Source organism: Strix aluco, chromosome 4, assembly GCF_031877795.1.
Source record: "Strix aluco isolate bStrAlu1 chromosome 4, bStrAlu1.hap1, whole genome shotgun sequence".
Classification (NCBI taxonomy): Eukaryota; Metazoa; Chordata; class Aves; order Strigiformes; family Strigidae; genus Strix; species Strix aluco.
In genome coordinates this window covers 80,461,573-80,722,415 of record NC_133934.1, presented here as the reverse complement: position 1 = coordinate 80,722,415, position 260,843 = coordinate 80,461,573, and the positions used below count along the sequence as shown (strand labels likewise).

The following is a 260,843-nucleotide window of genomic DNA, read 5'->3' as shown; positions in this document are numbered from 1 at the left end:
GATGATAGATATTACTAAAGCCACACTTTAGTTTCCTGCTAGGAAAAAGTAGAATGTAACTGGAAGAAACAATAATATACTTGTAAAAATGCAAGAAATAGATTAAAGTCTTATGTAGTTATGTGAGACTCGGCTATTACACATGTGGTGAGAACTCATCAGCCTTCAGAAGTGGTGTACATCAAGGACTTTGTCCTGAGAGTCAGTCAGGTCTTTCTGAAGACAGCTCCTATGAAGAAGAGAATGAAGACAATTTTTTTTTTTTCAAAACTGTGTCTTCTTTGACAGCACAACTTCATAGCATCTCTGTATTTGCCACATGCTTACAAGTAGATAGAATGTATGTGCTGTCTTTGAAGATAAACAAATAAACATGTTAATAAATATTTCCATGTGTGAGTCTTCTTTTGACACAGGCATATCACTGAAGAGTGATGCTGAGCATGAAGGAGCCCAGCAGCTATGATGGCAAAGCACACTGCCAGGAGTTTAACCTTAGCTCTCAAGCCCGTTTAGCAGAGGAGAAGAAAAAGAAAAAGGTGCGGGTGTGCCTTTATGTGAAAGCCTACTGTTTAACCTTAGCTCATCTGTGGGATGAACAAAGTGAGTCTGAGATTCATACTCATCTGCTGCAATGCTGGCTTGGAGGAATTCATCTCAATAGGTGAGAAAGCAATTTAGTGACTAAAACCCCCTGTCCCTATCCCTGCTGAATGAGTGGGTTCGTTTCACCAAGATTGCTGATGAAATTACCTGTTTGTTTCATTACCCCATGAAAGGCAGACAGCTTTGTGAGAAGAGCAGCCTTCAAGCACAGCTAACGTGGGTAAGAGCTAAAGTGCTGGCGATGGCCCTTCCTGAAGCCTCTGGGAGCTGAGGGTGGGCAGCCCCAGCAGCATTACTCAAGCTCTTTGAGGGATCACAGAGCGGGAGGGGGAGGTCGCCAGTTGTCCCAGCAGCTACCCAGTCTCCAGCTCGGTTCTGCAGCTCAGCCACCTGCAATATGGGTAGACAGAAAACCAGTGGACAGCAGATTTTCAGTAGCACCCGGAAGCCCAGGGGCTGGGAGCTTGAGCATCCTAGGAGGAGCATCTGGGAGCAGCAATAGCTCCTGGCTCCCCCTCAGCTCTGAACCCAGCCAGACCTGAGATCTCCTACCCCAGACCAGCTGATGAGAGGTAAGCCTTGTCCCTGGGAGGCAGCTTCCTTCAACGCCAGCTTTTATAACTGGCATATTTACCCCCTGATCTGGACAATACATATCCATATACAGAGGTTTATCACCTTTGAAAGGTTGCTGCCTCCTACACGGAGCTATTCTATCCCTGGCAACATTGCACCCTGGTCTTCCAGGACTGTTTCAGAAAACGATGCCCCATCTGGCCACAAGTTCACCGTTTGTAATTGAAGTGGCTTGAGTCTGGACTTAACCAGTCCAGTGGTGCCTCTAAAATCATCTTCAAGGAGCCCTCCCTGAAGCATGACGGTCACTGTTATTTTGTCCTGTTTTCTTTCATAAGAGTTGTCTGCCCCGCAGCTCCTCAGTATCTGTTGGCTGAGAAAATTAGACACTCTCCCTTTCCACATGAGTACCGGGAAATCAGTTTCCCTGGCATTGCTGTCTGATTTCTGGGCAGACTGCGCTCATGCCAGGCTCACGGTACAGATTAAAACAAAATTTATTTATGATAAGGGAAGTTCAGGATTACCTGGCTTCTGTCTCCAGGCCCCACTCTCTCACAGCAGCCCCTTTAACTTTTACATTCTGAATTGCAATGAGCTTTCACGTCTGCTGAGCTCTGACACTCTCAGAGGAGCTCTGCAATATTAGAATATTTTGATGAATTAGAGCCCTTTGCTTTTATTTAGCCTCTACAAACCTCTGTTCTGGGAGAGCGATATCACCGATGCATTCCCATTTTGCAGTGCATTTGGCAGAAATGGCTAAACAACTGCTTGAGATGGGGACAGTTAAGCAGAAAGGGGTGAGGATTTATGGATCTTTGAATTCTTCCTGTCACGCTGAAATCCAGCACTAACGTACCCTGTTCACGTGGGGGGCAGGGAGGGGTGCATCTGGCCTTGCCAACAACAACATAGTTGATCATGTGCGGGGAGTGAACACCCACGCAGGCTTGTAAAGTGTAACTCCTCCTGTGCTGGTTGTATGGAGGCTCTAATGGCAGTCAGCAGCTCCCTTAGATGGAAAATACTCTTTTTTTTTTTTTTTAAATGGCAGCTGTAGGTCAGCCAAGCGACCGTGTACCTACCGTGCCACCGGAGCTTGGGGCTCTACCACAGCAATACAGTCAGTGTTGGCACCGCACACGCTGTATAACTAAGGGGGATCACCATGAACAAGTCTTGCTGATGTGCCTGTAGGGGAAGTTCTCGTTAGCCAGACAGTTGATAACCTTTGTGTGAAACCAGCCTGGACCAAGCCAGCTCAATCTCCTGAAACACAAACCTGTGGGGCAGCAAAGGTGACTCTAGCAGGGACAGGAAAGATATCCAGGATCGGTGTGAATATTTTAAGTGCAGTGGGAGCCAGTTAGACTGTAAAATGTTGGGAATAGGAATAATCTGTGAGATAACTTGTGTGTACCAGGCTTGGCACAGTAGCTGGGGACCAGGAGTGCTGTGCTGGCACAAGCTGTGTGCGTGCACACACGCCAAACTGCCTCGGAGCAGGCAACGTTCAGTCAGTGTTGCTGGTTAGGGTCATTAGTCTAAGTCATGTTCTAGGGTTTTTTCCTCCTTTTTCTGGGATTGAGTGCACCCTCAACAAGTTTACCAACAACACCAAGCTGTGTGGTGTGGTCGACAGGCTGGAGGGAAGGGATGTGCCATCCAGAGGGACCTCGACAGGCTGGAGAGGTGGGACTGTGCAAACCTCATGGAGTTCAACAAGGCCAAGTGCAAGGTCCTGCCCATGGGTCGGGGCAATCCCAAGCACAAATACAGGCTGGGCAGAGAGTGGATTGAGAGCAGCCCTGAGGGCTTGGGGAGGGAAAATGACTGTGAGCCAGCACAGAAAGCCAACCGTGTCCTGGGCTGCATCAAGAGAAGTGTGACCAGCAGGTCGAGGGAGGGGATTCTCCCCCTCTACTCTGCTCTCATGAGACACCCCCCTGCCGTGCTGTGTCCAGCTCTGGGGGCACCAACATCAGAAGGACACGGACCTGCTCGAGCCGGTCCAGAGGAGGCCACAAAGATGATCAGGGGGCTGGAGCACCTCCCCTGTGAGGACAGGCTGAGAGAGTTGGGGGTGTTCAGCCTGGAGAAGAGAAGGCTCCAGAGAGACCTTATAGCGGCCTTCCAGTACTGAAAGGGGCTACAGGAAAGGTGGGGAGGGACTCTTTATCGGGAATTATAGGGATAGGATGAGGGGTAACAGTTTTAAACTGAAAGAGGACAGATTTGGATTAGGTATCAGGAAGAAATTCCTCCCTGTGAGGGTGGTGAGACACTGGCACAGGTTGCCCAGAGAAGCTGTGGCTGCCCCCTCCCTGGAAGGGTTCAAGGCCAGGTTGGACGGGCCTTTGGGCAACCTGGGCTAGTGGAAGGTGTCCCTGCCCGTGGCAGGGGGGTTGGGTCTAGATGGTCTTTAAGGTCCCTTCCAACCCAAACCATTCTGTGATTCTATGATTCTTCCTGATTAGAAAATTACAGGATAGTAGAACCTGCCTAGAAAATTACTTTCTGAGACCATCTGTTCCAGAAAACTTGGTAGTTTACGCAAAGTAATTAAAAAACAGGCTGTGATGGTGAGTGAAGTAAAAGAATAAAAAACCTAAACTAATATATTTACAAAAAGTCTGCTTGCTTGAGTCACCCCCTCTGTTTCTCCCAGATCCCACATCCCAGTGTAGGGAGCTGTGGTATTTCCATCAGTGAGACAATGCACTTTCCCTTGAAAGCTGCTGGGTTTAATCTCACCATCAGACGGTGTGATTCATTTCTGCAGTCCCTGTTGTACCTTTCTTAATATCAGACATGAGTGAAATATCTTCAGGACTGTGAGTGAGAGTGGAGTTAACTATTTTTTCAAAGGAAAAAGATGCTGGAAATATATAGTGGTCTTCATCAGCTGAAAGAGCGTGTGAAACCAAGGCCAGACTCCTGGGCTGCACATGATGAGCCTGTCATGGTATCAACTAAGTGAGCCAGAAAGAAGCTTTCACACATCAAAAATAGAGCCAGTTGGGTTCAGCCAAATCCCAGGTGTAGTTCAGAGCACTGGGCCCAGCGCACAGCTGCCTGGAGGTGCCGGTATCTGGTGAGTAATAGCTACAGCCCTGCAGAGGAGAGGGCCTGTGCTGTGTGCTGCATGAATTCGTCCTCCACAACACAGAAAAGCTTTCCTCTGCTTTTTGTAGTGCTACAGTGGCTCCACAGAGCTGTATGAATGGACAAAAAGTTTAGGTTTTCTCTTATCTTCTGTGAGACCAAGGCACGTACATAGTCTGGTTTAAATATGATCATCACATGCATTGTCTCAAATCATTATATAGGTCAAGAAGTCCTCCTGGGAGCTATGTTCAGTGAAGACAGGCTGAAGGCCTTTTACTTTTTCCCCTGGTTTCCGAGCCTTTGAAGTTTTTTCAGGGTGTATGCTAAAGCTCTTTCCTGCAACAGCTTTCCTGGAATGGAAGCTGCAATTCTTAGGTCATCCCTTGACTTCTGAAGCAAAGGCTTCAAAGCCTCCCCAGATATGGCAAGCTGAAGTAAAAATCCACATGTGGTAGCCCTGAATTATGTCTTCACACTTTTGCTTCCTGACAGTTGTATTCTGGCCTTTTGAATTCCTACCTGTAAATCATCTTCAACACCTTTGAAACACAAGCGTTCATCATGGTGCTATGAGCTGAAAAGGTTTATTTCGTAGTTTGAAGTGGTCCTGCCATCTTTAGCTGTTCTTTTGCATCCCTGCATAATGATCACCCCTTTGGGAGGAAAGTACTTTCTATGATTTTGTCTGATTTGCCATGACTGGTTCCTTGGTTAGCAGCTTGATCCTTTTTTCTCACCCTTTTCCACATGCATCACTGCAACATCAAAAAGAAATAATCTGTTGATCGGGTTGGATATTCACACCAGAACTAAGACAGAATCTCACTCCCAAGCAGAAAGGCTTTGGGTTGAGACCCAAATACAAATTACAGTAAAACTGAGATTTGAGCCCAATGTGTTCCTTTCCCATTTGCACTTTCTTCCCCACTTTTCCTTGTACTCATTCATTTCCTTCTTCCCCTTCACTCAAAGTCTCTCTTTTGTCTTCACAATTTTAACATTGGATTCTGCAGAAGCTTGTTCATCTGCCTCTTGCATCACCTGCCAAAGGGTTGGCGTGTGCAGTTTCTTTTTTTCGAGGAACCGCTGTCTCTTTTGTCTGATTGAAACTGCTTACTAACCGAAGGTAAGTCATGTCTCCAAAATGATCGTGCGGTTGTTTACATCCCTAGGAAAAATTAAACTGTTCTGCACTGCTGAAAAGTGAGTAAACCCATTGGCTTTGTGCATACACAGAGTGGATAAGTTCTGTTTATCTGTGTTTATTCTTGACTTCATAACTGTATTCCCCCATTTCCAGGTGTCAGCAACCTTTGAGATAGCAGGATTTGCTCTCTATTACTATAGCCTGGGATTTTGGTCTGTCTACTTTGCCTCATCACCTTCCTTCATTGTTAACCTTGTATGCCTGCCTAATGAAGACTTGATACAGATGAGAACTAAAGATGATGAGCTATTTCTAATTAAACTTTGCTGCAGACCTCTGTAAAATGTAAAAGTTACATTACGCCTTCAAGAAAAATGAAGGTACTTCAACCTAGAATATCACTGATCTCTGTACACCAGCCTACTGCTAAATGTCTTCCGAACTCTGCCCTTCAGAAACTCAGACACCCATCCTCAGGCCTGGCTCTGGGGTGCACTAGTGGGTCTGGGTGTCAGAGCAACCCGATCAGTAGTAAACTGGTAGTGCTTTCACCCAGCATCATCCACAACTGCCTCCCCCTTATTTCTCTCAGCCTGGAAGCACCCTGATGTCTCCTTAATAAGGGTTAGCATTATTTATAGCAATTTACAGGTGTGCTGCTAAAAGATGGAACTGTAAATCACCTCAGATGTTGTTCCATGATGAAGTGCCTCTACATTATTTAACAAATTGTCCCAACATGACTGAACGATGCACAATGGAAAAACTTGCCACAGAAGTGTAATATTGCAAAGGCCACAATACTGTGTATTTAGTTTAGATTTGTAATTGCAGTTGATATTCTTCTGGCAGTTTTGTACTCCAGGAGTATTTTCAGCTTCAGAAAAGCAGAGTACTTCTAACCTGGGGGTGTCAGCAGGGCAATAGGATGACTAATACATGTGACACTGTTATACAGCTGGCATTGCAGAGGTATTTGGCACAAAAAAGATCGGGCTGCACATGTGCGTTTTAGTTACAGCTTACTGCCTAGAGTGTAAGGCAGCAGCGATGTTTTACAGTATATGAGAGGGATTCTGCCTCAGTAGAAAGAAGATTGAGGTGTGATGAAATGCCAGCCAAAAGTGCCTACAGATACCTCAAAATAAAGAACTACACATGTTCTGAGATGTCGGTCTATCGTATTTGGCCTCAATCTGAGCACAGTGCTTTCCCGGATCAAGGAAAGGCTTGTAATTTTGAAATGAGAGGAAAGGTGGAGCGGCATCTTCTTCCTAGAAAGCCTGGACTGAAAATGAACCACATGAATTGTTACATTGATCCTTTCTCCTGTAATTGCAGGTGATTTTCACCCCTTAGGTGTGCCGGGTACCACTGGTAAACGGCTTCTGTTTTTTCTTTACTTGGAAGTAAAGAAAGGAAAGTTTAAAGATTGTCATGCCTAAAACATAGAGCCCGTTGAGATCTCACTGGGTGAGATCTGGCACAATACCTAACGGAGCAGCCCAGCACCAGCAGCCGGGTCAGCTGCTGATTTCCACTGGGCAAGAAAACTTTCTGGCGAACACCCATCGGCGTATTTGGAAGAGCAAAGGAGGGAAGAAGGGATCTGGAGGGCTGAAGGGAGGGTTGGTGTCAGTGCTTCCTTCCCAGGGACTCAGGGTTTGGGGGTGTATGAATCAGTCTTTTCTAAAGATGAGAACTGAATAGCCCTGGCAATGTCTTTGTTGCTTTTTTCTTTTTTCAACTTAACCTTTTGAGTTTTCTCAGTTAAATCTCAACATCAGTCAGAGCTCTGTTAACGTGAAGCTCAAGACCTTCTAAAACTATCGGTGAGGCTGTTTAAAATGTTGCTACAGAAACGAAGTGTCCGTTTCCATGCGGATAACGGGGCTGTTTGTGTTCACGCATGTCTGTCTGCAGGAGGACCCACCTAATTAAAGCCGGGCTCAGACAGCAGAGCTGTGTTCAGGCTGCTGCTGCGCTGGGAGAATGAGGACCGTCGCAACAGAAGTGGTCTGGGGGGCAGGAAAGGGTGAAGGAGGTACCCCGGGTGCTGAAATGTTCACCCGCGCAGCATCTCTTCTTCAGGTGGCTCAGTCCTTCCTCAGGAGGCTGGGGGGACCATGCTCCACATGGCTGTGCCTGTCTGTCTGTACCTCTGTCTGTGCCTCCCCCAGCCTCAAACTGGTTTTAGAACTGTTTTAACCCTGCTTCAAACCAATGGAACAGATAGGGAAAGGGCTTAACCATGAATATATCCCCGCAGATTATGTGCAGCGAAGCAGCTGACAGAGGGGACAGACCCCACGTGTGTCCCACACAAGGGAAAAGGCAGAAAATCACACAGGTACCAGAAAGCCTGCCCCAAGGAAGAGGTTTCATTAATGCTCCATCCTCAGGAAAAGCATCAGTCAAAGTCTGTGCCTTATTTGACACCAGAGAACCCAACCAAAAGACCCGAATCTAAGGGAAGTTGACTTTTGCTGTTCCACTGCCGCTGTGCCTCCCCACTGCGGTACCCCTGAGGCTGAGCTTTAGAAATGACTGCTGCGGTGCTGACGGGGAAATAAACCGCTTCTTGCTGTAATTTGAGGTGAACGGGTGTTTCGTGGTGTCCTGGGGGTAAGATATCCAAGGATGTTACTGGTTCAGCTTTTTGGAGGTGCTATCAGATGGGGCAGGGTCAGTCCCCTGGTCTGAGCACTCTCCTAAGACTTGGGAGACTTCTTTACAGTTCCTCATCCATCCCAAACTTCTCGGTTTTCCTCTGCTGTAAGGTGGGGTAGCAGCATGTCCCTGCCTCCTGGAGGTGTTGTGGGGATCAGTATGCTAAATACTATGAGGCACTTTAATACTACCAGAGAGAGGGGCAAAAAGCACTGAATTGCCATAAAGACCCAGAAAGAATTGTAAAACTCTAGGTAAAAAAATAATTAAAAAAAACAAACCAACAAACAAACAACCAGTCCGTTGGGACACAGTGTTAAATACGTTGTCACTCACCCCCAGCACAGTTTTCCCTTTTCTGCATGCTGTCTTCCACACGCTGCTGCTGCTTGTGCCATTTGAGCCTGTGACATGTATAAAACAGGACTACGGCAGCACACACGAGTGTTGGAGTTTGGACTGTGCATTTTCCTTCACAGAGCACCGCTGCCTCGGCACTAGAAACCGTGTAAGTGATGTGTTTTGCAAAAATAAATAAATAAAGGTGCGAATGAAAATGTCATATACATAAATATGCCACAATAAGTTTAGTCTTTGGATCAAAGTGCTCAAAACGACACAGCTTTGAAACAGAAAGGTAGGAATCAAAATTACACATCCCCACGTATCAGCTCGGCTGCCAACTGTTTAACTGAGGCGTACGTACCATGGCTGATTAAACGAAAACATTTTAACAGCTGTCTAAAAAGTAAAACCCTCTCCCCATCTTCCCGGGGCTGCCTGGTACACCATCCCCGTGGGCTACCCAGGAGAGTGGCCGCTGGGTTCCAGCCCACTCCAGCCCCATGTCTGCTCATCAGCACACGGGCGGGGGCCACCAGGCACGTGGGGCGGCTCTGGGCTCCTCCAAAGGATGGGCAGTAAGATCCTTGGCAAGGTCTGGACCTCACCGAGGCTTGGGGCCATTGACTTGCAAACCTGGTCCTGGGCAGAAGCCCATGGGCTGGCTGGCTCTGATCCAGACTATTCAATGAGTTAAAATTAGCGCTGGCTAATTCAGGGGGGACAAAGCAGCTCAGCAGGTTGAGGGGAGAGGCGCCGGGTTTTCATATCCAAGCCAAATGCAGCCCGACCTCCCCAGCGGGGAAGGGGCTTTATGGAAGAGAAAGAGCTGCAGGGAAGTGGTGGGTGGTCTCTGGTGGTGGCGCCCCTGCCAGTCTGCAGAACCAGCTGGGGATGTTCACCAGCCCTGGGGCCAAGTGGCACCGTGTGACTGCTAATTCCCCTCCCCCTCCCCAAAACCATGTGGGCACAACTGAACTGCCTGTTTGGAGCCGATACTCTCCCCTCAGCTATCCTGGGAGAACGGTCAGCCCGCTGCTGACCTCCACCTTGTGTCTGCTTATCGATGGAAGCTGAAACGAAGAGGGGTTTAAATTGCAATCAGAGGGGGAGGATGACAGGGAGCAGGCAGCCACCTCAGCCGTCGCGGGTGAGCTGCTTCAGTTAGCGAGGGGATCCCAGCTGGCCCCCATCTCCCTTCTCCGCGAGGAAGTGCCAGTAGGAAAGCTTTGTGGGCATCTTCGCGTCAGGGATTTACGTACAAGAAACTTGGGAGAGTCACATATCAAGGCACCAGGCGTGTCCCTTCACAGTCATTTTTAAAGATGCTGCGTTTTAAGAATGTATTCTTAAAGAATCTGCATTTCTAAAATGAAGAGCAATCAGGAAAGAAATTCTACAACTCAGGATGTAAAAACAGTTTCAAAAGGTGACATCTTTTGCCTTTTTTTTTTCTTTTTTGCATAGCATCTGGGGGGGTGTGTGTGTGTGTGTGTGTGTGTTTGTGTGCACCTGTGGGATAGAGGTTTTCATTATGCTAAGGTTTATGCAAGCCCTCCTCATCACATTCTTCTTTGGCACATGGGGCTTCATGTTGCTGCCCAGCGGGCACCACCATGCACGTCACTGCCTGGAGTCCCCCAACAAGAGTCGCAGCCATTACTGGGGTGGGAATGGGACACAGCTCATTCACTGCTGCACTTCCACCATTTCTGCCCACAAAATAAGGCAAGAAACTGAACTGCTTTTCACTTGCTTAAAAGCGGTGACCGGTAAAATATTGTCATTGTTGTAACACAAGACTTTTCCATGGCTTTCCCTCCCCATCTGGTATGGGCTGACTTGCCCAGCTACGTTTGACACGATGTTTTTTAATGACTTTGTTAAATACAGACAAAGCTATCTCCCTGTAAAATGCCCCCCCCCCCCCCCAAATTATGTTCTCAATGTTAAGTTTATCCCACCTACTTCCTTGGCTTTTCCTCCAAAATAATGTGGTGCCACAGGCAAAAGAAAAGCTACGGGGGCTTCAAATGAGCAGATGGGTAAGAAAGGGCTTTCCACCACGCAGCAAGCCCTTCTCAAACCCGCCAGGCCACGCACATGTGCCCACACGCACCCTGAGGGAACTCCATCCCCAAATGCCACATGCAAAGGGAGAAGGAAAACCCCACGCCAGCCCAGCACTGTGCCACTGTGCTCCATCTCCTCCGTGTTCCTGGTGGCAGTAACGATGAGCCCGTCTGCAAGTGCAATCCAGCCCATCCACCTCGGGCCTTCTGGTGGCTCTTTGTGCCTCGTGGGTTTTGCCTACCCGGGGTGATGGTTTGGCTCGTTGTCCTGAAGGTATTTTCCTCTGCCCAGATGTCATCTGGGGCCAGTACAGTGCTGGTGTCTCGAGGAGAGGGCTGGCGATGACCCTGAGATCTGCAGAAGAGCTCTTCAGGAGCAGCCCTCTGCCGTGGGGGGGCCGCGGCTGTGTGCACCCCACCGCACAGATGGGGCGCCCCACCGCCCTCCCCCGGGCTCGCTGCCCGCGAGGTGGGGAGGGCTGGATGCAGCCACTGCTTACACATCGCATTCCTTTGCCGGGGAGGGGATAAACGCTCCCGCGGGGGGCAGCGTGTCCCTGGGACCCTGCGGTGAAGGAAATGTCCCCCTGACACAGCCTTGTGCGGAAAGCCGCTCAGAACCCCTGGGGGGGTACCTGCACCCACTCGCCCCCTCCCAGCCCCGGTAGCCCCCTCTGCCCTGACCCCTGAACCGTGTGCTCGGGGGGGGGGGGGGGCGGTCCAGGGGTAAAGGGGTCTTTCCAGTGCGTGGTGAGAGCCCCTTCCTGCAGGGAGGAATTACCGGCGCCCCCCCCTCCACCGCGGCCCGAGCGTCGCCAGAGCAGCGGGGCCGCCCCTCCCCGCGGCCTCGGGGCGGGCGCTGAGGTGCTCCGTGTCCCCCCTTTCCCCCGGGGGGGGTGGGCCATCCCCGCCGCACGGCTGTCAACCGCCGCCTCCTCCCCGTTATTTACATCCGTCTTTAGCAGTCTAATTACCCGCTTTATTGCTTTCGCCCGGGGGAAGCCCGGGGACGGCGGCGCAGGGGAGGACCCTCCCCGCAAGCCCCCGCTCCGCTCCGCAGCGCCCGGGGGAGGCGGGGGGCGAGGGGGGACACAGAGCTCAGCCGGGACTTCCCTCTCACGGCCGGGTTTTCAGCCGGGTTTCGGGCTTCGGAGGCGGCTGGGACCCGCCGCCGCGCCGGGGGACCGGGGGAGCCCCCCCGGGGGGAGCCGGAGGGGCGCTCCCCAGCACCCCCCCCCTCCTTCGGGGGCGGCTTCATCGTGTTGCCCCACGACCTGCACCGGCGGAGGAAAAAAAACAAAACAAAACAAAACAAAACAAAAAAACAGAAAACCAAAAAACGGCAGAATAGATGGATTTTCAGATAAGCAGCGGAGGTAATTTATTGGCCTTTATGCTCTTCCGATGGAGCGGGGGAGAGACGACGGAATCGTGTCTGCACATCATAAGGCGAGTTTCTACTCCGCCTCAGCCAAAAGCCCCCCCCGGCCCCCCGCTGCTGGGGGATGCCCCAGCCGTAGCACGGAGCCGAGCCCCGGGCCGCCCCCCCCGGGTCGGGGCCCGAGGCCACGGTGAGGGGCCCGTGGCGACAGGGTGCAGCTCCCGCAGCCCCGGGGGGAGCCCCAGCCTCTCCCCGCTCATCCAGGTTGTCCGCGGCGCGCTCGCTCTTCCAAACTCATCTAAATTACATCAATAACAGAGCGCACTCTTTAATGAGCTCTCAACTTTAAAGACTTGAAGGATATTAACAAGCCGCTTGACAAATGGTGCTTAGAAGCACATTAAAGACGCTGCTAATGGAGCGCATAATGACGGCTAATTTTCGATCAGATATAAATTAGAGCCCCAACAGTTATTTGCCTTAAGGACTTTATGTAAATGATCCCGTTCTGTATAAACGGGGAGGCGAGCCGAGCCCCGCCGCGCTGCCGAGACGCGCCGCAGCCGGACGGGGCGCGCAAACTGCGCGGAGCCCCGCGCCTGCTCCTGCCCCCCCCTCCCCTCCGCCTTCCTCCTCCTCTCCGCGCAGTGGCACCACCCCCCAACTCCCGGCGGCCAAGCGGGTTTGCTGCGGGAGGAGGAGGAGGAGGCCGAAGGCTCGCCCCGCTCCGCGGCTGGCTGCGGAGGGAGGGGGCGGTCGGGCCCGCCGGGGAGGCCGGTGCCAAAGGCCCGCGGGGGTCGGGGCCGGCCCAGCCCGCCCCGGCGGGGCAGCGCGGTGGCCCGCGGGCTCCGCGGCCGCGGATGACCGCGGAGGGCCTTGGCTGGGGAGGAGGGGGGGGCCCAGCTGCGGAGCCGACTCTGGCGCACACACACACACGGTGCCGGGGCTGTCCCAGCTGCCTTTTTTCTTCCTCCGTTGTTTCTGTTTGGGGGTTGTGGTTGAGTTTTTGGGGCAGGTTGTTGTGGGTTTTTCTTGCTTTTTTCTTGATTTTCGTTTTTTTGGCAACAAGTGCCAGCTGGGGGGGGGGGGGGGCGGGGCGGTAAGGCGTAACCCACCCCAGCACAGCCCTGCCCGGCCTCCAGGATGCCTCTGGCACGGAGGAGCCGTGGGAGCAGGTCAGCACCCACACCCCCCACACCCCCCCCCCGCCCCGCGGGAAGGGGATCCCGGGTGTCTGTGGGAACCCGCGGAGTTTTCTTGGGGAATTTTGAGGGGCTGGTGGGGTTGGGTTTCTTTTTCTCTCCTCCCCGCCCCGCTTCCTTGCGGGGTATCCTCCCCCCTCCCAAAACCGCATTTACCTTGGTGGGGCGCGCCGAGCCGCAGCCGCGGGGGCAGGTTCCCCCCTCCCCATCCTGCGCCGCCGGGCTCCGGGGGGGCCCGGGGCTCTCACCTGCCCAAATAACAATAACAAGAAAGGGGGGAGGGGAGTCTTGTCCCCCCCCAAGTCCTCCCCCCACCCGGTTACGGCGCCGGGACCGCAAACCAGCCGGGCTGCCCAGGGAGAAGGGTGGCTGCTGGGGTCTGCCACCGCCGCGTTAAGGCCCCCCCCCCCCCGCGACGAGCAGCCCCACCACCACCCCACCCCCCACCCACCCCCCCGAAAGGGGATTTTGGGAGAAAAAAACAGCCACCCCCCCATCCTTTCCCGCGCCTCCCCGTGCAGCGATCCGCGGGCCGGGAAGGGGCGCGGGAGCTGCGCGGGCGCGGAGGGCCCCGCCGGTGGCCGTACTCACCCGGGCGGCCCCGGGGCTGCGCCTCTTGCTCCGCGCTCTCTGCCCCGATCCATCGATTTGTTCCTGGAAAAAGGCGGCGCATTCTTATAGCAGCTACGAGCAATTAATATTGCATTAACCCTATTTAAAAAAAAAAAAAAGGGGGGGGGGAGGGAAAAATCCGCACCTTCTCAAAGCCATCTATTATTAACGCGAGGGTAATTGGAGACCCGAGACGTGGGTGCGTGCGTGTCGTGGGGCAAGGCAGGCAAACACAGGCGTGACCGTGTGGCGGGATGGAAGGGGAGCCGGGGGTGGCTAATATTTAATTTCAGGTCTGTGGTTTTCTAATTCGAGATTAAAAGCAGTCACGTCTTTGAAGCCAGACACTTGGTGTAAATGTACAGTTAAAATATTCTATTCCACAGTCCCCAGACAGAGCTCTGCTACTCCCAGGCTTCATTAAATTTTAATTATCATCCCAGACTGGAGCAAGGGAAGAGGGGGAAGACTGTCCACCTAATTGCAATTGATAAAGGCAAAGAAGCCGAGATCTTTTTCCTCGCAGTGCACGCACAGCAGTTGTTGTTGTTGTTGTTGTTTAAATGCGGGCAAAGCCCGGCGTGGGCAGCGTGAGCGTCTGCACCTAGAGAACTGCTGTTTATAAAAGATGCACGTGAAGGAAAGCCGGGAAGTGATGTTATAGCGGGGGGGGGGGGGGGGGACGGACACGGGGGGGGACGACGGGACATCAGCTCTTGGCGAGATCTGGCGAAAGATCAACGGAAGAGACAGGGACCCTCATTAGGGCTCGGCAGCTTTATTGTCTCCCAAAACAAAGCTCGCCGGTGGCTCAGCGCTGCCCGGCCCGCGCAGCGGTGCTGAGCGGCCGCAGAGGGGCTGCCCGGGTGCCCGCCCCGGGTCTCGCCGTCCCCCCCCCCCACACCCCCCACCTCGGATCTTTCGTGCCTTTTCGTTTGTCCGTAATCTGCACGTGTGGGACAGGCGGGTACTGGGAGAACGAGCCTAATTGCCGCAGGTTTTTAATCTGGGAAACTAGAGAGCAACCTATCTCCAGGCAGTAAAAGGTAAAAAACGAAAACCCACCGCGTTCGCTTTCTAAGCAGCTTCCTATTATCACATCGCCACTTAATTTTATTTCCATTCTCTCCAAGTTAAATAGGAATCCGAGCTCACAGGGGAGCTGCCATGTGCCTACAGACTGGGGATGTCAAGCAGAGAGACTCACTGTGCAAAGTTAATTTCAATTCCCGAGGAGGATTTCACATTCTCGCTCGCTCTGACCCACAGTAATTAGCTGAGATAACTAATGATTACTTACTTATTCCTTGTAATTATCTGGATTTAATAATTCGCTGTGTAATTTATTAATTCTCCCGTAATAGCCTTTAAGTGAATGGCTCATTTAAGAGGGCGAAGCGGCAGTTCAGGGGCTGTTCGGCGCCTGCTGCCTGCGCCTGCTGACGGTTTTGGGGGGGCTCTCTGTGTTTCCAGGGGTCCGATGGGCCCCCGCCCCCCGCCCCGCTGCCTGCCGCCCCCTTTCTGCCCCCCCTCTCGCTTCTTAAAACGTCCGCCGCTCCCGCGGAAGTTGCGCGGCAGCCGAGGCCGCGGCGGGAGCGGGGGAGGGAGACCTTTCCCCGCGGGGGGAGGTCGCGGTGGGGCTGCCCGGGCTGCGAGGCGCGCAGGGGCCGCGCAGGCTCCGCGCAAGGACGGTGCCACCCCTTCCCCAAAAGCCGCCCTGCCCCGGCAGCCCCGGCGGCGGCTGAAGGAGAAGACAAGCCGCGCTGCGCGCCCGCGGGAGCCCTGCGAGCCCGCGGGATCGCCCAGCACCGCCGTTGTGGTAGCAATGACGGTAGCGACAGGGACAAGCGCTGGCCAAGCCGGGAGCCGGGGGGGGGAGGGAGAACTGGACGGGGCGCTGCCTCCGCGCCCCTCCGCGCCCGCGGAGCCACCGCCCCGGCCGTGCCAGCGGGCTGGCCCCCTCGGCGTGCCCGAGCGGCTTTGAAGATGCAGCTGGAGCTGGTGGCTGGGCGGAAATATGAATATTTAATAGCGGTTCGTGTATGATCTCCGCTCCCCGCCCGCCGCCGCCGTCGGGTTTCCCCGGCTTTTGTGAGCGCCACGCGGGGAATTTACTTTTTTCTTCCCTTTTTTTCTTTTTTTGGGGTTGTTTTTTTTTTTACGGTGTGCGTGCGTGGCACCTTTGCCCCCCGCCCCCCCCCCCCCCCCCGCCCCCGAGCCGGGCGGCAGAGCGGCTCGGGTAGCGGGGGCTCGGCGGAGGCACCCACACACACATCCCCCCCCCGCGCAATCACAGCCACGCACACGATCACCCGCGATCGCCGCGGGGCGCGGAGCGGCGCGGAGAGGTGCGGAGAGGCGCGGAGCGGCGCGGAGCTGTCCGTGGTGCTGCCGCCAGCCGCGCTGCTTCCCCCCCAGCCCTTCCCACCCCCGGGGGGCCGCAGCCGGGCCTCCCCCCCCCCCTCCATCCGCCGCCCCAAGGGAGGGGGGGGGGGGAGGAGGGCAGGACCCCCGCTTGGTCGCGGGGTTTGAGCGAATCCCGCGCCCCGGAGGCGGCGTTGGGCTCGGGCAGAGGTTTGCGGTGGAAAACAAGGAGCAGCAAACGCGCTTTGCCAATAAAACGTTAAAATCCTTTTTTCTTTTTTTTTAATGAAAGACGATATAACAACATTTAAAAATAACTTAGTACATTACTAGAATAAATAAACCTCCTATTAACAAAAAAGAAAAAAAAAAGGCAACAAAAACCAACGAAATCGGGTCATGTACAGAACTTAAGACTTCAAACAGTCTCGGATAGAACAGCGATACAGCGGAATCTGTAAGAATATATCTATATGTGCGTCAACGCCAATGAAATATTTACAATACATACAGGTACCCAACCGAGTACCCTGGTTTTATTGTTGTTGTTCCAAAACAAATGTACCAAACCGTTTGTGAATTTACAAGCAGTGCAGCCTCGCTCGCTCGCTCCCTTTCCTACAAATTTAAATGTGGCTTTTCTACAAACAGCCCTCCAAAAGGGACTTTCCTCCGTGGAAAAGTATTGCGATTAAAGGTAATAAATAACCGACCGACCAAAAATAAATAAATAAATAAGCAATCGGATAGATAGATAGAAAGATAAATAACCGAGCCGGTCTGAATACCGTCGCGATACAGCTTTGAAATCGAGAAAGACGGATATTGTGCTGGCAAGAAACCCGAAGCGACAAACACCCCCCACCCCCCCACCCCCCCCCCCACGCTGTCACCTACGCGGCCACGTCCTTTCTCGCTTCGGGAGCAGCGTGTGGTGGGGACAATGTGGGAATCCCCATTAAATATGTAACGCGGTAAACAAACAGCTCGGACAGTGAATCAGGCTACACAAATAATGTAGGACATCTACTACAGGGTGCCGACGCCGTACGAATAGGAATACTCGCCAGAGAAATACCTTGGGTTCAGGTGACAATTTACAGATGGCCAAAAGGGACGTTCAGAAGAAGAAGAGAAAAGCTCACGTTCATAAATCCTACCAACACAAAATATTTGATTCTCACTATCCATTTTTTTTTTACTTTTATCAAGACTTAGATTAAAGAGGTGTAATTAATTAGAATGAGCACAAAATGAAGTTGCTAGAGAGATAAATTAATAATTTACAAGGGGTTGTTTGGCGGTAATCTAATAATAGCTTTTGAAGACCAGTGAACACAGCAGGATCAGCTCTTTCCCTAAGCGTTATAACTTCAGAGAAGGAAAAGGATAATAACCACAGTAAAAATATATATATATTTATATATTTATAATACGCAGTGTAAATGCAGAAAACCCTGCCATCTGTTTTTTTTTTTTTTTAATCATTATTATTATTATTATTTAAATCAAAATACTTTGAGACGTCTCTCGCGGCGCAAGCCTCAACTCTAGATTCAAGTTTGGGTCCCGAGAAAACCGTGACCCTGCGGCCACGCCGCTGCGAAGGGCACCTTTCGCGCTTGCACCCAGGCGAGCTCCGTTAAGAATTAAAAACCAGCGGTACTTGCCGGGGCGGGTCCGGGCGGCGGCTCCGCGGGGAAGTTCCCCCCGAAAGTTGGGCGGTGGGGCGGGCTGGGGGCGGTGGGGTGGGGTTGGTTGGTTTGTTTGTTTGGGGTTTTTTTTCTCCTTTTGTTTTTTTGTTGGGTTTTTTTTTTCTCCTTTTGTGGTGTTTTGTTTTTTGGTTTTTTTTTTTTCCTCCTTTCTTTTTTGTCGTCGCTGTTGTTGATCGAATTTTAATTTTTTTGGGGGTGGGGGGTGGGGTGTGAGGGTGGCGGCGCGGCCGGTTCTCCCCCGCGGGCGGGCTCAGATGCCGGCCGAGTACTTCATGCGCTTCTGCTTCTGGCGCTGGTTGCAGAACCAGACGCGGACCACGTTCTTCTTGAGGTCCAGCTTCTCGGCGATGGCGGCGATCTTCTCGGAGGAGGGCCGGGGCTGGAGGGCGAAGTAGGCCTCCAGCGAGCGCTTCTCGGGGGCGGCGATGGAGGTCCGCTTGCGCTTCTTTTCCGCGCCGCTGAAGAGCTCGGGCTTGGCCAGCTTCTCGCGGTGGGACTTCTCGGCCTCCTCCAGCCAGGCCTGCAGGATGGGCTTGAGGGCGATCATGTTGTTGTGCGAGAGGGTGAGCGACTCGAAGCGGCAAATGGTGCTCTGGCTGAGCGAGCCCACCCCCGGGATCTTCAGGTTGGCCAGCGCCGAGCCCACGTCGGCCTGGGTCACCCCCAGCTTGATGCGGCGCTGCTTGAAGCGCTCGGCGAAGGCCTCCAAGTCGCGGGGGTCGGCGTCCACGTCGCTCATGCAGCCCATGTGGGCCGGTAGCCCGTGGGCGTGGGCCATGCCCAGCGCCGCCGGGTGCATGGGGTTCATGCCGGCCATGTGAGGAGCGTGGCCCGGCGTGGAGACCACGGCGCCGTCGGGAGCCGTCATGGCCCCCAGCGCCAACCCCGGCGTCAGGTGCTCCAAGAGTTCCCCCTCCAGCGCCTGGTGGGGCTGGTGGTGGTGGTGGTGGTGGTGGTGGTGGTGGTGGTGGGTCCCCGACAGGGCGGACGGGTGGGAGATGGGCACCGAGGAGGAGGAGGCGGCCGAGGTGCAGGGGATGGTGTTCATGGTGTGGTACGTGGCGTCCGGCTTGAAGGGGCTGTGGTGCGGCGGGTGGTGGTGGTGGCTCTTGCTCGGGGAGACGATGTCCACCGCTGCCAGGGCTTCGGCGCGGGCCAGCAGGCTCTCGTCCAGACCGCCGAATATATTGCTCTGCAATTGCAAATAGAAGGCACACATAACGCTCAGCAGGGAATTTCGCCTCCCCGCGCACTCCGCCGTGCCACTAAAACCTTCCCAGCATGTTAAAAGAGAAATCCGGGAGAAGGGGAGGGCGGGGGGGGGGTGTGGGGGGGTGGGGGAGAGGAGAGGAGCGGAGCGAAGAGGAGAGGAAGAGAGGAAGAAAGGAGAGGAAAAGAGGAGAAGAGAAGAGGGAGCGAGCGGGGCGAGGGAGCGGGCGCGGCGCGCAGCCGCTGGCGCGGAGGCAGCCGGCGGCGGGCGGACGGACGGACGGACACACGCACCGGCCGCACGCAGCATCCCAGGTCATAAAAATTAATACGGGCGGCAAAAGCCGCCGCATGCATAAGTTGGGCGAGCGCCCGGCGGCGCCGGGTGATTTGCTGCGCGGCCATGAAAAAATCATCAGGCGGATCCGGGGGGCCGCCGAGGGGCTCCCCTTAAAGAGGGGCGGCGGGCGGCGGGCACCTACCGGAGGGGCGGGCAGGCAGGCCCGCCGCATCGCCTCCGCGCCGCCGCCGCCGCCGCCGCCGCCGGGGCCGGAGCCCGAACCGGAGCCGGAGCCGCCGGTGCCGGAGCCGGAGCCGGAGCCGGGGCCGGAGCCGGAGCCGCGTCCGGCGGAGCCGCTGTTGCCGGTGCTGCTGGGGGAGCTGGCGGCGGGGGCGGCGGCGGAGGGGCAGGGCGAGGCGGTGTGCAGGGCCGAGTACTTGGTTTCGTGGAGGCCGCCGCCGCCGCCGTGGGGGAGGCCGAAGGGCTGCTTGCTGCTCAGGGACATCATCATGGTGGGTGCTCGCCGCCGCCGCCGCCCGGCCCGCCGGCAGACGGCCGCCGGAGGAGGGCAGGGGCGCGGGGCCGGGGGCCCGGACCCCCCGGAAAAGCCACAGGAGCCCCGGCCCCCGCCCCCTCCGCGCCCCCACCCCCCCAAAAAAGATTAAAAAAAAAAATAAAATAAAATTAAAAAAAATTCCCACTCGCCCCCCAGCCGGCTGCCCGAGCCCCGCCGGGGAGGACGCGGCCGGGAGAGGCGAGCCGGCGATACGCGGGGATGCGCGGGGGATGCGCGGAGGATGCGCGGGCTGCCTCCCGCCCGCCCGCCCGCCCGCCCTCCGCCCGGGCGCTCGCCGCCGTCCGCCGCCGCCTCCGCTCCGGCGCCGGCCCTCGCCTCTCGCGAAGTGCCCTCCCCGCCGCCGCGCCGGTGGGTTTTACTCTCTCCCCTCCCTCCCCTCCCCTCTCGCCTGTCACTACAGCCCAACTCCTCGGGAAGGGCCCTCCGCGCCTGCCTCCTCGGCCCTGGCCCCCTCCTCCGCCGCTCCCTGCCCGCCCCCCGCGCCCACGCCCACGCGTGCTCCCACACTCACCGCCGCGTCGAGCCCCGCCGCCTCCCGGAAAGGGGAGGGAAAAAGCCAAAAAAGAAAAAAAAAGGGGGGGGGGGGGAAGCGACCCGTCGCCCCAAATCCACCCTCCATTTAAAAAAAAACAAAAAAAAAAATTAAAAGGAAAGAAGAGGAAAGTCCCGTCCGGGCTCACAACGAGCCCACAGGCAAAGGGGGTCCCGGCACGGGTCGCCGCTCCGGAGGGGACGGCGGGAGCTGCGCAGTGGCCGGGGTCTGTCCCCCCCCCTCCCCCGGCGTCCCCCACCGGCGGGGAGCCAGAGGGATCCTCCTGCAAAAGCGCACCGCTGTCCCGCCAACTTCCCCCTGCCTCCGTCGTCGAAAAAGAAGAAAAGGGGGAAAAGAAAAAAAAAAAAAAAAAAAAGAGAGGGAGAAAAGAAATCGGGGAAGTCGGATTTACTGAAGGTGGCCGGGTTTATTTCCATGAATTTCACTTTGCAGCAGGAAGGTTAAAATAAGTGCTTAGGTGTTTAATTTCTCACCTAAACAGCAGACTTGGTAATTTTAGGGGAAATAAAAAAAATTACATTGTATCAGCTCTCACTGTCGCCAGCTCGGAGAAATGAAATAAATCAAAGTTAAAAGCTTGAGTATCATTTAATTATGGTGCGAATAGCGCTTGGAAAGAAGTAGAACAACATCTCTAAACAAATTATGGCCGGGCCAGGAAGGAATTATTAGATTGAAATTTCATTTAGGCTCGGGAGACACAGCGCTTCAATATGTAATCTGTTATGCCTCATCTGATTTGTATGCTTAATTCAGCTTGACGAATTTATTAGTTTTCATAATAGTAAAAAAATTGAGCAGCACTATGGGCTAATGCATTGTGTGTACTATAAATTGTATGTCACCGTTGAAAGGCTGAAGTCTATAGAAATCTTTTATTAATGACAACATAGGAAAGAGGATTTTCTTGCAAGCCTTTAAGGAGTTCATGCCAAACCTCCGCGCTTCGTGTCTCAGTAGGCTATTAACATATCGTCATACTAATTAGGCTACTTCATGAGTGATATAATTTCAAACTTTAAATTATGTTCTAATTAACAAGGGTTGTCCAATTTGCTTAATCTTCAAAAGGCTTTTGGCTTGTCTAATTAGTCTAAAGCATCGAGCACCTCCAACGCCCAAGAAAAAGCCATCAATACCGTTTGTGCGTGTTTTCCGTGAATCCCGGGCGGAGTCCACGCGGGGCGCGGCCCGCCCGTGGCGGGGAAGCAGCGGCCCCTCCGCCGGCTCCCTGCAGCGCGCCGGCCCGCCCTGCGCGCCCCTCCGCCTGCGCGGTGCCGGCCGCAGCTCTCCGCGCCTCGGCGCGGCCGGGCCGGGAGGGCGCGGGCAAAGGAGGAGAATCTTCCGCTTTCTGAAAATTAAAAAGAAGGAAAAAAAAAAAAAAAAGAAAAAGAAAAAAGAAAATACCTCGTTGGCGCTGGGGGTCCGAGGGCAGGCAGCCTGCCGCGGCCGCGGAGCCGAGGAAGGGGCTCTGCCCGCCCGGCGCCGGAGGAACTTTGGCGGAGAGAAGGGCGAGGAGGAAACCTCTCCACGCTGTACGTTTAACCCCTCCCGCACTGAGTTTAATTACTCGCAATAGTTGTTCTAATGTATGCTGTCACACGGGAGAATTGAGAATGCATATCGTTAATATGAATTAATCTTGATTTTAATAGCAACTGACAACCCATCTCCAAAACGCTGAGCGCTTATCGCCGCTCCTGCGCGACCGCCGCGGGGGGTGCGGGGCAGCGCGGAGGAAGAGATGGGCAAACTTTCCTCGGAGCCGGGCCCGGGGGCTGACCCCGGCGCGCCCCGCGGAGCCTGCGCCCGCCGCTGCGGTGACTCCCCGCACTGCAGGGACCGGCCGCCGGCCGCCGGCCCCGGCCCCGCCGCGCTGCCGCCGCACCCCGCTGCCGGCAGCGCCCTGCCCGCGGCACCGCTGCCCAGCAAACGCCGCCTTTCCTTTTTTTCCCTCCCCTTTTTTTCCCCCCTTTTTTCCGTTTCCCCCCCCCCCTTTTCCCCCCCTTCCCCCCCTCTTTTTTCCTTTTTTTTTCTTTTTTTTTTTTTTTTTTTTTTTAATGTATAGAGGGACGTCGCGATGCCCAGCTGCACCCCCCGCCCGGTGTGGTGAGGGACGCCGCGGGGAGCCGCAGCAGGCGCGAAGCCCCCGCCCCCCCCCCTCCCCGGGGCCGCGGGCCCTGCAGCCGGCTCCGCGCACCAGCGGGCCGCCTAAATAAAAGGAGACCCCCCCCCCACTCCCCCCCAGCCCCTTACCCACGCCCACGCCCTGACCCACGCAGACATCTGGGGAGAAATCACTGTCGCCTCTCATGTATCCACGTTCTGATTTACGATTAAAATTTAAAGACGCGCATTCATATTTTACCGAACCTAATGCGCCCTATGAATTTTTAATCCATTAAGATGCGGGCTACACTTTGAGCAAACTCTACCTTTTTTTGGAGCGCGGGGCAGCGCCGGCCCCGGCTCTGCCGGAGGGGCGACCCGCTGCCCCACACCGCCCCCCCGGCCCCCGCTGCCTCCGGGCCGCTCCCCCGGGGCTCCGGGGGGGGGACCCGGCCCCGCCGCCGCGGGGGTACCGCGGGTGCGGACAGCTGCAACCCGCGGAGCCGCGGCAGCCACCGGGCTGGGCCGCCCCGTCGGGGCAGCCCCGCATCCCCGCGGTGCCTCCGCACCTCCCCCCCCGCTCCCCGCGGCCGACATCGCTGCCTGCACCGCCTCCTGCTCCCCCTCCCCCCCCCCCCCGCGCCCCCAATCTAGTTTCGGGGCCGATGCGTGGTGTTGGGCAGGCACCGGGGGGGTGGGGGTGGGAGGGGGGGGCGGCCCTGGGGGGCCCCGCCGGCCCCTTGGCCTCGCCGGGGCCGCGCTGCCGCCGCAAGCCAAGTCAAGTCACGAAGTCAAACTTAAAGCCCGGAACGATCAATGAAGACTTTTGCCGTCCGTGGCGCCTCGTGCTTCCTGGCACTAAAATAAATGCAAGAAATCGAAACTTAATTACTTGAAAGAAATCCAGAAATCCCTCTGCATAATTTATCCAGGCATTTTTGCGCGGCGTTTGTGTCGAACGCGCGCGTTGAACTCCGCACGCTCCTCTCCCCGATGCCGCTTCCTTCGGCAGAGGCGAAAGGCGGTCCCCCCGGGCCCCCCGCACCCCCCGGACGAGGGGGGGTCTCCGGAGGAGACCGCGGTCCTGTCTGGGGGTCTCCCGGCGCTGAGCGCACCCCCCATCCCCCGCCCTGTCGGGGAGCATCTGCCGGGGCAGGGATGCGCATGGGCAGGGCGGTGTGCGGTGCCCCCCCCTCCCCGTCCGCCAGCTCTGAGCCCTGAGCCAGGCACCCGGCAGGTATTTTCTGATCAGGAGTGTCTGGCGTAACAACCCGAGTCTCCTGAGCCTAATGGAAAGCGCCGATAAAGTCACCCAGCTATTCTGATCAACTCCCCCCTTGTCTTTGATGACACCCCCACGGTCCTCCTCACGCACTGGGTGTGACACCTGCGTGCTGGGGGGGTGGGGGGTGTCTGTGACCCGGCAAAGCGGCCGTGGCCCCCCCATTTGCCATCTAGCCCGGCTGATGAGAGCCTGCGCCGCGAGCCTTGTGCCGAATTCATTAGGACTGGGAGTCTGCCGGCTCGGGAGCAAACTTTATCATAGACACCTCATCGAGAAGTTGAAGTAATGTTATGAAAGAATGAAAAATGCATTTGGGAGCTGCCTGGAAACTGAAGTACATTTTGATTTAACTTACATTAACAGAAACCTAATGTAAAAGTGAAGGGATCTAACAAAACCATTAATAATTTAAAAATAATTACAGATAGTCTATCCTTACTATTCATAACCACTCAACATTTTAGACAAAGAAAGCTGAATATTCTTCGTGGGAGAAAGATGTGAGCGGACTGCTAAGCAGGAGCCATCCGGCTCGCGCGGCCTCTCCTCTGCTCGTGTACGTTGCACGCTCCCCATGGGCACCATCCAAAAAGGACTTTTCCAGGAGGGAGGGCGAAAGCTGGCTGGATGGGGAGGGCTGGTCCTGCCTTCGTACAGGGCTTTTTGTCACGGACTTCAACCCCTCCTTCCCACTGGAGTTGCTGTTTGTGGCGGGCCCAGTCTGGCAGGGACACCAGGGATGCTCTCATGCCTCCCTCGGCTCTCCTGAAGTTCTGCCAGCCTCAGAGACGTCGGAAAAGGCCTTTTCCAGCCACGGCCTTGGCTAACACCAGGTGCCATGCTATTTAACGACCGCTGGTATCAGCAACATACATCATCCACGTGGCTCGCCATGGCTCCATACAAAAGTTATTTTTAATGCATCCCTTTTAATTCAAGTTTCCATTGTACGCTTTATAGCTCAAGGGTCTTGAGCATCCTGCCAGGCCATGATTTTGCCTGTGTTTCTGTTCGTGTAGGGGGTTTTTTTGAGATACACCTGCTGTCCAAACACTGTAAAATCAAGGCAGCTGGATCCGAGGCAAACTTCACTGCTTTTCCTTATAGATGAAGATAAAATTGCAAAGAGGGAAATTCACAGACATAAAGTGGCTTCTAAAGGAAAAGAAATATTGGACAATGCAAAGCAGATAAGAAATTCAGATTTAACTCTCACAGAAACCTATCTAACAAATAACCTCACAGGTGGGATCCCTTCCTAATCGCTTCCCCAACTGCTCCTTGCACTGAAAACATTAAGATCTCATGGATCATTAAAAAAAATAATCCTATAAATCACACTGTGCATGTCCTTGGGACTCTGCTCTTGCTGATTTAGACAAAACCCTGGTATCTCAGATTACCCTTCATTAATTATTTTCATTAATTTCCCTTGTTATAGATGTATTATCACAAATCATATTCCAAACACATCCCCTAATTAAGCACAAAATTCCTCTCCACCTCCGCGTGTCATTTAAATGGAGCAATGAGAATGCGCGTGTTCAGACCGGCACCCGGAGGCTGGTGGCAGGCAGTTGGGGCAATAAAAGATGGTGCTTGCACGTCAGCTATCTTTCGGGACTTGCTCTAACTCAGAGAAAATATTTTGCTTTTCCATTTGGTCTTTAACATGGGCATGTTCTCAGCTCAGAGCTCTTAACCCTTACAAATTTTCAGTGTCCTCCATCTTCTTCTGCAGTGTTTTCAAGGTAAATCTGAGTTCCTTTTCCCCCCCTTCCACCATGCAAGGTGTTGGCTGATCTCTTTATATGTCCCAAGGATTCACCAGGCACCACAGAGCAGCTTTCCCTTTTCAGCTGGAAAGAAAAACTCTGACAGGTGATAAGCATTGAAAAAGGTACGGAAAATCTCATGTTTTTGAGAAGGCTGTCATCAATGGATAGATGCAATTTTAAAAAATGGTTTAACAGTTGTGTCACTGGATCAGCGTTTGTAACTCACAGCCATTAAATAGTGTGCTAAAATACTTATTTAGGTAGAGAGGGTCCTGCAGCCCCACATGGGAGGTGTGTAATATACAGCTGTGGTGTGTCGTAGCGTGGTCTGTGCTTTCCACAATCTCCACAGCTTTGGTGAGATCTTGTATGGACTCCTCCTGCTTCGTGAATAGGTAGTGGAAAATGTCCATGAATTAGTGGAAAATGTCTGAATTATTCTGTTTTCTCCCTTTGATTCATGTCCACACAATCACAGCATGACAGGACTCGTCACCCCAGCTGGTGAGGAGGGCCCACTCAGACCTGCATCTGCTGGAAATATTAGATATATCCTGATAGGACCAGGCATGCTGAGCTCAGACCTAGTCTACAGGCTCATCCTCCTTGAAAACCAGACTTTAATTTTCGAAAACATACATCTGTGCATAAGAGCGATGATAATATTTGAGAGGGGTCCACCTTACATGTGGACATAGACATTTGTCGACATTTTATTCAAAGCTAATCACAAATATGCAACTTTTTTTCCCCTCTCTTCTTTTTCTTTTTTTTTTTTTTTTTGTTAGAATTCAGGAGAAATGCATTCCACCTTTCCTGCAACCTCTGGGCATGCATCAAAGCCCTTCCCTTCACACACAGAGCATGGGCAGGTAACTGCCTGTGTTCCCCTATCCCTTTTTTTTAATGAAATATTGTATGTTCTGGAGACTGTTAATATAATGAAATCAAATTGTGAAATGCCTCTGCAGCTCATATCAACATTTCCTATTGGAAACAGCCTGTTAGGACTATGTTATCATGTATCTCTCGCAGTCCTGAGACAGCAATCGAATTCCAGTGAAATCTCTTACCAAAGGCAATCAAGTCAATCAATGGAAGTTTTGCCAGTAACATCAAACCTGATGAAACGGTTCTGTGTTAAGAACTGCAAATACGCCCACAGAAAACGGGACAGATCAGAAAATGGGACTATGAAGATAAAGAAAAAATACAGACAGAGAAGAAATGATACCCAGAAAAAAAAATGCAGCAGATTAGTAACGAACAGACATATATAGCCAAACCAATACAGTGTTTTAAATGCAGAAAACTCAGTTTATAGCCTGTAACACAAAATTCTGTAGAGGCATTTGCTTGGAAGGACTCTCACCCACACATCCCACTTTAAATATTTTGCTGAATTGGGATGAACTAAACTTGTGCTTAACTGCTTTACTGTTTGTTTTGAGGGGAGACACCTGGGACAACCCAAAGAGACTGTCACTTTAAAACTTTCAAATATCATCGTCAAGCTCTGTATGTCTGCATATGTGTCTGTTGCTGTGTATATATAGTAAATATAGCATCAAATCATATTTTTACTTATTAACCCCTGGTAGGTACCCTGACATAGTGAACATACTTGAGTAAAATGCAGGTTGTTTTTCTTGCGTAGGCCAGCATGTTTCCTCAGAGTAAGTGAAATTGTTGCTGCACACCAGTGAGACGGAGGCAACACTAACAGGTCCCAGCATCCCTGTTTTTCCCAGTAACTTGGGCTCCCAGCGTGCTTGCCTGCCTCCAAAGATATCCCTGCTGCGTCCCAAAGTAAGACAAAATAGTGTGGGGTTTTTTTTGTTGGGGGGATTTTTGTGGTTTTTGTTTTGTTTTTTGGCTTTGGAGTTTTTTTGATACCATTTTTAATAACGTTTGTGGCTATTTTTGGATGAAGGGGTTGGATCTGACAAAGCTTTCACAACCTTTAAAACTTGCCTGATTTAAGTGCTGACAGCTGTGGAGTGGCTCTTAACGAGGAGGGAGGCACTCAGGAGTCTGTCTGTCTGTCTGTCCGTCCGTCCATCCGTCTGTCTGTCCGTCCGTCCATACTGGTGACTGGGGGACCCCGTGAGTGTCCCCACCGCAGGGTGGGGAGGGATGCGGGTGGCTGAACTGCTGCTGTAAGAACACAGCCCAGGCACCCTGGGGCCACACAAGAGGAAATTAAGGGCAGCTTGTGGCTGCAAGGGGCTGCTCCCCTGTTGTTTTGGGGTTTTTTGTCAGGGCAGCCCAGATGCCAGGGAGATGGGTTCAGGGCCAGGATCTCTGCCCCTTTCACCCCCTCACTGGTTCTGGGGTGCAGTGGTCCTGGGTGATGCTTTAGGACAGCGGGGGCTGGCGGCAGCTGGAGCTCATCCATGTTTCTGTGGGTAAAACCCAGGTCAGGCTCTGGGGAGCTGCTCATAGTTTGCTCCGGGAGGGATGACCCCAGGAGACACTTCCTGATGGCTGGGGTGCCCCAGGGCTGGGTGGGGGTTCCCCAGGGCAGGCATCTCCCCACTGTCCAGCCTGGGCCCCGCTGATGGTTTCCAAGGAATAGGGAAAACTCCCCTCTCTTCTCAACCAGAGTCAAAAGCAAACCCCCCTCGAGATTCCCAGCAGAGCGCTGTGACCCACCCACTGTGAGGAGCATGAGAGAGGTATGTCTTGGAATGAAACACCATTTAATTCTTACTTTGTCTCTCTGATATACCCGCTGTCCATGTCCCTAGCATGATGTCTTATGGCGTGCTGTAGTATGTTGCAGCATGCTATATTGTGATTTCTGTGTAATAGCAGGTGTGTTATTTTATTAAAAAATGCCCCCAAAGGCAGGAGCCATCTCAATCTAGAAAGAAGATGGTTCAATCTGTACTCATCAGTTGCTCAGAATACTTAAAAATAAACCAAAAGACCAGAAAAGCTCAGGAACCTGACAAGTAAGGGTTATGTGCTTGGAGGCCAAACCAACTGACGTTCATCAGTTAGCAAGGCCCAGCTGCTTAAAATACTAAAAGGTGGGGGGGGATGGAAAAGATACAAAACTAAAACAGGTGGGTAGAAAGAATATCTTCTTGCAGACAAATGAGGGGAAGAAGGTGATGAAAAGAGTTTTTATCTGCTTCAAAGCTGTGTTTCAGTAGCGGGCGGGAGCCTGTGCTCTGCGGGCTGGGTGAACCCTGGCTTGGGAAGGGAAGGAGGCAGGGCTGGTTTGCAATCCTGCTATTTTAGGGACCTGCTGCAAAAGTCAGAAGACTTGTGTAGGGTTTGATGCTCAATATTCATATGGTTGTGTTTTAGCAGGGGTGAGCTCTCTACATGCAGCTGTCGTTTTCACGATCTTGTAGATAAGCTGTGTCAGCACAGCCTTTATAAATCCCATTTTTACCCAAGATTTATGATATAACTGTAAATGTGTGCTCTGGACTGGTATCTTCCATAGAGGGTTTTAGTGAGGGATCTTATTTTTAGAGGGTTGGTGCATTTATTTTCTATGCCTAAGATACATGATGAAAAATGTCATTTATAATGTGGCATAATAAAAATGGATGATCTTTGAGGGGAATAGTAGACTTACTCCCGTACCTACACAGTACCTTTTTTGGTAACATTTTGATAATGATTTTACATGTGTGTTATAGTGGTGTGAGAGGCAATGGTAGGAGCTGCTGTGTCAACTTTTGACCTTGTCAAGACCACTATGCGTGTACAAAGCAGTAAGGTTGGACAAAGAGGGAGGGAAGAAATGGTCATGCAGAGCTACATGGCTAGATTTTTGCTTTTATTTATTCCACTTTAAGTCAGAGATAACTGAGTGACTTGGAAGCCTCTTTGCTGAATTAATACACGTGTGAATGCGCCAAACATTTCAATGTTCTTAAAAAATTCAACCAGACCTGGGAATAGCTGGGTAGCTTGCTTCTGAGAGCTGAGATACACTGCCTCCTGTATTGCTGTTTGGCAAGACTGCCTGTTTTAAAGAGGCAGTTCAATGTTACCGATGGTTTTGAGACAGGCTGCATTCACTATTGGATTCTGCGTGGTATTGCCATACCTGTTTATTTCATTGTAATCATGATAACTTTTTTTGCGCAAATCAAGCGGTGGAAGACAACAGATCTTTGTATCTCTATGAACAGTGACTGGTTTTCCCCTTACTCAGGGACTTCATGCACTTAAGGTGGTACAGGCATCTTCAAAGCAAAAGCCGAGGACATGACAAACAAAAGCTGGTCTGGTGCATGCTTATTTATGGCAGAGCTCCTGCCAAGTCAAAGACCAGACATCAAATGAGATTTTCACCTGAATCTCGAAGAGAGACAGGCTGTACTAGTACTACTAGTTTTCAATCTTGTTTTGGTGGGGTTTTTCATTTGGTGGTTTGTTAGTTTTGTGGGGTTTTTTTTAGTTAAAGAAATAACTGACAAGCCAGAGACCGTAAAAAGTTAGTTTCTTAGTGTATGCAGTTACCTTTTGAAATCATCATCCCTCTTTATACTATACAACCAGAAATGACTATGTGTGTTAGCACTTCCCTAGTTTGTTATATAATGTATGTATGAATTGGACCTTAAATACTATACTGGCACACATCAAAATATTAAGATTTCAAGTTATAGCAATTGTTCAGTTCAGGGCTATAATGTGAATTCTCGAACCACTCCTAGTAGTAAAGAAAACAACCCCAACTAGAGGTCAACAAAGAAATTATTTTAGGTTTTGTGGTGTTCTTGCCAATTCCTCCGGTGTAGAAGCCATGAGTTTGCTTGCTTCCCCTGTTCGACCGGTCATCTAGGTGATGTTCGCATCACCTTTTGGATAAAACACCCACCATGGTTTTGGAGAGGCAAAAAATGAGAAATTTAGTCTTTATCTGCTCATGGGTTTTATACCGTGTTTCCAAAACACGTGCTAGTATGAATTCTGTGATTAACTGAAAGAGAAGCACTTTGGTCTGAGTTGTCTATGTCTACTTCCAATTGCTAAAATTGTGCTGTTCAGAATTTGCTTGAATTCTACCGGTAGTTTATGCTTGTGCAAATAATGTCTTTTTATCTGCCCCTAATGGCTATAATCTGTCATGAAGAGAGTAGCGGGAACAGCATTTTAAGGCAGGCAGAGGATGGTGGAATCACAGGATGTGAGCAGGAATCACACACCTTCTGAGGGTAACTTTTGTTATTTAGTGAGGTCTATGTTTCAGAGGAAAAGCAGTAGAGGAGAGCAAGAACTTAGTGCTAGAGGGGGAAAAGCAGACCACTATGTCTTCAGGATGAAGACTTCTGCTCCTCTGGTGTGGTGAAAGTTAGTGCTGTAGGGGATGGGGTTTTTAAGTTTGTTTTTCATTAGTCCTTGCCTCTGAAAAAGGAAAATCTTCCTTCAGGACTGGTCCAAGGTGTGGAACACACCCAGGAACCGGGGACTGGTACTTACTACCTTCTACCTCAGGTCCCAGACACTTAACCTGACTTGTTGATACAAAGATGTCTCTGTGTGTGGGTTTAGCTGAAGCATCTAATCTCATACCCACCGCTGAAATGGAAGAAAATAAAGAGAGGGCTATGGAAACATAAAAATCTAGGCAGGAGGAGAAAAGTATATCCTGAGTGGTTGGGATGAGGGTAAAGGGAGCACAGAAATTTTCAGAAGTAATTAACACAAGAAAACAAAACACCGACTCAGTGTGGTGAAGCAAAATACCATACATTTCAGTACTTATTCAAAGTTATTTTTCATCTCTGCACTTAGCTAACTCAGTCCAGGAATTTCCTTTTTCTCCCCATCAGAATTGAATTAAATCAAGATTTCAAGAGCACGCCCTAGAAAGCTCTAAACAAAAATGCCGTGGCTAGCGACTGACAAACAATGCGCTCAGGGTTTAGAAAGCAGCAAATGAAAGCTGTTTTCTGTTTGAAGCTTCTTGCTGGCTCCAAGTTTTGGGAAGTTCAGGCTGTGTAGGCCCGGCTGCCATCCAGCCTGGTAACCGCCACAGACCCACCTTTCCCTTTGTTACTTCATATTCAGTGAGAGTTTGATTGCAAACAGCTGAAATCAGATGCTAATCCCTTGTGTAGAGTATGCTGGAGACACGTCCTTTTGGTTCTGGAGTAAATTTGACACAGTAGGTTTGGCAGTAGGTGGCCTTGATCCTTTTTATTTTCATAAGAAGCTGACCAACCGATGCTGGTGGAGGATAATTCCTCTTAATTATTTTAAACCATTAAGCAGCTTGTTTAGTAAGTGGGACGACACACGAGCATGAGGCTGCCTGCTCTTTTTCAGGCAGGGGTGGGTCCTGTCAGAGCCGGGCTCTGCCTGCGCCTGGCCCCTGGGCACGGCTGGGGCTCACCTGTGGGATGGCGATGGGTGCTGGGTTGTCAGCTCTTCGGAGCGACTGCTGTCTCCTGGTATGCGTTTATGTGCTGAAAAGCACAACCGTGCTTGCTTCTGGCTGGGGTCTTCAGAGTCTGCTACGACACCAATAAGTAAAAGTTAATTGCAAATTTATTTCCACGTAGCAATAAGGGAAAAACACTTGGGGCCAGTTTCCTTTAAAGAAAAGGGGGAAAAAGCCTGTTCTACACTCATTTGATTAACCTGTGCTGTTAATCACTGCCAGGTTTATGAACCTCTATTATAAACTTGTTACTCTAAGGGGTTTCAGTTCAGTGATTGAAAAACAGCTTTAGGGCCTGGGTAGGTAAGAGTAGAGAGAAGTACAAGTAGAAGCACTGAGCCTTTGAAGAGGTGTATAAATAATTAGCAACATATTTCATGTGGACTCTTTCGTCAAGATACGCTGTCAGACCTGGGATTTTATCAGAACATGATGAAAATGTAGAAAGAGCTCTGTATTTGTTCCAGCATAACAATGTTGAAATCTAAAATAATTCAGAAGCTATTTTAGGTCAGAGGTAATAGTTCTGCACTGCTGAACTGCTCTTATACCTGCTGCAGTTTCTTCAGAAAGCATCTGTAAGGTTCTTTACACTCTTGTGTCTTTTGAAACCTGGATCCATATTTCATGGTTGCAAAACATACAACACAGGTGAAAACCTGAACTTCAGCTTAATAAAGCAAAGTGATGAATAAATAGTATCCCACGCAACTTCAGAAGGTGAATGGAGATACAGCAGGTAAAGTAGAAAACAAAGGTGGGAACCTCTCAAAACACTCTAGTGGAAAAAACCCAAACCTCTAGGACATACCCATGTATCTCACTCAAAAGAAAGTGGCAAAAAGTTTTTTCTTACTAATAAACAACAAACACAAATTCTTCTATCAAAATCTAGGTATCTGGAAGCTAATGGCATCGCAAGTGTCTTAGATAGCAAGCACAACACTGGTTTAGTTATGGATTGGTTTAGCATCATTCCAGTTGGTTTGGGGTAGTTTTTTCCTGTTTAGTGGTAAAACTGTTTGCTTTTTAGGGCAAGACTTCTGCTCTCCCATTTTCAAGCACTAATCCTGATCTCTGGGGAAAAGCCCCGACTCCACCTGTTGTAGATGGCTTTGCTGACTCCCACCTGGAGTAGAAGCTCAATGGGCATCAGCATGATTTTTTGTTCAACTAAGAATTTACTTTGGCCTCGATACCACCTCAGGGTCAGCCGGTGGGTGTGGAACCCCTGTGAGAAACACATGTGCTCAAGGCAGAGGTTATTTTAGCAGAAATGCATCGGTCTCTGCTACTTTCAGAAATGCTAATTGAACTTAAGAAAGGTCAGGCCTTCACAAGCACTTTATTAGCCTGAACAGAATCGAGATTTCACTCTTCACCTTTTTCTAGAAAGGCTTTCTGCCCAGCTTTGAAGTCTGGAAGAATAAATCAGATTCAAAGAGTGAACTTCATTTTGCCTCCAGTTTGAATGTTTGGGCTGAGCGATGGTAATCTTAGTGCAAGACTACAGGCCAGTGAATTTCTAAGTCATGGACATGAGGCATTTTCTGCCCCTTCTACTTGCAATAGGAATTACATAGACATGTTTAAATAATGATTACAGTTATTTTTTTTAATAGCTTTCATGCTTGTGTGCATTTGTATTTTAAGAGTCTAGTACCTAGCTAGCTTTAAGTTGTATTTGTTTATCGTGCTTGTCAATAATTCTAAAGGAAACTGCTGTGTTATTAGAGAATGGTGTTCTCTATTTGCATGTTATGTGATGTGAAATGCAATGGGATCTCTACAGAATATAATACACAGGGAAATGAGAAGTTACAGCTCATATGTGGAAGGAGAGAGCATCACCCCTAATCCTCCCGGGTTTAGCTCTGCAGCACGTGAACTCCTAAAGAAACACCACGAAGCAAAACTGGACCTGATGGGTGCCTGCGGGCACTGCCCGTGACTCTGGCTGTGTGGTCAGTGTATGACTGCTCCCTCCTGCCGGAGGCACCAGCGCAAGCAGGCCAGTGTTTGCCCACCCAAACAAAACTGTAGAACTCACACACAGATTGTCACAAACCCAGTGAACTTGGTGGCAAAGTCCTACTTGCAATTCAGCACCGGTCCAGGTGTTACTCCTCCGCGAAGCGCTATCCAAATTAGCCTTTCTTACTATTTAAATTTTCATTTCCACCCTTGCTAAGAGTGTACTACTCTCCCTTTTTTACATTTCTGTCTCTACACTTGCCTTTGCTGCTCAGACAGGAAGCTGTGTGCAAGAGACAAATGCTTAGGCACCAGGCAAAATACCCAGGTAGATACAAAGCCAGACCCTCCTCCTTAAGAAGTCTGGTTCTTCCCACCCTGGTTTCAAACTGGAAGAAATGCTATAGAAATCCATAGGCTTCAGCAAGGTAAGCGACGGAAAAGGAAGGTCCGTATTTTCTTGTTATCTTCAGTCTCTTCTGGTGTCCACTGGAAGCTGACACTAACCTGGCTATTTCATGACCTGTACAGTCAGACTGACTTATCCAGTAACCATCTCTATGGCGAGTTTGATTTTTATTTTCACTGTAGCCCATAGGACAGGTATTACACTTGACAAGGGAGTGGAAACCGTGCCACTCAGCTATCACTTTTTAATCTGCTAAGCAGGAAAGCGAGCCTTTTAAGTGCCTGGCTTGCAGGAGGTCATCATTAGTCTGTCAAGGTATTTCTTTATTGCTAACTTCCATAAATGTATTTCATATGGCAACTCCTAGTTATGTTGTTTTGAACAGACAAGATGTACTGTTTACGAAAACAGACTTCTTAAAAGCAAGCTGTGGTGGTGGGTAAAGGAGGAGAGGTTGTTTACAATATTTTAAGCCAAACAGTTCCTTTGGCAGGAGGTTTCCTGTAACAAGTGAGAACAACAAGAATTAGCACGCTCAGCACTTCAACAAGCAGAGATTTTTGTCTGTAATGAGAAGAATGAGACTTGTTTGACATAAACTACAAAACAACACAGGAAAGATGAAGAAGGAGGGCAGAAATACATTACTGAAGGTGAGGAGAAACAAGTTCACTGCTCTACTGTGAATTCAAGATTCTTGCTCATTATAATGTATAATTACAGCTGGCATCATTCCAGAGGAGGGGTTGAAGGAAGGTAGGTCTTACCAACCGTGCTAAATCCTGTTGAGGAACTGACCACAGCAGCATCCTACCTGAGTTCATCTAATCCAAATCGTTCCTGTTTTATTCTTCTGTACTGGGTCCTTCTTTATGCAGAAATGCAAATTCTCTTTGGACTCCTGAGATTTGAAAACTGATTAGAATTTTTATGTTCCTCCGTTAAGGGTAAAAATAGGTTATCCCAAGATAGACAGCCCCCCAAATTATATACTGATCTGAGAAAAGGGGAATAGCTTACTTTTGTCATTAAATGAATAACTGCTTTCAGCAACCAGTGCCAATGACATGGTTGCGCCTCTTCTGAATTTTTGTTGCCTTTCTGAATTTTTTAGCAGTTTAGTGATAAGTTTTCTAATGCCAGATTCTATTTAATTGAAGCAGCATATTCATCCATGTATCATTTAAAAGCAAATCTTTGGTTTGTTTTCTGAATCTAGTATGTGACTGAGAACAGCAGAGAGACAACATAATGTGGCTATCCTAATTTCCTCTGCAGCTCTCCCAAGGAGCAGAGCTTGAACTCTGAGGAGACTGGGCTGAAGTTTGGCCATCTGAATGTGTCTGGGTAGATACATGATGTGCAGCCTCTAGAGCATAACTTTTGTTTTTGAAAACAATGATGGACCAGGATATTCTAAGACAAAGCGAATATTTATTGAATTCATCTAGGGATCATGTTGGTGACCAGATATCTCCTGTGTAAGGAAATTGCAAGGCTCCTACTGTGCCTTTATTGGTTTTTTTTTCCTCTTTTCTTTCTCCCCTTGAGAGCAATTGCAAGGCTAGGTTATATTGCTGAGACCTGCTCCTTTCCCACTACTAAACGATGTCATCTAAGCAGTGGTGGCTGCACACAGATGACTCTGGACCCTGGTTTCCTGGCTCTGAAATAGCTGGCCATTTGGTGGTGTGGGGACAATGATTGCTTTTCTTCTGGTCTGGCTCCCAAAGGCTCTTCACACCTTCCATATCGTAGCAACGTGGCCATTGTTCTTCTCTTTCCAAGGTCTTCTGAAAGCCTCAAAACTGGAGCTAGTCATAAAGTACCCACTTTGTCACTTGCTTTCCCCCACTCTTGTTGGGTGTTTGATGGCAGCTGTCTCAGCTTCGCTCCCCTCCTCGACCTGAGGTGCGCTGCGTGTACGTGTGCTCCATTTCATTGCAAGCTCGGGATAGGAAACTGGTGAAGTGGTCTGGCTGGAGGGGGAGAGTAGAGAGGGAGAAGCTAAGGCTCTGTGTAATGGAACAAGTCTTATCTATGCAGCTTCCTTCTGTTTGAACACAACTGCGTGCTGCTTATTAATATTTCATTTGTACTGCACATGCACACTGCTACAAATGGTGCTTATCTAGGCATAAAAAGGCTATTAATAACAGATCCTATACGTACCTATGGGTTTCCAGAATCTTATTACAGAGGTGATTCTTTTTGCCCACTGCCACTCAAGTGCTAGAGGCTCCCCTTGCTTCTGCTTGCTTTATCTCCATGTAAGCCCATGATTTATTGATTATATAATGAGAATAGCTAAAAAAATCAGGATGTCTAAAGATCTTAAAGGAACTAAATAATTCTTACAAAAGAGTTTAAGAATAATTATTTGGAACAACTTATTCCTTTTATTTCCTGTTGGCAATGCTATTTTCTTTAATAGAGCTGTCTGGGGGAAGTAAAAATGTGTTAAAGCCAAAGGGGTGTATTTTACCTACAGTTCTTGGTTTAGACCCTGATCTGTTACACAGCCACAAAACAGGGTTAATGTGATTGTAATAACAGACACACAAATCAGGGTTAGGTCTGCTAAGCATAAAATGAGAATTGTATTGAAGTAAAGATTTATGGGGCTACTTCTAGTTATATCAGGCAAGGAGAAAACCATGGATGTCTTGTGTAAGCACATGGATATATGCAAAAAAAAAGTTATGAGGTTATATATAATCTACTGAACTTTATTCTTTTTCATCCATATGATAAAAGATTTATTAAAATCAGCAAGAGGAAAATGAGACAAGTTTTGTTGCTATGAGGGAGTTCTTACAATTTCAGGTCTATGGTGTCAGTTTGGAAAACAGAGGGTATTTTTTGCTTTCTGGGGTTTTTTTTCTCAACACTAGTACAAACTATAATTAAACCAGGTACCCATATGTTTACATAGAAAGACAAATGGTCTGTTTATTTTGGCAGATGTTTAACAAGCCACCAGCACAATCAATTAAATTAATCCCAGGAAATAAAACTTGAAATAAAGATGATATCTGAAATCATTTTTATTCATGGTTAGAGACCATGCAGATTCTTTTGACAAGTTGAAAAATCTTATGGGTGATGTTGGAAACTTCAATGTACAAGTGCTAATTCAATTTGAGGGCAAAAAACCTGACTTGATAGAATGGTTTCTGTAGAGATATTACTAGAATACCAAACCCCCAAGCAATACAAAGGCAGCCAGAGTATTGTATGCTCATTACCTGAATTTTCAAACACTTAACAACTGTGAGAAGTATGAATATGCAAAGCTTCCAGACTCTGACCAACGTTTTTCTTATTCTTTTCTATTCCTGGAATGAAAAAGCCAGTGGTTTATGTCACTGCATACATATAACTGTTATTAACTCAACTTAAAGTTGCATATGATATAAGGTCATAGGTCAGACCTATGCACTCAGCAGAGTATTTAAGTAAATCAGCCTCTTCACCAGCTGCAGCACCTTAAATATGTGTGTAAGTGCTCTGTTGAACTGGGGCTAAAATTTCAGCACTTGTATCTGCACAGCTGTTATGCAGGGGAGGTGAAAAGTGGACCTTGCATAGACAGTGCAATATTAAAAAAATTATTAAATCACAGCTACGGAGATTAAAATATTAAAATGGGAACAAACTCTTGCCTTTAATAGTGAGGGTCGTAAACAGTCATCCTCATTTCTAGAAAAAAAAAACATAGAAAAGAGAGCCTTATAATGAATGTCCCATGTGAGGGTGTAGTTTGAATAAGAATTCCCCTCCCACATGGAAGACCCCTTGACCTCCATGAGGGTTTCAGAGACTTACTGGCGCATCGGGTCTGAAGGCTCCAAAGGCAGTGTTAATTTGCCTGATTTTAAGTTCTGGGCCAGATTCTGCAAGCTCTTGTTTGCATATATAGTCTATTATACCTGAATATTTCATGGTGGCATTTTATGACAGATAACATATTGGCCCTGATGTTTTAACTGTAAATGTGAAATACCACAAAGTACACACCACGGTTACCCTGGCATTATTGCCTGACCCTTACCTTTTGGTTTTTTCTCACATGAGCAGTGCCACCGATTTCTGATAGACAAAAAAACCCTGAGATATTTGTGCAAGACTTAAGATCTTCTGCTTGGTGCTGAATGCTCAAAGCTTTGACATCTAATCTTAAACAAACCAGTAAAAACTACAAGAGTCTGGGTTTTTTTTAAAAGCTAAAATCACCTTGCTGCAAATAAAGAAGGACACCAGTCTCTGCAGGTTGAGGCTAACAGGGCAGTAGCAAATCTGTTTATATTAGACTGTCTCTTAAATATAAGAAAAATGTGTTGCAAAAATAAAATGCCAAACTGTGCGTAACACTGAAGAATGCCACAAAAAAGCCATTGGTATACCATACATGCTTTTATCTTTTACAAGCCAAGATTTTATTCTGTACAGACATTAAAGGATTTATTCTGGGAGCTTTTCTTCCAAGATACCTTTAGTCTTTCTCCTCCTTCCTAACTCTTGCTGGTGCTGTTTGCAAGAGACTTCTCAGTTGCCTGAGTCCCTTGATGGTGGAAAGCAGGTAAATATTCTAGGTTATGACAAAAGCATTGAGGCTTTGAGCAAAGAGCTGGCTACATCTGTATTTCCTCGAGGCTCCCAAAATCCTATTGCTCTGATCGCTTCGATGGGACCTGTTGGAGCACGTCTGTCTACCTCCTCTTCAGCCTGAATGTTCTCGTCTCCTTTCTGTGGAACCCAAGTGGTACAGTGGCCAGTCAAGCACCGCTGGGTCGTGTTTCAGTATGGAGAGAGGTGGTGATGTGCCCTGGGAGCTGGGTCCTTAGCGTATGCTAAATTAGAGTGGAGGAGTGGAGGGGGAACATCACTGCACTCTGGAAATGTGACTGGGATCTGAAATGAGACTTGCTAAAAGCAGAGCTCCTTGCTTGTTTGTCAGCATCTCCACAGTGAATTTCCTCCATGGACAGATTTTCTACTGAATTTTTTCATGTCTCCATTACTTAACCTGAAATGTGAAAGTCAGTCCAAGTTTCTGCTAAATATTGTCAAAAAATGTGTCTACCTACTTACTGTAAATGTGTAATAGTATATGTACTAGCTGACACATGTACTATGTGCATTTTACTGAGCTCAAGGAATTATTTTATGATAAAAGAAGAAGAAACCTGCTGGTCTTTAAAGCACTAAATCATTTGTAAAATAAACATCTCCTGCAAATGAAGAAGTAAGCAGAGGGAAGGAATGGTGTCACTTTTACGTGCCCAATGTTCAGAGCACGACTCAGTCTTAACTACAGAGGGCACTGCCAACTACTGACTGGAATTTAAAGTTTTAACTGCTGTGTGGTTTCCTCTCTAAGAATTGACAAGTAATCTGAGTAGTAATCAATATGCTGCTGCTTCCTGGAGTTGTACATGTTTCCTAATAATCAATCCAAATTTTTGTTTGGCTGTCATTGTTAAAGATGATCAGAGAAGAAGGGGTTTCTGAATATAAATGATGCATCCTATTGCTCTAGGCCGTGCTATGTCTAACTTGTGCAAAATGATGTTACTTGGTCTTAACTCCATAGCTTTCTTTTTTGTATAAGAAGGCTGGCTCTGTATTTTGGGATGCTGAACAGAAAATTAAAAATGCAGGCCAGTCTTTGGGAACATTTTACTTACTGTTTTAATAAACTTTTGTTTATGCCTAGAGGTGCCATTAAATTACCAGCCAGACATTAATATACAGTACACAAGGGATCTTGTATATAAGCAATGATTATTACTGCATGACTCAGATGAAGCTTACTATAGACAAAGATAGCTGCTGGACAGGAGATGAAAAGTGAATACCTGTGTGGTACTTAGGCAGAAGATGTGCTATTTCGTTGGCTGTGTTTAGAAGTGAGCTATTTTTTCAGAGCAGAAGCATGACTCAAGGGGACAGTGGTCTGTCATGGTAGAAACACCTTTGCTTTCTTTCATAAAGTAATGGAAGCCAAGCTCACGGTGTGGCTGATCCTGAACTAAAGGTGCTAAGCATTTCCAAGTGAGGTACTTTTCTGGACCCCCTCAAACAAGGAGTCTTTTTACCCCACCAAAGCATCTGCTGCACTGGCATGCTGGAAATGTTTAATTCCAAACATAGCTTGCTTTCTGTGCTACTGTGTCCACAGCAAGAACATCACCAAAGGAAGCAAAAACTTCAAGAACAAGCTGGAGTATATATGGGCCATGGACACCATGCTGGAAAGCATCTGTCTGAGTAACAGGGTGGAGAGGTAAAATCAGAAAGATGTATTTTGCTGCAGGCCTTGTGCTGGTATGCTTCCACAGACAGGTAGAACTTCAAATGTGGGATTGCAGGAGTGTTGTAAGTTCATCTAGAAGGAAGAAATTCAAAATCCCTCCAGCTCCTGAAAAAATGTATGCCAATTAATTCTGAATTGGGATTTTCCTTTACATTTGATCTACTTAAGAATGCACCACAAGGAAAGCTTCCTATGAGGAAAGTTTAGAAATGCTCTCAGGGAAAAGGCACCATCGTAACTCTCCCACTTCCTAAAGGGATCAGGGTAGAACTCTGCTTAATGCACATCCTCTAAAGGAAATATCAGGCCCTACTTAATACAGCCTCCTTAGATTCTGCTGCAAAAAAACCCCAACCCCAATGATCCCTCCCCATCTCTGCTCTTGTTTCTAGCTTCTCTACTGCTCTTTCTAACTGACTTGCACCTACAAAAAGGTGACTTCTTCCTCTCAGTTACTACAGCACAAGGCTTTGGCATTAAAGCCACTTACATGGAATGAAATGGGGGAGGTTGGATGAGACCTGAAATGAACAATACAAAATCAACCTAAGATGACTTGTGTTGTATAGACTGGATAGATGGCAGACAGCTGACAGTGCTGCTTGGAAATCTTTGTGAAATCTGATTATGTTGTAGGAATATTTCAAGCTCACAAAAGAATAACTCTTCCTTTCCTCGGGAATAGGAAGGAGAGGGCAGAGTGTCCCAGGGGTAGAGCTCTTCAGCAATGTCCCAGTAAACGCACGGGGCAGATGTTGAGCATGAGAGAAGGGAGGAGTGAGGGGGTTTAGCAACTGTGTTGGTTTTGCCAAAGAAACAAGTGGTGGGTGTTCGAGCACTGGATGTGGCAGAGGCGCAAAAGTCTTGCCTTCTGGTTAGTGAGGCAGTAGGAAGGGAAACGAAATCCCAGTGGAAGAGTGACACGACAGTAGTCTTGGATCAAACAAGCTTTCCCTCCAGGCTGTGTCCTTCACAGTGCTGTTTACCTTGGGATGGTACGTACCCCAAAACTCTTACCTCAGCATCACTTTAATCCTTGGTTCCTGTGCCATCGCACTCTCTTTGTTTAAATAAGCAGTTTGGGCTGGACACTCCTGGAATAACAACTGCATGAAAAATGTTCATCAGACAGTGCTGACTTCATGATTTGTATCTGATTGCTGCCAAAAAAAATGAGTCAGTCATGTTTTTCTTATATTTGATGGTTGGAGGGGCTGTACTTGTTTCCATGTTTTTGTTTTTCATTTATGTCATTATTTGCCAGCAATACACCATCATGTCCTTTGTTTTAGTTCAGCTTTATTCCCTTGTCCTGATATGATATTGTTTTAGGCACAAAGCGTCCCAGTTTTTTTAATACTTCATCACTTATTAATGCTGCAGATCGTGGGATGAATTGTTGTCAGCATTCTCGTTTTTTCTGTATTGATAGATGTAATAGCCGATTTGTTATTAAATAGCTTTTAAAGGATCTCTTCCTCTCTGGTTATCTTTTTTTTTCCTAATTATTTAGTGTATTTTCCACTAGCTTATCTTCCTTCCTGACTCCACTTTTTTTTTGAGGGGGGACCTTTAAAGGCCATCTAGTCCAAGCCCCCTGCAATGAGCAGGGACTCGATCAGGTTGCTCAGAGCTCCATCCAACGTGACCTTGAATATTTCCAGGGATGGGGCACCAATGGTATTAATCACTGCAGGTGGTACTAACAAGGGCTACATTAAAGTGAGGTCCATTGTGTGTATGTGCACTACAGTTACTTGATTGTAGCGTAAACGTGCCTGGGTTTATGCTTGCACAATACCTGGTGCAAAGAAGCCTCGCAGTCTGATCTCTGAATTCTGCCCTGGTATAAACAACAATTTAGTAAAAAAGGAAGAAAAGAAGAATAGCCTGATTCCAGCACTGCAAAGGGGCCCAGTGCCACATGGATGGGTGGGAACACGCACCTTCCTCTCAGGCTGACATACGCCACACATAGAAGCACTTAGGTTCCTGCACGGGCACTTCCTAGTTCGTTTTAAATCAAAAGGCTAGTTAAGGCTGGCATCAGATAACTTGATTTGCAGATAATGTGGAATTTACTCCAATGCAGGTAAATGATGACACTGTCAAGCTGTGACTGTAACCTCCCCTATTTCCTCGGTTTATTATTTCTTGGCCTGGTTTGTTTAGGGGAGGTCAGGTAAAACCTTCCTTTGTAAATCTGTACCCTAGTATGCATAACACGCTGCTTGGTTTCCATCCTGCAGGGGGAAATCGTGGTGACTGGTGAGGACTGAATGGTCAGGCTGTGAGTTATGAACATGGTTTGATGTTCAAAATAGTCAACAGAAGTCAACATGCCAAGCTAAGCACAAGGGACGTGTCTACACTTTCATCTCTCAGTTGCATGTCACGTTGATGATGAGACTGTAGCCTCCTGAATAACCAAATCGGCCACGGTCAGAGTTCATCACGGCTCTGTCTGGGGAATGCACTTGGCTTTTCTCCAGAGTGATGGAGAGCTAAGTCCTGGCCCACGGTGAAGACAGAACATGGCAATGATGTGCAAAGATCCAAGAGGTATGAAGCAACAGGGGCTGTAGTATGACGAAGTCAAACTGACAAATCTAAGAAAGTCTAAAGACAACTTTTCTGGGGTTCTCCCTCAGGTAAGCTAGTGAATTTGCCCTGTTTCTCTGAACCTTTAAACTCTTTGGTAATGATAAAATCAAAAGGGACAGACACAGGAGAGATCAGGTCCCACCTTTCATCCAGCTGAGTGAAGGCAAAGTTTGGAGCATGGGCTGTCCTTTCTTTTGGACAAGCCCTGCTATTTCTTCTTCTAGAAGGTAAAGCGTAAGCTTCTAAAAGCCAGCTTTCAGCAACCTTAAGACAAACCCTTCTTCTAGCAACTGCCTCTTTCTCACGCCTATATGCACTCATGTATTTCTGGCTTCTCCGATGGCTGCTCCTTCCAAACTTGCCCTTTGTGACAGGTGTCACAGCTGGGATGGCTGCTCTCCTCTTCCTGCTTTCTGTGATATGCATGCTCTTTCCATTACAAGTGGTTCATACTCTGAAACTGCTGTAAACCGTTTGCATCTGCACACGTGTGCATACACACCCAGGAACAGATCTGCTGCTCCTCCCCCATAAAATACAGCAGAGGTTTTTGTACTGAAATTGCTCATGCTGAGTGTTTTGGTATGATTGTTGTAATATTACAAGATTAATTTTTTAAGTGTAAGGAGAAAAAAACCATAAAACTAGCACCATGTTATCTCTGAAATGTCTTGTTGAACAGGTTTAATCCAGTTCTTGTTCACTGTGAAATCGTCCAGAGAACTATTTCATGTTCTCGCTTTCATTTTTCAGGTTTAAATATGTACATCTTTTCATGGTTTTAAAAAAAAAATATTTTTTTATGTTTTAAAATTGCAGTTAAAGAAGCCCATAATTTCTTTCGAGAACCAGCTTTATTATGCCAATTGCTTTTTGGTTTTCTTTTTTTAAATCCAGTCTTCTGGATGCATTACAGCCTTGCTGTCTACTGGGAAAAAGTGCAAACCACAAAAATTTCTTTAATCTATATGGTCTAGGTCTAGGAGGAGAAGGCAAGAGAATATCATAAGTGGAGCAGCACTAAGCCAGGTTCTGTTTCTGTGTTAGAACAAGCAGGTTCTAGGCAAGGGATCAGCAAAGCCCCTTTTGTTGCCTTTTAAATTTTCTTCCTAATGCCTAAGATTAGTGCATGAAAATTTCACACCAGGTCTCAAGTAAAAGAAAAACTGTTTATTTGTTGGATACCTAAATATATAAGAGAACCCTCTATTAGAAGTCAAAACAAAACAAAACAAACAAAAAAAAGCATGCATTTAAAGTCTCTGGGAGAAAAAAAGATCATACCATTGTAGAAATAAAACTAAATATTCACAAAACCTTTTATCATCTTATAGCTTCTATTTAGAAAAGCATACCTGTAAATGTGTTTAAGTCCCATGAAGTGCTGTTCTAAATTGAACTTGTACATAATTCCCACTACTGCATTATGCTAATGGTAGTAAGTCCTGCATCTGGCAATACCTAAGCACTCACAGGCATTTAATAATATCTGGTAGCAACAACCAAAAGATGCCTTGCAGATGCCTGAAACAGTGTGAGCACCTAGGCCAGGACAGAATGAGAGTTGTGAACTCCATTTCCGTAAGGAAAACCAGCTAATGGGATCAGTATGGCAATCTCCTCAAGCGCCTGAGAAAATCTGAGATCATGCCACTAAGTGCTTGTGAGAAATATAAATGTGTTGTAAACTGTCTCCCATATATTTCCACTTTTTCTCCTCAACTTTCCTATTTATAATTAACACCTCTCTTTATCTTGTTCATTCTGAATATCTTTGTTCTTCGCAAGTTAAATTATTTAATACTATCTCTTCCTCTCGTTTAAAGCTCCCTTTATCTCGTGATCCCCTTTCCTTTATATTGAAATCTCTCCTGTCTAAATGCATAATCAGATGACATCTGCTACTATGGAACTTAAAAATCCCAGCACATTCCCTAAAATAACTTAACTGTGTAGTTATTAGACAGCAAGGTATGTCGTGCAGATAAGAGGGCTGGGTACACAAAAGAAAGAGGCTCCATATGGCACAAAGGGGAGCCGACGTCTCGGCATCAGTTACCAACCACGTAAGACTGATTGATTGTTCATAATGCAAAGCCCCGAAACGTCCAGTCTGCTTCTGCATCTTTGCAGACATGAAAACCGGTCGCTGCTCACATAAACAATCCTGTGGATTTCAACAGATGACCGGTGAACAGCGAAGATTTAGTGTCACGTAGCTACGCATGTCATGAAGCTTTTGTATTATGCAGAAGGAAACACAAGGGCAAGAAAGCATCTGGAAACCCCGAGGTATGTTTGCAGTTGAACAAAAAGGAAAATTTGGTCATGTGAAATGAGAGAAAAGCTAAATTCTCGTTCCTGTACTGTGTCTAAGGCACAGCTAAATATATTCCCAAATGGGTTTGTACGATGTTAATGGAGAATACATGTACACGTGTGTCAGACCATTCTGGGATCTGGTTGAGTCCCAGGGGTTAATTAGGATATGTATATTATCTGTATGGGAACCTGATGAGGAAAGTGAAATGTTGCAGGATGTAGTTTTGGATGACAGACACTGAGTTTTCCCTCTCTAATACTGACCAAATACCTCAATATGTATGACAAATTGCCTTGTAGCAACACTGAGGCTGTCTTGCAAACAGACTTAAGATGCGTGAGAATCCTGCCAATTATACAATACACTTGTAGTGTTTTCTTCCTTCCTGCTCCGTGCTGGTGGGGCAGGGCAGGGCTTACAGAGTGCTCTCTTATTTAAAGTCAGGAATGATTTAATCTGTTTCATCTAACAGGCCTATATGCTTATCATGATAATCGAAGAATGGCTTTTAAACAAAACCAGCTAAAATATCTTTGTACGAGGCTTTCGATACACAGTTTAGAATATCTACATATGATCTTAAAGATTACAGAAGAGCCACAGGAATCCATGTATTTTATAACTCAGTTGGCAAAAGACGTTTATTACAAACTTCAGATCTCTTGGAAACAGATTTCCAGGCAAAGCATCCACTCAAAGCAACAGAGCCATATTAAAGCTTATCTTTTTCTTTAGTTGAGCATGGACAAAAGTCAAACTTTTCCTATATCTGATGACCATTGGCAAACCATTAGGGTTTTTTTTTAATATTTCTTGACTGTTCTAAATCTAATACACAGGGAGATAGCTCATCCTTCTCTAGATGACCTAGGCTTCGGACAACGCCCAAGGAGTGACCCATTAGAGGGGAAAATGAGAAGAATCTTCCAGAGCCCGGGACTGAACCTGAGGTTTCTAACTTTTGCCAACTAGAGCTGCTGTGAACAAACATCTGAAACTTGTTGGCAAAATGAACAAAAATGAATTTACTTGGGCAGTAGACAAGATTAGAAATTCATAATTAGTATCCACCTGCAAAGAGTGAGGGGCAGGATTAATACCACGTAAAAACTACGGTGCAAAAGCAGGGAGAGACCGCTGCCTACTGCAGGACTGGATTTTACCACCATACCAAGCATCCTCCATATCTGCCACTTCTTTGCCTCCTGTCTACAGCTTCTGCAGCAACTAATGTTGCAGCAGCTTCATTCACTATGAAATCTGGCTGCTTCTAACTTCCGAGGGCTTAACTTTCAGCCTCAAGAGATGTTATTTTGCTTTTCCTCAGTAACAATGCTTTCCTGAATTGTGCTGAAATTGTTCATGCCTTCTAGTCCTGCTGGTGCAGAGCAAGGCCTCTGCATTGTGTGACGAACCAGCCGAGCCAGAACTGCCAGGCAGAGGGTGCAAAGCCTCCTGCCCACTTCTGTTAGGTCCTCTCCCACTGCGTATTCACAACAAAACGACCCGGGAAACACTGGACATCTGCCTGGTCTCCTGCTGTGGTCAGATCAGAGGGTCTGTGCGCTTGCTAGAGTGCTGTCAGAGCCATGGAGGAAAAGATCTAAGCGCTCTGATCTATGAACAGTGCAGATAAAAACCGTGTCATAGAATTGGGGCCACCTCACCTGTGAAAGAGTATCCACACAAAGATTTAATATAATTTATATGATAAACATTGACTTCACATCTTTAGCTGATTCGTCTTATCCTTCCTGTGGAGTAATCAAATCCTCCAAGTAATCAAATCCTATGCTCATTATAATAACAGCTTGCTCTAGAAGAACAGCTGTTAGGCATTTATTTTCTCCCAAAACAGCCAACCTGTAGCAGTTGCATAGGCAAATGCAGTGAGGTTTTGCAGTTTGGCCCTTGTATCTGAGAAGAGAGCAAGGACCTACGTGTACTCCCGTAAACTTTAGGGAAGTGGCAAAACGTATGATCATTTTAAACTGCACATTTTGGATCCCCTTGTGGGTGGGAGAAGGCACGTTCCCTCCATGTTAAAAAAAAAATCAGCTATGATGTACACACGTTTACACGTTTACAAGCGAACCCCATACAGCAACATACGCCTCCCGAAGCAGCTGAGATCACGGCTTTGAGCTATTTAACATTTATTTACTTGGTGGCAAGGAGCGGAAAGCATATGGCAGGGCTATTCTTCGAAGCCTGAATATAGCCACAGAGGCCGTGAAGTTACCTAAATACTTAGCAATCACAGCGCAGAACCGTTGTGTGTTTGAACGCCGCCGGAACAAGGCAGCCGTGGCAGCAGCGGTGTGAGCAGCTGCGATGACGGAGCGTTTCATACTTTATCGTTTCCTCGTTAATTTGATTTAGGGCAAGGGGGTCGTGGCCGGGCAGAGGCCGGGCTAATGAATCCAGCGGGGAAGCGGAAACAGGAGAGGAATAGGCAATGGGAAGCGCGGGTCGAGCAGCAGAATGAGGTTTTTATGATACTGTTTCAAGGGGAAGGTATCTAACAGTGAAATAAACCCGCCGACCTCCGCAGAGGGCATCGTCTCCAGGTCGGAAGGTGGCTGGGTCAGCAGGCGCTCACAGGCAGCGGCGATGTCGGCCGGTCGCGATAGATCTGCGGGCAGGGCAGGTGTCTGCGGGTCTGTCTGCCCAGAGCGGGCAGGCCGGCGCCTTCCTACGGCAGCGAAGCGATACCGGGGGAACCCGCGGCGGCGGCGAACAATCGGGGGGGGGGGGGGTGGGTAGAGGCGGTATGCGTGTGACAGCAGCCACCGCCGGTCCCGAGCTACGGGATTGTAACTGTGGGGATTTCCGCCGCCTGCAGCCTCCTGCCCGCCCTCACGGAAAGGTCCCGCCTCAACCGGCCGCCGGTTCCCGCCTGAGGCAGCTGGGAGCGGGCGGGGGGGTGTGGTGGTGTGTGTGTGTCTGTGTGGGGGGGCCGCCGCCTCCCGCGCGCGCAACGGCCGGCGCTGCCAGTTCGCGCCCGCCCTCCCGCGCGTCAAGCGCCGGGCGTCACGCAGACGTTGTAATATACCAAAACAGCGCGCACACCCCCGCCGCCCCCCCACCCCGCGCCCGCCCGCTCCCGCGCCCGCCGGGACCCGCTACCGGGGGCCGTGCTCCCCGGCCCGCCCGGCGGCGGCAGCAGCAGCAGCAACAGCGGCGGCGGCGTCACGCCTCCGCGGTGGCGGCCGCCGCTTCGGCGCGGGGCTGCAGGGCGGCCGAAGCCGGCGGAGGGGTCGTCGCTGCGGGCAGCGGGGCGGACGGACGGGCGGGCGGCGGCTGCGTGCCTATTAGGAGGTGCGTGGTAGTGATGGCGGCGGCGGTGGGTGAGCCTTTCCCTGTCAGCGGATCCGGCTGGTCCTGCCGGCGGGCGGCGGGGCTGCACCCCGCCCCGGCCGTGCTGCGCCGCGGCGGGCCGGGCCGGGCGGCGGGGAGCGGCGGGCCGCGCCATGGGGCTGCTGGAGCGCCTGCGGAAGGAGTGGTTCATCCTGGGGATTGTGCTGGTCATCGCGGTGGCGCGGCTGGAGCCCGCCGTCGGCGTCAAAGGGGGTGAGTCCGGCCGCTCTGCCCCCCCGCTCTGCTCCGCCGCGGGGAGCGCCGGAGGGGGCCTCCGGAGCCGCCGCCCGCGGAGGGGGGGCCCGGCGGTACTTTATCAACTCCCGGCGGCCGGCGTTGCCCCCCCTCCACAATCCCACTCGCCCCCCGGCTCGTTGCCGGGCTCGGCGCTGCCCAGGGTGGGCCCCGGTGCCGTTGGGGAGGGGCCGCGGGCCTTTCTGCGGGCCCCCGGGCGCTTTGCTGCCGGGGAGGCGGGGATCTGCTCGGGGGCCCCTCGACCATCGGGGCGTCGCTCGGAAACTTTGAAACTCGAGGTGGCCAGGGGTGCGGTTGGGCTGGCCGCGGGGTGAAGGGCACGGCCGAAGGCGCCGGGCCCTCCCTCCGGCGGTCCCTGCACCGCCAGCAGCTCGCCTTCTCCGCCTCTTCATCAGTCGCTGCTCGTCAGGTCCCCAAGGAGGAATTCAAGGTGTGTTCCTCTGTGTGTCTTTGCTAGGCGCTGCACCAGTTGCTCGAGTAATAGACTACTCTTTTTTGGACTAGTCGCGAGGAAAACTGGATAGCAACTTACTTTGAATGTCCTGTTAAACTAAGGAATAACTTCCAGAACTCTAAGATTGGGCATAAAGTCACTGCAGTTCAGTGCATGAATGGCTGCCATCTGTGAGCTTCTCGAGGGGTGTAGCTTAACGCCTATAGCGTTAAAATCTCAGGTGCTGTATTTTCAGCCAGGAGATTTTTTACTTTATAATAATGCACTTGTATTTTAAAGGTGGGGTTTTTTTTTGTCTCCTCTTTCTTCATCGTGAAAGATGAGGGAAAGCAGAGAAAATGATTCTGTACAAAATGGTGTCAAAGGCTTGCAGTAAACAAGTTGGAAGACAGATCTGTCCTTTTCGAAGCAGTGAGGTCTTGTATGCTTCTTGTAACAAGAGCTGATGAAATATCTCCTGTTATTTTAAAATAAACAGTGGCATATCTTTAAGTGTAAATGCTGTCAGCATCTTCTGGTTGGTTTCCATTGTAACTTCCAATTCCAGATGTTCACAGTTTTCAAGAACAAATTAAATTTTGTATATTTTTTTTTAGTCTAACTGATCTCTGAAGATTTAAGAAAAGGCATGTAGAACATTTGAACAGAATTACTTTAGCAATTCCATGTTGTGGGAGGGGAGGAAGAATCTAGCTGTGCTTTTATACACATGGATTTGTATTTTCTTAACAGAACTGAAGTTTGAGGATAGATGGCTTCTCACTGAGGAGCCAACCTTCCCCCCCCCCCTTAGGTTCTGGGAAAAAAGAAAGTGATTTAAAAAAATATGACTCTGAACACTTGCTGTGGCAACTAAGGCTCTGGTTCTTCATGGAGTTTAGGGTAGGCAAATTCCTGCTGTGCAAGGATCCCTTCTAACATCTGTGTGCTGTTTTGCATAGGTGAATTGGACCCACATGGAGCTTCTTGCAGGATCCATGCTGTGTCTTCAGCAGACCTTAAAGACAACTTTAAATTGATAATATCAGGTGGTTTGTCCCTTTCTGGTTTGATTGTCATGCTAATCATTAGCAGCAACGCGGGAGATCCTTTTAACTAGAATACGAGATAATTTTTCCTCAGCTTACTTCCTGCATGGAAGTGCTGTGATGGAGCACTTGATTTAATTATCCTACTGCAAAGAGATATCAGGCTTTGATGTGGTATTGTTCCTGGGACAACTTGCTTGAAAAATCTTGGAAGCATTGATTGAAACTTGTGAGCATGTGTTCCCCGAAGTGGTATCTCTCTTCTGAAACTACGTGATCTCAGTGCTCATTTTAAAACCAAGAAAAAAAAAAAAAAAAAGAGGTTGAGGGTGGGAAATGCCAGCATATGAAAAAATCCACAGTTTGTCATCTTCCAGCTGGCAAAACCATGCACTGTAATTTGCAGGGCCTTACTGAATGGTATGGATGGTCCAGCATCCATACTAGTGGAACACTGTGCCACAAATAACAAAGATTTGTGCTGTTGCCACCTTCAGGGCATAAGCCAAGCCCTTTTTCTGTGTTTTCCTGTTTGATGAATGAGCCTATTTGGTTCCTTCCTGACCAGTCTTTCGCACAAGAGATGCAGGGGATGTGTTCTGACCAGAGTTCCCTGTGCTCCAAGAACGGGTGGTTGCTCTAGTGGAAGAGACTTCTCCTGTCTAAAGGAGTTCAGATAGCCCAGTGAAAAACCCTAAAATAGAAAAACTGAGTCCTGGAAGAGCTCCTCTCTTAGCCAGACTAACCAGCCCACTGCCTGTCTGCCCAGTGTCTATGTGCATGTACATATATGCTATAATTTGCTAAAAGATTAGAAAAATTGTGTAATACTATATCTATAAAATGCAGTCTTCTGTGTAACTGTAACTGTGTATATATATATTTATATAATTTTTCTGTGGTTTTTTTTTTCCCTTCCTGGCTGTTCAGTTAATTATGCCATAATTTTACAACTAGCCATGTGCTTTGTTGCAACTTTTAACTCTTGCATTTCCTGGTTTAGTTTTACCTTACACTTCATATAGGTCGTTTGGTTTATACTTTGTATTTAACACACACAGTTTTAGTGTCTCATCAACAGAGTCCTCTCTGAGAGTAGGATTTGGGTTTAAATGACTTGAGTTGCAAATTTGATTAGGCTCAGTGTACAATCAAATCCCTCTAGTTTAAGGATTGTTGACCTTGCTCCAGAGTGTGACCATCAATATATCATTCATCCGAGAGAGCAGAAAGGATCCTCTCTTCCAGAATGTCGAGTAAAGGCTTGCTTGTTTGCTGCTGCAGTTTTGCTCATGACAACTTACTGTCACTTTTAGAGTTAGGATATTACTTTGGTCCTAAGTAGACTGCTGATATTTTCTCTCTAATATAACTGGTTGAATGCTTTTGAAAAAATGAGTATATACATTTTGCGCTTGGTGCTTTGCTCTGAAGGCAAAGTGTATTAAGAAAATTCATCATTTTTATAGTAGTGTAAAAAGTATTTTATTGTAAACTCCCTGAAAAAAAAGTATATAAATATATACAAATGCAAGCCTTTAATATAGCGGAACCCTTGGAGGTGCAGGCATCTGCCCTTGCTGATCTCACTGCAGCAGTGTGTCTGCAATGTGTTACTTGAAGGGCTGGAATGAGCCATTTTCCCGCAGCCCCGTTGAGGGGGAATAATGTAGAATTGCCCCAAGGAAGTCATTGCAAGGTCTGATCTGGTTTCCTCAGTGCAGGCAGCCAGACAGGTGTGTGTGTGTGTTGTGGGGGAAGAAGTGAGAGGTAGGTATGTGAATGGTATCGATGACCCTGTGGAGGGAGCAGCTAATATTTTTTGAATGTACAGTTTGAGTTTGCTGACGCTCTAGGGATACTCTGATGATAGAACTGTGAAAAATTACCTGTTTTCACACTTGCAGAATTTTATCATCGGTTCCTAGTGGCCTGTAATCACAGGAACCAAATTTGTATGACACCATACCTCATTCTCCACTCACTGGTTTGCTTTTATTTAAAAACGAATAGCATGCTTTCTGTAACTTAATAGAAACCCCATTCTTTTTATTAGAGACTTTAATGATTAGATTTTCTCCAGGTATTTTTCTAAGTGTTCTCATTTACTTTGATGTAATATATGCATATCCTTATCTCTTTGACTGTAGTTCACTTTGTTCTTTATGTCTGTATTTTTTAGGACCCTTGAAACCAGAAATTACCATAACTTACATTGCTGTTTCAGCTATATTCTTTAACAGTGGACTCTCCTTAAAAACTGAGGTACTGTAATTTCTCATTGCTTCACTCCCATTTTACTTTAAAAAGTTTTGTGTTGGTTTTGATCAGGTTTGAATGTAATTGGAATATTTAATTATTATGCTGTTGTGTTGATGCTGGGAGAATGCCTAACAAGAGAAGATAAATATTAGACATTTATGCAATAACCCCTCCTTGATTTCAGAAAATTCTTCACGAAGTAGGAACATGATGAGTAGGAGAGTGTGAATACATTTCACCCATCCATAGAGGGCGAGTTGCTTGACTTTGCAGGGCTTTGACTAAGTGAAGTGCTCAGCACAATTTTGAGGCTGGATGTGTACCCTGGATGTGTCCCAAACCCAAATCAGGGTGAGGCCTAGGACACTTTTGCACCTGCCTGTTGCCACCCTTTCTGCACTTTGGCTTCCCTGCTGCTCAGCTGAGATACAGGCCAGAAAACTGTGCGAATCCTAGGGTAGAACTTTGTAGGGAACGAGGCAGAGAGGGGTTATGTGGAGTCTCCATGCCTCTGTAGAACACTAAGAGAAGGTGAGAGCTCTCTGTGCCTCTCTCCTTCATCTCACCTGCTGGTGTGCTTTCCCACTAAAACAGTTTAGGCTAGCAAAGATCTGGTTAAGTTACCACGTTTGGTAGGCACGGCAGAGCAGCTAGTATCAACACAAAAGGGTTCCTCTGCAGATGCAAGGCTAGTATACAGGTACAAAGTCTTGGCAACTTTTTCCTATAGGATTTAGTTGTGGACAAGTGGACTTGAAGTGCCTAAGCTCTGCTGCATATCACAGTCACTGAGACTCATTTCAGATTGTGTCACAGATTTTTTCAAAGAGGGACAATCTGGGAGCAGGAAGAGATGAAGGGGAGGACCTTGTAGTGATGTGTAAGGGAGGCACGGAGAAAGGAAATGATGGCTGCTTGCCAAGAAGAGAAGGAGCAGCCAGAGTTGAAGTGAAAAACTGCATGTCTCTGCTAGTCTAGTTTCCAGATTCCTTTTATCCTGTTGATGCAAACAGATGATTGTCATTCATGTGTTGCATGATACTGATGCCTAAAAGAATCATCATGATGTTGTCCAGTTATCTTCTGGGCAAACTGGGGTTTGGATGAACAGCATGCATTCAAAAAAAAGTTTCTATACCTGTATCATGGTTACAGTGATAAAGTTTCAAATGGAGGTGGTGTTTGAAGCGATGGCAGCCCTCTCCTGTGTGTGCTGCCAGTTCTGGCACTAGGGCCTCTAGTTCTGCTGGAACACAGTGTAAGTGAAGTGAATAACTTTAGTAAATTCTGTAGCAGCTATCTAGAGCCTTGTGGTCTTACGGGGAAGCAGGAAGAACCATGTTACCTGTTTGCCCAGGACAGTAATTAATCCTAATGGAAACAGGTTGTGAAGAGGCACTTCCTTCCACAGAGAAGAGGACCCAAAATGCAAAGCCTGAGTAGTACTGATGGAGTGGAGTTTTCTGCTTTCAGGATTAGGAATCTTTGCATGCAGAGGAAAAAAAATGTAAAACTTCTTTCTGTTTCACTAGTTTCTATCCTTGAAACTTTATATTTGTAAAGCAGCTGTGAGAGAGAGTGAAATCAGCATTATCAAAGTCTTGATTAGATTCTCAATGCTAGTGTGCATCTGACTTTTTCCAGTTAGATGACATGACTGACAGGTTCCTGGGCAATGTATCATGTCCTACTTTGAACTTGCATAACTTTTTTCATCTGTGGTTCTAAAAGCAATATTTTGGTGTAAATGAAGATTTTACAGGAGCTGATGTTTATGTCCAGGTATCTGATCTTGGATTGTTTTGGAAACATCGGTTAGGACTGGTGCTGTACATCCAGCTTTATGTTCCATGAAGAGGTTAAGCTTTTTCTGAATTTCTGCCATAGGGGTAGAAGATAAAGAGGAAGAAAAACATGTCACTCATTGTACCTTGTGCTGTTACTTTCTAAAATGTGTTTTAAAAACAATCCTTAAATGTGCTAGGAGGCCAGGTCATGATTTTATTAAAATACTCTGGGGCATGCTTTAATTCTTTAAGGTACAACTTAAAGTTGTTATTATTAGTCTGTTAATATATCTGTTTATTGGATTGCAAAGTAAATTGTTTCTGTTTTTCTCTATTAGTTCTTGACGCGTGTGTTGGCTGTTCTACCTTGGATAATATAGTGGATTGAAACTAGTGTTTGGTATGCTTTATGCAACGATAAAAAGTTGTGTGTTAACAGAGGCCTTCTGATAAATCTGGCAAAATTAGAAGTAGCTGTTGCTCTTTTAGGGTTACACTTCTGGTTTTATCTGCTGTGAAGGTGCGTGCTCAAAAAAAATTTGCTAACATGCATGCAGAAAGCATTTTACAAAGTAACTGGCAGCGTTCAGGGAGAGCCTGTCTGTGCATGGCCTTGTTACGTTTTCAAATGTAGAGGTGACTGAGGTCCTCTTACATTTGTAGAAATAGTCTTTTTCCAGGAATGACAAGAACATTTGATTCCACCTTAATATAATGCTCTTTCAGTTTTCAGTGACTGGATAGCTTGCTCTTTTAAAGCAAATACCTCCTATAGGGCCCCAGAAATTAAATCACATTACCCGAGTTATCCATTTCAGTGAGGAATTTGGCAAGCTACTGAAAACACTGTTTGCTTTGTGTGGGTGTTTGTACCACCTAAGTGTGGCTGGACGGCAACAGGGACCCACGCTGACCGGTGAGAGGCTAGGATAAGCTCTCTAAAGGGTCTGAAATACTGGGAAAGACAAGGTAACCTGTTCTACCTGGTGTGCAGAAACAGTCATAACGAGCAGCTTCTAGTAACTTTTCTGAGACTTCAGCTTTTTTGAGGACTACAGTGATGAATGTATTTTGGGACAAGCCCTTGTAGATTCTAAGAAGGTGAAAGCTGTTTGCCTGAGTGTTTGTTCTGTGATGATACAGTCTAAGGAATAACTGTTCTAAAAGGCAGTCACTACAGACATTTTAAAGACGTGATTCAGATCTGGAAAGACCTGTTCCACTGATACAGGATTCCTTCACGCACTAGGTTGGCTCTTTTGTAATTACCTGCCTTGCTCCCTGGAAGCTCTAACCAGTCTTTCCCAAGTTTTTGTCTTGGATTTTGTTTTTGAAAGTATCACACATTTTTCTTCAAACCACCTGTTTTTCAGACAATTTTCCAATTGTAAAAATATTAAATTGAAAGGGCACTTCTGTATGTGTGATGGTGCCTAGATTGGTCCACTAGGAAATCCAGGACTGGAGATAACTGGTCAGGAAAGAAGGAATTAGCAGCTTTGCTGAAAGAAGTCACTTGCTTTGGTTTTTCTTAATTGTATTACTTACTTTTAAAGCGTACACTTTTATGTAAGTATTTCCAGGTATCTTTTCCTCCTGCACAGGATGCGTTTCTACTACTAGATGTTTTATTTTTGCTTTCTTTTTGAGGCAAGATGAAATAGTACTACAGTGAAGCTGTTCATAATGCCATAGGTACTGTGACAGGTTATGTGTGAAGAAGGCCTGTTTTTTTCATGCAGGGTGATACTAGCCTGCTTAAGAGCTTGCCTTATTTAAAAAAAAAATGTTTCAGTCAGTTAACCAAGCACTGAATGTAATGATATTTCTTGGTAAAACTGGATCAAAATGTACATTTCAAGTCCATGTTTTGTATTACTTTATGAATAAGATATGAACTGATGTGCATTTTTTTTGTGGAAGGTTTTTTCCCCTAACCCTAATTTAGGAGGTAGTTTTATTAAGAGAGGGGGTTTTTTAATACATCTGGGGTGTCAGATAGCTGGAGACTCCTAGCAAATTAGATTTTGAATAAAAGTGCCATCAGTTCTTTTCTTGTGGCATTGTTTACTTGAAAAGAGTGCAAGCTATCTTGAGAGGGAGGAAAAGGAATTTTTCTTCTCAATCTATGAGAGTTGTAATGAGCTGAAACGTACAAAGCTTTTTCCTTGTACTTGAAAACTGTGTAGAAGATCCTTGGAGTGCCCGAGAAGACAGAAACAGAGACACAGAGCTAACTGAAGAGTTTATGGTGTAAGGATACTTGATCACCTCTCTGGAGTGCTCTTACACTATCTAAAATGAATTTTTTTTTTTTTCTCAGTCCCCAGCAGTGTTCTGCAATTTATTTCTCAAATTTTATGGCTTAGCTGTTGTTAGCTTTTTATGGTCATGGTATTCTTTATCAGCCTAATTTTTTTTCAGTGAATTTCCTATCTGTTGATACCATAAATAATCAAAATCTGATACAGATTGCTTTTTATATTTGCTAGTATTTCCTTAAAAACACCCACCACAAGTGATGACTGTTTGTAATGTAAACATCCCTTTTTCACGGTATAAATGAGGATCACAGTTTGTGGCTCTCGTTAGAGAAACCTGAAATCATGTGGACACTGCAAATTTCCCTTCCTCTTGATATTAGCAGTCAATAAAGTAAACAGGCTGTCAGCATAGTTAACACAGGGTTTGAAGCAGTGACAAAGTGCTAGGGCTGCCTGCTGAAAAGCTACTGTTATGAGAGCTACACTGTTATTGAAGTGGTGGACAATTCTTCTGGAAAAATGCCCAGGAGCAGACAGAGCTTTTATGTTGTCTGGATGTACTTCATTATTAAAGAGGAGATCAGATGATCCCTAAAGGTGCCTTTTTGACATGCGCTCTCTTTGTATTATAAAGATGATCCTAGTTTTAAAAGCACAAACGTGATCTTACTTCAGCTGTTATGACTGCAACTTCCTCTCTTCTTTTTCTTTTGCAGGAGCTGACAAGTGCTTTGATGCATGTGAAACTACACCTTTTTGTCCAGATTTTTACACTTGTGTTCTTCCCAACAGCAATATGGCTCTTTCTTCAGCTATTATCAATCACACCTATAAATGAATGGCTTTTAAAAGGGTATGTTTAAGCATAATGGAGTGAAATATATTTGTAGCTGTCTTAAAGGGATGCCTATCCTGCAATGGGTGTTTTAAGACTTGTATTGTGAACAGATTTTACTGGTTGCTATTGTGCTTCAGCACTTTACTGTTGAAAACACAGTACATGCGCAAGACTATTCTTTCAGGAACCTCCTCTCATTTTTAGGAAGTCTGGTCAGTTAGTTTCGTATGTAGGGAGCTTGCAACAGGTTAGCTTTCTTTCACAAGGGTCTCAAGGAGGATGGGGAGGAAAGAAAAGCAATGCTGAAGGAAACACATAAGCCAATGAATAAATACTGTGTATGCCACGTACTGGTGTTCCTTTCTGTTTTTAAACAGTCTATATTGAGCACCTCTTGCATGTGTCCAGACTGGGGTTCAGTATCCGGTTCTAGCTAAATTATGGAGGGGGAAAAAAAAAAAAAAAGGAGTAAAGTTTTATAGAAGGAGAACTTTGATATGAGCAGAAGCTAAGTGACCATGAAAACAATGTATTTTAAATCTTTGGTGTACTCTGCCAATATGTGCTTCCAAAGCTGCGTTGATGGTGTGGTAGTGATAGATGTTATGAAAAATCAAAAAACGAAAAAGCTTTTTTCAAAATCAAGGGTCAGTACCTAGTGCCATGCAGCTATACTGGAATGTTTGAATGCAAAAATCAATTATTTTAGAAGACTGCTTAAAGAATCCCTGTTGTTTCTACTGCTTGGTGAAACACTGCTTGGGGAGAGTTCCCTGTCTTAAAAGTTTAATGATGAAGCTGCTCTTGCTTGTTTTTACAAGGCCTAAACCTCAAAGAGCATTTTGTTTTGCTTTTAAGATGCTTCTCCTTGTGTTCCAAGCGTGAAGTGGTCCAAATGATACTGAGAAGGTGAAACTGAGATGACATCATCTAACAGTTAGCACTGGTTTGCTTAATAGTATTAGTTCATCAAGGAAATAACGAGGTTGCTATACAACATCCAGTTGCATTTGGCTATTCATAGCAAAGGTTATTCTTTAAAGTAAAATCATTGAAGCTTTTCCTCAGCTTGAACAGAGGCATAATTTTACACGGTGAGCCAAAATTCCCTCCTAATCCATGCAAGTCTCAGTTTCTGAAGTGCAAGATGTAAGTGATTTTTGTTGGTTTTGTCCCTTGCAGCAGTTCTCATCCCTTCTTTCCTATGACTCTTATGCCACTTTGGATCTTAGTATTTAAGGAACATGATCTGTTACATGCACAAGTATATGTGTATATATATATACATAACACACCTGTGAAACTGTGTGTAAAACTACACATATATATTTTTTTAAAAGTAACACTTTTATGTGTATCTCCTTAAACATGGAGCCTAAACCACTCTCATTTTTCATGAAGGTGTGTCTGTGTTTTACTAGTGAGCTAGTATACTTCTGTATGTTTCAAGGTGCCTTGCAAGCACTTGTTTCTTGAGTACTATTTCTTTTTTGGCTGTGTTTTATCTTTTAGTGCAGTAACTCACAGAATCACAGAATTGTCTAGGTTGGAAAAGACCTTGAAGATCATCCAGTCCAACCATTAACCTAACATTGACAGTTCCCAACTACACCATGTCCCTAAGCGCTATATCGACTCTACTCTTAAACCCCTCCAGGGATGGGGACTCCACCACCTCCCTGGGCAGCCCATTCCAACGCCTAACAACCCCTTCTGTAAAGAAATGCTTCCTAATATCTAGTCTAAACCTTCCCTGGCACAACTTGAGGCCATTTCCTCTTGTCCTATCGCTTGTTACTTGGTTCAAGAGACTCATCCCCCCTTCTCTGCACCCTCCTTTCAGGGAGTTGTAGAGGGCGATGAGGTCTCCCCTCAGCCTCCTCTTCTCCAGACTAAACCCCCCCAGTTCCCTCAGCCTCTCCTCATACGACATGTGCTCCAGACCCTGCACCAGCTTCGTTGCCCTTCTCTGGACATGCTCGAGTAATTCAATGTCCTTTTTGTAGTGAGGGGCCCAAAACTGAACACAGTAATTGAGGTGGGGCCTCACCAGTGCCGAGTACAGGGGTAAGATCCCTTCCCTGTCCCTGCTGGCCACGCTATTTCTGATACAAGCCAGGATACCATTGGCCTTCTTGGCACCAGGGCACACTGCTGGCTCATGTTCAGGTGGCTGTCAATCAACACCCCAGGTCCCTCTCTGACTGGCAGCTCTCCAGCCACTCCTCCCCAAGCCTGTAGCGCTGCTGGGGGTTGTTGTGGCCGAAGTGCAGCACCTGGCATTTGGCCTTATTGAAGCTCATCCAGTTGGCCTCAGCCCATTGCTCCAACCTGTCCAAGTCTCTCTGCAGAACCTCCCTACCCTCGAGCAGATCAACACTCCCACCCAACTTGGTGTCATCTGCAAACTTACTGAGGGTGCACTCGATCCCCTCGTCTAGATCATCAATAAAGATGTTAAACAGGAGTGGCCTCCAAACTGAACCCTGGGGGACACCACTCGTGACCGGCCGCCAACTGGATTTAACTCCGTTCACCACCGCTCTTTGGGCCCGGCCATCCAGCCAGTTTTTTACCCAGCAAAGCATGCGATCATCCAAGCCTCGAGCAGCCAGTTGTGCCAGGAGAATGCTGTGGGAAACAGTGTCAAAGGCCTCACTAAAGTCAAGGTAAACAACATCCACAGCCTTTCCCTCATGCAATAAGCAGGTTGCCCTGTGGTAGAAGGAGATCAGGTTTGTCAAGCAGGACCTGCCTTTCATAAACCCTTGTTGACTGGGCCTGGTCATCTGGTTGTCCCGCATGTGTTGTGTGATGATACTCAGGATGAGCTGCTCCATCAGCTTCCCGGGCACCGAAGTCAAGCTGACAGGCCTGTAATTTCCCGGATCATCCTTCTGACCCTTCTTATATATGGGTGTCACATTGGCCAGTTTCCAATCTGTTGGGACCTCCCCGGTCAGCCAGGACTGCTGGTAAATGATGGAAAGCGGCTTGGCAAGCACCCCAGCCAGCTCCTTCAGCACCCTCGGGTGTATCCCATCCGGTCCCATAGACTTGTGTGTGTCTATGTGATGCAGTAGGTCACTGACTATCTCCTCCTGGATTGTGGGGGGGTTGTTCTCCCAGTCTCTGTCTTCTGGCTGAGGAGGCCGGATTCCCCCAATACAACTAGTCTTGCTATTAAGGACTGAGGCAAAGGAAGGCATTAAGCACCTCAGCCTTCTCCTCATCACTTGTTACCATGTTTCCTCCTGTGTCTAGCAGGGGATGGAGACTCTCCCTGGTCTTTCTTTTGCTGCTCACATACTTATAGAAACATTTCTTGTTATCCTTGATTGCTGAAGCCAGATTAATTTCCAGCTGGGCTTTAGACTTTCTGATTTCTGCCCTGCATAGCCTCACAGCATCTTTGTAATCACTGTGAGTGGCTAGCCCCTTCTTCCAAAGGCCCTAAACTCTCCTTTTCTCCCTGAGTTCCAGCCAAAGCTCCCTGTTTAGCCAGGGTGGTCTTCTCTGTCGCCGGCTTCTCTTACAGCACCTGGGGACTGCCTGTTCCTGAGCCATTAACACTTCCTTCTTGAAGAGTGCCCAGCCTTCCTGGACCCCTATACCCTTCAGGATCATCTCTCAAGGGATCCTTTCAAGCAGGTGCCCAAACAAGACAAAGTCAGCCCTTTGGAAGTCCAGGATGTCAGTTCTGCTTCCCCCTCTCCTGGCCTCCCTCAGAAGAGAGAACTCTATTATTTCATGATCGCTGTGCCCTAGTCGGCCTCCAACCACCACATCATCCACCAGTCCTTCTCTGTTCACAAAGAGGAGATCCAGCAGGGCACCTTCTCTGGTCAGTTCACTCACCAGCTGTGTGAGGAAGTTATCTCCCACACATTCCAGAAATCTCCAGGACTGGTCCCACTCTGCTGTGTTGTATTTCCAGCAGATGTCGGGGAAGTTAAAGTCTCCCACAACAACAAGGGCAAGCGATTGTGAGATTTCACCTAAATGCCTATAGAATATTTCATCCACCTCTCTGTCCTGGGTGGGTAGCCTATAGTAGACTCCTACTACAACATCTGCCCCTTTGTCCTTCCCCCTGATTCTAATGCGAAGACACTCCACCCTGTCTTCACTACACTTGTGCTCAAAGCAATCATAACAATCCCTAACATACAGTGCCACCCCACTGCCTCTCCTTCCTTGTCTGTCCCTCCTAAAGAACTTGTAGCCATCAGTTGGCGCACTCCAGTCATGGGATACGTCCCACCATGTTTCTGTAATAGCCACAACATCATAATTTTCCTGTTTCATCACGGCTTCAAGCTCCCCCTGTTTGTTACCCATGCTGTGTGCATTGGTATACATGCACTTCAGATGGGCTGATGTTTCGCCCCCTTCCCCCTTCACATCTAGTTTAAAGTTCTCTCAATGAGCCCAGAAACTCCTGCCCCAAGATCCTTTTCCCCCTCTGGGACAGGTGCATCCTATCCAATGCCAAAAGGTCTGGCATCCTGTATACCCACCCAGGATTGAAAAATCCAAAGCCCTGACAGTAGCACCAGTCTTGGAGCCACAAGTTCATCTGTTGAGTTCTCCTGTGTTCTTCTTCATCCAGCCCCACAACTGAAGGGATGGAGGAGAACACAATTTGTGCCCCCAACACCTTAATCAGTTTCCCCAAGGCCCTGAAATCTCTCTTCATTGCTTTAGGCCTTCTCCTGGTAATGTCATCGCTACCTACCTGAAAAACCAAGAGCGGGTAGTAGTCCTTGGGTCTCACTAGAGCGGGGAGTTTTGCCGTGAGGTCCTTGACCTGGGCCCCAGGGAGGCAGTGACTGCCCTATGAAGCGGGTCTGGTCTGCATATTGGGGCTTTGGCACCCCTCAGAACTCCGTTGTATTGAGGCTTCGTTCAATGAATGGTCAGATTGAGGAGTTTAATGAAGGTGGGGTTTTTGTTTGGGTTTTGTTTTGGTTTGTTTTCTCAAGGTACTTTCTTGATAAATACTGCTGTTGAGGACATGCTCGGAGCAGCAGCCATGGTGTGGCTCTGAAGGCATCCCCTGCAAAGGGAGCCTGATGGGAGCTGTGCTTTCAGTCCTGTGCAGGTGCAGAAGATACTGAGCTCTGTCCTAATTCTCGGATAAGACATTTTAAAGCAGGTACTTGCATGTCCCTATAGGGGTACCTGAAAGGAGAGTGAGGAGCCAATGTGAAGAACTGCCTGTGTCTTGGCTGCTCTGTGTAACCAGAAGTTCATCCGAATGCCCCACAGCTGTAGTTTTTATTCCCTAGAAATGCTGAAGTACCCTAAGGACAACAGCGGGGGAACAAGACAGGCTTTGGCAAAGTTACTCTTTCTCCTCATCACGCATATTTAGCACGGCTTGTCCTGGGAGCTAGTTGATAGTCCTCACAAAGGCCTGGAAAAATAGGCAGGTGCTCCCCAGGGCACGCAGCACCCTTTGGCAGGGCAGCTCCCCTGGGGACTGTATTGCTCCGCTACTCTCTACACAAGGTTATACCTAAAGGGTACAGTCAAGCCCGCAGTTAATTTCCTGTCTTGCTTCAGAATGAATGGTAGTTTCTCCCATCCTCTATAATGGTCTGTTTTGCTGTAAATGTTACTTGAGAGGCAGGTTCAGATGCTACCAGCTTTTCATCTGTGTTTCTACAGTGTTGTTTTTTTTTCTTCCTCTCTGTCTGGGGTGATATTAGGAGATTTGTTGCTCTGCAGTTATTTCAAAATATATAAAATAGAGGAGAAACTGACATCATCCCAAGCATCTTTTAAGTTATTTTTTTGTTAGCTGACTAGGTTTTGCATTCCTTTGAAACGGAGCATGTAGCAGATTATTAATGTTTGCACAGATTTCACCTCTTCTGCCACTCTTGGCGTATAGCATTTACAGCACAGGTGATAAGGCATGAGATGCAAAGATCTGGTAGCAGATATGACTTTGGGAGTTCCATATCTAAAATACGGGGCTTCAGACCCTACTACTCAGTTGTCTGTAATGTATCAACAGAACAGGTATTTATCACTCTTCAGCAAGTGTTTGGACACCTGATATTAGTGCTTATAGCATGGCCTGAACCAGTAGAACGTTTGAGCTTGTTGGTTGGTATCTGGAGTAATCTGTTGGCTATTAGAGCAGTTTGTTTGTATATTGGTAGTATTGTGTGTCACTGATACAAAGCAAGAAAAAAGTTCACAGATGCTGTGATCAAAAGTATTTCCATTTAGCATGTACCAGTTTTTTGGTAGATTAGTATTTTCATATGAAGAATATTTAAAACCATAGCTTGATAGTGATTCTTATTTTTTTTTAATTCCAATTGTATTATGTTAAATTTGAGAGGGTTAACAGATACTGTGTTATTAAACCTTTCCCTTATAGTGTGGAAAATCCCTGACAGCTGAGATGAATGTCCTGGCACACATTTCATACCTTTCTGGATAACGTTGAACTTAATCCACCCCTTATTAGTGCAGGTGAGAAGTTCAAGGAGCTGGCTGCCAAGAGACCACATAGAAGAGAGATAACAGTAATCCCCCCAACCGATGTAGGGGATGGACATCAGACTCGCCATGTGTTTTGTCTGCTGTGTATTTTCATACCTATTTCCAAACTTTCCACACCACTTCTTTTTCCTGTATTTCTTTTCTTTTCAATATCAGCTTATCCTGCTAGGTGCTGACAACTCTCTGCTTCCATAGCTTATTTCACTGTAAGCTAAAGATACTATATACTTCCAAGGTGGTGCTTGGCACTTTGTGATTGGATTTATATAATGCTTACATTGCTTGCCTCTTTCCTTTTCCACAGTGTCTGTAGCTGACAAACTGAACTGTCATTGTCATTTACCTGTTTCTTCTATTTAAGCTTTTTTGTATATTTGCAGCGTATCAATTGCACTGTAATATGCTCCCTATTGCTTGGATTTAATACTTCTGTTTGCTACAGCGCTTTGACACTGCGTTTCTTGGGGATGGACTAATGCAATTACAAGTGCAAAGTAGTTCACCACTAGTAATTGGTTGTTCTGAACTGGAACACTGTCTCAAACTCCAGTACTTGAAAACATATGTAGATTCCATGCTTTTGGGGGTTTTGCAGACTGTTTTATTCCACGCCTTACTGTTCTTTCTAAATCAGTGCAGTTTTTCTTCAGAAACCCCATTTTACTTAGCCCCAGATTTAATTGTAATCTATTGTGGTATGTTCTTGTTTCTAAATACACATTTGATACAACTAATTTTTGTAATAACCAGTTTTTGTGGACTGTTGTTGAAAACAAAGGAAGGTTCACCACTTTTTTTCTTACTTTGCAACTGCATTTACTATCTACATTGATAATTTTGCTGCACAAACAATGGAAAAAATGACAGATAACAATAATAGTGTATTTCAGACTTCTAAAATGCAGGAGATAGCTTTTGATGTTTTGATTAATGGAAGACAGGTGATTTTACCAAGAAGCGAAAACCTGAATAAAAATAAAATATTTGATGGCCTTTTAATGTTCAGGAAACAAAAAGCTTAATTGTTGTGGTTCTTTGTTTTGTTTTGTTTTTTTAGGTAGGGGTTGATGGAAAACAAAGTGTAGTGGAAACCTGAAATAGTGAGCATGGTTCTTCTTACTCTTCTACTTAGCAGTAAATGTTTCTATCACTGAACAGCTTTTTCAAGAAAATAGGAGTCTACATCCTTATTTTCTTTTTTTCCAAATAGGTACAGGTATCCCAAAATACACTACAAACTTTACTACATCAGGACACATGATGCAGTTATCTTTGTGATAGATGTGTAGATATCTTTGTGGATGGTAGATACAGTGCTACAGATGGGGAAAGGGAGTCCCAGAGAAGTTAAGTGTTTGGGTTTTTAAGTGGTGGCATGACTCTTCCCTATGGTTGGTGAGAGATGACATGGAATTCCTGCCAGCTGCTGCAGGGCCGTAACTGTAACACAAACTGATTGGGTTGTGCAGGTGATAAGATGATTGTTTCTACTCAGGTATTTGGAATTTTAAGGTTTTAGGTTGCATAGTGTTTGCATCACGTGAGGAATGTAACATTTCTTTTTGTTGTTTTCAGCTTGCAGACAGTAGGCTGCATGCCACCTCCTGTGTCTTCTGCAGTAATTTTAACCAAAGCTGTTGGTGGAAATGAGGTGAGTTTTCATTTTGTTTTTGAATGCTTTAAGTTCAAACAAATATCTATTTATGGTAAACTAATGTGGCGAAACCCTGACTGCAGTTGTGGTGCTGATTGTGGTTTGTAAAAAATTCTAGAATTAAAGCTTGGGTATTGCTTGTGTCAAACAAGGGAAGTAGTGATATGTTACCTGCTGGCATTGATCAAACTGAAAGAAGCTGAGTGTTCTGAGGTGGTAGAAAGGTTTCTGATAGAAATTGGTGTGAGGAGATTTCTGCTTGTTGCTGCACTGTAATTCCTAACTGTATAATGTTGGTATGCTGTGTACTGGTTATCTCAGACCATTAGCTTTGTGGTGAAGGTGCGCCCTTGCAGTGATTGTTTGGATGGTGTTTAGTGTTAAGAGGGCTTATAGTAGGAGTTCCTCAAGCTTGAAGCCGCAAAGGTAGCAAGCGAGATGATGGGGACACAAACATTAATTTAAATCTTACGTTGTTATTTGAGACTGCATGAAATGAAAATTCTGGGAACATGGGAGTTTTCTGACAGTGATGCAATGCGAAGTTCTCAACAGATAGGAAATGCCAGAACTGAAGTTGTTTGTGCAAACTCGGTTTGATCACATTATATGGCATCTGCTGACTCATTTCAGACTCTTTCTTTATGCACAAAACACTTGCTTTTTTCAGGAAGACCAGGTAGACAGCATTTAGGAAATAAATCCAGGTGTGCTAATGAATGAGGTTGTTTCATTTAGATGGGCTTCCTCATAACTGCTGAAGGTGGATGAGACCTAGTAGGTGAGGAAGGGAGAGAATAACACTAAAAGAGATTGGTTTTAAAGCTAGGGTTCTTGAGATGCTGTTCTGGAGGGTTAAGGCCAAATCTTAATTCAGCCATAGAGTTTCTGTGTGAGGTTGGGTGAGTCACTTCAACCACATTTTTAAAATAAGGCCATTAGTTGTGTACTTCTCATTTTCTGACTTCAAACTCCTGGGACCGATTAATGTCAGCTTTAAAAACACATGATAGCACTGAAATAGATTGAAGTTGTACTTTGTACTGACAAAGTGCTGTTTAATTGCTCTACCCTCTGAAGAGAGACCCAAAGCATCTCAAGTCAAGCATCTCTAATTACGGGCAATCCTGATGTCCAATCACTGGCTCCTAGTTTGCTACCTGAAAACAAGAATCATAAAACTGTCTGATGGAGGTGCTGTGGAGTGATTGGTATAAGGAAATAATTCAGGTACATAATAGAGATCAACAGAGAAGTGACAAGTTTTCTAGTTACGATTCTAGATGTAGGTGCTATAAATTACACAAAAATGCCACATAGTGAGCAGTGAGGATGATATGAAGTATTGAATGAGTGCTCATTCAGTGTTAGCATTGTCTGTCCTATCCTTAGAACAAGGAAAAGATCCTCTGGAAAAAAATAAGGTGTGATTGGTTAGTCAAAGGTGATATACAGCATTTGTCTGCAGGAGAGAGAGAGAGGTGCTTTAGTTTCTTGACCATTAAAGTTCACTTTTTTTATGGTAGTTTTCTTCTGGGGTGGTGGGGGTGTGTGTATTTTATATTAGCTGAAAACCAGAAACTTTCTATCATGTGAGGCATGTGTAAATAATTGTATAAATCACTGACACAGTAAGCTTAAACCTCTAATTCTGTACCAAACCTGGTATTGGAGGAATGTAAAAATTGTTAGTGATTTTTACAGGTAGTTGCTGAGAGCAGAGACAGGGTGAATCAAGAATTTGGTCTTGGGAGTTGAGAGTTCTCAGTCAGGCTCTAGGAAGGTATGCAAAAGAGAAGCACGCTCAGTGTAGACAAAGTGTGTGGCAGATTCATTGCCAAACTTGAGCAAGTTTCCAATGTAAACTGATTTTTGGAATCTGATGCTTCCCTGTCACTCAGACTATTGTTAAATTTCTTCTGAAGAACAGCAACTCATATCTCTCGTGCTAGAGGAGAAGACCCTCTCGCATCTCTCCTTGCCAAATTTCACCTAAGCTGTTATTGATATAGTTCCTTTTCTGACATGAGCAGAACAATGCATTTTTTTCCCACTTTAATTTAAATCCATTCTGATATATGAAGATTTTAAACCTGGAAGTCAACTGGAAATATAAGTGATTGTACTGTGAGAGCATTCGTTCATAATAATGTCTCTTAGACTGCTTTTGCCTCATCAACCATGTATCCCTTACCTGGAGAAGTTGATTTGTTTGAGGGTGTATCTACACTGCATAATGTAATATGAAGATAAATGAGCTTGCTCAGAAGCAATATAGTGAGGAAGCTCCACATGAGCTAATTAGTCTGAGAAGTGTCCTGCTGCTGTAGAGTACAGGCACACCCTCAATAAGTGCTCTGAAGACCTCTTTGGATTTCTTGAAACACAGCACATGAGAGCTGTGGTAGTTGACTGTGTTGTGACAGTGTAGAGGGTTTTAGGTTTTCTTTATCTAAGTAGAAATGACTGTTGAATGTTGGTTTGGACTTGGGTTATCCTCAAAGAAATATCAAGCGCTGTGGCATGGTAGAAGGAGTACTCACCTGGGGCTGAGGAAACATGGATTCTATTTTTAGCTCTGTCATTAACCTGTTGGGTAAAACCGAGTGGGGTATATTGTCTCTGGGGTTAGCAGTAATGGGTAATGGCAACTTTGAAGTGTTTGAAGATCAGTGCTGAAAAGCTTTATGTAAGAGCTGTATTTTATTGTTCTGGGACAGGGTGATTAAGTATTTGGTCAAGTGCTTAGAAAGAGAGTCTACATCATTAGAAGGTCTTGGATGCAGGATTTTGCTGCATATCAATTGGAAAATGTGGTTGTGAGATAAGATGTTTTTGTTCATCTTACAAGGATCTGGTATTTTTAATTGATACATGCCTGAGCGCACAAAATAAAATGTTCTGCTTTTTTTGTCTGAGGAAGGTGTGGTCACCAAGGCTGATAGTAAGAATTCTGATTAAACTGTGTTCATCATTGAAAAAGTTAATGTTCTGGGATTGTATTTGCAAACCCAGGTAAGCTAAAAATCTTTATTATTTAGTTGTCAGTGTTTAATAGCAACTATACAGTCTACCAGTGTTTGTTTTCCTGATGGTTCAAACACATGGTATATCAAAAAAGTGTATTTAAGCTTTAAGTCCTCTTGATCTGTGTATAAGAGTACAACAGCTGAACAGTTACTCAAGAGTGTAAATGTAAAATTTACAAAAGCAAAAATAAATCTTCCTTCTTCCTATACAGTGTATAAAATAAAATCTTCCTTCTTCCTGTACACCAACCCTGTGATCTATACTGCTTTCAAATTTCTAGTCTTAGCAGCTGCTAGACGTGCCTTCCAAACTCTACCACGTTAGCCATTTATGTTACTTTGCGGTATGCCTGATAGATGAGCAGGTGGGAGCTGGTTTTGATGGTTTGGGCATTTCAGAAGAAATAAATCTTTATCAAAAGCCCTTTCTCAGCAGTAGCCTTCCATTAATAAGGGAAGACAATCAAGCCAGTTAGCACCTTTGCTTGTTGTAGCTGTGGCATTATGGTGGAGAGAAGCATTATATTTGGAAGCTAAAAGGCTTCTAAGTCTTTTGGTGTTTGAGGGTAAAAATGAACTTCTTCACTTAGCTCTGATGCATGAGTGGTTTGGTGGCTTGTTTTAGAGGACTTGAAGGAGCTTTCTTCACAAGTCATAGGAGTTGTAAGGATGAAAAGATCTCTATAGCTTTATAAGAAAGAAATGGATGGACAGCAAAGAGATAATCAGACTAAAAACCAGTAACAGATTTTATAGGAGTATTGGATTTTTTTTTTTTTCTGTAATCAATGGAGGAGAAATCCAGTGTTGGCATTAGCAGAGTGGAAGAACAGAAGATTCTAGCTGCAAAGAAGATAATGCAGTCACTATTTCACTTTCAGTACTGCTTGTTACAAGAGACTTAAGACAGACTTTTCAAATCTCATTTCCTTACATATCGCCATTGATGGCAGCAGCAGAGGTGTTCAGCTGTTCAAGACAGTATACTGCTGCAGAATAACTTGTGTACTAGTAGTGATACAGGTACTATGTTTTGAAAACGTTTAATATGTGGCATTGTAAGATATTTACCCATGGTTGTTGGAAGAAGATACAGTGGAGATAAAAACTTATGTCCAAAGATCTGCCTATATAATTCAGACTAGCTAGGAGCTAGTATCATTCTATCCAGAGAGATGTTGGCAAATGAGAGATGTAAGTGGTGCAGAGGAAAACTCTGTGCTCTCTGAAGAGCTTGGCTTTTGGAGGAGGCAAAGATGATTTATGGCTATTCTGTCTCTTGTTTTGGTGAAAGTAGCTGTCCTTGATGCAATGAGCAGAAATACAACTTGTCTAGTAGGGCTAAAAATTCACACCTATTCACTCTGTGACCCACTCTTAGGTTTCTTCAACTCCTCTTTCTGGTCTCTGTATGTGTGGTTTGTTCTCTCAGCTCTCTTGCAACTCATGTTTCGTCTGTCTGTTTCTCCCTCTTGTCATGGTCCACTTGGTGGACTTGTGATGGTTTGTTTACTACGATCCTGAAAGCGCAAAATTAAGGCGACCAACACCAAAGGGGATTACATCAATCAGACAGTGAAACTTTATTGTGTTGCCTGTGAAGCAGCATGCAATAGTTAGAGATGGGTGAAAGAAAGGGGAAAAGTAAAGCTAAGTTTAGAGAGGAGAGAAGAGGAGGAGATGTTATAGCTACCACTGCTGATCTCAAGACATCCTAATGGTCCCGGGTCCATCTAATGCTCCGTTGTCGATCGTCATGATCCTTGGTGGGGAAGCTTCAAATTTTCATTGTCCAGAAGTCATCTTTTATGCTTAGTGACACACTTTGCTCCTCCTCCGCCTCAGGGATCTCCGCCCTTCTCAAACGAGGCTACCACACATGCACGAGGGGGAGTGTCTGAGGCATGGTCGGTCTTAGAGGCGGGTAGCCTTCAACCAGGAAGTGTGTTTTGGTATTATAATGAAGCAAAGTTCGTCTAAAGTTCATGATTTCTCCATCGATGTTATGGCAACAGTTGCGATCCATCTTTTTTGACAGTAGCTATGTGGTCATCTCTAACGGCTCCAGTTAGACTAGATATTAGGAAGCATTTCTTTCCAGAAGGGGTTGTTAGGCGTTGGAATGGGCTGCCCAGGGAGGTGGTGGAGTCCCCATCCCTGGAGGGATTTAAGAGTAGGGTCGACATCGCGCTTAGGGATATGGTGTAGTTGGGAACTGTTAATGTTGGGTTGATGGTTGGACTGGATGATCTTCAAGGTCTTTTCCAACCTAGACAATTCTGTAATTCTGTGGTTAGGCTCAGGTACTGAACAATAGCACAGCACTCTGTACCACACGGCTCGGGTACCGAAGAACAGCACTGCACCATACGGTTCAGTACTCAGGAGAATAGCACAGCACTCGTTGTGCTACACAGTTCTGTATTCAGGAGCCTTTGCACCGTGTTCCACTCTTGGGATTGGCAACTGTGTTCCAAACGGGCCATTGTTGGGTACCTTCCTGTCCATGTCCCTGATGATAATGTTGAGACAATGCTGAGCTTCTGACTGACTCTGACACCTCTTCACCCTGATTTTTCCATCATTCCTTTTGTGATCTCTTCCTATATGATGTTACTTCCATTAATCCTGCAAATAACTTTCTAAAACAACCTGTTCCTAGCTTTTGTCACAAATACATGTAATTAGCAAAGCCAGTTTCAAGTACTGAATTTAATTTGATGCATATGAAGCCCTACGTGAACAAAAGCATGTTCATATGTACACTGGCAAAAATTAAGGAGATATCACTATGAGAAATCAAAATTTAATTTTTAATTTGGTGGTATTTTCTCAGTTACTTAATTGTTTCCATCGTCAGTAACACAAAGTGTCTTGATTTGTGAAGAGGACATCCTGTGTAGTTAAAAAAAATTGGAATGAAAAACAGAAGGCCTCACTTAATTATTCTTTGCTCTTGTCGAGCCATGAAGGGTCAGGATTTTACTGACATTATAGTGCCACAGAACACTTTTTTGTGTGATTTTTTTTTTTTTTTCTCTAAGAAGTCTTGTAGTTTTTCACTAAAATTATAAAACCCATTTCTTTAAAAGTCTGCTTCTAACTATCCATTTCTGCAAGAGAGAGACACAAATAAGTCAGCATTTCAAGGTGCTGTAAAGACAAACCTATTAAAAGCTCAGAGATCCTCAGACAGAAGTGCTGTAGAGATGCCAGATACTACTACAAAGTATTCAGACAGCAAATGTCATACTCTCCTTAAGAATCAAAGTAATGAAGAAAAGAGATTGAAAATTAGATCTATAAGTCTATTATCAGTTTGGGAGAAAAAACAATTTGCAATGACTTTTATGGCAGCTTAATGACATATTTTTGAAAATTGTAACATAACAGCAAGAGCTGTGATGGAATTGTACAGATAAATCGTGGCAGACAGTTCATTTTATTGAAGAAAACTTTGGCTATTTTTCTGTCTTATACACAACAAAACCATTGAGGGTTTTTTTGTTCAGTTAAGCTGTAGCTTGTATAAAACCTCTTAATCAAGGTACTGTTTTATTTTTTTGCAACTTTCATGTGGATCTGCTATGCCTTTTGTAAAACAAGCTGTTCCATATGCGAGACAGGAGTTTGAAGTATAAAATAAGCTATAATGAAGAAAGCTAGAAAGGTATTTACAAAATAAGATACAGAGTTCTAGTATTGGTTTTTAGATTTGTTTTTGAAGCAGATGTAGAACATAAAACCGAATTTGCAAGGTCTACAGTTAGCCTTTTGGCAAAAGAATAGTAACGTTTTCTCAACAAATTATATGCAATAGTTTCAACTGATATTTTAAAATAAAAAGCATATGAGTACTTACTAGGAAATGAACACTGGAAAATTCCTCTGAGTGGTGTTTTTTTTAAGTAAAAACAAAAAAGTGAACCCTAACACTACTGTGAAGTCACAGGAAAGATATTGATTTCTCTAAAAATATCTGAAGTTCTTTGAACCGTGTATACATGTACATTAACCTTTTAAAAAACAAAATAAAATGAATAAGAATACAAGCTCTAATGGTTTGTGATTCATACGCTGATGCACCAGTGTACCAAGAGTGTTTACCCTTGGAAGGTAACACATGAATATTATGAAACAAAATAATTTAAGATCTTCAAATAAACTGTATGTGTCATGATGTTTAGTTGTCTTCTATAATATAGTTATTTCTTCTCTAAATATAAGTGAAAATTTGCAGTAGTGTTGTCTAAAATTTGATTTCCAAATTGCACTTAAAATATTCATATTTTTAGATTTTGTTTATGAGAGGGTAAGTAATTTCATTCTATTGTTTTTAAATCTGATACTGTAAAAGGAAAAAACCTATAATGAAAATGTTTTTTTTATTTCTTAAGTAATAAATTTTGTCTGCCCACACAGATTAAAAAGTTCTAAATGAAAATGTAACTAATTCTATCATTAGATACTATACTGAAGTCTCTGGGAAATGTATGTGGGTGTCAGAGGACAAATTTAGGGAAGATGTCTGTACTTCACATGTACAAATATAAAGAATTAACTGGGTTAGCATAAGCCTTGTATGTACATAGGAGCTGTTGTGCTGTTAAATTTCCCCTTACTCTATTCTAGTATTGCAGTCTAATTTTTTATGTATCCTAAGAGTTTACTTTTCTTTTACCATTACTGTGCTTTGAGCAGATGGTTTTTATTGAACTATTTATTGACACTTAGGGTTTTTTCCTTCCCTGAGTGGTGAGTGCATTTTATATCCATCAATGCATAGGAGTAGCCCAAATTATTACTTACAATATGAATTTCATCACTATAATGTGTCCCAGTCATGCAGCTCCATTAGATATCTCTAGAGTTCCTCATTGTCTTCTCAAGTCTTCCATAACCCAAAGCAATTGTGGAATTTTCTGTTTTGTTTGGTTTTTTTTTTTTCTCTCTCACTGTTCTTTCATTTATCGCTAGTAGTTCTAATACAAATCCACTGCTAAAACGGTTCAGAATGGAAGGGATTTTCACTGGCATTCAGCTCTGCTCACAATTCAGTGGAAGCAAAATTCAGGCTAATAGTGAGACTTCTGAAATCCCTATATTCGAGCGCTTCACCTCCAAACTCCTTACTTAGTTTGTACGAAGTTTCAGATTTTCTGAACACCTTTGAAAAGCAGCTGATTTACTTACCTAAGGTGTCAGTGGTTGAGTTAGACTTGTAATAAAAGATTTAGTTTTGTCCCTGGTTGCCAGGACCTCTAACACAGGGTCTCTTATATGATTCATAAGATGTCCAGTGGAAGAAGCCCCTCTTGTACGCTCTTGGGAGCGTAAGAAATTAGGGAAGTGCAAGAAAATATATTATTAAATCTCTTAACTGCACAACTTTATCTACTCTAATATGTATGACACAGTACTTGCAGCCTCCTGCATGTTCAGCCTTCCCAAATCTGGGGTGCTTGTAGCTGCTCTGCCATAATCTAGGAAGTTGTAAAATTGCCTGTTTAAATTATTCTAAACTGCTTGGGCTATGGCTGGAAAGTACCTGATATCATCATAGCCTTGTGTTTTTACAGCTGTGTTTGCCCAACTCTCCTAGATGTGACTTTGTAACAGGAGTGCTTTCAGAGGCTTTGCTGTTGCTATTCTGCAGTGCTTGGCTGAGGAGATCAGTTTTTTTGTCTGCTACGGGACATTCAGTGACCCTGAAAGCTGTTTGTGGCATAAAGAAGCCAGGACAGAAGAAGAGTCTTGCTCTCACGCTTGACAAAAATGGCCTTTTAAAGCAAGGTGGTTTTGCATTTGTCTTGGTCTGCAGTTTAATTCAGTGTAAAATTATAGTGTGCAAGAGCTTCCTTTATTTAGCAGGGAGTGCTGTATGAAATGCATCGCCTAAACAAAGCAAGCATTTTTAACTGTTTGAACAAATCAGTAATACTTCTGTAAAGATGTTTGCAGAGAGTGGGGTCTACTGCCCCCCTAAAATTCAGCTTCTGTACTCTCTGCTGTTTAACCTTTATGGCTCTTTGAAAGAGAGATTGCTGGTATTTTACTAGCAAAGGAAGTGTGTTACTCACTTTGCCTACCTCAGTCCTAGAAAAGAAAGGCTATCTTTTGGAGAGCCGTGAAGACGGGAAATATTATTCTGAAGGTGACAGCTTCAAAAAGTTACAAGTGATTTGTTTACAGTGGAGTGTTTTATGCAGTCTTAATTGCCTGCATGATGCCAGCATTCGCTGTAATAAGGGTTGTTTTCTAATGGCTTTCTTTTGTCAGAGCAGTGGGGTTGTTTGCTGGCACTGAAACCCAACGACACGCTGGGTTCTGGTTCTGCTGTCCCTCACCTGTTGGCTTGCAAAGCAAACGCTAATTTAATATGAATTGTAATAGTAAGTCAAGCGTTTAAGCATTGCATAGGTTCAGATTGGTGTTAAATCACTCATACAGCAGAACAGAAACTATTCAGCTTTGTCTGTTGCTTGTAGGTGGATTATTTTCTACTGTGAACAATAAAGATGGTTCTTTTGACATCTGTTCCTGTGTTCACCTGTCTCTGTGGACTTGGACCCTCTTGCATGAGGGGATACTACTGCAGATAGTTTAGCATGGCTGTTGGTGGCCCCAGCATTGTGACTGGGAATGAAAACATGTATTTATAAAACTAGCAGAAGCTAATATGCAACAGTATTGATTGTCAAAAATGGAATTAATTCAGTATTTCTTTCTAAAAAGAACATTTGGAATGATAATGTGTAAAGCATTGCTAACATTTTGAAATCTGAGAAATACCTTTTATATATAACTGTTTGCAGCTTGCTGCAGATAAAATTAAATGTGTCTATTGAGAAGACAAAATGCCCTTTAGGAATATCTTTAGTGGAGTTAGTCAAGGAGAGCATTACTGTTCTTGAAATGTGCAAGTTCTGAACACTGGCTTGTAAAGGGATAATGTTACATTGTTTCTCCTTTCTTAAATTTGTCCTTTGTGTGTTAAAATCAAAGCTTCAGAGTATTTCACTTGGGAAAGTGTTTCTATCCAAGCACATTTTTGTCTGCTATGAATATATTTGCTTAGTGGCTAGTAATAGTATATAGGAAAGAAAGCAATCAGGATTGCAATTGCAGTATTTCTATAATTTGTTTTCTTTAGCTCTCTTTTTGCGTGTGCAATATGAAGTCTTGGTTTGTGGAATTTATAGCTGAAAAACATGAAGCAGGATTTTCAGTTAAAATTACTATTATCTTTAAATTTAATTATTTTTCAAGGAAATTAAATTGATTTTATTATCCTTTTTTTCATCATTATGATTACGAAAGAACATCGTGTAGGTTTTTGTCTTCAAAATTGTTTGTCGAATGATTGCATTCAATACATATTAAGAAAAAGTGTCTTACATTCTGTGAGGAAAACCTCATCTGTGTGAAGACACAGAACAAATTTCTAGATTCCTTTATTTATATAAAAATAAACAAGCCCAGATTTATTTAAAATGTTTTTTACAGAACTCTTATGAGAAGATAGGATATTTTAGAAGGGCTTTCAGTTTATATTTTTCTGTTAAACTCACTTTTTGTTCATTTGTTTAGAGCATTTGGCAAAAAATGTGGAGAGCAGCAGAGCAGCAAATTTTCTCTGATTTCAAAGCATTATTTAGGCTTGTTTTTGGAAAATATTGGCCCTATTATGAAGTCTGAAAACTGCAAGCTGCTGGTAAACTGTTTCTGGACGTGTTGAAGAAAAGCCACATGCCTCCTGGGAACCCTTTTTCAGCCATGCACTCCCCACAGCCAGGTGCTTTCCTGCTCGGCTAGGATTTTTGCAGGTGTTCCCTTGTGCATATGGCCGTTTCGGTGTGAAATCCACTACTTCTGCTGCCACTTCTAAATTAACAAGGGTGGAGGGGAAACAACACCACTTGGAGTAGCTGTAGCAGAGGCTTAGACTCGTGGACTCCCATGGGAAGCCCCCATGAGAAGATGGTAGCGTTTAGGAAATTTGGGGGGGCAGGAGACTGACAAAGGAGCATTAGTGTGTTCGCTCCACTATAGGTGCCCTGAAAGCACAAAAGCCCCTGATTATTCATCAGTGTGGTGGTGGGGGAAGTAGTTTTACCATTAAATACAATGTTTGTCAACCCATTCAGTAGCTCATCATATATATCCCCACCACAAACCACGTTTCCAGACCGTTTGCTTCTCTGGCATTTCAGGTCCCTTCACCACCCTCAGCCTGACCTCTCAAGGTCCGTGCTGGCTGCCTCCGAATCCTGCCCTGCCTCAGGCTCTCGTGGCTCTCTGCGCATCCCCTGGGAGGTGGCACCAGCTGCCTGGCCGCTCTGTGAGACCGTGCGAGGCAGAGGTGAAGTGGGAGCTGGTAGGAGCCACGGTGGCGCTTGGCAGCGTGTTATCATTCATCGATGTGCACTTAACACTGTGAGGCAGTAGCTATGTACTTTTTGACTAGGACTGCAAGTCAGCGTTTGAATTTAAGGTAAATAACGGTTCTGAAGGAATTTTCCCCAAGATTCAGGAGAACAAAAGACTTGCCTTATATTGAGGTGGATATGGTAGTTCTGACTTCCTCTATTTATTTTTAATAATAAAGGGTGGTTTAGTAAGAAATACATGAGCACACAAAGAAGCTAGTGCACTGCTTATCAGCAAAGAAGTCAGCAGCCATAGACTAACTAGGTAGTCTAATACAAAAGTTCTGGTAATTATGTGACACATAAACTAAAGAGAATATTACTGTGCTTGAACTGAATTGTGCTTGAGCTGGTAAGTCCAGAGTAACAGTATATTTTCTGAATTAACTTGTCAATTGACATATATTACTTCCATGAAATTTTGAAACTCCCTGTTCTAGCAGGTACTGTGGGTTATTGCAGCAAGGTTCCCAAAATGTTGAATTTCTAGCGTGTGGATGACTTTGCTTAGCCAGACTCTTTTGTTGTTATATTTTGTAATGATCTAAATTCATTTTGTTTGTTGATATTGTTGCAAAATATCTGTAATGTATACAGGGATGTATACTTTGATACATACCGTGTGAGTGTTTCAGCTCCAACTGCATATCCAAAACCTTTTAAAAGGAAATCTCAATGAGCCCCATGGGGCAAAGTAAATTATTACATGTGGTGAACTCTCAAGTCATAGACCAAGGTCATGGCAGTGAGAGTGTATTTCAAAAAGGTTTTATCTGTGCTTGGAAAGCAAATGAAATCTCTCATCATTAACTTTAGAATAAGAGGATTTTCACTAGAGGTGAAAGATCAAGTTCATGGCGGACATAATGGAGTCTGAAAAGTTATTTCTGAGACATAATACTAGGGCATGAAACATTCACTGAGGTTTTCACATTATCGATGGGGAGTTTACAGCCTCTAATCTGGATACTGAAGATCAGAATCATTGTAATTATTTTTATCTATTGTGGCTTTATTTCAACCTTTTTACATGAAAAAAAGCCCCTCTTTTTTTGGTAATGTTGTAAAGACTTTTAGAAAAATTTCCTAGCTCTTCAGCTGTGTCAGTCTCTGTCATAGCATACAGGCAATACCTTCCTTTGTTAATCACAGTAACCCTTCTGTAGAAATATAATTTAGTAAACCTAGAATGATCTTCAGTCCCTAATAAATTAATGAAAGCAAACGTGCATGCAGTGATATGGTGTCTCTGTCCTTGTTTGTTGATAGTTCATGTAAACCAGCAAGAACAAATGTTGAAGGGAGGCAGGGTAGAAATGTAGAAGTAGAACTAAGGGTTTTAGTGACCCAGACTATTATCTTGTCAGTGGAAATGGATATTCACTTGTCTCTTTACTCAACAGACTTTCACATTTTGCTAGACTGCATGTGTACATGCATGCATTTCAGTGGTACCAATGAGCAATAGAAATCTGCTCAGTAGTAGAGTCTGAACTCTGTGCCTGCATCTTGGGAATGGTTTTGCAAATATCCCTCCCAATAACAGCACTCACTTGTTCACGGAGTTTACAGTGCTCAGTCTGTCTGCTTGTAGAAGTGTTGAAATTTGCCAGTGGTGTGCTGCATTTAAAAATAGAGCATTAAACAACCATCAGCAAAAGTGAATCCCTTCATATTTGTGCTTTCACTGTCATGAAGGTTCTTGCTTTTACAGGAAAGTTTCAGCTCTTGTGATTTTATTTGGAAGAGTATGTTTAATCCTGTTTTCATGCCATTTCACTTCTAGATAAAATTTAAGGTTTTGGTGTTTTGTTTTCTTAAGTCCTTCCATCTACTTTAAGAAGAGGTATTTGTTAAAAGGTGCATTTGTTCCCTGAGTTACAACTTCAAATAACAAGTACGTATCTATTTTTGGCAAATGATATTTTAATTTCTTTGAAAATATAAAAAATATAAACTGATTCTACAGTAAGAAGATTTTATAACTGTAGAGAAAGTCAGCTCTAAGAGTGGCTGTAGGGTTTTATTCTACTTAATCAAAGTATTTTGTTTCAAAATGAATGTGTTTTTAGGGAAACACTTCATATATTCAATATGTGTGATTTTGTAAAGGTCCTACAAGAAGAGGAAGCATGAGCTGGATTGATGGGTTACCTGTAATTCAAGAAATGGCAACATTAAATTGGACGTAAAATCTCAGTTCTGATCTATGGATGTGTTTTATGCTTCTGTTTTAAAATGGCATGTGATCATGCAATTTAGAAAATATATCCTATAACATTTTTTTCTGTAATGTTGATGTCATACGTGTTATCTCAAAAATACTTGCTGTACTTTCATTATCCAAATGGTCCAGAATATCTGTATTGAGTGAGACTTTATATATAGGTTATGTTCTCTAAGGTGTATATTTTAATAATTTAGTCAATGGCCTCTCTTATACATTTTCTCTTCAACCAGCAGTGCAACCTCTTTTGTACAGTTGTAAGGCATTTCTGTTTCTAAGCATAGTCACAAACGTCTGTGACCTACTGATATAGGACGTTTTTGCTGTTCGTACCACCCATGTCGATGTCTTCTGCATGGCTTGATTCTCTGCAATTTATGATCCGAGAAACTTAGAACAATAGATCTTATTTGTAAGTATGGGATACCCAGAAAAATATGCAGTATTGTAAAGTACTGTCCTCAAATCCCTTTTGAAAATGAGTCACTCTGAGACATCTCTGCTTCATAAGGGGTCTGCTGTCACGACCCCTTGAATAACAAATGCCTATGTTGCTACATTTGGTTTTTTGAACCTTCCTGGTGCTCCCAGCTGATAAAACTCAAGAGTAGTCATCTTCTGCAGGTAGCAACAAAATACCTACCTTGTAACCTTGATTTCTTTGTTTTAGTTGATTCCTTAGTGTTTTCTTTTTCAATTTTATTTAGAGTATTACATTGAAATTAGTTCAGTTTTATAGGTAACAATTTTCTTTCTTTTTAGATATGTATACATTCAAAATAGTAGCCTCTGCACTAGTTCCAAATGGCTTTCTTTTATATAAATACAAAATTGTAGAGCGTAATGACACTTTATAACCCAGGTACTTTGAGTCTGAGTCTGACAGCTGAGCTCTCTGAGTTGTGACCAGGATTCAGATGTGCATTTTTGTCTTTAGGTTGTATAAAATTTCTTTCTCATTGTCTTAGCAGTATAGTTATGCTTACCACCCTCCCAATTCTTCCCCCCTCTGGTATTTTTGCGTGTTATGAGTCACTGTGCCCATTGTGTAAACATCCTGTCATGTCTCTTAAGCGATGACACTGATTTTAATTTCCTCCTCTTTCAAATCACCAGCCAGTTCCAGCATGTTGTATGTGGTCTTCCTTACTAATACAAAACCACACCGAAATCTGCATTAGTCTTCCGTTTCACAGGCTGCCTGGTCTTAGTAGCAGTCAGTGCTTCTAACTTTGATGAGATTATTTTACTTAGGTGAATCACTTGTTATGATAACTTAGCATACAGTATCTTGTGAGGTGAATGGCTCATTTAGCGTCACTTCCAGCAGGCTATGTTCGTGGTTTCTTTGTCAGCTCTTGTGGGGATTTTTTTTTGTTTTGTTTTGTGAGTGGTGGGATGCAAGAGTGTCTTTTCATAATCTCTAATAATCTTTTGCAACCTAATGCAGATCTGCCATACAAGCAGATTTTAAGGAGATTTACTGTCTTTCAGGCTTCAAGTTCCTTCTAAATTGTGTGATGCAAGGCAATGGAAAATTTCATTTTGTCAGGTTATTTCCTCATGTAGAGAGAGCGTATTGTAATATGCTGAGACTTTATTCTGAACCATCTATCTCCTTAGATGTTTTTACAGAACTGGAAATAGTTGAATTTGGTTTTCCTGTTAATTAGCACATGCCAGCTGCTACCAGCAAAAGAACACCTGTGCTGATAGTGAGGGTACCTGGAAACTTGGGCATGATTTTCTTCCTTTATCCTAGGGTAAATCAGATATTCTTCTATTGAAAACAAAGCCATGGATTAGGTAAGAGTCACAAGTGAAAATTGTGTCTGTATGATTTGTAGAAGGTGGATTCCAGAAGCAGTAATTGGTCTCAGCTGGTCTCCTTATGCAAAGGTGTACAGTTGACATAAAATGCTAAGTAGATACGTAAATAAGTACGGTAGTGCATTTTTGTCCACTGTATTCTCATACTTTAATTACCGTATTTTTGAAAATACGGTCTTTGTTTCAAATAAATGAAACTGTGCCTGTAAATTTAAAATAGAGAAGTGAAGACAAGTATGAGTATTGTTAATGCTATAAATGCTTCTAAAGATGGAGCTTTATTTGTGGGTTAAGTGTATGTCATTATCTTGGAGTTAGAGTAATCGTACTTATCTTTCTTTAGGAAGTGTGTTCATCAGGAAACATCCCTAAGCTTTCCCTCTGCTATCTCCTTATGCAGATATTAGAGAAGTATAAAGTTACTTTATTAGCTGACAAGTTGTTTAATCACAAGATAAGAAACAGATCTTTGCTGAATGGAAGAAATGCGGAGTTCTTCCACCTGCATTCAGAAGCACATTCAGAATCCTGTTTCCTCCAGCCTTCACTGGAGGTAAAGACGATCTCCAAAACCTGGGAGAATTTAATCATAGTAGTTTATGGATTTTTTTTTTTCTCCTAGGTTTGTTCATACATACAGAAATAAAATCTCTAAATCATGAAGAACTGCGTATTATACATACAGTCATCAGCAAACTACAGAGCTATGCTGTTAAATGTCCTTGATTAGGAAAGAAAGAAGATGTAATAGTTGTATATACAGCCTTTCATATATATAAATATATGTTGAAATTAGAAGTCCTAGTTAGAATTTAGTACTTGGGCAGGATTAATGGTTCTGCAGTGAGTTCAATGCTTGAACTCTATGTCATTTACAATACTGTTCATTAACTCTTTTTGTTATGGACTGACTAGGTTCTTGGAGGAGTTCCAGATGTTGTTCAAGGTGTTGTTACTAATGTCCAAAATGGCTTTTCCTCTCTCTGTTCCACTGTAATGACAGATAATGGGAGCTACTTAATTCCATTTCCAAATTAGGAGAGGTGTTAACATGGATTTTGTTTGAAGACCTTTTTTCTCTGGAGTTTGTTTTCATATTTGATTTGCCTTTGTATGGATGTATTGGCATTCCTGTCATGCTACAGGGCTCACTTCTTCCAGCTGTTGAGTTTTTGGAGAATGGCTGTGGGGAGTTTTATTTACTGTGACAAAACCTCACCGAATAGCTGTAATTTCATAATAGATAGTGCAAGGCAGCATTAGCTACTAATGTTTGGATACCCATAGAACATTAATCAATACTTAGAGTAAACAGAGGAGTATTTACATTCTGAAGCATTTGCTTATTTGCTGTTGGAGTCCTGGTGATGCATATGACTTTAGAAATAAGTCTGTAATACGTTTGTCCAAGCTGTAACTGTTGTATTTAAGACAATCCTACAAAAATGTGCTTTTAGACATTGTGAGAAATGTTTGTTAGAATCTATATCTATATCCTTTGTATTTTTCTATTAGTGTGGAGTTTGTTTGCTTTATTGACTGTTTCTTTCCTGTCTGTTTTGTCAAGTAGATCTTACATGTTCATATGTGGAGTATTGTTTGTCATTGATTTAAACGGAGTAGGGGGAAAGGTAAGTGTGTGGGTTGCACTGTTCAGATTCTATGGCAAGTGAAGACAGAGGGTGTATAATTAAGCATCTACAGTGCATAAAATACCAAAATTAAAATTCCATCTAGTCTTTACTTTCTTTGTGTTACTTGTATTAATGCCATCTCCACTGATGCAATCACATGTTATTTTTTTTAAACACATTAGTTAGACCTGTTCTACCTTATAATGCTTTTCTTACTACACAGTGGTCTGGATTGTACTGCAGTAGGTGATGTATTAATAAATGCAATATAATTCTGGCTTGGTGGTATGGAATATTTTAATGACTTTTTTTTGTTTCTGTTGTGTAAAGCTGCATAGCTACTTGCAAGCTGCAGCAGTCGCAGAAGTCATCAATTAAAATGTAACAGGCTGATATCATAGCAAAGCTTTTAGGCGAGACATTTGTTGAGCATGCATTGTATATAGGGAGCATACAAAGCAGTTTACATTGTCCTGGTGCTGCTGGTATTTTAAAATTTAATTATTTGGACTAATCCATGTTCACTCTATCAACGTACCTGCTTGGTGAGAAAGCAAAGGAGAATTTGGTTGATTCATAGTCAGAAAAAAACTGCATAACATCTTTCTGAATATCTCAGAACTATGCCAAATCGTTCATTTTTTTACTGTTTATATGACTAAAGCTAGTGAAGCACAGGTTCTTTTTGTCTTAATCCAACTGTTTCAGTGCATTAAGAAACTGCTAAAATACATTGGGGTAACTTTAGTATCGTTTCTCCCACTGAGAGGAGAACGTTGTGGCTGGAAGAAAGCAGGATAACTGTGGTGTGAGAAATATGAAGAAAAAGAAAGTAGGATGCTCTGTAACAGCATGATCCCTAGTAAAGTTTAGTGCACAATTTTCAAACTGCTTCTGTCTGTAGCACTTTTTAAAGGTTTTGGCAGGGATTTGTTTGCTTTGGGGGCTGGTGTGATACAGCAGATTATTCAGAGGTTTCTCCAAAGCTCTGTTCTGAACAACTTGAAAATACCCTGTAACGAGGCAAAGTTAAATTATATGGGCGTGCACTTAGAAAAGGATTATAATCTGAATTTATTTAGCATCCATTCTTTTTAATTTGCTCTTGCCAATAGAAGGGAAGAAAAGGTGTGGTGGTTGATTTGAAACAAAAAGGACACCCACGCAGAAGTGATCTCTTACTGCTATTGTTGTGTGCCACCCCTGGGTTTTAATAATGATGCTGCTTGGAAATACGTGGCTGGGATAATGTACATAGTATGGGTGTGCTTACTGCCCTCAGAAAAATACATGTGAGATTTTTATTTCTTCCAGATCTAAGCGCCCTGTTGTTTTCTGTTGGCAAGCGCAGTCAGTAAGTGTGCACTGGTAAGACGTAGGAGCACAGCTGTAGGAAGGACATAGGAACATCAGTATAGGAAAGGGACCATTAGCAGGGCTGCCTGCAGCAGTTCTTGTCCAGCTGCCAGTGGCACATCTGATGTACCCTGTAGTGGTTTGGGAAGGAGGGGAACCTGAGGGACCAGAGTTTGTGGCAAAACTCAGGTAGCCTCTGATGGTAGGAGAGCCTGGCCTTAGAATTAAACCTGCCTTTCTCAGTGTTTGCAGCCCATCTCACTCCTGTGGGCTCAGTGCATTGTGAACTGCCCTGTTTCTAAGCCCAGAGCAGCCAGTCGGGCACTTGGCTGAATCTGTTGCAGTTGTCATAGGGTCATACTTCAGGGATAACACTGCTGGCAGCTAAACCCTGTGAATTAGTCAAAAATAGTGTCTGGGTGTTGGAGTCATTTTTTGTAGGCTTTTAAAAACATTGATCATGCAGTGTGTTGACCTTTCAATAAAATCTTCATTAAACCCACCCATTCCTTGCAGTTTTTTTACTTCTGTTTGCCTTTGTCACACGTTCTTTCCTGGATTATCATTCATTAGCTTCTCCAAAGAGATTAACAGTTCCTTAAAACAGGATCATGTGCATTCTGGTGTTGCGCGTGAAAGCGGAACTGGAGAGCAGAGAAGCCACAGGATCCCTATAGAAATTTGAAGACAATTTTGATACTCTAGTCCACTCAAAAATCTGCTGATACTGTAATGTTTTTTCCCTTGCCAGGACCCTCCTTGCCTGGTGTCATTTCTTGAGCTCTCCTGGGATGAGATTAGTCTAAAACAACAAAGTAGCCAGATGTCTGGTTCTGAGAGAGTCCCAGAGGCCAGGGTATGGTAGGCAACAGTAACCGCTTGGGGCTGAAGATCAAAGATACCTGAGAATTACTTATGGGCACATACTATGTGTCATTCCCATTATTAACAGTCTGAGAAAATTTGTATCCCTAATTAACCCTTTTGTTGGTTAAATTTCCTTGCCAGTACAGTCCTGTCTGTAATAACTATTTGTTCTTTTGGGTACTGTTACAAAAGTACATGTTTAAAAAAAAAAAATTAAATGTAATATGCTCATAGTAGCAAATTTATGTAACCCATCCAGATCCTTTTTATCATTTGTAAATGTCAGAAATTAGCATGGGTTTTTTTGTTTACTGTGCCATCCTTAGCGCTTGTGTTACTCCTATCCAGAACTGTGTCAGTAAGAATAGCTAACTTGTCAGGGTAGTGGTTTTAGTTCATTGCTTCCTAATCTAAACTGAATTAGAATCTAATCCCAGAGGCAGGATGTCTGCACATCACTGCTTTTTCCCCATATTGATATTTCTAATGAAATGCTAATTAATATTTTTAGTGATCAACGCTTGTTTGTATTATATACTCTGAAATAACAAACTAAGATTGTAAGTGCTGTCTCTGAATTCTTGTCGTGCTTTTAGAATGAGGGGCTTCTGGTGAAAGAAAAACCTGATTGCAGCCTTCTGTGCTTTTTTTTTATTGTCCAGATGAAAATATAAAGGTTTTGAGTGGAATGTCTGTTTTACTAAATGATAACATTGTCTGCTGTTGTAGAATTGAAGACTTGGAACAATTTTTCCTAGCTCTTGAATAATAAACTGTAGTTATCAGACATACCTGTTGTTTATGACTGCTACAATTTCACTTTCTTTAACATGATGTAACATTGTGTGGTAAATACTGCAGGTGCATGTTTGAGTGGGAGGGTGTGTTTCTGGTCACGCTGAATGTATTTGCAGTTTATTGCCTTTATTACATGTGTTTAACAATTCTAAGAGACATTTTTGAGTGAGTAGTGAGTGAGGAAAAGATCCCTGGAGTGATTTAAAAGACTGAATTGATTTATCTCTTTCAGTCTTGACAGTCTCTCTTCAAAACATGTTATTTGAGCAAGAAACCCCAAAAGCTGACCTGCCTGAAAGTATATTGTGTTTTCACATTTTCACTTTTGACATAGGTGTGCCTGCTGTCTGCATCTGGCCATGACTGCTGCTCTATTGTCCCCGCTCCTGTTCAGTTGCATACCTCATCAGTCTTGCTGTACATCCAAAGCGGTGTTTAAAAAAAGTCAGTATCTAAAGAAACGCGAGGGTAAAGTTTTCTGGTGATGCAGGGTTATTTTTAACCTTTCAGGCCCTATGGCTATTACTGGGTGTAGCTGATCATCTTATTAATATTATGAACCTCATTAAAATTTTCATAGGATAGAAACAGGTACTGTGCTTCTCAGAGATGCAAGGGAAGGAGGAGCTGTGTAGGAGCGGTTCACAGGCAGGAAATAGCTGTTTCCATATGAGTGTTTGCACTCTGGATTTTGGATCATTCGTTGCCATTCTAGTGCTATAATCCAGGCACAGGGGCTACATGCTGCTCAAAAGATTCTGGCTGGCTGTGAAGAAATCAGCTCTTCATAACATTTGGATTCTGGTTTGTGCAACCCTTGTGGGTTGGTTTTTTTCTTACTTTCCTTCTCAGTTGTTCCTCTGGGAGGTGTTGCAGCAGTTTGGGTTGTCTGCACTGCTCTGTTGAAGGTCACAGTCAGAACTGGAATAGGTAAAATCCATGTGTCCGTGAAGTCGTGTCTGCAGAGGCCAGTATAACCTTCTTTTGAGTTACCTCATGCAGGCAGCGAGGTGCTTCCTGTGCAGGTCTTGAATCCATAGCTGAGGTTTTGGGAGAGCACTGCTAGATGGAATTCCAACATACCTGGTACGGAAATGCCTTTCATGTTATTCTCCTTTGTTACCTGCCTAGAACTCTGGAAACCATGCCATAGCGACAAGCGAGAATGGGACATGGTCAGCAAATACTAGATTAGGTGTAGAAGTAGAAGCACTACCATCTCCTTCTTTGTTTCAGGCTGGTAAAACTCATATATGGATTTTGATCACTAGTACCACCTCTTCAGTTTAAGTAAAAAAGTGTCTAGATCTGAGATGATGTGGTAGATTCAAATGCAATACAGGAGCCAAGAAAAGCACTGCAGAACTACTTCTCCCTGGCAGATGCCAGCTATTTTTTATGTTGAGGGATGAAGTTATGAGGTGCTAGGGGTTATTAAACCAGTAATTGGTGTTTGGAACTGGTGAAATTATTGATATCTTCTGCAATTAGATTGTCCCCCAGTTTCTTGTTCATGTAGCATGTTTTCTTTCTGTACCACAAAATGTCTTAGGGACCTATAAAATGATTCTTTATTTGGACTTAGGGAAAAACAGGCTTTAGAGCAATTCAAGTGCTTTAGTAAACTCCGAAATAGGTGTAAATACCTTATACAAGTGTATTAGGTTTGCATGGCTAGGCTTTGGTAGCAGAAGGGCTACAGGGGTGGCTTCCATGAGAAGCTGCTAGAAGCTTCTCCAGTGTCCGCTGGAGCCAATGCCAGCTGGCTCCAAGAGGGACCCGCTGGTGGCCAAGGCTGAGCCCATCAGCGATGGTGGTAGCACCTCTGGGATAAAGTATTTAAGAAAGGGAAAAAAACCACCTGCGCAATTGCAGCTGGAGAGAGGAGTGAGAATATGTGAGAGCAACAACCCTGCAGACCCCAAGGCCAGTGCAGAAGGAGGGGAGGAGGTGCTCCAGGTGCCAGCGCAGAGATTCCCCTGCAGCCCGTGGTGCAGCCCATGGTGAGGCAGCTGTGCCCTGCACCCACGGAGGTTGTGATGGAGCAGAGACCCACCTGCAGCCTGGGGAGGGCCCCACGCCAGAGCAGGGGGATGTGCCCGAAGGAGGCTGTGACCCCATGGGAAGCCCACGCTGGAGCAGGCTCCTGGCAGGACCTGTGGCCCCGAGGGGAGAGGAGCCCACGCTGGAGCAGGTTTGCTGGCGGGACTGGTGACCCCGTGGGGGACCCACGCTGGAGCCGTCTGTCCCTGAAGAATGGCACCCCATGGGAGGGACCCATGCTGAAGTAACATGAAGAGCTGCAGCCCGTGGGAAAGACTCATGTTGGAGGAGTTCATGGAGAACTGTCTTCTTTGGGAAGGACCCCACGCTGGAGCAGGAAAAGAGTGTGAGGAAGAAGGAGGGGTAGAAGCGATGTGTGATGAACTGACTGCAGCCCCATTCCCCATCCCCCTGCACCACTGTGGGGGAGGAGGTAGAGAAAATCGGGAATAAAGTTAAGCCTAGGAAGAAAGGAGGGGTGAGGAGAAGGTGTTTTTTGGTTTTATTTCTCATTACCCTTCTCTGATTTGATTGGTAATAAAGTAAATCAATTTTTTTCTTGAAGTTGAGTCTGTTTTGCCTGTGACAGTAATTGGTGAGTGATCTCCCTGTCCTTATCTTGACCCACAAGCCTTTCATTATATTTTTTTCTCCCCTGTCCAGCTGAGGAAGGGGAGTGATAGAGCAGCTTTGGTGGGACCCTGGCGTCCAGCCAAGGTCAACCCACCACAACAAGCTGAATAAATTTGAGTACATTAAGGTGTTATATTGCATATTAATGAATACTGCTTCATTCTGGGTACTTCCATTACAAGAGAGTCTTTATGAATTTGAAATAACTTCTGTAAAGGAAAAAAACATAGGAACTAAAGGGGCTGCCTGCTACAAATCTGTGGGAGCAGTGTTCTCTAGTTGGGGCTGATGGGCACCTAGAGGCTGCAGGGTCATATTTGTTCTGCTGGCAGAGCTATGAGTGGAAGAAGACAGTTGTTTGTTGCACGAAGGTACTCCTCTCTGGTATTTAGTGATAAAACCATAGGAACTGTGCTGTCAAAGAGCAAGGGCTGTACAAGTAGTCAGGAAGAGCGAGTCTTGCAAAAGAAAATAAAATTGTGGTTGAATTGAAGGATAAATCAAGTAGATTAAAATACATCATCAGCATGGACCTGATAGTTTGTTACTTCAAGGAAATATGGGGTTTTTTTATAGTGATATTGTTATATGAAATATATTTTAAACAACATGTCTATATTTTCCTCCATACTGCAACTTTTATATTTAGTAATTTCAGGTCTGTTAGCTATTTTAGACAGCCCCTCACAACCAGAGCACACCCTGTATCAGAAGCTTAAGCCACAGCTTCCGTTTTACTTATCTGAGCCATTGCAATGTTCTGACCTTGAGCTGTGTAAAATCAAATTAAAAAATCTCCAATTGACTTAATTTAGATATGGACCTGATCTAAAGATCATGCCATGAAATAAATAGAAAAATCTGTATTTCCATTCACAAGTTTATTTCCATTCACGTGCTCTATTCACAACATTTGAATTAATAGAAAAATGATGAATGTAAGTAACATTGCAGCTTTCTGTTGTCATCCGCCGGCAACATGTCTGTAAGAACAAAACATTCACCTCCAACAGCAAAAGCTACTTCATGACTTGCTTATACTCAAATTCTTGGTATAGAATTCTTGCTATTGAATTTCTGGTTTTCCAGCAGGTCTGGTACGACTTGCCATTACTTTTTGACCTGTAATTTGGAGAAGCAAAGTAATGAATTAGAACAAACCTCTAGAAAACTCAGAGTATTCAAAGGATTTTTCTTCTAATCTCTTGTAATTAAAAATGTCAGCCCCTTTTCCTGGTTTATGGGTAGTCATTTATATTTAGAGGTGTTGAAGGAGAAAAACTGTAGTTAATGTTCCAAGTGCTACTCAATTTTATGTCACCAATGTGATGGTAATTGGCTTGTGGGGCTAAAGGAGATGCTTGGAAGGATCATGAGATATTTGACAAAGCTTTTTCCTCTCAAAATTGCAGGTCCTAAAAGTCTAAGTCAAGCCATAATAGATATATGAGCTTGTGTCTGTGTAAGAAGACTCTTGACTATATTAAAATATTTTGCAAACCCCTAGGTTATCCTAGTGTTTTATTGGTGACCCTGTGACCTAGAATAAATTCAATGCAAAGGGCTATTTTAACTGCACCCCCCCTTCCCAGTTCAGAGGGGCATGCTGCTAACAAGTTATCATGACTGGTGGCAGAAGAGAATGTCTATGTTGTGAAAATTAATTGCTTGTAAGCAATTTTTAAAAAATGTGTCATGATATTCATAATGTATAGTTTTTGTTACCATTATGTAGCCAAGGAAAAGTAATAGGCAGAACTTCTGTAACGGTTGCTTTCTAAGGTATTTAAATTATATAGCTAGCATTATTTTACATGGTCTTTCTCTGACAGACTATTGTGACATGGATTGCTATGCATTACACTTCTTTGTACTGGTAACATAACAACCAAGCATTTAAAATAAAACATGAAATTACTTCTGAGTATTTCCTTCTTTGAGAGGGCTAGATAAATGAAAATTAATGAGGTTAGGGAAATTTTGCTTCACAAGTGATCAAGTAAATCTGGCTTTGCACAGTCTTCAAAATATTATTTTAATAAGACTGTATTACATTTCTGTTGTGCCTTCCATTGTTAAGGGGAATTAGACAATATGTATTTTTTAATGAAATTAAAAGTTGCATTAGCAGCAAAGGCTTTTTTCCTAGTAGTCTTTGAGATTGTCTTGTATAACATGAAGAAAATAGTATATTTTATTATTCTTTCTTGTTAAGTACCTGAGCTTGTACTCTGTACAAACAGCATATATACTGTAAATAAAAGGGTTTGTAAGAGAACCGCAATAAAATACACTGCATACTAAATGTGAACCTTTTTTTTAAGGGCTCAACAGAAGGGACATGCAAATTAGTATTCTGAGTTGTAGTTTGCTGCCCAAAGCATTTGACATGTGGGACTATTTCTCAGATATTAAGAAATGTTAGTTGGGAAGAGTAGTAGTACAATTGTAAGCCTTCTCTAAATTGGATGGTTTCATGGGTCTTGCATCTGAAATCAGTACTATATGGTGTTTCTTGGAAATTTCTTCTATTTGTCTTTGTACAGCTGAAACATTGTCACGGACTCTACTCCTTAATCAGTAGCCAGTGATGACAGGCCATATACCAAAGATTGTAAAATAGCTTTGCTGCTGAAAATCCTCCAGTGTTGCCAACCCCAGAAAGGATAAGCAAGGCAACCCTGAACTGGTTTCTGTGGATGGCACGACACAGAATGAACAAAGGCATGTGTCTCCCTTTTTGTGTTTTCCTGCTCTTTCTTTGAGGGGAAAAACCCAGAGGAGATAGGTAGGGCTGAAAGTTGCATCTGGAGAGCGGTGCAATTTTGTTTCAAGGTCTGGTTCCTGCTGGCAACAGCCGTAGGTGCTGTTAAAAACCCTAGACTCACCAGAAGTGAAGAAGGCAAGGAGCGAGTCTGTTGGAAATGACGCATCAAGGTACATTCAAATCGTAAATAAGGATGTGCCGCAGGTACGTTAAGCAGACATGGAAAAATGGATGCGTGTCTTTTGTGGGAAGGTAATTGGGCACCGGGGCTTGGCAGGAGCCTGTACAGCAGTGGCGGGGGCCACTGCCACAGGTTGATGGGCAGGTGATCTGGCGGCTTCCACCCGGACGGCGCAGGAGGCCTACCTAATATGCTGTCTGCCCTAAGGGCCTGGGGGAGCACAGTTGGATTATTATGTTAATGCCTGAGCCTGCTGCCCTCTTCCTATCCCAGCTGGGCTCCCTGTTGTTAGGAACTGCTTTGCTCTGACAGTGGAGTAATATACTTCATGATTGAAAGGGCAAAGGGGCTCGCAAGAAAAAAGAGCAGGCCTGCACAGATATGTAAATGAAGGGGGGAAGGCCGTAGGAGGGTTTGCGCGTAGGTGCGGATAGAAAGTTTATTAGGAAATGAGTAATATAAATCTGCTAATTGAATTGTTATTTACAAGTCCCATTTCCTGATTTGTTTCTTTCTGCATTACCCCCCTAATGCTGATGTACAGTGAATTTGAAGTGCTTACCAAAGCAGGCACTTAAGTTGATTTATTTTAAACCAAGGTGCTATAATACACTGGTACCAGTGTACAATGCTGACAATGGTGTATTTTTCAGGACTTTGATTACTGTTTCATGCTCTGCTGCTATATTGCTACACTACAGCTTACAGTGGTGATATGATTCTTTTATATATTGTAGATAAGTATATCACTCTGAATTTTGTTGATACTTCCACAAGAGTAGGAGATAGATACAGATTACAGACATGTATTTGTTATGGTGTTAGAGCAAATTGAACTTTGATTCAACGAGATGGTGACTATGTTGTGATATTTTTCTGAGGTCCTTTCTGCAATAGAATTGAGTAAACAGTGACTTCGTTCTAGAATGAATGTGAGAGATGAAAATCTGTTCCATAAACAGATTTCTTTCCCCCCCCCCCCGCCCCTTGATGATATGACCTGGTATACAGAATGTTTCTCTACCTTTTATCAAGCTTCTATCAGTGGCAAAACTTGAAATGCCAGCCAGACGTGATTTTTAACATCCTTATTTGTCTGTTTTACCCCCAAAGTGCTGATCACAGACTCCTCAAAGAAATAGCTGTTAAACTAAATTAAACTTTTGAAAGTGAGAGCTGTTTTTATGAAATGCAGCTAGTGTGTCAGATATAAAGTTGTTTGATAGGTGAGGTGCTTTTCTTGTACATTTAGCTGGTACTTGGTGTTTAAGATGTGATTTCTGATTGCTTCTAGTGTATACAGTGGCTTTTTCTACTCTTCACACGTTTGTTTGCATTTCCCAATTCCATTCCTTAGTTTTGTGTTCACACGTATTGCTACTCTGAATTGCTATTAAGAAGGTGTGTCCTCTTGGCGTTGGGACCTTCTGCGGTGCAGGAAAGTTGACAGCTCTCCCACTTTTGACCTGGCAGTCGTGAATGTACTTCTTACGCAGTCTTGTCCACTTATGTATCATAGGGCATCTTATGTTACCCAAAGTACTTTAAGGTGGAAAAGAATTCTGGATCTAGATTACTTCTGCAAATTTAGTTTCGTCTGACTGTGTAGATACAGGGTGTTCTGGGATTAAATGGCATAACAGTACAATTTTGCTTCCACGCCTCTTGCCTCATTGGGTGCCCTTGATGAATAACTGTCACAGAAAAGGTAGTAGCAGTATCTTGTTCGGCTGGAGCTTTTGTACTTAACACAAAATTACTGATTTCTTTATTGAGTTCTACTTGGAGTTCTTTGTGGGCAAACTGGAATGCATTGGCCTTGTCTCTACAGTTTATCAGTAAGATCAGAAATGATTTTAACTACAAAATGCTGGACAATAGACACATTGTTATAAAATAAGTGTTTTTCAGTTGAAGGAGTTTTTTCCAGTAATTACATTTTTATTTTTCTTTCATATTGTAACCTAGTTGTTACGTAACTGCTTTAGAAATACGGAACTTGGGCTATAAACCATGTTGAGTTGGGAGCTTTTCCATTCTTCCCCGCCACCCCGTGTATGCAATTTAGACTTTGTAGAAATGTTTGTAGTTTCTTTCAGGAAAGTCTGTATGTAAATATTTTGGTTTGGGTCTGGTTTGGTCAGTTTTGCAAACAAATCATTTTTACGTCAACCACATTTTTCAGTGTAACTTAGGTGTTCTGTGCTTTAATTTATCTTGATAAACTGGCTGTGTCTTCTCAGTGCATCATAAGAATTTAATAACTGCTGCATTGTGGACCAGCTGAAAAGCTTTGTGCAGCGACAACCATGGACAGAGGCCATCTTCCACTAGACACGAGAGCAATTCAGCTGAAAGCAGCAAAATACCAAAATGAAATGGTTAAAAAAGAAAATTTCCTTCATTGTATGAGAAACAGTGAATCTAGAGGTGGGTGGAACTTGGGTTTAAAGCAAATGTTTAAATACTGGAATATCCCTTATGTTGGATATTCCAGTTTTCAGCCAACTCTGGATGTAAATGGAAACTGTACAAGCTCAGTGAATGCTGCCACAAAGCGTGTTCAACGCAGACGGCAAGTTTGTGACCTTTTGCAGTAAAACAAGCTGGTGCATTTCTTAGGCTCGCACCCAGCACAGCTCTTAGTGAGACTCTGTGCTCCGCAGAACGTGAGTAGAATTCTGTACATGAAAGACATAGGTGTTTTAATGTTTTCTCTCCACCTTTTCTTCAGAGAAGTAGTGGTTATATAGTATTTTATTGTGTTAGAGAGTAAAGTAAATTACTTCAAGGAAGTAATAAAAATATCTTTAATTTAGTTGAGTCACTATGTATTTTATATATATGTTTATGTAATAAATATATATATGTGAATGAAAATTCCAAAGAACAGTTTTGGCATTTTTGTAGTTCGTGACGTACTCCTACTGCTAACCAAGTAGTTGCGAAATCAAGTCCCTGACCTAGACTTGATTGGCATTTGCATATTAATCCTTGCGCTTTAATGAAGATTAGCCCCCCCCCTACCCTACCCCCTTTGGATTAGAGGGTATGGCAGTCCTCTTGGAAAATGGGGGCAACTAGCTGATTGGAATTTAAAGATGTTTTGGGCATGCTTCAAAAGAAGGGTGGTGGTAAATACCATTATTGTAGTTAATTTATTTTCAGAGAAAGAAAGCTTGGAGCATTAGTGGTTACTGATCCACTGCTGAACTCCTTGGGCAAATTTTGGGGATATGTAATATATAAAGATGTGCATGTATGCACTTTCTTACTCTGCGTATGTGTAACTTCTATATAATACATATAACATATGAATTGCTAATTTACATGATAGAAGTATCTGAGCAGCATTTAAAAGAATGCAGTTGTATGTGTCAAGATTGTTCCTTTTGTACCTTCAGGTAGTGGCTATAGTGCTGGTCTCTTCTTTATCGTATGCTACCTTCTCTTTCTACCTCTGCCACAATATTGCAGCATGAAGAGCTTTGGCTGGATTTATAAAAAGGGAATTTCCAGTACCATAGAATACTGGCTCATATTAAAGCCTAACCTTTGGGCTAGGTTAAAAAAAAAAAAAGTAATTGTACTTCTTTGAGATATGGACAGACATTTGTTGATGAGATGAAAATCTCATTTTTTTTAACTGACCTGTGACACGTTCTGACACGAGGTTGGGGCTCATGGATCTGGGCAATGGGCCACTTTTCATTTGACAAAGCTGGTACTTCAGCCACCCTTCCCATGCTGTGACCTTCCTTGCACCAGTGTTTTATTTCCCATCTCCTGGCACTGCACAACTAATAGTGAAGTTGTTCCCTGTGGTAGTGGTGGCAGGGGCTTTAATAACAATGCCATTCTGAGCTGGTTTGGATGGCATAGCTGTTAAAATGTCTGGTTCTGCTACTAACTGCCCAGAAAGCAATATGACGGTGGGATGTTTATAGAAAAATAGTGGTGCAGGCACAGCCTTACAGTTAATGCAAAGGGCACCTTTTAAAAAGTGGCCTTGTGCTTTCATTTCACTTCAGCAGGGAAGTAATACTCTTTGGAGTTGTGGGCTGCATTGTTTAACTAGACCTCTAATCATGTTATGGATGATGTGTCTCCAGGAGAATCAGGGGACAAGACCTTTAAGTGTTTTTATCACAGCTTAAGATCTCAGAAAATGTGAACTTAAATAAAAGTATGTTTGGGAGGTTGTTATTGCTCTGTATCCTTTTGAGGATACCTTCTACAGTAATTTTTTTTTTTTTAGAGAGAAAGTCACTTACAGTTATGAAGTGTTTGACCATAACAGAAGATCAAGTTGACAGAGTTACGTGTGTACCGCTGTTCAGCTGAGCCCGCTTTATTAAATCATTGTTCAGCAGTCCATTGGTTCTGGTGCGAGAGCTAGTGTCTTCACTGCTAAGGTAATAAGCCTTGAGTCGCTAACAAATGCATGATGTGCATAAGGTTTGTGGGTAGTTTTCATACCAAAATGTCAGTGACTGGTTAGATTCTTTCCTTTTTGCCCTTTAATTGTGTAGTGTAGCACGTTTTTTTTCACAGGTCAAATGTATGGCTGCTAAGGCTTATACTTTACAGGACGCAGGTAGAAGGGGGAAATTGCCTTCTGTTTCTCCATGTCTAGGAGAATTATGGAAATGGGCTTTCCATTTGAGGAAAAATACATATGAAGAGCTTGGCTGTGTGCCTTCCCAGGAACCCAGAGCTTTTTGGTGTGACAGAGCCATATGAACATTGTGGAGGAGTAGGTTGGATGCTAGAGCATGAAGTTTGCTGATAGTTATGCACGTATGTACCCAGCATGAGAAAGCATGTTTGGCTACAAGTCTGTCAGCTTTAAATCACTGCTTGCTTGAATGTTTACACTGGCATTGGGCAGTAATCTTAATATTTGCATTTACAATTTTTAAGTAGAGGAGAGAAAAAGCGAAACTGCCTCTGTTTATTCATGTTGGTATTCAAAACTCCACTGTAGATGTGGAGGTTACTGCCCCATTGGGGTGGGTGACGTAGGAGCCAACACTGCAAGGCCCTGTGTCTCATGAGTGTGATTTTGTGTGTTGTGCTGCAGCTGATGGAAGGACAGGAAGGTTAAGCTACAGGTTCAGTGTACCACTGGGCTCGGGGTATGGCTGGTCAAGGACTGCCCTCCAGAACTCCCTTGAGTCGTGGCGGTTGCTCACAGTAGAGAGAAGTTGCCACTTCTGACGAGAGGAAAGAAAGTGGGATAGTTTTCTTTCTCTGTCTCAGTATTGCTGAAACTATTGGTGAAACAGAGAAATCCTTCAGTAGAGAGCACCACGTACACTAAGTAAGTGTGTCTAAAAAGCCTGCCTTTTGACATCCTTTTGATGGATGGTTTTGTATTTGTAAATATTATTACCACCAGGCAGTGATGGTTATGAGGAACTACAAAAATGGGGGAGTGAAAGACTGATTTTCAGCAGAAAGAACTTGGCTAGTAAGAAGCAGGAGGCAATAGCTCTCTGCCAGCAGAGCTCCCAGCTTGTTTCCGTGCACTGCTTGTGGCAGAATGCTGAGCCTGGCTGAAGCAGCACAAACTTGTACTCAGGTGATGGCAACCTCTGCCAGCCCAGAACAAATCTGTAGTGTGTGCTGCTTTGGATCCATGGCTCAACGAGGTGTTTTAGAGGACATCATTCTCTGGATGACGTTCCCCCGCTGAAATGCGAACAAATAGCATATTAGTTATCCTGTTTTCATTTTCTGGTGCCTTTTCAGTGTCATTTCCATAAAACTGATGGTTATTGAACATGGTTGAAATAAAGAAATGTTTTCATATTGTCAGCACAGCTCTAGAGGCAGGTTGGGGATTAGGTGATATCTTTTTCACAGTCAACAAATTGTGCTGGACCACAGGGAACACAGCAGTGGATAAAAACATAATCCCCTCCATGTCTTAGTGGGTTTTCCTCTGGTGTTCTGGGGTTTCCTTGGTTGGTGAGTGTAGGGGTTTTTTGGTGGTTTTGGGTTTTTTTAAGAGGATAAGATTATGTGTACAGTTCTACTCCACTAAAAAAATTAAAAGTAATTCTGTATTTTTTAAGAGAGTTTTTGAACATGAGTTCACATTTTTATAAGATTTCTTTAGACTAAAAACTTAGTTTTTATCAAAGTCTGTTGTTTGTGTGTTTTGGTTTTGTGGTTTTTTTTTTGTTTTGTGTTAGTTTTGGGGGGTGGCTTTTTTTGTGGTTTTGGTTTGGGTTTTTTTGTCTGTTTAGTTGGGTTTTTTTTAAATGAAATACCATTGTTGAGCTGCCCTATCACATATACAACACATGGGGCCAAATTCATGTGTCAGATGCATACTACAGCTTCTGTTGAATTCAACATGGCGTGTGTGTACATCTCCAAGAGTCAAATCTAGTCCCTGTTTGTTTCTCAAAGATGATGCTGGAGTGTTAAAAAGGCTTGTGCTTTGCCTTTGAGGGGGCGACTGTGCAGCTAGAGTTTTTGTTGAGCAGTTAACTCTACCTCTTTTATTTTTGCCATGCTGTAGCAGGATTTTTATATGCATTTTAACAGTTATTTAAGAGTCCCCATATGCTTAGAAAAGAATCTGAATATATGTGCCTTTTTTAAAGCTGCATCATAACTAGGTTATTCCATCAATACAGTAGAATGACTGGGAGCTGCAGTTGGAACAATATGTAAAAATACAGCTTGTAAAAGATTTCCTTTATTAACTGTCATCATCCACAGAATATATGTTCAAATAAACGTTGTGTAATAACTAAATTTGAGATTAATAGGCCCCTTAAGAAACAGCGAAGTCATTCAGGATAGTCAGTGAAAAATAGCCTGTAAGACTGTAACATGCACATATTGTCCTGCTTACATGCTCTCTCTGGTGTCATTCCCATTTATCAATGTCGGCAGGCTCTGTTCTCATTAAAACACTCTTGCACAAAAGCAACTTAATTTTCTTAAGAGAAGAGGACACCTGATTCAATTTAGTGCTCAAAACCAGGAACTTGAATATATATATTTTTTTTTTCCTGTCTGAACTCAGATGAATAGTTATGAACAGCAACACAGATTAAACCTTATTAGGTATATTTATATTCTGTTTGCAGTAACAGTGCTATGGCAAATAGCTTTCTACAGAGCTGTAACATCTTATTAATGCAAACAGCAGTTAAGACATGAGCTGCGGTAACACTCACATGAGATTTTATTTTTAAATAGGAGATTGAAGGAGTTGTTTAAAGGGACTCTGCCTACTCATTCAAGCTACTTCTGACGTCCTGCCTTCTTCCTCCACCTTCTCGAACTACACTGATCTCTTTGGGTAGATAAAATTTCTTTTTCTGTCCTGTTTGGTCAAACCATTTCCATCACTTCCTTCGGTCTTTTTTTTTTACTTTTTTTTTTTTTTTCTTCTCCCTATCAAATAGGAGACCTAGATCTATTGAATGTACACTCTAATATGGTACATTACCACATTGTGTTCTCTGCCCTCTACGGCATAATCCTGCAGTAGTACTGCTAGAGTCCTTGTCTTTCTCCAGCTTTCTATTCTCCTGGGTTGTTCTCTCTTCTCATTGTGCCATGTGTGTTAAATAGGATATTTAGTCTTATGCCTGGTACTTGAGCTGTATATCCCACTAGTGCATGTCTGAAAATGATAAGGTTTTAACCGCAGTTAATTGCAGGCATACACAGAGCAGCTTTGAATGATGCCCAAGCCGCTTCCTTCTGAGATGTTTTGAGGCCGTTCAGCTTCATTACTCTGCATCTGTAGCCTTGGCCCTGGAACGTGCTTTCCACAGAGTGAGGATGACTTGGGGCCAGACAGGTCCTAGTGTGCATTGCATGTACTCGCTCAGCTGTGGGGTGCCTGGGGGTAAGCTTAGGGTTAAGTACAGTTAGGAAGGTTATCTCCCTAAAGGCTACCAAATGGCACTCAAGAATCAAACATTTTAGTGTTAAAAAAAGATATACATATTTGCAAAAAAGCCTTTTACTTTTTTTTGGTACGGTCCTCGTATAAAGCTGTGAGGCACCATTGTTTCCCTGTGACTCTGCAGTAAAGGAAATTGTAGTTCCAGTTGAGCTGGAACTCGAATCCTGCTGGTAATGATATAATTGGTTGGGTTTTGACCCAGGTGTTCCAAATGTTGCCAGCGTATCTTTTCCTCTTCTTTAATGTAGACCTGCTACATTATTATCATAATATATCTAGTCTAATAAATTCCAAGATAATTTGGCTTGATACCAAAATAAAAGGAAATGGAATGAATTCAGATTCTATTCTGTATTTGATGTCCTCAAGACATGCTTGTTTGATTTGCTGCCCAGTCACATGTACTTGCATGCTGTGTGTACTTGCCACTGAATTTGGGTACCCACCCATGGGGAAGTGCTCAGCCCCTTGCTTGTGGCTTTGCGTTTTTCTTCTGTCTTTTACTAGCCATAGTTGCTATGAGGACTGTCTTGGATCTTGTTGCTGTCACTGTTACAAACCTGAGCAGTGTTTTCCGTACATATGTATTCCAGGATAAGGTGGGCAGTGAAGGTCTGAAGCTTTTTGCGCAGGTATGGGAGGAGGAAAGTTTCTGCCAAGTACTGCCAGATAGGTTTCCTTCAGAGGCAGACTGCTTACTTCTCACTTGAAAGTGCTCCAGGCCAGCTGATCCTCCCCAGCAATGCAGACCAGCGAGAGAGTTCCCTCGAGCCCAGTGGCATACAGAGTTGACTGAAATTGTACCTACTTACTATTAAGTAAATCTGTTGTTTAGTGGAGCTAGTGTGTACTATTTTAAACTCCAGTGGAGATGTACATGCTCTTCTGTAAAGACTACTGGCAATGACTTTCCGTCTTTACATCTGACTTGATGTGAACTTGAATAATTGGTCTGGTTATTACTACTGCTGCTTTTGAATGTGGTCTGACCTTGCATTTCAATACGTGGCTATGCATTTACCTTTTGAAAGGATCTTACCATCGATTTTATAGAGAACTCTCCCCTCATTGATGGTAAGTGTAATGAACGGTTTGCAAACATGCAAATCTGAACTTGGAGTATTATAAGGACATCTAAATGTTTTCATGTTTTAGTGTTTCATTTAAGCTGACTGCAGATAGTCTGGTATCTGTTGAAGCACAAAAGGAGCAAACACTAAAAAAAGTTATTCAATAATAGTGACTAATAAATGTTTCAAATAGAAAATGAAGAGCCTAGCTGTATCATGTGTCAGCACTAATGTTTATTTGTATCATCCCTCTAAGGATCTCAGAGTGCTTTTTAAGCAATGAATTAATTTTGACAATGCCCTGTGAGGTATGTAGGCAATATTATCCCTCTTGATAGAAGGGAGTTGGAAGCACAAAGTGTTTAAATTCTACAGGGTCATGCTACTAGGTACATCTAATTACAAATTGGAGCAGTTGATTCAGTTTATTACCAGTTTGTTTAAGCTGAACCAGAATCACAAATACAAGCCCCATGTTTGTGGGTATGAGAAAAATTTACTTCTAAGTTTATTTTGCAGGAGAAATGTTTATAAAGAAAACAGCAAATAGAGTAATTGACATGTATAAGTCTTCCCTTACTGAGGCAAATCATCTGAATGATTATAGCTTAATTTGTGGTCTTCCTGGTTTATTTTTTTTTTCTTTTGCTTGTAATGAGTGTTTAATCATCTGCCATGGACTGTTTCTGACACTTTGGAGAAAGGGAATTAAAAATTGCAAACTAGTGTACCCTTGGACCAGTCGTGAATTATGACTTTTGCACATGACTGGCTTAATACCTGAAGCATAAAATTTGTCTAAGAATGTTATCCTAGTACCTGTTATATGCTTGAGAATATTAAAGCAAACAAACAAACATAAATCTTCTGGGTGGATCAGGAAGCAAGAAAGAAAACAAGTTTATCGATGGGCAAAAATATCACCATCTAGTATCAACACCATAGAACCATCTAGTGTCTCTCCTTACCACCTTTCCAGGTACAGAATTTCTCCTGGAAGGGGAATTGCAGCTTATTTTAAGTAAAAAATGTCATGTCTCTAGATGATCCTCCAATCAGGATTGGTAGCCACCGATGTGGCTAAAACTAGATGCACAGTGTCCTTTTGAGTGTATCGGTTCTTGCCAGCTACTGCTTTGTTCTTTGTGCATTGTTGAAATGACAGGAGAACGGTTGAGGGCTGTCTAGCACTAAAGTTATTTCTCTTGCATCAGTAGATGTGGTCTGGCAGGCTCACCTGCACTGTAAGCAGAGCCTGGCCTGAAACCAACTTCTGGTAGGACCAGATATTTTTGAGACAAGAAGAGGTAAGTTTAGCATGTGGGGAGGGAAGAGCTGCTTTTTATGCTCTCTATCCATTTTGTGTGGACTTCACCATCTTTCCTGAAGAAGGTGAGTGATACAGTTCTTTGTAGCAGCAGAAATGTAGCTATCCTTCTGCACACAAAATCTGCATGGGGAGGAGGGGACCATTAAGTTTCCTCCCAGCCTTCTGGTGTGGAAGTGGAGCCCAGATGCTTCTGTCTTTCAGATCTTAACAGTTGATTTACACTGTTTTATATAGCAAAGACTGTTTTGCAAGAAAAAGATCTCTGAGTGTGCATAAAAATGGAAGTCTAGATCCTCCTTCATGGATACAGGGGCAGGATGTAATAAAAGGGATCTTTGTGCATCTTTATCAGATTGAAGTGGTCAAATACAGTCAATTTGTGTAAAAGAATGGCACATGTCCAACAAATACCAAAGAGACTTGATAAACCTGACAAGTTTTTTAATATAATGATAATAGGAACTTTAAGAGGGATATATTAACTGATCCCTTGCAGTAGGTTTCTGTGCATGGGTATAATGTGTGTCTCTCTTGCCACATGAAAGTACCAGCTACACAGATTCAAATACAAGTAGAAAATCCCGATTTAATTCACACTTGTTGAAGATTGTTTTAAGTAGTACTCACTCTTGCTGTGATCTCTGGCAAGAGGAGCTGTTTGGACTTGTGCCTCTTTTTTTATGTTCAAAAAAGGAATGCTGATGAGGAAGAGGTGTTAAAATATGTTACTGTAGTTTACAACTGTCAACTATAATGTTTTATTTAGCTGTATCTATTCAGATGCTCCCTCCGCAACATGGAGTGCCATATGCCATTGTCCCTGTTAGTAAGCAAGTCAGCAAAGGTTTCCCAGTCTGCATTTGTTTTTGTATTTGGGCCACTGAGGAGCTGCGGTCCAGTGCCATCTTTTATTGATAGGGCCAGCAGAGGAGGAATCTAATGAAATTATCAAAGCTTTGAATTAATTATGAACTTGAATAAGAAAGCTAAGCTCTCTAGAGCCAAGGATCTCATTACCCATTCATTTTCATTGCATCCTCTTATGGAGCAGAAGGCAGGTTCAGCTACAGCTCCTACCCTGATTTTGGACTTTATTCAAACTTGCTAAACTCGCTAGCATCCACTTGTTATTAATCTGCGGCTGGAAGTGTCCAGGGTGATTAATTTGACTCTGCTCTAAATCTTCATGTAAATGGTAGATATCCCTCCTCCCTTTCCTCTTACCTTTGCTGTGTGGCTTTTCATCATCAGACTGGCTGCCATACAAGAGTTTCTGTTCTTTCTTGGTAATTGGGGAAAGCTATGCAAGGCTCAAGTTTTAACTTCCTGGAATTTAATGAGTTAATGTTAAGAAATAATACTACTACCTTATATTTCCTGGATATTAGGTAAGCACAAACACATCTAAAGTCATTATCAAAATTGTTTATTTTCTTATTTTAAAAGACTGTCGAGTAAAAAGTAATATCGGACATTTTGGCCTCAGAAGTGTGGGATTGTTGTGGGTTGTTTTTGTTAGGTTTTTTGTTGTTACTGTTTTAAATTAGTTGGTCAAACTACAGAAACTCCTGAATTTGTCAAAACTTTATTATGATGAACAATTAAATTAGTTTGCTTGCCTGATTAATACTCCATTAAAAATTGCTTAAAATCTATGAAAATGCAGTGTTTTAGTTAAGTCAGATTATATTTATTTTAATTAATAGGTCAATATGTAAAAATGTTCCTGGCAAATTAGAGCAAAAGCAGTGAGACCAAGCTTCTGTGTAATATTCTTAGTTCCTGTGGATATTCCTCTTAAGTCTACCGGCAAGGGTTTTCTCCTCCTGCTTTTGTCTGTTTCAGCACATTATTTATGAATGCATAAACTAGAACCTATCAGTCTTCATAAGTTACAGGCCACTGGCAATTTTTTAAGCAGTGGCTAACTGCATAATGGTCTCTGTGTATGTGTGTATTTGGAGAATCTAATAGCTTGTTGGACAGGGGAATAACATTTTGTTCTTGTACTATAGCTATTTTACCATTGGTGATATTTATCTTTTTCTCTCTTCAGGCAGCTGCTATATTTAATTCTGCTTTTGGAAGTTTTTTGGTAAGTAATGCAGTATTTATAGCAAGTGCTTTAATAGTCTTATTTTTAACAGTATCATTGGTGTGTTTGTATTTTTCACATTAGTGTTGGTGGAATTGTGCCATTTAGCTGGCAAAAATTTGAATCCTCTTTCAATTTATGTCACCATGCCATTAAATACAGATATTACAGTTTCTTTTCTTTTTGTTAAACTCTTTAGAAAAATAGTGAATAAACTGTCTCTGCTCATGGTAAATTAATAATGTGTAAACACATCTTAATTTTCTCCTTAATGGGTTAACAGATTCTATTATTATGCAGATGTTTCAGACATGGGCATCAATATATTGATTTTTCTAATAAGGCCCATCAAATACTCATTATTTTCTATCAAGAGGCCATGGATTTTGAAAAGAAAACATGACCCAGCTGATCAGAGAGTAGATGCTAATTTACTCAGTGACTTGTCATTTGTTTAGCATATTTCACTGTCAGTGAAGCCACTCAGTGTCTCTGAGGAACACACTAAAATAGCTAGATATGGGAAAGCAATCAATCCAGCTGGAAATATAACCGTTTCTGTAAAAAGCCAGTATTTGTGGCCTGATAGTCTACAAAGATTCAGAAGGAAATGGTAAAGAGCACTAAGTACATGTATTTATAAAGAAAGGAAGAATAGATTTCTTCTACTGATACGTTGTTTAGAGGGACATTAACGAATATTAAATACAAATTATTTTATATGTAGGCAAGCTACTGTGACTGTTTAATTTATTTACCAGCTAATAATTGAATTTGTTCTTCTTGACTAAGATTTGTGCATGTTTAGAAGTGTGCATTTGTGATTCCAATCCTGTGTCCCCATAAAGAGGACTATGATGTATAAAATGAATGAATGACAAAAGAATTCGAATTAGGAAATTAAAACTGCAAGTACAAAATAGCTTGCTTTATGCATATTTGTTTTATGAAAAGCTGGAGTTGGGGAGTTGAGGTATGTAAAGCTGTACTGCCAGGAGAGAATGTTGTATGGCATTTTGAAGTTATGCATTGTGCTGCTGCTTTTTTGAGGGACTAGGTTAAAGTTAGGAGTGTGAATGTAAGTTTTGTGGGTATAGACAACTACTCCAGTTTTTAAAATATCGATTCCCAAGTACTTGTTCCTGTTTGTCACCTATTATGTCTTCCTCCCATGGGAAGAAGGTACTTTCTGCCTCAAACCGTGGAACCCCAGTGTTAGAGCAACCCTTAAGTCTGTGTATGTGCGTGGCATTTTCTGTCGTTGCTTGGCACGAGCTCCAGTTTCTCTCCTGTCCCTGGCTTTCAGTTCAGGAGGTTTCCGTGAATACCCAAAGGCCTCAGTTCAGCTGTCGTTAGGAGAATGTCTTTTGACTTCAAATAAGAATTTAGGCCCCAGAGCATCTGACTACAATGCCAGCTCCTTGTAAAGCAACATAAACATATTTTAATTTCTAGAACCTGTTTGTAGCTCTTTGAAGAAATCTCAGTTAAAGAAGCTGAGCTAGTTTGTGTGTTCATGTAATACTCCTGATTTTGGTTTTGATCTTAGTTCCATGAAGTGATCATTGGAAGGTTTCATTTACATATAATTACCTCATTTCACTTTTTATTCACTTCAGATTGTTTTTGAAATCTTGGAGCAGCATTGCAGTAAACATTCTTGTTAAAAAAATTCCCAGGAAAGACTTTTCAAAAATATTGAAGTTCGCCTAGAATCAAACCACAGTACCAGCTGTTTTTTTCTAATTACTGTTTTTTAAAAAATAAAATTATAAAGTAAGTGGCCACTTTTAAGTCACAAATATATACACACATTTAGATGCTTATTGTGATACCGTAGTTTGAAATCATGATTGTGCAGGGAATATGTATGTATGACAGAAAATAAATCACAAATATGTTTACTGAAAGCTTTGCTCTTACAAACTTTTCTGGTTATGAAGATGATGGAATGAACGTTATGGCTGAAAATGCAATGGGATGATAGTGGGCCAGGGACTGTAATAAGTAGCCAGTTTACCAGTTTCACAGTGCTGTAGGTCTGCATGGCCTTTAATTGAGTGGCTCCTGGATGTCACTGCATGTGGTCACTTTGTAAGTTTTCTGTGAACAACTGGCGAAGCATTAATTATATACATATATATATATACTTGTTTGAAGTCGAAACTCTTCTATAAAATATGAAAATAAGTGGCCTCTTTCTGAGAAGGTTATGGATGGTCCTGGTGGTGTTTCTGGAAATCCATCAGTTTATATTGATGCCTAACTTACAGACTTAGCTATAGGTGGAGATCGTATTTCCTTTATCTTTAATTCATGATGAATCTAAATCACATTTGCATTTTTCTTATTAGTGTCTGATGATGTGCTGTCTGTGGATAGGCTTAGATGTAGCTATATACCTTTGTGACCATAACCATATATGGGTCCTGGAGATAATTTGGAAGGATCTGACCATTGGCAAGGCTGCAGTTTTTCTTATGTTCCTTGTCTTACAGTGTGTAGCACATGGGTGGGTCTCTGCACTTATGTGTAGCCCTGACAAAGCCAGGAGGACAGTATGTTGTCTGTTCTCAGACTATGCCCTGTGGGCCAGTGCCTGTGTGTGATAGTGTGAAGCAAGCTGATTTAAAAGGGCTGAAAGATGTGCTATGCTTTTAACTCTTGTTCTATTTTTAATTTTTTTTTTTTATTTTAAGACTAGGAAATGGTCCTTGAGAAGTTAAATTAAAATAAACCGTGGAACAAAATGTCTGCAGGAAAAGACTCAGCATAATGTTAGATATGATACTGAGATGAGCTTATTCAGATGAAAAGGAACACATTGTGATAGGCAAAATGTAGAAATGCCGAATACATCTTGATGAGCAGAAATACACTTAGATTAAGCATCTGGAGGTGTTTTCACTGGTAAGGAGATTTATAAAAACTACCAACCAACTGCAAAGTAATTCCTTTTAAACTCCACCAAAGCCCATATTCCTATAAATATGCAGACAAAACAATGCATGGAATGATACTGTACATATTTACACTTAGTTTAATAATGTCCCAGGTCTAATTAAAACACAATGTTTTAAAGAACTAATTGTTACAGAAAAGTGTTTTTATGTAGCTAGATTAGTAATAACTAATGTTAGATGAATTCAATTTACATAAATTTCAGCCAAGAGAATATTTAGAATCATACCACAGAGGATTGCTTTGAGTTGGGTAGTTAATATCATTATCTCCTCCCCTCATTTAAGCAGTTTGGTTACAATAATTATGGAGCATAAGTGAATTCAGTTTTTCCTCTTAATGGGGTTTTAATAAAATCTGATAGCGCTTTACTAATACTGGGTGCTTGGTTATCAGCAAGGTTGCTATTGTAAAGCATTCACATGCATGCTAAGATCTGCTGAGATAGAAAGCACTGAGGTAGCTGCTTCTACTTATAGGAGAGGATATTTTTTTCACCTAAAGGCTAAAGAAACTGTCTGGGATGTTAAGTGTGGGTTTCTTAACATTATATGCATTACCATGCTTCCTAAGCAATTTTATTCTGCTTCTAAAACTTGTGCTGCAACAGAAAAATAATGCTTGTTAACGTCCAAAGCACAGAGCAATAGGCCGGATACTGAAAAACATGGAGTGCTGGTGGTTGTTCTGTGGTGTTTGCCTGGGTGGCTCAGCTCCTTCGACTTCTAAGTTCACCAAGGCATAGCCTGTCACTGAGGCTGTTCTTGCACTGAAGTGGAGACACGTGCTCGGTTGAGAGCTAAACTCAATTTGCAGTGACAATATAATGCCATGTGCATGGAAGAAGGAGAGGGCCTACAATCTGGAAGAGGATGTCCTCACAAAATGCTCTACATTGATAGACCAGAAACAGTCTTGTCTAATCTCTTTCTACCTCTCATTGATCTCCTTTCCGCTTGAGACAGTGGAAACCCTTGAGAATATCCAGATTGTGACGTGAGTCAATGTTGTTTTATTCTTTGGTGCCTTGGGGTTATGAACAGTAAGTGTGAAAAAGGAACAGCCATCAGCTTCACCTTTAACAAAGAACTGTAACTAAGATCTGAAGGTGTGTGGTGACAGGAAATCAAGAGGAAAATTAGAGGATTCAGAGGACTCTGCCCTGGTGACCACTGCACTCCTGAGAAAGAGCAAAGGGCAGCCAAAAAAATGAAAGTGTTCATTGAGACTTCTTCTGATGCTGTCTTGGATTAGCTTCGCTTCCTCTGTTGAAACCTATAGGATGAAACAAGGCATGTGTCTAGGCTACATAAGTCAGTCTGAAGAAGCAGCCTTTTCCAGGTGCCCATCACTTCATTAATCTCCTTTGTCCAAATTAAGTATATATGGTTTTGTTATCTTATCTGACCATCTTTAAGAGGGGACAGAGCTGGTTCATATTGTTCAAAAACTCGATCTTTGGAGCAGCCACTTGGCTAATCAAATCAAGGGTAGTGTTTTTATTTACATTGTCTTCCAACTTAAAGCTAAAGCTAGCAGGGAATACGAAAGCTAGCTTCTCACATATACACAAAGCCTAGTTGGTTAATGAAAATGTATGGAATTCTTATCTGCTCTGCTTTAGCAGGCATAATGATTTACACAGCCTGACAGCACTAGTGCAGCAAGTAAATGCATTAGTCATAGTGTCCATTTTTCTTGCAAATTTGTGACACAGATTTAATTATGGGAATGACCAGCAACTTACAAATCTAATTTTGGTAGGCTGAGCCAACTTTTTTATTTTAATAACAATGGATTTTTTAGCAATGATTTCATTACTATTTAAAGAAATCCACCCGTATGGAAAGAACCAATCAGCAGAATTTATTTACTTTATTTTACCTTAATGGATGTTGAATGGTTTAAGTTAATTTTGGGGGGGTTTTATTATCACTTTTTTATCTTAGTTATTTCTAGGATAAATATCCTTATCTGGCTTAATTATTTGTAGCACAAACATTGTAAATATTTTTCTAAAATCAGGCAAATGTTTGTATACCCCTTTGTTCCCTCTTAATTGTGTCTTTGCAGTAGGGGCAGAACAGTCATCTGGGATTCCCTTTTTACTGTGCTAGCTGTTTACAAGAAAATCTTGCCAGGAAGTCTGTTCACAACAGGTGCTGAATTCTAGATTCAGTCTTGTTTAATTTCAAAGTGGAGCTGCTTTATGGTGTGCCACCTCACTCTTAGAAGTGGTCTCCGCTTCCTCTGTGAAGCAGTACAGTGGTGCTGCTAGTCTGTGCTCCGAATTTGATTCGGGTGGTTCTCAAAATCCTGAGCAAGTTCTCCCTGTTAATCAGCCACTTGGGAAGCCACCTCCGCCTTGAAGGACGGGTTTTTGCGTGAGTGGAAGGGGATGACAGATCTCGGCAGCACTGAGTCTTTGGACCAGGTATTATACATACATGGCAGGAACAGTTTGGATTCTGTGGAATTTAAATAATCTTGGGAGCCAGCTATGTTGCCTTACTGTAACTTTCTCTTGTTGTGTGGCTGGTGCTTGGTTCTCTTGTTGTTATTTACCATCCTCATTTTGATTTCTGCTAGCTTGATCTGAAATCTCAGTGTAAGTTTGGGCATTATCAGCTGTTTCCGGATCTGCCAAGTAACATTTTAAAATGTGTAGGCCTGCACTCTTACTGCGTATTAGGAAAGGAGCCCTTGATACAGATGATTACTTTGAGGGGTGGCAAACAACAGCCAACAAATAACAGCCCTACTGTTGGCTATCTTTGAAATGGTAAGGAGGAGGGTTGGTAACAATAACCAAGAGGAAAGAAAATGTGCTATTAAGTTCTCAGAAAAGAGTATCCTCTAGAAGGCCAATGATTAGTCCCTGTATTTTGTTTTTTCCAGTGGTTAAGAGGAAAATGCATTGAAATCTACATAATAACAAAAAATGAAACTCATAGCTGTTAAAAGTTTAGAAATTATGTGGGCTGTAGCTGGTCTCAGTGCTTTCTTAGTTTTCTCATTGGCTTTTGCTACTGAGCATTTAATTCGTCTCCCTTGGTCTTATGGGACTCAAACAGCCAGTTCTTCCAAAAAAAGTTTATTTAAAGGTAGCAATAAGTAGGCTGTTAAATGAATCTCTTTGTATTCTCTTTGCAGCCCCGAAATAATCGACTACTATCTTTTTAAAGATAAATGTATTTGGGTATTCTGCTTTTTCTACTTCCTCATATGACAGCTAAGGTAGGATTCGACAACCCCATCTGGTGCTCTTGCTTGGCATGTGGTACTTGGTGACTGCTTTTGAGACAGTACATTGAATCCCCACCTTTCTCATAATTACTGTTTTTATTAATTAACAGGCTCTCAGGGAAAGAAATAGCTGAGGATTTATGTGCAGTAGCATTTCTTGAGTTAGTAAAACAAGCAGCAAAGGTGGAAGTTGCGGAAGAAAATTCAGAGGCAGGATTCAGGGTGTTTGTTGCAAATTGGAAAGATAGCGTGAGAGTTCAATCAGCTTTGTTCTTCCAGTCCAATTGTCATTTATGAATTGCAAAGTAGAAGGGAGTGAAGTTTCAGGAGCTAAAACTGGGCATTCAAAGTACCTTAAATTTTATGATCTGGCATATTTCTTCTGATCACATAGTGTGGAGAAACTGGAAATGAAAGTGCCTGTATGACTGTGGTACAGTCATGTCTCTTGTTAATGGAAATTGAATACTGGAAATTTATGAAAAGCTTGATTCCGTATTAAATGAATGCTAATAAATAACAGTCCAAAGAGTATGTATCTTTGGTAACTATCGTTTGGAGAACATCGAGAAGAGGCAATGTATGTGTTTATATTATATAATCAGACAGTTTGTTGGCTTAGTGTGTAAATCACATCTGTGCTCATACACAGATTTAGTATAAATTCAGTTTTTTGTCTAAGATTACTTTTGTCATTTTTAAAATTCATCATTGCCTTCTACTGTGAAAATATAGTCTTTTTGTCAAAAGAATATACTTGTTTTGGCTATTTTTTCGGATTCTGCTTACTTTTTGTTAACGGTCAGGACTTGAAAAAAACAATTGCACTAGGGTGGAACTTGTGTGCAGAACATAATGTCGAAAAGTTCATGGTGCTAGTTTTTGATGGTTTCGTCTTCTGTTTTGCAATGGTTTCCTGACTTTTTAGTCCAAGACAAAGAAGGTAAAATTAACAGGAAGAAATATCACTGGTTCTGTTAGAAAGTAAGATCAAGATGTCCAACTTCTAGTTAAATCACTGAAGTTTGTATCATGGGATGATGTCATATCACTTCTTTGAAATTAGTTATAAAAAATGGTTGCATTCAAAAGCGAGTCTATTTGTTTCTGACAAATTCTGGAGAAATATTTGCATGCTTTGTTTAAAAGTGAAAATTTATACTACAAAACTTCGAACAATTAATTTGTAAAACAAGGATTTAAAATTCTTGCAAATAATTAGTTGTGTCTGGGGAACCAAATGTTTGAATTTATTGGTTCTTTAAGTTAGGTAAGTTGGTGCATGATAGAGAAATTGATGAGAGGCACTATGAAAGACAATTTGGTTATTATTTTGCCCTCTCTGTAGTATCTTTTAATACTAGAAGAAGCAAAACTGCATTCCTCTAGGACTGTGGTTGTACACAAACATGCAGTCATTTGGCCTGATTTAAGGGTAAATGTTCCCTGCAGAAAGACTTGGAAAAGCACAAAATATATAATTTTCTCCCTCTCTTTTAAAAAATTCATCAAAAGGAAATGAAAATGTTTTTGGAATCTGTTAATGTTCTCCCCCAAAGTTTTAGCTTATGATTGAAATAGAGCAATGATCTTTCCTCTGTGCTGCAGCTTTTAGTCACCTGCATGAGAAAAGTGTGTGTTGGGGTGAGGAGGGGTGGTGAAAAATCATCCTCCCGTTTGGAACAGGAGTATTTAGACACCTGTCTTCTGCTTCATCAGCACTTTGAACTGGGGCTGCTGCAAGGAGTATTTTCACCTGGCATCTGTGTTTGTTATAAAATACAATCTGGTGTGCTGAGGAGTCATCTACATGGATGCACTAATCCATAATGGAGCATTGAGCTCTTTCTCCTTCTGTGTTGTCCAAATGTGGATTCAGCAGCTAGCAAGAGTTGAATTTTAGAAAGCAGTATGCATGTTCCATGACATCCCTTTACAAACAGCAAAACCAGTGCCGTGTCATTCTATGCAAACCTTCTTTTACCTTAAGTTGACTCTGCAGGGGAGGAAGAATATCCCAAACACATTAATTTATTAAGCTTCCTGATTTTTGGCCCAGAACAGGTTACAGCTCTTTCTGGATTTGGATTTTTTTTTCCTGTGATCCTTCTCTCTCTGACGTAGCTGATTCAAAAGCCAGCAGTCCGCGAATCGGCAGTCCTCAGTCTCTTGGGATAAAAACAAGAGGGATATCATTATTGCTATAAGCTGAGTGGCTGGAAACCATCCTCCTTGCTGTCAGGGTGACAAATACTGTCTTAATGGAAGTGCCAGAGGTTAGGTCAAAAGCTTTTGCAAAGTCTTCATTCAAGTAGCAAAGAAGGCATGGTTATCATAAAACTGGAGCTTCCTTTGGAAATTTGTGTTTATTAATTATTGTTGGCCTTTTAAAAGGCAGTTTTGGGAAAACATCATGACCCTTCAGTATGAGACAGCAATAGTTAATGAATTTTTTTGAATGGCTGTGCTTGTGTTGTTGCTGAGAGGCTCCCTTCATTATTATTTTTCTTAGCTTCTTTCAAAGTATCAAAACAATCCTCAGCTTTCATCCTTAATGGCACATATTTGGAAATACTGGTTATTGTGAAGGAGGCGAGGAAGTATTTTAATTAATGATCTGTCATTACCTGGCAGCTTCTAACTGTAAAATCAACCAAAAAAAGCCCCAAAAAATGACTTCCAACAAAACCCCAAACCATCTTGGTGATAATTCCTTTGCCTGCCTTGAGGCTCAGGCTTACTCATACAGTTTAACACCTTTCTGGCATGACACGTGAGCAAAGGCACCTCCCACCATTTTCCTTCCTCCTCTGTCATTCAGATTCTCTATCCACCTACCCCTGGTTACTTTCCTGTAATGACAAGTAAATTATCTATTTGTTGCTTCTACTTTAAAAAAAAGATTGTATCACAAAATTCCTTTTCTAAAATACTTTCTGAAGGTACCTTCTTGGTCAACTAAGTTCTAAGGGCTTGTTGCAAGAATGGTTACGTGATGTCCTTTCCCTGGCAGTTGGTGGAAGATCAGATTAGATGATCATCTGACTTTATCTATGAAAAACTCAGTACGTTGTACAAAGTGGGGTCACAACCTGTAAAGACTGTGTGTGAGCTCTGACAGAGTGAAGCATTTGAAAAATTGTTATTTTTTACTTCCCAATAAAAAGAATTCTTTTTACTTATATGTGGTGATCACTCCATGTCAAATAGAAAATTTTGCACATTAATATGTGAAGGTGGGATGTTGTTTCTACATTTATAAACCATGCTTTATATTCTGGTTTTCAACCACTGTCTTGAAAGCTCAACATTGGACAATTTCATTGGATACCTTTATTCTCCTAGTGTTTAACTTGACTGAGACTGTGCTTGACTAGGAACAGCTTTTTTGCCTGACATAAACCCACTGGATGAAAGCTGCATGTGGTTTCACCCCTTCTGCATACTCTTTATATATCACTTTGTACTGTGGTATGATACAGGTGCTAGTGTTGATGCCCACCCGAGTGGAACAGTCATTCTAGTTTCTTCCTCCTCATGCATTTAAGGCATGTGCTAATAGCCTGAAAATGCACACCTTGTCGTGCCTCATTGCTTAATTGTGGTCTAGCTTCTTTCCCACATTTTTACTACTGTATGGAAAATGAATGTTAACTATTTGAAGGAGAAATATATTACATAGGATTAGATAACATGAATAATGTGAAAGCCAGGGTTTTTAAAAAACTCAAACCTTTTAATAAAATGGAATGTCAAATATATGAGCATGTCTTTCAACAAATGATCAAAAAACATGTGAAAAGTTTCATATCCTTTTTAAAGTCAAATAATTATCCACCATCATATAATTTTTTGTTAGATGGACAGTACAAAGATGAAAGAAAATTTTATAGATAACATTGCACTTCACATCCGACTGAAGCAGGTGTTAGAAATGCAGATTAAGTATACTGACTAAAGACTATATAAATTTGAAGTGAAAATGCCACTGGTATACTTGCAGTGCCGTGCACATGTGAAGTTTCAGATAGTTAAATTATTGATTTTATTGTGTGAGAGAGTGCAGCAGTTAGGGAGAAGGTCCTTGTGCATATATGATGTTTTTTTTCCCCTGTAATCTTTTTAATGGTACATGATGAGCAGCTAACAATTTGCTTCATTGTGTAAGTTTTGCTGTGGAACGAGAGTGCATAATATGGTGAGAGAGATAGATACATCTCCATAATATTAGTCTGTTTGCCAATGACGTGTTTTACAGGAACATGCGGTGCAAACACACAAATGTGGGTGAATACGATTTCTATAAATGAAAGAGACTGAATATTAGTAGTGTTACTGTACAAAACACAGACACCGGGGAATTTTGGTTGATCCTTCAGCACGTTCCTGTAAAAGAGGTATAAGGTGTTAATTTACAGGTCATTCTTTTCTGGATTTCATAGGGTTGGTGTGGACATCATGCTTCATGATACACAGGTGCCTAACTGGTGTGGGTGGTGCGTGAAGCTTGTTAGGGTTTTGGTAGGAGGGCATTGGAAGAGCGGCAAGGGTGTTTTCTTTTCTTCCAGCAACTCAGTAACCTGCTAATAAACTGTACTAGCCTGTGAATTTAATTTTGTCATGACTTATCAGGTGCCTGGAGCTAGTAATCAATCTGTAGGAGGTCTAATTCTTGGATAAATTAGAATTGGAAATGGATTGGGAGATAGAATCTCTTAAAGAAAGTGAGGAGCAGTACTGAGGCTCTTGCTCAGCATGAGGGACAGTCAATTTTCTTCTCACTCTGGACTGTTGTGAGAAGAGGGTGGTAGGATCCCTGCAACAGCCTAACATCTGGCTAGCGGGGGAGACAATAACAGGGACATGGTCCTCCATCACCTAGAATGACTGCCAGGGAAGGACAGCTTTTGCAGGATTTTTTCTTAGTAAGTAGCCCCTGAATCTGCTAGTTCTAGAAGTATGTTGTCATGAAAGAACTGCTTTTTTAAAAAATAGACAATATTGTTTTGTCCATCAGCTCATGTGGTGTGGTATTTGCCTTGGCAGCCGTTCTGCTCTGACTGGGGGAGCTAGTCCATAGTCTGTAAATATCCTGTATATGGTTGAGAAAGCTTGATTGTATGGAGTGGAACAGATACTCAACTGTCTGTCCAGTGCTTCCTGGGAGATAGACAGCATGCAACTGGCAAACCAGTCATTTGAAATTTGAAAAGGCTATAAGTGGTTGTGGTTTGCATGTATTTATTTTTTTCCTTAAGAAGAACAAATAAATCCCAGATGTTTCATTGTTTTCCATGCACATATACCCATAGGCACCTATAGGCACCTAGACTTAGCTCTATTTCTCTCTCATTTCTGCTAACTGGTGCTTAGAGACACGTGGTTTTGTTCCTTAAGTGACAATCATTGTATCTTTCCCTGTGCAACAGAACTGAGTTCCCTGCAGTGAGTGCAAAATCCTATGAAGTCATATAAAGTCCCCAGAAAGACCATTTGGTGCATTCATAATACAGATAATGCACTATAATGAAGTAGTTAGCAAAATAACAATGTAGATTTTACTTTAGCCTTAACTCATGTATAGCATTTCAGTAAGATTTCTCCGGCCGTTGACTTCGAGAAAATTCTATCCTTCTTCCTTATTTTGCAGGCCAATTAAAGCAGAGCTAAAGACTACAGATAGTTAATATTATAGACTGTGTGGTGTCCCCAACAAAGAACTGTAACATGAATTCAAGTGTAAAATGTATTTATTACTATTGCTTTTCATATTTTTAGTAGGTAGTTAAAATACAAGCTAAGAGCATCACTGTAACATAAACAGCTTGCAAAATAATAAAATCTAGATGAAGCCTAATATTTATAGAGTACTGCCTTATTGCTTAGTTTAGTCACTCAGTTAATAAAAGTACAAGTATGGTTTTGCTGTGCTTTTTTTTTCTGCTTTTTTTTTTTCTTTTTGGCCCCTCCTAATTACAGTGTGGGCTTTCTAGCAAAGCTGGCTTGTCTGCCATTTTGTCTTCCAGTTCCAAAATCCCATCAATGTGTATATGTATTCAAGTCAGAGAACTAAAATAGAATTTTATCATTACTATCTCAGTTTGCTTACCCTGAAGCAGAGTTAGTGGGGGGCTGTTCCTCCCTTCATTCATAAAAGGGTGTCAAAATGGGATACGTCACTCCAAAGACATTTGGAAAAATATATTATCGGAGTCCTACTACATCAAACGGTGGCATAATTATTGTACCATAAATGCTTGGAAAGCATTATGCTGGCTCCTTTTTTATTTTTCAATCTGATTTCTCTTAACTCTTGGGATTAAAATTGTTATGCTAATTCAGACAGCAGCACAGTCCAGTGCCAGCTGAACTTGTGTTGAGAACATCTCAAGCCAGTGTTATCAAATAATACAAAGAAAATTATATTGTCTGTAATATATGGAAGGAGGTATAATTTGTTTTATTTGCTGTTGGAATTATTTTTAAAGCTATTAAAAACAGCCTCTCCCAGATAATTATCGTGCTTTCTTTTAGGGGCAGAAAAGGCTGTCACTGACAGAAAAAACGCTATGGTCTTATCAATCTGTTTCATAAAGCTGTTCAAGCACCCTAGATCAGTGTGATATTAAAACTTCTAGGTGTACGTTTTGCTGCAGTGGTAGTCACTGTCTCTGGGCTGTCCAGATAAATTTTTGGTTATATACTTGGTGCATGGATTTCTTAAAGTCCTGTGAGACTAAGGAGGAGTTTCTTCCTCTTTGGAGAACTCGCAAGAGGAAGATCCAGCAGTCATCAGAATTCAGTCAAGCACTGACATGTCCAAGCAGATTAAAAAGAGGTTTGTGACAGAGAAGGGTTTTGGGACAGAAGAGCCCTGGAGAGTGGGACATCTAAATTAAGATGATATGTTGAAGAAGCATAAGCGAGAGAGGATTGGCAGATCTCTGGGGAGTGCTTGGATTGTGCTGGCTTCGATGCAGGAGGAAGATCAGCAAGTTCTGGGCCAGGCTGGACTGGGGTTACCCTGAGGCAGCTGGTGCCTGGGAGCTCCTGTTTCGGGAGGAGGCTGCACATACTGCAACTGTCCTGCACATTCCCTCTGCACTCTTCGGTGTTCTCGCTCCTGTGGTTTCTTCTTGTCATCAGAAATATGGGAGGCCTCGTCCAAGTAATCGTTTGAGAGCCAACACTAACATAATGCGTTTAAACTGAGATGGGAACATAGCTCTTCAGGGTGTTAACATCAAGAAAAAGCAGTTATAGTGGTAAACTTTTGAATTAGATTTTCCAGACTGATTCTGTTACAAATATCCCAATAGAAAAATAATTGTTTTATGACATTATATGATAAAGTTCTTGAACTGAACTCATAGGGAGTTCAGTTTTCATGGATAATCAGGCAGTAATCTTGCAGAGCCTATCCTCCAGGTTTTACAGGGAATATCTTAAATCATGGTGAAAAGCTAATCAGCAGGGCTAAGATGCTGAGGCATGCCTTGTGCCGTTTAAGATTCCTTCTGATCATTCATTGACTGAAACATTATCTTAATGGAGATTTAGCAAATTAAAGAAATATTTTAAGGTACTTCCTGGGTTTATAAGTACTGCATTAGCTTTGTAATGGAGCATCGGTCCTTCTGCCACTCAGGAGCTGTGATGCATGCTGAGTTGTGCATGCCTGGCATACTGAAGGTGCAACGTAGGCATATTAAAAGCATACAGACAGAAATGTTTTTCAAGTTTGTTCTGCAAGTTACATTCTAAGAATTAGGGCTTGGTTATGAAAGGAAGATTTTTCTTGCCTGATTGTTTTGAACTCCATTTGAGCTTACTTCCATTCTAGAACAAAAGTGTGGAAAATTGTTATGCTAAATTAGAACACAGATACACTTGTTACAGCGTAAATGCGTCCATACCTAGAGTTGCCTTGGATTAGGTATTGCACAAATGCCTGAATTTAGTCTGTATTACACAAATACCACGAGAGCCTCAAAAGGATGTGTTCTTTCTGTGCTTACCACTGGCAGGTGCAAAAGGGGTTTTTTGCACTGTGATCTAGTAGTTGTGCACATAACTGACTGTTTTACATACAGAGCTATTAGATTTGCACTTAAGAGTATAAATATTTGAGTTAAGCGTACAGTTTTATCTGCTTAGGCCATAATCTCATACAGTATCTGTGCTTACAGTAGCATCTTGCATAGACAACACAGGACAACATCATAGACAACATCAGGACAACACAGACAACATCAGGAGCTGTATTGCTGACTTCCCATCCCATTTTATAATGTGCTGAACACCACTGTACATACCTGAGTAATAGGGATGGGGAGAGAAGAAACCTTTTCAGTGTAAGTCTTATGACAGTATCTTTTTAGAACCTGTTTTTTTTTTATTAGAAATACTCAGAGGTTTTATTGTGTAAATTACAGAAGAAACATTCCTGAAGTCCTTAAGAAAGAACATTCTTTTCCTCTGCATCATGATAAATGTAGCAATTGTGTGTGTATACTAGAATAGATCATATTGAACATCCCCTGAGCTCCGTTTGCAGACAAGTCCTATCTCCACCATGACAAAATTCCCATAAGAGTTTAAATTATTAATGCCCTGGAATCTGCGGGGTTCAGCAGATATGTTCAACGTTATTGATGGCAAACTTTATCCCTTTATTCCTAAGACACATAATGAAATAGGGAGTCCCTCAAATAACTGCATTTCGTGTTTAGGCTAATTTTGTGGAGGCCAGTGGGCTTTGCCTTAATGTGTGTAAATACAATTTTTCTCTTTTACAGCAGATTGTGTGGTAGATGGGAATGAGACTGATTTGGCACTAATTTATGAATCCTTCTAGCATTCTCTGTGTGCTGCACCCTGTGCGGGCAAGATGCTCTAATTACACTTACTCTATATAATGAGAGCTTTTAATGACAATTACTGATTGTAGTTACGGATGTTTAGGGACCATTGTTTCTAGCTTAAGATGATGTATTGACTTTTACAAGAGAAGACTTTTATTTTCACTTTATGCAATATCTCTCCTTCCTCCCCCCAGCCTTTACAACTGATAGGCTGACTGGTGATGCTGCTGAAGTGTAGCCACAGAGAATTATTGTTCAGTTAATTTAACTTAAGGAAATACAATTTTTCACTGTTTTTTATTTCTGAATTCAAATCTGCACATTCACATGTTCTTTTTCATAGCAATGTAGTATTTGGAGTGATGTTATACAAGTTGCATTTGTTTTATATAACAAGATAAAACTCTGCTTCACACTGAATATGTCACTGCCATGTTAAGGAAAAACACAAAAGCTTCATTTTCTCTTAACGTACTGGTATAAATGACATTTTGATATGAGGCTGCCGATGTTAAATAGAAGTAGCTTTAATCTTTGTTCCAGTTTTCAATTAGATTAAGTATACTGGAAAACACTTGCAGACCCAGGTTGCAAAATTGCTTTGCACGGGGCCTGCTCACTTCTTTTAAGCAAGGCTGTGAGTATACTTCTCATTGACTATTGTCTTTAAATATAGATAAAAATTTGGGCAACTTCTAGTTTAGTGTTCACTTGAGAAAGTGAGAAATCAATAACTGAAAGATCAGTTTAACACTTGTGAGGAAGAGGCAGTTTAAAAGATCCGGTTTTATCCACTTTCACTTTCATTTACTAGTTTTTGAGGGGCTTAGGGGTATCTTTATTTGCTTTGGTTCCTGCTGCCGGCAGTCTGATATGAGAAGTGAAGCCTTCTTGTAATGCCAGGGAAACAAAAGAAGAGAACAGCACTTACAGCTGTTCATTCCTACACATCCCCTGCAGCTTGCTGTGCCTTCCATTGTCCTAATGCAACTAGCAGTGGGACTAGGCTGGAAGACAGACCTGGTCTGAGTATTAAAATAACCCTTTCTGTTTGTTGTGGCTTTCTTGTGCTTTGTTCTGTTTTAAATCCTGACTGTGGCAGCAGTCTGGTTTATCATACGGCTGTCTTAAGTGGGAGGATGATGTTCCAGGATGTGCAAACAGAAGTAAAAGGTTGAATGGAAGAGAAAAGGGAATGGCATTTACAGCCGAATGGCAGCTTCTGGAACTCCTTTTTAGCTGAAGACAACACTTAGGGAATCAGACCATAAGAAAGTTTGTCTGTATACTTCTTTATTTCTGTGGTTTACAAACCCTGAAGCCTTAAGTCTCATGGTATTTTACTAATATTTATACATACTTCACATTTATTTTCTAATTCTGCTAACGTGGTAACGAAAAGCTTTCATGAAGTCAATTCAGGTCTTCAGTAGAAGGAGCCAATTCTTCTATTGTGTGGCACAATTTTCAGAAGGAGTCTGTGAAATTAGAGGGCTAATTTGTCATTCTCTTAGTGTGATGTGTCATTGCCTTCTCAAAGTGTTGAGTGTATGCAGATGCTTTATGACGGAAGCATTGCAGAGGCTGATTTCTGTCATTTGAGCTCATACCTTTGGACCTACTTGAGCAACCAAAAGTGCACAGATAATAGCTGATACAAACAGCCCGGTTAAACATAAACCAACAAGCGTTTCCTAGGACTAGTAATAGAAAACAAAAATCCTACTTTCCTGCGTTCTGGCATTGGTTCATAAATACGTGCGTGACTGGCACGCAACGTGTTTTGTGTTTTGCTGTTTAGGCTGATTGACCTATGCCTATGACAGAAATGGAACAGCTCTGGGTTGCAGTTACCACGGACAGACACCAGCCTACTGTGTGTGACTGGATCCAGTCTCTGGATCCCACAGGCTTACATACTTCTGGATGAAGACTGTGATTAGTTTTACTTCCTAGCAGAGGACCTCTGAGTTACACATTAGGTTATGCTTGATCTTCTTCTTGAGTAGACGAAACCTGGCCCTCAGGCATGGAACCAGGATCTTAGTCCAGAATCAACAATACACAACATGGGTGCTAAAGAAGAATGTGAGTGGCACACACAAGGTCAAGTGCTGGGAGGCACAGCATCTTAAGAGCTGTCTGTGAAAAGTGACAGCTCATGGTTTCTGTTTCCTAGTTGAACTCACAATTAGTAGAAATTTCAAGAACCTCACACAAAAATAGGATTATCAGCATGTTGCTGTTGAAAAGGAGCAGATCTGGGCTGGTAAGTTTCTGAATGGACTTGCATCTCTGTGAGCAGGCTTAGCCCCTGATTTCAAAAGTGAAAATGCAGCCTGAGAGAACAGCCTTACAAGGATTTTGGCCCTGACTTAGCCAACCTGTTCTCTGTGTTGGTTATTTTCAGTTTATCTCACACACCCCCTCCCCTTATCTAGTGATGAGTTGAGGCTTTAATTTTCTAATTTCTCTTAGCAGGTAGCACTTGTCAGAAAAGCAAAGAATCATGGACTTCAGAAAATGAATTTCTTATTCACAAGTCTTATGCAACAAGACTTACCCCTGGAAAACCACAGGCTCACGTTCCTTTGTTCTTCTGTCACTGCTTCTGGGAGTCTTGCATTTGTGCCAGACAGTTTTTCCTGCCTTCTCAGCTCAGCAGGCATATTTTTTGGCATTGTTCAGCTTCTCTTGCTTATAGAAGAACCAGCCCTTTCAAAACTGGCTGGTTCCCAAGTCAGTGTGTTGCAAATTGGGTGTTGATTTCAGCTCCCAGTTCACATCTTGATTTCCAGTATTTTTCTTCCCAAGCCTTCCACCTCTATGTAATTCAAAGTCCACACCACAATTAGTGGAAAATATATGGTCATACTGGAGAGGAGTCCTTCTGCACTGGCGTGTCTTGTTTGCCCTGTGACCACGCCATCCGCTTGCTGTCAGGCCTCTGCAGCACGGGGAGGTTTCTGGTGGTGCTGGCAGAAGGCGGGTGGGGGTCAGTGTAACGGCAGTAGCACTGGGGAGAGTGAATTGAAGCTCTCTTCATGATCATCCCTAATGCATAGGCAAAAAATTGTATCGTAAGGACTACAGAACCACTGGGAGAGTTATTGTGTATGACAACTTAATATTTGGAAGAAAATTTATTTTCGAAGCTTATACACTTGAATTATTTTTTTTCTTGGTTAATGGAAGTTTTTCTTCCTAAGGAGGACTGAAAAATATGTCTGAAAGGGTAAAACTGAGTGTGAAAAGCATGCAGGGGTTTATTATGTGACCAGAGAGAAACACTTCCAAATAAGTGACAAGTGGAGTTAGTAAATTTACCAAACATCTGGGATGTTTCATGTCTTCTCTAGAGAGCTGTCAAACCTCTCACTGTAACTGTGGAGTGATTAAAAGTTGTTTCTGTCTAACAAAGATATGCTAGCCTTTTCAGGAAGCAAGTTGATGAGGTTTGAGGTTATATCCTTTGCTTGTCAGTAGAACTATAAGCTATTAGGTCAGAGACTGTTGGTTTTTGTGGTACCTGCCACAGTAAGATCTTGGGTCCAGCAGGAGACTTGAGTCGTGCAAGTTTTGTTTTGTACAGCCCTGAACAATGATGAAATGGCTGGGAGAGGGGTATGTCGTGGGATGTTTTGGATAGAGTTTCTGTAGTAAGTCAAACCAGAGTCATTTTACCATGAATTTGGGATCATTAGAAATGTATTGATTTCCATAGGTTGTTTAGGTGAATGGAACTACAAAAGTGAAAACACATCACACAGATCAAAAAATGAACTTTTAAAAGAGGTGGTGTGATTTGGGAGCTAATCTCATTTGGAAAAAAAAATGGGGGCGGGAAAATAGGTTCCAAAGTGGCTCAAAATGGGCATCAGGCAGTTTTGTGTGTTTTGGTGATGACATCCCAGCTGTTCACGGTTGATTGCTCCTGCCTGGCAACACTGAAGAACGCTAAACTTCTTGCTTTGCTTGCTCTGCTGCTTTGATAAAGCAGGCAATGTGCTTCAAATCCTGCAGTTGTGTGGGATTATACTATGTTTCAAATAAAGGATATCTTTTCCTAAATGTGTTTACTGGTTCACTCCAAGTTACCCTGTTTTTGAGGGTTCTCTTGGTAGATAGAGGCAGGGTGCTCAGAATGACAAATGTTCTGTCCAGCGACTGTCAGGTTTTTTTACAGTTGCTTTTCTTTCTTCTTTCTTGCAGCACTTTTGAAAGGGAAGTGTGATCCAGCAAAATGGATTTTTCCCTTTTCTTTTTTTTTTTTCCCTAATCTGAGGTGCAATTTCTCACTGACTTCTCTAGTGACAAAGCCAGTTTAAGAGGTGATAACCCTGCTTTCCGCTCCTCTCATGCTGCAAAAAAAAGGTGCCAGCATGTTGGTTTCTCGGGCCACGTTTTAGACCAGTACAGTGAAATGAGCTGAGCTTAAAAGCAAAAACCTGAGTTTTATTTCCCTCACTTGGTCTGTGATCCGTTTTAGAAGTGGTCTCATGTATGCCTGAAGAAGAGGAGATGTTTAGCTGTGCCCAAGGAGAGGAGGCTAAGGATAACAATTTATTAGTCATCTTTGCTAGAGGAGACTGAAGAGAAGCTGTGCCTTCTGTAAACTTAAAAGCTAGAATTCTGTCCTGATGAAAATCAATAGAAAGGGCTGTTCTGGTGCCAAAGTGCAAAGTTTCTTTAATTAATGTTTTGCAAAACAGAAGGGTTAGGAGGAGAAGTTGCTTTTTTGGTGGGGTTTTTTGGTCTGTGTTTTTTGGTAGTGTATTTTGAAGTTTATCTTGTCAATTATTGAAGTGCTCCAAGCTATAGCCAGGAAGAAACAACTAAGCATGCTTCTGCTTCGTATTGCTCTCTTATCGCTTATAGTGACCTTATTGCACTCTACAACTACCTGAAAGGAGGTTATAGTGAGGTGGGTGTTGGTCTCTTCTCCCAAGTAACAAGCGATAGGACAAGAGGAAATGGCCTCAAGTTGTGCTGGGGAGGTTAGGAATGGATATTAGGAAAAATTTCTTCACTGGAAGGGTTCTCAAAATTGAAACAGGTTGCCCAGGGAAGTGGTTGAGTCACCATCCCTGGAGGTATTTAAAAGACTTGTAGGTGCAGCGCTTGGGGACATGGTTTAGTGTTAGGTTTATGGTTGGACTCCATGATCTTAAAGGTCTTTTCCAACCTAAATAATTCTGTGATATTTAATTCCAGTCATAAGATCAGAGTGTGGTTAGAAAAATGGAAATGATATAAGCTCATACGCTTACTCTTACACAGTCTTTCTGATGATGTCCTTCTCATGACTGTACTGGATTCCCTCCCTGGACCACATGACAAATCATGTACATAATATTCTGTCTTTCTATAACTAGGATGAATATCTGTCCAGCTGGAGGAATGTTCCCGCTTTCAAACCCCTTTTGCTAGAATGGAACATCTGCAAATATTTTTAAGATAAGGGTACATGAAATCAGTTACTTTTCAAATGCCGAAGTTTAAGAGTTGAGATGTAAAATAGTACCAAATGGTAAAATAAATATAAGTAGCGCTGTTAATATATTGTCAACACTGCCTTTTTTTTTTTCCCCCTAGTTATTTAAGATCTTCCAGTTGTGTTTTTAATTATCTGTGAGATATGTCATGCAGTTTGATAGTGAAGTTAAGCCTTGGTAATGCTTCTGAGGGACATGGATATTACAGGAAGGGGTCTGGAAAAAGCCTGCTAGAATACTCGAATCATATGGAGCCTGAATTCTTCTGGCTTTTCTGCAAGAAATCAGAGGAATGCCCTGTGTGAGTAGCAGTGTTGTATCAGTGGAGTGTGGGCTATGCTGCTCCAGAGGGAACCTCTATCTTACCTGCTGCTGGATGAAGCAAAGTGGGGGAATCTTGAGTCCTCATTTATTTAGGGAGAGGTCGTCTTATCCCACAAAAGGTAAATAAAGAAACAGTCTTTTCTGCATTATTCATTGTTAATATGGACTGTGACATGCATGTGACACTGACGGAGTGTTCTTTGTTTCCCCTTCTAGTAACCAGCCCTTTATCAAGTGCCAGCTCTTAACTTCCTACTATTCAAGCAATGGCAGTCAGCACAAAAGTAACGCATATTCAACTCCTTAATCCATCGTCTTTGCCAGTCTGTTACACACAATTTTATGTTAAATGCTTTGAATGCTTTCGGCGTGCACTTTGCAAAGTCTCATCTTGTGCTACATCTCAATATTTTGTACTTGGACTCGATATATAAATGTCTACTGAATCCATCCTGTTCTGGAGCACATGAACTGTTAGGTGCGCTTGTTCACTTCATGCCATTACTGTTAAATTCTGTGACTCTTTAGGGATTTCTGCTAAAAATCCAGTTAAAAAAAAAAAAAAAAGCAACCAAACCAGACAAACCCCCTCATATATCTATCTGTCTCTTGGCTTTCTTTTCTGTCCTCTGGGATTTTTTAATGTATGTCTCATAAGCCAGGTTATAGACTTTTGGAGGAAGAGACTGCCTGATAAATACGTACAGTTCACTGCGCATTGGGTTGTCTAACCATTTAGCACTACTGTAAAACAAATAATGCAAATAACTCTGTTCTAGTGCTGAGAGTCCCCTGTTAATTTGTAGGTAAGCACTTGTATCTTCCTTTTTATGCTTTTGTTTCTCCTGTATGTGTGTATGAAGGTTGCATACAGATGAAATAGGAGACTGATTAACTGGCACTGTAGAAAAATCAGTGAAACCAGCTATTCTGGCTGTTTGACAACCATTTGCATACTAAACTGAACAAAAAGGAGAGGTGCTCTTTAGTCTGTTTCAGTCACAGCAGCCTAATGAATTGTCCATAGCTATGTAAGTTATTAAACATAATTTGTACTTGAGGTTTTTTTGAGTTATTGTATTCCCTTTAAAGATAATCTGTTTGTGCTTTGGTACAAAAAGGAGGATTTATGTTTTCACTGTACCATTAAATAATTTGAGGTTGTGCCATTTTTTGTTTAACCAACTCGGATAATATTCCTTTCTGGCATTTCATTATACAGATAATATTTGAGGTGAGAGAGTGTTAAAATTGTGTACAAGAAGAGCATTTAAGAAACCACGTTCATTCCTTTAATTAACATTTAGCTGCCTGTGTTCTCTCCATATCCAATCAAGGCAACATTTAAGAAAATACTGTGTTCAAATATGCCATTTCATAGAGGAAAGACAAAGAGAGTTTGCCAGGGCAAAGGGCAAGGTCATCAATTTGTATTCACTGAATGAGACATATATTGCATAAAGAGGATTTGATCAAACCTTTTTAATGTACTTTGTTGAGGAGGTTGAAAGGAATACCGCTATAATTGTCTACACTGTAGTGGCGTAAGAAGGACAGATGGCTACTAGAGAACTCTTCACAGGTTTTCCCTTCAAATGATTGCAAGTATGTGATAAGTGAAATCCTGTTTTCAGATGGGATCGTGTTGATGTCAGTAAAACAAACGCACCTACATTCACCTACAGAATTTCCCCTAATCCAGATGCACTAATGGAGAACTAATTGATACTGTAATTTATGAACTGGATTTTTGTTTGTTTTTCATTTGGATTTGATTTTTTTTTTTAAAACCAGTTATTACTGTCCTTAATTTTGAGACTGAGCATGTCCCAAGATGGGGGTAAGCAAATAAAATATACAGCTGACTGCATTCTGTGTATCTTGTTTACCACAGATGGTCATACAGTTTCAATAAAGTAATGTGCTTTTTATCATGTCTAATTCATAATGCCATTTTTTAGAATTATGATAGTTTGTATTTTTTGCCTTATTACCCATTAACTGAATAGTTACCTTTTCAGGCAGATTCAGCAATGGAACAAGTTTCTATATTAATGAATTCTGTTTTTCTAAGTTTTCCACACTTTGTGTCAGTGAATGCATTTGCATTTACTGTGCGTGTGTCCCGGTCATCTGAGATTCTGTAATATTTTGCTGTGCCTGAAAACCTTTCCCTGTTGAATACCTTATTATTCCATTGGGTATCAGATTTTGTTCAACAATTTATTTTTATCTGTCCTCTTTGTCCAAAAGAATAAATATCATGTTGCAGGAAAATCTGATACATTTTGCTAGCAGATCTGTAATACTGAAGTGCATAATTTGGCAAGAGCTTGGGGCTATTCTTCTAGCTGTTGGACATTTTACATCCCTCAGCCACCAGCGGTACATCTTGATTCATTAGAAAACAGTGAATGTGTAGGCTTTGTTTTCTCTGTAGCCTGGAAATGTTCACTCAGAAAGAGAGCAGTGTCCGTTATGGTGTCTTAGCTGTCTGTGTAAGAAGCTGATGCACTGTGCTGAGGCAGCGGATTGGCAGAAAGCGTCTAATTGCTAACAGGGATGACATATCTCAAATAATATTTAGACTGACCGAGCGGTCTTGGAGGTTGTAGCTGCAGATACGTTCACTGAGGCTTGTACTGTGGGGTTATTTATTTCTAGGTTCTGTGCCTGAGTGGCTGAGAAGATAACTTCAATGGAAAGGGAGTTTTTGTGCCACTTTGGCCTTTTAGTCTATTTTCTGAACTCCCTGTTCTTTCATACCTCTGTCTGCAGATTATTAGGGAGCTTTCTGTTGGTCTGTTGGATCCATTATTCTTCAAAGACTTAATCAAATTGTACAGTGTAATTAATCTGTCTTCATAATTTCTAAAATTCTCCTACTGTGTAGGTAATAAAACAACAGAGCCTGTTCGGTTGTATTATGAGTCTGGGTGGAAACAAAGAATATATTCTTTTCCTGAAAATAAGTTTATACATGGATGGATGTGACTGTATTGCAGCAAGCATAAAATCTGCCATACTGGGACTGATGGAATATTCTTTCTCTACCAGTGGCCGAGAGCAGATATTTAAGGAACACTGTATTCAAAGTTCAGGGAAGTCATATATGACACTTCTGCTGAAGTTCTTACACTCTCCAGCTCTCTATTTCCTGAGCTAGTTATAACTTCTGCGTATGTAATAAATTTCAACAGATTTATCTTCAGTGAGCTTGCCCTATTTTCTCTTCAACCCACATACATGCATCCAGTTGTAAAAGATAAATGGTTTTAAGGAAAGAAATGTCTGGGATCAGTGTTTTTCTGTTAGGTTTAACCAGAAGGTTCTGCCATTCCTCCATATGTTGACTGTGATTACCAGCTACTGCTTTAGGTATTTTATTGAAATAGTAGGGCATTGGTATCTCAGTGGCTCACACACCAAATGGAAAACAGATAGCTCTTTGAATGCTATATATAGCATATATATATAAATAAAAAATACTGCCCGCAGGAACAAGGCACAGCTTTAATACCTGGTTTGAGATGGGCATCAGAAAAACTTGCGTTTGTTTGCTGCTTGGTTAGGACTGTCATCTACTAAGGAGATCATTCTCTTTGGGAGTTCGGTCCAACTTGCTTTTGGGATAAGGAACAAACTGGAACTGTTTGGGCAGAGGCTTATATATGTAACCTGTGCTTCCTCTGCTTTTTCCTTTTGTTGCTTTGAATATATCACTTCTGATAATTTCAACTGTATACCTTGATTTTGCAAACAAAACTTCTGTGCAAAACAGTATCTTTTAGTAGTCAAAAGCATGTAATCTCAATTATACCTTAAAAAAAAAAAAGTCACAAGATGCCTGTGTGCACTGTTTGACAGGTTTATCTCATAAGGTTAAAAATATGTGGGGGGTTTCTTTTGTTTTTTACTGTAGCTATTGATAGAAGAGGGCAATACAAATGTAACAAAGAATAACAAAATAGGCTCTTTGAATCTCACTTCACAACAAACATCAAAGAAAAATGCGCTGCTACCTGTTAACATGGTATGAAAGGTTAGCAAGTGTGCACTGTTCTCTACTAAATGATTTTGCTCTTTTAAATCAAAGTTAACTGGTTCAGAGAAGGTTTTATTTTGATACATGGATCCTCTTTTAATTGCGTTACTTGTGACATTCTTCTTACTGTTGTTGGGAGGGGAGATGCCTTTCAGTTTCGTGCTCATTTAGTCTTTCCAGAGCACTATAAGCAAGCTGAGATAATTTTTTTTGGTTTTGTTTGTTGTTTTTTTTTTTATCTAGCAGTCACTAAAAAAATAAGAATTAATTAAGCACAGTGCTTATTAAAAATCTTTTAAAAATCTTCTCAATGTGTATGCTCACTATCTTGAGCATGTGTGTGCTAACAAGACTTGCATAAATGTCTTGTGTGAACTGTAGAGGGGAAAAAGAGTATGACTTACATGAAATAATACCTCATGCCGACTTAAAGTTTCTTTAATCTGCACATTCTTTAGTTCAGGTACAACTGTTTTTATTGATATGTTTCCTTTCTTGTATCATTGTATTGTCAGCTCAGTTTTCATAACATTATGTCAGAGCTTGAAAACCTGAATATGTGTAAGCAGATGTATGGCACAGTACTACACTGAGGAAGGAAGCTTTTCAGAGGAAGGAAGCTTGTCGGTTGTTTGCTGGTGTTGGTTGACTCCGAATATTTGTATGTAATTCTGAGATATTTGCAGGTTAAGGTCAGAGTGTCAATGATAGGCGGTGCCAGACTCAGGAAATATGGGCAAACCCCATCATATGATTAGCACAGTGTTTTGATCCCGAAGAGTAGGTAACTACCGTGTATACAGTCAGGTCAAGGACTGGGATGAAGGGATGCCCAAGCATCGCAGTAGAGCTGTGGCTTCAAGGGCCTGAGGTTCAGCATAGGGGGAGTCTTATTTTCTGAAGTCTGGGCAGAACTAAAACTCCCACTTTTTCCTGACTCACTTGGGTGTCCAAACACATTGGTTAGAGGTACTCTGTGTTCCACTTTCTGGTATCTGCAGGTAGGGGCCCATGACAGCTGAGAATACATTGTTCAGCTTGTCCAGGTCAAACATAAATGAAAGCGAACTCTGCGTGTGACACGTGTTTCTTTCCCTTTTCATTCCTCTGAACAAGGCAAGGTTACATCGGTTTGCCTATCCATACTTTCACCACCCATGTGAAATGGAATGTGTTTGCAAAGCGCACTGTGATAAAGATAAGCTGATTTCTCTCTTCCTTCCTGCACCTGAAGTCCAGGTGGGTAAATCTCTAATGCAAACATGAGCTGCAGAAGCTGAGGAACAGCAGCTTCCCCTAAGCAGAATGTCAAGAGAAGCTGGTAAGTTAAATAAACTTGAACTTCGTGCTGTGGCCACACTTGACAGCCCAGAAGAGAAAGCAAAGTTTGGCTTGAAGCATACAAAGAAAATACAGCTTCTGCTTGCAAATTTCAATGACTTAATACATGAAATGGTATGGAAAGTGAAAATCTTAATTTATGTTGTTATTTAGGATACATTAATAAGGTAATGAAAAGAAAAAGTTTAATTACTGGTATTTATACTGTGTCTGCAAAGCCTACCATTGTTTTCTCCATTAGCCCTGTAGCAAGTTGCATCCTGATTTGACCTTACGTGCCTTGCTGTTCAGCTCAGTGGTTTCCCTGTAGAAACAGAAAGTGACACTGCCTCACTTGAATTTTTTCAATCAATAGGAGTGTGGCACAGTACAAATTATACAGTAGAATAGTATTAAAGAAAAGCTTTTATTAAAGAAAAGCTTATCTATTGATACAGATGGCTAGAGAAACAAGTTTTTATCTAAGAGCTCTCAAAATGTTCTTTGAGTGAAATGGGACCCCGTGGAATGAATTGTGTATTTTGTTACTTTTTTAGATGCAGACATTCTTTTCAGCTGGTTTTAGCAGTGTAGAATTCCTCCATAAAAAAGTTTGTAGAGTAAATGACTGTTACTGTACATCTAAAATGTCACTGTATAAAAATATTTATGCATATGTTTCTGTAACTTTTAGAACAAACCCTCAGAGGTTATCCATTGTGCGAGTGCAAGTCTACAGCAGCAAAACTGTTAATTTGTCTGACTAGAAATATTAACCATACTATATCAAATAACTGCCAGGAACAATTCCCCACCATTCCCTGTGACTTCATTTTAATTGATTTTTTTTAAACTTCCAGCTTCTGAGATTTCGTTTACTCTGACAGAATGTTTATTAAATGTGTAAAAAGAAAATTGTTTTGTAAATTGTTTCTGAGAGTGTTTTTTATCTTCCATAAATTGGTGGCTCGTTTAACATTTTCCATCTACCTTTGTTTTCCACCCTTGTGCTCTGCTTCATTTGTTTCCTTATTGGATTTGGTGATTAAATACTGATCAGCTGCGGGTCTGATCAGCTGTGCATATTGCTTTCTTTTAAACATTGTTCATATACACCCTGAGGACAGGGTTCCATACACAGTTATAAACAGAGTGGGGGGGTGTTTAGTGGTACCATTTGATATGTTTTGCAGATGATGGTGAGCTCGACAATGAACATTTGTAAAACTGGTCGTTGAAGTAGACCTCTGTGTTACAGCAGAAATAAATGACACACAACAGTCCAAAAGGGCTATTGGTTGGTTGTGCTTTACATTGCAGAGCTGTAGTTTGTGTTCAGGCCTCTGATTCTAAACAGAATACTGATAATGCTTTTATGAGGATTTTTTTTTCTGTCTTGTTCTCTTTTTTTTCTTTAAGATACTATATATTCGATCATAATACTGTATAGTCTGTCACATGTTGCTGTGAAGATTCATGAAGAAACATGGAATTTACATATAAATCCAAACTATTATTTTCTCTTTGAAAAGCAGAAATAACTTGCACAAGTGTCATACTACTGTTAAGTGCTACCTCTGAATGATTTGAACAAATTAAGATGGTAGAGGAAATCCTCTCAAGATTTAGACTGTACTTCAATTGGAATACCAGTCTGTTTGGTGGAAGATATCATAATATTTTATTTCTGCTTCAAACAATTATTTTTGAGTAGCCAAATCCTATGAAATCACTGAAAGTTTAACAGAAACAAGAGACATTTTAAAAACTGGTATTGTGTACGGTCCCGATGATGGGAACCATGGCTAATTCATAACTTTTGGTAGACTGGTGCAGTTGGTGACAGGGCTAACTTCAGCACTCCATGATTCAAATACAGTCCTACTATAAACATTTACAGTGCTGTAAAGCTGGAACATCACAACAGTGAAACATACATTTTCATTTCTTTACCCATAGCTATATATGAATGGTGCCTACTGACTCCAGTGGGAGCCCCGAATAGTAATTCCAGGGCTGGGCTTGTCTTTTAATTGTGTACCTCTCTTTCTGAAGTACATTCAAAATGAACTGAACAGTTAAATAATTCTGTGAAGTGTTGGTTCTTCCAAGGACAATTTAAATCTCTTTGTTGTTGGATTGGGGACAGTAATGCTGGTCTGATAACAGTAAGTTAATAACAGTAAGTTCTTCTGCTGTCAAGATTTCAAGCATACTTCTCAATACACTAAGACTTTCTGCAGATATTTACAGCATGTGAAATAATGAATATTAGTTGAGGAATACAGTTGTCATTTTAAGCATGCATTAGTAGCTTTCTGTATGCTCTGCAAAGTCAAGGTAGGTAAAAACTTGTCAAAGTACCTAATTTGATTTCAGTGAGATTTTTCACTCCTAAGCCTTTTATTCTCTCTTTTTTTTTTTTTTTTTTTTTTTTTAAATGCTTCTGGTCATCTCTGTCTGTCCTTAGTGAACTAAGTAGCTTCAAAACATCCAGTTGGTGGGAGTTATGCATCTAAGCCACTTGATCCTTGATAATCTAAGGAGCTAGGTGTGGTCATGATGAGTATCATTTCACTTCATTTTGAAGTGCTTGGATTGGTGGCAGGTGTTCAGAGGCATTCCCTGGCTCTTGCTTCCAACTGCTGTTTAATCTTTTTGATTGGTTCTGTAATGTAAAAACAGGTACCAGAACACGATGTCCACCCTTTGATAAATGTCCTGATGAGACAAGTGCTCATCACTAAGTGTAGAAAGTCAACACAGAGGTGCTCTTCTCGGGCAAGCTGTGGGCGTGCAGAACAGAGGAATATTAGGCACCTCTGTCATATTACTGACATGTTATTTGGCAGCTACAGATCGTTCACACTTAGAGAGATCATGAGATTTTATCAAATACAACTTTCAGATTCAGGAAACAGTTCCTCTCTAGTAGCACTGTAGGCACTTGGAACAGTTACGGCTCTACACTTTGATTGTCTTTGGTAATTTTATTCTTTCTCTTTTATTTTTTTTCTTTAGACTTTGCTCATGCTGTGGTGTTTAGAAAATGTGCAAATGCTAGGCAATTAGGCCATATTTGTCTGAAGATCTATGCTTGCATGTACATTGCATGATGCAGCCAAACACAACCCCCCCCAGCCAACTCTGTACGTAGGTCTTGCACAGTCAGTGCTTCTGTATCCCCTGTGTGTGTTACGCTAGTGAGGCTCTTCTTGCCTAGTGTCCTAGTTGGCTGTTCATTCTGACCCAGGTAAAAACAGGTGGATGCAAACTAGGACTGAAAACTTCGTAACTTCAACTTTATGGTTGGACTCAATGATCTTAAAGGTCTTTTCCAACCTAAATGATTCTGTGATAATAGGGGTTTTCTCTATACTCTGTGGAGAAGCATTTACACCATCTAACTTCAGTGCCCAAGGTATGTTTCTGACGGAGTTTAACTACAAAGCCCTCCTAACCTCTTACATTTACGTTGTTTTTGTCTTAAGGGGTCAAATATCCTTCCCCACCAACACACTGTTTAGTAGAGTAGGTTCTGCCATAATATAAATCAATAATAATTTATCTTGCCCATATATTATTAGATTTGTAGAAATAGGCTCAAATTAATTTGTATAGTTTGAGCAGCTTTTCAGATTTTTCTGCATTCTTAATTTCTCAGCACAGTTGTGTTTCATAGTTACTTCCTGAAAATTATTTCCCTCTTTTTGTTTGACTGGAAAAAATATTAGCCACGGTAACTGCAATAAACATGTTTGTATAGCGAATGGTAAAACTTCTGTTGAATGAGGCTTGCGTCATTAGCTGTCAGGGCTGCAGAAGATGAGTAGTTAACTAAGTAAGTAATGTGTAACATTATCATTGACGGAACATTTCTTACCATTAAGCCTTCAAACTCTATTCAGCTGTCAACACATGGGCACTTTCTGGAGCCAAATTCTCTCATGCTGTGCACTGCCTGCAGCTCGCCTGAAGCTCAACTTTGACTAAAAGTGTTGATTTCGCTTCTTTTAGCCTTGTTCTCGTTTAGCGTTAAAACCTGCTTAGAGTCTGCCTTTTATTCTGCAAAGTACACATGGATGTGTCATCCCTCACACACTTCTGATGTGAAGTTAAGGCGCTCAAAAGATATGCTAGTAATCTTAATGAATAATTGATTAGAAAGGAGTCTGGCAGTGTTAATTGTGAGGTGCAGCTGAGTGAATGCCAAAACAAAAGCTCTTCTAAATGTTTCCGAAAACCTTGTAAAGTCTTTAGCATTGAGCAACAGGGTCAGTGCACTGAAGTGGAATTTAAAGGAGGTTCTTGAATGTAATGGATTTTGACTTCCCTTTGTCATGTGCCTCAGTGCATCATTGATTGAGCACTCATTTGTTAAATCAGCTGTATTTTTTGCCATTTGTCAGAGCACAGACACTTACTGCAGCCTTCTTCTCTTTAAACACAGGTTCCTTGTCTTAATAAATCACAGACATCAATTAGTTTTTATCTGAGGTGATCAATTTTTCAAGCAAAGAGGCATGTGAAGATGGTCACAAGGAAACACGTTGTGAGCTTTTATTTTCTTAACTACTAAAAGAAAAGGGAAAGATCAGGGATACGTTTTAGCTGAAACATCGATAATTCATGTCTTTAAATTCAGCTCCCAGCAAAATGCTCAGAAATGATTTTATTTGGAAAGATCTAAATGGTGTGCGTTGAAAGAGTAGTTCAAGGTAACCTGTGTTCAGTCAATTCCTTAAGAAACGAGCAGAGGAAACCTGAGGGTTAAGGAACAAGCAGCGTACTGTACATTTACAGTGATGAGAGATGCTCTCTGATTAGTGGAAAGGCTAATTACCTGGAGTATGCAGGAGCACTGTAGGTGCTGTGCATACCTGATTTAGAGTTCTGACAGCAGGACAGAAAAAGAAGACCTTGAGAATGTGCCAAAAATAACCCTTTATGTAAGCAGATGCTATTACCCTTGGAAGAGAATAGTCGCTTATCCAGAATGGTTATTGCTGGTAGTAATAAGTATTCTATGGATGGGCCATCAACTTCTGAGAAATGTACATGTATGGTATTTAATACAGCAATTACTTGTCAAATCTAGAAATGTTCATCTTGATGCTCTGTGCTTGCTGGATAAATGACCAGATCAGATTTATTTGCCAATCATCATTGCAGCTCAGGGTCTGATCAAGTAGTCAGTAGTTGTGACGGACTGATGACAAGCTAATATTTGGAGTTTTTTCAACACTGATACTAGTAATGAAGTTAGAAGGTGTTTCTTGGTCTCATCATTAAGAGTTCTTCAAAAAACATATCTATGACAAAAAAATGCAGGGCACCTCAGCGTCCTGCTGGATATAGGCTTAAATGTTAGGTGCACTTGGAAGTTAGCTCTTTGGAGGATTATACTTTTGGTCTTTTGGGAAAAAATTTTGAGGAGGGAAAAAAAGAAGAGAGGAACAGAAAGGAAAGAGCCTTGAGAAGACTAAGGAAAAGCCAGTCATGTTGATAGAAGTTAAAGCTTCTCAATAGCAGAGTTCAGCACTGCAACTGCCTAGATATAATTATGAGTGAAGAGGGATGGAGAAACAATCTTCAGCTCTGACACAACCTCTTGTTTAAAACATACTTTTCTGCGAGGTGCAGAATGCTGCCTTTTTCTGGGAGGAGCTGTAAATGCTCAGCACATTCAGGCTTGAGTTCATAAGGAGCAGCAGTGTAAATTTACCAAAAAACTGCTGGCGAGTAGAACAACAGTGCGTTTCCTTATATCGTGGTGAATCATGATAAGAAATTGAATTGTGACCATGACCTGATAAATACATTTTTTTTTGCCGGCAAGTACACTGTAGTGACACCTGCTAACATTAAAAAGGCTTTCCCCCCTCCCCAGCAGAGCCCCTTGCTCCTAGACCCACTCTACAGGTAGCTTGCAACTTAAGCTGCTGTTTTCACTTTTGATACTGTCAGGCGCTTGGGGACACTTTCCTTTCTTCTCTCTCTGGCTCCCTAGGCTCTATCAAAACTGTGAATCTGAAACCAAACAAAATAAAGCTTCAGTCCACATCTTTGCTCAGCCTTTACATGTACATTTTCCTGTTTTGAGTTCTTTTAAACTGCAGCTATCAGAAAGAATAAAATAGTGCATCACCTAGCAGAGTACTGAAGTGATCATCCAAGCAATTTTCTTCTCCCTGAAGCCAGACAGCCAGAGCTTTTTATTACTGACTGAACTTCCTGTGTCTGTCTGTCTAGGTTGCTAGGCCACCTCATTGTCATCATTTGTGATGTTAGAGGCTTTTGATTGTAGGCAAACCAGAAATGCTAATTTAAATATAATATTTACATTTTAAAAAGCCTTACATAAGATATATCAAAAATAACCCAGCAGTTTTATTTCATTCTCTCTTTTTTTTTTTTTTTTTTTTTTTTGGTGTGTGTGCATAAACCCCCAGTAGGCATCTGGCAAACTGATCCTGGAACTCTTTAGTTCGTGTACCTTCTCAGTAAAACAGTGTGATTAAAAAAACTTTTCAAGTCTTTAGATAGCTTGCAGCTCATTTACAGCACCAATATCGGGAATGACCATCCCCAGTTCTCATTACTTTTAGCCTACAGGATGGTTATTTCTGTTCTGTGAATGAGCTAGGCTGATGTCCTTTGTGTCTGATCCAGAAATGAGAGGGATGATGGTATTGTTGCCTTTTAATAACAAGCATTATGATTTGCCCACTGCAGTGTTATGCAAACCTACATTACGTGCATTTGCATTGCCTGTAATTGCTTTATACGGAAGAGAAACACTTATGTGTAATTATAAAAAAACAAAGCAGTTATTTTGACTCTGTTACCTGCATGAGAGTATGCAGCAAAACTTCAGGAGAAAAAAAAAAGGAAATTATGTCTTTTTCACACAGAAGTTACCCTTAGAATGAAAAGGTCTGATAATAAACCGGTAGTGAGTAAACGGGTGGGTAAGGATCCCCTCTGATGAAACATACTTTTCATACCTAAGCAGCCAGGAGCTGTTGTATTTCTTATTTGTAAGGTATTGTCTGCAGAATGTGAGCTGAATCTGTATTGAACAACAAGGTGAGGCTATTTAACCCTGCCTTGTAGCAGGTAACTATTAGTTAGTAACAGCTAATAGTGAGTTGGATGATGGGTTGGTTTTTGTAGTTTTCCAAGTGGTTACAGCTGGTAGATCACAATGTTGTGTAACAGTAAGTATTAGGTTGCATATCTTGATTTCTGTTAGATCAACGAGGCAAACGGTGGATCAGGCCAGTTGTTAATCTTAGGATGGGTTAAATCCTGCTGCGCTCTCCACAATTCCCATGCTCTAGAAATAGCAGGTGATTTACTTACTCTACAACTTCTGTGGAGAAGCCCTGTCTGACACCCACCAAGTGAAGCAGTTTATGAAGAGTGTTACGCACACAAACCAGACACAAGCAAATCCCTTTTTGGTTAGAAAATCATAGAATTCGCCAGTAAAAATTAAGGGCCTTAGGGATATGTTTTGTCCTTTCAACTAATGAGGTTCTGTGAATGTGTGACATGTCATTTAACTAAATTACAAGGGTTTTAACTTTTAAAAGGAATGTATTTTACGTGTGGAATGAGAATTATTCTGGATACAGAGGACTGGGGTCTTTGGAAATTTAAGTACACAAATGGTCTAATGCCATACTGTGAATTTCCAGCCTTGCAGTGGTTCTTTGGGAAGAGCTGGATCAAAGCCTGAGGAGGAGTCAGAAAGGAGCTATCTAGGGAGCTGGGATTCCCTGAGCACAGAGTAGATTGAAGACTCCTGCCCTGAAAAGGGGAAGATAGAAATCTTGGATAACATCTTTTAGTTATTCCCTTGTTTTGCTTCCTGTAAAGCAGGAAACACCTTCCAAGTTAATGCTGTCTTGCCATTTGAGCTCTTGGGAGCTCAAATTAAAAAAAGTCTTTCTTGTGGGCACTGTGAGGGAAATATTTTCTCTTCATTTGGTTCCAGTCTCACATGCCAGCTCCCTTCCCTGCCTAGGCAGTCTCTGCTAGACTAGGACTGTTTTGTTTTCAGAAACAATTTTCCCCCTCTGGAAATATTCTGTTATGTTACTGAATCAAAGATCCACATTTCAGGGCAGATGATTTAAATGCAAAACCAGTATTCATATCAGACAGGGGAAAAGCAGGCTCCTTCTGATGACAAGTTTCAGCAGCAGAAGCTGTACAGGAAATTGAAGTACAAAGCCAAGTTTTATTTGCCACCCCCCCTTTTCTTTCTTCCCCCCCCCCCCCCCCCCCCTTTTTTTTCTTAACAGTTAGTTCTTTAGGTTGCCTCTGCCTGGGTTTTTACCTTTCTACAACTTACCTGCTCAGTACGTCCTGAGTGCGCTGATGTTACCCTTCCGAGGTAAACTGTGACGTGCCATCTTTGTCAGAGGACACTATAAAAAGCTCGCTGCAGTGGACTTGGACTTTGGTGCTTCTTGTTGTGCTCAACCTCACGGCAGTACCCTGCCTCTTGCAGTGCTCGGGTGATGCGGGCAGCGCTGGGCAGCCTGAGAGCCTCCCTAGGCAGCACTCCTGTCTCCTGGCAAGGGCAGATGGTAGATGTGAGCCAGGCAGTATGGACTTGTGGAGGTGCGTTTCAGGGAGGTGAATTTTCCTTGGACCTGCCAACTTAAAATCAGTGTAGACGGAGCTCTTTTGATGTGACAGCACTGTAGATTCAACCGGTTTCCTGCATGCTTCAAAGCGGTTGTCAGCTTCTTCAGCAGGTGGAATGTGTGATTTAGGATGCTGTGCTGAGGGACAGACTGCTATAAGCAATACCTTGGCCCAGTAGGTCATCTGTGACTTGAGCGATAGCTTGCAGTTGAACAAATGCACCATTCTTTTGTCTTGGATACAAGATCTGCATCTGTATCTAGTGGATAACATATAAAAAATGAACATCTTTGAAGCAGATGGTTAAAAAAAAATAAAAAATTTCAAGATATTCTGAGGCTCGTATGGCATTGATAACAAGAACAGGGGGTTTGGCCCATTCCACTACATATGAATAAACCTCTGCATTTTCTTGTTGCAGATGTGCATATTGAGTACATTAAAATGTATATTAAGCAGATTGTCTACTCTGTGGGGATATCCAAAACAACGCAGAAGTCTTATGCTCTCAACCCTGTGTTTGGACAGCAGGCTAGAAGAGAAGTGGTTGAGCACTTGCAAAATGGCAAAAACACGTCAGTAGGAGAAAAGAAGCAGTTCTTACTGATTGTATAGAATTGATGAGATGAATAATAATCAGTCCGGTCATGCTGAAGTATATTTGGAGTTAGAATTCAGAAACTACTTTTCTGCTATAAAATAATTCAGTAACTCTTTAAACAGAATAAAGTTTCTTTTGTTAGTAAATTACCTTAATTTAATCAGTCAATTTAAAGAGAATCACATTTCTGTGGTTTGAGTTTTTTTAATCTTAGCGTGCTATAGTGTGTACTTGTAATTTTTGAGGCAGTTACTTTATTATCTGCCACAGAAAGGTGGTTTATGTTCCTTTTTCGTTATTCACAGTCATTCATAACATATTCAACCCATGAACGTTCTGCGATTTATGCACAGTTCAATTCAGCTGATTACTATAATATCCCATTCTAACCATTAAAAACAGTTATCACAAGATAACATTAGGTCAGAACACAGAGTAGGCTGTTTAAATAGTATTATTGACTGCTGCTTTGTGAAGATTTTCCTCAGTTGTGTTTAAACCATGTGCTTTTATTTGTTACTGGCTTCTAGAAAAGATGACCTGGCAACATAATTTGAATGGAGATGTCTTGCTCTTGATGCCCCATTGAAAGTACGTGCTTATATAGTTTAATTTCTTACACAGATTATCTAGTTCCAGGCTTTTTGAAGACAAGGCTGCATCTTCAGTTACATCTTTCAAAGTGGAGAATATTTTACTCATCTACTACAGAAGTTACTATGGAAGTTAATGTTTTTGTTAATTAATTTTATTAATGCAGGACTTACTCTGGAATTTATGCAGATGTGAAAAGCAGGAAAGATTTGGGTTTACAACTGGGTTTTCAATCAGTTCAGTTTGTGTGTGTCCTGTAGACATTTTGTAGTCTGTCACCCACCCTCCCCAGGGGGTGGATTGGTAGTATACCAGCTGGTGTGTTCTGTTTGTAAAACGTGAGATAATCACTCCTGTAAGACTACAGTCCTAATGTCTGTAGAAATGTATTTGTGAACATTGAAAAGAAAGAATAGCAGCAAGAACCACTTCTTTTTTTAAGCACTAATTTATTAGGATCTGCATATTTTTTAATAATGATGTTACTTTCATTAACTATGTGTTTATGCATTTGCATGCATTAAGTTTCTTCTTCAGGAACAATTTTATGTGAGACTGAACTTGCTGGGTTCCTAGGAAAACAAAACAATTTTTTTTCCTCCCTCTATTTAAACCATGGTATTTGACTCCTCTTGAGCATATGTATTCATTATCTTAAAATAGAAACAACCTCCCCTCCCTGTTCTCCGAATCAACATTATTGTTGAATTCCCAGGCCTAGGAGAATACTGGTTTCACTGCAAACAAATAATTTTCCATTCTGTGTGGTGGAAGAAACTGTCAATTAGTACAAAAAGGGTTAATTATATTACCCCTTTTTAAATACCCCTTTATTTTGTCTGTCCTGTGTTTGCAAAAGAAGGCACAATCAAATGGCAAACCTGTGTTTTTGTTCCTTTTCAAAAATCCCTGACAAGCCCATGACACAGGCTACTGCTGTAGCTGTACATTTCTATTCATTATTGATGACTTGGGGCCAGGCAGGCAGCACAGAACACAAGCAATATAGATTACCATATTGGGGGCTGGGTTTGGGGGGGTTGTGTATACGCCTGCGCACACATACATGCGTGTGTGCATTTTGGTTGGATTTGGCCTTTGAAATACTCAATTCTGAGAGGAAATCGTATCTGGGAATAATAGTGGAAACAGATTGAATGAGCTTTGTGATTCATTTTAGTAAAACAATTCAGGGCACTTAGACTAAAGGAAAAGAAGAATGTATGAGTGAGCTCACTCTCAAACTAATTATTAATAGCTTAACTTTCCAGCAGACTTGGAAATGATCCTGAAGGCTCCTGAGTATCATTTACCCCGGGGGATTTGGAGGGCATTTCTTGCCTTAAGGAGTGTAGTTAGCACCTTGGCTGATGAGACATTTTCCTGACAAAACCAATGTAAACTGTCTAATTTATCTATAACAATAATTATAGACAAACTATTCTGTTGGTTTGATTTGGAGCGGGGTGGGGGGTTGTATCTCATTTCAGATCAAACCCACAGTTTGGGTGAGTGTGAGAATTATGTCAACACTTTAGTGATGTTTTAAGTGGTATTTCTGAATAGTAGGTCCCAAGAAACCTTTGCAATGCTAAGAAAGTGTTTTAGTATTACTGTTTCATAATTAATCCTTATAGGTTTTTATTGGCACAACACTCCTGCCCATTATAAAGTTTCTATTTTCTTCCATATGTCAAAGAGGTGTTGTACAGTGTTTTATACTTGCACTGTATGAGGTTCTTGGCTTGAAAAAAAAAGAGGGAGATAGGATATATAGAGGGAGAAATATAGTGTTTATGTTAACAAAATTAAGCGTGCTTTGGTTCATATACTGATGGCGTGTTTATGCAGAAACTGTTCTACTTAAATATTTTTCAGTTACAAGGAAAGCTATAGAAAGAAATAAGTAGAATCAATTTTGATAACTGCTTATAACTGTTCATTTCTGTAGTATTTGTCATAGCTTTTCTCACAGGTTTCTGTAATTTTTCCCTCATGCTTCCATTTTCTTTCACGCAACTGATTGTCACGGCAGGAAAAGTTAATTCATAGTTAAAATATTTTTTAAACATTTAGCAGAATAAAATACTGAGTGCTACAGAGGGTGTTTAAGTCCAGCTCACAAGGAAGGATGGAAAAGGCTTCACATAGAGGCCTTGCTCGGTCACATCTCTGACTTCAGACATCACTGGTGCAATTCAGTTTTACATGTAGAACCCTGTGAAGTAAGACTGGTGGAGAGTGTAAAAACTGCTTTCTCTTGCTGTGGGAAGGAGAGGTGAGAAACCATTGCCGTGGAAGAGGGGCACTTAGCTGTTCTATAAAGCAGTGTCAGTCAAAGCAGAATGTTTGCTTAGTGTATTCCTTCCATTTCTGTTGTTCTGGTTTCTCTTGTGACTCAGGACTTTTTAATATGTTTCAAAATACGGAATCAACTATATGGCTAATTTAACAGTACAACTTGTTTTAGGAGGTTCTTTTCCCTGGAAGGTCCCACAGCACCATCTAGTGTGCCATCCCTTCACATCGCCAAATGTTTTGTGATAGCACAGGTGCTGAGGCTGGCACGGTTTGCTAGTAATGTTTTCTTAGTAATTAAAATTAGCATTTGCTGGTTACTCGACATTGATCCAAATACAGGAGAAACTCGGATCCTTTGTAAATGTCTTCTGCAAGAAAACAGACTTAAAGATTAGGTGGAAAAATAACTTTTCTTCTAAAATGTATATGTTACTTCATGTCTGCTTTCTACATATGAAACAAAGGAGAAATGGTGGTGCATCCTTCACACTGCACTAACATACCTTGCACTTTACATACACCCCAAAGCACGTAACTGTAAGTTTATTATATCCTTATTATACATTAAACTCTTATTTGAGAAAGGGCCATGCTTACACCTACAGACATACTAATCCTGCAAGCTGTGTGTCTTTCCTCCGCAGTCCCACTGAGGTCATGATATATGGTGTGGGAACCTGCCTGCATTGTAGAAATTACAGGATTGTATCAAAGTGATTTTTTTCAAAAACAAGGGGATCATTCTGAAAAATGCATGGGTGTCGATGACTGTGAAGTTCCCTTTTATGCCTCTTCTAGGGAAGGCCCACCTAATGACAGTGTATAAATTCAGTTCCTATGCTGACATACAGAATTATATTGATCTTGTTCTCTGTTGACACCACATGAGAAATAAATTTGAATAGGAACAGAAAATGGTTTAATGAGTTGGAATTAGGAAAGTATTGTGGGTATGAGGAAGTTTTAAAAGATTCTCATTGAAGTGGGAGGTAAAGGAGAGGAAGAAAGTCCTGAGTCCAGGAATAATGGCCAGCAAAAACAACTGAAGAGGAAATGGGAAATGGAGTTACAGGCTCAGCGGTATCATCACTGACGATGTTAACAAGACAGCTGACTTTGAACGTATTACACAAGAGAGAGACAACAAAAAGTTGCAGGAAGGTGTTACAAGTTTGATTGGGGAATATGGCTTGATCCCATTCCAGATATGTGATCTAAGGCCCACCAAAATCTCCTCCGTCACACACAGCGCTGCGGAGCTGCCGCAGTAGCAGGAGGTTGCAGCACTTGGGAAGTATGGCCAGAAGCAGTTACCCCAGCAGCAACCCTCCACCTATTGTAAGAGCTATTCCACATTCTGCCAGACAGCTCCCATCTAACTGAATTTCATTTAGTTATTCTTAAAATATTGCTGATATAGAGGTTCTGATGTTTCAGGATGTTTGATGGAAGCACTCATTTCCAGCTCTGATTCAGACTTTTGTTGTATTTTATGCATCATTCCAGATACTATCCCAGTATCACCTGTGAAGCCCAAGTTTTTATAGTTGCTTTAAAACTTCAGGATCCTTACTGCTGTGTTCTGAACTATTCTGTTGCTGTGTAAGAAGAAAATTTCTAATGTGTTGAAGATGCCCTCTGCTGGGAAGCCAGGCAAACTAGGCTTACATGGAGTTTTACTTTCCTGAAATCCTCTTTTCCTACTCTTGGCTTAACTCTCAATCTGATACTGGAACCTCAACCTTGCTGAAAAAAATGCTTTCTCCTTTTGGCTTTATTCTTTACACTCAATCTGTGACAAATGTAGTTAGTGTTACTGCCAATAGTTCAGATCACTTTGTTTTTCAGTTTCTAGGTTCGGTTGTGTTGGAAGAACCGAATTCTGTCTGCTTACATTCCTTTTGATTCCCTTTCGATTTCATACTTGCATAAAATGTGTGAGGGGAACATCTGCAATTAGTAATTATTAATAAATAGTGGAAATGCTTTTGATTCCTACTGTTATCTGATGCTAGTATGTCTTTTAATATATTTTTTTCTTTTCTTTTTTTTTAAATTTCCCTTCCCACAGTAGAGGCCACTAGGTTGACACAACAGAACAGGTGGTACAAGGTCTGGAACAATTCACAAAGTACTACGCATAATGTAGTAGATGATATGAAGTCTGGTTTGTTTTGTCCCCTCTGATAAAGCAAAAGCCATTTTGTCATATCGCTTCTAATTTTACGGTTTTGTTATTAAAAATCCAATATTGACCTAATTGGATGAGTTGAAGCTATTGTTGTGGTACTTATTTATAATTATAGTTGAATTAAGGTTGCATAGAATTGTATTTTCAGTTTTGTATTGTAGTTCATTGCCTTGGTGTTCTACAGTGTTTATGAATTTAACAAAAATGTGTGACTAACTTCATGCTTTTTTCATATCTTTTCAGATTTTCCTATTATTTATTATGGGGAGAATGGGTGTATTTAGCATCCTAAAAAGCATCAATTCATAGGCCTTTGTTCTTCCCAGAATTCAGATCAGTCATTTGCTATAAAACAGAACAAAAAAAGAGATAAATTACATATTTTATTTTGTAGTCCTATAGTTGTATAAACCTTCTCAGAACCAGCAATGTCATTGGAGTAGCTGACAGAAACGTGATGTATGATAGCAGACTTTTAAAGGCCCGTGTTTTGCATCTGAAATAATTTTGAAAATGATTCAATTGGAACACAAAAGGCAAGAGATTATTTGGTATTAGGAGCTTCTGTGATGTCCACAGGGGAGCAACACAGGGACTTTGAAGACGCATCATGGGACAATGACTGAAATTACAAGCACACCAGAAAGTGCAGTTCTAAATTAATCTCTGAGATTTTGCAAGAGGTAAAACCAAACATTTATGTCACTTATGTGGATGTGAAGTTTGAAAGGGGGGAAAACCTATGTTTTATTGTGGAAATCTAGTTCAAAATCTCGTTCAACAAAAATTTGTCCTCTCCAGTGTAGTCTTTAAGTAGGAACAAATGCAAAGCATAGTTCGTATAGCCATGCTTACACAAATATTAAAAACTGTTTAAAGAACCCAGAAAAAGGTTGTCTCTAATAGGTTCCTGCAGCCATTTGATCCAAATACTAATGCACTGAAATGTTTTCCAAATAATTTCAGTTACAGACTTGAAACCGTCACGTTAAAGTTGTTTAGTACTCAAAAACTGAGTTGCCTACGCAACCCTGTTATCAGAACCTTTTCTGTTATGACCCCTCTTCACTCAGTGCATACTCATGGTTGCACAAGAACTTGCCTAGTCCCAACCTGACTTTTAGTGTTTTTTGCTCTTCTGGTTTGGAACCAAGTGAGTATATTTAGCACAGGGGTTTTTATCTTGTTCTGTGGCGTCTGTCAAGAGGTTCTACATAGTTCCAAAGAAGGTAAGTGGGGACAAGTGGAAGGAGGGAGAAGGCAACTTACTTCTGAGGATTTTGGCTGGTTACCCAGGTTTGTGAAAGCCCTGTTTCAGCAGCAGGAGTTATTCTTTATACGATGTCTAAAATTAAATTACTGCAAATCAGTTCGGCATGGGACTATACTTAAAATCAGTTTATTCAAGAGGATGCATAATGTGGTATTGCAGCTAATAAGTATTGTTTTACACAGGTGTCACGTTGTGATGTGGAATTGTGGAGCTGCGAGAAGTCTGGGGGGTGAGGGGAGAGGGAAGTCTTACACTACTTCATTTGAATAGACTTGAGAGTTGGCTTTGCGTGCTGTCATGGTCTTTACAAATCTCTATCATGTTCTTGAAAACACTGAACAGTAAGCTTTTTGGCCTTTAGGAGAACCCACTTTTTTTTCCATTGTGAAGGTACCAGATTTTTTGAGAATATCTGTTTATCTGTATTCTGTAGAACTTTGGTACTAGCTGTCTGTTGCTCACAAACACACCTAATTCAGACCTAGAAGTACTTTTCTAGCAGCAGTGTTCTCTTTTTGAAATGTCAAACATAAAGTTGTCTGCAAATTTCTCAAAAACAAAGAAAAAAAACTTTAAAAACACACTTCCAAGCACAAAAGTAAGGAAACAAAGGACGTAAGAACTAGAAATAATAGAGATTTCAAGGTTAAGTTTATCTCTGATGTTGTAATCGGAAAAACTGCACAGATTTTAATTTGGGAGCAGGGGAGGCAGACTGGGTTTTATTTGGTTGTTCTTTCTTTTCCAAAAAGTGCCAGTGACTCTTGAAATAAAACCATGTGAGAAATACCACTGTACACAGATGAAGATTGAGTTTCAGTTCTCATTCCTGCTTGTCTTCTGATGAAATTATCCAGAGTTTATAGCCATTTTTCTTACATCTTACCCTATCAGGAGCAATGGAAATGCTGCCCAGTTAACTTTTTACTAACCTTTACTCAATTTATAACATAATGTTGCTTACACTTCTGCTCCTTTTGTTTCCTGCTCTGATGAAGCATTCAGGAACATCTGTAGCAGTAAGCATGAGTAGATAACTGATTTCAGAAAATACACATTTGTTTAGAACCTTGATTACGAAAACTTTTTTTTTTTTTTCATTCTAGCCCTACTTCTTAAGACAAATCAGATGCGACTTTGGTTAAGGTTTTTTCCACGAGTAATTGCCACATGCGTGTCATACTGATGACCTGTAAGAATGAAGAAAAATTGCTTGGGAAATTTGTGGGTAAAGGAAAGGAAGGAAAGTTCACATGTATTTCATGCCTCATTACAATAATCCTTACTCGTCTTCTACCATGTGTCCCTCTGGATCTGTGCCCGCCTTCCTCTTACTATTTGCATAATTTCTTTCTTAATGATTTGCCATCATAGTTTCAAATCCACTGCGTTATTTCCTTTTGCTGTCCAGTTTGGCAACAAATTACATGTATTGGTTCTACGTATTCTTTTGGAGAATAAACACCTTTTAATATCTGCTCTACAGCAGTGCTGTACTGGATGAAACTTACAGAAAACCTAAAATCTTTATCTGTACAAGGCAAATAACATTAAATGGATCTCCAAGTACATCCTTGCTGTTGAAGTGTGTGTTTATGCAATGCTTGCACACACAAACCTGTATTTAAACTCTTAATTAAGACATGTTTCATGATCTTCACTGTAAAAAGAAATGTGTTTGCAGGTAAATGACTATTCAGATTCCTACGCTGTATCAGTGTCTCAGGGCAGTCTGAGATTTTTTTCTTCCTTTTCCACTAAAATCATTGAAATATATTCAGTCAGTCTTTCACATCAGAGGTGTAAATGGATTTCTTGAAAGTTTTTCTGCTGATAGCAAACGGCAGTCACTTTACAACTTTGGCTCCATTGTGGGCAGCAGTCGGAAAGCTTAACACTCCACCCAAACTTTGAAGATGCTAAAACTGTGTAATGACCTTGGATTCTCAAGGGCAGATGCTCAGCTTCTGCTGGAAGTGCTAATCTACAATCTGTTTATCTCCATACACTATGTATTTGACAGCACTTGCCTGGGAAGCAAGGCAGGGAAAAGCGTAGTCAAATTTAGTTACTTTTTCCTCTCTGATGGTGTTAGTGTCCAATGGACTTAGAAAAGATAGTCTTTATTTCAAATTTTAGTTTTCTTTGTGCTTTTCAGCCTGTTGTAGTCTTAGAGAGCAGCCACACTGCCGGTGTAAGAATGTGCTTGTCTTTGTGAAGCCTCTGCTAGTGCCTGAGTTGAACTGTGTAGAATAACTGTTTTCTGCCACTGTTTCTTTATTCTGAGTGAATCAGATTTTGGTTTTGCCTTCAAAAAACTAAATAATTGTCTGTATTTTCTATCAGTAGGCTTTAGACTTGATGTACTCTATATATTATTCTTTAGTGGGTATGAGTTGAGATACATAATGCTTATGAGCATATTGAGGAGCATGTTTCTAATGAAGGGGTAATGTGTTGAAGCAAGGCAGTGTATGCAGGGAAAGGTAATACCTTTTGTTAGACAGATATACCGTCGTCATGTAAACCCTTCTTCACGTCTGGAACAGAAACCTGAAGAGAGAGCTTTTGCACATAAAAGCACACCAGTGTTTTCAGGTAATATATAAACGGGCTTCATGTGCCCAGAGTTTGTTCTTTACCAGCTCCATCAGTCAGTCTAGGAACAGGTTCTCTCCCCTAACAAATCTTGTCTTGCTTGCACCTGTAAACTATCACAGTCACCACAGTACTCTGACTAAAAAAACCCCTTTGGTTTTAATGTAATCCCTGTGGTTTTTCAAACCGGTGCTCCTTATCAAAATAAAACATTAACATCAAATTACTCTGATTCAGCATCTATTTTTTTTAATATGAACTTGTCTGTTCTGGCAGGTAATTGTTTATCTTCCCAGGGAATTGCATCTGTGTTGCAAATGGGAAAATTCAACCTTGTAAATCTTTTCTGTGGTGAGGCAACAGGAAACTTGCTTCTCATTATTAAGATCACCAGGTTTAATAGCAAAATTTTGTAAAGAATTGCTAGAATTGACCTTTTGAATGCTAGATTTTCAACAAGCTCAGTCAGGAATCTATTTATGATGTACACCAGGGTTTGCTTCCTCTCTGCTTACAGAATTATGAAGTGTTACTGTCACAGAGGTAATGTTTCCTTTTGTGACATATGCTTTGAATTAGCAGTGGCTGTTGCCCATTGTGTTAATATCGCCAAGCTTCTAAAGCAAATATATACCAAGTCACAGGTCCCATCCTAAAGAGGAAGGGCACTTTCTTTATTTATCAACAAGATAAAGGGGAAGGTTGTTTTGTTTTGCTTGTTTTTTTACCTTTGCTTTTTTTTGTAATGTATAAAAGTGCTGTGAAATGTACTGAGGCATGAAGCACATAAGAAATGACTAATGGTGCTGAATCAATGAGTTCCTTCAGATTTAAATGAGAGTTGGCTGGCAGTGTGCGCTCTTCTCCCCACACTCAGTGCTTATTTGGAATACAGGATGCTTTTGGTGCATCACGCCCCACTCCATCCGTGCTCTTCTTTGGTCATGCGAAGGTCTGAAGGTGGAACCCTGCTGCAGTGGTGTTCTGCCATCCCAAAATTACGGGATGCTTAGGGAATACTCAGGCACTTAGTAATACGTGAGCTGTGCAGCATAGTGGTTAATGGGGAAAGGGGAAGAAGGGGAAAGTCTCGCTCACGTGTTCTTAGTAGTACATAAAAGCTGAAGTTTGGTCATCCTGATGAAGTAACTCTGTTGCATATACATTATATAGATCTTACTGTCAGTTCTGCATTCTAAGCATCATAGATGCTACTGTGTGCAGGTGTCAGTTCAGCTCTTGGTGCCTTCTCCCTTCCTCAACTTTTGTTTCTTCCTCTACAGCTGGTATACTTGAACACCTATATTTCTTCATAACTGTTACCTGCATTTTTGTTTAGGCCTCCCTGTAAACAGTGACTCCCTGAAGCAATTCTTATTGCTTCTACTTCTCTTTCTAGTGTTTTATGATCTATCGCAGCTGTGACATTTGCAAAAAGATAAATGATTATGGATAGCTGGGCTGTGGGGCAGTCAGAAATGGCATATATTATTTATTTCAAAATATGTTTTTTAATTCTGCAGAGCCTTCAAGTTGCACAGCTTAACTGTTGCCACCTCAATCCTTCCTGTCTGCTATCGTTTGTGACATTTACTTGTTGCGTTTTGTTTTAAGAGCACAATAGGAACTCTCTGTGCCTAATGAGCTGTCTGGATCTGTGACTTCTTCTGGACCCAGAAAGCAAATACAAAACTAGTCGTATAAGGTTTTTCTTCATATTAGCTTCCAAAAGATAGAAGTAAAGCTCTGTTACTTAAGGTTAAATGAAAAGCAGGGGACGACTGCTTTTTTTGTTCAGTTGTTTTTCGCTTGGAGCTAAAAACAAACATAAAATAAGCATCCTTGGAGATGGATGTGAGCAAGTTTTGGACTTTTGTCCTTTAAGTAATAAACTTTGTGAATAGCTGAAAGACTAGTTATTCTTGAGACATATCTAGATGAAGAATAGTCTTGGTTTAGAGAGGTTCTGAGCAAGCTTTGTGAATTAGCATGCATTAAATGATAGAATCGTTTTATTGAGCAATAATAAAATATTGAAGTCAGATGGAAGGATGATGGGGAATTGCTATTTGCAGCTATGAAACTGATGCATGTCATGTTAACTCCCAACCCAAACAACTCATTTTAAGTTTGCTCTCATGAAACTTAAAATCCTCTGTTTTGTCCAATCATCAGCTTTAAACCTGTTCCTTGTCAGTGAAGACAACAAATCTTTTTGCTTGCATCTGCCTGGGGGATGTGGAAAGCTGAGGTGGTCCTGTGTGATTAAATTAGATGAAAGACTTGCCTTCTACCAGTGAGACACGAAGTCTAATCAAGTGAAATGAGTTTTGAGATCTCAGCTCATTTCCTTGGGGAATATCAGTTTACATTACACAGTCACGACACCTAATTCATCACGGTTGATGCGGCTTTTGCTCAGAAGAGGACCTGGGATTGGGTAGCATGGGACACAATCACAAGTCTCCCCCTAAGGAGGAGCAGTGTAGTGAAGTTAAGATAGAGCACAGTGAGGGGAGAGCTTTAATATGTTTTTTAAAATAAACGTTCTATATTTCTGTATATCGGATCTTATAGAATAGAGGGGCTTAGGTGCAAAATGGGGAAAGCAGTAGGTAAAAAAAGGTACTTTGTACTGAGTATAGTTTATAAAATGATCGGCGTACAGATGATAAAGAACATACACAACGAAGAGCAAAGTTGAACTTCTTGTTACTTAATTTTTATGATGTTGAATGATGATTGTGTATTTCCATGCACTAAAATACAAGGAAGTAAAGACTATTCTGCTTTCCTGACTAACAAGGTTTTTTTGTTTGTTTGTTTGTTTCTTCCAGGGCATTGTTATAACTCCACTTCTGCTTCTGCTTTTTGTAAGTATCTTGATCTTAAGATGTCTTTTCACTGGGTAATCTTGCACCTATAAGACCTATATATTTAAAATATAAATTTGGGTGATTAAACAACACTTAAATAACAAGGAAGATTTTTCTGGTCAGTATTTGGAATAAGCTGCCTCCCAGAAAGGTCATCAAAGTGTATCACAATGAATGCAAACACTACCTGCACCTCATTCTAAGAAGACTAAGCCCTGTGTTCTTGCAGAATTACAAAGCCATATGCTATTAGTCAGGCTGGGTAAAATACAAATGCTTGCCAAGTGAGATACTCAGTTGGGAGATCTCTTGGAGAGCTTTCACATGCAGGAGATGGACAAGATTGTACTGATTCAAAATGGATGACAGGCCAGTTGGGAAGGCACTCTTCAGATAAACAGAGCCTCGCTCTTGGGCGACTAAGCCCATGGGTATTTTTGTGGTAGAGGTTAGTGAGAGAGCAGCAGCAGCAAGACAAATTACAGGAACTCCTGCGTATCACTAAATGTGATACTGTTTCACTGCTGTTAGTTCAAGATTTCTTTTTCAATTGTCAGTCTTCAGTTAGGGCCTTGGTTCCTTGCAGTTCATGGTAGAAGAAAAGGGAGAAGACCAAGTTTTATCTTGATGTTTTATAAAGGTATGGGTATTAGACAGTGTACAGTGAAAAGGCTTTAACAGATGGGTGGTGGTGCTTTAGTAAGTCCCTTGTCAGTTAGGAGGGCTTGGTGCTTGAGGATTTGCTGGCATAAATGGTATGGTATGGTACAAGTTACTGAAGACTGTGGCTTTATGAAGAGCAGGGAAATAGGCTGAAGCACTTAAAAGGTTCCGAGAGAGGTATACTGTGTCCTTTGTGATTATCTTACTAATTGCATTGTATGTAAGCCAGAACCCTGGAAAGGGGAGTAAGTGTGAAGTTAGCCCAAAAAAATTTGTAAGTGGCATGCAAGTGGCACCCTGTTTGTAGTAAGGATGCTTAAGCAGCACAGTGCTGTGTACAAATATAGCAGTGTATACTAGACAGGGATGAACAGTGCTGTGAGAGTGGCTGTAACACTATCAACTACTGCTTCAGTAAAGCTGTGTGGGAAGAGTTTTGTTTTACTACAACAAATTGTAATTCATCTGATGTAGCTATGTTTACACAAGAACTGCTTTGACCACATCGTATATATCAATACACACCAGCAAAGCGTTCTTGATATACCTGGGACCGTAGACTTACTGTAGGTTGGAAAAGGTAACTGTTCTAAGAAAAATGGGTGTTTTGTTATTCTTGCACTTGGAATCAATATATTGATTCCAGATGGTCTGTCTCACTGTTTTACTGTCCTCTTCCGTCCTGCATGGAATGTGTTTCTTCACAGGTATTCATCCAGAGGCCTGTGCCTTTGTTTACAGGTGACTGAAACTTCAGCTCTTTTTACTTTAGCTCACTGCAACTTTCACCCTGCTGTACCTCACTGAGTTTTGGGGTTCTACATAGCCAAAAGGGACATTTTATGTAGAAATTTAAATGTTAAGGAATGATCTGCATACCTTTTCAAGCAAGATAAAGATCTTTCCTTTGGTGACTTTATGGGCAGATAACAAGATACTCTGTCCCATAAATTGCAGTTTTCGCTATTACTTCTCCAAAGAGGTGGTAAAACTTTATGTGTGCAAGTACAGGAAGGCAAAGCGTATGTCTCTGTTCTTCCTGCCAGCCCTGGAGACACTTATATGAGAAGTGTGTAAAATGCACATTAATTGTTGTGCGGTTTGTAACATGACCGGGAGCTGCTGTTCTTGAGGAAAATACACACATGAATTATTTTTTCATTGGAGTGATAAACTAGTCTGGGAATGGGAGGAGTTACAAAAGCTGCATTTTATTGTCACAAAGCCAAAAACTTGAGGACTTCTCTTGGGGTATATAAATATTTGAAACTCCTCGAGATCTTTGCCAAGGACTTGACACATGAAGAGCAGCCATTCTGGTCAGCCCAGCAGCACATCTTGCTGAGATGACGTCCACCTTCTCTGAAGGTTTAGTTTATCCAGTGTCAGGTATTTAGGATAGCAAACTAAGCGTGCACACCCAGATGCACTGCTCCTGTACCCTGGCAGTCTGATTTGGACTGCTGAAACCTTTTTTTTTTTCCTGTGAACCTCTCTAATTTTCCTTTGGGTTTCCTTGATACATCTGGCCTGCTCAACATGTAGTGGATTCAAGCGCACAGTTCACATGCTTCTGTTTCCTTGTTTACAACCTCCTGCTTGATCATTTCATGTGGTACTGTGTAGCTACTGTGGAGTGAGAAATGCTGACTAGTAATTTCCTGGTTATCCTTTCTGGACCATTTCTTAGTTTAGTCATGCAACTTAGCCTTAGTGCTTAGTTAATAAAGGGGGGAATTTTCAAGTTTCGGGATAAATCTCTCATTTACCTCAGTAGTAGCTTCTGAATACCTTCCAGGGACCTTTGAAGTCAGTGCCTTCAGTGAATTTTAATTCCTGAATTTGGTACTCACAAGCACTAACTCTTCCACAGAGTCATACTCTGTATTAGTGATCCTATTTGTTAGTCTTCCTGCACTATAGTGCAGTGTGGTGCATAAAATACCCTTAGTGCTGCTAGAAATAAAATATGTTGTTGTCCATTAGCTTGTTTTTGTTATATAGCTTAACCTGTGGTAGTGGTTATAGTTTAAATTTTGCCCTGTGTGCACCAGAGAATAAAATGTTCTGAACTGCCTTTTCTGTTCATGATTGCCTCGTAATGTAAATATAAATTGTCTAAACCACATTGATAAAGGCATGTTGAAGCTTATAATAAATGATGCATTTAATGCAAATTATTTATTACCCTAAATGAATGGTGTTGAACATTAGACCGCCAGTTACATTTTTGAAAAGTGTATTTCTACTATGAAACTTCTGGTGTAAACCTTACTCAAAAAAAGTGTTCTAAGAGGTTCTGATTGAGTTAATGAAACCTTTAATACTGTGCATGTAATTACTGGACTGTATCCTTGTGAGGATGCCTAGCTAGACTTTAAGAATAGCTGTCTTCATCACAGATACCTCTGATTAACATTTTACTTAATAAGAAGCTATTGAATCTGGCTTCCAGATGCATTAATCTGCAATATCATCATCCTCATGTTAACTCTTATTATTAACACTTAATATGTTATATTCCTGGTAAAGATGTTATAAATGGGCAATGTCCTATGAACTATATATAATTGATTGGAGTTCATATATGTAGCGAGCAGGAGTGTTGAAGCAAAGTGCTGTAAGATACATCAGTTTCAAGTTAACACCGGGTTATGTTGTTCACATTTCTTTGCAACATTCGACAGTGTTTCATTAATGATGATTAGGAGGCTGTGTACCAAAGCATTCAGAGAAGGATGCTGTCCGTCTTCCTCTTGTCAGGTCATATACTTAGCTGAAGCCAGAGGTAACAGATTAATGATGAAATTTGTTAAAGCAGGAAAATAAGTTTTATTTTCTCAGAGGCATTTGGGGAAAAAAAACCTCACCAACTAGAAATTGAAGTGTAGACTAAATTTTGCTTTTGGAAATAACTATCGAATAGGTTAAGTAATGCCTGAGGAAGTTAGTCACTTGGGTATGACTGTCCATCTTTACTTATCATATGACTTGTTTTCTATGTTCAGTTTAGTTATTTCCTTTAGTAATGCTAATAACATTTTATGATTTGTAATAACAGTTTATGATTTGAATTCTTAAGTATGCTGCATTTGGGCACATTACTAAAAGACAGTTAAACAAAAGGTGTCGTCATACTGTGGAGATAACAGTCCTGTGATCTCTTTAATAACCTTGAGATGTCAGCACCTTTTTATGATGTCTTGTTTAAAAGACAGAATTTCAGGAGCACTGCACTCTGCAACAGTTGTAGCTGTATCATCTCACTTAAATGACCTTAGATTGTAACTTCGGTCATGAAAAACAGGAATATGTATGAATGCAGGTTTATTTTCATGGGGGGATTTCATATGCCTTTGTTTTGCACAGGATGGAGGCCAGCCTGATGTCTCAGCAAGGTCATGTCTCTTGCATTTGCCCTGGAAGCAGAGCGAGCATAGGTGCTGTACTACCATGTAAGAGGGTGATGCAGAGTGACCTTCCTCGTGTGAACGTAGCTCTGTTCCTTTCCAGCTGCATTGGGATAGAGTTGCCCTCTCCATCCTTAAAGTCGACTGAGCACGTGGGCTGGCAATTTTACCAAGCCACACAAGCTTATGATTTTGTTGATTGTATTTGGTATCAAAATACAAGAAGTCAGTCATCTGCACACCTGTTGGAGCCAAATGTGATGCTACGGTTCTTATGGTACAGCATCCCAGCTCTGCTTGGTATTACCCTTACTGCTGAGACTCAGTGCCTGACAGATGTGGTCTCTTCAGTTGTCGGGAGTACAGCCGGTTAGCTATCAAAGTACAAAAGTCAAGGTGTGTGAATCTGTGTATTTTTGTTGAAAGCCATCAAAGAAAATGTTAGAGATAACTGAGCGTTTTACATTTTTACGTACTTTACATTCTTCAGAAGCATGCATGCAAGCCAGTTAATGTGGAATGTTAAAGAGCCAATGCAAAATTCATGTGTGTTTTTAAAAACACACTTGGCAAAAAACCTCCATGTAACTGTCACGCGTTGCTCCCATGTTTGCTGTTTTACCAAAGATGACTACCATGACATTTGTCTCAAAATGGAATCTTCTCAAGGCTGTATCAGCTTGCTCCTTTTCTTGGTTTTTTCAGTGATGTTTTCTTTTCTAGTACCCTTTCAAATTTCTGAATTTTATAGTAGGTATTTTTATAGTGGCACTGTAGTGGTGATGCCATAAGTACTAGAAAGTAGCACTACTGAAAGAATTCAGGAGTGAAGAAAATTCTGTGCAAATATCGCAGAGAAAAGTGAAATAAAATGACTGGTGAATAAGGATGTGAATGAAACTAGAAACTGATTGAAATACTGAAGTTAAAACCTTTCCCCTATACTCACAATCCTTAAAACGTTGTTCTAAAAGTTGTTGATACTTCTCAAATTTTTGCCAAGTCTTCTCCAATCGCATGTATTTTAGATAAATCTTTTTATTAAAAGGAGCTGTTACTACTTTTTTTTTTTTTTTTTTAAACAGGATTTCTACAGAGTATGACTTGTTTTTCCTCTCAAGCACTTGGTAAATGAGAGTTGATACCAGTCAAATGAATCGTTAAATATGCAAATATTTTAGTAGCTGGAAGGCCTTGGAAGTTGATCAGGAAGTTGCAGCTAATGGATTTCACTAGTATGTGACAAAAGGCTGATTACAGTGGGAGGTGGCTAGGGGAAGCAGCATAGTGCATTAGCTGTTAACAGATCAACTCATTCATGTAGAAGATTTAAAGGGCATAATTATTTCTACCTGGTTATTTACATCACTGTTTCCTTTCTCTTCAGTCATTGCGAAGACAAAATTCTCTGATCTGATCCAAACCCTTTACAATTAACCAGAACTTTTTGATGACTGCTGTAAAAGATTTGCTTAATCATTTTATTCCTTTTTCAAATTCACCTTGTATGGCTTTGTTATATAAATTGGATATGAATAATAGAGAATAACAGGGGTCCTCCCTCTTCCTGACTCACACACAAAATATTGTAAATTTGTCTAGGTAGAAGACTCTAAAATATGTAATGTTTTTGTGGAGGACTTTCCTTTCTACTTCGTTTTGCTCTTGAAATTTTCATCTCTACAATGCTAGGAGAGCCTTTTAAGTACACATCCTGCTTCTACACAGCAGAAGCTAACCACACAGCTTAATAGGATCATAGAACCAGGATACCTGGAGGCTCCTGTCCCGACTCACCCAGTCTGCCTCTTTTCCATGCGGTGCAATTCACCTCAAAACTGAACATGATCCAACTTAAAAGTAAGGATTTTGGCTCTCCCTCCACCCTTGCAATACTAGAAACTTGTGTCTCTGAGCAGAAACCTAATTTCCAGTAAGTATTTGTGACAGGTGTTTTACCCATTCGTCTTTGTTGCCAATGTTATCATACAGCTGAATAGCACTTCTCTGAAATTTATCACCCTGGCTTGGACATACTCTACAATCCTATTCTCTTTCCCAGTCTTCAGTCAGCTAGGCTAGACAAGCCATGCATTTCTAATCTTTAAAACATAAATACCAAAGAAATAAAAAATCCTTTATTCTGATGTGTTTCGTGTAGCTGTTCCAGCTTTAATTCCTTCTTCAGCCCAGGTAATAAGAATCGTGCCCAGCTGCACAGTGTTCTTCGCAAAGGTTTATCCAGGCCTTGTGCAATGTCACAAGTATCCCTTACATTGACTGATTGATTTCTTCTGGTACATCACAGCTGCCTTTTTCATGGATACATGATATTCATGGTTCTTAATTATCCTGTATTTACTAATCTTTTTCTTTCTAGTTAGTCACCCCCTTTGTTTGCAGCAGAATTTCTGGATACTAGTCCTTAGGTCTCAGCTTTCCAACGGTGTTAGTCATCTAACTCCCATTTAGGTGCCTTTGGGTTGTACACTTGATCTCATTTCTTTACATTAGCCCTCAAGATCATTGTACTGTGGTAAAGAGTAGTCCTGGCATATTGCAGATTAAGAATACCTATGGTTATTTTTACAGCTCTATAAAAGGCTTTAAAATCGACAGGTCTGTTTGGATTGGCTTGGTAATTAATGTCATAGGGGAACCCCAAATGGGATTAGGCATCTGTGATCACTTTAACAAGGGAACCCCAAAATATACAGTCTCCTTGCCCAAGCCAGGGAAAAAAAAATAAAGTTGACACATTGTCAGCTTTTCTTTTTCCATACTTCTGATTATGAAACTTTGAATTTTTAATATTTTTTTTTAAAATAAAACTGGAGGGTATATGTAGACAGCTAGTTTTTTATGTTTGTGCCAAATCAATTCCCATGGCCACAGAAACATACAGAATATGCAAGAATTTGCAAAATATGCCATAAAACCAGAACATCTCTGTGCTTTAGCAGAACTAGAGACGTATGTCTGCCTTTCATTTTTAAGAATAACAGTGAAAGATCTATTTGTTAAAATACGTGACTGCCAAACTGTTGAACATGTTCTCTGTCGTACCTGTAGCCCCTTTCTCTGAGGCAAGAGACAACTTGCAGTTTTTGATAGGCAGAATTAAAAGCTTTATTTAAAAATTTGAATGCACTCTATAGAAGCTCTGTTCTCAGTGATAGGCCTCCCCTTCCCTTTCCTGCTGCCCATTAGAGGTGGACAATTTCAGTACCAGTGACTCTTGGTCAGTCGCCAGGAGCTGGCATCTTTTACACAGCTTCTCTGCCTTACTTATCGAGATATCTAAACACTCTGCATGTGAATGCCTTTAAAGCAGTGGAGTAGGAGGAACATCCCAGTGGCCTGCCAGCTCTGTTCAGACTGCTGTGGAATGTTATGTAGGAATGACCATTTCATCTCTTTCAACCTTCTACCTGAAATCTAGAGCCAGGCACCGTGGAACTCATAAGCACCCGTCAGCGCCGTTCCTGTGGAGTAGCATGGACGCTTCCTACTTTGCAGAGAGCCTCAGCATCATTCCAGTTACTGCCCATGGCAGTGTATTCACTGCAGAGCATTTCCATTTGCTGAGTACGTGGGTGACTGAGGGTGATGTGCATGCTTTTCTGCTCTAACATAGCATACTGCAGTGAATGGGTCAGGATAAGGGTTCTGGAAAGAGCCAAAGCAAGGGAGGGCTTAGTTCAGCTGGTTACTCTTGTTTGTTGTCCTTCATTACTGAACTGGATCCCATCCACATCTTTTCTGAAAGTGCATCACCTTCCATGTCCTGTCTGTAATGGATCTGTCATCCACAACACAACATAAAGGAATTAGCACATGGAGTGGTCCAGACAGGCCTTGAAGGCAGCTGAATCTGGCCTGGACAAGAATAACCAGAAGCAGTGACGATACAGCACTGAACACAAAATTTAAAAAGACGGGTATCAGAGTAACATGACCTGAAGGTGAAAAAGAAAAGCTTAAATTAAACATCTTGCATGAGAGAGCAGGCAGTGACCCTCCCCCTCAGTGCTTCCCTGTTTTCACCCCTGCTTCGCTTCCTCGTTTGCGTTCAACAAATCGTGAGGCTGAAGCTGGCTGATGGTGTATGAAGAGCACAAAGACATGACATGTTAATTGCAGACCACTGGAAGAGTGAGGCCCCAAAGGGCAGCTGCCTCCAAAGTGGACTCAATATGCGCAGCACATGTGGCACTGGATTATAATTTGGTGTGACTGGTGGGAGGTATGTTTCTTCTGAGTCAGTGGCAGTTGTAGATGTGGGAACACCTGCGGTGATACCTGCCTGATCGGCCAGAAAGATAAGACTGGAGCATCTGCCTTCTGGAGACAGTCTAGGCTGGGAAGTGGAATTGTCTTGTGTTTATGCAAGGAAGGTTTCTTTTGGTTGGTTGGTTTTTGCTCTTTGTTTTTACCACAAATTAAATACGGCCTATCAAATAAAGATAAGCCAATGTTTCTACCACACACTCACAAAGAAACCCAGTAAATAATTTGCCAGGAGTTTTCTTAAAACAGGCAGTCTCTTGAGAAGAGAGGTCTAGAAGTAAATTAGCAGGAATGTTGCAGTGTGCTGGTTTTGGCTGGAGTAACATTAATTTTCTTCAGGGTAGCTAGGATGGGGCTGTGTTTTGGATTTGTGCTGGAAACAGTGTTGGTAACACAGGGATGTTTTAGTTACTGCTGAGCAGTGCTGACACAGAGTCAAGGCCTTTTCTGCCTCTCACCCCACCCTACCAGCGAGGAGGCTGAGAGGGGAGTCACAAGGATTTGGGAAGGGGACGCAGTTGGGACAGCTGACCCCAACTGACCAAAGGGATATTCCATCCCATATGGCATCATGCTCAGCGTATAAAGCTGGGGAAAGAAGAAGAAGGGGGGGATGTTCAGAGTGATGGCGTTTGTCTTCCCAAGTTACTGTTATGTGTGACAGAGCCCTGCTGTCCTGGGGATGGCTGAGCACCTGCCTGCCCATGGGAAGTGGGGCATGAATTCCTTGTTTTGCTTTGCTTCCCTGCACGGCTTTTGCTTTCCCTGTTAAACTGGTTTTATCTCAACCCACAAGTTTTCTCACTTTTTACCCTTCTGATTCATTCCCCCGATCCCACCAGGGGGGAGTGAGCGAGCAGCTGTGTGGGGCTTAGTTGCCAGCTGGGGTTAAACCACAATGTGCAGATCAGGTTTGAAGTACTAGTGGCAGAATTGTTTGGAAAGATTAGCCTGGAATTCTCTTTCATTAGAGCCATATCCAGCAAACACTTGCAGAAGGTGCAGTTCCTGCTCATCTTGAGCTATCCTGAAATCACTCAGATTATTTAAGTGAAAAGTGCCTTTCTGTAAGCAAGAATTTTCAGGGTCTTTTTTTTTTTTTTTTTTTGAATAGTGGGTCTATTCAAGCAGGCCTGGTTTATTAATAAACCTTTAACTGAAAAGCTGCTATCCAGAGTAGCACATAATGATCACTTTACAATATCAAACTTTTCCTTAAAAAATGTTCTAAAATAAGCATAGACAGTATGCTGACATGAAAATTTGTGATAATGTTTTCATTAAATGGTGCATTTTATCTTCCATAAGAGATTCCAATCAGATTATTATTATAGCTATAAATCAGCAGTTTGAATCTATGATGTTTTTACACCATAGTTCTTACAGTACTTCTGTTAGTTTACTCTGAAGAAAGGTTAATTTTTAGGCATGGAGATGATTACAACAAGGAGGGCAGCCAAATATAATCAGACATTTTAGCATAATGCTAATTTTGGTGCAACACAGATCATCTAGGTGGTTTTTAAAAAAATTTTGTTTCATGACAGCAAACGGAGCACAAAACTTAGCTTGATCCAACTAAAACCTGAGCAAAATCATATTTAATGTTCAGACAGAATATTTGCATTTTTAAATGTGTAGGAAGGTGTGATTAACATTATGTGAATCTTTTTGTTTCCTCTGTTCCTCAGTTCTCACTTTTGTGTCAGAATGAATTTGATGAACATATCCAAGTTCAAAGGAACTCTGGACTGAGAGTCCATGAGACACTTAGGTTTGTGAGCTGGATGAATTTGCATACTACAGAGGTTGAGGCAGTCCTGGTCAAGTTATGCATCCGCTAGCTGTGGGTCTTTTCACGTTTATGACTCCTCATGTTTAGCTACTGTATGTCCAGAGTCTGGGTTAAAATGGTTTTGTTCTTCTGTGTGATTGAGAAGTTCCTGCCTTCTCTTTTCTTCAGCCTTCATCTTACCTTCTGTGTCTTTCTCTGGGAATATATTTAAGATCAATAGAAGAGTTTATACACATCTAACAGGTAGATTCTGATAAAACTAGTCCACTGAAGTTATGGTCATAATATGCAGAAGGGAAACAAAGATTCTCAACTATACAACTGAAACAGGATCAAAAATAGTGTGGTCATAGGCTCATGCAGGAGAGGAGTCAGAAGCAGAAAAACATGACGTTTTTTACAAGGTGGAGAGGGGTTTTTTCTCCTACAAACCAGATATAGTTAGGAACTCACTTTTCTCTGGGCAAAAGTAGCGTTGCTGAATCATTTATTTATTTATTCATGTTGACATTTTGGACTGATATATGGATTTCTGTTCTATTTAAAATGTAGTCAGGGTGAGATGGTTACCTGAAATGTCTGCCTTTAGTGGTCCAGATGACAGTGAGATGAGCCTGGATGGGTGGGGTGAAGTTGACAAGGTGAAGAACCATACCCTGATACCCTGGTGTAGAAGATTGTTTCTTTGAATAAAATAATTCTACTTTTCCTATGTAAATTGGTTTAGCATCTCAGCACACTACCTGTAATTCAGTTTCTAATTATGTAAAAAAAAACAAAAACAAAAACAAAAACCACAAAAATAACAAAAACCTCACATCCAAGCCAAAGCATTTCCTGATATGCTTAAGAATCTACCACAGCTTGAAGACACTACATTTAAAGTAATATTTTAAAAAGCTGGCAAGACTATTGCTGTTTGAATGGCTGCTTTTTTCAGCAGTGTGATATTGTTGAACAGTTTTTCATTCCTGACTTAGAAACGCATCCGCTGAGCATAAAACTTTAAAGTAGCGAGAGAAGTCCAATCAGTGGTTTTATAAAAATGCACAAGAGCCACTGCCAAAGCATCATAGTTTTGTGAAGCTATGCAGAGGGTCCTGTCATGCGGACTGCTTGGTTAGATTCACTCCTCTGTGACCCAGGCAGATTTTAAAGTTTAAAAATCTTCACTTTCACTTGAAAAAGCTTCCTTGAATACACAGTAAGTAATGCTTTTAGCTCCTTGGCACATAGCAAAAAATAAGTCCAAATACAGTTTGAAAAACTAGGAACCTTTTAAAATTTCAGAAGCTCCTTACAAGAATTAAAACAACAAGGAGATCATGAGTGGTATGATGGAGTTTTCTGCTCCACTTTCTGCAGGGAATCATGCAGAGAGCCCCATGTCCCTTGGGAATGGAGTAGCTGTACTGCCTGTCTTCAGGTACTGGCGTGGGTGATCTGAATTTTCCCCTGCAAGCCTTTATTTCTCCCTCTTGACTCCATGGGAAATTTAGGCTCCTTCATCTTGGTGCTCTCACTTGCACATTACTTGCAGACCAGAAGTCTCAGTGATGACATCATCTTCAGGTCCCCTCCAACCATCTTCTGTGCTCACATTGTTAAAATTGGAGGTGACTGGGGACGAGATGCTGTGATTTATTAAATGGCCAAACTGAGTCTTACCTCATCTCACCGGTTAAGGCAACGCGTAGGAAATGGCCATATTCCATATGTTCTGCCCAAAGCTTTCTACCTAGAGTGTATTCAGAAAAGGACATATGAAAGCAAGTGGTGGAGTATGTTTAAATAAGGAATAATTTGATCTGGTCCCGCTCTCTTAAACTCTAAACTGGCCAAGCAACACTCAAAGTCCCGTGATTTCCTAGTGTCAGAATTTAATTCCATTTTGTGCTGTTTCCTAGTTCTGATGCCATTTGCGTGCACCAAAAGCTCAGCTTGCATACAGGCAGCCCCGCAGGCACATTCACCATTTTCCCAAGCAGTGCATATACAAACGGCATTTACAAAAAGCAGTGCATATGAACATAAACCACTCCAAAAGTGGTATAATTGGTGTATTCGCCTCAATTATTTTCTGTAGGTAAAGGTTGCAGTTGTACATTTCTGAGTAAAGTAAAATCCTTCAATATGTGAAGTTTGTGATTTTTCTGTTCTTTGAATTTCTGAAGAATCTGGTTTTATGCCAAACCCATTTTTATGGCCATATGTTAATTTTTCTAGGCAGAGTTGTAGAAAGCGACTAGATTGTATGATCACCTTGTCTATCATGCCTGTAGGTAGCTTTGAAAGGAAGATAAGTGTCAAAAGTATAATGTAATGTGAATGTAATTTATGAGAATGACGTATGTGAGAATGTTTTAGGAAATCAGCATCGTTTAGATGGAGCTGAAAAGATTCTGAATTCTGTCATGGTTTTGAGGATCTTTAAAGTGAAGTGCAAAATATAAAATAATGTGGATCTGTGAAATCCTCAATGTTACGTCATCTACCCTCATCATGAAGCAAACGGTTGTCTGTGGAAGCTCTGACAATGCTATTTCAGCCTTCCTACTATGTATTTCTTAATGCGTATTCTATTGCTGTTAAAGATATGTTGAATTACATCAAACGAAACTTTTCAATGACCTAGCATAAAACAAGACAAATCAGAACGTAAAAAATACTGCGTATTTTCCTAAGCATTCTGAAATAGGTTGCAAAAATCCCATTGACTCTGTGTGTTTACCTTTTCTACCTCCATCTTTAAAAAAAATACTTTTATCATTTACAGTCATAATTAAAGAGATCACCTATTTGAAGACTAATCCTGTCACAGTTTAGTTGTCTGAATGAAAGAATAGTTACATGCTTTCAGTAGATCGCTTTTTTAACATCATTGAAATAAAACATGTGAATGTCTTCACTGTTTTATTATTTTTATTTATTTACTGAAATAACTACACTCTTTTTTGTTGCTTGGTATTTGTATAGATGGTAAGGTTAGTTGAGCTAACTGTTTAGTTAGGAAGATTCACTCCCTGTCTTTTTAGACTATTATCCTACAAATGCTTATATAATTTACTTGGTATATGTGTGTAGCAGGGTTTCAATTAAATGAATATTGATGGAACTGTTACCTTAGGTTATAAAGTAATCAACCAGAGATTGTTTTAGTTTTATTCTTGTGGAATACCAAATGCTTTGTTGGGACTTAACAATTAAACATGTGCACGTACTTCCAAGTTTTTATGTGCAAAATAAAATGTATACTAATGTGTGATATCTGTGTATGAAATTTGCAGATACTAAGAAAAAGTGCAATATTAATGGTATGTTTTTATTTTGTAGCTTGGATCATCCTCCTCTGTGCCTTTTACATCTATATTCTCGCAGCTGTTTATGACTGTTGTAGTCCCCCTTATTATTGGACAGGTATGTCTTTTAAATATACATTCTTATTTAAAAAAATAAGATAAAGAGAGCTATCTTAAAGACACACTGGCAACCTGATAAGCTGCCACATAGGAACAGCCTCGGGATAGTGAAGTCTAATATCAGAGAAAAGATGCTACAGTGCTCCCTGGAGCCACATTGATCTTTGTTGAGATTGAGCATCTGTCCCTCACTACCACAAACATACGCTACTGCATATCGAGAAGGGAGTTTGTGAACATAAAGTGGGAAAAATGGCAGCCCAGACTGTGAGAAATTCCAGCCCCATACAAATGAGCTTTGAGAATACTATATAGTCCTTTTGTCACATGCCCTTTGCCTGGATGATGAAGGAAGTTCTCGCTGTGTAGTATCTACTACTAATTACAGGAATAAAAAATTCTCAACATTAAAAAACGTATGAGGACTGAGCAGTCAGAAGTTAAGAAATCATAAAATTAAGGCTGCTTGAGCCATTTTGCATATGCTTTACAATAAGGGATTTAATTGCACAACTGCAAACTACTCTTTCTGCATGACTCCTCTATCATTTGTTACACTGGATGGAGGGTATTCATGGAATGAGCAGCTGTTCAGTATTTCATTTTATACTCATTGTTCATATTGTAACTCAGGGCCTTCTTTTTCATGGCATATGATAGAAATCTTTGAATGTAAAGATACTAATTGCAGTATAAGATTTTCTGTGACACTTGTCTCTGTAGTATCTACTTTTTCACAAATGTTAATTATTTTTTTTTCTTCACATCATGGTGGGAAATTGCTATATTAAGACCAGAAGTTGTCAGAAGTGTCCATTATTCTTGGACACCAGAACACCCAAAGCCTATTTCTTACATACTTGTAAGTATTCATTGTTTTCAGGCATTCAGAATGCATGAAGGGAATATCAGTGGAATTTGCAGTTCATTCCCAAGGGCTACCATGGCTGATTCTAGCATCCAGTTTGACTCTGGGTTCATCTGTAATGTTACAAATTTTGCCAGCCTAAGCAGACTTTGAAATGGAAAGCATAGTTAAAATGTAGGCAAATGAAAGTGGAGTCCAGGAGCACCCCGGACAAGGTTACGAAAATGTGTTATTACCTCGGCTATGTAGAACAGGCAGTCAGTCTTGTATCAGACTATAATTGCACATTTCAAAATTGGCATGTACTGCAACTTACTGTAGTCCTAGTGAAGTTTGTTTCTGATAGGATCAAAACCTGCCATTAAAATCTAATAAGAAGATGAGCATAAGCATGACAGTAGCCACCAGCATCAGTACCTGCATAACCTGGCTGTAACCATACCATGTGGAAAATGGACATGTCCCTGAAGACTATTGAATTGCTCACGTGCTTTGAGTTAAATGCCTAAGAATCTCCTTATTAATTAGGACCACAAAGGGTTGCTGATTAAGCTACCTGTGTATCACATTCTTATCTAAATTAAATTGTCTACACCAAAAGTGGACAAGCAAACTTAAATCATCTCATCCTGAGAAGTCCAAAAACTGGAAGCTATTAGTTGGAAACCTTAGTTGGAAATTTCTAGGAAGGAAATAGCATGGCAGCAGATCTAGCAATAAAGTAACCTATAGTGACGGAGTATCAACAATCTGTATTGCAGCGTAGTAAGTCTGAAGATGATGGTAGATTGCTGGACAAAGTGATTGCGAAATTTCAAGAGGACTTTAATCTATATACATAATAGCATGTTACTTTGGAAAGATATTACAAGAAATTGCTATGTGAGCTAACTGGTGGAGTTGGGGTTTTTTTGGCTGAACCAAATGATAAGGCTAAGAAACATGAATTGAGCAGTATGCATATGAAATAAGTGCTCTGAATGATCATAAATTCAAAATCAGAATTGTGATGAGACTTAACTGAGAACAGATGTGATTTAGGAGTTCTGATAAAGACTGAAAGAAAAAAATAGAGAATCTTAAAGCTTGTGTAACTCAATCGCAAATTTATTTAAGAGCTTGGTTTTTATAAGTACACTTCAACAAGAAATAGGATGATTCTTTTTTAAAAATGTTTGAAGCAGTTTCTGGAGAAATAGCTTACATTCCTCTAAGCATAAAGACTGTTTCTAAAGTTATTGCACTTGGTTATATCTGTTCAGAGGATACGGAAGAGAGGAAGTGCTAAGGATAGCTACAGATCAAAAATGACAAGGGCGGTTTACATGGATTGTCTTGATTAGGTAGAACTGTACAAAGGTAAACCAACCTGTCCAGATAGGCATAAAAGCCATTTTTGAAGGTGGATATCAAAAAATAACGTGCAGTACTCAGGGAAAGACAATAAGCAAGGAAAGGACTTGACACCAAGAGATAACAGTGATAGGTCTGCTTGCCCTTCATCTGGAGGTGACATGGATCTGTTCCAATTAAATGGGAGGTTTTGTGTTTAGTTCATAGACCACTACTCACTCATCACTGAACTGTTGCACAACATGAGGCACAGCAACATAATATTGCTTTGTGAATCACAAGTTGCTCACTCTGGGATTCCAGATGCATTAAGAGATAACGGCCCACAATTCATGAATGACGGTTTCAGCAATTACTTCTAATTTATCATTTCATGCCCACAATGTCAATTCTGTACCACGCACAGTCATACCGTTCAGCAGAAAAGTCAGAGGAAGAATGCCTGGTAAGGTTACCTGGTAGCAGAGAGCTCGATTGGGAAAAAAAACGATCTTGAAACCTGCCTACTTGGAGGATTGCTTCTCTTCAGTCTTCCTAACTCAGCTGTGATCAACAGAGGCTTTATGCTCGATCCACATCACTGTAAAACAGAGAAAGGAAGCGTTCTCGAAGGGCTTTACTTTCCTTTAAAAAAAAAATCTCGCCTCTGGGAGAACCCTTGTTGCCTAAACACTCGTTTCCTGAGCAGGCTGCAGAGCTGGCTGTTCGAGAAGCCCCTGGGATATAAGCAAAGCAGATGAGAAGGTGCTTTTAGATTTGTTTTGTTTGGGGTTTTTTGTTTGCTTTATGGCAAAATGTATCGAGAGTTTTGGTTGCTTGGCTGACTTGTCAGAATTTTTAATGATAGTTGGGAGAAAGAAGTCACAATAGTGTAATTGATGCTTATTTTCTACTGTTTCTCAAACAATTTTTCGGTGTGGCAAGACTGCTGTTGACAGGAGTCAAACACGCTTTTTTAGCCACTGACAATGAAATGTGTAAGGGGCTGCAGGTGTAGGCTCTGCTCAGGTGGTGGCTGCCGTTTGTTAGGTAACGAAAGAACTGCCTGTGAAAGGAGGAGGAAGATACTGTGTTATCAGGCACTGTGTCCTACAGATAGCAGTTACTGATAGATTGTCTTCAATAAGGAGAATCGCTCTGTTCTTTGTCAGAGATGTGCAGGTTGTCTAAACCTAAAAAAATGTTGTGGCCTGCATCCTTTGTGTCTACAGATGTGTTTTGCTAATTGACAGTATGATGTTACTCAAATCAGTATCGGTACTATAATATTGCATTTGTATTTACAGAGAAACGAGTAACACCTCTCTGACAAGAGGTCTTGAAAAGAGACATAATCTATAGTATTTTATAAAGATCTAATGTTCTATAAGCCTTGAAGGTCTGTAGTTTGTAAGAGCTTGTTATTTGTGCACCACTCTTGTATACCTCTAAGGGGAATTTGAGAACACTTGTTATACAATAAACATGGTAATAGATATTTCATGGAAAAGATTTTTGAATTTGCTCTGGCAGCTTGAAGTTCTGATTATTTTTTTTCCTGGATAGCAGAGTTTGATGAAGGTTGCTGCTCCTGAGCTGTTGTGATTTTGCTAAAATAATTGTTTCCTTTTCTATAGATGTTGGTAATACTTTTAGCCAGCAAAATGTAAGGTTTCGAGAAATGTCTAAGCAGTTTCTTCATGACCAGTTGTGAGATTTGGCTGAAGACTGTTGTTTCTTTGCTTATTTTTTTCTTCTGAAGTGACAGATAACAGGAACAGTGAAAACCACGGCAATATTTCCTTTCCTCTTTTTTGCAGACTTTCTCCATTCTCTACACCTAAGTGCTTATGACAGACTTTTATTTTATGTTTTATATTAAAGAGCGATTTATGATTAAATGTTAATGAAATAGAATTTTCACTGTGCTTTCATTATATTCTACTAGTTTGAACATTTTTCAAAGCAGCACACCAAAACCCACTGTTTTCTATGAATAAATAATAAAAAGCTTGTCTGTACATTATCATTCATGCATTCTCTAGTTGCCCCATTGGTAATTTGTCTGCCAGCCTAAAGTGGGCACTTCACATTAAACAGACCTTAACTAAAACCAAAATTAATGTTATGATTCTAAGTAGTTCTTCTTCCCAAATCTATAAAATGAAGCCAGTTTTACAGAAATCCTCGCTGTATCGAGTCACACACAAAAAAAATCTTGATGTCCTACAAGTAAATGATTTTAAATGCCTTCTGCATCGTTGCCCAAAATGTTCCAGAGGAACCCTATCAGCATCTGGGAGGTGTGCTTATAAACACAACTCTAAAAGGGTGCTATGTTGCAATACAAGTTGTCAGTGAAATTGAAACTAAAGCTTAGCAATGTATTTATTTTTAAAGAATAAGAAATAGAAAGGCAGGTGCCAGTTGCTGGGGAGTAGAAGGTACTGTTCACCTAAGCCTAATGTTTGTTTATAGTGGGTGGGTGGGGGAAACAATAGTTGAAGAAACTGTTATGAACAGGGAAGTGTCACATCCTTTCGTTCCTGTAACTTAAATCCACACAAAAGTAGCCCTGCTTTCTCTTCAAAGTCCAGGGGAGCTGCGGGGAGGAGGAGTGGTACCCTGGGAGATGAGTGCTTCTAGAAGCTTGTTGCAGAAAACTGAGATGGCAGATAAACAGCCTTCAGAGCACAGTTCGCTCCCTTCTGACGCTTCACTCCAACAGGGAACACAACCTAGTCTCCACAGAAATACAAAATATGAAGAAAACATGTACTGCTGCTACAGGCTCCCTTTACATTTTTGCCATGTTGCACCTGTTTGTAAGGTTTTAAAGCAACAGTCGTAAATTACCCCAAAATGTGAAAGTTAATTTTGAAAATGGCCTCGTGTGGGTTTTATAAAGCTTTCTTTGAAAGGTGTATATGTGCCAGGAGCTACCTCTTGGGAGTAAACTGACTGACATAATGGAGTAAGATAGCTTTTAGGGGAGTTTGGTAAGCTGTGGAAAGAAAACAAGATGCTTGTAAGAAAGATTTTTTCCCAGATTGCAATCCCATCTTTAGAAAAGAAATATTAGATTGCACACTCCACAGAATAAGGATAGATTTGACATTTCTTGATGTCCTAGAAGGAATAGAAAGGTAGGTGAACCAGTACAATGTTTGGGACTTCATAGCATTATACGGGAACAGGCGAGCATGCGTGCCTTCACACAGGTATGGTCCCTATAAAATTGTCACGGCAGGGTCTGGTTGAAGTGATATGAGCTCTGCTTTGGAAGAGGGTCTGTGCATTTGAACTGCGATGCAGATATTGCAGATATATGCAGATATTACCTTGGATATATGGAGGGTGGCTGTGCTATAGAAATCTGTGAAGCACATTCCATCTTATTTATGTCATTTCTACGAGGCATAATCCTCCCAATATCGGACTCTTTCTACTGGTTTTCACAGTCACTATCATCTTAGTTCACTTTTTTTCCCTAATTCTTCCCTCTTTCATGTCTTCCAAGCTTCACTGAAGTAGTTCCCAATATTCCATGCAGTCTTCTTTCTTGGTTTGCCATCACTGCTTAAGAAGAGATATTGAGAAGTTATTGAATTGTTGCAAATATCTAGCCTGACTCAAAGCTTTTCAAAAGAAAGCTTTGCATTGCAGAGTTCATTGCAAAAGGTCTGTTACTATAAGTAGTAATAATATTAGTTAAGAATGAGTTAGGAATCTTACCGTAAAAGACAAAGTAGATAAGGTAACTGCTGCATTTAGTTATAGTGATAATCCAGCATAGTTTCAGCTTCTTTCCCTGTGTGTTTCAACATAAGGAAAAAGTGACTTGTGTTTCTTTGTTGAAATGGTAAAGCCCCAGGTGTTTTTTCCAGCTATTTAGAAGTACACACCAATACATAATAAACAAGAGGAGCAGAAATGCAGTAAAAACATTGTGTGTTCTGTTAAGGATTAAATCAGTCCCAAAGAGTTTATAGAACCAGGAAAAATCTGCTTTGAGTGAAGATGTAAATACCAAGAGATACTCTTATGTGTGTAATGGAAACAGAAAAGGTGACTTCATAACCATTCCACCTGTTGTTTTTTCACTTCATGGGTTTTTTTTTTAAAAAAAAAGTTAAATTGAAGATCTAGATAATTTTCAAAAGATGTACTATATTACAAATGTCAGAAATCATTCCATATACATGGCGGGCAGGAAGCTCCTTGCCCTATAATTAATAATGAACATTAATGAAATATGTTGTTTATTACATTTTTTATCTTGTATGTCCAGCAGGTTTCCACCTGCTTGCTCTATTTTACCGACCAATTTCTCTGGGTATATGGTGTGACTGTTATGAAGGTACCATTAGATAAGTGAATTGTTTTTCTGGAGTATGTTTTCTGCTATTTTGATGTATGATCTTATAACAGATGAGCATTATTTCCTTGCATTCCTGGAATAGCAGATCATGTTTCTTTGTACAGGGGATGTTAAATGAATTAAGCATATGAGCAGTTAGCCCATTTGCTTAGGGAGGATGGTGTTGAGACCAAGAGGTTATGGCAGGATACAGAGCAGTCTGGAGGAAAAATACTCTGGATGTAACCGGTCTGGTAGAAGAACTGCATTGAAAAGGCAACACTACTGTTAATTCATGTGTAATTACATTCCTTCATTGTTAAAAATTAAATCCTGGGCAAGAGGAAAGTTTGAGCCTGGAACTGTGTTTTGAAGAAAATTTGAGCTGATGCCTTTCCAAAAACCTCTGGAGATTGCCAGGATGTAATCACCAGGAAGTAGTTGCTTGATGGACATGTTCATGTTCTTTTATTGTATAACTTTTTGGCATCTTTCATCATGCAGGTTATTTATAATCACCTACTGCAAAGTTTTGCTTCTCTTCCTCTCTTCTCTCCACTAAACCACAGTTTGAGGGAAGGATTCACCATGCACTGTTCTTCCATGTGCAACCTCCAGGTCAGCCATCAGGAATTCCCTGCTCTTTGAGGCTAGCATTTAAATCTGCACGAAAATCTTTACAGTTCATTGTACTTAATGTGATCACTATCATAGGACCAGAAGCCCCAAAACCCTCCTTGCACAAGTAATTTTGCAGGAGTCTCAGCAGGGATATGGGTTGCGAGGTCTTTGTACCTTGAGATTTGTACCTTAAAAATTGGGCATATGTTCTCTGCAACATGGTAGCATCCTGCAGCATTTCCCTCTGTAAAGTACATTTTAAAGTGCTTTTATGTTTTACATGATTATTCTTCCAACATCTCTGCCTCTCTCTCCCTACACCACCCCCCCAAGATGGTATTTTTAATTGCATTTTTTTGGGTGAGGAATTCCCTTTCACTAGGAACTGTGGAATTACTGCATTTGAAGAGTACTCCCCTTTTTGCTTTTTTCCATCAGTGTGCCAGTCTGATGCATCTGTTTTGGATGTCAGTCGTTCATATTTCTACCCCAGTTCATCTTTTCACAGGAGTATCAGTTCAGACGTTTTTTCAACTGCTTGTTTCTCTGGTGCTTGTCCCTCCCTTGTCCCCTTTTGTGCTGGTATGTACTTCAAAATACTGGACTCTGTTATTTCAACTAAGAAGTGGCACACAGGTATGGTGCCCAAGTCTGGCATCCCTCATACAGGTCGTAACATGCAAAAAATGAATCTGTTAGCTTTTGCTATGTGTGCAGACAAATGAAGCTTAATATCTCTGTCCAGGCTCCGAATTACCTATGAGATTCTTTATGTAATCATTTCAATCTGTGTTGCTCGTGGCTTTTCAACCTCTATTAGACTCTCTGTCAGAGAGTGCCGGCACCACAGAACAACAAGGTTCGTTGGCTGGCTGGCTCTGTACTTTATTGTGTGTTGTCTTTATTGTATTTGTGGGATTTATTTCACTTTATTATTTCACTATTATTATTTCACTACAAATCTTCACAATTTTTTAAAGTTCTGTGTTAATCCTGAAAAGTTAGAGAATTGGGTTAAGAATTAAAAGGCTTTCAAAGCATCCTTGTCCTGAAACAACTCTTCAGGGCATGAATAAGTAACAAATGGATTGTTTTTCAGTCAAAATGAATCAGCTGATATGAGCTTCCCTGTGAAAAATCTCGTTGAGATTTAAAGATAACCTGTAGGGTTATATTTCTTCCCTCTTAAGTTATGCAAGAATTTAGATTACCTTGAATCAATGATCATAGGCTGAAGCAACCTCTGAAATTACAGATCTTCTTGAACCTTGAGAGAAGATCAAAGTGTATGGCATTCTGTGCTAGAGAGCATGTATTTTGTTTGTGTTTTTACAGTATACGTTTAGCATGACACTGGGTTGATTAGAAGATTTCCTGAAGCCACAATGTAGTTCTTCAGGGTCCGACTATGTCATTTAAAAAAAAAACCACAATGTGCTGTAGGAAGCCGTACTGGTATTTATGGTTGTTGATTCACAATAGTTCCAGACTAGATAGAGGTAGATATTTAAAGAAGATATCAGCCGATTGAAAATTTTGAGGAAATACAGCTTGCAGTTTCATTTTTAAAATGTTTTTTCTTTCTCTTATATGTCAGTCCATGATAAATATATGTATAAATTATTATTGTCATGTATGTTATAATTATACCTTGTACAGACACAAGGTTATAGTGTTTATAATAAATACCTCCAGTATAAGTTGTACTGTGGTGTAATTAACCATCACTTTTCTCTTTCAATATCTTGTTACTTTCAGTATAAATCTTCTGGAAGGACCATAAATAAATAGGTGGTTTTTAAGTAGCTTTTCTATTTCCCTGATGTGACCTTAATTTAGGGGATAATAGGATTTTTTTTAAACTTCCTTTGAAAACACTCACTGTAGAGATGAAAAACTTTGTGTTTTGCTTCTCATAATAACAAAGTCCCAAATCTGCTCAGATTAGACTAATCTGGTCTTCCCATTTGATGTCTTTCACACTGCACACTAAATGTCTTCACTCAGCTTTCTTGCTTCTCTTTCGTCAGTGCTGTGGCTTATTCCTACCCAGTGGCTTATAAGGAGGTGGCTGAAGGAGCTCCATTGTATGCTTTTTCAGAAGTTTGGCCGTATATTCTGAGTTGTGTTCCCTCTTTCACATCTGACAAGTGTGAAATTTTTAAAGTTGAGTGTTTTCACTGGGGTGTTGAGCATTCCTTTCCATGGTTTCCTGTAAATCTATTATTGTTCATCAGTGGGAAGCTTAGAAGTGCCGGGAGGTAAGTGCTGGTCTTCAGCCTGCTTAGCTCTGCGTGACACCCGTGTGCCAAATTTTTAGGATGTGCCCTGCCACGTGGCCAATAAAGTTTGTTTGCTGTGGTGAGTGGGATAGCTGCTTCTAGGACTTCCCTGCTGAGAGATTTGCAAACAAACTGGGAAGGCAGTGAGGAAAACTGACAGCTGTGAGGTCAATCCCACAGTTTTGGCAGTTAAGTGTGTGAAAAGGTCCTATGGTAGCGTTGGCGATGCTGCTTTGATATCAATCTTGAACACCTCTAAAATGTTCTGTATTATTAAACCCATAGTGGTGATGTTTATTAATGGTACCACTATGGGAAGGTAACGAGACACCTTTAGAGCCCTCTGGTAGAAATGTTTCAGGATTTCTTGCTATTATTTCTGAAAGAGCATGGTAACAGAGCATCAGGAGGTCTCGGGAGAAATTAGGCAAGATAATGTGATTGCTGAAAAATTAACACAAGTCGCAGCTGTGTGATAAAAGCTTTAAAAAGTTTTTTCAAACTGTATAAAGTAAAGAAAAAAACCTAAAAGCAACTCCCCAGGCAGGGCTGAAATAGATGCATTGTATCTGCTGAGGCTTAGTCCTGTAGCATTTGGCATAATGTGAAAGTTGAAGTTACTTTAAAATTTATCGTTGTTTCTAAAAATTCTTGAAAAACAACTTCAGATTTTGTTTCCTGAAAGTGCAAAAGTTCCACTAAGTACAGCAGGTTTCCTTGTTTTCATGTGTTAATTCTGGTATTCTAAAAGCGTGCAAATGGCATTTGTCTTTGGATTTACAAAAACTCTAGATATTCAGAGTTTGAATTATTTAAACTCCCACAACACATGCACTTTTGCTTTTCAAGCTTGAGTTATAATTTAATTAAAAACTTCTGGTGCATCGCTAGCTATTTAAATATTAAAATGTTCCATGGATCACTTTCGATTATCTACCGTCATGAAATTCCTGAAGATGTCAGATTTTTAAGATTCCCAAAGTTGCACTTGGAATTGTCTGTTGATGCAAAGGGGACTGTGATAATTACATACATCCATTAGTATCAGCAGAGGAGATAAACTTTGGGGAGGCTTAATGGGCATGTCTCAGTGACAGCTAGCAAAGAACATTTGGCATGATTAAGGATGGATTTGAATGTACTTGAAAATATACTCTCATTATGGACGCCCAGTGGAAGTTGCACTACAAATGTTAAATTCCCCAGAAGAAGAGTTGTGTGGCAGGGAAGCTTTGAAATCCACTGTGGCCGTCATCCAAATTACTCTCTTCTCTTTGTGTCTTTCCGCTGTCAGATTCACTTTGTGATGCCCAACTTGGCTCCCTGCATCTTTGAAAAGAGGCAACCTGTTGGTTTCTGTGTTTCAGATTGTCCGAAGATACATCAAGGACTGGCTTGAAAGGAGGAAGCCTCCATTTGGCGCTATCAGCAGCTGTGTGCTCCTGATGATCATCTACACAACGTTCTGTGATACTTTCGCCAATCCAAATATTGACCTTGATAAATTTAGCTTGATTATAATAGTGTTCATAAGTAAGTTCAGCCTTAAAGCATCTCTTTTATCTGTGTTTTGGGTGTGTAATGAGCTGTATGTACTGGAAAGGGTGGGGCTGCGGAATACTGGCATGGGGCTAGAGCTTGTAGTTTTAATCCGTCTGGTAAATCAGATTACCAGACTTCTTAGGGGCTGGATGCTTTCAGATGTTTGAGTAAGCATTTAGAGGGGGATGAACCCTTCTATTTAGGTGTGCCTGAGATTGCTCAGTGACCCTTCCTTTCTAAAGGGGCATGGTATTACTTTCCAACTGTTTACAACCATTCTGTTTTGGCTTCTTTGTTATTAAGCAACCATAAAGGCACAGATGTTGCATTCCAAACAAAAAGGAAAGATCTGGGTTTCAGCTGCACATCAGAAGCACTGTTATGACTTTTAAATAGTTCTTCCTTACCGTATTATAAACCTGGAAACTAGTCGGGAGTTTGAATGTTGATATATTTCTGTGGATGAACACATTTCTTGCAGAGTTTGTTTTAGAAGCACTCTAGTCATTCAGCCATAAATAACATACACATGAGAATAGACTGCTGGTATCCTTGCCATCAGTTAAAAACACACTTGCAGATCACTACCTCCCAGGGAAAGGCAGTGGTATACAGGCACTGTCTCCTCTCCCAGTAGGGAATTCCATCTTGCTTCAGACTGTCCAGAGCCAGGAGTTTCAATTTGCTTGGGGGAGAGGTAACTACAGTATACTACAGTATAAATCACATCTCATACACTCTAAAACTGTTAGATTTCAAGAAATCAATACATCACCTACCTTGAAGTGTGTGTATGTGCACATGTTTCTGTCTAATAAAAATAATGTATCTTCTATAAATCCAACCTCCACTAAAGTCAGTAGGAAATTTGCCCCTGCCCTTTGTGAGTCAGTTCATATTCTGTCCTAATTGTGGCAGTTTTTTGGATTATGAAACACTATACGTGTGTAAAATTATAAAAGGTACTGTATAAATACTTTATTCTGAAAGCAAAGAAAAAGGAAGCCATGCTAAGGAGGTTTTTATCAAAATGGAGGAAATACTTGTTCGCGTAGGCACCTGAGAAGGACCACATCCCAGATGCACTTAAGTCAGTGCAGAGTTGTCAGCAAGAGAGAGGGATATGGAAATTTTCAACTCTGACTTAACATACAGAGAAACTCAGAATGAAATAATTTTATGTTACTGTGCTGGCTGCTACTTTTTTAGTTAAAAAGGCACGTTCTTCCTTGAACACTTGATACAGAGTGGTTGCTTCCATTGCCTTTCTTGTTCTTTCTTTTATTTCTCTGCGAGACAACTCTGCGTTTGTGCCATGTGTAATTATATGTACCACTTGCGGTGCAATACACTGACAATCATTATATATACATTTTCATTGCCAGTGTGCATAACTGGAGTTTATTAGTACGAATATTAACATAATCATTGAAACCGCTTGGAACATATTCGACATTTGTTTTTTTCTTAAATATTTATAAAACAAAAAAAAAAGAAGGTGTGGAAATGGATATGCACACTATATTACAGAAAAAGTTTCTGTACTGCCACTGGATGTGTTGGCTGGATGTGTGCATAGTGTTATACCAGGATGTCAAATTAGCACGAGGAGTTTGAGATGAAACTGCATTTATTATTCTGATGATTAATGTTTTTATGTTAATATTCTAGCCACAGCAAAATATGCACAAGGGATAATTGGTAGCAACCCATGCTTATCGCTTTACAGAATTATACGTATTAAGGGATTTTTTTTTTCTGTGCATATTAAATTAATATACTTACTTGCAGAAAAATTGTAATTCAGGAACAATGGATTGCTTCCTTAGTTCATGAAGGAAGAATTAAGTGCATGCTGAGGTGACATTTATGCTTCCTAGGAAATGTATGTAAGAGAATGGAAAATGTCACTGGTAATAGCTAATATCCCTGCCATGTTTCCCAGTTGTAAACTGGGGTCAAAATCAAAGGTATTGTCTTGGTTTGCACTACCCTATGGGACACATTAGCCTTACTGCATTCACAAGTTTTGCAAGGAAAAGGGAGAGGACCCATCCCAGATTCTGCTGCAAGTAAAAGCCCCATAACCCACAAACACCCAGAAAAGGTCTGTGCAGGTCACAGGGTTTCTTCTCCAGCTCTGAGGGGAGTTCCTGCGCTCCAGCATGATGCTCGATCTCTGTAGCTCTAGCAGCTACTCACAGCACAGCGGGGAAGCCGCCTGCTTCTCCCCACATCTCCGCAGACCAAGGGTGGGCTCTGTGCACCCCACAACCCCTGCGGATGTTGGGAGAGCTGGCAGAGAGGAGAGCTCCCCTCAGGATGCTCAAAAACTTTGTAAGTCCGCACTTACAAAGCTGAGTGAGCCTGAACGAAAGCTGCTCTGTCTGATTGTACTGGGTCTGGCTGAGCCGGAATTGGTTTTCCCCTATAGCAGCCCTCATGGTGCTGTGTCTTATGTTGGGAGCTGGCAGGGTGTTGATAGCACCCTGGTGTTGTGGCTACTGCTGAGTAGTGCTTACACAGCACCAAGGCTCTTTCCAACATTTCCCCCCCACGGTGGGACGGGGTGGGCAAGATCTTGGGAGGGGACACAGCCAGGACAGCTGACCCGAACTGACCAAAGGGATATTCCATACCATATGCTGTCTGCTCGAGTATAAAGCTGGGAAAAAGGAGGAAGGGGGGGGGGTGTGTGTGTCACCCTTGGTCCTCCAAGGCAACCACTATGCATATTGGAGCCCTGCTTCCTGAGAAGGCCCGACATCGCCTGTTAATGGGAAGTAGAGAATAAATCTGTTTTCTTTTTGCTTCCATGTGCGAACCTTTGCTTCGCTTTGCTTATATTAAAACTGCTTTTGTTTTACCCACAAGGGTTGGGGTTTTTTTCCTATGTTATTTTCTTTCCCCTCTTTGCCCTGTTGAGAAAAAAGGGGGAAGGGGGGGAAGTGATAGAGCGACTTGGTGGGTACCTGGCATTTAGCCAAGGTCAAACCACCACACTGATGTATGCTGCCCCATTCAGGAGTTAGCTTTTGTCTCAGAGGGAATTAAAACATCCATGGTGATCTTCTATTAATAGTGATCATTTATCGGGAGAGTAATATACCCAGTGTGTGAGAATATTTATTGTGATCATGCTTACACATTGTACCTTCTCCTGTTAAATAGAAAGGGGCTAAATTTAAACACTTGGCAACCAGAGCATGTCTGAGAGATTTTATGTTTTGAACCCAATAAGCAAAACTAGTGCAAATAGATGTGCAGCATGCAGTAGTGAACTTCCCTGCCATTCATCGTGTCAAGAAATACTTGATTCAGAAGAGTTACCTCAGAAAGAACTTGTGTAGCCACAGTATCAGCTCTAGCTTTCTTGGATGTAATGATATGTATTGTTCTTCCAGACAGTCTTTAAAGGTTGTGTGTCATTGGATTTCGCTGGATAGACTTGGTCCAGACTAGCTTCTGATCTGTTGTATGGGGGCAAAAGGCATGTAGACAGCAATTGAAGAGATTTAAGTGATCTTTACTTCTGTGATTTAAGTCTAATTTTAACTTGTTTCTCTTCCAGTATTTTCTGTTCAGATGAGCTTCATGTTTTTGACTTTTCTCTTCTCTACAAGGTAATTGAATGTGCTGAATCAGAGCCTTTGAATATTTGTTTTGTGTGATATCTTTGGTTTGGGTGATACAGTTAATGCAGATGTGTAAGGGCAGGTTTCTGAATAGGGGTGACCTCATTTTGGTATTTCATATTGTTCTTACTGCATTTTCTCTGTTAGAGTTTCATAGGCTAAGAGAGCAGGACCTGAATTCTGTCCTTTCTTGTGTGTTAATTACAGAGTTGTTAAATCTCAATCAATCACTGCTATACCTCAGCCACTGAAAAAAATGGATTTGCACAGATGTTACTGAAGGTATAATTTGCCCTGCAGACATGCTGATGACATATGAGAGAGAGAACTCAGTTTGACTTTTTACATCTCAAGATACATTTGCTGGGCTGGCAATTCGCTCTTCTCTGTATATGTCAAATTTGTTATGTTTATATGGTGATTCTTAAAAGACAATTGTCCTGAACTAATGTTTGGTAGAGCTGGTTTTTTTATTTTTAAATATCAACCAGGAAGAACAGTTGTACATTCACTTCTCAGAAAATAGTACCGTGAAAATGGTGTTAGCCCACGGCTTAGTGCATCACTTCACCTGGTCAGAGTATCCACTATTGTCCTCTTCCTTAGGCCTACAGGAGTATTTTCCTTAGCAACACTGCTGAATGGGAAGTGCCACGATACAGCAGCCTTCACGCTGTATATATATACTTTATATAAATTATACAATATCTGTAAGTGAGAATCACAAAGAAGGGTGCAACGTCTTAGAGCTACTTATGCTTTTTTAGTGCCACAAGAAAACTTCTCTGTGGCAAGATCATGTCCTGACCTTAGAAGACATTTTTAAATAACTTTTGAACTGCTAAACCTAACCTGGGGGAAAGGTATGTCCCAACTGTAAAATCTAAAATGCTGTAAGTAGTAACCAACTTGGACAGTATGTAAATATTTAGAATCTCCTAAAATGATTCCTGATTTAGACCAAAGGGTGATCCATTGGCCAGTCATATGCCTCTCTCTGTATGTTATTTTTCCACCCTTCCTGGCCTTAACTCCCAGTGTGTAAACACTTAGATGCAGTTTTTCTCTGAAGTGGAAGATGACTACATATTCTAAGCAGTGTTTATAGTGTAGTCTCAATGTACTACCTAAATCAAGCATTTTGTTAACATTACATACTAGGAAAAGAAATCATAGGTCATTCTCTTTTTTTACAGAGGCAAGCTGACCACTGCTGTGATAGAACATGTTTGCAAAAATAACCTCAGCTGGAATAAAGTTGTGTCCTACATACCATGTGTTCGGAATTCCTTTCCTTCACATGGGAGTGTATTCATTAGAGAGTTTGCCACAACTGAGAAACAATTCTGCTTTTTTTAAAAAAAAAAAAAATCAAATGCTACTGTTCATTTGTGGGTAGAATTATTTCTGTCACTAGACCTGATCAAAGTGATGTGAATGTGCATATGGATCCTCAGAGTAATATATTTGATTGATGATGTTTTAAGAAGGTTTTTGCTATCAGAGGTTATTAAAACTCTTTCTTTTCTAGGAATAACTCTAGTTTCACACCAGCAGACACAGTGGCTATCATCTTCTGTTCCACACACAAATCCCTCACCCTGGGTAAGTCAGGAGATAAGCTTTTGAGCAAAACAACAGTAACATTCATACTGTGCTGTGTTGGAAAAAAAAATGTTGTTGGTTGCTGGCTTTTCTGCTTAAATGTTTTGGTTTTAGTGTGACAAGTAATGCTACCAGTATGATACTAATAGTCGGATAATATTCTTGCACAAATAAAATATTTATTACAGGACAGAAAACACAGTCTTCTCAGATGAGAATTTAGTGGTTATACAGTAAGACCACCTTATTTATGGAAAGCTGGATTTTTCTTTCTGTTCTTATTCTGTTCTGTTGCCTAATCCAATATTGATAAAGTTTCAGGTTTGTTACTGAAAAGATTGTAAGGTATGTCTGCCCAGTCTCACAGTGAAATCTTACACCTAAAAGCTGGGATGTACAAGTGAAAATCAAAGCACGCAGTGTATTCAGAAACCACAAATAGACAATACTGTCTTTTGCTTAACATGAGCAAAATGTATGTGTTTGTTTTAAGTCTGCAGATACTTTGGATAGTTTCATTTATTAGAATTCATTTATCAAAACATCATTGAGATATTTGTCACTTACAACCCCTTAGTGATAATAAGATGTTCAGATGGAAATTCACAAAATACTGCTAAATCAGTTATGCTTACAGCCTCTTGCTACTGCTTCATCTATTATGTTCAGCCAGTGAAACAACTAGTACTTGAATATTTTCAGTTTTTCAAAATATGAAAACATGTGTTAGATAAAGCATACGTGACTGAATATACAACTTTTCAAGACTGTATCTGTCAAAGAGAAACACAGCTAGTGTCAATAACAAAGGTAAGAACTCAGCCTGAAACAGGGGGAGAACAAATCGGGACTTAGGTGAGATGTTTTCCAAGTCAGTTTGATATAGCGAAACTCATCTCAGGGTTCTTTGCTTCAGCCAGGGCTGTGCTGCAGAACTGTTAGCAAGTGCCCTTGAAAGTCTGTGGGAAGTGAAGGAGTTCCTGGAAGACAAGAAAAAGGCAAACATAATGCCTCTTTTTCACAGTGGAAACGAGGAGGGGACGAGGAATTATAGATCAGTGAGTTTAACTTCATTTTGTAGAAAACTACTGAAACAAATAAATAAATAAATAATTTTAACAGTTAGGAAGAAACAAGGAAATGAGTAACAGCCCCGTAGATTTGTCAAATGTATATCATACTAAACTAATTTAATTTCCTTTCACACAAGGTCCTGTGGGTTGCAGAGAAGTAGCAGAAGTTGTATGGCTTGAGAGCCTTATGGCTTTTGACATTTGCATGATGTTTTTGGCTTCACAAATCAAAAATTATGAGGCCCAACTGGAAAGAGATCGGAGGAGAGTGCCATGAATGATCATAGATCTCAAAAATGTGACCCCGGAGGAAGGTTAAAACAATTGGGAATGTTGAGAGAAGACAGCTGAAAAACAGTAGTGATCTTCAAATGCATAAAAGGTTGATGCAAGGAAGGAAAAAAGTAAATCTTTCATAGTGGACTTTGAAAAGGGAAGGACTTTGTTACAATGATGATGATTTAAGCTAACAATCGGGGAAACTTGCCTAATATAAAACATTTTAGCTTTGGAATATGTTGCCTATTGATGTCCTGAATCTTCTATCATTGTAGACAAGCCTCAGACAGGAATTAGATAGCTAGAGTTGGTCCTGCCTTGGAGCAGAACATAGAATAAATGACATCAGGTCTTTTTCAGCCAAATGTTCTATGAAACTGAAGCTTCAACTAATAAATGAGCTTGTGTTTAGGAGGATAGTTACACTTGTATTTATGACACACGTAAGTCATAACACAGTACTGTACTTGCTACTTGGAGGTGCACATAAACTTAGGACACAACTGTGATACTACAGAAGAGAAGCTGATTGTATTTAACAGCACAAATGTGTACGTCTTCCCTCCCCAGTGAAAACAGTTTTATATATGCTCTGTTGAATGCTTCTGCAGCTTGCCATGGCACTAAGAAAATAAGCACAAAGCCTTTTTCTAATAATTAAGTCCTAGAGAGGCTTGCCATCACCCAGAATAAAATAAGGACTCTTCATTTCTTTTAGCCACTTTATCAAGCATTCTCATGCAGCCTGTCTTGACCTGCACCCTATCACACAGCTGAGTCGGTTCACTTTTCTTCTGCTAGTACACTCTTCTTTTTATATTTCAGTTTCTCCTTTAGAAGAACTTAGTTTGAGGTTCCTAGCTTGCTTGACTTTTTGGCTTGCATTTTCCCAATTCCATGTTACTGCTCTCATTAGCACAGCGCAATACGTCAGGCCTCGAATTTTGCAGCTTTCTTTGCCCAAGCACACAAACAAAAATACTTTGGCCACCTCAACTTCAAGGACTCCTAGAGCTTCTCCCCAGCCATACATACTTTTACTCTGCAAATACAGATGTCTAATGGATAAATATGCAAGTTGAGATGAAACAGGTAGGTAGATGGTGGAACGCAGTATTGCAGCACTACTTCTTGGCTACAGGCCGTTCCGTTTGTCAGCTTCAGGACAGACTACCTTCATTGTTGAAGAGCCAGTGTCTCATGGCAAGCGAGTTTGCCTCCTAGGAGGCTAGTCACAAGATGTAATTCATTCTTAGGCTTTGCACTTGGATGGTCCCTTTTCTTACTGCTCAGGGCCCGTGTTGAGATCGCTGGGTGGTTGGGACCTGTGCTTCCCTTGCTGTATTCCATCTCTGGGGCTCAGCTTTGCCAAGGTTTCTTTTCAAGGCTCCCAGGCTTGTCTTGCATGGGGCCAGCATCAGCGTGTCCTGAATTAAGCACCACCCCTGATGGGGAAATGCTCTTTTTGGCAATCCCCGGGAGCCCGTCTTTGGTAAGCCTGGGGGCCCCACTGCTCTTGTGTGCACCCCATAGAGTGTGTGCACTGCGCAGGCGTGCCTGCTGTGTATCAGTTTCAAGCTGGCTGGTTTTGAGACCACTTGGTATTTTACTCTGTTCGGTATTAGTACCAGGTCCAGATAAGATGGAGCTGCATAAACATTTCTATGTAAATAGGGAGGATTGAGTTTTATAAAGCTGTAGTGTGATGAGGGCTGATGATGTAAACAGGAATGTTAACCAGAGCAGCTAGCATTTATTCCCTCCCTGAAGGTGGAAGCAGAGTAGATCTAATCTGTTTTTAAGGATCAGCCATTTCTGAATGACGGTTAAATCTATCCACACCACAGTCTTGTCCACCCTGATCTTAGCAGAAACAGGACCAGACATTGGCATTTTGGCCCTTACTCTTTTGTTGTTCTGTCACATTTCTACTTGTCCAGAGGTGTTTACTATAAACCAGGCAATAAGAAACCTTCTGTTCTCTTGTAGCGGAGAGAGTTTTTCCCTCTCCCTCTGTCATTACAATGCCTGAAAGCACAAACAGCTCAGGGTCTGGTTTCCCATGCGTTGTGGAGCTCTGCTTTGTTTGTCTTCAAGATTCCAGTGGTAGTGTATAAATGACCCCCCAACACTTGTTCTTTCGCTTTGAAACTGATTTCTCTCAGCTTGGCAGGTGAAACTCCAAATAGGTATGTCTGGCCCATTCCCTGGGGAGCTTAAAATGGCACCGACTAAAGTGGGAGAAGAGCTGACAGCTTTAAAGCTTTAGAAGTGGTAATAGGAGAGGCATGAGAAGACTTTTATAAGTCACTTTCTCCCACACCATATTATGAAACCAGCTAATTCCCATGCAGTGCATGCTCATGAGGCCAACTGCCACTTCCACTGTTGAATCCATGAATAAGTGCTTGCTCTTCACGGAGATGAGTGCTGTTCCCATATGCTGGGTTTTATTTTGTAGACAGAACAGTTGACACACTTTTTGTCTCAAAGATCAGAGTGCAGGGCATGTTTGTGTAAGGACAAATTACACAGGGTAGGTGCCTTTGTGTTTCTTAGTTAGGAACACAAGCCGATATTTCTGCATAGAGGTGGGTGCTCTGGCAGTTTTTTTGAATACAGTGCATCACATTTGTAGAAAAACTAATGTTTATTTGTATGTCATTTAATGAGTGAAACAGGATATAAACTTACAAGGAGCAAAGATAAATATAGTATTCACAATGCCCTCTGGCATATTCACCCACACTTTGTTCTCTTTCTCTCCTTCCCCCTGCTCACATATATGCACAGTACATGTGAGCACACACATATGCAGACATTTGATGCATGGCTTTTATTAGTGCGTTTGCCATTGATTGATTAGTACTTAGTATTAGTACTTCTTCTATTGATTGATTGCAGATGAAGTGACTATTTGACCTTTAATTATGAGCCTTGCTATTGAAAATGACATTGAGCTATGGCTTCACATAATCCATCTGGAAAGCCCGACATGATGCCATTCCCTGGAGTTCATTCAGCGAGAAGAGAAGAGGCCTCAAGGAAGTGCAAAGCTATCAGTGTGTCTCATCTAAAAAAATACTGCAGTTGTTGCTTGCACTTACACAAAAGTTGCAGCCAAGTGCAGAACATTATTTTGTTTTTTGCAGAGAGTGAATTGCTAGCTAGAAGTTACAACTCCAAAAGTAAAATGCAGGATTGTCAAAAAATATTTTCACTTTAATTCTTTGTATTTACTAGGTAAAATTATTTTATCAGCAAAAAATGGGAGTACTGCCACCTGTTTTGGCTACCACAAGTGCAAATGTTAGTGCTGTAGGTATGATGAACAGCAGATTGGTAAAAATAGCCCAAAACAACAAAAATAACCCCACCTTAATAAAATCAAGGTATTGTTTATGATACAGAGTGCATTTTTCCTCATTTGGATTTATCACTGTGGCAGTTCTTTCACTATGGAATTCTTAAAGTAATGCAATCAAAGTTTCTAGGCTACAAAATACTTTCAGGAAAGAATAGAGTTTGATTTGCAAATAAAAGCCAAAGTGCTAACTTCCTTTTGTATTGTTTTAATTTCATTCAAATTTATTTTTTAAATACTCGGCTTCTTACTGCGTGAGTACAGAACTAATTGTATCTGAACAATTCTTAAAAGCCTGCTGTAGTAGATTCACAGACAACTCAGTTGTCTGTGAGTGAATCATCTCAGCTACGGATTAATCAGCCCACGCCTTCTCCCGAGTTCCCCAGCTGCACAGTGTGACAGAGTTCATCGTGCTCATGTATAGCTCCAATCTGCTCACAGCTATCTATAGTTCGCTCGTGTTTTCTACAGATACTCCTTACAAGAGTTTTCAGAGATAAATAATATATTTGCACAGCCTAAACCACTGCTGTTTCATATTAGCTGGGTTTTTGCTTCATCTGTTTTTTCCTATGCACAAACTTTGTGAAATGCAGTGCTAATCAAGCACAGACTCTTCCTATTGTGTGGTGATAATCACCTTTCTCCTTTATATAGAAAAATGCCAAAATGTTCTAACTTGTGTTAAGATAAAAGGTAGATCATTTTGATTTTAAAAAGGAGGCATCTCTTAATAATTCTGTAATAGAAAGTAAGATGGTAAAATCGGGAGCATTGCCCTAAGTGAGTATTCAGGCTATACTCTGCAGTGGTTTTGAAATGTGGTGGGTTTTTTCTGCTCCAGGCAGAGAATTGTCCTCTAAGGCAATTATTCATCAAGGTACTAACTGTGACTAGCTATAGATGTGTGAATAATTCCTCTGACTTTTACATAAAGATCTAGAAAATAATCCTGGTTAATTGCTCTCTGAAAGTCTTCAAGAGTAAGACTTTTGATACTGTCTCTTTTACTTTCAGAATTTTCCTATGAGTGTTGAACGGGAGACATTACTGCTGGTATCATGTCATAATTCTTGGTGTTATTAGTGCTTGAATTTGTGTATTTTCTTGCCTGTTACCGAGTTTTAGTCTCATTTCTTCAGGTGTCTGATAGAGTGATGTAAGTAACAAATGATCTGACTACTCCTCTGCCTAGAATTGGTGGGTGCTGACCCTTGGGGTAGAAGGGAAGCTGATGGGAAGAATATGCTTGAAAGAATGTGTGTCTTGTGGAGGCTGTGTCTGGGACACTATGTACCCCTCACTGCTACCAGAGAGTTAGAAACTCTCTTCCATTCCTGCTTCTGAGATCCCAGGGGGCTTAGTGGTTGCTGGAACCTTTAATGAGTTTTGATATGGTGATTCTTTGGGCCAAAATGAAGTTTTTCTCATCTCTTCAGTCTTCACCCAGCATTTGCTTGAAAGAAGCAGCAAGTGATTGGCTGGGCTTTTTCCTCTGCTCTGTGATTCCCCTTCTTTTTGTCCTCTGTCTCTGGAAAATATGAACTGAGGGATTCGTATTATGTGAGTTGATAGCAGGGAGAGCAGAAGCACCTGGATCTACTGCACTTTTCTCATGTTAGCATCTTTTCTTGTAGCCAAACTTGAGGGGGCAGGTGGATCGCCTTTCATAGCTTGACAGTCTTCTAGAGCCAATGTTTGGTTCTTACCAAACAACATTATCAGTCAGGTTATTACCACGTGATTGGCATGGCTTCTTTCTCAGTAGACCCCAAAGAATGCCTGGGAAATGCTGCTATTTCCTGTACAGCTGCCATATCAGAATATTAGCAAAACCAAATATAGACTGAAGATTTCTGTAACTGGGAATAGTATGAATGTTTCCCTCTTGCACAAACCTACCCAAGGTGAGATGCCATTTTGCATGTGTGTAAACATTTCTATAATACTGAGGCCACCGCTCACGTGAAGGGTCTATCTCCACAAGAAGTCAAACTGACAGTTTTGCGTAGCCTGTGGTCACTGAGATAGTCTGTGCCAGAGCATCTCTTTTATTTTCCCTTGCTACTCATATACGTGGCTGGGCAAGCACCCCGTTTGTCTCCTTCAGACCAGAGCATCCCTAGGGACTCTACTTTCAGGAAGGAAATGTTCTGGCAGGCCAATCTGAGAGCAGGAAATGGTTCAGTGAGTTATAGTGGCTTTTGGACACAGAGTAGCTGATTCTCCCTTGTTTTTTAATCACAAGATTCACAATATAGCATGTCTAATCTATTGCAGTTTACTCAATTTTGACCTCTTTGTGATTCCAAAATACTAGAGTAAATTAGGGAATCTCCTTTCCTTTCTGACCTGAAACATTTCTTTGATTAGACCTAGAATGTGGCAAGAAATTCTGTACCAGCTCCCAGGGCTTCCTTTTCATCTGTATACTCTGCCAGTAGTAGGTTTTTTATTAATATTTAGAAAGTTTGCCTCCAGCAGTACTAAAATGTGCATCAGAGGACAACAGTTGTTTACTGTGTTTGAACTGAAGAATCTCACCCAGGAGATCTCATTCACTTGAAGTTTACATCTCTCAATCTCGACTTGCAGAAAGAGATCGATGAATAACAATTGTCATTTCAGAGTTGCACCTCTCCAATTATTTATTTGGTTGTGTGTCTTCCCAGATGTACACGTAATTGGATCAGACACTAAAAACCAGATCGCAGGTTTTTAATGACAGCGAGCTTATACCTCTCTATAATAAAAAAAATAAAAATAAACACACATACCCATCTGTAAAATGATGATGACACAAGAGCCCTCCCTCCCCACCAAAACCAGTTACAGTTAATTTACCTACTTTAAGAAACATCATTATATTCAGCAGACAGCTGACAGGTTACCCTTGGGAAGATCCTCGTTTGGACATGACTCAAGTTGGTTTTTTTTTTTTACCTCAAGCTGGCAGAGGCTACAAGTGTCACCCATACTAAAGCTGGCGAGTATTGAAGATGATGTTGAGTCTCCCTGAGAGAGTTGCATCTACATTTGCTCTCTCAGTGCACCTTCTGGCAGCCAGTCTGAGCTGCTGACTCCAGACACTTCTAAAACGGTGGGTGCAAAGATGTGAAAAATCAACAGCAGCAGCAAATTTTAGAAATCTCCTATTACAGGGTAGTCTTGGGAATCTGGAAGAGGGATCATCCTCTAAAAGCTGCCATGACCACTACAAGCACATAGCCCTAGTCCATAGACTTTTAGAATAGGAAATAGTATCCTAGTATTTCCAGGTAGTGAGCTGTTTTCTCAAAATGCCTTCCCAAATAAGTGGGGCACTGAAGCTTTTCTGGCCTCATATCTTCTTTTCTTTGCCATAGAAATCAGATGAAGAGAGAAATAAAGGAAAAATTATGCTAGTATTGCTAACAAATGTTTTTTTCTTTATGAAAAGAAGTGTTTCATTTTTTTTACCATTTATAATGAATTTGTGTATCATGTTTTCCTTTACATCAAGGTTCCAGGAGAAAAAAAGATTTTAAAAAAATCTAATTAAAAGATAGTATGAAACAGCTTGGAGAATAATCCTTTCCTGCTTGTGTTTACCAATATAGTGAGAACAACTATAAACCACGTTTGTAATGTCTTTTTTAATAATATGTGTAAATAAGATCCACAGAATCAGAACTTTAATGCTGAGAAATCTTAGCCTCAGTTATGTGTGGAAAGGGTAGTAATGTTAAGGAAATAATCAAAATAATCAAATCTCAGCTTCGTGTTTTTAGGACATCTGTCAATCTCTTTGTCCAGAATTTATAATGTCTTTTTTAATAATATGTGTAAATAAGATCCATGCAATTAAAACTTTTAATGCTGAGAAATCTTAGCCTCAGTTATGTGTGGAAAGGGCAGTAATGTTCAAGGAAATAATCAAATCTCAGTTTTATGTTCGTAGGACATCTGTCAATCTCTTTGTCCAGAATTCCTTTTGTTGGTAGGTCTAACCAATTAAACCTTCAAAAAGTGTTGTCTACAAGAATTCTAGAGAAGGGAAGGAAGTGTTTAAATTCCGTTCTTATCTAAATAAGATATATTTATTTAATATCTAAACTTTATAGCTTAGATATTGCTAGTGAATTACAAGGAAGAATTTACCCTGCGCCTTGAGCATGTTACGTGAATGAAGAGTGAACTGATAACCAAGCAATAAAAAAAGCACTGAAGTGTGAGGATCAGCTTACATCATTGCTATGCCTGCCTTGTGGTGTCAAATTAAGGATAAGTCACATTTAAAATATGACTTATGGTGGTTCAATTCATTCTTGAATTCCCTGTTAACTAATTACTACTACCATATTGTCAGACAGGTGGAGGTGTTTTGGTGTCTAAGGCACTAGTCTTCAGTTGTTGGTGTTAAATGTTTCATTGTTAGCAGCTGGTAAGATTGCCTATGTTGTTCATTAAACATCACTTCCAATCTGAATGCACCCATTGAAAACCCAGAAGTAGACAAACTGTACTTTCTTTCTTTTCCTCACAGCTTTTACATTTTTATTTACTTAAAACTTTGATAATATCAAGATGTGCTGTTTCCTAGTAACTGTACTTACATTGCACTTAAATTACTGATTTCTGTGATGAGTATAGTGAGCCAGTTACCTGAAGAACAAGAATTAGTAAAAGCATTCAAAGCCTATTAGGTTTTCTTCTTTTTTTATTCTTGTTAGAGTTATGTCAAAAGCAATATCTTATTTCTCATTCATTTCTCTTCCTCCTTCTCCTTCTTTACTTAAATATTAGACCAGTCCAGTCTCTTACAACAATAGTGTGGGTCTCAGCAAAATTCTTGTGTCCTAGCATAACTATATGGCCAATATGTGACCACACAGCTCTGATTCAGTACAGAGCCTTCCCAATAGCTTTAGTCCTCAGGTAAGTCATTTAGTCTGAAGCGAGGGCTTGTTGAATATTCTGGTAAATCATTGTTCTTCCCCAAGAAGAGGGACAACAGTGAAAATGTCTTTGAAGATTTTAGAGTCCACGCAGAGCTCCATAGCCCTCCATTTTGCAGTTTTCCCCTGCAGCTCTTCCAGACTCCCTTAACATCTCACCAGTCCCTTGTAAAACCTCCCTCTCAGATGTTTGTTTTCACCACTCTGTGAGCCTGTTTTTTGCTTTCCATTACACTTATCACTGACCTGAAATGTGAAAATGTACTGAAAAAATTGTCTTTTTTCCCTGAAAATATTTTAAGCACAAGTCTTCATACAGCATTTATGTGGGCAAAAAGGCAAGGGGAATGTAGTCTCAACTGCTGCAAACATTGCAGATCCTTCCCAATCAGAGACTGTCATGTCACCTGGAGGCAGTTGTGGTTGTGCTGATGGATGATCTCTTTATGCGTACTGGCAAAAGTCAAATTTCCATGGTAATAGTAGTCTTTGTCACTGAGGTGTGATTGAACCAAAAGTGCCACAAACCATTGTACCGTTGTAAACCATTGTCCAACCACTGCAGATGGAATCTTACCTTGACACTTATTTCGTTCTGGACAAGAGAGTAGCAAAGGTTGTCTATTACTTCTCTCAGCCTTGATTCCTTTGCAGAGTACAAAATGACTGTAAGGTCTAGGATCTTTTGGTTAGGGCTAAGAGCAAAAGAAATCTCAAAGTTAAAACTGGAGTGGGGCTGGAAAAGAACTACCAAATTTTCCTCTGAGGAATTTTTCACCGGGGGAAGAGCTTGGCTGCCTGTTTTAGGCTCAGCATCAAATAATCTGTTCTCCCTCCAATGTAATGTGATTTTGTATTACTTTGAAAGGTGCTTTCTTCAGCTGAAATGGGAATACTCAATAGCAAGTGAATATTTGTATTGTTAGGGGTTGTCAGATATCATTCAGCTACTCCCATACCTGAAAAAAGCTGGACCTGATGGAAGAGCATTTAACTTGAGTTCAGTGCATGCTTTGGAAAGGGCATGCAGGTAGGAAAAAGAATCCTTAACCAGTTAATTTGTTGAAAGTATCTCCTATTGTGATCTCAGTATGTCATAACAGAGTCTGAAAAAGGGAAAGAAACATCTCCTATCCCTGGCTAGCCTTCACTGAGGATAGGCATAGTATATAGACTTCTGTCTCCTCAAAACTAACCACAGCAATGTGATTTGCCTGGGAAGAAACAGGGAAACCCTTAAGAAAGTTTTCAAACAAGAGATTAGCAGCATGTTACCATTCTGGTAGCTGTCTGCATGAACAGCCTTCTCCTAATCCTCTAAACTGGATTTTGCCTAGATCTCACCACCCCTTCCCACCGTGCAGTCACTGGGCTGCGTGCGATACTATTCTGAAACTTGGCGGTAAAATTTCAGGTGCTCATTTGGCACTGTCTTCACAGGGATAAGCTCAGAAACCCCCTGCTCTGGCACCTTAGGAGGGGTTTAATGCAATATATGCCCCTTCTTACACGCCTTTTCTCAGTTGAAAAAAAAGAAATAGTTATTTGACCTACTAATGTTGCCTTCACATCAACCCCTGAGAGGATCCTTCAGAAAGAGAGTAGCATGAAGAGTGTCGGAGAAGCTACCATCATACACTTGATTCATTTTGTGTATTGCACTTGAAGATTATGCCAATTGAGAGTTCTGAAATGTACAGAGGAGTAGCCGGGAGAACTGAAAATCCAGAGGCTAAGGCTTTTCTTCAAAGTATTTCCACTGCCTCTGTGTGAGGTTTGTTTGGCATTCTGATTCCTGAATGCCTGGTGGTTCCATAGCCCTAGTGATGACCTCTTTGTTTTGCCCCAAACCTCTTTTCCTAAGAAGAAATGCTGCAGTGTTTTGTGATTTGGAATGTGTTTCAGTAATGTAAGCAATAAAGTTTTAGGATAAATTGTTTGTTATGAAGACACTGAAGGGGGAAAACCTATACAGTAAAGTATGTAAGTAGAGCATCTAGCAATAATTCTGCTTTGGGTGTGAGAGATAATGGCCTATGTTTCGGTGGTAATAAAAATGTTCTATTAAGTTCCCTGAACCCACTGCAATGTGATAGAAAACAGCAAATGATGAAACAGTGCTTTAAGGGGAGCTTACACATTCAGTGAGCATAAAATAAACATACTAAAATAGAAAAAAACCCTGATTTTCAGTACTTATTGTTTTATCACTTCCATCGTGGGTATAGGATAAAAGAAAACTCTTACTTGCTTGTTAGAAGAAGAAAGCTCCTACTTGAAGTTCTTACTTGGCAGATGTCAGTTGAAAGCTCTGCTATGGAATATGCTGCAATGTCAAACTCTGTTGGGTAATTTTAGACAAATGTGTCATGTGTGACATGGAAATATGGCATGCTGTACATTAGTGATTTCCCAAGTGTTTGGATCAGGTAGTAATGTGCTGAGAAAGTGCTCTTTATCTCTCCACACTGTGTACTTGTATAGCAGTGGGGAAAGGCTTTTGGTAGAAATTACTTTAGTCAGAAAAAGAATCCATTTACAATATGTGCCTTCTAACATCTTTCAGACAATGCATTGTATTAAAGAGGCATTTTTTGATTAATGTTTTATAAACATTTTTCAGCATGACAGCTTAAAGTCCCTGTAAAATTGTAAATGCGTGCACAGTGCTCACTTCCATAAAGTCAAATGCCATCTCATAAAGTCTAGTTGGATCCTGTCAGTGACAGTGACACAGAATCAGTACCTTGGAGCATTAAAATTAATTTGCTTCATTTATATTACTGCAGTGATAGCTAGATGAAAAGAGCCCTATATTTAAATTCTCTTAAAAATACCTTCAAATGTTTTAGGATTTTTTATTATTATTATTTTACAGTTAAGTAAATGTAGTGAAGTGCAGCATAATATTTTCATGGGCCTTTTAAGAAGGTGACTACAAAATGTGAAAGTGGCAAAGGGGAAAGGGGAGGATGTGGGAGATTGTACTGGGTGCAAACCTGGAGGAAGGATAAATAGCTTTCAGTTTTGCAGGCTACTAAGCACTGGCCTTTGACCAGGGCTGATAAACCCCCAGCCTTGGAGCCAAACTGGAATACCCTGGAGCAGTGGAGAGCAAACAGGGCTTTCCTATACCAGTCTGTGAGAGCAGTCCTCTCACTCTTCCTTGTCGTTGTTGAAGGTCACAGATAAACAGCTCTTCTCTTGCTAGCTCTTCCTCAGATTTGCGAAGGTCTCACGTGAAATGGGCTGAGTGAGGATGCAAACAGGGAGAAAAAATGAAATGTACTCTGTATCACAGGCCTAACTCAACTTCTCTCGGTTTCAGCGGACTGGTTTTAGTGCCCACATTGGAGCTTAGTGATTTTAGTGGAAGTACACAAAATTTACCCTGCTGCAAGTGAGCAGAATCAAAGGTCTTGGGAAGCAAAACCAAGCAGGCTAGAAGCGTCATGGGAGTGGAGAAAAGGAGGAAGAAGGAGGAAGGGAGAAAATACAAACAGAAAAAGAAAAATAACCTCTGAATATCTAAGCCGAAAAGCAAGGAGGAAGATTGGAACACAGGGGAGCACTGGTAGGAGAAACGTAGCCAAACAAAGGAGAAAAGGGAAATTCAGGGTAGAAAGCTTGGGAATAGCAGTGATCCTTGTTTGTAAGGGATATCTGTGGGATGATCTCAGTGCTTCCTCCCTTCTGCTACAGCCCTCTAGTCCTGGCCAGGTGAGGTGCTGTTTTCTCACCCAGCTGGGTACCACATTCCCTTTTTCTTTGGAGGAGGATGGGATAGACCCCTGATTTGCACCTATCACAGTGTCTGGTCAACTCTGATCCAGGAGTTGGACACACATTCATGCAGTAAAGCTGTTTGAAAGATTTTTGGCAACTCGACAGTGTTACACCCCTACTTTGAGCAAAGCTGCCCAAGTTGGCACCAAACCACAGAGGAGCACTTTGTCATTCAGTTTTCATGATAGGTAGTGAGTGAGGGTCTTTGGCAGAGGAGTTGAACCAAGCTGCTGGAAGCCTGTAACTTCATAAACCACAGCAACGTGAATGGGTGTTTGTGGCATGAGCCTTCAGACCATGACAGCAGTCTTAAAACTTAACGAAAAGATTGTCTATAAACTGATAATGCCAGTGTTCCTCCTCCAGTGTCAATCAAGGTGAAGACCCATAGAAGTCAGTCCAATTACCCTGAAATGCAGAAAAGCATGATTAATGGCTCCATGAAAACAAAACGAAAAATCCTCACAGGCATTATTCTTCATACGTGTGAAGCCTTAATGCTCCCTCCAGATGGCAAATAAATACCCTAGTAATATTGGGGGGTGGGGAGAGGGAGAAGCTGCTGTGTCCTTTGAGGAAACTTAAGACTAAGGTAGTGGTCTGGGTTTTAATATCTGTGATTTGATCCTGTGCAAAATTTTATTTATCTTAGACTTAGTGTAGCTATCATACTGCATTAGCACCGGAAGCTATATGCTATAAAAGATGAGGAAAAGAGGAGTGGACAGTCCAAAATAGAGATAACCATATCCATTTTGCTTACCACCTTCATCCCTTGCTATCTATCTGAAAGACTTAAACTCATCTCACTCACTGTATTAGTTTTATTATAACTACACCTGTTCATGTCACTACCGTTTCAGTCAGTGTTTCTGTTACAGCTTCTCTTAGCGCTAGTTCATAATCTCATTTTGAAAATGCATTACAGACTAAGATTCAGCATACAGCAGAAGCCCAGGCATTTTAACGTCACTTTTCTTCCTTTGGCTAGGATTTGGTTTTAATTTTGTTTGGGTTTTTTTTCCCCCCCAAGTGTTTTATATGTATATATTGAAAATACAGGGTTTGGTTTGGGTTTTTTTTAAGAGAGGTAAAAGTAGCTATTAAAATATGTTTTTCCTAATTAGGAATTTGCATGGGTTTTATGTATTTGGAAAACATTAGCAGTCACACTGATGCTTGCAGTTACTATGTATTGCTACAGAAAAAGTTTAGACGACATTTTAAAAAATAAATAAAACCCCTGCTGTTTTGTTTAGCTTTGTGGTAGGTAATATTGCTGACACAAGCATTTGTGACTGTAGTCTGTGGATTTCTGTCATGAAATATTTTCTGAGAGAGTTGCATACTGGCAAAGTTGGAAGTATAAAAATCAGAAAGTGCAGAAAAAGGCAACAGGACCTTGTCTTTCCATTGAAGTAATGCTTACCTGCAAAAATGAGTATTATTTCTTCTTTTCACCAGTTAGTTTTTCCCGATAAATAACAGGAACTTTAATTGCACATCAGTCGCTTACAGGAAGCTATTGTTGTGACATGTATTTAAACAAGCTGTGAATTAAGAACCTCTTTCCACCCAGTGATCTAATTATATTGTCACACTAATTATAGTATTTTGTATTTATATTTGACAACTTTAATTTTCTTTTCCTAGTTTACTGAAATAGCTTTCCTCTAGAGAATTTACCTTTTAGGCTGGAATTTCTCATCTTTTCTTTCAGAAAAGGTGCAGTAATTTAAAGCATGTCTCAGTCACTTTGGATCCATTCTGTTCACGTCTCTGCTGTTAGTTTTCTGTGTGATCTTAGGCTAGTCATTTTAGTGTTCTCTGATTCTCTGTAGGAGTCCTGTTCAGCTTACTAAAGTGTTTTGGATCTATGGATGAAATTGCACTACCAAAACACCAGGTACTGAACGTTAATATAGCCTGTTCATAGCGTGGGACTCTAGTTTATTTTTCTGTGGTTAGAGAACAGAGAAGGACCCGCAAGGATTGAGACTTGGAAACAGGCAATAAAACCTTTACCTGTTTACAAAACCAGTATGATAGGCATTTGAAGTAAATTACACTCCTTAATGCAATGTAAACGCCCATTTAATTTCTAACCAAATGCTATCTATTCCCAAACCCCAGAAATTAGTATTAACAATAAGCAGCTCTATTGTGATAGGTCCGTGATGTTGTTTTGAAGGTAATTATAATATTGAAATTAAGCATGCAAGCCTTTATTTATTTGATTTAATCTTTCCCTGGAAATATCCACATAAGTAAAAGCTACTAGTATGGGGATGAGATTGTTAGTGGTGTAATGTGATGAAGCTAATCAAAATAATACAAGAAATGGTGCTGTGGAAACATCATGAAGATTTCAGGAAGCCTAGACATGGGTCAGCAATAGCGGGGCACTGGTGGAGCGGTCATACTCAACAAATAAGCTCTTTCCTCACATAGGGAGGAGGCAGCTTTTATTAAGGAAAACCTGAAAGGTTGAGAACGGCAATTTATCCAAGACATAGAGAAAAGTTTATGTAAACATGGCAACTTTGGCTGACCTGAAACATCTACTGATGGGGGAATGGAGGGCATGTGACACAAAGCTGAGCTTTTTGTCATTGCTAAGACAGGAGACACACAGATGAGCTCTGTGTAGTCTGCTTCTCTGCAAGGTTGATGCTGGCAGAAGATTCCTAGAATGACACTTAAGATGAGGGAGAAAATAATGTATGTTCTCAGGGGGCTCCTGAGGAATCGCAGCTGCTCTTGTTGGCAACTGTGCAAATGTCTGGTCGGGCAAGACGGAGATGGTTGCAAGTTTTGCCCACCCCTATGCTTTGTGGAGTATGGTAGCAAAGTTCCAAGATGTAAATGGATAATTTTGATCAATAACATGTTCAAAGTAAACATAATGGGTGTCATTACTGCAAAACGAAATCAAATTTAATTTTACATGTCACATCATCAAATTTGAGTGCGAATTCAAGCTCTTGGGAAAAATGGGCCATCTCTAGCTCTTAACACTCACTTCTTCCAGCATTTAGCAACTTCTGTACGCCAGCTGCTCCCTAACTCTTCATAGGCACGATCACTTCATATTGCTCACTCAGTTCACTGAACCTTTTCTCTCTCATGCTGCATCTCTTCTGAAACATGCAGGCTGAGCAGAGAGTTTTGTTCTCTAACACATGAGCGCTCACCTGCAGAGTCCTTGACTCTCTACCATGACTGCATGAACCAGTGCAAGCAGGAAAGGCTGTCATTTGGGGACTCACCAACTGGCAGGGAGCATGCCAGGAAAACGCAACCCTCCTCCAGCAGTGAATGGGCTGAAGAAGGGTTACAAGCAGGAGTCAGGCAAGCTGGATGGAGGACAATCATGAAAACACAAAACAGAGCACAGTGAGAGGAAGCAGTAAATGAGCAGCACAGAGCTATGCTCAGCAACCGAACAGTCATGCTATAGCAGAATGTATTTTATATGAAGTCTTCAGCAGGAGTTTGACAGCTATTAGCATAATTAGAAAAGGTCTTTTATGGCATTCCCCTACTCCTTCCTTTCTGCCACAGAACTTTCTCTGCTGTGTATTTTTTTGTTCATGTCCTTGCTGGTTTATTTGGGTTGATTTTTTTTATATAAAACTTCTGAGTCTTCATTTTGTTTCTTTTGGTTTTCTTTTTTTTGTGAAATGTCAATGCAACATAAAATGCTTTGTTTTTATCTGGAGTTCAAAGTCTGAGGTGAGAGTCTGTCTCCTGTTTTTCTGCCTGCAGGGATTCCAATGCTGAAGATAGTATTTGCGGGTTATGAGCACCTGTCCTTAATTTCTGTCCCCTTACTCATCTATCATCCTGCTCAGATTCTTCTTGGCAGTCTGTTGGTACCAACAATAAAATCTTGGATGGTTTCTAGGCAAAAGGTAAGAATTGCTGGTTTTGATTTATAACGGGAAGTGTGCTATGAGGAAAAAAATACCTAAACACATGTCTTAAACTCCTCAGGTTCCTTCTTGGAGATCCCATGGTAGGGATTTTTCTGTTTCTTTACTTCCTTTATGACAGCGATAGTCACAGTAGTATCAAATTAAAAATGCTGAACTATATCCCCCCTTGGCTCTGGAAAGGTTCAAATCTTGAAGTTAGACCTCTATGGTTAGTTCAAATTATGAATTCATTCAAATTATTAATTCAGATTATGCCCAATAAGAATGGCTCCATCTTTAGCTAATAATCACAGCTTTGGATCTCCTTTATGGAGAAGTGACAAAGATCTGTCCACTGGCATGGGAGTTGGGGAAATCAGGTAAAATGAGGGCACTTCCTGAACTGAATTGAAGCAGGATGAAAACTTTTTAATTTTTTTCTGCTTGGGTCACCCTTTACAATAGCAAGAAGTCTACACGAGTCTGGTGCATCACATTTCATGCCAAAATTATGGCATGGGATAGCTTGTAGGATTATAGACTGTAACCTAGAGGTTTTTACATTGACATCAGTGATTCAAATTATGCTTATTTCAGTATGAAGTGAAGCTATTGACATCTGACAGCCATTCTGTGATCTGTATGAAGTAACTGCAATGGTTTTAGTCAGGTACTCGGAACAGTAGTAACCACCTTGCAGAAAGCTAGTCCATGTAACTGATTTTAATGCTGCGTTTAATGTTCTGAGATAATATGGATCAAGAAGATGTGGCAACTGAAGCAGTCTTTGACAGCTATTTTAGGTGAAGGTTGGCACCTACTGTGGGAAGCCCAGCGCCACCAGTACCCTGCATTCTCCACTCATCAGTGGAGAAATTTTTTTTGATAACTTCCATGTTTCCAATTTTCAGCAAAACCCAACAGGCTGCCATTTTAGTAGCTTCACTCCACTGAAATCACCTTGCTATCTTAAATGCTAAAATTCCCCAAATCAGTGATTTGTATGTGGCTCCACTTTTGGCTACGTGAATAGTAAAAAGCAGGATTTTTGCAATTCTCAATTTTCAGGAACTGAGTCCAGAAATCAGACCTTGTTAAGACAAACTTAGCATCCAAAAATGAAAGTTTGAGAATCATACGTCATTTCTCCATCAGTCTGAAAGTCATGTTTTTTTTAAATCAGAAATTATCAGGGGACACTGCTGGTTATGTAAAGAAAATTCCGTGCTATTCCTGCAGAAAGATAGCCTAAAGTTGACACTACCAGTGACAGAATGATCCATGCAGTGCTGGCTCCCCTTCAGCGTCTAACTGTTCTCTGCTGCCAAAACCAGGGGTGGAGCTGGAGCTCCTCCAGACCTCCCTGATCCTCAGGGGTGGTAATGGCCTTGAGGGGCTGCTGTCAGTCACTGCAAGTTAACACAGCCTTTAAACAGGGCATCAGAAAAGTCAACCACTACTGGAGAGATTTACACTTCATCAGCACTAGTTTCTTATTCATTAAGCATCAGATAAACCTCCTGTGTTAATCAGACTGTAATGCTACTGCAGAACCACTTTGGGGGATTGTTGTTCTGTTGCAGCAGTTTCTTCAGTTGGTCTTCTGTATTATTCACAAATGTTATTTTAATTACTCTTTGAAAAAAATCAATGAGGTTGGGTCTCGTACAGTTGCAATAAGTATAACAGAAGTGAATGTTGTGACTCGATAATGGTCTCCCGCTTTGAAAATAAACATGTCATCATCACCCTTGATGTTTATTTTCTATAAACACCTTGGCTTCATTTTGGCATCTCTTTTGCAGGGGGAGGCGGTTACCTAGTCACAGCACTCAACTGCAGTGACATTCTTACTTAATTATGATAGTACATGTGATCTGGTTGTATGAAATTGAATTTAAATATTTAGAGGTTCATCTACACTAAGGTATCTCTAGTTTGTAAATATGGAAGCAGAATCTGCCAAACTACAAAGTTAAAAAACTGTTTCCCCAAAATGTGGAACGATGCCTCTCTCCAAAGTCTCCTGCTGAATAATATCCAAAAGACTCATCTCAAATGGGTAGATTTAACAATAGTTAAATGCTGGTATTTCTGAAAGCTGGTGTTTCTGAGGGGAATATATCCTATTTATTTTTAAAGGTTTGGATTTTTTTAAGGATTTACATTTGTAGCTGGAGTGTTTTTCAAGCAGTGCTTACAAGCTCTAAATGTACAATATTAAAGGTTAATATCTACAATAAGAAGACCCATCAAACATCTCTCAGACTAAAAATTGTTTATTTAGTCAAGCCTCTGGAAATGATAAGTCTCTCACTCAGCAGGCAAATGCTGGTCTGTCAGGGCACTTCACCCAAAAGGCTAAGGAAAACAGAGGTTCCAAATTTCAGGAATTTGCAAATTTCATTCATTTCGCTCTCACTCAGGCCGATTTGTTCTGCACAAGAAAGCACTGAACTTTTTTGTTGCAGAGTGCACCAACAAGAGGCATCCTTCACAGTGACCGCATTGCTGTACAGAAGCAGCTGAAAACCTAACAGCTTTTAAGCCTGTCACATTTACCTGCTCTAAGTTAGAGAGGCTGCTTCCTGCCAGACTAGAAGCGTGATCACCTATCGTTCGAGTAGGACTTCTGTCACACGCTGAATAGATAGTTCAGCGACCATAGTTGGCCAACCCCGCGGGGAACACAGAGCTGGGCCCTGCCATCAAATGAAGGTGTGTGGTTCCTCTCCTCCTCAGTAAGAGTAGACTAGAGCTACAAAGATCATCTCAGAAAGGGAGGTATAAACATCAGAGGGGTGTGACATTCACCGCTGCAGCAGTGACTATACTCTGAGCAGGCTTCGAGCCACAGGGAAGGAGGCCAGGGAGCACAGAGGGGTTGGCAGAAATTTTCTTCACAGTCTTTCCCTAAGTGGGTCAGAAGCTCTTGTGTCTGTGCCACAGGTGGTTTCAGTGGGGTCCAAATAGTTGCTTTCTAAAAGACATCTGAGATCCACCTCTGCTTCCTTCACTGACGCTGCAGCCGTATTCCTTGGGGTTCCTCTGTTAAGGCTATCTGTACGTGAGGAGGTATGGTGGGCTATTAGAGATAAAACCATCGTCACAAACGCCAGAGTGGCCTGGCAGCTGCGTGCTGACTCCTCACTTAGCCTCCCAGAAGTGCGTGCAGCATTTTGTTGCCCCTAATAAATATAAATCTTGTCTTGTGCTGTTGGTTCTTTTAAGAATATGAAAAAGTGACTGTTCTGTTTACTGTTCACAGGCACTGAAGTTAACCAGGCAGCCCAAAACACCCGTGAAGGTATAAATATGGAGATGGCCTGTGTCACAGTGAATGTATATATGTACTATACTGTACACACAGACAATTGAGACAACTGGGTATTTGTGAATGTTGCTTCAGTGCATATTTTATTTTTATATATATATATATATATATATATTAAAAAGATACCTGTTAAGTGCCTTACAGATACATTTTTGGCAAAAGCATTGTTTCCAGAAGCCACTTTGTTGGTTACTGCAAGAGGTTGTACAGTATTTTGGAGTCCTTTAGTTTTTATTTTTCTAACTGAGTGAATGGTCATGACTATCAGCTGTTTCTTCCATTGCCCCTGCTTTGAAGCCAGGGTGCACCAGATGTAAGTCTCTGTTTTAAAGTAGCCAAAATGACCAGAAGCCTATCCCACTGCTGGCTTACCCTGGGGAAGAGCTTTCTGAAGGTTCTTTTTTTCCAAGATTGACTTGAATTTCTGTGTGACTCTGTTACACTCCCTAGTCATATGACTGTGACATGCCTTTTTCTTCTGAGTTTGTGTATACTCAGCATGGGGCCATCCATTGGATAGAAGCTGAGAAGCATGAATTATTTGCATTTGTTGACACAGTTGTCTAGACATTCCTTCAAAGTTAATGGTTTCTCAAAAAAATTCTTTCAATTCCATTGTATGATATTGTGCCATTGTATATCTTAAATGCCTCATAAGCTTCTTCAAAGAAATGGTCTGGTGCTTGGGTTATGAGTGAAGTATTTGTGTTTGCAGCTAGGAGATCTTTTATAATTTACCCCTGAAGAACACAGATTTTTGTTTTTCTTTTTTCTTTTCCTTCCCCCGGTGCAATGCACGGAGATCTGCGGTGACAGAATTTAGGATGCTAATATTGAAACAGAGCCTTTATTGTAGTAAGCCAAGCTATGTTTTCTATATTGCTGCATTGGTAGTGAATAATAGCTTGTGAGGACAAGAAAGTTGACAATTATTTTTTTTCCAATTAAAAGGTTATAGTAAGCGAAACGCTCTTAGCTAATTTGACAATCAGTCACAACTTTTTTAAAAATAAAATGTTACTCTTTTTAATAAACTTACATAAAAAGGAATACAAAATACTATTTCTAAGATGAAGAGAAAGGAACACAGGCATGTATTTAAACATAGAGCCAGCACTGCATCTTGTCTGGGAGATTACGATTTCAGAAGTGTACTCTAGTCCAGACTCTGTACCCATCTGCAAAAACTGTGCTGGCAATTGTGCATTAAAACATTAAACCGAATGAAAGAAATAGGTCAAACTGGGATCAATATAAATGCAGAAGTTTCATGTGTGCCATGGTTAACATTGCATTGGCGCAACTGAGCGCAGATGCCTAGGAGCAGATCTTTAGCAGATGTAAATTATCATAGCTCTGATAAGGCTGTAGCCATTTACACAAGATAAAGATCTTGCGTATGACAATAGGCATATTAAATTCATATCCTTTTTAAAGCCTTAGTGAAAAATACTGTGTTTGGTTTACCTAGTCTGTTATTCCTAGCCTGTTATTCCTGTGAACAACAGGAAAGTAGTCTGGTACCAATCATGGGTGCTTTACCTGATGGTCAGTCAGTGCAAGACTGCTCTGTTTGAGAAAATCCTGGGAGCTGGCAGCATCACCTTGCTCAGAATTGTCATCACCGTTAAAACCACCATGTAACAAAGGTACGTGAGGTGGCATCATGCTGAATTCTTTCATTCCCAGGAGGGGCCTGAGAAGGCAGGAGGGCTGGGGACACTGTCCACCACCCATGTCCCCCAGGGCTGTGCTCTGCAAAGGGCAGCGAGCGGTGAGCTCACAGTTTCGATCAGCGCATCCTTAGGTAGTATGGTCAGATCCACCAACAGGCCAACCTGCGAGGTAACTGGAGAACAGCATGCGTGTTCTTGGACCAAATTCAAGGTTCCCCTTCCTTAAGCGTGCTCACTGGTAACAGGCTCCACATGGGAAAAAATTCCTTTGTCTGCGCTTAAAAACCCTGCCTGCAGCTGAGAGTTCAGACTCAGGACAGGTTTTTTTCGTTCTGTTTCCATAAACCTGAACTTCCAGAGTATATAAGGACTTAATCCCAATCCCACTGAATTCGATAAATCTTTGTGTTGGATTTGAATGGCAAAGCAACAGGCCCAGAAAGAGTGCTCATTTTTTTAAAATATATAGGAAGAATTCAAGCATACAGTAACTTACTATGCTTGCATCAATGCTAGATAGTCAGAACACTGCAAGTACCCTTACTGAGCTACCTCTACGTACTGAATCTCCGACTTTCAGTACATCCAACAACTTGCTTAGGTTCCACTGAACACATCCTTTTTCCTTTGTTAATTTTTTTCTACATTTACAAATATTTCAAACTGTTTTAAGATGGAGTTTTGTTAGAACCTTTACAAAGTCCTTGTTGATTGCTTGGGGCAGCCTAAATATTGTGTATGAGTGTCGGAGGTGTTGGTCTAAAGGGAATATGAAGCAAAACTGAAATACATATGTTAAATCCATACTTAATGAAACTTAATTATGCATATCAGTTCTGTTATGTTTAAAGACTGATAAGATGTTTATGACTTGTTATTATGCCTATATGTCTTTAATAAACAGAATGGTTTTGAATTTAATTTTAATAGGAAAACAAGATAAAATTACTTATCCTCCAGGTTATCCTCTGTTACCTATGTTTTGTTCTTTTGTGGGTAAGCTTTTAAACTGTTTGCTTGTTCTTTAAAAAAAAAAAAATCTGTGAGCTATATGGAAATATTTTATGAACTAAACTTGGGGAAAGAAAGTCCTAGAATATTGCAAATTGTCATCAACCGAAAATCAATTTATTGAACTCTACCAGTTTTTCAGTAGAGGGTTAGAACAGTTCTGAATCTTTTCAACTTCCTATCTTTAAATTTAACTGAGAGATATCTGGTACTGAGCATCATCAGGCAAAATCGATGGCGAACGAGAACTTTGCCCATGTGAAAACATAAGGGTTTTAATGATCATCAACTCTTCTTATCTTCTGCATATCTATAATCCCATCTAATGATAGCAGAGGAAAAAAATGCCCAGACAATAAAAGAGCACTTCAGATTCAGAGGTCACAGGGAATCTTAGCACTTTGTGTTTAGTCAAACATTTTATTGCCTGTTTTGTGCACTAAATTGAGAAGCTTTTGATGACCCCAGTAATAGGTCCAAGATAAATAATTTTTTATGTAGTTAAAATCAAAATTGTGTTGTGTTTTTTCTTACAGATCCTTTAGTTAATGTGAATAGGTTATATGACAGAAAAGGCAATCTCAGCAGAAGCTGCACGGTTGTGCTTGTTCACAGAGCAAAAGGAGAGTAATCCAGCAGTTTGGTTTTACAGAAGTCGTCCCCTAACGTTATTCTGGCAGTTAGGAAAAGAGGAGCTGTTAGTTTTATTTGTGTACGGTTTTCTGTGGAAATACCTTGACAGCAGGAGGTTAGAAGGCAAGATGAAATATTGTCTGTCTGCAAGCACATTTATTTTTGTGCAAGTGCATACGTGCATAAGAGATGAGCAGTTATGTATGTAGAAGTCACTAGAAAGGACCAAGTCTCTGGTATACATTTTTTTTTCAAGACTGCATATGGAGAAAGAGCTACTTTTTTGATGTTATTCTGACATTAAAAATGGAATTTCAGACACTGAATTGTGTTTTGTATTGAATCATAATCTCATACAGAACCTTTACAGCAGACAATCGCAGCATTGTATTTGTAAACTGTAGACTATTTTGCACTTAAATAGATGTTGATGCATTTGGGAATTACAACACAGTAAAGGGCTAAATCATAGTTTCTCCATTTTGTTATAATCCAAATGCATTTATATTACTATTATTATAAAGTGCCAGAAACACACACAGTCCCTCGCAAACGCGTTAAATAGACAAGAGACTAAATTCTGCCCTTGGTTACACTTGCACATCTCCAGTGAAAGGGCTGTTAAGCTGCAGAGGGTCTCCCTAGGGAAGCCGTTTGAAAAGCCCTGCCATTGTTCTAACAAAGCCTGGTGATAATGTAGCACATGAGGAGCGTAAATGAAGAGTATTTTACTTCAGATTTGATGGCCTGCCCTTTCCAGCATCTAACAAACAGAATCTCTTTTGTCCCTGTTTCCACGGGTAGCCCCAGTCTCCCAGACCAAAACTACAGCATCGTATCAGAAGTGTCAGAAGAGGGAGGTTGTCTCCTCTTTGCCGTTTTCTTGCTTAAACCACATTATCACTTGTGATCATTAGACTGCGGCTTCTTTCAGGAGGCATTTTGAATTAAAGTCTTCGAAGTTTATGTGTACAGTTCCTGTAAAATTCTCCTTCAACAGAGCTGGTAAGTAATCTTCCAGAGCAGCATGGACAAGGACTGTCCAGTGGCTTTAGATGTGCAGGACTAGAGAAAGCAATGCCGGGAAACAGCAGGTGAGAGGCGTCGCTACAGGCGGGTCTGCTTCATGCCGGCATCTAGAGCTGTAGCAGAGGTCACGAAAGCAGCCTCTGAATTGTTCTCTTGCCAGAAAGGTGCAGAGTGAGATCTTCAGTGAGAAATGAAATTAAATTTGTTAGTGATTAAAAGAACAAGAGAGATGTGTTGGAAGCAATTGGTGCCAATGAGGCCTCTCGGCTGCTCCCCTAAGCAAATTGCAGTCTCAGTGGAATATCAGCTTCTCAGTCCATCAAATTGCAGTAATCAAGTCTGGAGCTGATGGGAGCGTGAGTCACCACAATTTACTCATCAGCAGAGGCCAAGTTTTCAGAATATTTTTAGATGCGTTTCTGCAGAGATTTCTGCCAGCCAGTGACCTACAGAGTGACAAGAAAATGATCAGTAGCTGCTGTTGAATCAGGCTCTGCTCCCTCCCACCTACCCTACTGGCTGCAGTTCTGGGCAGGGAGGGCAGGTAGATCAAAGGCCTTTGACATTCTTACACAGAAAAGAGCTGCACTGAGTTGCTCCCAACACCTAGATTTGTTAAATAATAAAATAACCTGTTAATTCTTAGCCTATCCGGTAGGTTCAAGTCATCTCTGACTCTGTGTTGCTAACCCAGACCAGAAGCAGGCGTGAGATTAGAAACTGGTTGTGATCCCTGCTCAGAGAGACAGCCGATACCCAGCAGCTGCATGCATCTCCCAAGAATCCTGTGCTGGTGCGTATTGTCCGCTCTTTACCCGTGTTCAAACTTGCCACCTGGCACGACCATTTTTCGCCCGGTTAAGAAGGAAAAAAGCCTGTTTGGATGGCATCCTCTGTGGGTGGGCTCATCTAGTATAACTGTAACAAAATCAAAGGCTTGCAGATGTTCACATGCTGATGTTAGTTCATCTCTGTAAGAGAAAACTTACTATTTATGGTCAGTTTTCCAATGAAACAGTTCCAGATTCTAAGGGAAATCAGCTCTTTTGAAAGCGGAGAAAATGGGCTGCCCCGAAGGAAAGACTATTTCATTGATAGGATTAAAAAAATTATAGAGGTCATGTGAGAACTGGCCTTTTGCCAGAAGAATTGCAGGAAATAAAATTTGAGAGTCCCGTGCCAATAATTGGGTATGAAATTCTATTGACAGAAGCTTTTGCAATTCTGAGCTCCATCTCTTAGCGTTGTGACAGCGGTCCTTCCCCATCAGTGTCCTTTGTCTGCTGCACAGCCTATACCCAAGACGTTAAAAAAATTCTATCTTATTTCCTGGTTCCTTCCCCATGTAGTTTTGCTGCTTCTTATCAACAGTCTTTGATGAAATAAGTGATAAAATGTCGGAGAGCATCTCTTAGAGACCCCATCCCGTAGCAGCATGACAGGATAACCGCGACCAAGAAACCAGGGCAGCTTTCCAAGATGCTGCTTGCTTGGGGAAGCAGAAGTCAGCTTTTGTGCTGACACTGAAGAACTTTACCCATGAAAATTACAGTTCTCGTGTTCCTCATTAGGACTCGCAGCTCCCCTGGATGGGAATGCCCGTGTGCACGTGGGCCTGCAGCTCACCGCTGTACCCATTATAGTTGCTATTGGTCCTTTGGGCAATCCCATAGTGCTGTGTGATATCTTTTTCTGTTTCATAATATTGCTTTAAATGATGAGAAATTTGGGGAGAACCTCACTATTTTTCTTTATGGCAAAAATTTTTTTTCAGTGAAATATTTTAGATCGCTCTGTCTGAAAAAATAACTGTAATTTCCAAACAGTGGCTCGGGACTAAAAGAGATGTGTGTACATCTGCATGGCTCACGCTTTCATTCTGCCCCTTCCCCAAAACACACACGTGTAGTCTTTCAGGTACCTCACAGCAAGTTGCCTAAAGCCAGCCCCCTTTAGAAAACTGCTACAACATCTGTTTAGGTCCAATTCCCTGATAAATAAAATATATCCCAGAGGCATAATAGCATACTAAAAATAAAAGAGTATGACACAATTTCAGCCAGCTAATATGATAACTCTATTTGATGTAGCTCACGGAGTGTTAATGCGGGAAGCCTGTATCTTTTCAGCTCGGCTGTCCACGAGCGTCGCGCACAGATCTCTCCCCAAGCTGGAGCCAAATCTGGCAGCCGTGTGAGCAGCAGCGTGGGAGCAGCACTTCCCCAGGGCGCCGGGGGTTTTGCCACCCAGTGCTTGCAAACTTCCCCTCTTTCTGGCCCCTCCAATGTAAAAACAGAGCTGAGTTGTGATACGTGAGATTTTTGTGTGAGTCAGGGGAACAGAATAAAAGCACTGCAGGCTGTGGAGCCTGACTTTTATCATGTTGCTGATCAGGTAACACGTATTTGTGATACGTAACACTAACGTGTAACCTCTGTGATGATAAAGGGCGTAAAGAGTTGTATATAGCTATACTATTGCATACCAATATTCCCAAATAACCTCATTTAAATTATCTATCGGGACATTGTTTAAACAAGAAAACTCAAACCTTGCCAGTACTAGTTTTTTGGAAGACTTTTAGGTAGCTTTTTTTTTTTTTTAAGGTGCATATTACATGTAGAAAAACTGTTCTCCATGTGTAACAGGATGTATATTAAACCATTATCTTCTATGTTCTATAATATTTTACGTGCATTTAAGCGTATTTTGCTTGTCAAGCTCTTTACTTCTAACAGCAACCTCTCTGCTAATTCATCCCGTTTGAATTTTTAGCTTTGGTATATACAAAAATATGTGCCCATGTATTGCAAAAGCAGCAGCTTTCTATGTTTAAAAAAATAAATTCAGTGAGAAATTTCAGTATTTTTCAGTACCAGTGAAAATAAAACTTGAGTCTGTTAAGATGGCATAGTGGTATTCTTTGAATAGCTGCTGCTTGGAATGTGCTTGAAATTTTTTTTCAGAAGCCCCAATTTAGGAGTTTATTGTCTTAGCAACAGAATGTTTGCTCTGAACAATCCCAGAAGCACAATACATTAGCAGAAGGAAAAGAGTATTTATAGCCAATAATTCAGCTGTTATAAATGATGACTGTAAAGAAAGAGAAAAGGGTTTCTTTTTAAAACTTGCTGCCAGATTCTGGTTTCAAGATGCTGAGTAAGGTAAGTAATCAAAAGTGTTCTTTTGATTAACAGCCAAGCCTTGAGCGGTTTTCGTTTAAAGAAGACTTTATTAAGCTTTTTTCTCAAATTCATCTTTTTTGTTCTGTTTTGAACAGGCTTCCATCTGAAGAAAACTCACAATGACTTGTTAGCCTACATTAAATTCCCACTGACAAACAGATAAGAATTATTATTAATTTGCTTGGCCAAATAAATCATGCAGATCACCAAGTGTGCTATTCATCTTTTCTGCATATTATTGCTTTAAAAACATGATAGTTGTCCTCTGAAAATCAAAAGTCAAATCAGGCCTTGGACTTGAAAAATTTGGACCGATGGTTGTGTTGGGCCCTTTTTTTTTGCAGTTCAGAAAATGACACAAGAGCTGGTGAGCGCGGATTCTTCGCTTCTAGGGATCTGTGAGTTGGTTCCTTCAACTCGCCGTGTCTCTGCACCCTTGGCTTTATCAGGGATTTGGCAGCTGGACCGCAGCTGGGACTGGAGGTAACTGGTGCGTACCGAGGAACGGCTCGGCTCTTCCCTCCCCCAGGTGATGGGCTGCAGCCAGGCTGGCCGAGTTCAGCTTCTGCACGTTGCTTCTGTCCCTCTGTGTCTGTCTGTCTGTCCGAGTGTGTCTGTCAGCATGTCTGTCTGTCCGGGGGTGTGTGTCCAGGTGTGTGTGTGTGTCTTAGTGTGTCTGTCTGTCCGGGTGTGTGGCTGTCAGCGTGTCTGTCTGTCCGGGTGTGTGGCTGTCAGTGTGTCTGTCTGTCTGGGTGTGTGGCTGTCAGCGTGTCTGTCTGTCCAGGTGTGTGTCAGTGTGTCTGTCTGGGTTGTGTCTGTCAGCGTGTCTGTCTGTCCGGGTGCCTGTGTCTGTCCAGGTGTCTGTCCGGGTGTCTGTCTGTCCGGGTGTGTGAGTCTGTCCGGGTGTCTGTCTGTCTGTCCGGGTGTGTGTGTCCTAGCCCCGGCAGTCCCCCGGCAGCAGCACGCGGAGTGACCGGTGCCAGCCCCCCCCCCCCCCCCCCGCGCCGACCCTCGGGCCCGCTGACGCTCGCAGGCGGGGCCGTGCCCTGCGGGGCAGCCGCGTCGCGCCCCCCGTGCCAAGATGGCGGCGCCCGGGCAGACCGTGCGGCGGGGAGGAAGCGGCCGGGCCTGAGCCCCGGCGGTAGGGGCCGGGCGGCGGGGCTGCGCTCCGCTGCCATCGCCGGGGCAAGACTGCCCCCTGCCGGCGGCGCGGGGGCCGCGGGGACGCGCTCGGCCCGGCGGGATTTCGCCTCTCGCCGGGAAGGGGCCGGGGCCGGGGCCGGCGGCGGAGGCCGCCCTCTCCCCGCCGAGGCGTTGCCCGCCTGCGGCCGCGCCCCCGACCCTTCCCGCCCGGCCTTTGCCGCGGTGGGGGGTGGCGGTTCAGGCGTCTGCCCGCGGTGTTGGGCTGCTTTAGGCACTGGGAATTCCTGGGGGCGCGCTGCTTGGCTGGGCTAAATTTTTTCCACTTTCGCATAATAAAGAGCAGCAAGTCCCGTTTCCTGCCTCTCCCTCCGTACCAGCAGCCGAACGTCCTCGGTACCTGTCCGTCGCTTCCTAATGTACATCAGCGCCCGCTGATATACAGCCAGCCTGATCTTTGACTCGCCTTTGAAATAGCGACACATTTTCTCAACAACAAATTAGACTTTGACATTAGAAGGTGGCCATCTGTAATGGATATTGCAATCTGAAGATTCAAAGAGACTATCGGTGATCTTTGTCCTCAGCCGAGCAAGCTGGAGTCTCTCTTCCCTCCTACACGTTATTTGATTGTGGTACATAACCTTGGGATGTACTAATAATCATTAGTCAGAGCTGATATATCCTTTATGGGCCTGCCCTGCTCAGGAAGGGAGACGTTCTCTAGAACAGCAGTAAATCAGCAAAACACGCACTTAAATATACAGTAAAATGTGGTCTGAGACACGATCCTTCATACATCATGTAACAAAATGCTTTATTGAGAGTCGCACACGTGCTAATGAGGAAAGAGGGCTGCTGCGATGAGACCTGCAAAGGGGAAACGATTTGGTGGCGGTGGGGGTGGGGGGAGCCGGGAGAGATCCCTGAGCAGCTTGTGGTCCAAGGGCAGTCGTGACTCCCCAGGTCCTTCTCTGCCCTCTCGTAGGTGATGTGGTGCCTCAGAGGAGCTGGCAGGAGAGACAGGATGGGGAGGAAGGTAAGGCAGCCCTGCAGAGCTGTCCAGACGTGATGACTGGCAGACTGGGCCTTGAGACCGTGGCTGGGGCAGCAGAGGGGGTCTGGCTTGCCAGGAGGAGCGAGAGGGCTTGTTCTGCTGTTCACCAACCCGGCAGGCCAGGTCGCTGCTTTGTCACTGGTTTTTCTAGTAAACAGCTGTCTTTTTGCAGCTGAACCTTGCAGGAATCATTAGAGCATCTCCTCATCTTTTTTACAGGCTTTTCTCATTGTTATTTAAATCTAAGTGAATAAATACCACAGGCTTCTGCAGCTCTGCCAAGTTGCTGGCTAAAGCAGGGGCAACCCTCAAGGGGTGAGGGAGGTGATGAATCCTCACCCCTCAAAAAAGCACCCAGGCGTCATCTCTCCGTGCTCAGTTTGCTGAAGGATGTGCTGAATGTTTTACTCTCTGGGTTCCTGGCCTTGCTGCTTTGCCTCCTGTGGTTTGTGTGATCTTAAGCAGCTGCAGAAACTGTGCCAAAAGGGCTGACCAAGCCACCCACCCAGATCTCCGTAATGCCTGGGGCCTCCTCCCGCACTGTTCTGGGGAGAGCGCTGCCTCTGCTGAGAGCCTGAGCTTGCCCGTCCCTGCTGACCATGAGAGCTGGGCCCTTGTGGCTTCTCCTGTGACTATTGTCACCCATTCTGGAGCTGACCAAATCAGTACCTGTTTGGCTTTTTTGCTTGCTAATGACATGGAGGACATGTTGTACGAGGAGCGGCTGAGGGAACTGGGGGGGTTTAGTCTGGAGAAGAGGAGGCTGAGGGGAGACCTCATCGCCCTCTACAACTACCTGAAAGGAGGGTGCAGAGAGCTGGGGATGAGTCTCTTCAACCAAGTAATGAGTGATAGGACAAGAGGGAATGGCCTCAAGCTGCGCCAGGGAAGGTTTAGACTGGATATTAGGAAGTATTTCTTTCCAGAAGGGGTTGTTGGGTGTTGGAATGGGCTGCCCAGGGCAGGGGGGGAGTCCCCATCCCTGGAGGGGTTGAAGAGTCGGGTTGACCCAGCACTGAGGGATCTGGTGGAGTTGGAAACGGTCAGTGTGAGGTTAATGGTTGGACTAGGTGATCTTCAGGGTCTTTTCCAATCTGGATGATTCTGTGATTCCGTAACTCAACCAATGCAGGAAACGTCCATGATGAGTTAACCAAGCTTTGGGCCAATGGCGTCGCTTAATGCAACCTCTCCACATTGCGTTTAGTGCCACTGATGTATCAGAGGGCTGCCATCCTCTGCTAACTGCAGTTGGGGTTAGTAGAGCAGATACAGCATTGCATGAGACAACATCTCTGAAGCAGAGGGGGAACAGATTTATGGAAGGGCTTGATGATGGACAAAACCAAACTGATTTCAGATACCATGGGAAAGTGGTAAGAATCAGCGATGGTGTTATACGCTCAACATGCTGGACTGATGGTTATGGAGCAGTGGTTTATATTTTTGTGGAGCAGAGGGAACGCAGGAATCTCAGTGACGTGAGATGGGAAGATGAGTATGCAAGTAAAGACATGATGAACAGGCACGTCTGTATGCAAGTTAGTTATTTCTAAATTTTTTCTTTTTTTTAGTTAGGATAGCTCGAGCATCTTAATGGCATCAGAGGATTTAACCCATAGGGGTTTTTACTGCCAAAACTGCGTTTGATGACTGTTTGGCTGGTGGGGAGACAGACTCGGGATAGGTGTGCATCAGAGCTCAATGTGAGCTGCTTTCCACACCTTTGGTCAGTAATGGTGACCAAACTGTAAGTGTCTAGACTTGTACTTTACTAGAATTGTACTGTAGACTTCTTAGTAGGTAGTGCTTAAGCTCAACTTATTGAACATAAAAAGCCCTGTCCCTTTGCTGAGGGATGGCAGCCCAGCGTGGGCCACTGACGGTTGCAGGCTGACCCGTGCTGGAGGAACTGAGATCCCACGATTCCATCAGAACCTCTGTGCCCAACACAGCCATGCACCTGGAGAGGGAAACAAGGCAAGTCTCACTTGTCCCTCCGGTAAATATTAGAATGGTTGGTGCCTTTCTTTTCCTAATTCTGTCATTTTTTTCTCCTAAATCTGTTCCAAATATGAGCACGGATGAATTTCCATACAAAGTGAGTAACTTAAGATAAGGGGGTGTTTGAATGGTTTGTCTTTTAATAAATTAATCAGTGCTCATGGTTTTACCAGCCTTAAGAAGAGATAAAACCTCCATCCCTCTTGTCATGGCAACTACAATAAACGAAACATCATTCAGAAGTCAAGAAAAAAACCAGAAGCACTTTAGGTCTCGGCCAAGTCCACAAAGTAGGAGAAACTCATTACTAATTCAAAGGATCTGTGTCCCTCAGAGCTCACCATTACTGGTTTTATTACTAGTAATACTGGAGCTGCATAAATTTAACAGAAGGCAGAGTCTGGCAGAAGGGAGAGTGGTGTTGAAGTGCCACTATCCTAATCAGACACCTCCATGAGGCCTTCACTTGTCAGCCTGGCAAGAAGCGGTGCTGGGTCATGGGGCAAGAGCTGGGGAGGGGAAGGTTATGGGTTTATAGCTATAGAATCTGGCAACATTAAACCTAGAGAGATAGTGGAAGGGGCCATAGTTATTTGTAATTTATTCATAAACAGCTATGCCATCATAAGACACTTTTTAAAATAATATGTGATAGTTCTTTAAATATTTAAGATTTTGTTGACCTATTTTCTCAGTTAATTAGGATTTTTTTGGCTGTATTAACAATGACTTGAATGCAGTCTGCCCTAGTCGCTACACAGTTCAGCTACACTGGGTTACAGAAATGTGTTTTCTTTCTAAGGCACATGACACAGGAGAGGAATTCCATTGTAGGTGTCTAGACTTACAAACCAGGACTTAAAAACCTGTAGACCTCCTAGTAGGTAGTGCTTAAGCTCAATTTACTGAACATAAAACCATTCACCTAGCATCCGTTTGAGTCCTAAAACAAATGTCCTTTCAATTACAGCAGTGAAAGGGAGTGGAAGTGGAAGGGAGCGGCCATGGTGCGGCCGCCCTTCTCATCAAAGTGCAGTGGTTAAGACCATCAAGCTCATCTCTGCAAGCTGCATTTGTGAGTACACTTCTTACTCATTTATTTTGCCCAAGGCTTACTAGGCCTAGAAGTTAACTGGACAGAAATTGGGCCATGGGTGTAGTGCAAAGCATCGCGTCACTAATCACAGTACAATGGTCAGAAACCAGCTCTTTCTGAATGCTAAGAGAAGGCACTGTTAGCAAAAGATGCGCTACGCTCATCACGCTGCAGGGGCTTGAATAGGTGAACTCATCTATGTCCCACCTGTCTCCTCTGAAGTCAATGGCAAGGTGAGGGAGGACATGAGAGCAGAGCGTTGACTGACTGTCAAGTGTGAAGATGGCCAGCTAGTTGGAGGTGGCCACAGGGCCCTCCTGACAGAGGGGGAAGTTGTCACCAGGGAGGATGTGTGAGCCATCAGGGTCCCATCATTATCGGCTTAGCTCAAGGGGGATTGCTGTGGGCTGTGAAATAAGCTGCAGCACCAAAGTTTAAGTCTGTCCCCCATTACACAGCTTGGGGACCATCTAAGCCCTTTCACCTTGGAAAAGGACACCAGAAGAGGTGACTCCTGCTCTCTGAAGGGCTCTAAAACGTACATCTTAAGAGGATCGTTATCAGGCCTATTTCTGGCTCTTTCAAAGCTGCAGTAAAATAAACCTTTACCCTTGCTGTCGTCACCTCTCCTCCTTAGAAGGTGTCAAGGACCTTCATGTTTTCCAAGGGCTGTTTTAGTGGCTTCCTGCAGAAAACCACATGGTTGGAGAGAAGTTTGCACAAACTCAGAGCGCGAGGATGCTGTTAACTTTCCACGCAGCCTTTGCTGGGGATCTCCAGAGTGACCTGGGAAGGGTACTTCTCAGTGCATGTTTCTGCACAGAGTGTTACTGAGCTGACTTGAAGTAAAAGACTAAGTAAATGGTGGCTGTCAGGCTTCAACAAGCTTCCTCATCAGGTGCAAATGGACAGGAAAGGTTTTCTTCCATTTGCACCTGATGAGGAGGCATGTTTCTCCCCAAAAGCTGTGTCTGCCACCCTGTGTTTTGTTCCCGTAGATCAATTCAGTGTTCTTTGAATCAATGTTCTCCACTAATGAATTAATTGCTTTTTATTTTCAGATTGGAACTTAAAATCTACTGGCAAATATTTTGTCAACTGAGAGATACCAAGAGTACAGAATCAAACCTGTAAGCTCCTAAATGAGAATGGTTGGGTTTATATCAGGGTTTTGTAGTTCCTAGAAAGAAATATAAAACTAGAAACTTTTGCTGAGATTAAACAGGATACAACACTACAGTGCGGAGGAAGAATTTCTATTTTTGGCTACACCCTTAAGGCAACAGAGGAAGCGTATGTCATGGCAGCAGTGACAGCTAATGAGCAGATATACAATATTAATTGCGGTGAGTGTAACACACTGAACGATCTATCAACTTCTATTTTCTTAGCAGCTGTAGCTTAGATAATTCTGACTAACAGCTCTGTCTGAACTGGCTGCTTTGAGTTTGTTTGCCTATATGGCAGCACGTAAGGGAACTCCACCACGGCTTGCTGTGACCTGTGCTGTGCAGTCTGGTCTATCCTCTCCTACACCGGCCACTGTAGCGCTGCTTTCGGCGTCGCAGATGTTCAGATGATTGTCTTCTTCCCGCTGCTTGAGGGGCTGACCCAGTTGTACTCGGCTTGCACCAGGACGAAGCTGTTCTCCCGGATCTTTCGGAAGCGCATCACCTCCCCGTTTTCTCTGACGGTGATGACGTCGGGGTCTGGCTCGCTGAAGGAGACCTCCGTCCGCTTGTGGCAATGCTGGGCGCAGACACAGCGCACAGCAGCTGCCAGCGCCAGGCCCAGGGCGGCGGTGCAGACCAGGAGGATCCCAAGTTGGGCTGCCAGGAGCCGAGTCCCTCTGCCAGGGTCTTCCCCTTTCCCGGGAATGGCAGATTTGGGAGCTGGTCTGGTCACCCATGGCGGGGTGTTCCCACCCGCCACCGCCTCCTCGCCCCTGGCGCCTGCCTCCTCCGGCTGCGGTGCCAGCTTTCTTTCTGCCATTTGCCTTGAAGCCGATGACAAATTGCCAGCTGCATTGGCATCGCCAAACCAGGCTATTGTCGCAGCAGTGTCCCCCAGGTGAGCGTGTACGTGCGGGGCAGGAGACGCTGTTGCATGCCGGGAGGCCTTCAAGACAGCCCTGCTCTCAGTACTGGCCTTCAAAAGCAAGAACAGGATGAGATGTGCAGTGAGGGAAGAGAAAGGGGGCCGATTAGGTTCTCACTACCTGTGTTGTGGTAGAGCTCTGTATTTCTGGCACCCAGGTGTCCCACTGGCCTTGGAATAACCCTGCTCCATCCCCAGGTTACTCAGTAGCTTTTAGAAAATGAGGCAGATTCAGCCCCACGCCATCCGTACTGGAATTGCCATGGGAGGGACAAGACACTGGGAGCTAGTTCCTGCGGGGCAAGGCAGAGCAGGCTGGAGGGGGAGAGGTGAAGGGTGCAGGTGGAGAGGAAGGTCACTGCTTTGCCTAAGGAAAGGTCTGCAACTCCCATGGTGGTGGTGGTGGTGGCATTTTTCCCAGGCATCGTTATCACAGAAAATAATCACAATTCCCACCTTGAGTGATGCCAGGGTCATGGTGAAAGGACAGGAGTGCTCTTCCTGGCCAGGCTTCATGTTTAGGGTCACACTGGGCCCGCTGGGATTCAGTATTGCCCTGCTGAGGCTGTGGATCGAACCAGGGAGTGGAGGGACCCAGGAGGCTTGGGATGGCCTCTGACATCAGTGGTTTTGGGGCAGTCACGTACAACTTGTGAACTCTCCCCAAAGCCCATCTTGCTTTCTCAGTCTACACAGCCAGTTTGAAACTGGCTGCTTCTCAGTGTTGCTTGACTACCCACTTTAGTGGGAATGACTGTTGAGTGCTCCTGTTTCTAGGGGCTCTGCCTGCTGCCGCACACTGTATTTTACCCGTCCCCAAATGATAGCCACTCCATGCCAGTTCTGCAGCCCAGGCTTTGCTGCAGAAATCATCCAAGGCTAACTGTGAAACAATCATACAGTTTAGGAGGCCCCCAATGAATTTTTCCATTCCCACTGTGCACCTGGATCCCCATCCAAAATCTGCAAAATGTACTGGAGTTCTTTCTTTGGCTCCACTGAGATTTGTATCTGGCCCTCAAGTAGCTGGCACCTCTCCAACGTGTCCAGCCCAGCAGGCTTTTTCACACATCCATTAATTACACCAGAGAAACTCTCACCCTCTACCATCCTTAGCGATTTATAAAGCTTGCTGGGAAGGCCGTGTGACAGGAGCACAAAGCTGAGGTAGGAGCCCTGGCAAGCTGTGAAGCAAAGTAGGGGAGGGTCAGAGCATCCTTTGTGGAGGAGACGGTTTATGAAGGTGCTAGTAAAATACAGTAGTAAATAAAAGACTTTCAGTGGCTGAACTGCAAACTGTAAAGTAGCTGGCTGGCAAAGTTGGGATTGCATGTGTTTGGATCACTTACCCTCAAAATGCAAAGGTCATACTGTAGGGATATACTGCAGGATTTGGGACTTTGAGATAGAAAATGGAATTGCCTCGCAAGTCCTTGCCCTATCTCACCTCATTTCTCCTTTCTTTTTGTACTTTTGTTTTCCTTTCTTTCCTAATTTCTCAACATTTTTATTTCGTTTACGCTCTTCTGGTCTTGCCCTGTGCAGTAACTCCTCCTTTCCTTTGGTTACCATCTTCTACCATTTCTCCACTTCTCTCCATGGCTACGCCAGATGCTTACATTACACGACTCTACTCGTTCTCTGTCCTCTGCTCCTTCCTAAATATTTCTGCCTTATTCTCTGCTGTACAGCCCCTTCCTCTTTTATTTTCTGTGAGATTACTTCTCTTACTCCTGTGGCATCCTGCAACCCAGATCTAGTTCTTTATTTTCCTTGTATTTTAATTCTCTCCATCCCCTGTGTATGGGGCTTCCCCTGCTAACTCTGTACCCCATGCCTCTAAGCTATCCCTGCTTTCCACCTTCTCCACTAATTCCCACCTGACCATTCTCCTCTCTCCTTGCAGCCCTGGTATTCTCCAGTTTCTCTCCCTCCTCTTGCTGTCCCTCCTCTTGCTGTATTTTTCTTTTTCTACCTAATTCCTCGCATGCCCTTTCCAGCTCCCACATCTCCTTCCATCTGTACAGCCACCCCTCTGAGGCTGTGGTCCTTTCACACCTTTCTGGGCTTCCTCTCCTGAGGTCACCCCTTCCCAAAAGGCGCTCCCACCCACTCATCCCGTCTGCCAGCTCCCGCTCTTCCAGTGGTCTCTGGTGGGTGCACCCGACACCTGTGGCTAACCCCACCATCACCACCACCACCACCACCACCACCTCTGCCTTTCTGGTCCATCCTCCCAGGCTGACCCTGCCCTCAGGAAGCACACAGCTTCCTTGGCCGTCCCCAGGAAAGATGAAGTCTTCGACCTCTGGTGAATGCCATGGCTGGTACCTATCCAGCACCTCTGCAGAGGAACATCTCAGCCTTCCATGGGAATAAACCACGTGTTTCCGACCCAGTAACATCCAGCAGCCTGTAGCCGTGTAGCCATACGGAAAAGTTGTTTTGGATTGTTTTTACAGTGGGACTCATAAAAACCCAGGCAGCGGGCTCAAAAGGAAAACAAAAAAGAGGTATAAAACCCAATTGCCGGTTAAAGTAAAAAAACTAAAACTCTTTTAACAGTCTCAAATGTAGTTTTAGTCACTTATGAGACTTATGTGGGCTGCTTGGCGCTGTGATGTAGTAGAACAGTTTTATCCTCATCTTCTCTTAGACCTTTTTGTCATCCTCCCCATCCCTGTTGCTTACCTGCCGGTCTTCTTTACACACCAAACACAAGTGTGGGGTGGCAGCGCTGGCAATGCTTTCTGCTCTAAGATACGGAGAGAGGAAAGGCAGGGTTAGTAAGTGAGGCCTGTTGCTGCTGCTCACGCGGGAATCCCTGGCTCTGCTCCACTGGAGAAGCATCCTGCTCCCTAGAGCGGCCTCGGGATGCACGCAGTCAATGCAAGACTGTACAGAGCTGTATTTTTAATAACACACGATCATTTATTCCTATCCCCATCATTTTCACCCACAATATGAAATGTTGCATGAAAGCTCATGCGGCCCAAACCCTCTAAGACTCCTGAGCAGATATCCTCAAGCCCAGATTTCATAATTGCTTTGAATTCTTTCTTCCTTTTCCCTGCAGACAGAGAAATACGTCTGCTGCGTTCACCTTTTCACTGCATATTTGCATGCGCTTTTAAAAAAATAATGTAGCAGTAAATAGTTTTTAAATCACATTTTTCAGTCACCTGGCCAGTCCTCTGCTAGGCTGAGCAGCACAAGGTCGGGTTTTTAAGTGTTTCGGATTTTCTCCCTGTCGCTGTCTGTCACATACAATCTCCAAAGGATTATTTCTCAAAATTTCCTGAAGCAAACACCCTCTTGCCTGCCCCCCCCCCAGCCACAGACACCTTCCTACACAGACCCTCGCTCATCCGCAGGAAAACCAGTGCTATTTTCCATTCCCAGAAGGGCTGGAGAAATAACTCTTCCCACCGCCTAGTTTACCCCTTGGAGGTGCTGTAGCCGGAGGCGTCGTCTCGGGAGAGGAAACCTTGCAAGGGGTCCGCCGTGCTGGGGTCTCGGGTGGGGAGGGATGGCTCCAGCCCCTGGCCTCTGGGCTCGTTGCTCCCGCCGGACGCAGCCTGCGAAGGCCAAGCCAGCTGCTTCAGCTCAGCAACGAGACGGGTGTCTGACCCGACACCGAAACCTGGCTCTGGTGCTGGCGTTGCTGCGATGCCAGTGGGGTTGGCCGGTGGTATGGGGGGGTGCAGGGGGGAGCCGGTGGCAGCCGCGGGTGAGGTGGGACCTTGTCCAGCAGGGAGACAAAACAAGAAGCAGGGAGAGAGGAGCAGAAGTCTATTGCCTTTGGTTTGTTTATTTCAAATCCCTCGTGGTGCTAACATTTGCCAGGAAGCATCGTAATAGTGCCTTTTTTTTTTATTTTCATGCTACTTAATTTGAAGTGGGAACCCAGATGGAAAGTAAAGCAGCAAAGCCCACTGCCTAAATTATGGTCAAGTAAGATAATTAAAACTCAGTCTTGGTGCCATGCCAAAAATGCTGAGACACCCATCTGATTTGGGATAAGAAAATTCTTGGAGCCTTTTGCTGACCAAAGGCCACATAAATACAACTAAACACATACGTGATGGGCAATAGTCACATTTAGAAACAAATGTATTCATTTATTTAGACAGCATTGCTAATTGCACTTGCTTGTCTTCAGGAGCTGAGGTTTTAGGTCAAGTATGCTGCATTTTAGGGTTTGCATTGAAATCATAAGATCTGGCAACCCTGTTTATCTTTCTGGTACCCTCCTTGGAGCTGGCTCCATCACCTTGAATGCTGACCCATGCCCTTACTTCAAGGAGTTTGCCACAGCCATCGCTGATCTCCCCAACGGCCACAGGAGTTAAATGAGTCCCTCCAGCTTGCTTGGGTCACTTGTGCTCAACGCTTGCCTGGAATAAGCTGTAAAACTACTCTGTGGGAAGCGGTCGGTAACAAACCTGTACCTTTGCTTGCCGTACCTGTGGGGTGTGGGTCAGCTGGTCCCTGCAAGGGCACGGGGGTTACAGGGTCGGGCTTCTTGCTGCTGCCAGCAAGTGTTTTGTTTTGCCCTCGCTGAGCCACGATAGCAGATTCGATCTTTGCCCAGTAAACAAAGTACGACTGGACTATGGAGATGCTGTTAAAACATAATTAGGGAAGAATTTACTGGCTCTATAGCGTTAACAAAACATCCAACTGTTTAGCTAATCACAAGGATCTGAAGACAGAAGCAACGCAAAAGTATTTTAAAGGATTAGACCATCACACATTTTATATTACAAATACAAGATACCAGGTCCCAATATGGGGTGAAGAGTCACCACTCATAATTAAGATCAACCAAAAAAAGTGTGGGAACTTAGATTAAAAAAAAAAAAAAGCTATTATATTTGCTGTGTGGATAGACGTTCATTTGGAAAACTTGGACTAGCTCTGCTTATAATCTTCCGTAGGCAGGGAAACAACAGTGGTATTTACTAATTAAAACAAGTCAATGTAACTTGTACAAACAGCAGAATAGGTATGAAAAAAGAAAAAAGTCTGTCTTCTCAGCCCTCTGATATTTGAGCCTGCCTAACCCTCTGCTTTTTGTCAGGTGCCAAAACTGCATTGGCCAACCTTTAACTGTTCACCCAGAGAGTCTTATTTAAGCTGGAGATTTTAGGAGAATTTCAGTTCAGATTGCTCAGCTGCTTCTGAGAATTAGCTAAGGGGAAACCAACCTGGGTCTGCCTGTGCCAGATGACCCTTATAAGCCATTTTTAAGCCTAACAAGGAGTTTTTGCGGGTGCTGTGGTAGGGAGAAAAGGGAGAAGCTATCAGAAATCAGCTTGGAGGGTCAAAATCCAGAGGATGAAGGACGCTTCAAAACAGGTAGCTAGGAATAGGTGTCGGGTTTGGGTTGGGTTTATTCAGTTGCTTGAGTTTTATGTGTTTTTAATAGTATTTCCCAATCTAAAACAATGGGCAAAAATTCAAAATGCCAAGCAGCAGTATTTCTGTTTCAATGAATTTGTGTTGAATCACAATGAGATGCACAAACCACGGCACTCACCAGAACGCTTATGTTTTGGGAAGCAGCCAAGGATCTGGCCAAGCAGCTTCTAAGTGGTTTTGTAAAGTCAAAACTTGACAATATAATCTCTTCCAAAATGAAAAGCCGCTGTGCTTCCTCTAAGACAGCCAGTTAGAAGACGTTTAATTTCATTCCAAATCAGAACCAAAATGCTTGGACAGTTTGGGACTTTGGTGCAGAGATGTCAAGTGTTGACCCAGTGCTCACTTTCTCTTCCTACTGTGAATAATTCTGTTTACATTTAACTGTTTTTAAAACCACTCATTTTTAGGTTTTTTTTTTTAAGGAGTGATATACAAGATTATTTTGTAGGCAGGGAAGTCCTGTGGGCTATGTTATTTAGAAAGACAGGCAACATGACCACAGTTCTCTCTTTATGCCTTAATATTTCTATTTCCTAAGTGCTTAGGCTGTCATCTTTCAATGTATTTATTCTGAGAAAATAGTGACCATGTAAATAAAAAGCAGCACTACTCAGCAGATATAAGTGGTGATTTATATACCAGCTGGGATACTGTTGCAGCATTTGATAAGTGTTTAGCTATATGGGGTTCAAGATATATAAACCACTGTGCTGGACAAGTACAATGGAAAAATAAAGCCAGGCTGAGAAGACACAAATTTTGGCTAGGAACCAGCATGTTCTTACAAAAACTTGATGTCTCCAATGGGTTGGTCTGGTGCTTTCCATACAAAGGACAGATTTCTCTTCAGTGACTTGTCTGAGTGGGTGACAGTGTCACCATCTTCGAAACAAGTCAGCAGCTTGGAACCAGGAGGGATGAAGACAAATGTGCCAGCAATTTCATCGTTAGACACTTTGCGAGCTTGAAGCAAAAAGCCCATAAAATCCCGGGTGCTCCTCACTGTCACTGCAAGACAAAACACGGGACACGAAGGGATTTGCCTTATAGTTACGGGGTCAATTGTTTGCAATGGAGTTTCCAGTGTGAGCATTGAAACGAAAAGAAAACCCCGTGCAACAACAACAAAAACATCTTACTGTGTTTGTCTTCACTTGGTCTGTCTTGGACATGCTGGATGCAGGAGGCCAGACTTTAACTTTGCAGTGTGTGATTGCACACAAAATTTGCTTGAGTCTTTTCTACACACACCGCCCCCCCCCACCCCCCCCCCCCTTGATTCTAAGCTGCTAACCACATTGCGTTAGGCAGCATGCAGCCATTTTTAAGGAAGAAGCTTTGGGTATCACCCTGTACATATGCATAAGCTTGTGCACTGCCCTTGGAGGGGTTTTATTTTGCATGGGGATGAGCAGACAAGCAGCCAGGCTGGGGAGCGCTGCCTCTTAGCTCTATCTGCATCTGCCTCAGGAGCAACGGTGCTGGGGACGGGACATGCTGCCCACCTGTACCGAAGAGTCAGCCGAGTCACCCAGACCCCTTCGTGCAGTGCAGAGGAGCAGGGAAGGCGACTTCACCCTCTGGAGGTGCCTCTCATGTGCCATCACAGGTAACGAGGTCCTGTATGGTTGAGGCACAGCTGAGAGAAATGAATCCCACCCAAAGCATCCAGACTTACTGGCTACAAACAGTTGGTCTGCAATGTGGTGAAAACCTGAAGCCAGCCATTATTTAAGAAACCTTAGGTCAAGTGCTGCAAACAGAATCCTTCTGTAAATACATTCGTTTCCTCATGACAAGAGAGGTGGCATAGCTCACTCGGAGCAGTTATCCTTCTTCCCAGCCCTCACAAAGATTAACACCATCACTTGAGATCAGTTATCCTGTATTTTTCAAATGCAGAAAGGAGAAGCTGTTTCTTACCTGGAACCCTGTCACCTGGGGAGTAGAAGGACACGTTGGTGTGGACAGTAATGTAGTTGTTGCTGGGGCTGTGCAGCTGCACTCTCAGGTGCCTGGGTGTCATGTCAGCACAGGCAGAGAGGCTCGCGCCGTGCGAGAAGGCAGCTGCGGAGGAGACCAAGCACAGGGTTGTGTACGCCCAGCCCACAACAGTGATGCGGGCTCCTCTGCTGTCCTCCATCCTACGGTGGAAAACAACAGACAGGTTTATTTCCAAGCAGCGGCTTCAGCAGCCTGTGAGCCTGTCTGGTGCCTTTGAATGAGCTGAGCTCCAGAGCTGCCCTTCCCGCAGCCGTTAAATGAAGGAGAATAAATGATCTCTGTGGCACGTGGAGCGGCTTAGGTAATCCACAGCATTTCACATTTTGAAGTAAATTGTTGAGGCTGGGAGGGGAGAGGCCCCGCAAGAGGATGCATTTCTTGTGAAGTTGCCCATGGAGAGGGCGTTTGAGGAAGATTTGCTCTAAAAAGTGACATTTAGGAGGAGAAGGCGGCTCTGTACAACCGCATTCAGCACGCTCCACCACTCCCAGCCCAAATGTACAACCTGATCAGTGGGGGGAACATCTACCCTTAGACCTGCAGAGCTGCTGCAGGCCCCGTCCCAGTGGGTGGGGAGTCGTGTCCCCGCAGGGAAAGCATGTGGCTGCCCCTCGCTCTGGCCAGCGGGAGCACCTTTTAGTGGCCCACGTGTCGCGGCTGGGAGATGCTGGGCTGTTTGTGACCACCAGACCCATCCCTGGCCGGCCAGCAGCATTTTGGCTTGTCCTTCTCGGTCAGGGCTTGCTGTTGCGGACAGAATGGCAGCGATGCTATCTTTGAAGTCAGCATTGGAAGCCTGGGATAAATGGGCAGCTGTTTTGGCTAATGCCAAGATTTCTCCTTATTCTACAGTTTTTAATCCAAGCAAGTACTTTTTCTTGACACGGTTGACGTTTAATATTGGGTATGCTGTGTCTTTAGTACCTCTCAGCTTTGGTGGCTGGCAGAAAACACATTTCCAGATTAGCTGGAGTACTGTGTTATTCTGATTTTTCAGAATGAAAGTGAAGCTGGAGAAGAAGCGTGCAGTATTTGTTGTAATGGATATTATAAGGCAGGTAGGCCTGCTTTTAATGTAGCACTTTCTAACATCTTTTCAACACGCAGCTTTTCCTGGCTTAGCTTTCATTACATTTAGTCAATAAGTAGATGTAAATAAATCAAAGGAAACCAGAGGCTGGGGACGTCTAGCTTACACCTCCATCTCTAGCACTTCTGAAACTTGCCAGCTGACTGACAAACCACCACTGCACGCGCAGCAGGTCGTGCCCAGCCTGAAGCAGGGAGCAGACGGATGCAGTTAAGGTTTCACGGCTGACCATCATGCCGCTCCAAGCACTTACACACCAGAAGATGCTTGTGGGAGTCACGGCAGCCTTTGCTAAACAACCCAGGGCCTGCAGGACCCGCGGCAGGGTGCCTCCTCCTCGTGGAGTCGGCCTCCCCTTGAGGAGGAGGGCAATCTCCCTTGCTGGATACGATTTCTCGCAGGAGCTGGCGGAAGGACTCCTGAGCAGCAGCTCTTTCCCTCGGGTGTTTCCCAGGCTGTGCCGCTGTTTCCCATCCATCCCCCGGCCTCCCGCCTGTGCCCCTCACCGCTCGGGCGCGGGGCGCATGTGGGGCTGTGCTCCCCAGGGTCGCCCGGGCTGGGGCTGCCGGTGCCGCCGTCGCTTACCTCGGGACACGTATGCTGCCGGGCTCGCTGCCGCCACTGCCCTCCCGGCCTGCCACAGACCCATCCTTTCAGGGACCTTCTTCTCTTTTTCCTCTAATGGGAAGCGCAGCAGCTGTTACTGCTAATACCCACCACCTACGGCAGCTCTGTGCCAGTGCCCAAATCCTGCCTTAATCATATTAGTTTTCCTCTTCACATCCCACCCACTTTTTTTTTTTTTTTTAAATCTCCAAGCTTCTGCAATGAAAACAAAGGCAACCAGCGGGGGCAGGGGGCAGCAGCAAGCCGTGGGGTTTGGGTGGGACACCCCGGGGCTCCTTTGCAGAGGTGCAGGGGGATCAGACTGTTGCTTGTCCTGTTACCCTCCCCACACTCCCCCCCTTTGCAAAGCAAAGCCACATCAGCTCCCTCTAGTCCCTGACCCCCGAGCGGTGTGCCCTTGTCTCTCACACTTACGTGGGAGTTATTTTGGCAGTAAAAGCAGAATTTTGCTAGAAAGGCTGGGAAGGTGCATCCCACACACCAGCCCTGCCAGGAGGAGCCATCAACACCCCACAAACCCACCAGAGCTGGCACAGGGGACTACACATCTGATATGCGTGACTGTCCCCCAGCACAGGAGCTGCATTTAAGTCCAGGCTGTCACCCCTGCTCCTTGACAGAGCTACACTACAGCCATGCTGGTGCCTGGCCACGGAGCCGATCCTGTCCCTGGGCTTCCCAGCTCCTCCTCAGATCTGCCTTGTCACTGCAGACTGCTCTGGTGATCGGGACTCTCAGATGACCCTGGCCGCTGTCACCAGGCTCATTCTGCTGCCTGACACCAGCTCCTTGCTCGCAACAGATGGAAATTAGGGTCCAATTTAGAGCTGCCATCAGGGAATCCTGAACAAACTGCTGGCAGCTTGCAGCCCCGAGTAGGGCTAGAGGAATGGAGCAACAACTCCATTGAGTGGCTGGCTTTTCTTCAGCCAGCAGACCCTTAAGAGGCAGCATCAGATGCCCCAGGGCCATCGGGACCCGGGGATGGCCCTGTGGTGCAGGAAAGCTATTAAAGATGGAGGGGCAAAAGAACGCTTGGTGCCCTTTAGTCTTCCTCCTCCTCGGATAAATGTGTGTCTGAGGGCTGAATGAGTTCGTGCTGGTGCTCAGGCCACTCTCCTTGCCGGACACCACAAAGCTCTGTCCTGTCCCATGACTAAAGGAGATACACCAACACATAGGTGACACTGTCGCGTTCTGTTTCTGCAGCTCCATTTGATCTTGTTTGGGGTCTGACCAGTGTGGGAGTCTGTCCAGAGCGGGCACTGTGGTGACCTCTGCCCGGGGAGCCACCTGGAAACTGGTGGCAGGCTTGCTGATGCCCCACTTATTAGTGCTGTTCCCATCAGACCGCCCTGCTTTACAGTCTGTCCTTCAGAAGTGAAACAAGGTGCTGGGCAGGCACTGAGGTACTGCTGCTGACAGCCCAGCTCTCATCTGTTTAACTGGTTTGAAAGCATGGGAACTGGTGGTACTGGGCTCTCAGTAGCCTGCTCTCCTCTGCATTTGGAAGAGGCTTTATAGTCACTGCATTTCGAGATACAATGTAAGTCTTATAGTTTTCTTTCCTTTTGTCAGTGGCAGCAGAGAGTAGTTCAGGGAAAGGGTGGAAAAGTTCGCATTATTGCTGCTGTTCCAGTTTGTAATTTCCCATACTCTATATACAAAAGAAAGTACCTGTATGCTATATTAATGATTAATCCTTTCCTGAAACCAGCTGGTCTCTTCAGGCTTTTTCTTACTAACTTATTCCTAAGCTAAATGCTTATAATTCCAGAGTAATAAAGCAGCAGCTCCAGACCTCTGACAATCTTCAGGGGAAACGCCAAAGATGTCACAGCCCTTCTGGCACAGTGGCCAGGTCTGAAAACAGTATTCCAGGTAGGTATAGGTCTTTGCATCACGGCACGGTGTTATAGAATTGCACGGTCCTCATCAGCTGCTGTCACGCATTGAGTGGGCACGCATTTTCCTTATGCCAGCTCCAGTGAGGACCATTTCTCCACTGGCTGAAAAAAGGGGAAAAGCAGCAGAGTGCAGCCCCTGAAACAGCAGTGTCAGGTGCTCCCTGGAGCGCGGTGCAAAGCTATGGGGAGAAGGGCTTCAAAAAAATAAGACCCGGACCCAGCCCATCTGTAAGAGCATAGGACACACCGCAGGGCTGAGCTGGCTCTGCTGGCTCGCAAAGCTGGTGACAGTCTCTGGGAGGGCAGGACGCGCTGCCGAGGGGGGTGCTGTGAGCAGGTTTAGCAGCACCAGTCAGCATAGCTGCACGGTGCTGCCCAGACATAGCGTTAACTGCTGGGCTGACTGGAAATACAGCCTTGCGCCCAGTTCATCCTAGCTGCCTGCGCTCAAGCAGAGGAACTCAGTGACTTCAAAACCACACTCAAACCAAATGTCACAACCATCTCCTCTTTAGAGATGGAAAAAGCCTGTCGCAGTTATTACCATGACACAAGCACCTATCAGCAGCCTCCAACTGCACATTCAAATGCCAAGTGACAGGCAGATGTTTCCAATAAGAAATACAACCCTCTCCATAGCCTCTGGTTGCATCACCCACGAGGACAGCATTGCCTCAGCCTTCTCTGGCCAGAGCTTTGACCTGCTGGAGTCACTTGAGCTCAGCCAGGCTCTGCGTATCACTCTGATGATGGGGCCCAGGCAGACATGAGAAGACCACGTGGCCCTGCTGTCATCAAAGAGAGGTTTGCCTTTTTCCTGTCATAAATTTCTTTGTTAGTAGGAAGCTGGCAAGGAGAACAACTTACACCCTACCTATTGTTTTCTCAGCAGCATTTCTGTAGTGGATTTGTAGACGAAAAAAATGCCACAGTTGGGATTTTAAAACAGCACTAGGGAAAACTGTGCATGCTCTGTAATAGCTTGATAATTAAGATAGACTATAAACCATATAACTTGAAATTTCATCGACATAGTGCACAGAAAGATTGTAAACCCAGTAACATACCAGGCCCTTTGATGCAGTGACTTTCTCCTTCTTGCAGATTGCTTCTACATCTCCACATGGTTGGGGCACAAGAGGCGCAGCAGACGTGGAGCAGCTGCAGTGGAGATCGGTGTAAGCAACGCAGAGCTGACACTCTGGAGCAAGCTGGTTGCTTCATTGACAGGGTGAGAAATGCTTTGCTATGGCAAGACAATAAGGGTTATAACGAATTAGAAGTCCTTCCCAGTCAGCTAGCAGTAACTTGAGTCCTGTGAACAACGTTGGGGTGGGGTTAGAGAAGAGCAGGCAGGTTGATCAAGTAGAAAGCTTGAAGGTGGCAACAGTTAGTTGAGTCCAGATCACAAGGAACTGATCGTTAAATCAACAAAGCTGGCAGCACCATCCTATTTAAGACTATTTCAGGTCATCTTTAAAACAAGAAGAGCAGTGTTGCAGTGGCCAACTGCAAGAAGAGCGGCTAAAAACCCACAGCAGGAGAGCAGTAAAAACACAGGGTAGTTCACAGGGAGAATGGAGAATGATACCTACAAACTGGCATCTCAGGGTTGACCTGTGCATGCCTGTGGCTCTGTGCTTGGGGAGACCAGGGGAAAGAGGATGTCTCACTGACGTCTAGTTAGGCAGAAGCTTGGCAGAAGTACTGGCAGGTCCTTCCATTTCTATTCAGTTGACTATTCTTGCGATTCCTTTCACACTTTCTGAAGTGTGACAGTGGATTCAAATGTTGCTGCTGGGAATGAACTGACACATACACATGTGCAATATATAATGTGAGCCTCCCTCCCTTACAAATTCAGAGTAAAAAAACCCCAAACAACCCTTTATTTTGTTTGGTAACTACTGCAAGCTGGGCAGCTGTTCTGCACTAGAGGAGGGGGTGGAGGAGAGAGAGAAATGGTGCATGGCTCTTTCTGGATCTCAGTAAAAAAGGCCCAGCAACAAATAGCTTAATCACTGCTTTAATCAGACAAAATAAGATGAAGAATACAGACAGCAAGCAAATTGTACATCCCTTCTGCTGCTGGGCACCCCACATTCACACAGCATCGGCCAGAGCCCAGATGGATTCTCCCATGGTGCGCTGCGCAGAGCAGGTGCAACCCCGTCCCTGGAGAGCAGCTCTCCCTTTTCATTACTTGAGCTATTTTACTATTTCCTTACAAGAAAACAACCCTCCTTCTAAAGGATGTTCTCATGAGAACTTGTTGCTGCTCTGTTAGATAAAGGCAATGCCAGGCATGTGGTGCAATCACAGCACCAAGTGGGAGCTGCCCGTGAGCTCCGATGTTACGATGAGCTGGTGGAACTGCTTTGGCACCATCAGTCAAACATTCGAAGGTCGTTGACTGCAAACACTTTCATGCTTTCTTGACTACCATGAACAACACAGCCAAAACCTGCAGCTGTGGGGCAGAGCTGGTTTTCGGAGCTGGGTAAGAGCCTTAGGACTTAACGGGCAAGTCATACCCAGGAGGGCTCTGGGTAGCTGTTCTGTCGTTGTAACATGAGGAGAAAGATAGAAAGAACTCAAATAAATAACATTCAGAGTGGTTTGGGTTAGATTCCCTTTGAACTGGGAACCAGGTGTCAACAAACTGTGAAACAGCGTGGTCATCAGTGCACACCTTTAAAGCAAAACTTTCCTGGCATGCTCTGCTCCCCTTATAAAGGGGCACTCTAGGGCCTTGCAGGCTTTAGTAGTAACCTGGCTTCTGGCTGCCTCAGCACGCAGAGAGTACTTACCTCCCTCCTCCAGATTTGCTCTCTCTAGTTTCTGCAGGATTTGCGGCGCTGCAGCTCCCAGACAGGCTTCTAAGGAGATGTGGCTTAGTTTGGCTTTTCAAGTGCAAGAAACTTACACTTTCTGTGCGGGGATGTAGCAAATCCAAAGTTACTGCTCTTCTTAGAGTCTGTCTGTGAATTGAAGGCGTGGAAGGGAGTGGGGGTGAGGTAGGGGCCTTGGTTTCATGAAGTCATGGCACAGAAGTATGAACTATGTACGTGAATGCAGCTTTAGTCTTTGAAATTTGATTCATTTTTATTTGTTAGTTTTGGATTACTTCATTTTGGGTGCGTTCTAAGACAAGTGATGGTCAAACACTTGTAAGTTGCTCAAGTTTCATTGTCAGTCCTGATCTAGATGAGCTTAATCCACAAGTAAAACTGTTTTATACACAGGTACTGGGGCAAGAGCATTACGATATGGTAAATGAGGTAACATGAAGGACATGAGCATTAGTATCTAATACAGTCTTTTGACTGTGAAGATATATTGTAAGTGTGTATTTGTATCTCCCAATGGGATAAAGAGCTTATAAATTAGGTTGGGTAATTTTTAAGCATCAAGAGTTTGTGAAATATACCATTCTACTTTGATGTTTACATACATGTATAATGGGATGCCTCACCTTAAAACTTAAAATTTTGGATAGCATTCCATGTGCTATTCTGAAAGCTGTCTGGCCAGTGCCAGATTTACTTGCAACTGGCATGTTGTCCTACAGAAATATGGTTAACTTAAAATCTAAAAGTAAAATAAATCCAAGATGAATATTTTATCCAACTCAGAACAGACAACATCCAAACACTGGACTGCCTAACTGAAGTCGAGCTTAAAAGTTCACTTGATTTAAACATAGGGGCTGAAAACTGAATTAAGGAGGAAAAATCTTGTAAAATGTACATAAAGGTCAGTGATCGTGGGAATTAAATGTTTAATTTCTTTAGCTACCTTTGAAATTTGACTGTGAATTACAACAGCTCATCTTTAATGCAAATTTCCCTATCTACCTCACATAGTAAATAGTGACTTCATGATTTAGAATACATTAAAAAGCCTTCAGCACGTAAACTACATATAGTATTTTCTAAGCTCAGAGTTTAGGATATGATTAGACCATCTGAAGTAGCAGATCACAACTGAAAAATGTTCTGTAACTAGACTTGTAGAAACAGAACTGCAGTTAAAAAGTTAGCGATGAAAACTCTTGAGAGTAAATCAAAGTCTGTGCAAAATGTGCTGCTATAGGTGGGTAGGTGGAGGAGGGGAGAAAGGTGAAGGAAGAGGGAAAAAACCTAACCTCACACTAAAATTAAAAAAAAAAACCAAACCCAGACAATCTCCAGGAATGAAAGCACACAATAACCAGCCAGCTGCATATAGATGACAAACAAAGGAGAAACTGCATGCTCCATTTGGAGGTACAGCTTTTTTTTAAAAGAAGTCACTTACAGAAGAGCAAGTTGGTGATTTGTACTTACATCTTAGACCCTTCTCACCCCTTATCATAAAAAGATAAATTATTGAAGCATATTATAAAGTAGCATCTCTACTTCTGTGTTCTGTCATGGCTTCTGAAGTGTTTAATGTGGAAAGGTTAACTGCTGATTGTAAAATAATTTAGAATTATTCTTTGTTCTTAAAAAAAATTGAAAATTTGCAACCCACATTCTGTCCCTTTGGTAGTTGAAATGTTACTATTCCCTGCTTGCACTAGAGCTACTGGTACTTGGGAAGAATAGGCCAATGTTACATTCACACAATTGTCTTGTGTTCATCCATCCACAAGTATTTTTGTTCCTGAAGGCACTAAAAACTGCCCAAAGAATAAAGCAGGGCTTCAGAAAACTCATTTAAAAAATTTGCTAAATAACCTCACCATGAGGTACATTACCCTAACTTATAACTTTGTACACACTGAGTATCTGGATGTTAAATGCAGTAACACTCAGACTAAGAGATACCTGAACGTTCAGGTTTTTTTTTCCTTGCCTGACTACATGTAAAAGGAGAAAAGATATTTTATAAATTGGTATGTATCCATGTAAGCTGAGCTGGATTTACTCTCTGGGCTTTGATTATCTGGGAGAATTATTGCAAAATATTAAACAAGTTCTGACTCCAATGCCTGCACAGAGGTTCCCCCTCCCTTAACGCATATCCCATACTATAAGCTTAATGTATTTGTTCTTGTTTCTGGCGAGCACATAAAGAAAGAGGACATATAGATGGTACGAGGTTGGGGGGGCAGTGGATGGGAGAAAGAGTGAACTGTCTTAAGAGGATACGTATGGCACGTGTACAAAAGCTTTAGATTCCCTGTCTGTTTTCAGGAGTAATTTAGATACTAGTTACAACTGCTTTTTATTGAAGAAGTCCATTGTGTTTGGTAGAGATGCAGGAAAAAAGGGTAACTGCAAGTTGGGGTAGGGTGGGGGGTACAGAGGCAGGAGGTGCAGCAGCTACTGGCTGCGTTGGCACACCAACTGAGAGCTTTTCACCTGTGGCTGACTTCCCCAGCTGGCACACAGCTTTCTTCTCACCCTCAGGTTTTTCTTCCATTTGATTCAATTCTTTCCCCACCCCTGATTGTTGAGGTGTCGCTGTTACAGCCCTTGATTCAATCCACAATTCAAAATTTTTTGGACAGCTGAACTTTTTACCCCATGACTCGTACTAGATTGGCATATAAAGCTGACCCTGTGTTTTCCAAAAGGGACAGATCACTGTCACCAAAACATTAGTATTTCCCTTCCCAATATCAGTTAAACTATTGTTTTGCCATCAATACAAGGCTGTGATATGCAATTACTCCACGCCTGCTTACTTTCCAATCGGTATTTCTGTAACTGTTAGCATAATTAAGCAAGCTGTTGTTTTGAATTAGTCTTGCGGCAGTATTACATGCTTCTCTTATTTATTTTTTTCTGTGCAGTGGAACAAAGCAATGCGTGGAAACAAAAAACATTCAGGAAGTTTACACTTATTTATTTAAAAAAAAAAAAATTAAACATTTGTGTATTTCACCTGTGGATTACTAAATACAAATCAAATAGGGCTTATCACTTCGAAGAGGTTCACAAGTACAAAACAGCCTCCTTCTGGCATCTTCACATCCTCCTCTTCTGTGTGCTTATGTACAGTACTGTGAAAAGGAGAAAGCGGCACACATGAGCGGGCCCTGGTAAATAATGTGCAGGAGCCTGTTTATTTAAAACATCTTATTTTCAGGGCTTGTAAAACAACGGTGTAGTGAATCCCATTCAGCATGAACAAAGTTAGAAAACACTTAAGTCCAGGTTTTAAGAAATGCTGTCGAATTTACACACTAGGTATTACTTTGGTTCAGTATTTATCGTATTCATAGCCAAACTACACTCCAGCAGGCTGAACAGAGGGAGAATGAAGCCAGCTATCCCGTAGCATTACTGAGGGAAGCATGAGAGTTTCTAAGCAGCAGAGTTACAGGTGTCAGACACTAGCACTAAGATCTTTCAACAAAAGCTGGAAATCACAAGCACATAAGGCAAAGCTAACAATTACCTATGAAGCAGCAGACACCTTCCACCCGCTTGGCTGGTGATATCCCCGGAACAGATCCATGCACAACATGAAACTGCATCGTGCTCCTAAACCTGGGATGTTTGAAGTTCTCTGCTCAGCCTGTTCTTCAGCCTCCTGCCTCTCATCCATTTGTTTTGACTTTTAGAATAGATTCTTATTTCCATAATTGATTCTCCAGCTGCGATGTCACTGCACTCCTTAGCATAATAATCCAAATACATTGCAAAAAGCATCTGGCCTCATTCAAGGATTATTTCTCCTCCCAAAACACTCTTTCACACTGGTGCCATGTTTTCTTTGACTCTTTCTGTTCTTGTTTTCTTTTTATGCCCTCCCTCTTTCCTGTTCGCCATCTGCTTCTCAAGGAACTTGGTCAAACTCTGCTTCATTTACCTTCTCCACAAGTCTCTTCACATCTGACTTGTGAACCCTTTCTATTTTTAGCTATTCTTCTCCCTGGCATGTCCTGCTATTACAGCCTAACTGGTACCACAGTGTCATTTCAGGAGCCTGGGATTGTCCTTGAAGTGCATTAAAATCCACCTACTGCACTGGGATATTCAAAGGCTCAATAGTAAAGTACAAGTGATTTTCTTGACTGGTGGTAAAATCTTTACTCATAAAGATGAAAATAGCCTCCAGTACTAATGGACAGCATTCATTCAGGTCTGGACAATTACATCACAAGAAAATATTAGGGTCATCAATATTTGTACTGTATCATAAATTTACGTGGTAGTTTGCCTAGCAAAACACAGAAACTTCTATGGAGCAGAGGCCATCTGAGCAGGCAGTAAGGGCAAAAGAGTAAACGTGTTAAATGACAGGAAATAAGCTCTAAGGAAGGCTAGAAAAGAGCATGCTCCTCAGAATGAACTTCAAGTTCAGAGGTCACAGGAATGCAGAAAAACACAGACACTGAGAAGTGAAACTGTAAAAAGCAAACATGTTAAGGTTTCCAAGAAAGCCTAAAACTAATATTCTTACAGGCAGCTTGCTTACATCTCAGCCACTCCTTAAATTCAGAAGTAAATATCAAAACACAATCTTCTAATGAGCGTAACATAAGGAGGAGGAGTTACCATTATTTCCTCGGATAAACGCATCCCCGTACTTGTTCTTTAACTGTCCATTTACATATTCTTCCGTCTGTTCCAGAGCTATATTCATATACCCATCCAGGCAAGCCAGGACACCTGAAGACAGTGAGAGTTTAAAAGTGAATCAGCTTAAACTTATTTTAAAATGAACAACACCACATTGTGTTTGACTAGCACTGAAAAAACCTGTATCTTCAGAACAAACTAAAAGCCCAGGCTTGGCCAGATGAGTCAGTAGATCAGAGTATTCTTCAAAGAATTAAGCTGGGAGTGAGGAACCCCAGGCACTCAGGTAGCAATTTTATCAGTTGATGTAAAAGTTGGGGGGAAAAAGAAATCATTAAGTCATGACTTTCAAAAGATTGACAATTTCTACTTTGAAAGTTTAAGTTGTCCCTTCTCACTTGTGTTTTAAGCCACACACCTGAAAAGAACCTGTGGCATTAAGTGTAACTGGATAACGTAAGGACAAGGCTATGAAAATTGAGTTTTCATCAAAACTTGTGAAGGATATAGCTGAAAAACAGCCCTTTTAATACAGGAGGACACCATACATGCTTTTTCCTATTTATCTCCATGCTTACAGATCTAGAAGGCTGCAATTGGCTGTTTTGATGTAAACAAAATTCTACATCATTTTCAACAAAGGGTTTTCAAATGACACTGAAATCTTCCCACAAAAATAAAAATCACACTGTTTATTCAATACGACTCAAGAAAAAAATCTCTGCCACTTGTAATATTAGATGTTCTTTTGATCAGGGAAGGACGCATTTGTGTAGCACTCATTTTAGCCAAATATTTACGCTCTTGCTTCTCATAGCCCCGGTTGAAGGCTGTGCCTTGTTCACGCAGTACTTCCTGTGTGCTGGCGGCACAACGGCATTTTTTCATTCAAAATCACTCCTCGGCATCTACACCCACCCTTAAGATCAGAACCATGGCCATCTCAGACTGTTCATGTAAGGAACTGAATGTGGGGATTAACAGGTGTAAAGAATTGCACAGAGAATGCAATCTAATTTGTTAATCATGCACATAAAACAACTTGTAAAAAAGCTGTATTAATTATCTCCACCTTGCATGTGTGTTTTCCTGACTTCATCCTTGCACACACAGACAATATTACTAAAATAAATGGAAAAACACCTAATTTATTTACCTGGCATTAAAACTCGAAATACAGTGTACTGGCAGTACTTGGGGAGAGAGAAAACTCCAGTCTGAGAAAGCTCCTCTAGGACACGTTCTCATTTTCCAGAAGTGTTACAGTAATATCTTCCATTAAATAAGTAGGAATTCAAGTTGTCCTGCCAACTTGTAATGGTTGAGGATGATTATTTTCCTTTGTTTTTCTTCCCTGTTTCCACACAAATAGGAAGAACCGACTACTCACAAAGTGTTACTAAATTTGCAGTAAAAATTCCAAACAAAAGTTGGAGCTCTTTTTCACTCCAGTAATCCTGAGTGCTCCACATAACAATAGAAAACAAAAAATATTTGTTTAGAATTAAAATTGGACTGTGTGGATTTTATTAAGCTACCATAAACGCAGTATTTTCAAACTCTCTTGTTCCTGGAGTGCATTCATGGTCGTTTCATTCTCTTCCTCCTTTTCTCTGTGTTTACTCTCAGGCCGCTAGTGGCATTAAATATTGTCACTGCCCATCCTGGCTAATATTTGATCTGTTTGATCTACACGTAGAGATGTTTTAATGTACATACCCCTCTCTACACACAGAAATCATACATATTAATTTATCACTGATACTTTCCCAGGGCTTCTTCCCTTAGATGTGCGCAGCACTTGGCAGCGAATCAAGACATTTCAGAGTTACACATCAACACTTGTATTAGGCCACGTTTGTGTGTATGGTGGCTCAGAGCATGGAGGTACAGACACAAAATTAGCAACACGGCCTAGAGGGAGGATCTAGACAGGTCTGCAACAAAAGCCTGAGATGCTGGCTTTTTTCATGTTTGGCTTTTACAAATGCTGGTCAAATTTCTGCAGAAAATGAACTGAGTGCATATTTTTCAAGGAGAACAGTATACAGGTTTTTAACAGCAGGATCACATCAAGTGTGAAGGAAGGAGAGCAGAGGGAAATAAGGAAGGGAGGGGGAAAAATCCAGTAACAAATAAGGGTGTTCAAAGGAACTATGGTTCAATTCCAGGTAGGTCTGACTGTAGGCATGTTAAACTAGCTTTGAGGGGCAAGTTGAGTAGTTTATCTGCAGTTACAAATGGATCTTACCGAGCAGAAGGTACCAATGTTCTCAAAGAAAACAGTGCATCTAAAAACCACATCTGGTTTGGCCCACTTTGAGTGTACCTTTAGGTAAATGAGGACTTCCTTTAATTGACTCTAATGAGCTGTCGCTACATTCTCCTGCAAGAAAGAATTTACAGAGGCCAAAGACCAATGAGGAGCAGTGAAGTTTTTAAGCCACCAACCCTACCTGAAGTGCTCACAAAATGTTTCTCAAAGAAATGACAGTTTGCAAATTCTGTCAGCTGAGAGACACTAAAGAGGAACAGGAAGGGACAAAGTGGCACTTCTTGCTCTGTCAGTGAACAATAACAATTTAAAACTGTCACAATACAGATTCCTTGTCACAGCACAAACAAGTCTCTTCTCACAAGTGCTAAGCTGAGCCAATGGAATTAAACCTATCTGAAGCAGTGATCTGGAGCAGAACCATAATGTTTAAGTCATTCCAGATAAAATGTCTAAATTGGGCACACTAGGAGATACATGATAGTTTTAATTAAGTTCAGATACTGCTAAAAACATTGGACAGGCTGAGAGTCTTATCCTAATGGGAGTAGGACCAGGACATTTTGCTGAACAGATAAATTTAATTTACTGGTTAAAAACCCCTATAATCCTACATGCAGAGCGTGAAGGCATAAAGATAGGCTGAAGAGTTCTGGAATAAAACTGCTGGACTGTGCTAAAATGAACTGGGCATGTAGCAGCAAAAGGCAGACTAGGCATTCTTCTGTACCTCTGTGAGTCTTGATTCAAAAGTGTCTAGGCAGTTGTTTAACCAAGAATGTAAATAACTCTTTCATCCCTCGTGTAAGAGTAGGCTTATGACTGACGGCACAGTTCACTGTTTGAAGCTTTTCTGGACCAAGGTCTATACTAGGAGTCAGAGAACAGGAAGGTGAAGAACAGGGTAGTTCCGACAAGGGCTGCTATCAGAGCACTGAAAAAGGGACTGCCTGGCCATTTCAGGAATTGTAATTCCAGCCAATCTTTACAAATATCAGTTTAGAAACTCAGAATCATCCCGAGACTCCAGTCTAACCATCTGTGACTACGGACACTAGTGATTTAGATAAGTAATTTTAATCTCTAAATCCACCATTAACCTCCTTTTCATCAGTTTCTCCAGAGTTGATTTTCTATTTTTAATGTCACCATTCTAAGATCTACATTTACATACTCCAAGATTCTGAATCACGCTGTTTTGCTTTTCAAAAGCAATGCATCTGTTCCAGCCTCCCCAAACAATTACTTTACTCAGTGTGAGAGACAGATGGAGAACTTACCTCGATAATCAACACCAGAATTTAATTTTACCACAACTGGCCTTCCAATGATTTGTTTTAGGAAGTCACTAGGGGTTTGTTTCCGTAGACTCATCTTGATCTTGTCTGGTAAGCTAGGAAAAGAAGGGAGAAAAAAAATCTGGGTAAGCAACACCCTCACATACGGTCTTTAAACACTCAGTATAGACAGGCAGTCCCCTGACTCTTAATACTTCCAGTAGGAGAAAATATTGAAGGAAATAAAAGCAAAACTTGAAGGGTGGAGGTGAAGAGACAGCATTCCCAGAGCCACAGCATTCAACTTTCCCTTTGGCATTTTTGTAACTTCTGAAAAATAAGAATCCTTGTTTGCCACGCTGTGCATTTTGTAAGCTTCCAACAGAGCCAAAGGCCTCATCATCTCTGTAACACATTTTGCTAAAATAGTTTTACTAAAATTAGAGAGCTAAGCCGTAATAAGTGGTTGATACCTTTAGCGGGTGGAGGGAGACGCCACTACATGCTCTATACACAGAAGTCTGTGCTGGAACAGCAAGAGGATTTTTGATCTTGGCTCACAAATATGAGCAAAGAACAAATTTGAAAGGATGCCTTCATGTGAATCAGTTAAATTAGATTAAGTTTAGAATTAAGGCTTGTGATTAAGTTGTACAGAGAGCTGAAGAGATGCTGCAATCTAGAAACTCACAGTGCAGCAGACACTGCACAATACCGGTTTGGTATGAGACCCTCCCTCAGTCAGTAAAACAGCTTAACTTCTGCTTTAACGTCCCTCTGTCTAAGTAATATCCTGCATTTTAAATCACTGGGAGAATACAGTGCTAACGCTGACACCCAGCACACTGTCAACTTTTTGCTGTTGCTTGCTTTCTGTGGCAACCTGCAATAAGCCGCTCCAGCCGGGCGGGGATGGTCCCTATCAACACACACCGCGGGGCTCGGCAGCGCAGCACTTTAGAGCCAAAGCATTCCTGAAAAACAAGCACGTTTTAGGCCGCCGGGGCTGCACCCCCGCAAGGTAAACACGCCCTGGTTTCACGTGCCGCTGCGAAAGCTGCGGTTCAAAACCTGCTAAAACGGCGCGAAACGGGTTTTGACAAACGCCCCTGACAGAAACCCCAGACGCGGTGTGAAGCTTTACTGCCGCTTGCTTAAAAAAAGAAAAGAAAACGGGGGGAAAAGAAAAAAAGGCAGAAGCAACAGCTGCCGCAGGCGGCGGGGGATCACCCGCGCCACACAGGAGCCCCCCGCCCACATCACCGGGCAGCCCCCGCTCCCCGGCCCGGCGGCCCAGGCGGGCCCGCCCCGCACTCACCCGCCGCCGCCGCTGCCCCGGCCCAGCGCCCGCCGCGCTCGCGCCCAATCAGCGCCGCCCCGCTACGGCGCGGCGGCAGGGACAAACCGCGCCGGGCGCGAGAACGCGCAGGGCGGGGCCTGGGGCGGGGCGGGCCGCTCCCCCGCCGCCGCCGCCTCCTCCTCCTCCTCCTCCTCCTACTCCTCTTCGTCCGCCTCCTCCCGCCGCAGCCCTGCCCGCCCCATGCCCTCAAACTGCCCGCCCTCCGCCCTCCGGCCCTGGCGGCGTGTGCAGGTCGCTGCCCCGCAGCTCCTGGGTCGCGTCTCCCACGCGAGTGCGTGGTTTCGGGTGGGTGGGTGGCTGGGTGCCACCCTCCCCTCTCCCGCGCTCGGGCTGGGGAGGCTGGTTTGGCACTCTGGCCACTCAAAAGCAGATTGGTTTCTCATCTGACTCCCCAAAAGCTGTCAGGCTGTGCTGCCAGGGGTTCACCTGTGGGATCCGCAGACCCTTCCTTAGCCAAACTCCCGATTTCTTCACGGAAATGCATATTTTTATGGCTTGCTTACACCTACACCCACAACAATGTCACATCGATTTCTTATGGAACAATTATACAATCCAGTATGTAATTATATTCTACCCTAATGAAATCCTATTAATCCCAAACTGATCTTGTCTTACGTGGGCCTTATCGGAGAAATAAATGAGTGTCTCACAGGCTGCGGTGTCGATGTCCCTGCCAGAGCTGGACTGGGAAGTGGTGCTCAGTTTGTTTCACAGGTGGGTTAGCGGACATAGAATTGAAGAGATTTTTTTCAAATGTCACCTGGAAAGAACACGGCACAACAGGAAGCTAAACTGTTGTCTTCTGCTTCTCCTCATCTTTTCACCCACCTTTTCCCCTTTTCCCCAGCTACCCCCTGATGTCTGGAAACTTTATTTTTTTTAAGGGATTTAGTACTGTGACAGGAGTTAATCAGCTGTGAAAGCTTCTGGACTGGATTTTTTCCTTTCAGTATTGATTTAGTATCTTGCTGAAACTCTTTAATTCTTGTGATATGAAGAAATTCTTGTGCTATGGCTTTTCAGAACACAGATTTGTATTCTTCCTTCCTTCCTTCCAGATTTGTTTATCTTCTCTTTTTGAACATGTACCCAGTAACTTTTTTTTCCCCCAAGCTTAGGCTAAAAGGCTTTAAGAGTCGAGGTTTGCAAACCCGACCAAGTTCACCTGACTGTCCCAGAGTTCAAGCACAGGAACGGCCAGGAAAGTTGGGCCACATTGTGCCCATGTTTCCAGGCAACCATCATGTTAATCAGGAGCATCCAACTGTGCTTGATTATACCTAGTACTTGAAGCAGAAAGGGAACGTAAAATAGTTACTCCAGGGAGCAGGCTTGCAAAGTTTTATTTGGCCGCCTGGCTTCAGTACGTAATATTTTGATAAGCGAATATTCTGGTTTTCATCATTACCAATCTCTGTGATGAAGACTGGGCAAGTAGATTTTTCATGCTTGGACTAGTAAATATTCATGACAATTTTGCAAGTCCAACTAGGGATATTTTATTGCTTGGGACCTTTCCTCTTTGTTTTATTTCTTACAAGTTTGCCTTTGTAGCTTGTATTTCTTTTTTTTGCTAGCCATCAGAACCTGATGAGCTATTTTGCCTTCTGCTCAATAGGCTGCTTTCTAGCTAGCTTAGGCGTATATTTAGTTACAGTTTCTATGTGTGTAGATATTTTGGTTGTTTGATGTCAGTCAACAAAATTCTTCTACTTTCGTGCTTCATACCCTATTAACCTCACAAACACATCTATTTTGAATCACGGGCATTGAGATTGGCAAGTTTTGTATCCTTAGCTCCCATCTTTCATGGTTTGAGACCAAGTCATGAATCCAAATCTTAGGTAATTTTCCTTGGTTTGCCATAGGTCTCAAAGCAGTCTCGCGTGCTGTTCCTAGTGGTAAATTAACCTTCATGAAGGAAGGCATATGTTGTCGAGCACTTTAATGTAGTGTGATTCACACCTGGGAAGACAATTCCCATCTTGTACGTTCAGGAAGATTATGTCATCACATCTGTTAGTAGACAACCTAAAGAATGTGTTATTTCCTGAGTGAAAAAACCCCAGTGACCTCAGGAAGGTGGTCTTCAAAGGATTGAAGTAATTCACATTCAGTGGACTCCTTAAATATTTCAAAGCTTCGAGAGTGAAAATGAAATTAAGGCATCATTGGCTAATGATTCTCTTCTGCTTGTTTGTTTATCATCTAAATGAAAAAGGATTTTGATCTAAAATGTCATATACCTTGCTATCAGTAGATTCTTTTAAATACTGCATTGCTTTATCCTTTCGCAGTGTACTACGATGGAGCTTTTTCAGCTGTATAACTCATGGAAATCAGCAAGATGCTGCCCTTGCGTTTTAATCAAGATGAACTTGAAAGGTGAACATTGTAAGTGGTAGAAATTATTTATAATTTGGTAATAAAAGTTTATGTCTAACACTCCAAATTTCATACATCTGCTATGTGCTGGCCTTGAGATATAGAACAATTGCCATTGCCTTTACATTTGGCCTTAGATGAAAGGTCATAAATTACAATGATAGAGTTCGTAGTCGTTCCCAGCTCACAAAATTTCCGTGTTAACATCTTCACCTCAAACATAAATGGTTACAAAGTTACAAAGAAAAGAGTTGTGTTGGCCTTTGTCAATTGAACTTAATAATGGAAGTCGGTGGATAGTGTACTATTGCTAACTCTTCAACATAAAGCATCGCAGAATCCTTGTTCAGAGGACCTAATTAAAACTTTACAGTTAACTTTAAAAATGAAATGGGATTTGACAGTCTCTCTTTCTCTCTCTTTAATGCAATAAAAACCACTTCAAAGTTAGGAAGGTTTTTCTCTCCCAGCTACTTGAAATAAAAGCATTTCCATAGAGTGAGGTGGCTATATAACACAGAATGTGTTAAAAGGAGTGTCCAATTTTTCTATTTCTTGTGAAGTGCACACCATTTATGTAAGTTAAATGCAGAAGAACAACAATCCAGATGACAAAAGATTGTCTGTGGCAGATTTTGAATTCAACCTAAATAATCCCCAGCTACAACCAGTAGATGAAATAAAGAAGACATGTTAAACAGTCCTCACCTGAAAATTGTGTTAAAGAGGACAAACCCATTCTGGCCACAATCACAGCATACCCCATGATTTTAGCAATTGACTTTGGTGCCTTCTAGATTAAAAAGAAAAGGGGGAAAAAAAAGATTTGAAAATTATGAAATAAGAGGCCAAGAACAAGTTCCAAATACAGGAAAACTTTTCTTCTTCAGAGCCTCTGAGAGTGTGGGGGCAGAAGGAGATGTCAGCCTCATGAAATAGTGTTGAGATGGAGAAGCTCTGCAATTCAAGATTAGCACTGTTATTGCAGGGTTTACTCAGGGCCCTGAAGTAAACATGATACTACATTTCTGGAGTTTGAGAAGTGGAAGGTGAGATTCTGCTCCCACGAAGCCAGTGGAAATTTTGCTAATTACTTCTCTGTACTAAGGATGCCTCTATAAATTATAGAAAATACACCTGAAATTTAAAAAAAAAAAAAAATCCATCTCAGTGAGCTGGTACCAAAAATATAACTGTTAGACTGACAGTTGTCACAGATTGGTTTTAGAAACTTCTCAACAATGGATCCCAGCTGCTGAAGAACCAGTTAGCCCACTGGCCTCATCCAAAACTCCTCCAGTTGATGCAGGATAAGACTCTTAGGCTGCAGATCCTATCCATCCACTTTGGATCGAGAAATCACCATACATGCTTTTTCCACAGCTATCCCACAGGATTCCTAAGTGAGAACCTCAGGACAAGAAGGCTTTTGCAACCCAAGTGGCCTGTCTGCTTTTCAGTCCTGAAACAACTCCTGTGCCAGAAGAGTGGGGACTAGCTGCCCCTCATTGCTGTGGATCCCCAGGCTGTTGTCTGAGAGCAATCTAGTGGGTGTGATTTGCTGAGGGCTCTGTGTCTCTCTTTGCAGTGTCAGAGGCTGTGCTGTGTTCAGAGAATAGATCGGCGCCAGATTTGCACTTTGGCACAGGACGCTGAAGCTGACCTCGCGACTCTCTTGGAGTTGGCATAACCTCCGTGCCCTCTGTCCCTTTCTTTTATTCTTCTGGAGCTGTGTTCTTTCGCTATGATTTGTGCTTCTTAGAAGTCTTCGTCTGATGCCGTGAGGGTGAGGAATAGGACATTAAGGAATTGAAGGGTGCAGGAAGAAGCAGTAGAAAGGAAGTATTAGGACCTCCCTCCTTTTCCTCCTCAGCAAACTTCCTGGTAAACAGGGAGCTGTCAGCAGGTCTTCAGGGAGCTGGGGAGAATAATGTGAGAACTCAGCCTGAGGCTTTCTCTCTGTCTCTAGACTTTCAGGTCTGTACAAAAGAGAGGGAAGATCCCCAGAAGCTTTCAGAGTTCACTTAACTCCCTCCGAGTTCCTGAGAGTGCTCTCTTTGGCTTCCCCAAGGGACAAGCTTTTTCACGAGCCTTGAGAGGTTTGACACCCCCTTTGCATGCATTTGGATGGGAGAGTTCAAGCCTTTCAGCATTTGAATGATAGTCCATCTGTGCCTATGCAGTAAAAGATCAAAGGTTTTTTTCTGCTTAAATGCAGGCTTAGTTATACAACATTATTTTCCATGCTATGCTAAGATCATCAGAACTGCTGATTCTGAGCCATGTTCTCAATTAAAAAGTTAATGCATTTTTAAATTGGACCTTAATCAAAAAATACTGGGTTTGTGCTACAGATTTTAGATAGAGGAGCCTAATAAAATTCTGTCTTCTTCAAGTTCTTACATTGTGCTCACCACCTTGGGTTGTTCATGTCCTCCTATATGGATTAAGTGACATCATAACCTTTTGTCACATGTTTGTCTCTCCTACTTTCTGTCCTGTTAAAATATAGTTTGACAGATCATGTGAAATTTGTGCTTTCTATTGAATAAAGGCTGGAAGCCCTACTTGATTCTATTCTGCGACACTTACCTAGAGTCTATCCAAAATACAATGGAATCAGACACAGCCTTTTGTGTTTAGACTTTCTAAAATATTTACATCAAAGAAGCACACGTTGCCTATTTTTTCCAGTGTGGAATATCAATTCCAGATGACATTTCAATGCAAACTCTTCCATAGCCAGTTCAATGATGCTAATTCAGTACTTCAGGTTGAAAACTCTGGTGTCATGTTTAAGCACAGACACGGGGTGAAGTGGTTACTTTAAATTGACCTGCTGGTGTAAAGCATCTGCAAGGTGAGTTCTCAGCTCCACAGAAACGCTTCTGACGCAGACCTGGGGATATGAAGTAAACATGAGGCAACTCTAATTTGTAGCGTGGTGAAAACAATCCATACCATGTTCTGAAATTCAGTAAAGAAGGAAGATTAAAAAGTGTTCAGCCAGCTTTCTGTCCCGCTCTGACCCTTTCCACTTCAGGATCCAGCTGATGCTCTAGGGAAGAAGTATCCTGGACTCATAGGACAATTAAGTCTCTTTCTGGGAACTGACTGGATCTGCCATCACCTGACTTCTTCCCGCCTCTCAACCCAATTTTTCTGTTTATCTGACCCTCCGCAGGTATTTCATATATGGGGAAAATTTGCGTTTGCCTCTCCTCAGAAAGATCCCAAGAGGCTTTCCATGGACTTTAGCAAGCAGGGGATTAGGGATCAAGCCTAAAATAAATTGAGTGGGGTTTTTTGCCATCCACACACTTCGGTCTTCCAGAAATTGTAAGACATAAGCCTGAACCCAGCACTGCTACTTCACTGTATGGAGCAGCTAGCACAGTTTAAGTAATAGTTGTAATAGTAGCAAATTGAGTTGTATTGACACAGGCCACAACATTATATAAAAAAGAAGTGTAGATAACTCTGTGAAATTCAAAGCATTTGCTGACACATACCAAGAAAAAATACTGGAAAATGAAGACATGAAAAAAGAGATCAAGGTTTCAAGCTGTGCACTTGCAAACCTTTGTTTTTGTTGCTATTGTATATTTGTATGGTATGCAGAACCTCCTTAGACATTACTGAAATGCAAATAAAGAGATAATAATCAAATGTTAGAGAGAAAATAAGTATACAGAGATGATTTGGTTTGTTTACGTGAGGAGCACCTTCCTGTATATTAGTCACATGTGGCACATGTGGAGTCTGCCAGGTCAGTGTTTGCTGAAACATGTTACTGTTGTGAGGATACTGGAAACAGGCGAAAGTGATGGTGTTTGTTGTAACTCAGAATACCTGGGTTCTCATATGCCTCTGCCAGAGGCCTCCGGAGTGACCTTGGGTGAATCACATCCTCAGTGGCTCAGTTCCCACATTCAATTAACAGAAATTTGATTAGATGGAAGAAGCTATTTTTATTAGTATAAATGATTCTTGAAGTGGAGGGAAAATAGGGAAGATATATGTAGAAAAATCTCAAATATTCGTAGTTTCAGTAATTTTAAACATAAATATTTAATCTACTGTTAATCCAGGAAGTGAAACAATTAAGTATTTAAAACAATGGAGATTGTGGTATAATGACTCTGTTCTTTCTGTGCCTTTACTAACTGGAGAGCTCAATTTCTTTAGAAATGAAGTGTGATTTAATGTCAATGTTAGGTCACTCCTAGAGCATTTGTGAGCTGGTATTTTCCAGTGGCCTCGATTCTTGGCCATTGACTACAAAATCATTATTTCTGAGTTTAAGGGAACAAAATGGAATATGATTATTTTGTAACGTAACAACAAAAACAGGTAAAATCAAAAGGGAGGACTAGAAACTGTATATATGCAGGATAAACAGTTTCATTAGGAATAGAACAAAAGCATAAAGTTTCATATTAAGTAAAAAGTTATTTTTTAACTGAGTACATTATACAGCTCTCTTGTCTTTCTAGCTTTATTTTAATTTCAGTGGATACACTAGCAAAAATAAAGATGCTACCTATAAATATAGATGTGTCAATATGGTGTGACTGCCTGTGACCCAATCCCCAGGGCCTACACTTGAGTATAACCTCAACCATGATGTTCAGATCTGATTCCCTGGTGCTCACACATGCAAGAAAATATTCTTATATACTTTAGTCTTGACTGCTTTTACAAGAAAAAATATATTACTGAAAAAATTATGTAGAACAATGTTGAAAGTTACATACTAACTCTTCCAGATCTGCGATAACAGGTACGAAAATATTATCTTCTAGGAGAGGGGAATGATGCAGGGCAACTGACTCACTGTTCCGTGGTCTGTTTTTCGGCTTTCAGGCAAAACTGCCATCTGTGCTATCAGTGCAGCTCCACTAGTCCTAGGAATTGTAGGAGCTTTAGGGCAAAAACAACACCCATGTTTCCTCACTCACCTAATCCTACCCAGAAAATTTAGAGGGCAATAGCATAAAGTGCCTGTAGCTATCCAGACCACCTGTCATTAAAAATTGCACCCTTGCTACTGCCAGTGGACCTGCATGGATGTTGAAACAATGGAGAATGCTAAGAAAACACTCAGCATAGACAAGACTTGTGACCGTGAAACTGAAAAGGTTCAAAAGGCTCTTCTGAGGAGAAAAGAGGTGATACAAGAGCCTGATCAGTAGTCCTTGCAGGCTTTTGTGACTAGGAAGGTGTTGGCAACATTGCTGTAAAATGGGTTATAAATCCTTATGACTTGGATCATTAAAGAACTACAGCTCTCATTACTTCACTCTGCTCTGCTCTACATAAACAGAGGACTTCATTCTACAAAGAAGAGGAAGAAAATCCCCTCTGCATTCAGGAGAAACCAGAAGGTGAAGAAGCAACCTGAGTTCGTACCATGCATCACTTTTCTTTGATTTCCGGTTTCATTGCACTTCCAGCTCCATGGAGTGACACATGCTCTAGTTTCCTCCAGAATCCTCTGGTCTCGCCTCATCAAACCATATCCCAACCACGTTGTCTCCTCAGCTACTACGTTTTTCCTGTACATTCACCTTCCTCATCCAAATAATTTTGTTTGGGGTTTTTTTGTTGCATTTTGGGTTGGGTTTTTTTTCCCCATGGTTTTTACCTGGATGCTTGTCTACTTGGAGCTGACACTACCAATTGATTTCACATAATGCACACAGCACAGCATAAATATAATTCTGTCTCTGGATGTAGGGTTCAGACATTAAAATCAATGCCTTGGAGGTGAAAGGCTTCATCGTCCATAAATAACTCTTGAGCCACCCATTTCAGCTCTTCAGACAGACTATCAACAATGGAGTATGTCATTTGGAAATTTGAAAACACACATGCTATGCTCACATGCTGAAGTTTCCTCAACTGGAGGGAATTCTAACGGGAATGGGGAATAGCAGTGGATTAGTATTTTTGCACAAAATGGATAAGGAGATTTATTTTTTTTTTTATAATAAAGAAATATATATGATCATTTTAGCCCATTAATGAATAATGAATAATAAATGAATAATCATGTGCTGTGTGAACAATTCAGGGGTACACCAGCAAAGAATGCAAATTTTCAGTTTGAAATAAGCAAATCAAGTATTGGACAGGCTGGTCTAGAGATATAAGGTCTGTTCTCACTTCTGCTGCTGAGCTGCTCTCAAATGATAAGACAGGTCATCTCACCTGTCCATGCCTCAGTTTCTTTTCTGTAAAACAAGAAGAATGATGTATCTAAAGTGCTTTTAGGTCAATGGATGAAAAGCTTTTATGTAATAGCAAGATATTATTAATATCCTAATAATACCATGAGATAAAATTGTTAATAATTGTTTGTATTTTTCTTTGCTGTTTAGGAGGTAATTTTCTACTGCCTATGTTTTCTAAAGTCATATGCGTAACAGCTGAATGTTGTCACTTTCTTTCAGAACATACAAGTCTTTTTGTATCTATATGATAAAAAGATGAAAAACAGGTTAAATTCTGGTATGTCATTTCTCTCAAGGCTGGAGGGCCAAAGTCAAAGGGAAAATCTAATGATTTACTGCACAGCAAGTGCAAAATCTATGCATTAATAAATTCTACAGGACTGTGTATTCATGCTTTACTCATACTAGGTTTTAAGCCTGAATTTTTTTAGGAATTGAAATAAAAAGGATTGCTTTCAAAAATTACCCCACATTAAATAGTCCATGTTTAAGAAATTGTGTATTTATTTTTAAAGTAACCTCATTACTACGAGACTACTTTTTCCTTTTGACAGTAAAGCAGAGTGCTTATCTTCCATATTTTCATAATGAAAGCTCCCAAGCACAGGATACTGTGGCAGATTTACAGCCTGCGAGCAGCAGAACTGACAGGCATTTTAATATGAAAGGAGATATGATGTCTTTAATGTACAGTGATGTCACTTCTAACAAGGTAGAAGCCTGCTTTTTGCACTGCAATCACCATAAGAAGTGAAACCTGTCTGCTTCAGGAGTGGCCTTTTAACCCAGGAAAAGGTCACAAATAATAGAAAAAAGACGGGACTCTGCTTACTCAGGTGGAAGGGCACACTGACGTTGGAGGAGCAAGGCTATTGTGGATGTGCATTATCTCCAGGAAGTTGAAGCTAGAAATAGTCTAGCTAGAGCTAACCTTGAGAACAGAAAAGGAAAGGATAATGAAAATCCTCAAGAGAGTGTTAAACTGAAAGCTAGATTGCCTGTTGACCACCTTTTTTCCTTTTATCCAGCATTGATTGGACCTAATAACTTGAAAGTGATATTGACAGCAATATATAGTCTACCATTAGTTGGACACATGATTATTTCACTGAGAGAGAGGACAGCAACCCAGTACCAAATCCTGGGTCTTTCATTCTACATTAGACCAATGAATTTACTACTTTGTCTAGGAAATATTTGCCTGTGATGTTAAGGTGTGGTTTAAAATGTCCCTTCTTGAATGTTCTTCCAGTTCCTGACTGAAAGATGTAATTCTGAAACTGCACCATTCTTAAACCTTGCATACAAGAAAACGCCATAAAATGGCAAGAAATCTCAAGGTCCAAAAAGTATTTTTTGTTAGCATTAGGCTGGTGACTTTGATTAAAACCAGGAAATTATATACATCTATGTATCTATATCTATATCTATCTAGATACATATCTCCTCAAGCAATTCACTTCCTCTAAACAAAAATTCAAGAAAATCCACTTTGAATATCATGTCTTTTGGTATTTTGGTGGTTTGATCTTGAAGGAATGTACTAAGGGATGAAAAGAGCAACGTAAGAAATAATTCTGTTGTTTTCTATTGTCTTTACAGAAATCTTAATTTTAAAAGAAAACACTTTTCAGCAGTATCTGAACTATCATGTTCTCCTACCTGGGGTGCCAGGGCACTGAAACAGTAATATTCAGGTAAGGTAAAACAAGGAGGAGATCACGGCGTTGGCCAACCTCTATAGTGTTATCCCCAAAAGGCAGCGTTGATGTCAATACAACTGCATATCTGTGTGTCCTGCAAAACCAGAAATGATGGTTGACCTCATGAAAATGTCTGTAATATTCACAGCTAGTCCTGTATTGTTCTGAATTTAATTCTTATAAATTAGTATGCTCTTAGAGGTGATGTGATTTGTTTTAATTTACTTTGAAACAGCTGTCTCTCTTCATCCCTCTTCAAAATGGAGGGAAAATAAACCGCAAATTCAAGTTTACATATAGAAATAATCAACTCACATTTCAGTAGAAATTGTCAGAAATACTGGCAGTATCAGTGAATTCTTCTCCCCATTTTGAGCCTGTTCTTCTGACAGCAAAGGAACATTTCAAAGATAAGCCCTGTGTATGCTTGGAGATATGGTAATATTCTAACTATATTTTCCAAAAAGTTAAATTACTGGGAAATAAGGTATGATGTGATACTGCTGTAGATCCATAGATCCCTGGGAAAAAAAAAATAAAAATCAGATGCCATTAATGTAAGTTAATGGTTTGAAAGGTCCCGTAATAGTTTTAAAAGATCCTGTGTCTGGAGACGAAAGCAGCTTGACAGACACAAGTTGTGAACTGCTTCACTTTCCGTGCTACCTTATGTCTGTCAATGTATTGGTTATGGAGCTCTGCCGAGGCCAGTCTCAAAAGGCAGACTGTCACATTCCTCAAAAGATAAAACATCCCTAAGGGTACAAAGAATTCAGGCACACAAGCTGATAGACAGGAGCAGCACGGCAACTCTAACATTTTATGGCTAGGTTCAATGAGTGAGTCCTTAAACAGATAATTGAATTGATGAAAGGCTTACAGTTGCCCCGATTAAGCTTGTTCTTTCTCCATATGTAAGACTCAGGGTAGTTTAAGCAAAAATTGAGGAAGAGATTCAGCAGAGAGACATTTGTAAGCACTTTGAAAATTGGTCTCACATGAAAAGCTTGCCATTTGTTATGTCACATGTGCCGTTTGTCCACACAAAGAATCCTGTTGCCCAAGAAGTGTCATTTGCAACAGCCTCTTTTTTTCTAACTAAGGATTTGTAAATATTTTTAGAACATGTCTCACTACATGAGTCATGCCCCTTACGATCTTTGGTATTTTTCCCATTTGTGATCGTGTAGCATCCCTGTGGCATATGGTCACCTGGGAAAGTACTATTAGGGAAGAAATTAAGGGATTTTAGCTATTTTTAATAACTCTTGGAAGGTAGAAATGTGGAAGAAGAGACACATCAAAGCAACATTTTTCAATCTACTGCATTACATCAACCAATCTCATTGTTCGTGCCTTCCATGCGGTATCCCTCTATTGTATTTTTGTTTATAACTGAATTTTAAACTATCTGGGGAATGTCCTTTCCTTCTGTGTGTGCTTGTACAGTGCCAAGTGGAAGAGAGTGATGGCCCATGACTTGGTGCTATGATAATGCAATTTTAAAATAAATGTATAACAGAATGTATAACTCTCAAATTCCTGCTTTGAAAACCCTTGGTTTTAAACATATACCTGATTAACAACTTGTTTTGTTGTCATTAGCGTCTTTTTTAGAAAACTTGGAAGATAGTTATGTTCTTCACTTATTCAGCAGTCATACAATGCCTTTCAGAGATGAGGATTGTACCCTCAGATGGGTTAGAAATCTCTGTGCGTTTAATAAAATTTAGATAGTGGAGGGAAAGAACACTTCCTGTAGGGGTGAATTTTATTTGCCTATGAATGTAAGTACTGGTTCATGGATAGGTGGTGCATGAAGTTCAACTCATCTGTTTGCTCTGGCCATGATTCAAGCAAACATTTAGTCTGAGTGAGCACATACTGTATTGAAAGTTGTCATGTACTCAGTTCAGGCAGTCTGAAACAAGCAAACCGGTTTGGACCCTATGCACCTCTGGAATAAAGCCTGTATTTGAGCTGAATTTTTGATGTTTGAGTCTCATAAAAGTAACTTAATATGGCTTGCAAGTTGTTTAAGACCTTGTTTGCATGCTTACACTCTCTCCCTAAATATGTCTATATGTATATGTTGGGTATTCTGATAGATTTTTTGGAGAAAAATAGATTTCATTCACAGTTTGTTTTTATTTATATGTAATTTAATGCAATTACATATTCACAGTAGTCTCATGGTATAAGATTCATGAAATAATATATCATGTGCTTAAATATTAATTTTTCTTCTTTAAATGAGTCTGAGTTATAACTACGATTTTTTCTTCCACCCAAACTGCTTTTGGATTTCTTTCATGCATGCGTCATCATTCATCATTCTGTTTAAATAACCAGATTGGTGAGAATGTTTGACTTTTTAAAGCACCTTCTCTTTATGGAGAATTAAAGGTCATAGCTGGGAAACTGGCCATCCGAGCTCAGCCATTTCTATGTATTTTGTTAATTTTTCCTGGTTAATGGTCCTTTCAAATTCAGATTGCACGGTTACTTTAGACATGCATCAAATGCTCCTCAGAAATAGCAGCTCACAGTGGGAAAAGATAACCTATTTCCTTCAAGCACCGTAGCTCTATCTGTGAACTATTGGCATCACATGAAGATTGATTAAAGTTCTGCAGACACCTAATGCAAAAAAAAAAAAAAAGATTGCTCTCCTTGCCTGTTTCAAAGGATAGCTATCTCAAATTCTAGTTGCTTGTCTGAGGTCTGAAACGGGCTGAGTCTGTTTATCAATTAGGGTGCCAGTGTTTAGAACAACATTCAGAGGATAATGGTAATGAGGGACCACAGTCATGGCTCCAGGGGAACATATTAGTATTAACCTCAATACTAGGTCATGCACTATCCCTTTTAATGAGGGATGTTAGGGCTTCCCAGACAGGTGCATTTTGAGCTGAAGAGTAGCATAACCTTTTCTACCTTATCGTGTCAGGTGGCAAATTTAAACCACAGTGGACCAAAATAGGCTTGCTCAGCACTACAGATAATTTAATTCCTTGGCCATCTTTCCTCTTTATCTCCTGTTGACATGCTCCAGACTATAAAACAACAATAGAAACCATGTTCAGATAAACATAAAGCTTACAAAGGTGTACAGTAGGCTTCGTGCCCTTCCCCTTGTTCACCTCTGTGAACTGCCGCATGGGGTGCTGTTGGCGAAGAGGATGAACCTGGATACTGAGTGCTTTGGGGTCCGCCTGTCTGTCTGACAGACTGCCTTCAAAAGCCTCAGCAACATTGCCCTACCTAATGTGCAAGCCCAAAGGCTTTTGTGAGGGCTGTTGGTTGTGAACGGGGATATATGAGTTTGACCTAGTCCTTTTCTGCATGGAGTGCTTTTGCCAGTCTGTGCTCCCTTGGAGTTTCTGTTTTTAAATATTATATGCATGTCTCCAGAAAATTACCTATTTAAGCTTATAATGCAAAGCTTCCTGGGAACCACCACCTTGTTATCTGTTCCACAATGGGCTCACTCATAAAATAAGCTTGAAATATACCCTACTTCTCTTCAGGTTTTGGAGGATGAAAGCACTTGATTCTGTTAGCCATCAGTCAGGGACGGAATAGCTCAGAGATCTGAAAGTGCTGAATCTAAGTATCATTATTTATGGTCGGGAGGAAGCATGATTCAGTGAAATATGCTGCTTTCCCCAAGAGTTACATAAGAATTACCACTTTGATGCTGCTTTGTAATCGTGGATAAGCCACCTAAACATTTTGTGACTCAGCTTCCCCTTTTATAAAAAAGGCATAATGGGACTTACCCTAAGAAAATACACTGTCATTGTAAAGTGCTTGGAGGAAGCGACAGGGCCTCTTTGCTATGCTAACAATAGCAGTGATCTTTGAGGCAGGACAGCAGAGAGATGCAGGCATATGAGCATTGCCTGCTCTGCCAGGAACGCAGAAGCAAGCTGGTCTGTTGAGCAGCAGCCAAGGCTACAAAAGCTTGGTGGTGCCAGAGAGCCCTTGTAGCTGCTGGGCTGTCCAGGCTACTGGCTTCTGCTGCCTCTGCTGTACTGGAAGGCCCACCAGATGTTGTGACTTCACACTGAGGAAAGGAAAGTCCTCTCCTAAGAGCTAAGATCATTAGTGGGTATCTAAAGGGGGATACTTGTTGCGACATTGATTTATGCAGTCTTTTAATTACATTAAAATAGGCGTAGCCGGTTACATGTCTGCAGTAGAGTAAGCTTTTATAAGGCCAGACTAATGAATGAGCCCTTCTTCACCCTCTGAAATCGTTTGAGCCCCTCCCTTGTGTATAGATTGAAATTACAGCAGCAGCCACAGCACAAGTGTGGCAGTACCTAGAGAACAGCCCAGCGCAGACACATCAGTCAATGTGCCACTAATCATACTAACAAAAGTGGAGTAGTGGAGTGCCAGTGCTAAAATGTTGCCCTGGTTTTATGTTTGCGCATTCTTCCAGGGCTAATGTAATTGAAATGATATCCCCTATAGATAAATATTATTAATAACCATGTGTTTTATTCAATTAAGGATGTTCTGGAAGCGTCAGTCATCTTTTTGCATCTAGAACAATGCAAAGTTTCATTGGGAAGGGCTGCAGTAACTCTGCATGGAGCTTGAAAGCCAGATGAGAGATCCTGAAAGAAGTTTACATTAGTGGAGTGAAGTCCACAGCAAGAAAAACATGCTGATGCTCTAAGCTTCCTCATTCTGACCCTCCCATTCTCTTGCGCCAGTTAGGGACAGGCCTACAGTGGAGTTACTATTAAACTGAGGAGGATAAGCAATAGCTTTTTAGACATGATGTATTCCTGACAGCTGATGATTGATTTTAGATGTTTGAATAAATGCGCCTACCTTTTTTTATGGTGATAGAATTGTTTCTGGTGCATAAAAGTGTTTTGCATAAAAGTGTTCTGGTGCATTACATTGCAACATTTCTAGAGTGCAGCAGCAGGAGCTATATTTCAGGTGCCCTTCTTGATCATTCAGATCCCAGAAAAGAACGTGCCTTTGAACTGCTTGAGGGACAGTGTGATTGGCATCAAGTATAAGCACACCTCCTGTTAAAGCTGTGGCACTGCGGTCAGTGAGAAACCAGTGCTGATCAATGCTACCTAAACATAGCCGTCAATAATAAAAGAAATCCATGACAGAAAAGGATTGTTGTCTCGTACCACAAAGCGCCTCTTGTTAGCAGCAATGCGTGTTCCTGAGTGGACAACTCATGGGCTGAGGAATAAGATGGCATCCGTTTTTAGGATGATAGAATGCAGTTGTTTGTCAAAACTTGTGGGCTGTGTATTTGGTTATTTTACAATAGCAGTGTCAAGTGTTCTGCTTTTTATGATTATGTTGTGTAACACTAGAAAAAGTACATAGCTAACAGCTAAATTTAAGTTCTGCTATCTATACCCTTTACTGTTATCCACAAAGTGTTCCTCTTGCCCCATATCAATACTTGATTTGCATATTTATCTACGTATTCACCATAAAACTACTCTCTTGCTATGCAGAATTACACATAACTACTTTTTCCTTCCTCTGCATCTATACAATACTACATGGGGTGCAATGTCAGCAGGGCTGTATGAACAGGAATCAGGAATGCCACATACCTACTCTTACCTCTGCTGCTGTAATTCCTATGGGCCTGATCCAAACCCACTTGAAGTTTTTGGAAAGGCTTCCATTTATTTCAGTGATCTTTGCATGAAGTCCCAAGAGACATTTGCAATTTTTTAGGGGACAATTGTCAAATTATTGGTGTCCCACTTTGGTCACTTAGGGAGTGAGCCTTAAAATGGTGGTCTCCAAACTTTTCAGATCGTGCACCCCTATCAGTGAAAAAATTTTGAGTGTGCACCCCCAGTATATGTATAATCATTTATTTATAGATTATATACATGTACTACTGTACTAATATATTATGTACATTTTAAAATGTACACAAAATAGAAATCAAAAAAGGATGAGCCAAAGATGAAATAGATGATATTAATTTTTTTATTATTTATTAATGACACACACAAAAAATTTCTTTCCTCATTCCAATGGGTTGTCTTGTGTGCACCCCACTTTGGAGACCACTGTTTTAGAGGGTCCATTCGTTGGCAACTTTACATCATATACCACCCAGAAGTAGTTTATGTCCAACTCCTTGCATCACAGTTTGGGAACCACTCCTTTATGCCATTGACAAGTTTGAACACTTTACAAGCTTGTCAGTGTCATAACCCTTCTCGGTTTTTCCATCTGTAAAATGGAGTAAAAAAGGAAAGTTAACAAGGTTACACACCCTGCAAGAGTTTTTTGAGAAGGCAACTGTAAGAGTACTACTACTATAAGTCTTACAGGATGCTAAGCATTGTAACATGTATGTTTCCTGGACAAACAATATCCTGGGCAAACTGTGGAGATAAATAAATGAGCCTGATATTACCCGTTTACATTATAAGAATGGTCTCATAATTTTAAAAATTTAAGATACAATGCCAGAATCAAGCTTCTTCCCCAAACTGAATGATTCAGCAGAGAGTTGTAATAAAAAGAGGGTGTCTGTCAGATTATGCTTTAACTAGAGGTGAGCCAATTTTTGAACTCAACTGTCAAATGCAGCTGTAGTCAGCTCTGGTTTAAATTCAGCTTGGCCTAGAGAATCTGCTTCAGCTTTTTCTTTTTCTTTTTTTTTTTTTTTTTTAAATAACCGTTAATTATGGATGTGAGCTTTTTTCCTCTGTCTGGATATGTGTAAATATTTTGAAGCTTCTGTTCACTGATTCACATTATGTTTGAACCCTTCTTACTGAGAGTGAAAACATGGGACAAGTTACATCAGGTTGTCTCCTTCTGTGCTCCTGACTGCTTGAGCTGGTTCCACTAGAATGCTCTTGTCCAAGAGAACTTTCATGCTCTTGACCCTCTTTGCACAAACATTTCCCTTGCCTCCTTCATTTTGCTCCCCAGAGCATATTATTAACCATAGCAAGACTACATATGTTAATTTTTCAATAAGCAAACGCCAATTTAAATTAATTTACATGACTATTAACACTTCTGAATACCTGAAAAAAAATCACAATTATTTTATGAAGGGAGGAATAGCCAAAGGTACAAAAATATTCAACATTCACAAAAGCCGCTCATCTAAATGTCACTCTGAACTTTTGAAATCTTCTTCATAGTTGTCTTTCCCTTCTCTGTTTTATGACCTCAGTACAGGAAACATGTCTATTTAATGTCTACATTAAAATGTAGTATGTCTACATTGAAATATTTAGCTACTATTAGCCACTGTAAAATCAAATGATCACTAACTTCCTCCAATCTTGCCATCATATTAAAGTTATCATCCAGTTTCTCCAGAAAAACATTGTTTTAGCTGAACATCCTAATGCAATGTTTAAAAGTGGATTTCTTCTTTATTTTTAATATATACCACTTGTTGCATGCAGACTAAGTAAGAAGGGAAAAGGAGACACAGTTCTGAGGTGTCAGCAGCTTATTAACATTTCCATAACCAGCTTGCTCAAAAGGGAAAGGGTTTAAGATAATATAGCACATCACAGAATATAAAGTCCCAACACCACACAATAAGAAGTCTAGTAAGTCAGTCACTGATTTAATATGAAATATTTCAAAATGAAACCTTAGTGTAAGAAGCCCGTCGCAACAAAGGGTTGGAAGCATTCTCTCTTGCCATTTAAAATATGTTTACAGGAGAAGAACCACCATCAGCTCAAACATTAGTTCACCACTCTCCAGTGAGGAGCACAATAGAAATTACCTCAGTAATACCTTGTCTTCTGCTATCACAGGAACTCAGTCACCGTACTGGCCTCCATCCACCAAGATCAATGCGATGAGTAATCCGTACAGTAGCAGCTCATGGAAAGGTAAGATATTTAACTGCAACTGGTTTATCCATGACTGGAACAAACTTTACTGAGAAGCTTGGCTCAAAAAATTGCTAAAGCAAAAGTGAAAGAAAAGCTCTGCATGGGTAAAATTAATGAAAGCAATGAACTCAGAGCTGTGTGTTCTGGAAGAAGGCAATGAGGGGTCTGCAAATTCTAGGCCAAGGAATCCTCATCTAGAATATTTTGTTTCATGTAAGTATGTGTGTTTTGTGTATTATATACGTGAAATATATGTACATCACGTATGTATTTCTATAAAAAGCACAGCATTTACATATTCATCAGTAACACCCAGTTAGTGCTGGCTTATAGGTGACAAGAAGAGAGCAGGTGACTTGTTGCTAGCTACATCATATTCGTCCCTTTGTCAGCCTGGACTATAGCAGCAGCAGTTTACTGTCACTGCTGTCAGGGTCAGTGGATCATACGGGCAACTTATTGTTCATTACACACATATTTGGAACCATTACTATGCAATACTAATTTTAATTTTAAAAGCTGCCTGTAACTTTAGTAATATATGTAACATTTACACATAAATAACCTTTTCATCTGAATCTAGGTCATCTCATTGCCTCTGTCATGAAAATAATACCTAATACCTGATTATGTCAGATTGAGGAAACTGATCTTAGCCACCTTGAATTGTTGTTTTTGAAGGCACAGGTTGTCAAGCCTTTTTGTGTGCAACAATCTGACACAAAGGAAGTTCCTCTGGCAAGATGATTATATTTATCCATCTTGCAAGCAGTTGTCCAGCCTGTGGATTTCACCTCTTACTCTGCAGGAGCGTTTTGCAGCCAATATACACCTGCAGGATGCATAGGCAAAGAGCTGGTGAAGACTCGCTAGATTCCTGAGCCTGAAACCACACATTTATGTATGTCAGTAGACCCACTGAAGTAACTGTGACTATTTGCATGGTTTAAGTCAAGTGTTTTCAGGTTTGGGATTGTGCTGGTTAGCATCAAGTTTAATAGAACAAAAGCAATAAATTAGCTTGATCTCAGATCTTTCAAATGTTGAGCTGTGTAGTGTGAAGTGGTTTGGACAAAAATGTTTGAATCAACTTGCAATAACACATGGAAGAGTTCATGCAACTGCAGTCAGAATGAGGAAAAATAGCCTACATTGACAATCATTTAGTAAAAAGAAAAACACCTGAATAGTTTATTCCAGTTCATCATAACCAGATGTGATCTGTAGTGTACCATAGTTTCCCTTCTTACAAAAAAAATGTGGGCTAGATAAAACTCTATTGCTGTACTTGTTTTCAGTACCAGAAATATGTCCTTGATTAGATAGCCTCAGTCACAAACAGTTACATGTATTTTCCTGCTTCTTGCTCGTAGAAACAGTCCTGTCTGTGTTAGGACCAAATTGGAACAGGAATTAATTTATTTGTGTAGACAAATGTAATAATAGTGGAAATGAAAGATTTTCTAATTATTTTTTCTTTTTATCCTATAAGTATAGGGTTAAGAACATCAAAATTCTTCATTAATTTACATACAGTACTTTTTCCTAAAATTTTTTTAGTAGTGATTTTTTTTTTCCCCTCTTTTCTTAGTCAAAGTGGTTTGAAGTGGTCTTGGCTTCTCCAGAAGCTTTCATAAATCATGCTAAACAAGAGACATATCTTTGCTGTTTAAAACTTGGTTAGGGATGAGAATGTTAGTTCCAACTATGCAGTTTGAATTTTTGTCATCTGTAGTTTCTGTTGATGCCACAACAGAAGGGGGAAAAAAAATCCCCAAGTTTCTGACAATTTACAGGCAACTTCAAAGTTCCATTGCTATTTAGAGGACATTTGGATTAAGACAAGAATCTTTGTCCTGAACTTTCAGAGGCATTTGAAGTGCACCCTGAAGTACAAAAGTAGAAATGGAAATACTTTCATAAGGAATTACTGCTTCTGAAATAAAAATGCTTTGCATAAGTTTATTGGAATTTGGTGGATTATTTCTGTGACTGTTTTAGATTGTCTGCATTTGGGAATTTTCCACTATTACCAGTCTACATGTAGCACTACCAGAGCCTCAAC

At 42.0% G+C, this 260,843-nt stretch overlaps 4 protein-coding genes across 17 annotated transcripts; 1 reads left to right on the top strand and 3 right to left on the bottom strand.

The window, feature by feature from the left end:
- Window positions 1–17,909: 17,909 nt before the first annotated feature.
- On the bottom strand, window positions 17,910–20,357 carry POU4F2 (POU class 4 homeobox 2). Its single transcript, XM_074821506.1, has 2 exons — window positions 19,490–20,357; window positions 17,910–18,990 (listed from the first exon to the last, which is right to left on the bottom strand). Exons 1-2 carry the CDS (start codon window positions 19,796–19,798, stop codon window positions 18,049–18,051), a joined length of 1,251 nt encoding a protein of 416 aa, XP_074677607.1. The 5' UTR covers window positions 19,799–20,357; the 3' UTR covers window positions 17,910–18,048.
- Window positions 20,358–48,708: 28,351 nt separating this feature from the next.
- On the top strand, window positions 48,709–205,796 carry SLC10A7 (solute carrier family 10 member 7). Of its 13 annotated transcripts, none has more exons than XM_074823766.1 (14): window positions 48,709–49,206; window positions 50,644–50,730; window positions 52,913–52,995; window positions 57,760–57,896; window positions 60,323–60,550; window positions 65,979–66,054; window positions 104,247–104,285; window positions 151,597–151,632; window positions 165,127–165,210; window positions 176,043–176,208; window positions 179,789–179,840; window positions 181,384–181,457; window positions 198,668–198,813; window positions 201,288–201,588. In XM_074823766.1, the coding sequence occupies exons 1-14, from the start codon at window positions 49,107–49,109 to the stop codon at window positions 201,351–201,353; spliced, it is 1,374 nt and encodes a 457-aa protein (XP_074679867.1). In that variant the 5' UTR covers window positions 48,709–49,106; the 3' UTR covers window positions 201,354–201,588. The 13 variants fall into 13 exon arrangements, with proteins under 13 accessions (XP_074679867.1, XP_074679870.1, XP_074679869.1 ...); XM_074823767.1 differs by lacking the exon at window positions 201,288–201,588 and adding an exon at window positions 202,085–205,796 and having other exon boundaries at window positions 48,945–49,206; XM_074823773.1 differs by lacking the exon at window positions 48,709–49,206 and adding an exon at window positions 49,462–49,678 and having other exon boundaries at window positions 201,288–201,590.
- A 10,728-nt stretch (window positions 205,797–216,524) lies between these two features.
- On the bottom strand, window positions 216,525–223,630 carry REELD1 (reeler domain containing 1). The gene is made up of 5 exons (XM_074821505.1): window positions 223,291–223,630; window positions 221,545–221,702; window positions 220,520–220,820; window positions 219,770–219,833; window positions 216,525–217,129 (listed from the first exon to the last, which is right to left on the bottom strand). Exons 1-5 carry the CDS (start codon window positions 223,596–223,598, stop codon window positions 216,554–216,556), a joined length of 1,407 nt encoding a protein of 468 aa, XP_074677606.1. The 5' UTR covers window positions 223,599–223,630; the 3' UTR covers window positions 216,525–216,553.
- Window positions 223,631–233,947: 10,317 nt separating this feature from the next.
- LSM6 (LSM6 homolog, U6 small nuclear RNA and mRNA degradation associated) lies at window positions 233,948–240,568 on the bottom strand. Of its 2 annotated transcripts, none has more exons than XM_074823764.1 (4): window positions 240,521–240,568; window positions 239,206–239,318; window positions 235,627–235,740; window positions 233,948–234,125 (listed from the first exon to the last, which is right to left on the bottom strand). In XM_074823764.1, the coding sequence occupies exons 2-4, from the start codon at window positions 239,297–239,299 to the stop codon at window positions 234,091–234,093; spliced, it is 243 nt and encodes an 80-aa protein (XP_074679865.1). In that variant the 5' UTR covers window positions 239,300–239,318; window positions 240,521–240,568; the 3' UTR covers window positions 233,948–234,090. The 2 variants fall into 2 exon arrangements, with proteins under 2 accessions (XP_074679865.1, XP_074679866.1); XM_074823765.1 differs by lacking the exon at window positions 240,521–240,568 and adding an exon at window positions 239,676–239,809.
- Between the last annotated feature and the right edge of the window lie 20,275 nt (window positions 240,569–260,843).

Bases quoted from the DNA above. Each gene is read 5' to 3' on its own strand.
- POU4F2 (XM_074821506.1), bottom strand. From the start codon at position 19,798: ATGATGATGTCCCTGAGCAGCAAGCAGCCCTTCGGCCTCCCCCACGGC. The intron at 18,991-19,489 runs GTAGGTGCCCGC...TTGCAATTGCAG, and splicing joins CCTGCCTGCCCGCCCCTCCG to AGCAATATATTCGGCGGTCT.
- SLC10A7 (XM_074823766.1), top strand. From the start codon at position 49,107: ATGGGGCTGCTGGAGCGCCTGCGGAAGGAGTGGTTCATCCTGGGGATT. The intron at 49,207-50,643 runs GTGAGTCCGGCC...TGTTTTGCATAG, and splicing joins CGCCGTCGGCGTCAAAGGGG to GTGAATTGGACCCACATGGA. The intron at 50,731-52,912 runs GTGGTTTGTCCC...TGTATTTTTTAG, and splicing joins CTTTAAATTGATAATATCAG to GACCCTTGAAACCAGAAATT.
- LSM6 (XM_074823764.1), bottom strand. From the start codon at position 239,299: ATGAGTCTACGGAAACAAACCCCTAGTGACTTCCTAAAACAAATCATT. The intron at 235,741-239,205 runs GTAAGTTCTCCA...CACTGTCTTCAG, and splicing joins TTCTGGTGTTGATTATCGAG to GTGTCCTGGCTTGCCTGGAT. The intron at 234,126-235,626 runs GTAACTCCTCCT...TCCTTTTCACAG, and splicing joins GTTTATCCGAGGAAATAATG to TACTGTACATAAGCACACAG.
- REELD1 (XM_074821505.1), bottom strand. From the start codon at position 223,598: ATGCTCACACTGGAAACTCCATTGCAAACAATTGACCCCGTAACTATA. The intron at 221,703-223,290 runs GTAAGAACATGC...ATGTTTTAACAG, and splicing joins ATTGGAGACATCAAGTTTTT to CATCTCCATAGTCCAGTCGT. The intron at 217,130-219,769 runs GTAAGCAACAGG...TTGCTTTTGAAG, and splicing joins TGTGTAAAGAAGACCGGCAG to GCCAGTACTGAGAGCAGGGC.